At 44.9% G+C, this 278,578-nt stretch overlaps 2 protein-coding genes and 1 long non-coding RNA gene across 4 annotated transcripts; all 3 read left to right on the top strand.

Annotated features, from left to right (window-relative positions):
* The first annotated feature begins 40,955 nt into the window (after positions 1–40,955).
* Positions 40,956–58,244, top strand: LOC149749275 (uncharacterized). 2 transcript variants are annotated; one of them, XR_016392964.1, is made up of 4 exons: positions 40,956–41,351; positions 42,227–42,283; positions 47,473–47,555; positions 48,640–58,244. It is a non-coding gene; the product is annotated as an uncharacterized LOC149749275 (long non-coding RNA). The 2 variants fall into 2 exon arrangements; XR_016392963.1 differs by having other exon boundaries at positions 47,399–47,555.
* A 57,655-nt stretch (positions 58,245–115,899) lies between these two features.
* HUNK (hormonally up-regulated Neu-associated kinase) lies at positions 115,900–229,468 on the top strand. Its single transcript, XM_022567894.2, has 11 exons — positions 115,900–116,213; positions 163,121–163,413; positions 175,408–175,463; positions 181,207–181,342; positions 194,338–194,465; positions 202,620–202,755; positions 208,085–208,247; positions 212,144–212,227; positions 217,279–217,326; positions 222,882–223,062; positions 226,114–229,468. The coding sequence occupies exons 1-11, from the start codon at positions 115,953–115,955 to the stop codon at positions 226,770–226,772; spliced, it is 2,145 nt and encodes a 714-aa protein (XP_022423602.2). The 5' UTR covers positions 115,900–115,952; the 3' UTR covers positions 226,773–229,468.
* Positions 229,469–241,665: 12,197 nt separating this feature from the next.
* LOC149749274 (melanoma inhibitory activity protein 2-like) lies at positions 241,666–265,388 on the top strand. Its single transcript, XM_089910071.1, has 2 exons — positions 241,666–241,690; positions 263,866–265,388. The coding sequence occupies exons 1-2, from the start codon at positions 241,666–241,668 to the stop codon at positions 265,059–265,061; spliced, it is 1,221 nt and encodes a 406-aa protein (XP_089766197.1). The 3' UTR covers positions 265,062–265,388.
* Positions 265,389–278,578: the final 13,190 nt, after the last annotated feature.

The following is a 278,578-nucleotide window of genomic DNA, read 5'->3' as shown; positions in this document are numbered from 1 at the left end:
TCGGCAAACTTTTGGTTTGGTCATCACCTTTTCATAAGTGAAGTTTTGGGACTTCCCTGGTGGCGCAGTGGTTGAGAATCCGCCTGCCAATGCAGGGGACGTGGGTTCTGAGCCCTGGTCCGGGAAGATCCCACATGCTGAGGAGCAACTAAGCCAGTGCGCCACAACTACTGAGCCTGCGCCCTGAGCTCTGAGAAGCCCGTGCAGGGCAGTGAAGAGTAGCCCCCATTCTCCACAGCTAGAGAAAGCCTGCGTGCAGCAATGAAGACCCAACGCAGCCAAAAAATAGATAAATAATTTAAAAAATAAAAACACTTGGAGTTTTTTTAAACAAGAATATGCTACAATAAATAAATAAATAAGTAAAGTTTTACTGAGACACAATCATGCTGATTGGGTTACGTATTGTCTATATTGTCCATATATTGTGTTTCAAGCTACAACACAGAACTGAGTAGTTATGACACAGACCTGGAGCCCACAAAGCCTAAAATATACTACCCAGCTCTCTTCAAGCAAAGTTTGCTGACTTCTAATCTCATGCTTCATGAGGAAGACTTCAGGGGTCACTGGGAGAGTTTTGAAATGTGTTCTATGGAGGGTGGGAGACAGGTATAAACCACGTCTAAGGCAACTAACGTAGCCCATGGGCTGGGGGTCTGACTCCTAAGGAATCTAGAGGGTAAGATCTTTCCTGGTGGCAGAACCAGGGTTGTGACGCTTGGATCCAGGGTGGGTAGGGGAAGTGACTCTGAGTGTTTCCTGAGGACCACTCAGGATTGAGTGGGAGACGGAAAGCAGTGATGTGGTTCATTTGCGGTCTTATTGGATAGGCCACCTGGAGACCTTGACAGAAAGAGGCTAGAGCTGACCAGGTATTGCGTGCCCAGAGATTAAAGAAGGAATTGCAAGAGACCACACAGAATAGGTACATCCTTTGTGGTCAAAGGAAGAGGGGAAGAAAAGGATCCAGAAGAAAACCTCTAAAGAACCCACCAAAACACCCATGAGAGAGATCCGGCACTAACCATCTGTCAGCCCTGAGACTCAGCATGAAGCCACCAGCCAAACGAGAGCTGGCCTAGACGCCTTCTCTCCTCCTTCCCCACTCCTGCTTCACCCTGGTGGCACCACACTAACAACTGGCAAGTTGGGGAGGACATGAGCAGGGGCAGAGGAGGAGCAGAAGCTTCCAGACAAAAAGTCAAGGAAGGGTGAGGATTTAGCACTGTCAAGTTGAGTTTTCTGCCATTCTAAGTAGTAAATTGAATCTGTGACTTAAGGTGACTCATTTATTACTAGAAATGAGTAGAAAAGCTCTACCTCCTAGAGTTTCATCTAGGCTCATGAGAAGACTAATTTCACTGAGGAGAGGTTGAAGAGGTGAGGCGAAACACAACTAAGGTTTTATTTGTGGCGCGATTCATGCTTGTTCAACATATGGGATGTGATAACTAATAGTTATGAGCACTCACACGTGCCAGACGCCATGCCAGGCACTTCTCATGTGTGAGCACATTGAATCCTCCCATCAAGTCTCTACTGTTAAGCCAGCTTTATGGGTAGGGAACCAAGACAAAGGAAAGATAAGCTGTGGTCCACAGTCTCACAATTAGTAAGTGGCAGAGATGAGATTCAACCTCAGGCAGCCTAAAGCCAGCCGGAGCTCCCAATCACTATGTCATGCTGCCTGGTAGCATAGCAACCCAAGAGCTGGTTCCCTAAAGGTTTGTTATTTGCTGAGAGGTTTGTTTGTTATTTGCTAGAACCAGAGGGTCATCTGTTTGGTTCTCCTATCAGAGCCTGCCACAGACTCTATTGTATCCCAAATGGCCAGAGACATGTCAGGCCTCATTGGATTAGCTGGATCACAAGTGCTAAATGGCAGAGTTGCTGATACTACAGCCTGGACCAGCTCTGGACTTTCTTCCTCTCCAAACTGAGAGTTGAGTCACCCATGGAGTCAGATGGCACACCCAATGTATTATACAAGTCTAAAGTCCACAAACATGGCACCCGACTCCCAGTGATAGGGCTTGCAAGGTACAACAGCGTACTCTAGGAGAGAGAGCCCTACATGTCCTCCATTAGTGGACCCCTTCCCCCACCTCTTCCTCAAATCCACTACCCCAAATCTGATGTAGTTTTATGAGACTTAGCTTCCACGCTTTTTAAAAATTAATTAATTTATTTATTTTTGGCTGTGTTGGGTCTTCGTTTCTGTGCAAGGGCTTTCTCTAGTTGCAGCTAGCGGGGGCCACTCTTCATCGCGGTGTACGGGCCTCTCACTATCGCGGCCTCTCTTGTTGCAGAGCACAGGCTCCAGACACGCAGGCTCAGTAGTTGTGGCTCGCGTGCCTAGTTGCTCTGTGGCACGTGGGATCTTCCCAGACCAGGGCTCGAACCTGTGTCCCCTGCATTGGCAGGCAGTTTCTCAAGCACTGCTCCACCAGGGAAGTCCAGCTTCCACGCTTTGATGTGAATTGTCTAACCCAGTCATCCTGGGTGTCTGCTACTTCAGCTCCCTGGATTCTGTCAACTTGGTGTCCTTTGGACAACTGAGATTCCTGTAGACCAAACTGTGGCACAGTATCAGAGAAGTAACATAATACTGAAGTAAGATAGTAAAGGTGTGTACTATCGTCCTTGCCAGGTAAAACAAACAAACAAACACCTGCTTCTGGTGTTCTTTGGGTGTTGGGATAGAGAAAACACGCTTTTGGCAAATTCATAGATGCATACCAAGTGCCAGGGGTCTCTGTATGTTTGCTTTTGTCAAATGAAGCCTGCTGGAACAGCAGGTGTAACTGATTAAGATTATAATAATCTATTGTTACTCCCCAAGACCAAACTGGTTTTCTTCACTGGCCGAACTAGAAAGTTAAATGGGAATGTGGTAGCAATCATCACCTCTGGATCTTTCAGGTCTTTTAATCTCTGTAATTCTCCTAGGGATGTGATATTACTTATGATGTGCTATTTTATGTAGGGAGAGCTCCATCAGTTTGCACTTGGCCATTCCTATCATAATGACCCTTATTTCATGGATTTTAGAGAGCCAAAGTGGAGAATTACTCTGTTGTGTGTATCGGTTCCAGTTATACCTTTGTAAGCTGAGGAAATAAATACAGATTTGGGGGCTCTTTGAGCCTAATGAAGACAAACTTAAGTCAAAACTCAATTTATTACCTTACTCCCCATAAATCTTCTCTCTGACTGGTAGACAACAGTGGTATTCTGCTTCCATAGGAATTAGCATTAGTAACGGACCCAGTTTCTAACAATGCTCTGAAGATCTAGGTATTTTCACTTCTCTAGTAAACATTTATTCTGATTAATGATGGTAACTGTTTTGGAGGAAGATCAAAATGAGGATTTTCAATATATATTTGTGATCATATTGTAGTGTTCCTCATCAAGAGTTCCTGACCTTTCCTTCATTCAAGAGGCTCTGGGTCTGTAAACTAATTCAGGTCTAGCATTTGGGAATCTCTACTGAAGTGTCTCAGACCATGCCTCTGTTTATGAGCTCCTTATGATTTTGGTCCTAGAAATTCCATGGTCAATTAACCATGGTGAAAGATCCCTTCCAGGCAGACCATTCAGATTCTATTCTGACCCTGCTTCCTTGGGTCACTTGTTACTGATTCATCTCTGGGGATGGCTGAGGGAAGGAGAGGTGTCCAGTTGACCAAGTCTAGGGCATTTGCCCACACCCTAGCTACAAAAGTGCCTGGGGACTGACAAATCTGTTTTTCAGTTTCAATCATAGGTAATTAGAGTTTGCTTTCCACCAGAATTTATAATCTGGGAAAATAAATCCAGATATTTATCCCAAACATAAGGAGGTTCAGAGGCTACTCAGCCAAAAACAATGACAAATGCCCCCCCGATCCATTTCATCCCTTTGCTGTCTAACAACTATGAATCTGGATCTGCTGGATCTGCTGGATTAAACCAACCCTGAAGCCTGCTCTACTTCTGGACTTAGAATTATGAAAGCCAATACATTTCCTTATTGTTGAAGCCAGTTTATGCTGGTATTCTGTTATTCATAATTGAGAATATCTTAATTGATTCAATATAAAATCTTCTGCATTTATAGCTCCTAATGGCATCCTCCAGAACTGGTATTCCTTTATAATAATCACTACTGTCCTGCAAGATGGCTAGAATCTGGACTAAGATGGCAATATAACATGTGTGAATATTGACATGAAAGGAAATAAATAGATTAAAGAATGATTGAGGGACTTCCCTGGTGGCACAGAGGTTAAGAATTTGCCTGCCAATGCAGGGGACACAGGTTCGATCCCTGGCCCAGGAAGATCCCACATGCCGGGGAGCAGCTAGGCCTGTGGGCCACAACTACTGAGCCTGCGTGCCATAACTACTGAAGCCCGCACGCCTAGAGCCCGTGTTCCGCGACAAACAGAAGCCACCACAATGAGAAACCCGCGTACCACCCACTCGCCACAACTAGAGAAAGCCTGCGCTATGCAACGAAGACCCAACGCAGCCAAAAATACATAAATACATAAATAAATACATAAATAAATTTATTAAAAAAAGAAAGATTGAAATGTATAGTTTTATAATGAAAGAAATACACTTTAATTACCAAAAATTTTATGTTGACAACTCAATTCCAAGTAATACAAATAAATGGGCACTACTAAGCATTTAGAAAATACTTATGCAAGTAAAATAATAAACCTACTTATGCCTCACTTTACCATGTCCCTCACATTGAGCTACTTTACTATTATGAAGCCATGGACAGAGTCCAGGGCATTGGTTTTTAATATGATTTAATAAGGTGAACTTGATTCTCTGAATCTTAGATTTCTAGTATGCAAAACAATTGTTGTTAGCATCAAATTAATTCATATATGTGAAAAATCATTTTAGAGTCCAGGGCATTGACGAGGCAGGTTTTATTTATTTAAAAATTTTTTTATTAGAAGTTGTCAACTAAATTCTAATTTATTTTTCATATATGGAAGCATTTATATTTCTTTTTTTTAATTTATTTTTTAATTTAATTTTATTTTTGGCTGCGTTGGGTCTTCCTTGCTGCGCATGGGCTTTCTCTAGTTGCGGCAAGCAGGGGCTGCTACTCTTCGCTGTGGTGAGCCGGCTTCTCATTGCAGTGTCTTCTCTCGTTGCAGCACGGGCTCTAGGCACGGGGGCTTCAGTAGTTGTGGCACTCTAGAGCTCTAGTTGTGCTCTAGAGCACAGGCTCAGTAGTTGTGGCACACGGGCTTAGTTGCTCCACGGCATGTGGGATCTTCCTGGACCAGGGCTTGAGCCCGTGTCTCTTGAACTGGCAGGCGGATTCTTAACCACTGCACCACCAGGGAAGTCCAAGAGGCAGGTTTTATGTTTGAATTCTGCAAGGCTGAGATGGTCACACTGATCATTCATGAATTTTGGTTCTAGTATAAATACTACATTTCCTATTTTGGTTGTTGATTTTCATATCCGAAAAAATAACAGATCTATTGGTGTTTATCTCCCAGTGCTTCATAACTGAGTATTAATATTAACTAACATATTGTGGAAGTGAACAGAAGTAATGAAGCCCTTTCCAATGCATAATCACGTTTGAGAGATGCAGGGACTCTGTGCAGACAAGAGGGAGGGCAGCATTATGATCACAGCTTTCTGAGGTACTTAGAGAGGAGTGCATACCAGCTAGTTACATGGTCTAGTTGGTTGTGGAAGGGAATTTTAATTTAGTCTTCTGATAATATTTCTATAAGAGTCTCTCCTAATTTGACTTTCTTGTCTTCCCATCATTACTAGCTTTTTGATGATGCGCAAGTGACAGCCTCTTTATGTCTTAGTTTCCTTATCTGTAAGATGGGGATAATAATGGCGGTTTATGATAGGGTTGTTTTGGGAACTAAATGAGCTAATATTTATAAAGCATTTGGACTAGAGCCTGGAACTTAGTAAGCACTGTGTAAGCATTTGTTAAATAATAGATAAACATGCTTTTATTCTTCCCTTGTTACTTGCCATCATCACCACCATTAATTGTCACCTTCAAGTATCTCTCCTCAAATACTAGTGTCATTTTGATCTGGCTTGTCTTTGCCTACTATGCATGAAAGAATGTTTTATGTAAAAGCCCGTTATTTGTTACTTTTTGAACAGTGTTTTAGATTGGGGTAGGCATACTATGGGCCAAATCTGGCCCACTGCTTGTTTTTAGAAATAAAGTTTTATTGGAACACAGCCATGCCCATTCATTTGCATATCGCCTATGGCTGCTTTCATGCTACAGTGGCAGAGTCATTTAGTTATAGCAGAGAACCTACGGCCCGAAAAGCTTAAAACATTTATTATCTGACCCTTTACACAAAACGTTTGCTGACTCCTCTATTTTAGATACATCTTTTTTAGAGAAATACTTGGGTTTTAAGGCCTTTAAGAGAGAGGAAATCTCACACTTTTTAGATTCAAAAAAGATAAATATTTCCTTCTTGTTTCTATTGGATTACTAATATAAAACTGGTCACCCACCTTACCTATATCACAAATAAGGGGCAACTATTATTATTGTTGTTATTATTACATCAAGTGCAGATTGTCATTGCCTACCCAATGCCTGCCAAGAAGTTGTGGATTCGGCTCTTCTGTATTTGAGGAGGCTCATTTTCCTCCTCAAACGTGTCTTATGATCTGAGGGTCTCCTTTAGATCAAAGGAGTGATTCATCTCCCCCTGAGATCAGATCAAAGCGAAATGGGGGCCTAGGTCTTGTGCTGTCCCCACCCCCTACCTCACATACACTTCCTGAAACAGAGCAGTTCCCAAGTTTGATCCCGTGTTATAACAGCTAGCTTTCCACTCTTTCGTGATTGCCTGTCACCCTCTTAATCTCAGGTATTCGTCTTCTACATCTGTGCTTATAAGAGATTCAAGGAGAAGAATTTGGATGGATCAGATCAAATTCATTATGATTTCTCCCTTGGGAAAATAGTTTGGGGCCCACGACATATGTTTCCTGCATAAACAGATCCAGTTTATGTGCCTGGAGTGGGGTTATACCATTGTGCATTTTTAACATCCTGATGTTTTACGTTTTAAAATGATCTATTAGTGGCTACGTGAGAGTTACCTCACATCTGGTTCTTTCAGTGGAATTGCTTTTCACGGATCATTTTTGGCAATTTGTCTTTAAAGTTCTTAAAATTGTCCCAGTATTCTCCTGTAATACCTGTCACTCTAAGAATCTGTCTCCCCTAGACATAACTCCTATCATTCTATAATGTAAGGACATCGCTTCATAAATCTTTAATGTATGTTACTATTCAGATTGACAGATTCTGTACTTATTATCTACGACATTTTCATTGACTTCTCTTGCAAAGTGACATTATTGCCATCCCAGCCTGGGTAAGATTTAATACCTGATCTTCCTTCCATCCATTTATCAAAATCATTCATAACTCCCTCTTTTTTCCCCTCCCCCTACGCAAAGTATCAATGCAAAGGTTTTTATTTTTATCCTATTTCCTTGGATATTTTTCTCTAATTATTACTTTGGTAAAGAAATATTATCACCTAAAGGACAGTAGCTGTCCCAGTCCTTGTCTGCATTCTGATTTATTGAGATAGTTTATGGGCTTTTTATACAAAATTCCTAAGGAAGTGTCCAAATATATTGCTAATGCCAAGGGACCCTTGTTTCATTACTTCCTTATAAACATTATTTATAATGTCCTTATTAGAAACATTATAAATTGTTTCTAAGTTGCCTCTATCTAAAATTTGCTATTTATGAAAATTTAAAACTTTAAAGCCTATTTATTAAAAATATTATAATATATATTTAGTATATTTGAAAGCATTGATCTTCAATTTTCAGGACAAATCGATAAACTTGAAATACTAATTTATTTCTTAATCCAAAGGCAGTGGAGACACAGATCTGAATAAACATAGATCTGAACAGTGTCCCTGCCCTCATGGAGACTGCAATTTCAGGTGAAAGTCCAACAAGTTAAAAAAAAAATTATAACGTGGGAAATGCTAAAGGAACTACTGTTGTGGGTGTGTTGTATGGGTTTTACTGGAGCCCATGTGATGGTGTCATTAGGGAGGACTTCCTGGAAGAGGTGAACTAGGTCTTAAAGGAAGCACAGGATATCTCTGGGTTGGGAAAGGTCTTCCAAGATGAAGGAACACGTTGTACAAAGTAAAGTAATTCTGTTTGGATATTACCCAGCAGGTCCATGTGAACATAGAGTTGAGATTATCTAACTATGCTTATAAACATATGTGCTAAGGTAAAAACTAGACTAGACCACAGGGTTAACAGGCTCTCTCTGGGAAATGCAACAAGGTCTAGAGACGGGTTGGGGGTATGGGAAAAGCATCAAGGACCTTTGACATAAGAAATGACTATAGCTGCAGATAAAAGAAGTTTTGAATTGGGAACTATATTCAGTATCTTGTAATAACCTATAATGGAAAAGAATCTGAAAAAGAATATATTTGTGTGTGTGTGTGTGTGTATATCTATATCTATATCTATATCTATATCTATCTATATATATATATATATATATAACTGAATCACTTTGCTGTACACCAGAAACTAACACAACATTTTAAATCAATTAGACTCTAATTTAAAAAAAGGGTTTTTTAATTAAAAAAAAAGGTTTTTGTTTTTGTTTTTTAAGGCAACAGCATTCTTCCCTAGCTGGCTATTCCTCAATAGGGATTGCCTTTCCCTGGGGAAAGGTGCAGAAGTTTTGAGCAATGAATTATAATTATGTGGGTAATTCTGTTTTTTTTCTTTTGTTCCCCTCATATCCCCACCCCCTTTTTCTTTGTTTGTTTGTTTCTTTTTGTTTTGTAATTCTTTAAAATAACACTTTATAGTCCCTATCTAGGCTCCTAACAGGGCAATCATATTTTTTTTTCTGATTTTGTTTTTTTGTTCTTATTGAGTAAGATTCAGTGCACAGGTCTATAGTGTGAAGGGAGCAAGCTGAGGGAAACACTGTTTCCTTTCTCTTGGCTAATCTAATTTTAGGAGGCAGCAAAACTGATACTTAATAAAAACAGATGTTTCTAAGCAGATTGTGTGTATGTTAGAACCTTTGCCCTCCTCCTGGCCTCAGCAATATCAGAAAACTGGAGTGAGCAAACTGATGCTCTGATGATTTTTTTTTTTATATCTAAAACACACACATGGCAGGTTGGTTTCTGCTCTCACCCCCGGAACCAGGGTACTGGCTTAAAGACACTATACTGTAGTGATTTTGAGCAAAGACCCTGGAGCCAGGCTGCCTGGGTTCAAATCCTGGTACTACCCTTGCTAAATCCATAAGCTGCGGTGCGTTGCTCAGCTTTGTTATCTGTAAAATGGGAGTAATATTAATAGTGCCGACCTCATGAGAGCTCTGAGGATTAAATGATTGACATAGACAGGTGCCTGGGAGAGTGCCTGGTGCACCCTTGAGCGTTGGCCAGCATCATCTGTTAAACAGCGTCTAGGGTTATACGCCGTGGCACCAAGAACGTTTGTCCTCAGCACCCTCTCTCTTCTTTCCGTCTTAGTCACCATGCAGTGTCCCCCCGTCTTCACCCCAGTTTGCTCCTGGGGCCCCAACTTGTTCAGAGGGACAGTGGCCTGGCCAGTGTCAGTCATTGGTAGCAACGAGGTGTATTGTGTTTTAACTGAGGCTCCCTGGCATCGAGGAAGAACTTGATTAAGAATGAGAAAACCTGGGGTCTATTCCTCCATCACTGCTTACCTGCCCTGTGTCTTTAGGGAAATCTAAAAGTGCCATGTCCCTCAGGTTCCTCATCCTCAAAGCTGGGACGACAATCTTTGTCCTCATCTCACCTGTACACTGTGAGGGTTGCAGGAGATAGCACTTACGGAACTCTTTTTAAACTGTAAAATGCAAACAGATATAGACGATTGGTTCCGTTGACCCAAAGAAAAGACTTGTCAATGAATAGTATTCGCTTTTCCTGGTCTTGATGTATTTAGTACCTGCAGCACAATGTTGAATAGGAATCTTGTCTTATCTCTGACTTTTATGGGAAGGATTTATGATATTTGACCCATAAAATGGAACTTGCTTAGTTTACTAACACACTTTATCAGGTGTGAGACATTTCTTCTCCTGGTTTGCTATCTCAAATGGGTGGTGAATTTTAGCAAATGCCTCTGAAACATCTGTTAATGCATATGGTTTTTCCACTTTCATCTCTTTGATAGATTCCTTTTATTTAAATAAATTTATTTATTTATTATTTTTGGCTGCGTTGCGTCTTTGTTGTTGCACGCAGGCTTTCTCTAGCTGCGGCGAGCGGGGGCTACTCTTCGTTGCGGTGCGAGGGCTTCTCATTGCGGTGGCTTCTCTTGTTGCGGAGCACGGGCTCTAGGTGCGCGGGCTTCGGTAGTTGTGGCACGTGGGCTCACTAGTCGTGGCGCACAGGTTTAGTTGCTCCGTGGCATGTGGGATCTTCCCGGACCAGGGATCGAACCCGTGTTCCCTGCATTAGCAGGCAGATTCTTAACCACTGCACCACCAGAGAAGTCCCTCTTTGATAGATTCCTAATATTGAAACATCTTTACATTCCTAGAATGACCCTTTTTCATGATTCCTTTAATACACTGCTGGATGTGGAATTTTGTATTTTTGTTTTAAGTGAGGTGTATATATATATATATATGTGTGTGTGTGTGTGTGTGTATCTACCATATATATACACCATATATATACCATCTACACATATATGTGGAGAGTAAGGGTGTATCCAAGTATGGAACCTATAAAATGATTAGATAAGCTTCCTGTCTTTTCCGGGATCTGAAAACAGTTTATATAGATTTATCTCTTCTCTAAAGATCTGGTAGAATCTACCTGAAAATCCCTCTGAATTGATGCCATTTTAGTAGATCTTTGAATAGCTCTTCACTTTGTTCTATGGTTGAGATTCTATTCAAGTTTCCTGCCTTTCCTTGGATGAATCTTTATAACGAATATTTCCCTAGGAAGTTACTCACTTCATCTACAGATTTTCTAAAAGCTTGTCACAAAGGTAACATTCTTACAATTTTTGACTTAATATTTTGCCTTTTTTCTTTCGACAGGTATACCAAAGGTTTGTCTTTCCATTAATTCCTTCAAAGAAGCAGTTAATCGAGTCTATTGTCTTTTTAAATTTTTATTAATTTCTACTTTGATCTTCCCTGGTTCCTTTCTTCAACTTTCTTCAGATTTATTTTCTATCTCTCTTCTCCCCATCTCCCCCCAGCTTCTTGAGTTGAAAACTTGGTTGATTCATTTATTTTCAACCTTTCTGGTTTTCTATCAGTGTTATATGTGTTTAAGGCTATATATTTCTCCTCTGAGTGCTGCCTTATCAACTTTGATACATATGTAGCGCTCCTGTGATTCTTTTTTTAAAAAATTTTTATTTATTTATTTATTTATACAGCAGGTTCTTATTAGTTACCTATTTTATACATATTAGTGTATACATGTCAATCCCAATCTCCCAATTCATCCCACCACCATCACCCACCCCCACTTTCCCGCCTTGGTGTCCATACGTTTGTTCTCTACATCTGTGTCTCTATTTCTGCCTTGCAAACCTCTTCATCTGTACCATTTTCTAGATTCCACATATACGCATTAATGTACAATATTTGTTTTTCTCTCTGACTTACTTCTCTCTGTAAGTGCTCTTGTGATTCTAAATAGCTTGTAATTTCCAGTTTTATTCCCTTTAAAACCTAGGACTTAGCCGAATGTTGTAAAATATCCAAGAGGATAGATTTTTTGTTGGTTATCTTTCTGTTATTATTTTCTAATTTATTCCATTATAGTTCATGAATATGTACTGTCAGAGTTTTCCTTTTGGGATTTTGTGTTATGATTTCTTTTGTGACCTAATACACTTGGAGAATGTCTCACGAAATTTTGAAACGATTGTGTAATCTCTGTTGGGTAAAAAGTTATTTCTCTCCAGATAGCTGTTAAATGATAATTGTTAATTGTATTAGGTGGGACTTCTCAAGCCTTATTCATTTTTGTAATAATCAGCCAATTTCTGAGAGGTGTGTTTAAAGTCACCCATTACAATACTTCCCTGGTGGCGCAGTGGTTGAGAATCCGCCTGCCAATGCAGGGGACACGGGTTTGAGCCCTGGTCCGGGAAGATCCCACATGCTGTTGAGCAACTAAGCCTGTGCGCCACAACTACTGAGCCCGTGTGCCTAGAGCTCATGCTCTGCAATAAGAGAAGCCACTGCAATGAGAAGCCTGTGCACCGAAACGAAGAGTAGCCCCCCACTTGCTGCAACTAGTGAAAGCCCGCGTGCAGCCACAAAGACCCAACGCAGCCAAAAGTTAAATAAAGAAATAAATTTATTTTTTTAAAAAAGAAAGGCTTAAAAAATAATAAAATAAAGTCACCCATTACAAGAATTTTTCAGTGTCTCCTCACATTTCTATCAGGGTTTGCTTTATATATTTTGAGGCTAAGATTTTTAGGTTCATAAAGGTTTGTGACATATTTGGTAGGTGATAATTTTCTACCTGGCATGCCTTTAATATGTACCTGGCATGCCTTTTTCTATTTCTTTCCACATCTTTATATTTGACTTTCCTGTGTTATTTTCATTAGGTGTTATAATTACTGATATGTTTGTCCTTCTTTCTGGTAGCGACATAGGTGACCAGTTGACCACCAAAAATTCATGGTCTCCCCTCCCCAGTGTGGAAAGTGACTGCCCAGTCAAGGGCTACATCCAGGTACAGTCACGTGATTAGTTCTTAGCAATGGAATGTGAGTGGCAGTGATGGGAATCACTGAGGACTTAATTATTTTCTCTGCTTAGATTTGATGCTCGTTAATTGGAGATGATTTTGTGGACAAGTGGAGGAGGCAGATGGGGAGGAAGGAGCGCTGTTTGTGTATTAATTCTGAAACCCCAAAAAGCCAGGGGACCAGAGGTATCTAAGTCCTTGATACAGTCTAAATGGTTGTGTCTCCCTAAAATGTATATGTTGAAATCCTAATCCTCAAGGTGATGGCCTTTGGAAGGTGATTAGGTCATGGAATTAGTGTCCTTATAAAAGAGACCCCAGAGAGATCCCTCCCCTCCTCTGCTGTGTGAGGGCATAGCCAGAATACAGCCATCTATGAACCAGGGAGCAGGTTCTCACCAGACAGGGAATCTGCCAACACCTTGATCTTGGACCTTCCAGCCCCTAGAAGTATGAGAAATAAATTTCTGTTGTTTTTAAGCCTCAGTCTATGGTATTTTGTTATAGCAGATTGAATGGACTAAGGCATTTGGTGATGACTTGCTTGATGTTTGTTTTCTCTGTAAATTCCCTGAGCCCTAGGGCTTCCCTGCCTGGTTCACCACAGTCTCCCTAGAGCTCAGCTTATGATAGAAACTTCATTAATATTTATTGGATGAATGAATGAAGTGCTGACCATCTTCTCCTTCACATTTACTTCCTGGTGACTCGACTGATTCTTTTAATATTCTTTTAATTCTCTGCTTACACCAGGCCAACATCTTTCTCAATAAGAAACCAAGCCAATGAATGAGGGAGTGAAACCATAAAAAAAAGAAGCCTCCCCTGTGTCTGTTAAGTCATGTGTTATGCAAAGAGTGGCTAGAAAGGCTGTAAATTGAGATTAATGAAAAGAAGCTGTAAATAGTAATAATAACAAAGACCTGCATTGTGTCAGGCACTGATCTGGGTGCTTTTTATACATTCCTTCACTTAATTCTTACAATGGCTACCACGGAGGTGTTATTCTTTCTATTTTACAGATGAGTCAACTGAGGCCTAGGTGTAGTAAGTGAGTAGCAAAGCTGGGATTCAAATCCACATCGTGCTACCTTCACGCTTGAGTTTCCCTCTTCTGTATTTGTGAAAAAAATTCAACAGGCTGAGGTCCAAGGCTCAGCTGCTTGAGTTTAGGAAGTCATTTAATTTCTCTGAGCCTCAGTCTCCTCAGCTGTAGAATGGAGATAATGATGATACCGATTTTCAGTTCCTCTTGGGATTATTACTGTGAAGACTAAATGAGTGGATGTTTATGATGACCGTGATTTGCAAACTCCTAAACTCTGCAAATGTTGGTTATTTTATGGTCTACTGGAGAAACTTACATCAGACTTTGAAATTTCCAAGTTTGAGTGTAAGCTTTTTCACAGGCAACCTCTCAGTTATTCAGAGCAGAAATAATGTTCCCAGTCCCCTGACAGACCATTCTTCTATTTTCTTCTATTTTAAGTATTCAACTTTCTCTGCAGCGCCTTTTGTAGGTAGGCAAGCCTTCACCAAGTTTCTGTTCCTCAAATCAGTTTCTTAATTTGCACTGGGGAGAAGTGTTACATAAGCTTATTTTATTGTTGTCCAGCCTTTCATAAATCTTTTCCTAGGGTTATCAAAAGAGGCCTTGGTTGGTTGTCATGAGCCCGGGATGGAGCTGAGCCCTGACACTCAGCAGTCTTGTGACCCTCGGTGAGCTACTTCAAGCTTCCCATCTGTAAGGCAATGGGTGGGGCTCTTTCCCTAAGGGTCCCTTGCTGTACAGCTTAAGAATGATTGCAAAGGGTCTTAAGCAAAACTGAATGTCTGCTGTAAAAGCCTGCACCTCAGCAACATGGTTCACAGTGGAATCTATATTTAGTTGTGTTGGAATCATTTTCCCTTCTCTTTTAGCTTTAGAACTTCCTACCTCCAACTATTTGTTTTTTACAGCTGTGCCCCCTTTTTGCTCTACTGATGCGGGTGAGATGCAAATATGCCTTTCGCAACTTTTGCTGGGGCTCCTGGGCCGGAAATTGACAGATAAGTGATAGAACTGTTGTAGAAGTACATCTTGGGGCTGGCAGGCTTTGGGGGCAAGAAGTGTGAATCAACACACAAGAAAAATGAGGCAAATAGCTGGAAAAGGAGGAAAGAAGATTTGAATCTAGGAAGAGGGCTGAGAAATGGGTTAGTTTCAGAGATCTCTGGCTCTGGGACTCAAAAGAGGGCCCTGCTGACTTGAGTATGGCCAAGTTAGGGCTACATTAAAAAAAAAAAAAAATCAGATCATAACACTCCCCTGCATAAAACTCTTCAATGGGTTACCATCTTACTTAAAAATAAAAGAATCTGTCCTTTTATTGGCTGACAAAATCTCCATGGTCTAAGCTTTGCTGTTTCTTCTTCACATTTTCTGCCACTCTTTTCCTTGCTCCCTTGGGCCAGCAATACTGGTTTCCCAGAGTTCCTTAGCAGGGTCCTGCCTCAGGGCCTTTGCACTTGCTATTGGAACACCCTCTTCCTTTATCCAAGCGGCCATGTCACCTTCTCAGAGGCCTTCCCTGACCACCCAAACTGAAGGAGCCAGCCTCACTCTAGGCTTTCTTTGTCTCCCTGCTCAAATTTATTTTTCTTTGTAGCACTTACCACCACTTGACCTTATATTGGGTTGTCCAAAAAGTTCTTTTGGTTTTTAAGTAAAAATAGAAGACACATTTCTCATTTTCATCAAGAACTTTATTGAACAATGTATTCACCCTTCCATCTTCCCAAAACTTTTTATCTTTTTGAGCAAAGAACTGTTCCAGGTGCCTTTCACAGTCTTCCAGGGAATTGAAATTTTTTCCATTAAGAGAATTTTGTAAAGACAGAAATAAATGGAAATCCAAAGGTGCAATGTCTGGTGAATACGGTGGATGAATCAGAACTTCCCAGTCAAGCTGAAACAGTTTTTGCTTGGTCATCAAAGAAACATGCGGTCTTGTGTTATCCTGAAGGAAGATTATGGGTTTTCTGTTGACTAATTCCAGATCCCTTCCAATACCACCATATACACAACATCACCTTCTTTGGATGAAGACTGGCCTTTGGTGCGGTTGATGGTGGTTCATTTCACTTGCCCCATGATCTCTTCCCTGCCACATTGTTACACAGAATCCAGTTTTCATCACCTGTCACAATTTGTTTTAAAAATGTTTTTGTGACATTTAAGTAGAGAATAGCATGAGGAAATACAATCAGGAAGGTCTTCTTCGCTTAACTTATGTGGAACCTAAACATCAAAGCGATTAACGTAATCAAGCTGGTGCAAATGATTTTCAGCACTTGATCTGAATATTTGTAGTATGTCGGCTATCTCCCACATGGTATAACGTTGATGGTTCTCAATTCATGTCTGGATTCGATCGTCATCAACTTCAGCTGGTCTACCGGATCGTTGGAGCGTCGTCCAGCGAGAAATCTCCAGCATGAAAGTTCGCAAACCACTATTGACACATTCAATCAGTCACAACACCTTCTCCATACACTGTGCAAATCTTTTTTTGCGTTTCAGTTGTATTTTTACCTTTCTTGAAATAATAAAGCATCATAGGCTGAAAATGTTGCTTTTTTTCTTTCATCTTCAATATTAAAATGGCCTATCACCAATTTTGATGACTTTTTAAAAAATGCATGCTGATATGACAGCGGTCACAGTACAATCTAACAAAATTGTTTCAAAAGAAGTTAAAGACAACTAAGCGCTACTAGAGCCACCTTACGGAAAAAAGTGAACAAACTTTCTGTCCTCCTTCACTGGTATGTGAGCACTCAAGGACTAGAGCATTGTGGGGTTCTCCATGGTGCCCCCGGCACAGAGTTCAGTGCCAGACACATTTGTAGAGTAAATGGATGAGTGAGCAAATGAATGAAGGAAGAGATGGATGGGGGAAGGGATGCTAGGCTTACCAGAACAGTAAGCTTTGGGTTCTGCTTCTGGTTCCTCAGATTCCTCTCGGTCATCTTAATCTTTGGCCTCTTATTTCCATGTATGTCTAAGTTCTACTCTCTCCTCTGGTTTTTTTTTGCTTACCCACAGTCCCAGTGAGAAGCTTCCTTGCCCCATCCTGGTTCCATGGCCCCTCACTGGTCAGGTGGTGGCCTTGAGGAGGAAACGGGGCACTGCAGGCAGGACACAGGGGCAGATCTTCTCCAGCAGAGAGGATGCTGTAGGTAAGGCTGGCTGTGCCCAGTCACCAGTGGGTGCTCAGTGGCCTCAATATATCAGAGGCTAAGCATTAACTGATAGGCTCTTCAACAGTCCAACTGCCCCAGGTCTAGGTCAAGGTCATGAGAACAGTGGGACAGGCAGCCAGGGCCAGTGGAAAGGACATGGTGCCAGACCCCAGAGGCCTCAGGTCAGACCCTGGTCCTCACTTAATTACTACAAAGCTTATAAAGCTATGACCCTCATGGATTAGCTACAATATGTTGTTGCCTTCAAAATAAGACAGTCTCAATAACCAACAGTCATTTCAAAATATCTCAGATTTGTTTCATCTATTTCTTGTACTGGAGGAAACCCATAATCACTGTAGCTCTGAAAATCCCCCTTTCCTCTCTCCCATTCACTGCAAATGTACAACACAGATGCTGTTCTCAAGACACCCCACCTAAAATACTCCCCTGGTCCCTGCTCCCTCCCCTGCTTGCCTCTGTGGTTTTTTTTCTCCCCTCCCGATTCTCTATCTCAAAAGACTTGCCTTGGAGGGAAGAGGAAGGAGAGAAATGGAACTCTCCCTTAGCGAGTACAGGTATGGGGTGGAGTCAAAGCCCTAGTTTCCTCACCTGCCAATTAGGAATAATAGAAAATCCACTTGCTAGTGTGGAAGGATCAACCCAGCTAATGCACAGGGAGCAGGGGTCTCCATCAGAGCAGAGAAAACAGTTGGTTTTCTGTGTATTTTCCTTCCTCTCTGCTGAGGTTGCCCCCAGGACACATAGGAGCAGAAAGGGATACATACCTCTGACCCAGATGAAAGAATGACCTGGAGACTTAAGAAGATCTTGAGGGGGAATTCTCTGGTCCAGTGGTTAGGACTCCGCGATTTCACTGTTGAGTGCCAGGGTTCAGTCCCTGGTCAGGGAAATAAGATCTTGCAAGCCGAGATCTTGAAGGATGTGAGGGCAAGGTGTGGAGGGGGTAGAGTCCCTAGACCGGAGCAGGGGAGGTGGGGAGCATGAAGGATCCACCCCTTTAGATTCCCACATTCCCCAAAACGCTGGACAAACACTTGAGACTGGGGATCTTTCCGTGAGAAGAGGTGGGCAGAGGAGGAAGGGGACACTCTCCCCTGACCAAGGACAAGTCTAACTGAGGGAATTTCCCTCTGAGCTGGGTGACTAGACACAGCCACATATGTGCCGCAAAGGCTATAATTTGCCCTTGGTCTTGTGATCAAGGCTTGTTGCCAGGAAGGGGCGTGGCACTGGCCTACAAGACACTTCTGTGACCTTCCTGGGAAGTCACCCCTGGGCTGACATCACAGGTGTCCCTGCTCCAAGGCTGTCGTCTGTGGGCTTGAGGAGGGAGATGGGAGAAGCAAGTCTTTCAGCTTGTGCAGAAATGGAGTGGAAGCTGTGTTGAGCATCCCCCCTGGGTGCCATGCAGGGGGCCTGCAGGGTAGAGAGAACAGGTTCCTCTCTCTCTTCAAAGTGCAGCAGGGAGGGAGGGACGGGCTCCTTGTGGTTTGTTTGCCAAGAGCCCTGTCTGCCAAATGAAAGCAGTGAGCTCCTTCTTCCTGTCTCTCCTTCTCCTACCCCTCTTCTGTCACCATCAGGATGAACCATAACATATTTGCTTGGTCTTTTATATATACATATACATATAACAAATAAAATTTTTCAAAGTGAACGGAAGTCCCATTGATCCCAGTCCCTGCATCCTCTCCTTCTTCTAAGATAATCTGTGCTATCAATTTGCCAAGTATCCTTCTGGCTCATCAAAAATATATATCGTATACCTTTAAATATATTTTCCATGAAAAAATATAACATTATTTTATATGCTTATAAAACACATGATACTATATTGGATGTTCATTTAGAAACTTATTTTCACTCGATACTAAATTTTTGATAGCCAAATACACACACACACACACACACACACACACACCAGTGAGAGAGACAGAGAGACAGAGAGAGAGAGAGAGAGAGAGAGAGAGAGAGGGAGAGAGGGAGAGAGATATAATGTCTTTCTATTGTTGTCTAGAATTCTATCCTATGGACATGTCACATTTTATTTAGCTATTCCTTTACTGATGTTCTGACGTTTAGATTGTTCCTGGGGGTTTTTCAACATACAAACACTGCTACAGTGAGCTTCCTGGTCCAGCCCTCCCTGTGCATGTGATAAGAGGGTCCTGCAATCACATCTCTTGGTCTTCATTTTTGCTCTGCAGTGCTTCACAAGTTAGAGGCTCACTGCTGCTCCAAAAGCACCCCAATTACGCTGTGTCAGAACACCTATGTGTCTCAGTGGTCTGTATTTCGACCCCTAATGATTTATAAGAATTGCTTTGCAACACATTTTATTGCCCGATGAGAAGAGGACATTGTTACAATTCTTTCAGTTACCTACTGCTGGGGGTCAGCCCTTCTTTAAACGCAGCTGACCCTGTCGCAAGGCGGGAGGCAGCCAGCAGGATATGTTCTGGTCTCGGCAGTCTTGGGTTAAGCAAGATTCAATGGCTGATGAAGATGAGACCATGGCTTTCCTGTGGGGGGCTGAGCAGGCCTGCCCAGGGAGGTGTGACCTATCAGGAAACCCGCCTACCTCTCCAGGGACTGTCCCATTTAGCTGTGCAGGAGGCCGAGGAAACCAATGGTTTTGGAAAAGTCCTGTCGGTACAAACCTAACTTGTTTAAAATTTAGTGAGATTCCAGCTGCAGCCTGGAAGCACTATTGGGGCCAATCATGTTCTATACCGCTTCTACCATAATGTGTGCATCTGTTTTTACCACTGAACACTGACATCTGGATTTATAGGTGCCAAGAGCCCTTTGCTATTAATTAGTTGTTATGCCACGTAGCAATTCTCCAGGGCACATAATGATGCCCAAAGTACCTTGCCTGGGGCCAGATGCTTTTTTTTTTTTGCGGTACGCGGGCCTCTCACTGTCGTGGCCTCTCCCGTTGCGGAGCACAGGCTCCGGGGGACGCGCAGGCTCAGCGGCCATGGCTCACGGGCCCAGCCGCTCCGCGGCATGTGGGATCTTCCCGGACCGGCGCACAAACCCGCGTCCCCTGCATCGGCAGGCGGACTCTCAACCACTGCGCCACCGGGGAAGCCCTCTTTCTTTATTCTTTTATGCAGCAGGTTCTTATTAGTCATCAATTGTATACACATCAGTCTATACATCATGTAGGATTTCTATTCCAAGAACATTTTACAAAAATTAACGAGAATTCTGATTCAATAGTTGCACACAGTTCAGCTGAAAAATTGTAGTCAATGGATACGCCCAGTCTGAACAGCAGAGGGCTCTTGTGTCCATCACAAAAAAAAAAATGTGTTTTTTTGTTGTTGTTGTTTTTTGTTTTAAAGAGAATAAGCACAGGTGTGCATACCCTCTGACGTCATCTGTGTGTCTCAACAGGTATAAGTTTCTACAGGTATAATTCCTGTCCTTATGGCCACCATTGCCCAGGCCTTCTAATTCCCAGTGTGATTTACAGGAGCGAAATGTGACAGAGACAGCCCTTGGAGAAGTGTTTAGGCAACTCTAACAGGAGACACAGACGCAAAGTATTAATATTAACCAGTAAAAGTGTAGAAGTAGTAACTCCGTCACAAGGAGGCTGTGAGCTTACTGGGCTCAGGCACACAGAAGGTGCTCCATGATGTGAAAGATGCTGCGCACATGCATTCTTTGTTACCTACATGCATCGGCTACTCGGCTGCTTCTCCGGGCCTGAACTTTCGCTAGAATTTCAGGCCCGCATCTCCAATGTCCTGCTTGGAATTCCTCCCCAGTGTCAAAGAGGCATTTCAAAATTAATGAGGGTAAAATAAATTCTGGATCTGCTTCCTTCTCCACTTCCAAAAGAAGAACCAATTACTCCAACCACGGTCTTCCCCATTTCCATAAATGGCACCCGTATCCTCTGAGCAGCTCAGGCCCAAAATCAAATCCTTGAGTCCATTCTTTTTCCTCTTCCACTAATCCCCAAAAAGGTCCTGCCCACTCTCCTAAGACACATCCCGACTCTGCCCTTCTCTTTTCACCCTCTGTCTTCCAGCCTAGCAGAGCCGCCGTGATTGCTGGCCTGGACTTCTGCCAAGAACCTTCCTCTTGGTTCCCCTGCTGCCTCACTTGTCCTTTTTAACCAATTCCTCAAACACAGCCAGTGTTCTTCACAATCACATCGTGCCACTCCCTTAAGCCGCCACCACCCACCTGGGCTTCCCCATAGCACTTAAAACAGAAGCCAAGATCCTTTCCCTAACTTAGAAAGTCCCACCCGGTCATGGCCTTCCTACTTTTGCAGACCCTTCTCCCTACATATTCCTTCGCAGTCTATGCCACACCTTCTTTCTGTGGACACTGCACATGCGGGCTCCCCGTCTTCTCATGGTGGCTCCTGTGATGCGTCCGATTTTCAACTTAAGTGCCATCTGCTCAGGGAAGTCCTTCTCATCTCCCAATCTAAAGTTCTCACAACTTTTCACCCTTTTCACCAGGCACTCTTTTCCACCCTACCTGAATGCTCTATGAAATACTTACAACCAACTGATGTTACCTGCACATCACATCATGTCCCTAATAAAGCATCTACTGTTAAATCCCATCCATTGACACAAATCCATGAATCATATCAGACCAACAGTCATGTCTTCTTTCGTAATGGACATGTCATCCACATCCCCTCAGTATTGTCACTCAGAGACGCAATGATTTCAGAATCCAGGGGTAAAAATCCATGTAAAATATGACTACAAATGTGTTATCTGTGGAAACTGAAAGAGATTGACAGTGACGTTACTGATGTCGAATCAGACTTCTTACTTTAGAGATATCCCTGGTATATTTCATGAATTCTTCCCTTTAGTTATTATTAGCAAACATTCACTGAGCATCTACACTATTCCAAATCCTGAGGAAATCATGATATGGAGTCAAATCAACCCACCAGGGCTATTTCATCATCTTCTCTACCCTCCCAACCCCATCCCCTTTCCCTTTTGTTAAAACGTAGTAGGTGAATACATTAAACCTTTCTAAGCCTATTCCTAAATACATGTTTTGGTTATTTGGGACGTTGCTACAATTACTAGGCAGTTGAAATGATCATGGTAATGATTTCCAGTGACAACTTTAACCAATACGTGGTCTTGGGAAGCCCTGTACCAGCTTTTTAAGGATGGAATCCGTGACAGTACTAGAAAAATAAACCAAGGTCATATATGTCAAGAGCAGTCTCTTGGAAAATTCACAAGGAAAATAAGCCTCATGCTTGGAACCCTCCCGTTTTCTGACACCCTATTTCTTTTTTTTTTTTTTTAACATCTTTATTGGAGTATAACTGCTTTACAATGGTGTGTTAGTTTCTGCTTTATAACAAAGTGAATCAGCTATACATATATCCCCATATCTCTTCCCTCTTGCATCTCCCTCCCTCCCACCCTCCCTATCCCACCCCTCTAGGTGGTCACAAAACACCGAGCTGATCTCCCTGTGCTATGTGGCTGCATCCCACTAGCTATCTATTTTACATTTGGTAGTATATATAAGTCCATGACACTCTCTCGCTTTGTCACAGCTTACCCTTCCCCCTCCCTGTGTCCTCAAGTTCATTCTCTACATCTGTGTCTTTATTCCTGTCCTGCCCCTAGGTTCTTCATAACCTTTTTTTTTTTTTAGATTCCATATATATGTGTTAGCATACGGTATTTATTTTTCTCTTTCTGACTTGTCTCTAGGTCCATCCACCTCACTACAAATAACTCAATTTCATTTCTTTTTATGGGTGAGTAATATTCCATTGTATATATGTGCCACATCTTCTTTATCCATTCATCTGTCGATGGACACTTAGGTTGCTTCCATGTCCTGGCTATTGCAAATAGAGCTGCAATGAACATTGTGGTACATGACTCTTTTTGAATTATGGTTTTCTCAGGGTATATGCCCAGTAGTGGGATTGCTTGACACCCTGTTTCTGACTCAAAGACATGTGCCTGCTGACTGCCAGAGTCAAGCCCCTCCAACTACAGCAGCCCCTCCCCTCAAACCTATTCTTCAGGCGCTTCTCCTCCAATGCCACCCCTCCCTTCCCACCTTCAATGAAAACTCCCAAGTATTTGGAGTAATATTTGATTAAGGTACTTCACACACATGTGTGAATGACTGATGGCCTTCACTAACCAGCTTATACTTTTCCTTTGAGAGAGAATCTTAACGAAACTTTAATTAGGAACAAACTATTAGGAAATTTTATTTAATTAATATTTTAGAGCAGGGTGTTACGGGCCTCTCGGTTTCTTGCTTAGGTTTCCTCACGTGTGAGTAGGTATCATAAAAGTACCTGCCCCATAAGACTGTTGTGATGATTACGTTAATGAATGTATGTAAAGCATTTGCAGTAGAGCCAGGCATGGAGAAAAGTTACATGTGGATTAGATATTACAGCCGTCCTCACCACCAGCATCATCACCAGCATCGTCACCAGCAGCCACAGAATATTTCCTCCATCATTAGAAGGCCTTAGGGCAGAATTGGCCCGTTTCTCCTTACCCTCCCCCTTCTCCCTCAGTAAATTCAATCTCAGATGAGTTTGCTTCATAGTAACGTCACCAGAGGGCAGACTATGGAAGGAAAATGTGATCCAAGTTAATACATGGAAGAATTTTACTCGGTTTTTGAATTTTGGAGCTGCCTGAGTGTAAATACCTCCAGACTGCTCCCCAAACCAGGCTTTATAGATCTACTAAGCCGTTCTACTTTTTTCCCCTATTTTTCTGTCACAGTGAGTTTCTCTTGTTGAGTGAAATACATATGGTTTTGAATATTTGAACCCAATGTTTCTTCTTTGCTCTAAATTCTGAAATGTTTTGCAAAATGTGGGAAGATGGAGCTTGATATGTCAATTGCATTTTTTTCCTGCCAAAAAGCTGGGGGTTTTTTTTGTTTTTTTTTTTTGCAGTACGCGGGCCTCTCACTGTTGTGGCCTCTCCCGTTGCGGAGCACAGGCTCCGGCCGCGCAGGCTCAGCGGTCATGGCTCACGGGCCCAGCCGCTCCGCGGCATGTGGGATCTTCCCGGACCGGGGCACGAGCCCGTGTCCCCTGCATCGGCTGACGGACTCTCAACCACTGCACCACCAGGGAAGCCCCAAAAAGCTGTTTTGATTTTAGGCTTCATTCACAGGCAGTAGATGTCCAGAGTAAGAGGGTTTACATTTCTGAGTCCGCACACATGTGACACATGGCCACCCTTGCCTCATTCTTTTGCCCTCGGAAGGCACTGTTGATAGATTTAGGTGATCTTCCTTGCTGAGTTCAAAGGCAGGTTAGATGCCTTCTCACCATAGCACTTCGGTCAACTTCCAGCAATCAGTGGAACTTGAGAGAAAACCAATTTGGCATCCCTGAGATATTCTCCTTCACACTTGCATCACTCCCCGTTTAAAGTACAGTGTTTGGGCCTCAATTTTTTTTTTTTTTTTTTTTGGCCTCGCTGCGAGGCTTGTGGGATCTTAGTTCCCCAACCAGGGATTGAACCCAACCTGGCAGTGAAAGCGCCGGGTCCTAACCACTGGACCGCCAGGGAATTCCCTGGGCCTCTATTTTAAAAAGCATATTTGATGCTTAATTGTGCAGTTCCACTCTCGGAGAATTTTGGAAATCTGCAGGACTTTTTTTGCTGTTGTTTATTTTTTTTTCTGTGTTATCAGTATCTCCAGTTTGTGTGTGTGTGTGGGGGGGGGGGGTGTGCGTGTGATGAAATATACATTACACAAAATCTACTATCTTAAACATTTCTAAGTGTACAGTTCAGTAGCAACCATCACCACTATCCATTTCCAGAACTTTTTCATCTTCTCAAGCTGAAGTTCTCTACCCATTAAACATTAGTCCCTCAGTTTACTCCCACATCCCTTATAATCACCATTCTACTTTCTATGAATTTGCCTACTTTAGATACCTCATGTAAGTGCAATCATACAGTGTTTATCATTTTGTGAATGGCTTATTTCCCGTACCATAATTTCTTCAAGGTTCACCCATGCTGTAGCATGTAGCAGAATTTTATTCCTTTTTAAAAGCTGAATAGATACATAATGATTGCAGGTATATACTACATTTTGTTTATCTGTTCATCCGTTGGTGGACACTTGGATTGTTTCTACTTTTTGATGTTGTGAATGACGCTGCTATGAAAGTGGCTGTACAAGTATCTGTTTGAGACTCTACTTTCAATTATTTTGGATATATATTCAGAAGCATAATTGCTGGATCATATGGTAATTCTATGTTTAATTTTTTTTTAAGGAACTGCCATGGTGCTTTCCATAGCAGCTGCAGTGTTCTACCTTCTCACCAGCAATGCACAAGTGTTCCAATTTCTCCACATCTTTGTGGGACCTTTTTTTTTTTTTTTACATCTTTATTGGAGTATAATTGCTTTACAATGGTGTGTTAGTTTCTGCTCTATAACAAAGTGAATCAGTTATACATATACATATGTTCCCATATCTCTTCCCTCTTGCGTCTCCCTCCCTCCCACCCCTCCAGGCGTGTGGGACGTTTTTGTAGTCACAGTGACTAAGGACATACTTGGCACTTAGTAGGTAGGTGCCTGTATTGCTAGTACCCCTGCAATGAGTGAGGTTTTCCCTCACAATGAAGAATTGTCCCCCAGACTGCATTATTTTTTAATATCTTGTTGGTCATTCATGTAGGTGAAAAATTTGTTGATAGTGATCTAATCCTAGACCTGAATTCCACTTTATATGCAACACAAGTTATTTTTTACACACTTTTAATATGCAATGAATCCCATTTGCGTAACCATGTAAATTGAAGCGACACTGCATTCTCTTTTGTGAGAACGTTACCAAGAGTTGCTCACCGTTTCTGAAAATCCCATCACCGATGGCAACACTCTCATGGGGTTTGAGTTGCCAATGCAGCACACCCATTTTTGTCTGCAGTATTAACTGTCCTGTTCCTGGAGTTTTCCATGAAATGCAGGCATCTGACTACTCACTGATGTCTTCTATTGTAGTCAAGCATGAGCACTTACATAGTTGTGGGTTGGCCATTCCATCTGTGGATTGCATTTCAGGACTGTAAAATAGATGAGTCGAATATTTAATATAAAGACAGTCCACTGCTATAGACAAAGTGTTGCTTTTCTTATCTCTGTTGAAGAGGGGGTTGCAATGAACTCAATGTGCCACCCCAAAATTCCTATGTTGAAACTTAACCCTCCTATGATGGCATTAGGAGGTGGGTCCTTTGGGAGGTGATTAGGTCATGAAGGTGGAGCCCCCATGATGGGATTAGTGCTCTTATAAAAGGGACCCCACAGAGCTCTCTCACCCTTTAGGCCATGTGAGCTTACAGTGGAAAGATGGCCGCCTAGGAAGCAGGTTCTCACCAGACACTGCATCAGTTGGCACTTTGATTTTGAGCTTCCCACCCTCTAGAACTGTGAGAAATCAATTTCTGTCATTTATAAGCCACTCAGTCTATGGTATTTTGTTATAGCAGCCTGAATGGACTAAGACAGAGGCATTACATGCCGGCCTTCTAGTAAGCTGAGCTTGGGTGAGGTGTGTATGTGTGAATGTGTGGGTTTCATTTTTTGTTTCGTTTTTTTAATAGTGGCAAATGATTTAGGCTAACCACTTCCACTCTTTCCAAGTCCCTACATTGCCAAAAGTGCAGATTTTTGAGAGCAACATCACCTGGGAGAGGTGTCACTCTGATTCAGATGCTATAGGTAAGATTCTCTGATGTACATGAGATTGAAGGCACCAATGGGCCCCCATTGCTGCCAATCTCTGACTAACCGTGAATTCTGGGTCTTCAAATAACTTTTTTCTTTTTATTGGGGTATATTTGCTTTACAATGTTGTGTTAGTTTCGGCTGTACAATGAAGTGAATCAGTTATATGTATACATATACCCGCTCCCTCTTGGACCTCCCTCCCACCTGCCATCCCATCCATCTAGGTCACCACAGAGCACCGAACTGAGCTCCCTGCACTATACAGCAGGTTCCCACTAGCTATCTGTTTTACACATGGCTGTGCACATAAAATAACTTTTAATTTTATGGCATCTTAATATAGATTTAGAAATGACATGATATGAGTAACTCTACCTCATCTGGCAAAATTGATGAATTCAACAGATGTTGACTGGCCTCTATTTTGTGCTGGGCCTCGTTTGAGGTACGGAGGACAAGGTGGAGAACAAAATGAGTCTCTTAAAAAAGGTGGTGGCCTAGTGGTTAGGATTCCGGGCTTTCAATGCTGTGGCCTGGGTTCAGTCCCTGGTCAGGGAACTGAGACCCCTCAAGCCACGCAGCAAAAAAAAAAAAAAAAAAAAAGTATCAGAAGTCTGGAAACTGCATTCTTTTTGATACAGCGATCTCCTATTTATCCGAAGGAAGCTACCAGGCAAATGCAAAGTGTGCATTGTTTATCAGATGAAAGTAAAAACCAGGAAAAATCTTACCTGTTAAACAAGAGGACTGATTGAGTTATCATACATTTATATAATGGAGAACTAGACAGCCATTAAATTTAAATTTATATTTATTAAAAGGGAAGAACAAAATGGACATATATTTAGTAAAAAGTTGATTATAGACTGTATGTGTATTATCCACTTCAAAAATTTTTTATATTTATATGCATATATTTTTGTTTTTTAAAAGTTTTGGAAGGATTTGCACCAGTGGTGAGGAAAGGGGAAATATAAATTTCATCAAATTTCTGTTTTCTTTTCTCTTTACAAAAATGTTTTACAACGATCAAGTATTAAGTATGTAATTTCAAAATGAATATGCTTTCCACAAACATCTGAAATAAACAAAATTTGCCTATATACTTGCTATATTTGATTACTAGCGCTGTCATAAAAATGTACCACAGGGCTTCCCTGGTGGCGCAGTGGTTGAGAGTCCGCCTGCCGATGCAGGGGACATGGATTCGTGCCCTGGTCCAGGAAGATCCCACATGTCACCGAGTGGCTGGGCCCGTGAGTCATGGCTGCTGAGCCTGTGCATCCAGAGCCTGTGCTCTGCAATGGGAGAAGCCACAACAGTGAGATGCCCGCGTACTGCAAAAAAAAAAAAAAAAAAAAAAATGTACCACAGACTGGTAGCTTAAACAATAGAAATTAATTTTCTCACAGTCCTACAGGCTAGAAGTCTGAGATCAAGGCATCAGTAAGATTTCTTCTGAGTCTCTTCTCCTTGGCTTGTAGATGGCCATCTTCTCCCTGAGTCTTTACACAGTCCTGTCTCTGTATGTGTCTGTGTCCTAATCTCCTTTTCCTACAAAGACACCAGTCATAATGAATTCGGGCCACTCTAATGACCTGATTTGAACTGAATTGCCTCTTTAAAGACCTTATCTCAAAGTGTAGTCACATTCTGAGGTACTGGGGTCAGGCCTTCAACGTATGAATTTGGGGGAACAAAATTTAGCTCATAACGGTTGCCGTCTAAATAAAGTAAGGAAGTCTAGTTTTCACATGAAACACTTTCTGCTGTAAAAACATAATTACAGCATGAAGCTATAATGATGCTAATAATTATTTTATAGCAGGCTAAAAGTTATGTTACACATTTAGACACAGAGTTCCAAAATGTCACTGGTGATATGAAGAAGATCCAAATTCATGCCCGCAAAGCAGTTTTCCTTCCTAAGTGGATTCATGATTTGTACTATTTGAATTGAGTCATGTTTTCTTCCTTTGAGGCCAGCAGTCAATCAACCCACATCTACTGGACACCCACAGGATGTGGCACATTTTACTAGGTGTGGGGCTGAATTAAAAATAAATAGAAGCTCAACTCATGCCCTGAAGGAGCTTTTAATTTCTGAGGGACACAGAACATTCCCACTGAACATAAACACACTCATAATGAAACATTTCACGTGGGGTTTAGAGACCAGCAGCCTACTTTATTTTGTGGAGAGTGACATATTTTGTAATTAAGGGACCACAAAGTAACGTGATAAGCCAGGACTAGCCTGTAGCCTCTTGACTCCACGCCCAGTACTTTTCCCATCAGATTAGCCGTCCACGGACCCCAACGAGCGCCACGAACTGCAGTGGTAAGTTGTGCCCTAAATGCCTCGGAAGTTTTAAGCAAATGAAAGAAAAATCAGATCCTGGTATCAGGAAGAGCATCTCAAATGCATCTTGGAGGAGGGAAGCATCAGGGAGGAAAGGAGCAAGGAGAGCAGTTTTACGGCTGGTTATCCTCTTGGTCTAAGAGTTTGCTGTGTGGAGTAGCACAGAAAGTAAGGAGCTTCTTTCAGGCCAAGGGAGGGAGATTGGCAAGGCGGGGGAGGGGATGAAGGGGGTGAGGGGGGCGTGAGAGGAGGGAGAGATGCTCCCCTGGGGGAGTGTGGGTGGGGCGGGGTAAGGTCACTGAGAGTGAACCTGGCAGAAGCTGAGTTTGCCAGAGCGCCCATCACGTTCCATAGCTTCTTTCACTGCCAATTATTTCTTGGTATGGTTAGAAGAGATTTAAAGTTTTCTCCTGGGGGCACTGAAAAGTCTATACGTATTATTCCATAAAGTCCAGGGCAATTGCATGGATTCATTTTTAAGGACAAGTGTGTGAGTATGTGTGTGAATGAGTGTGTGTATGCGAGGGAGCATGTGTGAGGAGTTGAGTGCGTGTGCATGGGTATGTGAGTGAATAGTGCATGTGAGTGTGTGTCAGTGTATGGAAGTGTGCGAGAGAGTGTGCGTGAGTGTGCCCATGAAAGAGAGTGTGGGTTGGTGGGAATATGTATGAGTGTGACCACGTGAGTGTGTGCGAATGTGTGTGAGAGTGAGCGTATGTGTCTGCACGTTGGCCCTAGAGGTCACTGTTTTTGTTTCCTGTTGCTGCTGCAACAAGATGACCCGTATTTAGTGGCTTGAAACAACACAGATTTATTATCTTATATTTCTGAAGGTCAGGGGTCCAAAATGGGTCTCATCGGGTTAAAATCAAGTTGTCAGCGGGGCTGCATTCCGTCTGGAGACTCTAGGGGAGAATTTGTTCCTTGCCCTTTCCAGGCTCCAGAGGCTGCCCATGTTTCTTGGTTTGTGGCCCTTCTTCCATCTCCAAAGCCAGCAATGGCAGAAACAGTCCTTCTCACGTGGAGTATTCTGACCTATTCTTCTGCCCCTGCTTCCACTTCTAAAGATCCTGGGGATTACACTGGACCCACCTGGATAATTTAGTGTAATTTACCTAAGGCCAGCTGACGAGCAATCTTAATTCTACCTGCAACTCAATACCTTACGCCATGAAACCTAACATATTCACGGGTTCCAGGGATTAAGAGGCGGCATTATTTAGCCTACCACGGTCACTGTTATAATCGCTAGAAGAGCTTCCATAAAGCAGAAATGTCTCTTTCCCCTTTCACCAAATGTTGACTTGCCTTGGAGGGGCAGCAGGCAGTGGGTGCTGGAAAAGCCGGTGTACTTAGCAAAAGTGATTCAGCTCCGCCTCTGTTGAGATCCACTGGATGAAACGTTATCCTGAAGTAGTGTCTGTCTTTTCCCAAATAGCTCTTCAGGACTTTTGTGATGACCTCTCTAAACCCTTCATTTTTATTCATGAGAAAACGAAAAGCCAGGCTGTCTCCAAGGTTTCCCAGCTGTTGGGGCAGAGCTGGATCTCTAAGAAGCTCCTCAGAACTCCATCCACTTCCCTTCCTACTGCTATGCTGATCAGTGTTCCAAGATTATCGCCCTGCCTTTTTTAACCGAAAGGGATGGTGTTTAATTCTCTTGACTAACAAAGCGTATTTGTCTGTGTGTATGTGTCTTAAAAGCAATTACAATAATTGGACAAGATGCTTACATGGGTTTGCTGCATTTGCTGCCTGAGGCACCTAATGAGATGGGGAGGTGAAAGTCTACACAAACGTGCCTGGCGTTCAATCCGGAGTACCATGGTATGAAGAAGATGCAGACAAATTGGCAGAGGTTCCAGAAGAGATCCGCTAAAATGATGAAAAGCGAGAAGATTGAAGCAGCTAAGCAGGGAATGCTTCACTAAGCAGTCAGCCGGCTGGAAGAAAGCCGGCTCCAAGACTTCTATGAATATTTTCAAGCTATGATAAAGAGGGGACATAATTACTTTAGCATTTTGGTAGATCTAAGAAAATGCACTGTGTGTAGACACAAAGGGAAAAAAAAAAACTACTTGTGCCAACATGCAGTTGATCTCTGCTTGTAGGCATTCTTTTTTTTTTTCCACTTTGGCTGATTGTTAGGTTGACCAGTTGTCCCAGTTTTTCTGGGACTGAGGGTTTTCCTGGGATGTTAAGACTGTCAGTGCTAAAACTGGTACCGTCCAAGGCAAACCAAAACAGTTTGCCTCACAACTGACTGCACTGCTTGTCTCATTGCATGTGAGGGTCATGATCTAGGCCTAACCTGTCTGTCCACTTGGAGACACTGGGATACCAGAGGTAACCAGAAATCCTGTTTGTGTGAGGATTCCAAATCTCCTTGGAGAAATGAGAAAGACATCCCTGGGACTCATGGTAGAGCCTCAGAATACCTGTTTGAGGTATTTGGTTCAAATCAGGGAGGCAAAGCCTGCCCACCTTGTCTGAGATCAGTAGGTACCTGGGTATTTCAAGAAGGTGGAGAAAATGGTCTGAGATTGCCTGGGTTGTCCTGTGGTTCCTGGTCAGGTATAGTGACCAATACATTTGATGTAGTATTTGATGGTGTCCCTCAAATCAACTCTAGTCTAATCAGAAAGATTGAGGCTACTTTTTGGGGCCCTGGAAATTTATAATCACCGAGGAAGGAGAGTGTCAGTGTTGAGGGCCCTGCAGAAGCAGTGGGACAAGTGTTGGGACTCGGGCTCTGGTATCAAGAGGATGGCTAATCACTTTTCAGTAGCAAAAACTGCAGCCATCAAGCCAGGCTGTCAGATAAAGGAAAAACGAATACAAAAACATCCAATGAGAAAGAATGTGAGGTTCCCCCCAAAAGGGAAGACAATTAGTGGAAACTTAGAAACACAGTAATAAGACCTTGTGAGCCTTCCTTCAAACCAAATACAATCTCTGTTTTTCCCAAGTTGTTAGAGTCTAAAAGTCCTGTTTTACTCACAGACTTAGAGAAAGAACTTATGGTTACCAGGCGGGAAGGGTTGGGGGGAGGCATAGATCGGGAGTTTGGGACTGTACATGTACACACTGCTATATTTAAAATAGGTAACCAACAAGGACCTACTCTATAGCACAGGGAAGTCTGCTCAATATTCTGTAAAAACCTAAATGGGAAAAGAATTTGAAAAAGAATGGATACATGTATATGTATAACTGAATCACTTTCCTGTACACCTGAAACTAATACAACATCGGTAATCAACTACACTCCAATATAACATAAAAATTTTTAAAGAAATGCAAAAAAAAAACCCCAGAAACCTACTTTTCCAGAACAGAGAGACTAGGTCCTGCTGCCCTGGAGTTGGATGAACCCCTGGAAACATTAGGCAAAGGTACATAGCAGAGGCAAGAATCAGGATACAGACAGGTTGCTGAAATGTGAAAACAGAAAGAAGGGAGAAGAACTTAGTTCAAAGTAGCCTCGTCTGAATAACAGAACTGAGACGTGGGTCAGGTTATGAAGGGGTATTTAATTACCCTTCTTGCATATTCAGAATCAGTCAGTATTCTTAGTTGTATGCAAGACAAAATAACTGGCTGATATAAGTAGAAAAGGAATTTCCTACAAGAATAATAGGTATTTATTGGAAGTTTCTGGAGGGCTGAAGAACTAGGCTTGGAACTAGAAAGCAAAGGAAAAAAAAAGTCTACAAATACACCACAGAGAGGACAGTGATGCCACAGCCTGCCCCGGGTGCCTTGGCTTCCATTGCTGACCCAAGAACTCCATGCCTCTAATCACCATCCCTCTGTCATTTTTGCTGCTACCGTGCCTCCGCCTCAATCCTCCTGTCACTGTAACACACACATACACAGAATTCTCTGCCATTCTGGCTTCGTATCAGCACGTATTCCTCATCTGCCGTCCATGTGGATGTGTCTGATGCAAGGAATCTGTGTCCAAGGAGGCTGGGGAAGAAAACATCTGCCATTTCCAGCATCTATCAGGGGTGGTTGCCTTTGTATTCCTTGGAGACTCTGTGTGGAGAATGAGAAGCTGGGCAGTCAATTGTCCTTCAGCGTGTACCCCTCCGGCAGCCCAATAACATATACTCTTATCCCTATACTTATACTTCCCACCTAACAACCATCATTCATTCCATTGAAGATATGCTCTCACCTCCTAAATACAGGTGACTCAAAGTCTCATTACTTCTGTGTCCACCCTGGAGTTCAGGATCTCTGGGCCATGACCATTTCTCATCTGTTCCATAATGATTTCATTTTGATATTTTGTAATCTCTGGGAACATTTGTAAGGGTAATAACCATCACCTGATATAAAATAGTGGGAGAAAGGAGAAGAAAGTTAGTTAAAATACCAACATATATATTTTAGTGAGGAAGAAAATTAAGGAGCTCACTTCTGTATTTGGTCAAGAGGATTAAGTTGATAAATATATCTCCCCTCCACTACCACCATGTTTCTTTTGAACTCAGACAGCATCTCACCTGGTCAGGGTTATGAACCTGATGAGATGATACAAACTTTCATTCTAAGAGTTCTGAAATCTTGGTGGTCTTGCCTGAAGTGGGTTTCTATAGCCCTTGATTGGTTTTTTACCATTGGGCACAGTAATATTAAGAGATAGCCCAATGATCCATGGGTTCCATCCATCTGCAGTTGCCTTCAGTTTGTAGCAGCAGCCCCGTTTCCCTGTTGATAGTCAAGAGCAATCAAATGCAACCAACAACACATCTTTTTTTTTGGTCTGCTTGCAAAGCTATTTCTGGGTGAAAGTGTACAATGTAGGACCAGTGAATTATAAATGCAGCAGCCCATTAACCTTTTTATCCCTGTAATGTGTGTTCCTTAGACAGACGCAATTTGATGGTGGATGGTGATGCTGACCAAAGAATGACAGGTGCAGAAAACAAGTCCAAATCCAGAATGTGTTTATATCCATGAGGACAAATGCTGATGCCTCATGATAGAAGGGATTGAATTCAGTCCATCTGCCACCAGGTAGCAGGCTGGTCCATCCAGGGAAGACAGTATTAGGGGATAAAGGATGATTCATGCCATTTGCAAGTTGGACCTCAGTGCTGGAGGGAGGGAGGTTAGCCTCAGTGAAATCTGTGTCTTCGAGTCCATCAGTATGTTCCACTCCCACCTCCATGGCCTCTTTGCTCATGAGTCCATTGAACCACCACTGGGGTGGCTGGGGAGGAGACTGACCAATAGCTACAGGAGTGGGCATCTTGTCCATTGGTTTATTGAGTATCTTTCCCACTGTGGAGTGAGAGTCTTTTAGTGAGTTTGCATTCGAGGCACTCTCCTAGAAGCCCATCCACATACCTTCTCAAATCCTGTTACTAGCTCTCCAATATTGTTACTTCCAAGTTCATGACCAACCATTCAAACATTAGCTGCAGCTCACAGCCCAAGAATCCTAAGCCATCTTAGAAGAACATATGTTTCATGAAGCCAAGGATATCATCTGTTTTATTTGCCATGGCTCTACATTAATAAATGAATGCCTAAATGAATGGTTGCTTTTTAAATCTTAAACTAATATTGTAATCATTTTCCATTATCAATAGAAAGCAATCCATTTTAATGGCTAGGTAAGGTTTCATCCAGTAAATGTAATATTACGTTTCTAATGAGCTGGGGTCTGAGAGAGAGCCTGTTGGACAATGACAAGAACCACGTCACTCCTTGAATCTTCTGCAGTCTTCCCAATATGTCTGAAAGTACGGTATTCTCTACTTGCCTCTTGCCATAAGTTTTGATTGTCCCAGAAACAAAAGTGATCTGAAATCTGAAGAAGCAAAGGTTAATTACATGCAATGGATCAGGGCACTGAAAACTCATTCTCCTGTGCTAGGAGCAGAAATTCAATCAACAATTTTTTTTTGCTTTTTTGCTTATTTGTTTTTGACACTCACTAGGCCCCGAGAAAGAAGCACAGCACAGATACCAATACATTAACAACATGTTGGGTTCAAAATCTTCACTGTGTTATCTCAGGAGTTTTCACAGTAACCCCATGAAGTGTTATCAGCAAGGCAGAGAGAAGGTGAAGAACTTGTCCCGGGTTTCACATTGCTGATGTAACACTAGGACCATGCAAGGCAGTCTGAATCTCTGATGCCATTCTAGATGTGGTCTCAAACGACTTTTTAAAAAAATTTGATTGGATTATAGTTGATTTACAATGTTGTGTTAGTTTCAGCTTCACATGGTTTTAATGAGATGCATTCTTGGCAAAGGAGGACATGAATAAAGAACATCAGGAAGTAGGTGGATATCTTGCTCTTAAAATGGTGGCAGGATGTGTACCCCCTGCTGGGAATCACAGCAACCCCTAGCTATTTAGAAGGGGTTGAAAGACTTTAAATGATTTCTTTGGGAGAAGAACTCCTTGGCAAACTGGAAATTGGAGAAGTTCTACCTGACTTCTTTCTGTCTCTCGGGCCTCAGTTGACCTAGGCTCCTTATCTTATCAGGAGAGAGGAAAGTCTCATGACAAACCTTCACCTGACTCCCCAGCTTAATGGACACTCTCCGTTGCCTCCAAAACACATAACAGGTACCCATGGTAAGTTGAATCTCAGAGCTAATTGACCACTCTCTCACCCACTTGCGGATTTAGCTGCTGTGTTTATCAAGTCAGGTGTTAGCTCCCAAATATCTGTATGCTGGTTGTACTTATTACTATAACTAATAAATTAAATATTATGTGAAATTTTTTCTTTAAAAAAAAACAAATTGAACACCAACAACATACCAGGCTTTGATCTTCAGGCTTGGAATAAATCGATGAACAAAGAAACAAGGATTTCTTTTTTCATGTAACTTATCTTCTATGCAAAAAAAAAATCTACGTCATAGAGTTGTATCTATGTGAACTATGTTAAATGCTTCTGTGAGACTCAACACATGTGAGTTGCTCAAAATTTTTGCTTAATTTGGTGTGGTTAAGACAACTGTAAAAAGATTTGAAAAAATATTGCAAAGATCTAGAAGGATTCCACACACAGAACACTTCACAAGTGTCTTTAAGTTCTTGTTCTATTTTAAAGTAGTCAAAACTAGAAATACATGGATGTGATTTATACAAGAAAAACAATGAAGACATACAATCAGCAAACCTATACCCAAGAAACACTTTGGTCATTCCTCAAGAGGTAGGTGAAGCAATGGACATTTACGTGTTTTAAGTTACAAGGAAGTGTTTAAGATAAGTATGGTAAGTATGTATCTTTTTATTTTTTTAAATGGATTTTCACTGTAAGTGGTCCTTTTGATTGGCAACCAACAACTAGTCCCCAGCTGGGTCTGATGAAAGGGTTTCTACTCTATATTTTTTAAGGACCAGTTGAATCAGAATCATCAGGGGAGCTGCAGTCCAAAGTCAGAAGTTCTGAGGACGGGCTGGAGGAACCTGCATTTAAACAACCCCAGTTGGGACCACCTGAGAAGAGTTGGCCTCTCAGGGCTCTTCTACTAATCAGGGCAAAATCCGTAGGTCCTTCTTTGTCTGGACCTTCAATCTTGAGGATTGGAGCTCAAGACATCACTTGGTGGGAAGGCTCCATCCTGCCTTTACAGGTGAAACCACTGGGGGGGGGGTGTCTTATTTTGTATTGTGTCATAGCAGAGACCTGGTATTTAAAAAATGAAGTCAACGTGCAAGTCTTGGTGCCCAGATTAGGTATACCAAGGAGATCAAGAAAGGACACTTGACTTGTGCAGTTGGGACAAACTCAGCATGTGAATCAGTAGGTTATATTACTAGAGAGCATACAGCGTAATTAATAGCAAAATCACATGCTACCGATCCTGGAGGGTGGTGAGAGTCTCAGGGTGACCAGCCAGGACTAAGGGGTCTCCCAGGACATGGGACTTGGAATGTTAAAACTGAGACAGTCCAGGACAAAACAGGACAGTTGGTCACTACAGAGAAGGATTGATTTTAGAGCAAGCCTAGCTGGGGAAGGTTTTGTGGAGGAGGGAAATAACTGAGTGGCCATCAGAGTCTAGAAGAACGTATAGCAGCCAAGAGCTAGGAGAGAAGAGGGAGAATTCTAATTCGAATGCATGAGCGGCTTCACAGTTCCCCCAGGTCTATCAGTTTAGATCCAGGTATTTTAAACCCAGTGTGTTTTTAGTGATTATCTGGCATATTGCTACAAGAAGTGTGACAGAGCTAAGTGGCTCTGCTAGCTCGAGTGGTAACAATTCACATGTGCGCCCACCTCTGAGAACAGGCTGATTAGTTCATGTTTGCAGAAGCCTCGGAGAGCATGCAGCACAGCCTGAAACCCAGGTATCATTAGCCAGTGAGCTCCACCTTTAAAAATGTACGTTTCTGCCCTTCCATCCTTATTTCTTCTCGATTCCTTTGAAATAGCTGAATTCCTGCAGATTCCAGCATGAGCCTCTCAGTGGAATAGAAGAGGCCACAGGTGCCTGACTTGTGTGTGAAAGGGATTATATACAAAGAGCCCGGGGCCCAGGCTGCGTTACTGGTGAGCTACAGGGCCAATTTCTTTTTCTTTTATTGTTACACTAAAAAAAATTTATTGGAGTGTAGTTGATTTACAATGTTGTGTTATTTTCAGGTGTACAGCAAAGTGAATCAGTTATACATATACATATATCCACTCTTTTTTTAGATTCTTCTCCCATATAGACTATTACAGAGTATTGAGTAGAGGTCCCTGTGCTGTACAGTAGGTATTTATTATCATCTATTTTATATATAGTAGTGTGTACTATGTCAATCGCAATCTCCCAATTTATCCCTTCCCCCTTTTCCCCTGATAAACATGTTTGTTTTCTACATCTGTGACTCTACTTCTGTTTTGTAAATTAAGTTCATTTGTCCCTTTTTTAGATTCCATATGAGTGATATCATATGATATTTGTCTTTCGCTGTCTGACTTACCACGGGGCCAGTTTCTAACTGTGCTGTCGGATTCCTGTTGGAGAGCTCTTGCATTGCTCCTCCCCCCGCCTCTCCTCTGGTTGGCCTATTCATAGATATCCTTTACATCTCTCATATATGTTTTATGTACCATACATGTAATATCATAGACCACATGACATTCTATCAATAGAGGACATATGTCTTGTAATGAGAGATGGAGCTGATGTGACAGTACAGCTAAAACACTGAAGAGCAGCCCACGCTCTGCCCTGAGCTCAGGCTGATCGCGAATGCCTCTGAGATGGGGCAGAAGTGGGAAAGGCTTCAGCACAGATGTGCCCCCCCCCCCCCGACTCCTCTCCAGAGCTGCTGCTAAAGGGGAGGGGGGAGGTGAGGCCCCACTTCCGGAGCTTGCTTCCTATTCCCGGGCAGCTTAAAGCTGAGCCAAGCAAAACAGCGCTGTCCAGAGCATGTAAGTATGTAGATGTGTTTGTGCTGTGTGTGTGTATGTGTGAATGTGTATGTTGTCTGAGTGTGTTTAAGTGTGTATGTTGCATGTGTGTATATATGCACGGGGTGTATGTATATATTTGTGAGTTTGTATGTTGTGTATATGTGTGTATATATACATGTGTATGAATATGTGTACATGATTGTGTAGGTACTTATGTGTTTGCGGAATGGGTGCATATTTTTGTATGTTGTGTGTGTGTATGTACGTTGTGTGATTATGTTGTGTGTGTGTATGTACGTTGTGTGGGTACGTTGTGTGGGTATGTTGTGTGTGTTGTGTGTGTGTGTATCTTGTGTGTGTATGTTGTGTGTATATTGTGTGGGTATGTTGTGTGTGTGTGTATGTTGTGTGTGTGTGTTGTGTGTGTTGTGTATGTTGTGTGTGTATGTTGTGCGTGTGTGTGCATGCCAGTATGCACATAGCCTTCTTAAAAGATCCCCGAGAGTTGATGGTTATACTCTGGACCTCGGGTGGTGAACAAGCTTGCCAGCCCCCAAATGTGGGTGCAGAGACATTCCCCTGCTCCTTGTTTTGGTGAGAGGGTAGGTGACAGCGCTGGGGGAGGGGGAAAAAGGAGGCGGTGAGCAGGACCAGAGCCCAGGCTGGGGGCGGGGCCTGTCTCCAGGCCTGGGTTTGCCTCTTGTCATCGCCTCTCCCCTGGTCACAGTGCGAGGCAGAGGGGATCGTAGCCGGGCTTCGCCACTAACAATAGCCCGTCTTAGACGTCCTGCCCATCTGTGGAACTTCTGGAAGCAGTTCACTCAGCCATCGTTGCTAAGCAGTAGAATATGAATTGTGCTTTGAGGTCCCACACTTGGCTAGGAATTTGTGAATAAAAAAGCACAGGTGTTGGCAAGTCAGCCCTGGCTGGGTCACGCTCACATGTATGATCCTGCCCAGTTCCAGAGCTTGTTTGGATAATTCCACTCTTGGCTAGCCCAGCAGACAGGGTGAACAGAGTGAGGAGTCAGCAAACCTGATTTTCGTTAGACTTTACGGAGCCCAGAAGCCAAGGCTACTCTTGCAGGATTGCTGTTAACGAGTCTTGAAAAATCAATATGGCGGTAGGATGTACACTAGCCATTTACTACTTGACAGTGGAGGAAGGGATGGAGTCTTACTAAACAGAGCAAAGGTTTAAAGACCTAGAGAGATGGGCTGGTAGGTTAGAGAAGCCAGGAACATGGGCATCCCTCACTGTCATGAGCCCCTGAGTCTGAATACCAAGACTCCTTGGGATTACAGATTCTTGGGGTTTCTTTCCTGGCATCTTGAACAAGTGCAACCAGTTCCTTTGCCTGTGTATGTTTTTTCCCCCAGTGGTGGCACCCACATAGGTTATTGCACAACTGGCCAGTCATCCACCGTGACCTTAAGAAAAGGAAGCCATGTGTAAATAGGGGCTGGGAGCTATTTGAAGGTGACATCATCCTCCTTCCTCATATTAGGTCTTTAAACAGCCACATCAAACATGGCCCATGATCATGTCTGCACGGTCACGTCTTTGAAGCCACTTCTTCAGATGAGAACGTGCCTGCCACCTTCAGATGGGGCTTCAGACAAGTTGGTCCCTGGCCACTGGTTTTCCTGTGCTGTAGATGTGGTGGGTTCTCTTGATCTTCAAGGAGACACCTTAGTGCTGATAACCATCTGACTATCTTCTTTTCTTCTCTCTGCCCTTCATTTCTTTCTTTCACCATTTTTTAAAACTTTTTTTAAAATTTTTATTTTTTTATATAATTTTTAAAGGTTCTGTTCCACTTACAGTTATATCTTTCACCAGCATTGAGAGAAAGTCTGAGTGCCTTTTAAAAAAAATTATGTTTTACTCTTATTACGGTTACCCAAATCCATTCCATATTTTTCCAACACATTTTTTTTTTTTTTTTTTTTTTGCGGTACGCGGGCCTCTCACTGTTGTGGCCTCTCCAGTTGCGGAGCACAGGCTCCGGACGCGCAGGCTCAGCGGCCATGGCTCACGGGCCCAGCCGCTCCGTGGCATGTGGGATCTTCCCGGACCGGGACACGAACCCATGTCCCCTGCATCGGCAGGCGGACTCTCAACCACTGCGCCACCAGGGAAGCCCTCCAACACATTTTAATGGTAGGAACTTCACATTTTGGTCTTCCTTATAAGCATTACTTGCTTATAGATCAGAGCTGCCGAATAGAATTTTCTGCAATGATGGAAATGTTCTATAACTGCCCTCTCCAATACAGTAGCCACTACAGGTGGCTCTCGAGCGCTCAAAGGTGATTAGCGGGACTGAAAAATGGCATTGTCGCTTTTAGTTCATTTCAACTAATGTCACTTTAAATAGCGGCATGTGGCTAGTGGCTCCAGTATTGAACCCTGCCGTGGTAGACCATGGGTGTATCTCCTCCCCCTCTACGTGCTCCAAATCTCAATTCAGTGGACTTTTTCCCCTTAGGTGATCCAGGCACACTTCATCACCCCCCTCTAGGCTCCTTGACACCAGAGAAAGTAAGCAAACACTCAGCTTACTGCCCTGCAATTTCTCTGCAAGCTCTCAGACTTCTTCACAGGGCAAGTTGTAAGGTAGGTTGGGAAAGGCTTATTGAGATGTCAGTAATACAGGAGAGAAAATTTCGCTTCTTCGCCAAGAACTTTCTTTGTTGACACAACAGGTTTATCTGCATGTGTGTAGAAGGAGACAATGGCCAGCTCTGAAATGGAGTTCCGGAATCCCAGGTGGGTTATGTTTCTATGCCAGTTTCATGTACGTTTAAACTTATGTAAGTTATTAGAGAGATTTATGCATGCTTGAAGGTGCAATATTACAAACGTTTTAGGAGCAAGCCTGTGGGAATTACAATTACATAACGAGAGAAGAATTTGAAGAGTCCTGGGTTTGCACGGAGGAAAGCAGCTCAGGCTGGGTTTAAGCTTCCGACTGAGGCACCATCTCTCTTGGACAGAATACTCTAACTGTAACCGGGTGATATTGGCAAAGACCTGTGAGGGAGGTGACTGGGAAGCGTCCATTTACACAAACAGGCTCCTGGCAAAAGAAAGGCACAAGGAATTTTCAGGGTGGAAAAAAACAAAATGCATACTTTTTGGTAAAAGTCAAATGCAATTATTAAGCCCCGAAAACAGAAAGTGGCTAGAAAGGCGATACAGCTCAGACAATGCTATACACATGCAAAAGCTCTAAGGACCCAAGAGAGCTCATCAGTGTCAGGAAAACAAGATAGATGGGGATTGCCTGAGACTGAGTGTCAGACAGTGACCACGTAAGGAAACAATTCCCATGTCTGGGGAGGAGTCCTTGGTTAAGGCGATACAGCTCAGACAATGCTCTACACATGCAAAAGCTCTAAGGACCCAAGGGAGCTCATCAGTGTCAGGAAAACAAGATAGATGGGGATTGCCTGAGACTGAGTGTCAGACAGTGACCACGTAAGGAAACAATTCACAGGTCTGGGGAGGAGTCCTTGGTTAAAATAGTGGGGGGTACAGCCCTGCATTATTCTGCCACCCAGCTGTTTTAGTCAGCTTGGGCTGCCATACCAGAATACTATAGACTAGATGGCTTACATGACAGAAATGAACTTTTCTTACAGTTCTGGAGGCAGGATGCTGGCCAATTCGGTTGCTGGTGAGAGCTGTTTTCCTGGCTGGTAGGTGGCTGATTTCTTGCTGTGTCCTCTCATGGCAGGGTGGGGTGAGGGAAGGAGAGAGAGAAGGGAGGGAGCAGGGTGGGGGTGTGGGGAGACAGGGGAGGGAAAGAGGGAGGAGGGAGACAGAGAGAGACAGAGAGAGAAGCACTCCGTTGTCTCTTCTTACAAGGGCACTAATCTCATCACGAGGGTCTCACCCTCATGACCTCATCTAACCCTAATCACCTCCCAAAAGCCCCATCTCCAAATACCATTACATTGGAAGTTAGGGCTTCAACCTATGAATTTGGAGGGGAAGACAAATATTAAGTACATAACATCAGTCAGTCAACAAATATTTATTAAGCACCTACTATGTGCTATAGTTGTGCTGATGAGTAAAACACTGTCTCTGCCTCAAGGAGCTCAGCGCAAACAACAGACAAACTGCTAGGAGTGCACAGAGGATGGGGGACAAACTCTACCTGGGAGAAGATATCATGGGAAAGTGACATTTGAGCCAGTCTTGAAGGATGAGGGAGGCACAGAGGGGGTGATCCCAGACAGAGGTTATAGAAGTGCCAAGTCAGGGAGGTGGTCAAGGCACAGTGTGTGCTGAGGTCTGTGTTGATGTGTTGGGTTATGCTATTAGGGATGGTGATGTGGACCAGGAGAGGTGAGCAGGAGATGACATCAGTGGGCTTGGAGGAAGGGCTAGGTGTGCCATACTAAGGACTTTGAACCTGATCCCAAAGGAAACAGGGAGGCTGAGAGCTGTAGAAGGATTTTATTTAACTTATTTATTTGGCCACACTGCGCAGCTTGTGGGATCTTAGTTCCCTGACCATGGATCGAACGCCGGCCCCTGGCACTGAGACTGCAGAGTCCTAAACACTGGACTGCCAGAGAGTTCCCTCTAGAAGGGTTTTAAACAGGAGAACGTACAGGTCTATGCGTAGGAAGCTAATGGGCATTGTATTAGTTTGTTGCCATAGCAAAATATCATAGACTGTGTGGCTGAAACAACAGACATTTATTTTCTCATAGTCCTGGAGGCTCGAAGTCTGAGATCAAGGTATTGGCAGGGTTGGTTTCTTCTGAGGCCTCTCCCCTTGGCTGGTAGATGGCCACCTTCTCCCTCTGTCTTCACACGACCTTCTCTCCATGTGTGCATGTCTGTGTCCAGATTCCCTCCTCTTATAAGAAAAGCAGTCATCCTGGATTAGGGTCCCCCTAAAGACTTTATTTTAACTTATATACTCTTTAAAGACCTTATCTCCAAATATGGTTACATTCTGAGGTACTGGGGGTTAGGGCTTCTACATGTGAATTTCTGGGGGGACACAACTAAGTCCATAGCAGGCATACAGGTAAGAAAGACTGGTAGGTAGTGAAATGAACCACATATAAAGCTCTTTTGTACAAGTCCACTTGGTGGATGATGGTGAAGACCTGACTGGGGGTCGTGGCAGGGATGGAGAGGAGGTGGTGGATTGGGAAGGTACTCGTGAGGTAGGCTGAATAGCAATAATGGGGGAGGGGAGAGGTAGGTCAAAATCCTGGGCCATTTCTACAGTGGACCTTTTGAGAAGAGGCTGGTGGCTGAAACCAAGGCAGGGAATTTAGTAGAAGGGACAAGTTTGGAGCCCTTAACTCAGAATTCCTTCCTAGTGTCAAACAAACGAGTATAACCCCGTAAGTTTAGGATGTAACAGAGATGCTGATTGCAAAGTGATAAGATCCAGTTCTCAGTATAGCACCCCGGATTTGTTGCTTAGCTAGGAGTTGGACACTTTTTGGTGTCTTATCCCAGAACTCTTCATCCTGCTAATAAATTCTGTTTCTCCATATGTCCAAGACCTTGTGCATGTACCTTGACCAGGTCTAAACAAAAGGAACAATATGTTTCCTAATATCCCAAAGAAGTGGTGGGTGACAGGTCTGATTTTTGGGAACAGAGTTACCTAGAAAAATCAGTGGAGGGACCTAGATGCTGTCAGAGTGCTCCTTTGTTTCCTCTTAAAACCTCATTGTTTCTTTCTTTCTTTCTTTTTTTTTTTTTGTCCACACCGCGCGGCATGCGGGATCTTATTTCCCCGACCAGGGATCGAACCCAGGCCCTTGGCAGTGAGAACTTGGAGACCTAACCACTAGGCCACCAGGGAATTCCCTCATTATTTCTATTTTCTGCATTCGCAGCATTGTAAGGTCAATCTGTATGACATTACTTACATTATAGACTTGTTTTTGACTCAATGCCGGAGGCAACCGGAAGGGGCAGATGTCTGATTTCACTGAAAAATAGCTTCTAAGCCTGAGTAACTTCTAAAACGAAACTTCTAAAGCCTCCCTCTCGAGTCACCAGCCCAGAATTGGACTCTTCTGCTCTTCTTCTTCCATGCTCCTTCATGCTGCTGCCTCACTGCCACGGGGATTTTCCTCTAAAATACTTCCCAGCACCTTGAGCATGGCACCGCCAAGCACCAGGTAAGAGGGGAGAAGGCAGTGGAGACGAGAATGGCAGAGTGCCTGCTTCCAGGAGCGTACAGTCTCACGAAGGGATGAGACAAGTACAGGACTTAAAATGGGACTCTTGTCTCAGTTTTTTGTGTGTGTGTGCGGTACGCGGGCCTCTCACTGTTGTGGTCTCTCCCGTTGCGGAGCACAGGCTCCGGACGCGCAGGCTCAGCGGCCATGGCTCACGGCCCCAGCCGCTCCGCGGCACGTGGGATCTTCCCGGACGGGGGTACGAGCCCATGTCCCCTGCATCGGCAGGCGGACTCTCAACCACTGCGCCACCAGGGAAGCCCTTGTCTCAGTTTTGACCCAGGCCCCAAGTCAGTAGGTGAAAGAGCACATTCCAAGGTGAGGTGTGTGGTTTCCCAGGCAGGACTGCAAAGGAGGTCATTCGAAACCAGCTTCAAAGCCTCCAGCTGATCATCTATACCTGCAGCCTATACAAAACATCCAAGGGGCTGAGAGAGGGGCCGGAGATTAGTGGAGGGTTGCTTTGAAGAGACATAGGCAGTGTGCAACGTGCTTTATGCATCCACGGAGCAGGGGTGGGGTGCTACCTTCTTTCCTCAGTCTGTGAGGGTAGCTTCAAGTGATGCCTTTTGGAGATGACATTCAGTGCCCCACGAACTTAGGTCACTCAGGGACCAGAGTCGGATTCGGGCCCGTGGATGCTCACAGGCAGGGGGCTGGCTGAGGCCACAGAGAAGAAGCCTGTGCGTCGGCACTTCCGATGACCACAGGCCAAAGATGCAAGTTCAATGCAGAGCAGGGGTGAGCCACGTGGGAGAGAGCCCTGTGAGATTGTCATGGAGAATTCTAAGAGCAGAAGGAAGTGAGAGGTATTGCTAGGTGACCAGGGACCAAGGGAGGGCTCTTAGGTGACCAACTAGATGGGATGCTTCTGCCTGAGCCAAGGGCATGACAGGTGGAAAATATCCCCAGTTTCCAGGGGAAGGGGGAGCAGGAGGGATGCTCAGAGAAAGAGCTGGCTTCACACACGAGCTTTGGCTGATGGATACTTACCTTTGCCCCTCTTGATTCTAACCATGGAGAGGTCAGAAAGTGCAGACAAGGTGAGGGAAGGAGAGAAGAAACCAACCACATGCTTCCAGGTGCCAGCCGGAAGGAGACCTCAACTGACCTAGGGAGGAGTTTTAACTTTAAAACGGAGATTTGACTATTATATGGGTTGGACGTTGGGAACGCCAGCGGGAACATGAGCTGGAAGCCACAGGACCTACCTGAGATTTCATCTGGGAGTGGGGGACGATCCAGCCCCTGTGGCGCTGCTCTGTGAACAGGTCAGACAAGCCCTTTCAGGGGAAAGAAAACATCACTCCTGATTGTACCTAGTGAGTCCCTCTCATTGGAGTACTAGTTATATGCATGCATGACGGTGATCTAAGACAGAATGACACGCATGTCCCTCGCTCTCTCAGCACATACTCACCGGACACCAGTTACGTGCCAGGCTCACAGCTGGCTCTAGGGACCAACAGAGAACAGAACCAAGCAAGGCCCTCAGCCTCCCCAAAGCTGACAGGCTAGTGGGGAGACACTGGACCCTCCCAGACAAACTGACACGCAGCATATTTTGAGAATTTAACGAGGAAAGCGTCACACAGGGTGGCATGGGAAGGAGGAATGGCTTTGGGAATTCCCTGGCAGTCCAGTGGTTAGGATTCCGGGCTTTCACTGCTGAGGGCGCGGTTCCAATCCCTGGTCAGGGAACTAGGATTCTGCCAAAAAAAAAGGAAAAGAGGAATGGCTTCACGGAAAAGAGATGACTGGGGTTGGGTCCTGCAGAAACTGACAGTCCTGGCTGGGCAGCAGTGGGGGGCAGGCTCTCCAGACAGAACGAAGAAGTGTTCCACACACGAGGGGAGAAGAACAGTCTGGGTGAATAAGGGCACAGAGTGTGCAAAAGGCCAAATGAGCGTGATTCCGTTCATAAGAAATAGAATGGAATAGGCAGATCTATAGAGAGAGAAAGTTGATTACTGGTTGCCCAGGGTTGCGGGGCAGGGCTTCTTTTCGGGATGATAAAGCTTTCTAAAATTAGACCGAGATGATGGTTAGCTTAAATATACTAAATGTACTAACACCATTGAATTGTACACTTTAAATGGGTGAATTGCATGGTATATGAATCATATCTCAAAAAACCATTAAAAAGTCACAGCACAATAAATATAGAACGATACAAGCTATAGAAAATTCAGAACCTGGTGACGCTGAACAGTATGCCATTTAGAAATAGGTGGCAGGGAATTCCCTGGGGTGTCCAGTGGTTAGGACTCCCCACTTTCACTGCTGAGAGCCCGGGTTCAATCCCTGGTTGGGGAACTAAGATCCCGCAAGCTGTGTGGTGCAGCCCCCAAAATAAATAAATTAATTAAAAAAAATCTAAGTCATAACTACATTATTAAAAAAAAAAGGAATAGGTGGCAAAACTGTAAAGAAATCAAAGGAATTGTTCTGCAGATGTCAGGGGAGTGTCAGCTCTTGGAGTCAGGAGAATAGCTGAGGGGGGCGGGGAGTGGGGAGCAGAGAGATGAGTGGCCATCTAACAAACTCCACATATCCGTCGAGCCTTAACTGTGAGTGGTGGTTTCACAGGTGTGGTCCTTACAAGAACAATTTGTATATCTCTTATGAACACTCTTGAATGTATGACCTGTTTCAAAACAAAGAAAGAAAAAAGGGGAGGAGGAGGCCGAAGAAAGCTGGACCGCAACGCACCTGAGGACTCACTGTGCAGGGGCTAGAGCGCCAGGTGAGACGTCTGCACCTAACGCAAACACCGGGGAGCCAGTGAAGGTGTCTGAGCTGAGAGTATGACAGCGGTGGTTTAGGAAGGGGTCCAGGCTCTGTAGGCAGGATGGATGAGAGCAGGGAGGGGCTTGAGATGCGGAGTCTTGGAGGAGTGAGAGAAAGGTCTGAGCTTGCGCAGTGGGGCAGTGGAGGGGCGGTGCCGTGGGAAGGGTGTGAGTCCCACCACCACGTGGAGACCAGAGGATGAAAGATGCCTGGAGGATGGGCGGCGGCGCAGCCCGTGGGCAGAGATAGTTGGGGAGAAGGGGCTGGAAGAAAGAGAAGATGAACAGTTTAACTTTGCACGTGCACATAGGAGTATAAGAAAACACTTTATTACGAAACGAGGCATCTCAGGAGACTGCAACTATAACTCTTGGCACACTGTAGGTTCCTGGGTAATTACGGGGTCGTTCTGAGTTCTGAGGGCTTGGTTCCTCGAGGAACACGCCCCTCTTTGTAGTTCCACCCTGCACGGTATCGTGGTCTGAGCTGCAGCCCTGGTTCCCACAACTTCCCCAGACGCAGAACTTCTCGGGGATAGGGGGCAGGGGTGAGGGGGAAGTGGGGGGAGGTGGAGGGGTGAGGGGGGTTGTAGCCTGGGCCTTGGAGGTACAGATTTGAGAGGATGCTTTCTTGCTCTCCAGCTCCAAAAATTCTCCCTGAGCTCTCAGACGTTCCAACTTCCCGTCGCCCTGGGAACCTTACCTGGCGTGGCTTGTGAGAGGAGCAGTGGTGAAGTCCCCAGGAGGAAGAGCCTCCTGGGCCAGGGCATGAAAGATGAATGGGTGGGGGAAGCAGGTGTGCAGGTGAGTGACAGGGTCAGTGGAGCCACAAGCATGACAGCTGAGTCCCAAAGGTAGGCAAAGGCCAGATTGTTTAAACAGGTTGGACTCGATCCTTTTCCATAAGGCTGACTGAAACGATTGAAGGTTTTGAAGCAGGGCAGTGATACGACTGGTTTCTACCTGTGTCTAATGAGCATTTACTACATGCCAGGATTCGTTCAGATTTTTCAGTTACGTTGTCTCACTTAATCTTTTCAGTGGTTCTGTGGAGGTACGTACGATCCATCCATCCACCCAGTTTTTTAAAACCGAAGACAGCTTCGGGCCAGTCACTCTATTCACGTTCTTTGGACAGATGTGGAAACTGAAGTGTCCTCACTCCTGGAAGGTCAAAACAATTTCTAAAGGCTGAAACTAGAAAGAGGCTTGGCTGGGATTCAAACCCAGGAAATCAGACTCTTCCACTGGGCCAGAGACACTGGTCAGTTGAGCCCTCCTCTCAGGGTGGGGCTGCGGTCCTGGGTGGCTCCTAAAGGCAGCAAGGTCAGCTGGGGTCTTGAGGCATGAGCTGATCCTGAGTAAGAGGAGGGGGGTCGGTGAAGCCACTACAGGTGAGGTGAACAGGATGAAAGGCACATGTGTAGATGAACTTGGCAGACCTGGTTACCTGCCATTTCTCTGCTTTCTTTCTCTGATTTTTTTTTTTTTTTTGAGAGGGTGAGGAGGCAGCAATATGCCCAGCTCTCAGGGATGAATTGGGATTGGTTTTAGGCCAATCATGGCTAAGCTAATCCTGTTTGCTATGTACTCACTTTTGCCGTAGCCAGTGAGGGGTCATGTGACCAAGTTGCTTAGTGAGACAAAGGGGAAGTCTGTTGAAGGCTTGTGAAAAGTATTTTGATTCCCTTGATGGAAGGCAGGAACATCAGCCCTCTCTTTCTGGCTGCCTCACTGCATCCTGACTTTGAAGGCAGCCATGAATCCAGGAGCTGTGGCAGCCATCTTGTGACCATGAAGCAACAGACACAAAGACAAAAAGCCAACAAATGGAGGGTGGCAGAGTAGAAAGTGCTGGGTTCCTAATGAGCTAAACTAATGCAAGGCCTTCCCTCTGGACTTCTTAATATGTGAAAAAAGTAACCCCCTAGGAGTTTACAGTTTTTCATTACCTCTAGCTGACCATGTGCTAATTGCTATAATAAGCACAGTGAGGAGAAAAAAGGAGAGAGAGGCGAACTTATTTGGAGTGTAGGGTGTTGTGTTGGGCACCAGTGGGAACGTTGCTTTGTTTTCTAATTTTTTTGTGTTGTAAATCTTGAAGACAGTGTCATATTTTCTTTTCTGTTTCTTCCCTTCCCGCAGGTACTTTCCTACCCCCTGCCCACTTTCCTTTAGTCCACATTAAGCCCACGTGCTTCATGACTGTTGGTTTGGAATAAAGAAATTTCTCCTTTGTTGATTCTCATTGTACCTTTGTCAAGCTATCAAAAATATTCCAGGGCAGAGGGCAGAGACTTAAACTCTTTCATTGTGCTCCTGAGACCTTTTACAGATGCTTTGCTTATCATTTTGTTTAGTGCCCAGAGGGAGTCTGGTAATTTAGAAACTTAAAGAAAAAAGACCTCAAGCAGGAAAAGTCATAAAAGAATTTGGAGGGGGGAGGAGGGCAGTTGTTAAAATAATTAGAAAGACAATGGAAGAAAGCTAAAGAAAAGATGAAAGAGAGAAGCTTTTGTAGCACTATGGCTTTTCAAGGCCCTCACCAGTTATTCTCAGTAATGACTCCACGACCTCTCCCCAACCCAACACACACCTTCTGCCTAAATCCCAGAGTGGACTGATGTCTCTTCTATCAATGAAGATGTATTTCTGAGATATCTAATTATTATAGCTTTCTATGGCAGACACCGTTAGTTACCTGCATACAGCAGTTACCCCAGCTTCCCTTCTTCCACGTGAACAGAATCCCATTTTTAATTACTCTCCAAAGCGTGGCAATGCTATTCAGATTAGGACGGCCTTGCAGTGGCCCCAGGCACAGAATAGGGAATCTTGTTTTCCCTTCCCAGGATTTGGTTTATGAATGGGTTTGTGACACAGTGAGATGAGAGGGGAAATCTGGTTAGGATCTTAGAGGAGATTTTCCTTTGCTTTTAAAAGAGGTGGGCATGCTCCTTTTTCAGCTTCGTGTGTGGGTTGTAAAGAGGTGATGCCTGGGGTTTCCCTGGTGGTGCAGTGGTTGAGAGTCTGCCTGCCAATGCAGCGGACATGAGTTCGTGTCCCGGTCCGGGAAGATCCCACATGCCGCGGAGCGGCTGGGCCCATGAGCCATGGCCGCTGAGCCTGCACATCCGGAGCCTGTGCTCTGCAACGGGAGAGGCCACAACAGTGAGAGGTCCGTGTACCGCAAAAAGAAAAAAAAAAAAAAAAAAAGAGGTGATGCCTGGAAATATGGTAGCCTTTTTGGGACCATTAGAGGAGCCCACCTAAAGGATAAACCAGCATACCGAGGATGGTAAAAAGGAAAACAGTTAGTCTGGGTCCTTGATTTTTTGGTCTCCATATTAACCAAGTCTGGAAATATTCCCTTTCTGAACTTAACTTACTATTATTTGACTGATAAAAAGAAAGAAAAAAAAAGAGACAACTGCTTTTAAGACTGGGGTAGAAATATCCAAGATGAATCTGGAGCATTTTGTGGTGCCAGAAAATAAGGAAGTGCTACCCAAACCCCACTATAACTGCCACCCCCCTCAATGATGGAGATGTGTCAAAGGGACACAGCTGAAAGAACTCCCAATGGCCAAAGCTGGGACAATTTGAGCACAAAATAATTAAAGTATATTGGATTATAACCCAAAGTATAAAATAAATATCCATTAGTACATACTAATATAAATAACTGGCTGAATAAATAAATGAGGGAAAAAAAAATCTCCTGTGCAGAAAGTTCCAAATAATTTATGTAGATACTATGTTCTCAAGGAGATGGCGCATAAAAACCCACTCCTTAAGTGTGCAACATACAAAGGGACTTTCTTCTAAATAGTACGATATGGAAAGGGAGGAGAAGAGGGTAACTTTTCAGTGGAGAGTCCTGACACACACGACCTCAGCCAGTGGTCAAGGTCAACATCAACAGTGTTCAGTCATACTAATAGTGAGTACTCTTGATATAAGATAATGAGAACCGCACTTTATCTCTCTGGTCTTTTTTCCCCAGACCCATAACCCCTGTCCAATCATGAGACAAAAATCGGACAAACCCAAATTGAGGCACATTCTAAAAAATTCCTAATTAGTACTCCACAGAACTATCAAAGTCATCAAAAGCAAGGAAACTCTGAGAAACTGTCACAGGAAGAGGAGCCTAAGGAGTAATGATGACAAAATATAATGTGGTATCCTGGATGGAATCTGGAACAGAAGAAGGATGAGGTGAAAAAAAGAATTTATTATACTGAATAAAGTGTGAACTTTAACTAATAATAATGTATCAACATTTGTCCGTTAACTGACAAGTTCACGATACTAATGGAGGATGTTAACATAGGGGAAAGTAGGTAGGACATATAGGAATTCTCTGTATTATCTTCACAAATTTTCTGTAAATCTAAAACTATTTTATTTATTTATTTTTTTGTTTATTTATTTATTTACTGGCTGTGCCACGCGGCTTCTGAGATCTTAGCTCCCCGACCAGGGATCGAACTCAGGCCCTCGGCAGTGAAAACATGGAGTCCTAACCACTGGACTGCCAGGGAAATCCTTAAAACTTTTTAAAATTAAAAGTTTATTTAAAAAAAGAGAGACCAATATTAAGAATGAAAGAGGTCCACATCACTACAGGTTCTACAGATCGTTAAAGGATAATATCGTGAACAATTTTATGCCTATATATAACTTAGATGAAAAGGACACAGTTGGTAAATGGCATAAACTACTAAACCTCATCCAGGAAGAAATAGTTAGCCCTACGTCTATTAAGGAAATTTAATAACTACTTTAAAACTTTCCCAAGAGAACCCTCATACACTGTTGATGGGAATTAAATTGGTGTAGCCACTGTGGAAAACAGTATAAACGTTTCTCAAAAAATGAAAAATAGAACTACCATATGACCCAGCAATTCCACTCCTGGGTATATATCCAAAAAAACCCTGAAAACACTAATTCAAAAAGACATGCACTCCAACGTTCATAACAGCATTATTTACAACTGCCGAGATATGGAAGCAACCTAAGCGTTCATCAACAGATGAACGGATAAAGAAGATGTGGTATATATATACTATGCAATATTACTCAGCCATAACAAGGTTGGAGGGTATTATGCTAAGTGAAATGTCAGACAGAGAAAGACAAGTACTGTATATCACTTATATGTGGAATCTAAAAAATAAAACAAACTGTGACTATAACAAAAAAACCCAAACTCACAGATATAGAGAACAAACTAGTAGTTGCCAGTGGGGAGGAGGGGCAAGATAGGGGTAGGGGATTAAGAGGTACAAACTACTATGTATAAAATAAATGTTACAAGGATATATTGTAGAGCCCAGGAAATATAGTCAATATTATATAATAACTTTAAATGGAGTATAACTTATAAAAATTTTGAATCACTATATTGTACACCTGAAACTAATATTGTAAATCAACTATACCTCAATAAAAAAAAGAAAATAGAAAAAAATTTTAGCAAATTGAATTCAACAATATGTAAAAGTAATAATATATCATGACTAAACGGAGTTTGCAAGGTTGATTTAATATTTGAACCTCCGTCAATGTAATTTATATTAACAAAATAATAATAAAACAAAATAAAGTAAATGACAATTCACATTAACAGAATTTAAAAACCCACCAAAACATGATCCATAAAAGAAAAAAAAGTTGTTAAGTTGGACTTCATCAGAATTAAAAATATTTTAGGGCTTCCCTGGTGGTGCAGTGGTTGAGAGTCCGCCTGCTGATGCAGGGGACGTGGGTTCATGCCCCGGTCCGGGAGGATCCCACATGCCGCGGGGCGGCTGGGCCCGTGAGCCATGGCCACTGGGCCTGTGCGTCCGGAGCCTGTGCTCCGCAACGGGAGAGGCCACAACAGTGAGAGGCCCACGTACTGCAAAAAAAAAAAAAAAAAAAGAAAAGAAAAAAATATTTTAGTCTTTTCAGCAACTGGTGTTGGAAAAACTGGATATCCACATGCAAACAAAAGAAATTGGACTCTTATACATCATATAAAAAAAAAATCACCTCGTTCTTGCTTCGGCAGCACATATACTAAAAAAATCACCTCAAAATGAATTAAAGGCTTAACCATACAACCAAAAAGTATGAAACTCCTAGAACAAAATGTAGGGTAGAAGTACCATAACATAGATCTTGACAATGATTTTATGAATATGACACAGGCAATAAAACCAAAAATAAGCAAGTAGGACTACATCAAACTAAAAAGTTTCTGCACAGCAAAAGGAGTAATCAATAGAGTGAAAAGGCAACACACGGAATTGTAGAAAATATTTGCAAACCATATATCTGTTATGTGGTTAATCTCCAAAATGTATAAAGAACCTTTATAACTCAATAGTGAAGAAACTAATAATCCAATTAAACAATAGGCTAAGGGTTTGAATAGACATTTCTCCAAAGAAGACATACAAATGTGTACCAGGTGTATGAAAAAATGTTCAATGTCACTAATCATCAGGGAAGCACAAATCAAAACCACAGGAGATCTATCACCTCACACTTCTCTGGATAGCTATTATCAAAAAAACAGAAGATAATAAGTGTTGGCAAGGATATGGAGAAACTGGAACCTTTGCACACTGTAGGCAGGAATGCAAAATAGGACAACTATTATGGAAAACAGTATGGAGCTTCCTCAAACAATTAAAAATAGAACTACTATATGATCCAGTAATCCCACTTCTGGGTGTTTATCTAAAACAATTGAAATAAGGATCTCAAAGAGATCAGCACTCCTATATTTATTGCAGCACTCTTCACAATAGCCAAGATGTGGAAACAACCCAAAAGTCCATAGACAATGGATGAATAGAGAAAATGTGGTACATGATACAGTGGAATACTATTCAGCCTTAAAAAAGGACTTTCTGCAATATGTAACGGCATGAATGAAAATTGAGGACATTATGCTAAGTGAAAGAAGCCAGTCACACAAAGACAAATACTGTATGACTCCACTTATATGAAGTATCTAAAATAGTCAAACTCGTAGGATCAAAGAGCGGAATGGTGGATAACAGGGGCTGGAAAAAATGGGGAGTGGGTTACTAATCAATGGGCATAAACTTTCAATCAAGCAAGATGAATAAGCCCTAGAGACCTGCTGCACAACATTGTACCTAGGGTCAACAATAATGTATTAACTCTTAAAAATTTGTTAAGAGGGTAGATCTCATGTTACATGTTCTTACCACAATAATTTTTTTTTTTTTTTTTTTTTTTTGCGGTACGTGGGCCTCTCACTGCTGTGGCCTCTCCCGTTGCGGAGCACAGGCTCCGGATGCGCAGGCTCAGTGGCCATGACTCACGGGCCCAGCCGCTCCGCGGCATATGGGATCTTCCCGGACCGGGGCACGAACCCGTGTCCGCTGCATCGGCAGACGGACTCTCAACCACTGCGCCACCAGGGAAGCCCCACAATAAATATTTTAAAAATTACTTTTTTCTCTTCATAAGTCCCGATAAGAGAATGAAAAGACAACCCACAAATAGGGAGACAATGTTTTTCAAATCATATTTGTGCTAAAGGACTTGTATACAGAGTATATAAAGATTGCTCAAAATTAAATAATAAGAAAATAAACTTTTTTAAAATAAATATTTATTTATTTATTTATTTATGGCTGCGTTGAGTCTTCGTTGCTGCGCGCAGGCTTTCTCTAGTTGTGACAAGGGGGGGCTACTCTTCATTGTGGTGCGCGGGCTTCTCATTGGGTGGCTTCTCGTGTTGTGGAGCACGGGCTCTAGGCTTGCAGGCTTCAGTAATTGTGGCACATGGCTTAGCTGCTCCACGGCATGTGGGATCTTCCTGGACCAGGGCTTGAACCACGGCCCCTGCATTGGCAGGCGGATTCTTTTTTTTAACATCTTTATTGGAGTATAATTGCTTTACAATGGTGTGTTAGTTTCTGCTTTATAACAAAGTGAATCAGCTTTACCTATACATATATCCCCATATCTCGTCCACCTTGCATCTCCCTCCCACCCTCCCTATCCCACCCCTCTAGGTGGACACAAAGCACTGAGCTGATCTCCCTGTGCTATGTGGCTGCTTCCCACTAGCTATCAATTTTACATTTGGTAGTATATATAAGTCCATGCCACTTTCTCACTTTGTCCCAGCTTACACTTCCCCCTCCTCAGGCCCTCAAATTCATTCTCTACGTCTGCATCTTTATTCCTGTCCTGCCCCTAGGTTCTTCATAACCTTTTTTTTTTTTAGATTCCATATATATGTGTTAGCATACAGTATTTATTTTTCTCTTTCTGACTTACTTCACTGTGTATGACAGACTCTAGGTCCATCCACCTCACTACAAATAACTCAATTTCGTTTCTTTTTATACTAAATAATATTCCACTGTATATATGTGCCACATCTTTTTTTTTTTTTTTTGCGGTACGTAGGCCCCTCACTGTTGTGGCCTCTCCCGTTGCGGAGCAACAGGCTCTGGATGCGCAGGCTCAGCGGCCATGGCTCACGGGCGCAGCCGCTCCGCGGCATGTGAGATCTTCCTGGACTGGGGCACGAACCCGTGTCCGCTGCATCGGCAGGCGGACTCTCAACCACTGCGCCACCAGGGAAGCCCATGCCACATCTTCTTTATCCATTCATCTGTCGATGGAAACTTAGGTTGCTTCCATGTCCTGAATATGGTAAATAGAGCTGCAATGAACATTGTGGTATATGACTCTTTTTGCATTACGGTTTTCTCAAGGTATATGCCTAGTAGTGGGATTGCTGGGCCGTATGATAGTTCTATTTTTATTTTTTTAAGGAACCTGCATACTGTTCTCCATAGTGGCTGTATCAATTTACATTCCCACCAACAGTGCAGGAGGGTTCCCTTTTCTCCACACCCTCTCCAGCATTTATTGTTTGTAGATTTTTTGATGATGGCCATTCTGACTGGTGTGAGGTGATACCTCATTGTAGTTTTGATTTGCATTTCTCTAATGATTAGTGACATTGAGCATCCTTTCATGTGTTTGTTGGCAATCTGTATGTCTTCTTTGGAGAAATGTCTATTTAGGTCTTTTGACAGGCGGATTCTTAAGCACTGTGCCACAAGGGAAGTCCCTGAACTGTTTTTCAAGTGGGCAAAAAATTTGAGAAGATACTTCACCCAAAAAGATGGCAAATAAACACATGAAAAAATGCTCATATCATTAGTCATTAGGGAAATCCAAATTAAAACTACACTGAAATATTACTACATACTTATTACAATCGCTAAAATTAAGAATACTGGCCAAACTAAGTACTGATGAGCTGTATATTAAACTCTCATATACTGCTGGTGGGAATATAAAATAGTGCAAACACTTTGGAACAGTTTGGCGGTTTCTTACCTACCAGCCATCCCACTCTTGGTATTTACCCCAAAGAAATGTAAGCAGATGGAGGGCGGAGTCAAGATGGCGGACTATGAGGACGTGTAATTCGTGTCTCCACACAACTAGGGCACCTACCAGGCACCAGTGGCAGACCACGGACACCTAAGGGGACAGGAGGAACCCCCAGCGACCAGGTAGGACATGGGCCATGGGGCGAGTGAAGTGGGAGGAGAAGTGGAGGCGGGACGGGACTGGAGTCCCTGAGGGGCGGCTGGGGGATGGGAAGGGATCCCACGCCCGAAGGGGGAAACTGGGGGAACATTGGGAGGACAGAGGATCCAAAGGGAGGGTGGTTAGGTTTCCCCTGCCCACTTGGGCCCCGGGGAGCCTGCTGAGATCCCAGGCCTGATCCTCTGCCCACCGAGGCCCCCCTCCAGACGTGGGGGTCCTGAGGAAGTGGGAGGGAGGGAAAGGGGAGCTAAAGCAAAGGCTGGACCTCCGCGACCAGCACCCTGAGGGGCGGCTGGCAGAGGGGAGGGTGTCCTACATCCAGCGGGACCCACCCATGGTTAGGGGGATTGGGGAGACCCTGGGGGAGATGGTGGGGGAGGGACGCAGAGGAACAGAAGGGAACAGGGCCAGCACCTTACCTGTCCACTGTGCCACCAGGGAGCCTGCTGGGCTCCCGGGCCTATTCCTCTGCCCTCGGAGCCTCCCTCCCGCAGTGCAGAGCCCAAGCCCTGCCCCACACCCCCACCCAGGGCTCCATCTCTACACTCGGAGACCCCATCTGAGACCCCCTCCAACCGCACTGGGCCTAAACCCCACCCACACACCCTCACCCAGGGATTTACCTCCAAACTCTAGAACCCCACACTCCAGAGACCCTCCTTTGGACATGCTGCCCCTCCCCATCTGCGCAGGTCCTAAGCAGAGGCCCTGCCCCATGCTTGAATGTCGTCCAGCCTAGGCCCAGCACTCAAGGCCTTTTCTGGTTGCATGGATCCTGAGCCTAGGTCCCGACCCACCTTAAACCCTGCCTCTGCCTAAGTTCCACCCCTGCCTAAACTCCGCCCCCATAGCCAAGGCTTTTTTTTTCCCCCTCTTTTAGATTCAGGTCTGTTTTACCTTGTTGATTCGTTGTTGTTGATTCATTTATATTTTTATTTTTTCTAATAAATCTTTTATTTTTATATTTTTATTTTATTCTTTAACTTTGTTATTGTTCTCTCCTTTTGGCTTGTTCCCCCCCCCCACCTTCTCTTTTTCTTTCTTCTTTCTGTGTGGCTTTATTTTACCTTGCTGCAGTTCTTTCAATTATATTTTTATTTTTCCTAATATATTTTTTATCTTTCTAATTTTATTTTGTTTTTTACACTTTGTTATTGTACTGCTCCTTTTTTTCTTTCTTTCTTTCTTTTTTTTTTTTTTTTGCCATGCCACATGACTTGCAGGATCTTGGTTCCCAGGCTGTAGGTCAGGCCCGAGCTCCTGTGGTGGGAGCTCTGAGTCCAAACCGCTGGACTAACAGAGAACCTCAGACCCCAGGGGATATTAATTGGGTGAGGCCACCCACAGGCCCTCATTTCAGCCCGAGATGCGGCTCTGTCCAACTGCCTGCCGACTCCAGTGCTGGACGACTCAGGCCAACCAGTAAGACAGGAATACAGCCCCACACATAAAAAAAAAAAAAGAAATGACAAAAAAAATGTTACAGATGAAAGAGCAAAGTAAAAACCTACAAGACCAAATAAATGAAGACAACATAGGCAAACTACCTGAAAAATGATTCAGAGTAATGATAGTAAAGATGATCCAAAATCTTGGAAACAGATTGGAGAAAATACAAGAAACATTTAACAAGAATCTAGAAGAACTAAAGAGCAAACAACCAGTGATGAACAACACAATAACTGAAATTAAAAATACTCTAGAAGGAATCAATAGCAGAATAACTGAGGCAGAAGAACAGATAAATGAGCTGGAAGAAAAAATGGTGGAAATAACTGCCAGGGAGCAGAATAAAGAAAAAAGAATGAAGAGAATTGAGGACAGTCTCAGAGACTCTGGGACAACATTAAATGCACCAACATTAGGCTTATAGGGGTCCCAGAAGAAGAAGAGAAATAGAAAGGGTCTGAGAAAATATTTGAAGAAATTATAGTCAAAAACTTCCCTAATATGGGAAAGGAAATAGTCAATTAAGTCCAGAAAGCACAGAGAGTCCCATACAGGATAAACCCAAAGAGAAACACACTGAGACACATATTAATCAAACTATCAAAAAATAAATACAAAGAAAAATATTAAAAACAGCAAGGGAAAAGCAACAAATAACATACAAGGGAATCCCCATAAGGTTAACAGCTGATCTTTCAGCAGAAACTCTGCAAGCCAGAAGGAGTGGCAGGACATATTTAAAGTGATGAAAGGCAAAAAACTACAACCAAGATTACTCTACCCCGCAAGGCTGTCATTCAGATTCAGTGGAGGAATCAAAAGCTTTACAGACAAGCAAAAGCTACAAGAATTCAGCACCACCAAACCAGCTTTACAACAAATGCTAAAGGAACTTCTCTAAGTGGGAAACACAAGAGAAGAAAAAGACCCACAAAAACAAACCCAAATCAATTAAGAAAATGGTAATCGGAACATGCATATCGATAATCACCTTGAATGTAAATGGATTAAATGCCCCAACCAAAAGACACAGACTGGCTGAATGGATACAAAAACAAGACCCGTATATATGCTGTCTACAAGAGACCCACTTCAGACCTAGGGACACATACAGACTGAAAGTGACGGGATTGAAAAAGATATTCCATACAAATGGAAATCACAAGAAAGCTGGAGTAGCAATACTCACATCAGGTAAAATAGATTTTAAAATAAAGACTGTTACAAGAGATAAGGAAGGACACTACATAATGATCAAAGGATCAATCCAAGAAGAAAACATAACAATTATAAATATTTATGCACCCAGCATAGGAACACCTCAATACATAAGGTGAATGCTAACAGCCATAAAAGGAGAAATTGGCCATAACACAATAATAGTGGGAGACTTTAACATCCCACTTGCACCAATAGACAGATTATCCAGACCGAAAATAAATAAGGAAAAACAAGCTTTAAATGACACAATAGACCAGATAGACTTAATTGATATTTTTAGGACATTCCACCCAAAAGTGGAAGAATACACATTATTCTCAAGTGCACATGGAACATTCTCCAGAATAGATCACATTCTGGGTCACAAATCAAACCTTGGAAAATTTAAGAAAATTGAAATCTTATCAAGCATCTTTCCTGACCACAACGCTATGAGATTAGAAATCAATTACAGGAAAAAAACAGTAAAAAACACAAATACATGGAGGCTAAACAGTGTGATGCTAAATAACCAAGAGATCATTGAAGACATCAAAGAGGAAATAAAAAAATACCTAAAAACAATGACAATGAAAGCACAATGATCCAGAACCTACGGGACGCAGCAAAAGCAGTTCTAAGAGAGAAGTTCATAGCAATTCAAGCTCACCTCAAGAAACAAGAAAAATCTCAAATAAACAATGTAACCTTAAGCCTAAAGCAACTAGAAAAAGAAGAACAAAGAAAACCTAAAATTAGTAGAAGGAAAGAAATCATAAAGATCAGAGCAGAAATAAATGAAATAGAAACAAAGAAAACAATAACAAAGATCAATAAAACAAAAAGCTGGTTCTCTGAGAAGATAAACAAAATTGATAAACTTTTAGCCAGACTCATCAAGAAAAAAAAGGAGAGGACTCAAATCAATAAAATTAGAAACGAAAAAGGAGAGATTACAACTGACACCGCAGAAATACAAAAGGTCATAAGAGACTTATACAAGCAACTATATGCCAATAAAATGGACAACCTGGAAGAAACGGACAAATGCTTGGAAAGGTACAACCTTCCAAGACTGAACCAGGAAGAATTAGAAAATGTAAACAGACAAATCACAGGTAATGAAATTGAAACTGTAATTAAAAATCTTCCAACAAATGGAAGCCCAGGACCAGATGGCTTCACAGATGAATTCTATCAAACATTTAGAGAAGAGTTAACACCTATCCTTCTCAAACTCTTCCAAAAAATTGCAGAGCGAGGAACACTCCCAAACTCGTTCTACAAGGCCACCATCACCCTGATACCAAAACTAGACAAAGATATCACAAAAAAAGAAAATTATAGACCAGTATCACTGATGAACATAGACACAAAAATCCTCAACAAAATTCTAGCAAATAGAATCCAACAATACATTAAAAGGATCATACACCATGATCAAGTGGGATTTACCCCAGGGATGCAAGGAGTCTTCAATATATGCCAGTCAATCAATGTGATACACCATATTAAAAAATTGAAGGAGCAAAACCACATGGTCATCTCAATAGATGCAGAAAACGCTTTTGATGAAATTCAACACCCATTTATGATAAAAACTCTCCAGAAGGTGGGCAAGAGGGAACCTACCTCAACATAATAAAGGCCATATATGACAAACCCACAGCAAACATCATTCTCAATGGTGAAAAACTGAAAACATTTCCTCTAAGATCAGGAACAAGACAAGGATGTCCACTCTCACCACTATTATTCAACATAGTTTTGGAAGTCCTAGCCATGGCAATCAGAGAAGAAAAAGAAATAAAAGGAATCCAAATAGGAAAGGAAGAAGTAAAGCTATCACCGTTTGCCAATGACATGATACTATACATAGAAAATCCTAAAGATGCCATCAGAAAAGCCACTAGAACTAATCAATGAATTTGGTAAGGTTGCAGGATACAAAATTAATGCACAGAAATCTTTTGCATTCCTATACACTAACAATGAAAGATCAGGCAGAGAAAATAAGGAAACAACCCCATTTACCATCACAACAAAAAGAATAAAATACCTAGGAATAAACCTACCTAAGGAGACAAAAGACCTGTACTCAGAAAACTGTAAAACACTGATGAAAGAAATCAAAGATAACATAAACAGATGGAGAGATATACCATGCTCCTGGATTGGAAGAATCAATACTGTGAAAATGACTATACTACCCAAAGCAATCTACAGGTTCAGTGCAATCCATATCAAATTACTGGTGGCAATGAGCTGATTCACTTTGTTATAAAGCTGAAACTAACACACCTCTGTAAAGCAATTATACTCCAATAAAGATATTAAAAAATAAAATAAAATAAAAATTACCAGTGGCATTTTTTCACAGAGCTAGAACAAGAAATTTTACAATTTGTATGGAAACACAAAGGATCCTGAATAGCCAAAGCAATCTTGAGAAAGAAAAACGGAGCTGGAGGAATCAGGCTCCCTGACTTCAGACTGTACTACAAAGCTACAGTAATCAAGACAGTATGATACTGGCACAAAAACAGAAATATAGATCAATGGAACAAGACAGAAAGCCCAGAGATAAACCCACACACATATGGTCACCTTATCTTTGACAAAGGAGGCAAGAATATACGATGGAGAAAAGACAGCATCTTCAATAAGTGGTGCTGGAAAAAATGGACAGCTACATGTAAAAGAAAGAAATTAGAACACACCCTAACACCACACACAAAAAATAAACTCAAAATGGATTAAAGACCTAAATGTAAGGCCAGACACTATAAAACTCTTAGGGGAAAAAATAGGCAGAACACTCTATGACATAAATCACAGCAAGATCCTTTTTGACTCACCTCCTAGAGTAAGGGAAATAAAAACTAAAGTAAACAAATGGGACCTAATGAATCTTAAAAGCTTTTGCACAGCAAAGGAAACCATAAACAAGATGAAAAGACAACCTTCAGAATGGGAGAAAATATTTTCAAATGAAGCAACTGAAAAAGGGTTATCTCCAAAATATACAAGCAGATCATGCAGCTCAATATCATAAAAAACAAACAACCCAATCAAAAATGGGTGGAAGACTTAAATAGACATTTCTCCAAAGAAGATATACAGATAGCCAACAAATGCATGAAAAGATGCTCAACATCACTAATTAGAGAAATGCAAATCAAAACTACAATGAGATATCACCTCACACCAGTCAGAATGGCCATCATCAAAACATCTACAAACAATAAATGCTGGAGAGGGTGTGGAGAAAAGAGAACCCTCTTGCAGAGTTGGTGGGAATGTAAATTGATACAGCCACTATGGAGAACAGTATGGAGGTTCCTTAAAAAACTAAAAATAGAACTACCATACGACCCAGCAATCTCACTGCTGGGCATATACCCTGAGAAAACCATAATTCAAAAAGAGTCACGTACCACAATGTTCATTGCAGCTCTATTTACAATAGTCAGGACATGGAAGCAACCTAAATGTCCATCAACAGATGATTGGGTAAAGAAGATGTGGCACATATATAAATGGAATATTACTCGGCCATAAAAAAGAATGAAATTGAGTTATTTGTAGTGAGGTGAATGGACCTAGAATCTGTCATACAGAGTGAAGTAATTCAGAAAGAGAAAAGCAAATACGCATATATGTGGAATTTTAAAAAGTGGTACTGATGAACCTAGTGGAATGGCAGGAATAAAGACGCAAGCATAGAGAACGGACTTGAGGGCATGCGGGGGAAGAGGAAGCTGGGATGTAGTGAGAAAGTAGCATTGACGTATATACACTACCAAATGTAAAATGGATGGCTAGTGGGAAGCTGCTGCATGGCAAAGGGAGATCAGTTCGGTGCTTTGTGACGACCTAGAGGGGTGGGGTAGGGAGGGTGGCAGGGAGGCTCAAGAGGGAGGAGGTATGGGGATAGATGTATAGATATAGCTGATTCACTTTGTTATACAGCAGAAACTAACACAACATTGTAAAGCATTTATACTCCAATAAAGATGTGAAAAAAAATGCAAGCAGATGTCCATACAAAGATTTAAGCATGAATATTCATATGAGCTGTATGTGTAATTGCCTCAAACTGGAAACAAGTTTTGATTGTGGAAATAAGTGAAATGTCCATGAACAGATGAATGGATAAAAGTGTGGTATACAACTAGAGAAAAGCCCGTATACAGCAATGAAGATGCAACGCAGCCAAAAAAAAAAGAAAAAAATTTGGTATAACCATACAGTGGAATACTACTGCCCAATAAAAAGAAAGGAAGTATAATTGATACATGCAACAACATGGGTGAATTGCTAATTCTGTGAGTGATGGAAGCCAGACAGGAAAAGTACATACTGTATGGTTCTAATTTTTATAAAATTCTAAAAAAGCAAATTTATCTATAGTGACAGAAAGGTGCTTAATAGTTTGAGTAGGGTGGGTAGGAATGAGAGGGCGGGATTACAAAGAGGCAGAAGGAAACTTTTGGAAGTTATGGATATGTTGATTATCCATTACTGATTGTAGTGATGGTTTCATGCATGTATACATATGTCAATGCTTTCCAAATTTCACACTTGAAATACATGTAGTATACTGTATTCAATTATAACTCAATAAATTATATCTTTAGGAAATAATCATAGATACCACAAAAATGTATTTATAAGGATGTTCATTGCAGAAATATTTACAGTAGCATAAAAATTCAGAGGCAGATTAAATGTACCATAATAGGAGTAAGTAAAGTAAGTTGTTGTTCTACATAATAAAAATAAGTATGACACATTTATATAATATGAGATTTGTGATGGATTTTTACTGACCTGGGGAAAGGCACACAATGTTAACAAAGAAAAGCAGGATATAAAACCTTGAAGTATAATCACAATTTAAATATCCTCTCCCCCTCACACCCACTTATAGATAAAATTCCTGAAGGAGATGCACTAAAATCGTCTCTGGGTAGCAATATTATGGATGGTTTTTTCTTTCCTGTTTATTCTTTTACCCCCATATTTTCCTAACTTTTTACAATAACCACAATTAACTTTTTTACCCCCAAAAGAATACCTTTTTAAAAGACAGTTACCCAGATTGGTGAAAATACTGACTCATTTCATCAACTACTAGATGTCTGCTCTTGCATGGTACTGGTCTCCTGCTTGTTCATATGTCCACACATTTGTCTGTTGTATGTTTAGTTTTGGTCACAACTCTTTGTTCCCTCCCTGGAGGTGGAGTATATTGACAGACTCAGCCATGCGACTTGCTGTAGCTAGTGAAATGTGAGCAGACAGGACTGAGGCCACTTCAGAGCAGAAGCTTTAGATGCAGTTGTGTGGTTTGGCTTGGCCACTGGAGCGCCTGCCCTCTGCAAGAGAACAGCATGACGCATGGGGCTGTTTCTCCATTCTGGGTCCCAGAGTGAGAAGACATGTGAAGCAAACCTGAAGTCATCTTGCCTGAACTGCAGCCCTCCTATAACAGGAGTGAGAAATAAAGGTTTGATGCTGGAAGCCTCTGAAATTTGGGAGACTGTTTGTTATCCAGCAAAAGCTGACCACTTCATATTGTCTATATAGATTGTAAGCTCTCAGACAGCAGGGACCAAAGTATAGCATAGCATAGCAGTGTGTGTACCACAAAATCTAGAATCCAAGTCAAGAGTCTCTGATGCCTTAAACTCCACATGATGGGGTAGAGATTTGTGGATGAGGGGTATGGGCTTAGGCGAGGTGTAGCAATACTTAAAGATGCCTCTAAAAGGGAGAAGGAAAAAGAAAAGAGAGAAAGAAACCAAAAGTTTGGAAATGGGGTAGTGAGAGGACAGAATGAAGTGAGATTGTAGAGATGGAAAGAAGTGGGTGAAGATGAAGAGGAAAGGGAGAAACAGATAATCAAAAAGTGATCAAGAAATTCTTTCCATCTTGGCCACCACAGGTATTCTTTCTCTTCTTAAAAATGGTGCTGAGATCATTTCCTTCTAAAATGCACCTTTCACATCATTTTCTTAGCCAGAAAGTAGAAAATGCTCCAACGTAGGTTTTGATGAAAGTGTCTGCTGTCCTAGCAGCTCAGGGTACCTATGTTTCTTTTCTCTCCAAATGAGAGCTTCCTTTTAGGTTCTCTTGTGTACAGTGCTTTTTCTGGGTACTTGCCTCTGAATTTTCCTTTTCTCTTAACCTGCAGGTCTCCAGTTCAGGTCTACTCTGTGTACTTAACTTCTCCCAGGAAGATATCACATCTTCATTTCATAAATGGCACCTGCCCACCTTTCTTGGAGGACAGGATTATTTGATGTTGAGCACCCAAGAAACGTCACTGAACATTGAGATGTAGGGGGCAAGAATTTAAATTCGTATTTAATAACCAGCTCATCTTTTTTAATACCTAAAGACTTCTTTTTTGAAAAGAAAAAAAAACCTAATTATGCACAAAAGAAATTCACTGGGAATTAAATTGAAAAAAAAGGTAAAGATGTTAACAATCCTTTAAAAAATAATTCAAATTAGAAACACTAATTATAGGAACTCCTTTATATAACATGAAACCTCAGTTCTCTGAGGCATGGGGAAGAGGGATGGTTGTAAAGCAGACTCGAGGAAAACAAAGTTTCTGATTTATGGGGGAATTTGTGTGAATGACGAATAAAATTTCCCTTGAGGAAGTACTGCCCCATTCTGCTGATAATCTGTGTGATTTTTTTCTGGGGAGACCAAAGGATGTAGAAGGACCAACATTTAATTCTGGAATCAGGATCTAAGGGTTCACCATCTTGGACTTACAAAACCAGGAAGGAAGGAAGCCAGAATATTTCAGTGGTCCATCTGGTCAGATCAGGACCACGTGGTGAGTGAGTGATAAAGCTGAGATTTCTATCTGGGTATGACTCACCCAAAGCTTTTGCTCTTTTCACTTCTCCCTAAGGACAGGCAAGGATCACGATCAGCATCTGAGGGCTGTGTTTTCTGACTCTTTATCAAGGTTTTATTTGCCAATCATCAGACCACAGAGTAACGCCAAGGTGTTAAATGGTGTTTTTCAAACTTTGGGTTGTGTCCCGTTATTGGGTCATGAAATCAAATTTTAGAGCATCTCACCATGTATTTTTGAAAAACAGAACAGAATACAAAATAACAGACTGCACTGGATGCATGCAAGAAGAGTGTTGTGGGCTGAACTGTGTCCCTCCAAAATTCATGTGTTGAAGTCCTAACCCCCAGCACTTCAGAAAGTGACTATATTCAGAGACAGAGTGTTTTTTTTTTTTTTGGACGCGCAGCATGCGGGATCATAGCTCCCCGACCAGGGATGGAACCCATGCCCCAGGCAGTAGAAGCACGGAGTCTTAACCACTGGACCATCAGGGAAGTCCTGGAGGTAGTCTTTAAAGTGGTAATTAAGTTAACACGCCACCATTAGAGTGTGTCCTAATCCAGTATTTGGGTATACTTAGAAGAAGGAGGTTAGGACACAGACATACAGAGGGACAGTCATGTGAGGACCCAGCAAGAAGGCAGCCATATACAAGCCAGGAGAGAGGCCTCAGAAGGAACCAACTCTGTCAACATCCTGATCTTAACTTCTAGGCTCCAGAACTGTGGAGAAAATAAATTTCTGTTGTTTCAACCACCCAGTCTGTGGAACTTTGTTATGGCAGACCTAACAAATTAATACAAGGGTTAAGAATTATTTTGTGGAATTTTAATTTCAGTCACCCTCCCCACACACACACAGTCACACTCTTAATATAGATTTATAGCCTAAAATTATTGAAGAACGCTGAGTTAGAATGAGGCAACATTTCCATAATCGGGGAGTCAGCCATGGAGACCATCTGCGGCCACCCAGGGGAGGGCTGTGACGATAGGGCATAGACCCAATGCCCAAGCAAGCAAGGGCTGCCTGGATCCTCACGAGCAAGAAAGAGAAGCCCTTGGCTTCGCAGAAGGAAATCTCCTAACCTACCTGAAATTTTACCATGGCAAAAGAATGTATGTTAGAACAAAGCAGTGCTCTCTAAGTGCAAATTATTTACATTGATTTTTTTTTTTCTTTCCTTAAGGGAGCAACTCATCACCCTGTGAGCTCAGCCATTTGGAATTTACCCATAGAAGCTTTGAAGAAAGCTGGACACTTTATAAGTCAGTAAGCTTCAATCTCACAAAATCCATGCCCAGAAGTTTACCAGCTGTGTTCACAGGAAAGCTCCTCTGGTTCTCATTCCATCTCTCCCTTCTTATTTTAGACCCTAATAGTTGAAAAAGAAGTGTTATTTTAACTTTAAAACATTAAAAAGGCACTGCATTTGTTGGCCAAAATCAAGAGTGGATCTTCTTCTTTGATTCAAGTCTAATTCTTGGTGATGACGTCAATCAATATTTCAGGACACCTAGGATCCTCAAAGAGTCATTTTGCTTTCCCCTTGTTTTCTATCCAAAAAATATAATACATCTTTTAGATATAATCAAGCAGACTTCTGTTCTGTTGGTGAGATGATTTATGTTTGCATGGGTCTGAGCCAGACCAGGACCGTCCTACTTGCAGAGGACCCTACAACTGCTCAGAAGGAGGAGAAAATGTGGGACCTTTCACAGCCTCTCTTGGCGCAAATGTGACTGACAGCAACAACGTCCAATCACATCTCCATTGCCTGATTGGGGCAGGCCTAATGGACCCGCCCCTTTCGGTTCTTTGGAACAGATGTCTTGCAAAAGGTTTGCAAGCATCCATGTATTTAATTTGTTGCAATGCTGTGAAATTTACAACTCTGAAGGAGATAACACCCAGCTTTTATTTCTTGAATACAACACTTATGGATATTGGTTTTTTTTTTCTCCCAGAAGGAAGGAGTAAAATTATAAATGGAGAGGATGAGTAGTGCCAGGTTTTTAAAAGGGATTTTGACCGGAGATCTCCCAGAACAATCAACCAGAATTCTAGCATTCTAGTCCCACTATTCTAATTAGAAATATTTCACTCAAAGCTAGCAGTCTGGCTCCCTAGTTTACAGCAGACTGGAAGCAGCAAATAGGAATGGCAAGTATGATGACAAGCACAAAAATGACAGCTAACAGAATAATAAGAATAGTCACAATCAAAATATTAGAGGGAGACTTAAGAATTTGGAAGCCACCTCCTGGGCACACCTGGTGAAGGAACATCCCACCCAGCATAACTTAATAGCCCCTGGCTGTGTTTCAGACCAGAATGACAATATGGAGTAATCACGAAGACAAACTATGATTCTGTTGAGTAATGACGAAGATTCTCGCTTTGACCAAACCTTAGTTGGACTCCTCTAAGCCTTCTTCTCAGCTGGGCCTCCACCTTGACCCCTCTCCCTTCAGGGTTTGCATAGCCTAGCTGTAGCAAGAATCCTGCTAAGTCAGTTTAAAGAGAATCTCTCTACTCGGTATCTTGATATCACTCTTGATATGTGATCAAATTCTTCATCCCCCACCCTTGATATCTGATCACCTTGGCTACCTTCAGCAAGACCCCCTTACTCTTGATGTCTCCTTTTATAATTTCCCATCCACTGGCCCCCTTACCCTGGCCCTTGCCTATAAGTTCCAACCCATCTTTTCGTTCAGAGTTGAGCCCAGTCTCTCTCCCTTGTTGTGATAGTGCTGACCCTATTGCAATAACCCTAAATAAAGTCTTCCTTACTGTTTTAACAAGGGTCAGAATGATTTGTTCTTTAACAGTCATCAGGAAGACAAGCCTTTCATAGCAGCTTGGATGTAGATGCTTCAGCGGTTTACTGTCCTGCTCCCAGGAAGTTTAGGCGCTAGCTCCTGGCCACTTTACTCTGGGTAGCCCAAAATCTGAGAGAAGGAGCTAAAATGATTATTATTTTGATAGGTTTATACCAAAGGCAGGGGTGTGTAAGTTGCTTCCTTTCCCAGCTGAACCCCAGCCCACATCTGCTTGGCAAGTGTCTCACCCTTGTGTGGGGTTGTATCCCCAGAGTAAGGGATGCCTTTTTCTAATCGTTACAGGGCCCCCTGTAAACTGTGTACCTGTTGGGCTCATCTACCTGGAGGGTTACATTGAAACACTTGTCTTGGAAAAGTACTCTGAACACAGGTGTGGGATGGGTAACAAGGCAAAAGATAATTTTGTCCAATACATTCAGCAGCAAATCAGCTGTAACAGAAAGAAAAACAAATACAGTTGACCCTTGAACAACATGAGTTTGAACTGAGCGGGTCCACTTACACAGGGATTTTTTTTTCAATAGTAAATACTACAGTACTGCATGATCCACTGGTTGGTTGAAACTGCGGAGGCCGAACCGTGGATATGGAGAACCACGTATATGGAGGGTTTACTATAAATGGAGGGTGGCGCTCCTAACCCCCATGTTGTTCAAGTTTCAACTGTCTCTGCAGGTTGAGTCTCTACTTGAGAGGCCAGTCGTTCTCCAACCTCATTGTGCCCCAGAATCATGGGGGAGCAGCTTCCCAGGCCACACCCACCAGCAATTGGATTCAGTAGCACTGGGCTGGGGGCCTGGGAATCTGTGTTTTAAATAAAAGCTTATGTAATTCGGATCCTTGAGGCTCACACGAACCTGCCCAAGTAAAGAATTGCTTTCATAGGGAGATTTTGGTTGTCCAAGGCAAAGTCTGCATAAAGTCTGGAAGAGGAGATGTGAACAGTGATGGAGCTGCATCATTATGTATAATCAAATAGCAGGAATCTGGAAATTGCTGGAAGCCTGTAAGGGAGGAGGTTCTAGAAAGATGGAGAAGGCTTCCTTCATGAGAGGAGGGGCCCAGCAACTTGGTAAGAGCCAGGGCCTGAGGAGGAGATGGGCCGAGCAAAGTTCCCAGTGGTGAGAATAAACAAGGAACATTCCAGAACACTGATGTCAACTATTTAATTTTAAGTTGCTTACTATTACGGGTTATAATCCCTTTCTATTGCCCTTGAACCCTCAGTAATTCTGTTATGAAAACTGGTTTTGTGCCATTAGTCATTTGTGGATAAAGAAGAGGCCCAGCCCAAGGGCCAGCATGGAAAGGGGGCCAAGAGCTTCAGTTATGGAAAGGAAGCAACACAAAATCCACTTTCCGTCTCTGTGAAGTTTCGTATTTTAGGTACCTCATATGAGTGGAATCATAAAATATTTGTCCATAGCAAACCCCAGCTCAGAAGGGATGGGCTGCAAATCCTTCCCCCAAAGGTCCTAAAGCCTTGGTGTCCTACCTTTTTTGAGCAAATGCCTTTATCAGTAAGGAAAAGTTGTAAGCATGCCCCTCCGATATATATGTATATTTATTTTTGTCAATAACATACATGTGCTACTATACTAATATATTATCAACATTACAAAACACATATAAAAATCGAGGTTAAAAAGGAAGAGATGGGAAATTAATACAAGAGTTCTAATAATTTACTCTCCCCTGTCTCCCTGCAACCATGGGCTAGGTTGAGGGGCCACTAGAGCACATGGGCTCCACATCGGAAGGCCTGACTGAAAGGAAGGTGACATTTACGTAGGGGAAGGACAGACCTTGCTGCTCTGTGGATGAGGCCTATTTAGTTGGCAGTCGCTTGGGTTACTCAGCCACCCGAATTACAGGAGAACGGTAAGGAAGGAGACAAGAATCTATGCTCCGGTAAAAGGAAGGTGCTTTATGTGCTTCTCAGACTGTGGTCAGTAAATCCTCTCTCAGAGAAAAGCCATGGGAAAAGATACCTTCGTTATAACCAGCTGTGGTCACTAATTAAAAGCGGGAGGGAAAACCCAACTTCCTCAGGGCAGTGACCTTGAAACAGTCAATTTTTGGTTGCTGAGCAGGTATTCCAGGGCTCTTGTTCAGGAATCTTTGGGTTCTCATAGAACCAAGAGCAGGATGAATGTGACTCCCTTCACCAGGGCTCTGGGCCCCAGCTCTTTGTTCCTGTGTGTGTGAAGGTAAGCTATCTATTTTTTCTTTAAAAAAATTTTTTTTATTGGAGTGTCGTCGATTTACAATGCTGTGTTAGTTTCAGGTGTACAGCAAAGTGAATCAGTGGTATATATACATATATCCACTCTTTTAAAGATTCTTTGCCTGTATAGTGGGCCCCAGCTCTTGCTTCTTCAATTTAATTTAATTTTTAAAAATTGCGGTAAAATATATAAAACAGAACATTGGCCATTTTCACCACTTTAAGGCGGCATTAAGTACATTCACAGAGTTGTGCTGCCATAACTACCATCGGGTTCCAAAACTTTTTCATCACCCCACACAGAAACTTTGTACCCATTTGTTGGAGGAGGTCATTGAGAGGATGTGATCACCAGTTGAACCATGAGCTAGACCTGGGCAATCAGAGGCACCTCACCTCCTCCCCGTCCTTGGAAGGTACGTTCTGCCCATTGTTCTCAGCATGGGGACCACTTTGAAGGACGCAGCCTTGGAAGAGCAATGTGTTGTTGGGATCATCTGGACGGTTTATATGTGACTGAACCCTGTTAAGTCCTCTCTATAAACTTTTAAGATTCTGGCAGACGGGTGCAGAGATCTACTCGTCTTGTAGTGGCCCAAGAAAAACCTCTTGCTTATTAAAACCGCCACCTACTGATCTGGAATGATCTGTCTCTTCCTTGGTTTCTCCCTGTCCTCTGTGTACAGGGGCCAGTTTTACCTGGGAAGCTCCTGAGAGTTTGAACCTGTACCATTAAGCAACAACTTTCCATTCTGTCCTCCCAATGGCCCTCATTCACCTCTAAGAGTGGGATTGCTGGGTTACATGGTAATTCTATGCTTAGATTTTGGAGGAACTACTAAACTGTTTTCCATGGTGGCCACACCAGTTTACATTTTCAACATCGATGTGTGGAGCTTCCAATTTCTCCAAGTTCTTACCAACACTTGTTAATTTCTGTTTTTGATTTTGCTTTTATAGTCATCCTATTAAGTGTGAAGTGGTATCTCATTGTGGTTTTCATTTGCATTTCCCTCATGACTAATGATGTTGAGCATACTTTCATGTGCTTATTGGCCATTTGTGTATCTTCTTTTGTTCATTTTAAAATTGGGTTGTTTGTTTTGTTGTTGAGTTGTAGGAGCTCTTTATATATTCTGGATATAAAATCCTTATCAGATATAGAATTGACAGATATTTTCTCTCATTCTGTAGGTCGTCTTTTTGTCTTTTGATGGAAAAAATGTTTTCATTTTAATCAAGTCCAGTTTATCTATGTTTTCTTTTGTGGGTTGTGCTTTCGTGTTATATCTAAGAATCTGAGAATTGCCAAATTGAAGGTTATGAAGAGTTACCTCTATGTTTTCTTTTAAGACTTCTATGGTTTTAATTATTATATTTAGGTCATTGATTCCTTTTTTTTTTTTTTTTTTGCGATACGCGGGCCTCTCACTGTTGTGGCCTCTCCCTTTGCGGAGCACAGGCTCCGGACGCGCAGGCTCAGCGGCCATGGCTCACGGGCCCAGCCGCCCCGCGGCATGTGCGATCTTCCCGGACCGGGGCACGAACCCGTGTCCCCTGCATCGGCAGGCAGACTCTCAACCACTGCGCCACCAGGGAAGCCCCCGTTGATTCCTTCTGAGTTAATTTTTGTATATAGTATAAAGTACGTGTCCAACTTTATTCTTTTGCATATGAAAATCCAGTTGTCTCAGCACCATCGGTTGAAGAGACTGTTCTTTTCCCACTGAATGGTCTTGAACCCTGGTCAAGAGTAAGTTGATGCATATATGTATGGGTTTATTTCTGGACTCTCAATTCTATTCTGTCTATCCTTATGCCAATACTACACTTTGGAGATTACTTTCTCTTCGTAGTAAGTTTTGAAATTGAGAAGTGTTGAGTTCTCCGACTTTGTTCTTTTTCAAGATTGCTTTGGCTATTCAGAGCTCCCCCCCAACCTTCACCAATTCCATAGGAATTTGAGAATTGTTTTTCTCATTTTTAAAAAGAAAAAGTTGTTGGAATTTTGATAGGGATTGTGTTGAATTTGTAGATCACTTTGGGTCCAGCTCTGGCTTTTTTCTGGAACTATGAGGACTATTGAGAAGCTTCTCACCTGATTCCAGAGGGTTTAACCTTGGAACTTCTTAGCCAGGAGGCTCAGCAACTTCCCAGCACTCTGTCCATGGTGAGTTGGAACAGTGAAGCCAGTCAGAACATTCAGTGCCTGTCTTCCCTTCCAGTACTTGCTAAGTACATCACTCAAAACACCAACACATCTCTCTCTTGCATTTGTTCCAGCCTGAAGACCACACTTTAGAACCCACTGTCTTAGTGGGTTGATGAATCAGCATCCAACTGAGGAACTGAAATTGGACCAGCTGGGTGTTCTGAGGCTAATTGAGAAGCAGACATTGAACTAACTCTTAGTTTTCCAGTAACTCTTCTTTTATGAATGTATTTTAGTACTTTTGTACTTAAATATATTTTGCAACCTATATACATATTGGTTAGGAATGCATTCAGTTGCATGTAACAAAAGATGTACTTTTCTCATACAATAAGAAGTCCTAATGTAGGTGGTTCCTGGCATTAGTTCAGGCATTCAAAGATTGTAGGGCTGGCATCTTGGCAGTTCTTTTTGCCTTTCACTCACAATCTCAAGATGGCTTCACCACTCCAAATATCACATTTACATTCATAACAGGAAAGGGTGGGAGGGGCACCTCAGAGCTTATATCAAGGAGACAGAAGCTTTTCTAGAAGCCCACAGAAGTCTTCCTATTATATTTTGTTAGCTAGGATTGTGTCCCATGGCTCTCTGTAGTTGCAAGAGATCTGGGAATTTAGGGAGCAGGATTGCCATGACTGGCTTCAATCCTGATCCATTGCTCGGAGCTGGGTACATTACCTTCCTAAACAAACCTGGGATTCTGTGGGCAAGGAATAAGTAGGGGTAGGATATCAGTACAGTGTATACTAGTACATGCAAATACATATTTGTAGTTATTTTATTATGTTTCCTTAACATTTTCTACCTCGTGTGAGCTTGTTCTCATCCCTGATATTCTAATACCAGAAGTCATCTCATCCTCTTTATTTCTCTGTTGGGCTTACACAGTGGTTTGATACATTGTGATTACACAGTAAATAAGGGGCGATCTCACCAACAGAGAAGCTGGAAAGTTGCCCTGTTTAAGAGAATATGCACAAGAGAGGGCTGGAAAGTGCTGTTCCTTTTCTGTTGATGAAAGTCTGACAAGGTGAGTGTAGGGAAGGCAGGATGTGCTCATCTTGTCAGACTGTAAGCAAATTCAAGCAGAGTTACAGGCTCTGTGTCTTTAAGGCCATGAGTTCACACTCTCCACGGTAGGCTTCCTATACACTTCCTATATACATATACTTTAAATGTTAAAAACACTTTATTTTCTTGCCCTTTAGGGGAAATAGCGTTTCAAAAAAAGCATCTCATCAATGATTCAAACAAAGAAATATCTTAATGAGAAGACAAATAGGAAAATATTCCCAACATTGTATTTGGGTAGATTTTGATAGTTAATTTAGATTTCCAAATGTGAAAGTAAATTAAGAGGCTAAATACTTGAAAGTCAAAAATTTCCCATATTTGAAATTAAAGTCAATGAATTGATCACATTCGCTGAATGTAGCTAGTAAAAAGTGTTAATTTATGGCTAAGTAATTAAACAGGGAGACAGATGGAGAATCAAATGAGTTTTCCTCACATCCGAATTTGCATACTGTTTCTGACGGTGCATACTCTTACTGCTCTATATGGTGCCCTCCAGTATTGGAAGCACGTGGAGAGCTATTCATGTCAGTTTTGCTCATGCATCCCCAATGAAAGAAAAGGGACTTAGATAAAATACAGAGCTCAGTTATGTTCTCTCCTGTTTCTCACTCATTCATCCCCTTTGCTTCCATTTCATGATGGGGAGAACAAGCAAGTGCGAAATAATGAAATTCTCTCTAGTCTCCATTGTGTAATAGAAAATGCACTGGTTTAGGAATCAGAAGACTAGCTTATTCTACCTTTTTCAGTAACTAGCTGTGTGACATTGGGCAACTCTCTTCTCTCTAGTCCCCAGTTGCCTCATTAGCCATTAGAGCTTGCTGTTGACTAGAATATCTCTAGAAAGTATGGCATCGTGGAGAAAGCAAGGGTTCTTCTTTTGTTCTTGGATCAACCACATACCAGCTGAGTCATCTTGGACAAGTTACCTTGACCACTGTGTGCTATATCCAGTGCTCGGTAGAGAGGACCTAGGAGTCTATGTCCCTGGGATGGCATGAAGAAATACAACTCTGTGACCTAGACTTGAGCTGTCAGACACTGCTCCTCTCCCATAGACACTAACGCAGAGCTGTGCAAAGGAGGGAAGCAATTCCTTTATCATTGTTTACAGAGATTCACTTTTAACCTTTCACTGGATTTTTAACCTCTCATGGATAGCGAAGACCCAATGACCAGGTGCCAGTTAGTTTTACAGTCCATTTCATTTTCATTTTTGTGTTGTAGCCAGTTGTTTGGGATTACAAAAGTACTAAAGTCTTTTTTTTTTAAAGTTCTAAAAGATGTCCACGGTGGGTATCACTCTCTGGAAACCAGGTTGCCTTATTTTCCTCAAAGTACCTTGATTTACTTCTTAATGTCTTAATGTGATAGCAAATCAATATGCTCTGGGCTTCTCTGGTGGCGCAGTGGTTGAGAGTCCGCCTGCTGATGCAGGGGACGCGGGTTCGTGCCCTGGTCCGGGAAGATCCCACATGCCGCGGAGCAGCTGGGCCCGTGAGCCATGGCCGCTGAGCCTGCGCGTCTGGAGCCTGTTGCTCCGCAATGGGAGAGGCCACAACAGTGAGAGGCCCGCGTAACGCAAAAGAAAAAAAAAGCTCTGTCCTTCCCTACCCAAGAGGTAAGAACCGGGTCCAAACTGGGCCACTTAGATTCTCCTCTAACTTAAATCTTACACAAAATGAATTAAGAATGGGTACTGTGCATTCTTCCTTTGTCTCTCCGGTTCTGCTCCGCAGTCATCTACGCGGCTCAGTATCTTGGAAAGTTGATCCTTACAGCGTCCATCAGTGAACTTCCTTGACCTCTGGATTCCATTTGTGTTTGGCCATTGGAAGGCACTGGTGGGAGGCCCGAAGGTAGAACAAGGGTGAACCTGGGGTCTTTTTTCATCTTCTTCCCTGCCTGCCAGGCACTGTGGGCTGGCTCTTTCCCTTTACTATTGGCTCAGCTCCATGTATCCGCCCGAGAAATTAATAATTTTTTTCCAGTTTAGTACCACCACAAGTGGCAGTCCTGTTCATTACTCTTTAAAAACTAGTATCAGTGTGAATTGAGAACTGGAAGCTCTGCAGTTTTGTGTATGTGTATTTTTAAACATTAGAATTAATTTATAACCTCTTTCTTTTCTTGGCAAACATTTTTCAATCAAAGCATTATTGTATTTAGGGTTGTCTATTTCCTCATTCATAGTTATTAATCATTAAAAAAATTAGATACAATGAACATATCATAAGATTCACCCTTTTAAAGTGTACAATTCAGTGGCTTTGGGTTTATTTACAAAATTGTGCAATCATCTCCACTATCAAACTTCAGAACATTTTTATCGTTCCAACAAGAAATCCCATACCCAGTAAGCATTCATTCCCCATTCCTCACTGACAACCACTGATTTACTTTCTGTCTCTATGTATTTGCCTATTTGGGATACTTCATATAAATAGAATTATGGATTATGTGGTCTTTTGCGACTGGCTTCTTTCACATAGCATAATACTTTCAACATTCATCCAGGTTGTAGCATGTTTTAGTATTCCTTTTTATGGCCAAAAAAATATTCCATTGTATGAATATACTACATCTTGTTTATCCATTCATCAGTTGATGGACATTTTGGTTATTTCTCCTTTTTGGTTATTATGAATAATAATGCTATGAGTATTCATGCACACGTTTTTATTCAAACGTCTGTTTTCAGTTCTTTTGGGTGGATATCAAGAAGAGGAATTACTAGATCATATGGTAATTCTGTGCTTGTTTTTGAAGAATTATCAAACTGTTTTCCAAAGTGGCACTACCGTTTTACAATCCCATCAGCTATGTATGAGGATTCCAGTTTCTCCACATCCTCACCAACACTTGTTATTGTCTGTCTTTTTGATTGTAGTCATCCTGGTGGGTGTATCTTATTGTGGTTTTGATTTGCATTTCTCTAATGACTAATACTGTTGAACATCTTTTTATGTAGTTATTGTCCATTTTTATGTTTTCTTTGGAGAAATATCTACTCAGATCATTTGTTCACTTTTTTATATTATTATTTTTTTTTGCAGTACGCGGGCCTCTCACTGTTGTGGCCTCTCCCGTTACGGAGAACAGGCTCCGGACGCGCAGGCTCAGCGGCCATGGCCCACGGGCCCAGCCGCTCCGCGGCATGTGGGATCTTCCCAGACCGGGGCACAAACCCGTGTCCCCTGCATTGGCAGGTGGACTCTCAACCACTGTGCCACCAGGGAAGCCCTGCTCACTTTTTAATTGGGTTGTCTTTTTATTGTTGAGTTGTAACTTTTTTATATTGTAGGTGCAAGCCACTTATCAGATATATGAATTACAAATATTTTCTCCCATTCTGTGGATTGTCTTTTCACATTCTTGATGGTGTTCTTTGAGGCATAAAAGTTTTTAATTTTGATGAAGTCCAAGTTATCTATTTTTTTCTTGAGTTTCTTGTGCTTTTAGTGTCATATTTAAGACACCAAGATCCTAGGAAATATTTTATATTGCAATATTTCCTCTCTCCCATGAAATTCTGAGGAACTATATTAGATATTCTAACTTTATCCTACGAGTCTCTTTTAAAAAAATATTTATTTAATTAATTTATTATTTATTTTGACTGCACCAGATCTTAGTTGCAGCAAGCGGGATCTTCATTGCAGCATGTGGGATCTTTCTTAGTTGTGGCATGTCAACTTCTTAGTTGTGGCATGCAAACTTTTTAGTTGAGGCATGCATGCGGGATCTAGTTCCCCAGCCAGGAATCAAACCTGGGCCCCCTGCATTGGGAGCATGGAGCCTTACCCCCTGGACCACCAGGGAAGTCCCCATCCTACAAGTCTCTTAACCACTCTTCCATCTGTTTTTCTTTCTTTCTTTCATTTCTTTTTCCAGTTTTACTGAGACATAATTGACATACATCACTGTGTAAGTTTAAGGCATACAGCATGATGGGTTACATGATTTACATATATTGTGTAAATATTTACATATATCTATATTTAATGATTTACAAATATTTATATATATTGATTTACATATTTTGTGAAATGATTACCACAATATATTTAACTAACATCTATCTTCTCATATGGATACAATAAAAAGAAAAAAAATGAAGAAAAAAAGGACAAAACATTCTTTTGTGATGAGAACTCTTAGAATTTACTCACTTAATGTCTTTCCTATGTATCAAACAGCAGTATTAGCTATAGTCTTCATGTTGTACGTTCCATCCCTGGTATTTCCTTATGTTATAACTGAAGTTTGTACCTTTTGAACACCTTCCTCTAAGTCCCCCTTCCCCCACCCTCTGCCTCTGGTAACCACAAGTCTGATCCCTTTTTCTATGTGTTTGACTTTTTAATTTTAGATTTCACGTAAAAGTGAGATCATACAGTGTTTGTCTTTCTCTGTCTGACTTATTTCACTCAGCATAATGCCTCCATTGCTCATCCATGTTATCTCAAATGATAGGATTTCCTCATTTTCATGGCCGAATAATATTCTGTTATACATGTATATGTATAACTTCTTTACCCAATTTCTTTATCCATTCATCCATTGATGGACACTTAGGTTATTTCCATGTCTTGGCTACTATAAATAATGCTGTGAACATGGGGATGCAGGCATCTTTTGGAGTTAGTGTTTTCATTTTTTTGGATATATTCCCAGAAGTGGAGTTGCTGGACCATGTGGTAGTTCTATCTTTAATTTTTTGAGAATCCTCCATACTGTGTCCCATAGTGGCTGTACTACATTTTTTTGTTTGTTTGTTTGTTTTCCTGTATTTCATTCTGAGTAATTTCACCATATCTCTCTTCCAATGCATCAATTCTCTTTTTAGCTGTGTCTAATCTGCTGCTTTTCTGTTTATTAACATTTAATGTCATTTAATATATTTTGCATTTCTGGAATTTCTATTTGCTTTTTGTTTTTTTTTTTCAAATCTCCTTGTTCTCGTTTATAGTTATCTGTTCACTTTTTAGGGTTTCATATCTCCTATTTAAGTCTTTACTTATTTTAGGCATATTTAATTTTTATTATTTTCCACATTCTTCATTTTTAAAATCTTCAAGTTTTAGGGTTTCTAATCCTCTTATTTATATTGCAATATTTGTCTTATGGTCTCTGTGAATATATGAATATATAATATATAATGTAATATATTTGAAAGTTCATCTTTAGCAAGGCTTCTATATTGTGGCAGTCTACTGTGGCTTTCTTTGCAGAGAATCTAAGAGATCATCGTATTTTCTTCTCCCCTGTGTTTTTTCCCTGGTCCAGGACCAATTTCTATATTAATTTCCAATTTGATGTTTCCTAGACTCTACAATTAGTAAAATTATAATCTCAGATACGTGAAGCAATGGCTTAAAGTTTTAATTTTCTTTTATTTTTTACCCAGAGCCCAAGCAGAAAACAGATGAGCTTTCTTCCCTAACTGCTGGCTCTGCTGATGGATGATATTTTCTGGTCCACTCTTTTGCTGAGGTTGCAGCTATTTGACAAGTAAACTCCGTGTGGGGCTTTTCACTCTTCCTTCTTCATCTCACCCTGGGCCTCAGCTCCTTTCCCCACATGAACACTGAAACTCAAGTCCTTTGGTCATTTGGAACAGACTCCACCCACCTGCCCTTTTATCTGCAGTGTCAGCTCACACAGCAGTTTTCAGTTCTCTCTTCTACATGGCCCTGGGATTTCTTCTTTCTTTCTTGTGAGCTCAACTATAACATTTAAAAAGGTTTTTAAAAACTATATTGTAGGGACTTCCCTGGTGGCACAGTGGTTAAGAATCTGCCTGCCAATGCAGGGGTCATGGGTTTGATCCCTGGTTTGGGAAGATCCCACATGCCATGGAGCAACTAAGCCTGTATGCCACAACTACTGAGCCTGCACTCTAGAGCCTGCGAGCCACAACTACTGAGCCCACGTGCCACAATTACTGAAGCCCACGTGCCTAGAGCCCACGCTCCACAGCAAGAGAAGCCACCCAATGAGAAGCCCGTGCACCGCAAGTAAGAGTAGCCCCTGCTCGCCGCAACTAGAGAAAGCCCACACACAGCAACGAAGACCCAACACACCCATAAATAAATAAATAAATAAATAAACAAAACAAACCCCCCATAAAACCCCCTATATTTTAGGCAGCATATCTAGGAGTTTTTGGAGGGGGTTTTATTTTATCTCAGCCTGTCATCTTGCCAGCACAGCTTGCCCCCTCCCATTATTGTTTTTAAAAAGCCTTTTGCTGAGAGATCACTGTTACTGGAATAATATGAGCATTAGGCTCCTATGTCTAGCAGGCTACCCTTATGGGAAGAGAGAGAAAGAGAGAGATTTAGTAGGGAAAGGAATTCTTGTTGCATTGAAAGTATCATTTTGAGCCAGTTCTCTAAACTTATCAGTTTTTTAGAGACTTCCCTAACATGCAGTCTGAACACAGGGGGTTGAATTATTGTTTTAGGACTAATTACTCAATGTGTGAATTATTAGATATTTTTTATTTGTTTTTTTCCCTTCTATTTATTAGCATCTCTTCTGTTGGCTGGATCATGGAAAAGACGTCATAGAAAACCCTTAAAACTAATAACAATCATTAGCATCTCTGATAGAACTGTGATTGGAAAGACGTAGAAACAATTGGCTGAAATAAAATCAGAATTTTTACCATCTCTGCTCTTGTCCTCTTAGTCTGTATATAGGAATCTGACAACTAATTCTGAAACTTCCTATAAGACCCTACTGTTACTATGGAAATTTTAAACTCTACTCTGTGGACCTATATAGAGTTCCCCAGAGAGTCTTCAAAGAATTCTGCAGGAAATAATCTATCTGTTTATTTATTCAACAAATACTCACTGAGTGCTGGTCAGATGTCTGACACTGGCTTGAGTATGGCCTTTGGGGAGATAGAACTGCCAAGTTCCTGGCCCCCACTCTTTCAACCAGAGCAATTCTGCTGGTATCAGTTTAATAGTTGGTGTTCTGCATAAGGAGGGTTCTGCTGCTGAAAGAAAGTTTGAAATCGTCTCTGATATAGTACCCTTGTTTAAAAGAAGTTTCTATTAAGCAAAGCTATTTGGGGGCTATAGCCTTATAGTCGTATGTGTAAATAAATTATTCATCCAGCTCAATGATAAGCATATAGTGGGCACTGTGTGTTATTCAGGGTAGGTTATATGAAGCTGCTATAACAAATGACCCCCAAATCTCAGTGGCTTACAACACAAAAGATTTATTTCTTGCTTATATGTATATTTAATTAAATTTTTATTGGAGTATAGTTGATTTACAATGTTGTGTTAGTTTCAGGTGTACAGCAAAGCGAATCCATTTATACATATACACTCTTTTTTTAGATTCTTTTCCCATATAGGCCATTACAGAGTATGGAGTAGAGTTCTCTGTGTTATACAGTAGGTTCTTATTAGTTATCTATTTTATATATAGTGGTGTGTATATGTCAATCCCTCAGTTTATCCCTCCTTCCTTTCACCCTTGGTAACCATAAGTTTGTTTTCTACATTTGTGACTGTATTTCTGTTTTGTAGATAAGTTCACTTGTACCCTTGTTTTTAGATTCCACGTATGCACAATATCATATGATATTTGTCTTTGTCTGTCTGACTTACCTGCCTCAGTATGACAATTGCTAGGTCCATTATTTCTTGCTTATATTGTATGTCCATTGCACATCTTTTGTGGCTCTGTTTACATATCCTCCTACTTTGGGACTCAAGCTGACAGAGCAGACTCAAGCTAAAACATTGCTGGCCCATGGCAGTGGTAAAAACAGAACATGGCAAAACTTACATTGCTTCTTACAGCTTCTGCTTGGAAATGACACGTCACTGCTACAGACTTTTCACTGGCTAAAACAAGTTATATGGCTTCACCTTCACTGGCACAGGGAAATATAAACTTTCCATAGGGAGGGGCAGCAAATATTTGAGAACGATCATGCAAAGTGCTATAGTATTCAGTAAATATTTGTCAGTTAAACAACTCCATACAATAAATAATCACGTACCAATGCATTCTCAAATCCCAACCCTATAAGCCATTATCTCTGAGTAGAAGTCCACGGTTGTGTGCTTTTTTGAATTACGAGAAAAGCTGAAATGAGGTTAAAATAATCTTGAGGTTTTTATTACTACAACTAAGTAAGAACTTCCCTCCATCATTGGGTAAAGAAACCGCAATATCCATTCCCTCAACCCTACATGTATTGTGTCTTTTCAAAATAATATTAGAAGGAAAAACGTCTGGAACTTTTAAAGATTTAGAAGAAATTCACATCAGCAGAAAGCCAGGCTGTAATTCCCAAGAAACTGAGAAGCTTAGTTCCAGAGCCAGATTGTATAAGACAGGGCTTAAAAAGTAATCTGGAGCTATCCCATGTAAAACTCATTGTCTGCCAAGAGGAAGCCTCAAAGGGGGTTGCAGAGAATGAAGTAATGAAATGGATTCCAGACTACCATGAGGATTTTCTTGATTCAAGCAAGACCAACTTACCGAATCATGCTCTGTGTGAATCTATGATTTCCCTCTTTCTGCAAAAAAATGAAGGAAAGCATATAGATATTCTTGCTGGAGCTGGAATACATAGAGAAAAGATACTTATCTGTGCAAAAAGATACATAAAGGGAAGCTATGACTGGACTCTGCAGTGCAAATGGCAGAAATTAGATTCAAACTGCTTTTAGAGAAAGGGAATAATACTGGTTCTCAAAGCTGAAAAGCCCAGAGATGGATTTGGCTTTAGGTATGGCTGAATCCAGAGTCTCATGTCATGTTGTGTCATTTCTGTCTCTTCTCTCTCCTTGTTTCTGTTTGGCTTTATTCTACAGGCTGGGTTACCCCCATCCAGGTTGTCCTCACCAGGGCCTTGACCTGTGCATCCCACACCTGCCTTGGCTGAGCATTCAGACATCTCTGGAGCTACCTGCAGCCGAATCAGGTCTTTAGCCTGCTGCTAGGCTGTGTCTCTCCTTCCTTTGCAGCTGATCTGGGCCTCCTTGTGAGCACCTGCTGAGGTGCTCTAGCTCTCACGCCCTGCCATTTGCTGCTTCTGCAGGGCCTCAGCGTGACTTAGCATAACTCGGCCGATGCTGCTGTCTCTGTAGGCTTTCCCTACAGGTTTTTCATATGCCCGCATCATTGCCCCTGCCAGAGCACGCCCTACCACCAGGATACTTTCCCAGGCCACCACCAGTGAAATCTTTAGCAATTGAGCTGCTGCTTTGTGACCTACCAACCCAGACAGCATCCTCTTCGCCCACCACGTGGTGGATGAGGTAGTCACAAATCCCCATCTTTCTGCCTGTATTGTCTGACCTCCCTTGGCATCGCTTAAGCTTCCTCCCAGAAGCAGACATTGAAATGGGCTTAAGCAGCAAGGTTTTTATTAGGGCAGATGCCTGTGAGAAAATGGGGAAGGCGGCCAGGAAAATTCAGGAGAGCCAGCAGACCTCAAGAGAAGGGAGGGAGGGTTGGGCGGAAAGGTCCCAGACCGACAAGCAGTTTAAGGAAGATTCTGCAAGGATGCCAGGTAGTTCTTGAGCCCACCTGGGGGTCGTCCATCTCCCAGGCAGGACCAGCTACATCATATGTAGGGCCCAGTGTGAAATGAACATGCAGGACCTCTTGTTAACAAATTTTTAACAGCAGAGCGTTCAACCAAGTACGGGGCCCTTATGAGTGGAATGTTCTGTGTGACTGCGTGGGTCTTGTGCCGGTGAAGCCAGACCTGCTCCCAGGCTGCCTTAGTATCCCCACTGTGCCCAATCACTGCCTGGGAGTAGCTCATGGGAAAATGGGTGGCCTCAGTACCACACAGTGATAGATTTCAGAGCCCAGGGGGTGGGCCCCTTTTTGTGTGTGTGTGGTTTTTCATTTTTGTCTCTTAAGAAGGTTGAGGATGAACATGTTATCCTCTATTTCCAGCTAATACTTTAAAATGGCACTTTAATCCTGATGCAATTTATTTGTATGAATGGTGTGAAGTGGGGATTTAAGTTTTACCCTTAGTTGATAACCATGCGTCCCATTATTTATTGAATGGCTGGTCTTTTCTGATTTAGATGCCCATTGTGTCAAATATTAAATTCGCATCTATACGTGGGTGACAGGAAGTGATAATGGAGTTGTTTTCGTCTTATTTTAGCTGGGTTCTCAAGAGATGCCATGTCCCACTTTCCAAGTGGGAGAACCAGGAAGGGTTGGCAGAAGGGTTTTAAGACTCTTAGTTTCTCGAAAATACAGGGTGCACAAAAGAGCTAAGTGGCAAGCCAGAGGAGGATCTTCCTTAGAGAGGGTGGTTGAGGAATTCGGGGTCTCTTCACCCCAAAAGGGAGGTAGGGGTGCTTGCCCTTCTTCCTAAGTCTAGGGAAAGGGGATCCTGTGGGACCACCCAGAGAGCTTGCTGTGCGTGTCCCACAGCTGGGGTGACGCAGTAGGCTGGTGTTTGACTCATTCCAGAAAAACCTTAAGCTCAAGGATCTGTAGCTGCTCTGTGTGGCAAGGGCAGGTGGCCACCCTGCCCTGTTCCCCCTCCTTCCCCTCCCAGGGCTGCCCTTAGCATCTCCACCCTCCTGGGCATCACAGAAGCCAACTTCCCAAACGGCACCAACTTGGCTCCTTGCCCTCCAGATTCCCACTGGGTCTGGGCATCGGGGAGAGTGGACAGGGAGACACAGGTGGGAGCATGTACCCCCAGCCGCCTCCCCACTGGGCACGGTTTGTGGAAGGGCTGCCGTCCACAGCTCCACACCCCTGCTGCCTCTCGCTCCTCCAGGCCCAGGGGTGAGAGGTGCTCCTGCTTTCCCGAGCTCAGAAGGCTTCCCTTCTCTGCTGGCTTCCCTCAACGCTGCCCACACTTTTATGGCTCGTCCTCCCTTCATTGAATCAGCTTGCATTTCCCTTCCGAGTGGGCCATCTGTTTCCCACGGGGAGGAACCTCGATACAGTGGCTTTTTATCTTTTGGAAGAAGACCTTTATTCATTTCTTTTTCCTAATTCAAACTTTTTTTATGCTGAGTGCAGAAAACTTGGAAATTAGAAATGCATTGGAGAAAAGTTGGAGGGCTTAGCCTGACTGTTCTGTTTTCTCTGTTCTACCCCAATTCCTGGGTGATCTCATCCAGGCCCAGAGCTTCAATTCATCTATGTGCTATGGATCCCCAAATTTATATCCTCACCCATTCTTCTCCTCTGAGTTCCAGGTTTGTGTGTCCAAAAACCTATTTACTATGTCCACCTGGTGTCTGCCAGAGCTCCGGATCTTTCCCCGCACCCAGCCCCCTACGCGACCCTCCACCTGACACTCACTCCTCATGAGGCTGGGCTGTCTTAGCCATGGCACGCACCCACCCAGCTGTCTGAGCCCCAGATGTGGAGCCACTGAAGACTGTTTTCTCATTACTCCCCTCTCCTTCTTTCCTTCACCCCCTACATTGAATCCATCATCAATCCTGCTGTCCAACTTCCAAAATAGATGTCAAATCTGTGCCCCTCTCTCCACATTGTGGCCATGCCACTTGCCCAAGAGAGCTTTGTCACTTGTCTGCACAGTAGCTTTTATAGGGTCTTCCTGCTTCCGTCTTCTTCCAAAAAGTCAGAGTTGTGTTACTAAAATGCAAATCAACAGTCGTCACCCTCACGCATCCCAGGATGAAGTCCACACGCCTTACACTGAGCTGGAAGCGGAGACACTGGATACAGTGGGGCAGTTTGTGTCCTGCTCTGGGCTCCTGGCCACCATGTCCAAGGGCTGATATATGGCCTGAGCCTGGGTCTGTGTCCTGCCACAGGAAGAACCTCTGCTCCGAGGAGAGGGTGCTTTTCTCCAATCTGTGCAAAGGTTCCCTGACTGCTAGGCTCTAATGGCATCTAATGGCAGTGAGCATCACGGTCCAGCACCACATCTTATCGCTCTGCCCCTCGTTTCCAGGGCTTCAGCCACAGCAAATTCCCTCCCTCTATGAACATGCTCGTCCCCAGATCTGTGCAGTAGCAGTTGTGGGTCTCTGCTTCTTGACTGTCCTTCCTTCTCAGTCTTTGGGTCTCTGTCCAAATTTTGCTTCTTCAGAGAGGTCTTCCCTGACCACTTGAGTAAAGTGACTGCCCCAGTCAATTCACACACTTACCTAATGATTCCATAACTATTTAACGAGTGCCTGCTAAGTGCCAGGCATTGTTCCGTGTGTTGGAACAGTGGCTCAGATGAGAATTCCTGCCCACGTGGAGGTTATGTTCCAGTGGTGAGAATCAGAGATCAGATGAAAAGGTACATTTTTTGTGTTAACTTGGCTAGGTCATGGTAGCCAGTGTTTGGTCAAATGCGTCTGGATGTTGCTGTGAAGGTTTGTTTTTTGATGTAATTAACATTTCAGTCGGTAGACTTTGAATAAAGAGGATTGTCCTCTGCTGTGTCAGTGGGCCTTGATCAGTCAGTTGACAGCCTTAAGAGACAAGACTGAGAGGTCTCCCGAGGAAGAAGGAATTCTGCTTCCTGCCTGCCTTAAGACTAGAGACTCCAACTTCTCCTCTTTCATGGGTCTCCAGCCTGCTGGCCTGCCTTGCAGATGTAAGACTTGCCAAGCACCCAATCATGTGAGCTAATTCCTTAAGATCACTCTCTCTCTCTTTCTGTGTATATCTCCTGTTGGTTCTGTTTCTCTGGAGAACACTGGTTAATATGATAGACAAGATAAAGAGGTAAAGTAGATTACATATACAGCAGGTAGTAATAAAGAGCAATAAAAGCAATGGAGAAAAACCCATGATCTTATTTATTGTTCTTCACCGTCTCATGCTGTTCTGGTTATCTTTGCTGTGTAACAAAGCACCCCAAAGTTAGTGGCATTAAACCGCAATTATTTTATTGTGCTAACACGTTCCGAGGGTGAGGAATTTGGAAAGGGCACCATGGGGATGAATATTCTCTACTCCAGGATGTCTTGGTCTCAGCTGGCAAGACTCGAGGTGGAAAGAGCAGAGGCTGCAGTGGCTTGGGTGGCTCCTTCACTGACCTGCCTGGGGCCTAGGCTGGGCTGGCTGAGGGACGGGCTCCACTGAGACTGTTGACCCCAACACCTCCACGTGCCTCGCCTGTGAGTTGGTGTCTCACAGCACAGTGACTGGGTTCAGGGTGGGAGCATCCAAGGGGAGTGTTTGGGCAATGAGCATTCTGAGAACTCCAGGTGGAAGAGGCTTCGTTAACTGGGCGGTTAAGGGGGGTGGGGTAAGGAAATGTGTGAAAGTGGTCAAAGGCTACAATCTTCCAGTTGTAAGATGAATGAAAAAAAAAAAAAGATGAATGAGTTCTGAGCGCCTAATGTACAGCATGGTGACTATAGTTAACAATACTCTATTGCATACTTGAAAGTTGCTAAGAGGGTACACCTTAAATGTTCTCACCACAGACACACACACAGAGCACACAAAAGTTAACTATGTGAGAGAATAGATGTGCTAACTAACCTTATTGTGGTAATCATTTCACCATATATGCACATATGAAATCATCACGTTGTACACCTTAAATTTATACAATGTTGTATGTCAAATATATCTCAATAAAGCTGAAGAAAAAATTAAGGCGATGTTTTCGAACCATCTCACACATTCAGCACCTAACACAGTTCCTAGTACACAGAAGATAAACAACGAGCGTTTACTGATTGCATAAACAGAAAAGCCCAAGCCAAGCAAAAGAAATATCACACTTATTCTACTACCTAGAGATAATCACTATTAAAATAATGCTTCTGTTAACTTTTTTCAATGCAGGGACTGTATACACATATGTCCTTTTTACTCAACCATCACTTTTATAAGTACCCTTAACATTATAATATTTTCCACTTAATATTAAAACTTTCCCATGTCCATAAATATTCTTCTGCACCACAATATGGCTGTGTAGTTGCACATTTTCAGAGGTACTGGACTTTACGTATTTGATCTTGTAGTATTAGGCAATTGAATATTTCCCAGTATTTTGCTGTAAGTAAATACTGCAATAAACATATTTGTGTGTATGCCTTTACGCATTTTTGTTAATAATTCTTTTAAGGATAAATTCCTAGGAGTAAAATTGTGGGTCAAAAGGTATATACACTTTCAAGATCTTTCACATATATTCATTCATTATGATTTTCTCATTTCTGAGAAACCGAAACTGAACAGTCAACAAAATCTTTCTTGCATGTTTTAAATTAGATTTACTTTCTTTAGAACAATAAAGCATACTTTTTTTTTGTCTATTCTAAATGATGATCTTTATGGCTTTTGCTTTTTTGATTTCAATAAAATCAGTAGAGCTTCTGAAAAGAAATATTAGGAGGCTTTCTAAAAATATCCATCTTTGCAAAACTGTTCAGATTTGAAAATGAAATGTGTCCCTAGTAATTGAATCCCCCTGCAAACCAATTCATCTCAGTTCTATGTAGCAAAGAAAATTGCAGGGTGAGAGGCGTGACTATAGCACATTACTTGTGTTACATGACTGCAAACTTGCTTGAACAAAAACCTGGAGCCTAGATGTACACAGAGAGACGATTTTAGTTTTTAGTTTTATGATAGCGATATGACATTTCATATTTTAGAAACGATTGTTCTGTGAGTTTTAATCCTCTTAGTGACCACCTTGTCTCTTTCATTGGGACACACCTTTAGTTCTATTAATGATGGGTGTTATACTGACGCGTAATCTAACTTTTATAGTCTCACTACAGTTGCAGAGTAAAGAAACAGGCTATCATATCACATAACGCAGCTGTAGCTGCATTTACAATCTATCATCTATGTATAATCAAGCTCTCCCTAAGCTTCTAGTGTAAGTTGTGCGTGCTTAAATGTTGCACATTCTATAAACCAGTTGGTTTCATGGTATCTCATATTTAGGTTAGCCAGTGTGATGGCCAACTACCTCAGCCTTATCAGGAAGATGGCCTGTAAAACATACATTTATCTGTTTGTTTCTCTATCTCCCTTAGAGCAAACGCTATCAGTGGAATAAAATACTAAAGCTTCAAATTTTTAGATTAAAAGTAAAGTGATTTATAGTAATTTTCTCCCCCCACTTTGATTGAAATATAATCAGCATATAATATTGTATTAGTTTAAACTGTACAACATAATGTTTTGATACTTGTTTATATTGTTAAATGATTACCGTGTTAAGTTTATTCAATATCCATTACCTCATACAGTTACAATTTTTTAATCTTACAATGAGAATTTTTAAGATCTACTCTTTTAGCACTTTTCAAATATACAATACCGTATTACAGTCATGATACTGTGCATTACATCCTCAGAACTTATTTATCTGGTAAGTGGGATTTTGTACTTTTTGACCACCTTCACCCCTCCCTTCTACAACTCTGGCAACTACCAATTTAGTCTCTGTTTCTATGAATTTGGTTTCTGTAGATTCCACATAGGTGAGATCATACAGTATTTTCTTTCTCTGACTTATTTCCCTTACTATAATGTCTTCAAGGTCCATCCATGTTGTCCCAAATGGCAACACTTCCTTCTTTTTATGACTAATACTCCATTGTATATATACACACATTTTCTTTATCTATGCACATGTTGATGGACACTTAGGTTGCTTCCGCGTCTTGGCTATTACAAGTAATGCTGCAATGAACATGGGGTGCAGATATCTCTTCAAGATAGTCTTTTTGTTCCCTTCAGAAATATATTCAGAAGTGGAATTGATGGGTTATACAGTAGTTCTATTTTTATTTTGAGGAATCTCCATACTGTTTTCCAAGGTGGCTGTACCAATTTACATTCTTACTACCAGTGCACAAGGGTTCCCGTTTCCCTCAAGCCTTGCCAACACTTGCTATCTCTTGTCTTTTTGATGATAGCCATTCTAACAGGCATGACCTCACTGTGGTTTTGATTTGCATTTTCCTGAAGATTAGTGATGTTGAATATCTTTTCAGGTACCTGTTGGCCTTGTATCTGTTTTCTATGAAAAACATCTATTTAGTTCCCCTGCCCATTTTAAAATCAGATAGTTTGTATTTTTACTATTCAGTTGTACGAGTTCTTTATATATTTTGGATATTAACCTCTTATCTGAAGTTTGCAGAGAAGAGGTTATCTTATCTTATCATTTGCAAATATTTTCTCCCATTCTGTAGATGTCTTTTCATTTTGTTGATGGCTTCCTTTGATGTACAGAAGCTTTTTAGTTTTAGTTTGATGTAGTCCCACCTTTTATTTTGCTTTTGTTGCCTTTGTTTTTGATGTCAAATCCAAAAAATAAATTGCCAAGATTGATGTTAAAGTTGTTATTGCCTATGTTTTCTTCTAGGAATTTTATGATTTCAGGTCTTATGTTCAAGTCTTTAATCCATTTTGAGTTGACTGTTGTCTATGGTGTAAGATAGGGGTCCAGTTTCATTCTTTTGCATGTGCTGTCCAGTTTTCCCAACACCATTTATTGAAGCCATTATCCTTTCCCTATTGTATATTCTCCTTTGTCATAAATTGATTGACCATACATGCATGGGTTTATTTCTGGGCTCTCTATTCTGTTCCACTGATCAATGTGTCTGTTTTTATGCCAATATTGTACTGCTTTGATTACTATAGCTTTGTAATATAGTTTGAAATTAGGGAGTGTGATGCCTCCAGCTTTGTTCTTCTTTCTCAAGATTGCTTTAGCTATTCAAGGTCTTTGTGGTTACAAACAAATTTTAGGATTGTTTTTCCATTTCTGTGAAAAATGTGATGGAATTCTGATAGGAATTGCATTGAATTTATAGGTTGCTTTGGGTAGTATGGGCATTTTAACAATATTTACTCTTCCAATCCACAAGCATGGAATATCTTTCCATTTATTTGTGTTTTCTTTAATTTCCTTCACCAAAGTCTTATAGTTTTCAGTTTACAAATCTTTCACTTCTTGGTTAAATTTATACCTTGGTATTTTATTCTTTTTGGTGCAGTTGAAAATGGGATTGTTTTCTTAATTTCTCTTGCTGATTTTTCATTGTTAGTGTATAGAAGTGCAACTGATTTTTATATATTAATTTTGTATCCTGCAGTTTTATTGAATTTATTAATTCTAACAGTTTTTTAAGGGAGTCTTTGGTGTTTTATATATATAGGTTCATGCCATCTGCAAATAGAAACAGTTTTACTTCTGCCTTTTTTTTTTTTTTTTTTGCGGTACGCGGGCCTCTCACTGCTGTGGCCTCTCTCGTTGCAGAGCACAGGCTCCGGACGCGCAGGCTCAGCGGCCATGGCTCACGGGCCCAGCCGCTCCGCGGCACGTGGGATCTTCCCGGATTGGGGCACGAACCCGTGTCCCCTGCATTGGCAGGTGGACTGTCAACCACTGTGCCACCAGGGAAGCCCTACTTCTGCCTTTTTGATTTGGATGCTTTTTATTTCTTTTTCTTGCTTATTGCTCTGGCTAGGACTTCCAGTACTATGTTTAATAAAAGTGGTGAGAGTGGGGATCTTTGTTCCTTGTTCCTAACCTTAGAGGAAAAGTTTTCAGCTTTTCACCATTGAGTATGACGGTACTGTGGGCTTATCGTATATGGCCTTTATTATGTTAGTATGCTCTTTCTATACCCAGAGTGTTGAGAGTTTTTATCATGAATGGATGTTGAATTTTGTCAAATGCTTTTTCTGCATCCATTGAGAGGAATTATAGTAATTTTCTTTGGCAATGTTATAGTAGCAGCAGATTACTATCCTGTAGCAGGGTTTATGTGCAATGACATTGTCACTATTACTGATGTTAGCTTCTAATGAACAGTACCGAGATCTTTGTTAGCAGTGGTTTCCTACTATATCTTTCTAAGTTCTTGCCCATTTAACATATCCTCTTCCTAGGTCAATTAAGTGACCTCCAGAATCACGAGGAATTCTTTGAAATTAGTTTGAATCTTGGTCCAGCCACAGCTTTACATCATTGAGTATATGATGATGGGCTCAAACCTTGCTTCCTCATTAGGGATACTGGCACTTTCTCCCAGTTGCTTCTCTGGGCTCTGGGAAGAAGATGAACATTTGCACCTGAAGGGGGAACACACTGAGTTTTAAAAGATAACATAATTAACCATTTAAGATCTTTTTAAAAAACATTTAATAAACAAGTGTTTACAGATGTAAAATTAGCTCATATAAGTTCATTTAACAGATTCAGTCCGCATTTTGTTTTCACTGGACCCAGAAAATTTTTGTTATACCAAGGTATTTGTACTTTGTATTAGCTAGGATTTGGGGGGCTTACATTATTCAAGAATTATGCATTTGTAACAGGAGTCCTGGTTGTGTAAGGTCAACAGGGTTCCAGACATGTCTCAGCCCTGAAAGATAAAACTGGACACTTAAGACTGTCCGTATTATTTTCTGCCATTTTTATGAGGTCCAGAAGATCCTTGATAAAGGATTTTACCCCTGTTGTTGGTGGTCTGTATCCATCACTCAGAGTGTCATGAGACGTTGCAACTTAGGGGAAAAGTTATCAGTTTTTTACCATTGAGTATGAGGGTGAAGAATTCCTGCCACCTGTGAAGAATTCCAGATATTTCCATAGTCCCCACACAATGTCTCAGGTCCACATCAGAGTTGTCTGATTCTATTTAGAGTTTGCAGAAATTGTGAAAAATATCCCCAAGATATTTTTATTCTTAATTAAAATCCCAGGAAGAGGAGTGGCCAAGATGGCGGAGTAGGAAGACCCTGAGCTCATCTCCTCCCATGGCCACACCAAGGTTACGACCATTTACAGAGCAACTATTGATAAATAAAACCAGAAGATTAGCAGAAGAGATCTCTAACCAAAGACATAAAGAAGAAACCACAATGAGACAGGTAGGAGGGGTGGAGATGTGTTTTAGTCAAGATCCATACCCCTGCAAAGGTGACCCACAACAGAAGGATAATTACAACTGCAGATGTTCTCCTCAAGGAGTGAGGTGTCTAAGCCCACATCGGGTTCCACAGTCCAGGGGTCCTGCACCTGGAAGATAAGCCCTCAGAACATTCAGCTTTGAAGGCCAGTGGAGTTTATTTTCAGGAGACCTGGGGGCTGTGGGAAAAAGAGACTCCACTCTTAAAGGGCGCACACAAAATCTCACGTGCTCTGAGATCCAGGGCAGAAGCAGTAATCTGAAGGGAGCCTGGGTCAGCCCCACCTGCTGATCCTGGAGAATCTCCTGGAGAGGGAGGAGGCAACTGCAGCTCACCCTGGGGACATAGACACTGGCGGCATCTATGCTGGGAAACTGGTTCTACCATGTGGACACCGATGTCGGCAAGCACCACTTTGGAATCCTCCCTCTAGCTTACTGGCACCAAAAACCTGGCCCCATACACCAGCCTTTCTGCACTAGTACTGGGAGGCCTCAGGCCAAGATACTAGCTGGGCAGAGACATAGCCCCACCCACCAGCAGGCCTGCTGTCCTAAGCCACCCTGAGCCCACAACTGCCCACAGGGATCCAGCCCTTTCCACCAGAGACTCAGGATCTGGCTCCACCCACCAGTGAGCTGGCACCAGTCCTGGGATCCCCTGGGCCTCAGCCCTGTCCAGCAGGCTGATACCAGCACTGAGACACTTTGGACCCCTCAGCCAGCTGCCCCAGGATCCAACCCCACTCAGCAACAGGACAACACCAGATTTGGGACATCCCAGACACCACAGCCAGCTGTTTTCAGGAACTGGGTCCACCCACCAGTAGTCCTACACTAGATCCAGGATCCCTGGCCTCACAACCAACCACCCACCCCAGAACCCAGTTCTGCCCACAATTGGGCCAGCATTAGCCCTGGGAACCCTAGGACCACACAACCCACAGCCGCATGATCTGGCCCCAGAAACCAGCCTCTGCACAAGGCAGGACCTGGCAACCAACCAGACTGGGGGCCAGTCATGCCTACCAGACCACCCGCAGTAGTCAGCCTGCAACAACAGAAAGACCCACATAGCTCACATAGGGGGCACTCCTAGAGTATATGGCTTTGGTGACCAGAGGGTAGTGCACTGTTGAGATGCATAGAATGTCTCCTACAAAAGAGGAGAATGCCACTTCTCCAGGGTTGGGAAAAGTCAGCAACCTACCAGATACATAGAAATTAAAAAGATCAAATTAAGTAAAATGAGATGCCAGAGGAACATCTTGTAAACAAAGAAACAAGATAAAACCCCAGAAGAAGAACTAAGTGAAGTGGAGTAAGCAGTCTACCTGATAAAGACTTCAAGGTAATGATCATAAAGATGTTCAAAGAGTTTGGGAGAAGAATGGATGAACAGAGTGAGAAGTTGGAAGCTTTTAACAATGAGTTGGAAAATGTAAAGAAGAACCAAACAGAGACGAAGAATACAATCACTGAGATGAAAACTACACGGGAAGGAATCAACAGTAGAATAGATGATACAGAGGAACGGATCAGCAAGCTGAAAAACAGAGTAGTGGAAATCACTGATGCTGAACAGAAAAAAATTAAAAAAGAATAAAAAGAAATGAGGACAGTTTAAGAGACCTTTGCGACAATATCAAGCACACTAACATTCACATTATAGGGGTCCCAGAAGGAGAGGAGAGAGGGGGGTGGGCAGAGAACATTTTTGGAGATATAATAGCTGAAAACTTCCCTAACCTGGGAAAAGAAAAGACCTCCAGGTCCAGAAAGCAGAGAGAGTCCCAAACAGGGTGAACCCAAAGAGGAACACACCAAAGCACATTGTAATTAAAATGGCAAAAATTAAAGAGACAATATTAAGAGCAGCAAGGGGAAAGCAACAGGTTACATACAAGGGAACTCCCATAGAGCTATCCACTGACTTTTCAGCAGAAACTTTGGAGGCGAGAAGGGAGTGCCACAATATATTTAAAGTGATGAAAGGCAAAAACCTACAACCAAGAATACTCTACCTGGCAAGGCTTTCATTCAGATTTGAAGGAGCGATCAAAAGTTTTACGGACAAGCAAAAGCTAAGAGAGTTCAGCTCCACAAAACCAGCTTTACAAGAAATGTTAGAGGGACTTCTCTATGCATAAAAGAAAGGGCCATGACTAGTAACATGAAAATTACAAGGCAAATATACAGTAAAGGTAGTAAATCATCCACGCCCAAAGCTAGTAGGGAAGGTTAAAGACAAAAGTAGTAAAATCATCTATATCCACAAGAAGTAGTTAATGGATTCACAAAACAAAAAGATGTAAAATATGATGTCAAAAACAGTAAACTTGGGAGGGGGTGAATAAAATGCAGGACCGTTACAATGAGTCTGAACTTAAGAGATCAGCAACTTGAAATACATAGATGATAGATGATAGATAGATAGCCGATAGATAGATAGATAGATGATACACAGATAGAGGTATATATTGCTAGCTACAGTGTGGGGAATATGGTCGATAGCTATGTTAATATCTTTGTATGGTGACGTATCATAACTAAACTTATCATGGTGATCATTTTGACATGTACAGAAATATCAAATCACTATGTTGTATAACAGGGACCAACATAGTGTTGTAGGTCAGTTTTACTTCAAAAACAAGCAAACAAACTCATAGAAAAAGCGATCAGATTTGTGATTACCAGAGGTGGGGGGTAGGGGTAGGAGGAATTGGATGAAGGTGGTCAAAAGGTACAAACTTCCAGTTTTAAGATAAATAAGCCCAAGGGGTGTAATACACGACATGGTAAATATAATTAACACTGCCGTATGTTATATATGAAAGTTAAGAGAGTAAATGCTGAGTTCTCATCACAAGGAAAAGTATTTTATATTTCTTTAATTTTATATGTATATGAGATGATGGTGTGCACTAAACTTATTGTCGTAATCATTGCATGATGTATGTTAAGTCAAGTCACTGTGTTGTACACTTTAAACTTATGCAGTGCTCTATGTCGAATGTATCTTGACAAAACGGGAAGAAAAAAAATCCCAGGAAGTCCAGAAATTCATTGATAGCATAAGTAAACTGAAATAGAAATACTTCACTATCTCAGCTCATCAATGACGTCTTACATTTCTTTTTTCCTGCGTATTAAATGGAAAAAAGAAAACCCAGGGGTTTCTCTTAGAATATTTCCATCGAGTTGTTGTTTTCACCTTGGTGCCTGGGATTTTTCTTCCTTGGCAGTCTTCAGCATTCTCTTGGAAGTGAAGGTACACCATAAGTCAGTTGCCAAAGCTTTATTTTTATGCCTGTTTTCTTTTGCACAGTGTAATGTATCACCAAAAAAGCTATAATTTTGACTTTAATTAAGGTGGACCTCATTGAAACCTTTTATTACATCTTTGGTATAAGTCTGGACTCTGAGTTTGCTATTGTGCATTTATTTATTTTTTATTTATTTATTTATTTTGTGGTACGCGGGCCTCTCACCGTTGTGGCCTCTCCCATTGCGGAACACAGGCTCCGGACGCGCAGGCTCAGCGGCCATGGCCCACGGTCCCAGCCGCTCCGCGGCATGCGGGATCCTCCCGGACCGGGGCATGAACCCGTGTCCCCCTCATTGGCAGGCGGACTCCCAACCACTGTGCCACCAGGGAAGCCCCGCTATTGTGCATTTAGATTTGTTTGTATAAGCTTAAATGTGCATATTCTTTACTGATTCTCTTTTGAGATTGGTTTGTATTTTAAGTTTTATGCTTTTGACCTAAAAGTAGCATTTCGCTTTCACCTTGCTTTTACTTTTGAAAAGAATTTATTTTATTGAAGTATAGTTGATTTACAGTGTTGTGTTAATTTCTACTGTACAGTGATTCCATTGTAGATATATATACTTTCTTTTTCATATTCTTTTCCATTATGGTTTATCACAAGATATTGAATATATTTCCCTGTGCTATACAGTAGGACTTTGTTGTTTATCCATTCTACATACAATAGTTTGCATCGCCTAAACCCAAACTCTCAATCCATCCTTCCCCCACCCGCCCCACCCCTTGGCAACCACAAGTCTGTTCTCTACGTCTGTTTCGTAGATAAGTTCATTTGTGTCATATATTAGATTCCACATATAAGTGATATCATATGATATTTGTCTTTCTCTTTCTGACCTACTTCACTTAGTATGATAATCTCTAAGTCCATCCATGTTGCTGCAAATGGCATTATTTCATTTTTTATGGCTGAGTATTATTCCATTGTGTATATATATATGCACACACCACATCTTCTTTATCCATTCATCTGTTATCCGTTCAAATGTCATCTGACATTTAGGTTGCTTCCATGTCTTGACTATTGTAAATAGTGCTGCAATTAACACTGAAGTGAATGTATCTTTTCAAATTATAGTTTTCTCCATATATATTTCATTTCTTTTACTTTGCATGTCCATCTTGACACCAGAGGACTCACTTTTCTTTACTATTGTAGTCTCATCTCCTTGTTAAGGGCTAGCACATTCTTCTTGCTTGGGCATGTTGCAGAGGTCTTGGTCCAACCTCCCCTTCTGGCCAAGAGGGCAATAGTTAGGATTAAGTCACAACATAACACAGCTGGTAAAGTGCTGGTCTGAATAAGGGAACAATGCAACCATATGCTGCAGGACCTAGCCAACATGTGCTGGCAGAAGTGGAAAAAGAACACAAGGAACTGAATTCTCAGATGCTGGATGAAGGGGTGTGGAATATAAAGTTGGACAAAGGAGAGCCTATCAATTTGGGAGTACTCTCCTGGCATATAGGATCTAACGAGCTGGGCAATATATATTTTTTAACCTGACACCAAAAGCAAAAATAGATAAGTGGGATCGCATCAAAATGAAAATCTTCTTCACAGCAAAATAAACAATCAACAAAATGAAAAGGCAACCTACAGAATAGGAGAAAATATTTGCAAACCACACATCTGATAAGGGGTTAATATCCAAAATATATAAGAAACTCATGTAACAATAGCAAAAAACCAGATAACTATATTGATAAATGGGCAAAGGACCTGAATAGACATTTCTCAAAAGAAGATACACAGATGGCCAACAGGTACATGAAAAGGTGCTCAACTTCACGAATCATCAGGGAAGTGCACATCAAAACCAAAATGAGAAGAGACCTTCAAGATGGTGGAGAAGTAAGACATGGAGATCACCTTCCTCCCCATAAATACATCAGAAAAACATTGACATGTGGAACAACTCTTACAGAACACCTACTGAATGCTGGCAGAAGACCTCAGACCTCCCAAAAGGCAAGAAACTCCCCACGTACCTGGGTAGGGCAAAAGAAAAAAGAAAAAACAGAGACCAAAGAATAGGGACGGGACCTGCACCAGTGGGAGGGAGCCGTGAAGAAGGAAAGGTTTCCACACACTAGGAAGCCCCTTCGCGGGTGGAGACTGCAGGTGGAGGAGGGGGAAAGCTTCAGAGCCACGGAGGAGAGCACAGCCACAGGGGTGCGGAGGGCAAAGCGGAGAGATTCCCGCACAGAGGATTGGTGCTGACCAGAACTCACCAGCCCGAGAGGCTTGTCTGCTCACCTGGCGGGGTGGGTGGGGGCTGGGAGCTGAGGCTTGGGCTTCGGAGGTCAGATGCCAGGGAGAGGACTGGGGTTGGCTGCGTGAACACAGCCTGAAGGGGCTAGTGCACCACGACTGGCCGAGAGGGAGACCGGGAAAAACTCTGGACCTGCCTAAGAGGCAAGAGACCATTGTTTCGCGGTGCACGAGGAAAGGGGATTCAGAGCACCGCCTAAAGGAGCTCCAGAGACAGACGTGAGCCACGGCTATCAGCATGGACATCAGAGACGGGCATGAGATGCTAAGGCTGTTGCTGAGCCACCAAGAAGCCTGTGTGCCAGCACAGCTCACTCTCCACACCTCCCTTCCCGGGAGCCTGTGCCAGGGTCCCGTGATCCAGGGACAACTTCCCTGGGAGAACAAACGGCGCACCTAAGGCTGGTACAATGTCATGCTGGCCTCTGCCACTGCAGGCTCACCCCGCACTCCGTGCGCCTCCCTCCCCACGGCCTGAGTGAGCCAGAGTCCCCAGATCAGCTGCTCCTTTAACCCCGTCCTGTCTGGGCGGGGAACAGACACCCTTAGGCAACCTACATGCCGAGGTTCAGTCTAAAGCTGAACCCCAAGAGCTGTGCGAACAAAGAAGAGAAAGGGAAATCTCTCCCAGCAGCCTCAGGAGCAGCAGATTAAATCTCCACAATCAACTTGATGTACCCTGCATCTGTGGAATACATGAATAGACAACAAATCATCCCAAATTGAGGAGGTGGACTTTGAGAGCAACTGTAGACTTGGGGTTTGCTTTCTGCATCTAATTTGTTTCTGGTTTTATGTTTATCTTAGATTAGTATTTACAGTTTATTATCATTGGTAGATTTGTTTATTGTTTTGGTTGCTCTCTTCCTCTTCTTTTTTTATATATATATATATATATACATATATATATTTTTTTCCTTTTTCTCTTTTTGTGAGTGTGTATGTGTATGCTTCTTTGTGTGATTTTGTCTGTATAGCTTTGCTTTTACCATTTGTCCTAGAGTCCTGTCTGTCCTTTTTTTTTTTAGTATAATTTTTAACGCTTGTTATCATTGGTGGATTTGTTTTTTGGTTTGGTTGCTCTCTTCTTTCTTTCTTTTTCTTTTTTAAATAACTTTTTAATTTTTTATAATTATTTTTTACTTTAATAACTTTATTTTATTTTATTTTGTTTGTTTATTTCTTTCTTTCTCCCTTTTCTTCTGAGCCATGTGGCTGACAGGGTCTTGGTGCTCCAGCCTGGTGTCCGGCCTGAGCCTTTGAGGTGGGAGAGCCGAGTTCAGGACATTGGTCCAACAGAGACCTCCCGGCTCCACGTAATATCAAACAGTGAAAGCTTGCCCAGAGATCTCCATCTCAACACCAAGACCCAGCTTCACTCAATGACCAGCAATCTACAGTGCTGGACACCCTATGCCAAACAACTAGCAAGACAGGAACACTACCCCACCCATTATCAGAGAGGCTGCCTAAAATCATAATAAGGTCACAGACACCACAAAACACACCGCCGGATGTGGTCCTGCCCACCAGAAAGACAAGATCCAGCCTCATCCACCAGAACACAGGCACTAGTCCCTTCCACCAGGAAGCCTACACAACCCACTGAACCAACCTTAGCCACTGGGGGCAGACACCAAAACAATGGGAACTACAACGCTGCAGCCTGTGAAAAGGAGACCCCAAATACAGTAAGTAAAGAAAAATGAAAAGACAGAGAAACACACAGCAGATGGGGGAGCAAGGTAAAAACCCACCAGACCAAACAAATGAAGAGGAAATAGGCAGTCTACCTGAAAAACAATTCAGAGTAATGAGAGTAAAGATGATCCCAAGTCTTGGAAATACAATGGAGAAAATACAAGAAACGTTAAAAAAGGACCTAGAAGAACTAAAGAGTAAACAAACAATGATGAAAACACAATAAAGAAATTAAAAATTCTCTAGAAGGGATCAATAGCAGAATAACTGAGGTAGAAGGACGGATAAATGAGCTGGAAGACAAAATAGTGGAAATAACTATTGCAGAGCAGAATAAAGAAAAAAACAATGAGAAGAATTGAGGACAGTCTCAGAGACCTCTGGGACAACATTAAACCCACCAACATTCGAATTATAGGGGTCCCAGAATAAGAAGAGAAAAAGAAAGGGGCTGAGAAAATATTTGAAGAGATTATAATTGAAAACTTCCCTAATATGGGAAAGGAAATAGTTAATCAAGTCCAGGAAGTGTAGACAGTCCCATACAGGATAAATCCAAGGAGAAACATACCAAGACACATATTAATCAAACTATCAAAAATTAAATGCAAAGAAAAAGTGTTAAAAGCAGCAAGGGGAAAACAACAAATAACATACAAGGGTATCCCCATAAGGTTAACAGCTGATCTTTCAGCAGCAACTCTGCAAGCCAGAAGGGTGTGGCAGGACATATTTAAAGTGATGAAAGGGAAAAACCTACAACCAAGATTATTCTACCGAGCAAGGATCTCATTCAGATTTGATGGAGAAATTAAAACCTTTACAGACAAGCAGAAGCTGAGAGAGTTCAGCACCACCAAACCAGCTTTACAACAAATGCTAAAGGAACTTCTCTAGGCAGGAAACACAAGAGAAGGAAAAGACCTACAATAACAAATGCAAAACAATTAAGAAAATGGGAATAGGACATACATATGGATAATTACCTTAAATGTAAATGGATTAAATGCTCCCACCAAAAGACACAGACTGGCTGAATGGATACAAAAACAAGACCTGTATATATGCTGTCTACAAGAGACCCACTTCAGACCTAGGGACACATACAGACTGAAAGTGAGGGGATGGAAAAAGATATCCCATGCAAATGGAAATCAGAAGAAAGCTGGAGTAGCAATTCTCATATCACACAAAATAGACTTTAAAATAAAGACTATTACAAGAGACAAAGAAAGACACTACATAATGATCAAGAGATCAATCTAAGAAGAATATATAACAACTGTAAATATTTATGCACCCAACATAGGAGCACCTCAATACATAAGGCAAATGCTAACAGCCATAAAAGGGGAAATTGACAGTAACACAATCATAGTAGGGGACTTTAACACCCCACTTTCACCAATGGACAGATCATCCAAAATGAAAATAAATAAGGAAACATGAGCTTTAAATGGTACATTAAACAAGGTGGACTTAATTGATATTTATGGGACATTCCATCCAAAAACAACAGAATACACTTTCTTCTCAAGTGCTCATGGAACATTCTCCAGGATAGATCATATCTTGGGTCACAAATCAAGCCTTGGGAAATTTAAAAAGCCTTGAAATTGTACCAAGTATCTTTTCTGACCACAATGCTATGAGGTTAGATATCAATTACCGGAAGAAATCTGTAAAAAAATACAAACACATGGAGGCTAAACAATGCAGTACTTAATAACCAAGAGGTCACTGAAGAAATCAAAAAGGAAATCAAAAAATACCTAGAGACAAATGACAATGAAAACCTGACGACCCAAAACCTATGAGATGCAGCAAAAGCAGTTCTAAGAGGGAAGTTTATAGCAATACAATCCTACCTCAAGGAACAAGAAACATCTCAAATAAACAACCTAACCCTACACCTAAAGGAATGAGAGAAAGAAGAACAAAAAAACCCCCAAAGTTAGCAGAAGGAAAGAAATCGTAAATATCAGATCAGAAATAAATGAAAAAGAAATGAAGGAAACAATAGCAAAGATCAATAAAACTAAAAGGTGGTTCTTTGAGAAGATAAACAAAATTGATAAACCATTAGCCAGACTCATCAAGAAAAAAAGGGAGGAGACTCAAAGCAATAGAATTAGAAATGAAAAAGAAGTAACAACTGACACTGCAGAAATACAAAGGTTCATGAGAGATTACTACAAGCAACTCTATGCCAATAAAATGGACAACCTGGAAGAAATGGGCAAATTCTTAGAAAAGCATAACCTTCCGAGACTGAACCAGGAAGAAACAGAAAATATAAACAAACTGATCACAAGCACTGAAATTGAAAAATCAGTGATTAAAAATTAAAAATCTTCCAACAAACAAAAGCCCAGGACCAGATGGCTTCACAGGCAAATTCTATCAGACATTTAGAGAAGAGCTAACACCTATCTTTCTCAAACTCTTCCAAAATATAGCAGAGGGAGGAACACTCCCAAACTCATTCTACGAGGCAACCATTGCCCTGATACAAAAACCAGACAAAGATGTCACAAAAAAAGAAAACTACAGGCCAATATCACTGCTGAACACAGATGCAAAAATCCTTAACAAAATACTAGAGAACAGAATCCAACAGCCCATTAAAAGGATCATACACCATGATCAAGTGGGGCTTATACCAGGAATTCAATGATTCTTCAACATATGCACATCAATCAATGTGATACACCATATTAACAAACTGAAGGATAAAAACCATATGATAATCTCAATAGATGCAGAGAAAGCTTTTGACGACATTCAACACCCATTTATGATAAAAACTCTCCAGAAAGTAGGCATAGAGGGACCCTACCTCAACATAATAAAGGCCATATATGACAAACCCACAGCCAACATCATTCTCAATGGTGAAAAACTGAAAGCATGTCCTCTAAGATCAGGAAGAAGACAAGGTTGCCCACTCTCACCACTATTATTCAACATAGTTTTGGAGGTCCTAGCCATGGCAATCAGAGAAGAAAAAGAAATAAACGGATTCCAATTTGGAAAAGAAGAACTAAAGCTGTCACTGTTTGCAGATGACATGATACTATACATAGAGAATCCTAAAGATACTACCAGAAAACTACTAGAGCTAATCAATGAATTTGGTAAAGTAGCAGGATACAAAATTAATGCACAGAAATCTCTTGAATTCCTATACACTAAAGATGAAAACTCTGAAAGAGAAATTAAGGAAACATTCCCATTTACCATTGTAACAAAAAGAATAAAATACCTAGGTATAAACCTACCTAAGGAGACAAAAGACCTGTATGAAGAAAACTATAAGACACTGATGAAAGAAATTAAAGATGATACAAACAGATGGAGAGATATAACATGTTCTTGGATGGAAGGATCAACATTGTGAAAATGACTATACTACCCAAAGCAATCTACAGATTCAATGCAATCCCTATCAAACTACCACTGGCATTTGTCACAGAACTAGAACAAGGCATTTCACAATTTGTGTGGAAACACAAAAGACCCCGAATAGCCGAAGCAATCTTGAGAACGAAAAATGGAGCTGGAGGAATCAGGCTCCCTGACTTCAGACTATACTACAAAGCTACAGTAATCAAGACACTATGGTACTGGCACAAAAACAGAAATATAGATCAATGGAACAGGATAGAAAGCCCAGAGATAAACCCACGCACATATGGTCACCTTATCTCTGATAAAGGATGCAAGGATATGCAATGGAGAAAAGACAGCCTCTTCAATAAGTGGTGCTGGGAAAACTGGACAGATACATGTAAAAGAATGAAATTAGAACACTTCCTAACACCATACAGAAAAATAAATTCAAAATAGATTAAAGACCTAAATGTAAGGCCAGACACTATAAAACTCTTAGAGGAAAACATAGGCAGAACACTCTATGACATAAATCACAGCAAGATCCTTTTTGACCCACCTCCTAGAGTAAGGGAAATAAAGACAAAAATAACCAAATGGGATCTAATGAAACTTAAAAGCTTTTGCACAGCAAAGGAAACCATAAACAAGATGAAAAGACAACCTTCAGAATGGGAGAAAATATTTGCAAATGAAGAAACTGACAAAGGATTAATCTCCAAAATATACAAGCAGCTCAATACCAAAAAACAAACAACCCAATCCAAAAATGGGCAGAAGACCTAAATAGACATTTCTCCAAAGAAGATATACAGATTGGCAACAAACACATGAAAGAATGCTCAACATCACTAATCATTAGAGAAATGCAAATCAGAACTACAGTGAGGTATCACCTCACACCAGTCAGAATGGCCATCATCAAAAAATCTACAAACAATAAATGCTGGAGAAGGTGTGGAGAAAAGGGGACCCTCTTGCACTATTGGTAGGAATGTAAATTGATACAGCCACTATGGAGAACAGTATGGAAGTTCCTTAAAAAACTAAAAATAGAACTACTATATGACCTAACAATCCCACTACTGGGCATATACCCTGAGAAAACCATAACTCAAAAAGAGTCATGTACCACAATGTTCATTGCAGCTCTATTTACAATAGCCAGGTCATGGAAGCAACCTAAGTGTCCATCGACAGATGAATGGATAAAGAAGATGTGGCACATATATACAATGGAATATTACTCAGTCATAAAAAGAAATGAAATTGAGTTATTTGTAGTGAGGTGGATGGACCTAGAGTCTGTCATACAGAGTGAAGTAAGTCAGAAAGAGAAAGACAAATGCTGTATGCTAACACATATATATGGAATCTAAAAAAAACCCAAAAAGGTTCTGAAGAACCTAGGGGCAGGACAGGAATAAGGACACAGATGTAGGGAATGGACTTTAGGACATGGAGAGGGGGAAGGGTAAGCTGGGATGAAGTGAGAGAGTGGCATGGACATATATACACTACCAAACATAAAATTGATCGCAGTGGGAAGCTGCTGTATAGCACAGGGAGATCAGCTCGGTGCTTTGTGACCACCTAGAGGGGTGGGATAGGGAGGGTGGGAGGGAGGGAGGCGCAAGAGGGAAGAGATATGGGAACATATGTATATGTATAGCTGATTCACTTTGTTATAAAGCAGAAACTAACACACCATTGTAAAGCAATTATACTCCAATAAAGATGTTAAAAAAAATACCACCGTGGCTTGGTAGAATGGATTTTATCATAAAGACTAAAGATAAGAAATGCTGGAGAGGGTGTTGAGAAAAGGGAACCCTCTTGCACTCTTGGTGGGAATGTAAATTAGTGCAGCCACTATAGAGAACAGTATGGTGGTTCCTCAAAAAGTTTAAACTAGAACTACCATATGATCCAGCACTTTCACTTGTGAATGTATATCTAAGGGAAATGAAATCAGTATCTTGAAGAGATATCTGTACTCCTATGTTCATTGCAGCGGTATTCACAATAGCCAAGGTATGGAAACAACTTAAATGTCTGTCCATGGACGAATAATAAAGAAAATGTGGTGTATAGATACAATGGAGTATTATCCAGCCATGAACAAGAAGGAAATACGGCCATTGTGACAACATGGATGAACCTGAAAGACATTATGCTAAGTGCAAGAAGCCAGACACAGAAAGACAAATACTGCATGCTCTCAATTACATGTGGAATCTAAAATTGTCAGACTCATAGAAATGGACAGTAGATGGGACTTCCCTGGCAGTCTAGTGGTTAAGACTCCACGCTTCCACTGCAGAGGGTCCAGGTTTGATCCCTGTTCGGGGAACTGAGATCCCGTATGCCACTAGGCACAGCCAAAAATTTAAAAAAATAAATAAAGAAATGGAGAGTAGAATGGGGCTGGGAGAAGGGGATATGGGGAGGTGTTGGTCAAAGGGTACAAAGTTTCAGTTACACAAGATAAATAATTTCTGGAGACCTAATGTACAACAATGTGACTATAGTTAACAATATTCTATTGTATGGCTGAAGCTTGCTAAAAGGATAGATCTAAAGTGTTCTCAAAGCACGCAGATAAGAAAAGGCAACTATGTGAGGTGGATATGTTAAAGGATATGTTAATTGACTTGATTGTGGTGAATATTTTGCAATGTGTACGTACACTATATCAAACCATCCAGTTGTATCTCTTAAATATACAAAATGTTTCATTGTCCATTAAAACTCAATAAAATTCTCAAAAACAAAGTGATTGAGGCTTCTGCCTTGCCTTCTCTTACAGACTACTGCACTGGGGGGAAGCCAACTGTCTTGTCATGAGGACAGTCAAAGCATTTGGAGAAGTCCATGCGGCAAGGAACTGAGGCCTCCTGAGAACAACCAGAATGAACTTTCCCATCCATGCCTCTTGGAACTGGATCATTCAGCCCAAGTCCAGCCTTCTGCAATGGATCATGAGCAGGGCCTGATGGCCCAAGCAAGCGATATAAGCAGGTAGCTCAGACCTCCATAACCTGCTCCCCTTTTGCACCCGCAACTCTCCATCAGCTCACACTTATGGCCATGTTTGGAAGGGCATCCCTGATGATACACTGATGGAGGAGGAAAAAGCACAAGCTTGGTTCTTGGTTGGTGTGTGAGGGTACTAGGCAAAACTACACAGTGACACTACGGCTGCCCCCAGGATCAGCCTTAAAGACAAGAATGAGGCGAATTCCTTCTAATGGGTGGCTTCGGTGGTGTACCTGGTCATCCACTGGTCTAGATGGAGAATATATGTCATCCATCTACTATCTCTACCCACAGACTCTTCAGCAGTGACAAATGGCTTGGTCAGTTGATCAGAGGTCTGGAAGGAGAAACATGGGAAAATCATCATTAAAGGAGATCTGAGGTAGGGGCATTGTGGATGGACCTGTGACAGTAGGCACAAAGCATGAAGATGTCTCTACCCATGTCAATACTCCCCAGAAAGCCTCCACCTTGAAAGGAAGAAGCTCTGTCTGACTACATCTTTCCAACCGTTCACTTTCTATTTTATTTTAAATTCATTGATTTCTAATGTATGCCCCAGACACTTTCCTTTTTTTTTTTTTTTTTTGCGGTATGCGGGCCTCTCACTGTTGTGGCCTCTCCCGTTGCGGAGCACAGGCTCCGGACGCGCAGGCTCAGCGGCCATGGCTCATGGGCCCAGCTGCTCCGCGGCATGTGGGATCTTCCTGGACCGGGGCACGAACCCGTGTCCTCTGCATCGGCAGGCGGACTCTCAACCACTGCGCCACCAGGGAAGCCCCACTTTCCATTTTGACTTAAGACAGCAATGACCAAAATAGCTTCTATTTTCGTGGCACATGCACGCATATTTGCCTCATTTTATCCAGGGAACATTCCTGGGAACTAGGAATGACAGAAAGGAGTTATTCCCTTTACAGGTGGAGAAAACTGATGTCAGAGATAATAAGTGCCCTGCTGAGGGTCACTAAACCAGCGGGTGAGGGAGTTTCTTGTTTCCAGACTGGTGTTCTGTCTGTGGCTCCTTGGGCTGTGGGGGGAAAGCAGACCTGAGTCAACCAGCAGGGGGCGCCTGATTCTTGTTGTCTGAATCTGGCCACTGACCCTCCAGAGCAGGCTTCTGCCATCAGGCTGCGTGAGTGCCTGGCACGTGACTGGTGAGTGGGCTCAGTTCCAGAATGCCCCTCCACTCACTGACCCTCCACCTACGGGTCACATTTTAGAGGTGCCCCACTGTGTGTGCTCACTCTCCAGGTGCCGCTGCAGACCTGATGATGCTGCATGGTTCCGCCCAGTCCCCAGCAAGAAATGGACAGACGTTCGCACCTGTAAATGGGGGCCACGTATTTCAAGCCTTAGTGCTGATAATAACCTTTCCCTTCCTGCCATCCTACAGATGTGGAGCTTGTTATGGAGGTTTATATTTGCGGCATGAATACTGATTTTTTTTTTCAATTATTTTTTTTTTTTTTTTTTGCGGTACGCGGGCCTCTCACCGTTGTGGCCTCTCCCGTTGCGGAGCACAGGCTCCGGACGCACAGGCTCAGCGGCCGCCGCTCATGGGCGCAGCCGCTCCGCGGCATGTGGGATCTTCCCGGACCGGGGCACGAACCTGTGTCCCCTGCATCGGCAGGCGGACTCTCAACCACTGCGCCACCAGGGAAGCCCTCAATTCTTTCTTTTTGATGTAAGCTTTCTCTAACAGAACTCAGTTTTGCTGTGTTTCTTTTTTCTGCTTTCTCATTTATTATGGTCCCCTCTTCAGCAACAAGAGAACCTGTGAATTACAAATTCATTTAATCACGACAGATTTGTATTGAGTACTTCCTGTGTGCCTGGTACCACTCATAGAACACTGAACAAAAAATCCCAGCCCTCATGGAGCCTCCATTCTAGGGAGGGAGACAGATGGTAAACAAAATAAATAAGGAAAATATATGATTTGTCACATGGTGTTAAGTGCCAGGAAAAAACATCAAGCAGAGAAGGGGAAGGGGGGTAGGGGAAGAGGTAGCCTGGGGGACGTCTGTGGTGGAAATGAAGAGGTCAGACACAGGCTCACAGAGTGGGTGACCTCTGAGCCAAGACCCAAATACAGTGAGGGGGCTGGCTCTGCAGATATTTGGGGGAAAGCTATTCCAGGGAATAGATAACGTAAAGGGCCCACTGCAGGAGAAGTGTGGCTTCACTGGAGTGAATAGGGAGAGACAGGTCAGAGAAGTAAAGGGAGGGGGAAGGGCCTCGTAGTTCTCGGGCGTGCTCTTGGTGTTGACTGCCAAGGAGAAGTGCAGGCAAGGAGAAACGGTCCAGAGGAGTATATGTGATGATCACTTCCTGTAAAATATTTTAACTTCCAATCCTTCTCAATAGCCTCTCTCTGGAATTTGGAGGAAGGGACTAAACCTTAGATGTGGAATCCTAAAGCCCAGGCTCCCATGTGGCTGTGAGGTGGGCGGTACATTTTTCTTACTGAAATAGCCATGATATCTGGCTCTTGGGGCCTGATGGAGGTTCAACCATGATAAGCCTTGAGCTCCCTTGGGGGCAGCCATCAGGATCTTGTTGGAAGACATCACCTCAGTGCTGCTGGGAAGCAGTCGCAGGAGGGCAGGCTTGGTACCACCATCCAGACTCCGTGCATGGGCATATCAGGAGTCGAGAGGGGGTTCCACAGGTGTTGCTGAGCTCCTACGATATGCCAGGCATGCACAGGGGTTGGGATACGGCCAACGTCCTGGCTGCATGGACCTTAAAGTCTAGAGGGAGAGAGAGATGTGCATAAACAAACGAATGTGCACCCTTCTGTCAGCTACTGACCAAATGGCACAAGGAAATATGCAGTAGAGTTTGGGGTTAGAGGATGGCAATGAGGGGACCTGGGGAGGTCTCCCTGCTCTCTGATCCAGAGCGCAGAACCCTGAATGAAGGGAGGGACAGACCACACCAAGATCGAGGAGAAGTGTGCTATTGGCACAGAGGGAAAAGCAAGGGTAAGAGCCTTGAGGTGGGAAGGAGCTGGGTGGCTTGTAGTCGGGGCAGGAGGGAGGTACCACTAGTGAGTCTCGGGAGGCCGGATGCTGAAGAGGGAAGCAGGGGCTGCACCAGGATAAGGCACGTGGGCATCTTTTCTGTGGTGGGGGATCTGTTGGACAGTTTGGGGAAGGGAAGTGGTGTTGTGATAGGATTCCCATTTTTAGGACATGGTTTGGGCTTTGCTATGGAAACAAGGGATACCAGTTAGGAGGAGAGAGAGGATGGTAGCTTGAAGAAGGTGACGATGGTGAGAATGGCCAGCCATGGTCACATGTGGGTGTGTTGTGAAAGTAGAACCCATAGCATTTGCTGAGGGACTGGATATGAGGCTCAGGAAGGAGAGGAAGCAAAGGATGATTCTTAGATTTGGGGGTGAGTTGGGGTACAACCCTGGAATAGGAGTGGAGCAGGGTGTGTGTGTGTGTGTGTGTGTGTGTGTGTGTGTGTTGAGCCCAGTTTAAGTCTGAGATCCTTTCAGACAGCCTGGTGGAGAAGAAGAGGGTTTGGTCACAGGACTCTGGATTCAGGGAAGTGATCCCACCTGGAGAAAATGCATTGGCTTCCTCAGTAATAAGGGTAGTTATGTTTGTGGAATTCTGGGGCCTTCTTGAGTGACCTCTCCCAGTGTTGTGATCATCACGGTATTGATGGAAGGAGTGAGAGCTAAAATTCACCATGTGTTTATAAGTGGCAGGTACTAGGCTGAATGCTTGTGTGCATCATCTCATTTAAGCCTCACGCTTCCTTAATATCCCACTTTTACAGATGGAGGAGACTGAGGCACAGGGAGGTGGTGAGTCACGATTCATTTTCAGAGAAGGACATCACTGGGGGGTGTTGCACGTTCCCTGCTCTCCAGCGCCAGCTTAGGTTGCCTCTACACCCCCGTCTGTGACTGAGGGACCCCGCCTTCCTCAGCCTTTGCATTGTGCACATTCAACAGCCGAGTGCTGTGAAAAGATAACGGTGCACGTGAACTCTGGGGACATGTGTTCAAGTCCTGCCTCTGTGATTTACTGGAAGCTTTGTTTGGGAAGAATTAACGTATAGAGTTCAGAGAATGTCTTCCAGGCAAAGTTTCTTCAGGCCTGCTCTCTTTGCTTTGCTCTCCGTTCCTTCTCCAGTCACCAGCCAGCTTCTGCCATCCTAACCCCCTCCAGACAACTTTCATTTCCTGGTCATGCCAGCTGATTACTTCTAATTGTCTTTGACTGCTTCCAGCTGGGTCTCCTAGCTGGCATTCTGTGGGAGCACATAGACAGTCTCCCAGCCATATGGAAGGAGGAGATGGTGAAAGAGACGGGAAGGAGGCAGCTGGTACAAGTCAACTGAGAAAGCTTTTCACGGCTTTCCAGCCCACTGTAATTGGTAATGTTTTTTAAAGGGTTAATGCATCCAAATTAGAGAATGGCCCATCTTTGACAAGACAAACAATTATATTTGTTGACTACCCATAGGCAACGAACAATATAACTGCAAACGCTTTTAGAAAGTTATTAGAAGTGTCTTCCACCAGGACAGAGGGGATCTTGCTGTCTGGAGCAATGAAGCTCCACTCATTTGAGAATCCGTGAACGATTGCTTTCTTTTTTTTTCTAAATTTATTTTTTGGCTGCATTGGGTCTTCATTGCTGTGCGTGGGCTGTCTCTGGTTGTGGCGAGCGGGGGCTACCTTTCATTGTGGTGCGTGGACTTCTTATTGCAGCGGCTTCTCTTGCTGAGGAGCATGGGCTCTAGGTGCATGGGCTTCAGTAGTTGCGGCGCGTGGGCTTCAGTAGTTGCGGTGCGTGGGCTCGGTAATTGCAGCGTGTGGACTTCAGGGCGAGCAGGCTTCAGTAGTTGTGGCTCACGGGCTCTAGAGCACAGGCTCAGTAGTTGTGGCACATGGGCTTAGTTGCTCCGTGGCATGTGGGATCTTCCTGGACCAGGGAACGAACCTATGACCTCTGCATTGACAGGCAGTTTCTTAACCACTGCACCACCAGGGAAGTCCCACGATTGCTTTCATTTATGCAAATATATATTGAATAATGACCGGGTCTCAGGGCACTGTGCTAGGTTCTCTAGGGCAAATAGAATCTCTTGTTCTCAAAAAGTCTAAAAGAGAAGAAAGATATTCACAGGAAGTAATACAGAACTTAAGAAGAATGAGTGATATAGAGTAAGAGAGAAGGACGAGTGATCAGCCTATTGCAGCTCACTGTTGTTAAACTACAGTGCCCACATGCTCTGGAACCCACACGCCACAACTACAGAGCCCACACGCCCTGGAGCCTGTGCACCACAACTAGAGAATGGAAAACACGCACACCACAACTAGAGAGAAGCCCACGCAACACAACGAAGAGCCAGTGCTGCAATGAAAGATCCTGCATGCCTCGACAAAGATCCCACATGCCGCAAGGAAGATCCTGCGTGCCGCAACTAAAAGACCCTACGCAGCCAAAAGAAAAACGGTGCAGAGGTGAGGAAGCCCCATCCCGGATAAAGACAGCTGAAATGTAGTGCTCAGGGACATCCCACAGGAAGAGAAGACATATAGTTTGGAATAATTAGTAGAGAATCTTCAATGCTGGACTAGGACTTTCAACAAGTTGTTTCCTACATATCTAACATGAGGGCAGTCCATTGTTTCGTGTACTAATTTGTCCTACATAAAGGAATTTCTGGGCTTATTCCTTATTAAACAAGGCCATTTCAGAGAACAGGGCCTATGGTTCAAAAACCAGTTACTAAGCCCAGGAAGGGTAAGATTTGGACTTCTCTTTGGCATCCATCCCAGCTGATGGAATTAGCAGTGAACTTGAATCAAACCCAGGCATCAGGCTTGAAAAAGAATTAATGGGCCTGGATTTTCTCTCTTCTTCACCCCTTTCCTGACCTCCACCCCGAGAGGATAATTAAAAGGAAAGAAAATCTCTATTTCATTGTAAATATCTTCCACCATTTTTGTGCCTGAATTGGCTAGCTTTTTTTTTTTTTTAGGCCATAAAGGTAATTTGATGAACTGTCTCTGACATTTGCCTTACTCTATAATAAAGTAATTTCTAAATTTTCATACAGAGCGAATTATCCTAAAATTTAAAGAAATTCATACTCTATTAACACATAGGCTACTAACTGGGAAAACTCTAAAACCTTTTTAGAAAGAAGATGCAGAATGGTTTTGATCCCAAAGTGAGCTCCATATTCCTCGTCCATCAGATCTTTGTTGAACATTCACTCAGCGCTGGTCATATAGCCCCCTTCTCCCGCCAGGTTACTGTCCTAAAATTTGATCATTGAATCGGAGACATTATAGCGATTGGATTGGCCTTGTGGAAATTATGGGGGTGGGGTGGGAGTAATGAAGTCCCTTAAGCACAGCAAGAAAAACATTTGAAAGTGTATTTTTAATATTGAGAAGAGGGAACAATGAGAAGACTGATGGAAAACAACCTAGTCATAACACGTGAGTAGTCGATCATAGCATATTTAAAATTAGATCTACTTAAAACAGGCGTTCCTCTGGGTCACTTTTCACATGGGTCAGAAAGCCCCCAAGACACTGGATTAACGACTGCTGTGCACCACCTCTTCTTCCCGCCCCGCCCCTATCTCAGAGCACTGACGTGGATCATGCCATAATTGTTTACAGCGGAGTCAGTAGTGAAAGGAACTTGAGGACCGAATCCTGCCTTTGAACTCTGATGCTGTAATGTCAGGGGTTAAGTATGCTTGAAACGCTGGTGCCTTTTATCTGGCTGCTCAACAGGTAGCATTTTGTAAATGCCTCCCCCTTCCTCCCCCCCCCTTCCTCCCCCCTCCCTGCCACGAGATTCCTCATTTTTGGTTTGAGAAGACGCTGGGGATCCTGGAGAAGATCAGAGTGGTCAGGGCAGCTGCACTTGTTTACGAGGGATGAGCAGAGTCAGGGCGCGCACAGAACAAAAGCCTCCAGGAGCAGGGAGCGCTGGTCCATCGCATCCTGCAATCACCGGCATCATTTCAATGGAAAGCAGAGAAGGTGTAAACGTACGAGCAGAGGCAGCAAATGCCCTGGTTCCTACGTTGCTGCTGCTACTAGTATTGTTGCGGCTGCTCCTCCTCCAACACAGCGTTCCCCTCTGGTGTGAGCCCGGGCAGACGCCCCGCCACCTCTCCATCCTTCCTTCCACCCATCCATCTATCCACCCATCCAGGGTCCAGAGGGTCCTACTATGTGCCACGCCCGGGGCTGCACACCGGGCACCTAACCCACAGTCCACCGGGTTCGAGAGAGCCTCCCTCCCTTCCTCCTGCCCGGGGTGGGTGCGGCTGGTAGTGGGGGGTTTCTTCGCCGAAAGGTGCAGAAAGCCCGAGCCCCGAATCTAGGCGAGAGGCGCAGCCGGAGGCGGCCCGACTTGGGCGGCCCAGGAGCGCGCGTCTCCGAGGCAGCGCGAGGTCCCCCTGTCCGGCGCTCAGGTGGCTCCGCCGCCCACTCCGCTGCTCCCCTCCCAGGGCCCTCCCCTCTCCGGCGAGGGTCGAGTTTGGCTGTTGCGCGCGGGGAAGGAGGGGCTACGAGGGATTTGAAAGTGTACAGGCTGCAGAGTGGAGCTCGCATCTGTTCCCGCCGCCCGCGACCGGATTAAATTTCTGCAAATTCAAACTGAATGGGGCTTTCTTCTGCTGCCTTCCAGAGGGCGCCTGCAGCCCGCCGCGCGCTGCTCTCGGGCGGGAGCGGCCGCCCGGCGCGCAGCTAGGAGCCAGCGAGCCGGACACGAGCCCGTGCGGGCCAGCCCGCGGCGGCTAGGGCGGAGGCTGCCGAGACGCTCGGGCTCCGGGACCAGGCACCCCGGCTCCGGGACCGGGCACCGGACCGCGCCCCCCCCCTCGCCCGCCCCTCCACAGCCGGCTCGTTCCCCGCGCACCCGAGCGGGGCGACTGTCACTAGCCGCCCGGACGGGATCCCGGGCAGGGTCTCGGGGTCCCGAAAGGGGCCCGGGCGACCCTCCGAAGACGAACTTCTTGTGGGCGGGTCCCCGGTACCCTGTGGCCTGGGCGACCGCTATTGTCTGCGCGCGGCGCTCGGCGGGGCCGGGCCCGGGGTGGCGGCGGGAGGAGCCGGGGGAGTCGCGTGGGCCGGACTAGGAGGAGGAGCCGCGCCCGTGGGAGCAGAGCCGGAGCGGCGCGGGCAGCGGGCAAGCGTGATGCCGGCGGCGGCGGGGGACGGGCTCCTGGGCGAGCCGGCGGCGCCCGGGGGCGGCGGCGGCGCCGAGGACGCGGCCAGGCCGGCGGCGGCCTGCGAGGGAAGTTTCCTGCCGGCCTGGGTGAGCGGCGTGCCCCGCGAGCGGCTCCGCGACTTCCAGCACCACAAGCGCGTGGGCAACTACCTCATAGGCAGCAGGAAGCTGGGCGAGGGCTCCTTCGCCAAGGTGCGCGAGGGGCTGCACGTGCTGACCGGAGAGAAGGTGAGCCGCCCGGGGCGCCGGCCCCTGGCCTTCGGGTTGGGGGATCGGGGAGGCAGGGGCGGCGGGGACCCAGCGGAGAGCCCTGCGCTGCGAGTCTGGCTGCGGAGCCCCGGACGGGCGCCTCCCGCTCCGTCAGCTTTTCCTCTCGGGTTGAAAGTGGGGTCGAGCCAGACGCGCGCGCAGACCCTCGCAGCCAGGATACCGGCCTTTCCCGAGGGGCGATATGGGGTCACTTTCCCCGGGGGGCGACTGGTTTCCCCGCGAAGCCGCCCGCAGCCTTTTTTGCTCCTCGAAGGGCGCCGCCTGGCGGACACCAGCGCGGGGGTGGGGTGGGCTGGGGTCTGGGGGACTCTGATCTCTGGGCCGGTAGGGGCGGCAGATCAGTGGAGAGGCTGGAGCCAGGAATGGAGTGCGTGGGCCCTTACGCTGAGGGTGGGAGAGCCGATTAGCCAGCCCTTGGGGGAACTTAGAGTCTGATCCGCAACCTGGGCTCTGGGTAGGAGGTGGGGGAAGGACGAGAGCCCAGGGACGTACCCGCTTGTGGGCTGCGGCAGCTAGGGGAAGTTTTGCGTGCTCACAGGAGGGTTTTCACGCGCCGCCCCTCCCTCCACCCACCCTTCCCACCCCTGCATCCCCATATCACCCCCTCCTTCCCTCCTCACTACAGCCGCTGGGGTGGGAGCTGCAGTAAGGATCCTGCTCTGGCAGATACAGAACTACACACCGCTCTCCCCAGATTTCAGAGGTTGGGAGACGCCTTCTTATCTTCCTAGAAGAGGGGAAAGCAAAGGAGGAACCCCAGACACCTGCAAGGGTACCCCCTCCAGCCTTGTGAGACGTCAGCAGTGTGTGAACCCTTGCCAGGCAAGCCTCAGCTAGACCTAAGTTGTAACTTAGATCTGTGAGAAGAAACCCATAATATGATGACTTACTTCTGAGGTGAGGCTCCAGCCGGGAGGCTGCCCCAGCCTGGGAGTTACCCTAAGCTTGGAGCTACTTCAGGCTGGGGTTGCCCCAAGCTCATGATCATCTGAGACTCAAGGCTCCCCCCGGGCTGGGGCTTGCTCAGCACAGGTGAGGTAGTAGCCCCTTTTTGTGGCCCATTCACCAGGGAGGCATCAGCAGTGTGGGTGGGAGTGGGAAGCTCCAGGCTTCCTACCTGCCCTTCCACCCTCTGCCCTGGGATCCTCTGTCTGGCCTGGAAGTTCCTGGGAATGCACTGCTGTGTGACCTCTGATTACTGGGCGAGCTGCCCTGCCCTCCAGTCCCAAGCCTCACTTGTCTGTAATCTCCCTCCTCGGTTCCCCAGTGTGTCCTGGAGCCCCTTGCATTTGAGTGCAGGTCTCCATCACCCTTGTCACTTGTCCTTTTCCTACAGCCGCTCTGGGTGGAGTGCCCTTTGTTTTGGGTAAGTGGGGTTAGAGTGAGCAGTTCTAAAAGTGCCTCTTGCTTGAATTTCCATGCAAAATGGGAGTGTTCAGGATGAACTCACTGAATTAACTCTTCAAAGAAGAAGAAGAAGAAGAAAAACAAAAACAAAACCAAAAAACTCCAAACCTCATTCTAGTCCAAAGGGAGCGCGGCACCGTTTACTCCTGGGTTCGCAGTGGGCTGGGAACTTACACATCCCGTCACGGCACGGGGATGCCCGAGGCCCCAGCTTGCTAACTACAGTGCGCTCAATTCTCCGTGCCCGGCACACGGGGGTAGAACTTTATTTTGATTCGAAATGTATAGGATTCAGTCTAGTTGTGTGTGTTTCCTCTTGAAACTTAGCAAAAAGAGACGGGGCGTTATGCTGACAGCAGAATGGGCAACGTTAGAGGCACGCTCGCTTCCCCTGCCCTGTGGCTCAGCTGCTTCGGGCTGCCTTCCCCTTTCCGGTCCGTGCTGTGGGTCCGGCTCCTCTCCGCTGCATTTTTGCTTCTTAACATCAGGCTGTTCGTTTTGGCTGCACTGCCCGAGGATGCACTCAGAGCTCAGTCCCTAGCCGGATGCTTGGGTTCTGGAGCTCTGTGCTGGGCCCGAAGGCTCACTGAAATGTGGGGAATTCCTGCCCGGATGGGGTCCAGTGAGGATTTCCCCTCACCCTTAGGTGCTAACGCCCGTTTATCTCATCTTGCCTTTCTTAAATGATGCATCTCACTTCCTCTCCACAAGGGGAGGAACAATTAATTGGACGTAAAATTATTGTGCTGGACTAATTGATTGGATCTAGTTAAGGAGTGTGGTTCTTAGAGTGGAGAAGGAGGTTGAGAGATTTTTCCGATGTGCCCTACTTCAGCCCTGAGAATCAGTGCTCAGGGAATGCAGGCGTCGTGGAAATCTGGGTTTTAGTTCACTTAATGGCCAGCTTGAAAGAAACAATGGGTGTCATTCATAGCTTTTTATCTCCCAGATCCAACACCTTAATGCTTAACTAAAAGATTTGGTTTTTGGCAGATCGTAGAGATTAAAATGTTTGTGTGTGTGTGTGTGTGTGTGTGTGTGTGTGTGTATACATGATTCTGCCTGGGAAGTATTGCTGAGTTCATGAGTCCCCAGCCCCACTCATGTGCTGGATAATGTCTTACTAAGGCCAAAACAAAGGTGAAGTCAACCTCACACTATTTGCAGCCTCCAGGTCTCTTTACAAGGTGACCTATTAAGAGAGTTTTCGCCCAGAGAGGGGTTACTCCTGTGAGCCAAGCAAGGGGAGACCTTGAGGTGACAGGACCCAGAGGAAGGGAGGAGACAAAGTGTCCCCAGAGTGGGTGATGTGAGTGTTCCAGAAGGGCCTCTCCCTTCAATAATTCCCCCTTTGCAGAGGTGCATACTTTCTGGAGAAAGCACTTCACTTTTCTCTATTCCTTTTTTTTGGAAAGGACACAGACCACCGCGGGAGGGGAATTAAGTCATGAAGGCTGTCCTAAGAAATAGATGTATCCCCCCCACGCCATCCCCTGAGTGGAAGGATCCAGGGCAGCCTGTCCTGAGGAATCAGTTCATGAAAAATCTGCAAAGGGGGATGGAGAAAGGGTAGAAGGGGAGGTGCCCCCACGCCTGCAGTTGCAGTCTCAAACTGTGCACGTTGTGTTGGGTGATTTATGCCAACAGCCAGGGTATTGCTGGCTTAGGGTGTGTATGTGTGTGTGTGTGTGTGTGTGTGTGTGTGTGTGTTGTGTTTTGACTTGGCGCACGTTTCCAAAAAGCTTTGGGTGCCATCCTACATGGCTCGCTGAGAATTACCGTCTGAGTCCGTCTGACAAACGGAGCCGCTTTTTCCTGACTTTCATTCAGGCTTCAATCCTATCTTATCAAGAGGCTCCTTTTCCCACCACTGCCTGCAGGACAGTATTTTTTTTTTTTTTTTTGGCCAGCCTCTCTCCGAAGTTGTTTGAAAGTCATTTGAATCTAGTGCCCTTTTACCACTGGAAAAGAAAGGATGGCTTTGGGCAAGACCTAATTTTGTCCTCCTGTAGCTTTGAGTTGCTGCCATCCTCCGTTCACGCGGCTTTGAAAATAAATCATTCACTCGATCATGTGAAACTCTTAACCCGCACGTTCCCAGTCTGTCTTTGACTAAGTTGATGATTAGACAAGGAAAAATGATCACAAAATCAGACTTTGAAAAAAAGGATTCTCAGTGGCTTTGAGACAAAGAGCAAAGTTGCTGTGCAGGAGTATTAAGTGATAACTTTGAAATATGCAGGAAGAGGTGTGCTTGCGGCCTCTGTATTGGTCCCCAATACCTATGAAAGGCCTAGTCTCTGGTACTTGATAGGTTATTCATTTTAAAGATGAAAGAATATAGTTGCAGAGGCTTAGAGAGAAGAGCATAGGGGTATCTCAAGTATAGAGCAGGTTCCACAGGTAGGCAAAGCTGCAAAAAGGGAAAAATAGTTGAGGCCACAATTACTTTTTTGTGTGATTAAGTCTCTCTGAGAGACAAAGTTAGGTACAGAAAATGATTGGTCGAGATGTTTACCTTGTTCTAACCCTTGGTTAAAAAAAAAAAAAGCCTGTTTATCACTTTCATTGGAGCTATTTGGGGGCTAAAAATAAGGGTTGCCTGCTTAGTAAGTTGCCAATAATTATGCTTCAAGCATGACAGCACCAGATACCTGGAGTGAAGGAGTTACTAAAAATACAATTTACTGTGTTTTTTGGATCAGGAAATATGACTAATTTTAGAGGTGGCCTTTTGGCAGATCTGTTTTTAGCAAGTATTTCGGAAACAAACAGGTGCTAAATCCTGTATTTTTTTTTTTTTTAAGTGCTAGAAATTTAAGGGTAATAGCTCTGAGGCTCAAGAAATGCCTAGGGAACTGGAAATTCCTATTAGTCCCCAGCAGGGATTTCTTGGCAAGCGAAAGGCATTGGGGAAAAGCACCTGCTCAGTGTGTTGCTTGTGATAAGGCAGCGCCTATAATTTCCGAGATTGCATGCTGCAGTTCACAGGCACAGTCTTTTTGAACTTCCTGCCCTGCCTCATCTTTTTGAAGTCCTTGTGAATGATGGAAATTGGCACTTTGGGCTCACTTCTCAGTGTTCATTGATACGCAGGTCCCATGGGCTTCAAAGGGCGCTTTGAGTCAGCACAGCAGTGCTGAATAGTGCCCACGAAGAGGACACAGCCTGACATTTTCTCTGCGGGTGTGGAGTCACCGGCACAGGCTGGGCTCAACGACAGCAGTCCGCACGCTGGTGGCTGTTCCAGTGCCGCGTGGCAATCAACCATCCCAGGGGTTAACTTTTCCAGGAGGTGTGGGGAGTGGCAGCCGTGTCTGTCCAGAGAGAGGAGCAGACTGGGTGTCCTGTGGGAAGGTGGTTTGGACGCCAAGTATCGTTTACCTCGGGATGTACGCCCCATCTCGATTATTCATGGTAACCCAGCGACCTGCTCTCTTGGTTAATTGAAACCCGTAGATAATCCCCAAGCCTTACTTTTAGCAAACTGGTGAAACCTCTTCCTCTGCTCAGCCTGGGCCCTGGCCACTTTCAAGTGCTGACCTGAATTGAATTTCATGCTCTCTGATGAAATGGTGCTGGCTGGTAGGACGACCAGCAGGAAAGGGGTGAACCACGGGACCTGAATGGTACCCGAGGAGGTAGATACTTCTACAAAGGTAGACAGAGCTGTTGCCTCTCCTGTCTCCTGAACGCCAGCTCAGCGGTATAGCGCCTTGCGGCATGTTCAGGGTCTTCCATGCATTTTCTCATTAGTTGCTAGAAGCAGCCCTGGGCAGGTGAGAACCAACTCGCTGGTGTCCTTACCTTTGTTGACTACGTGGAGGTATGCCCTGAGTAGATTTTTCCTCTGACCTTCTCTTCTCTATTGCTAGGGCTGCCCTAACAAATGACCACGAACTGGGTGGCTTAAAACAACAGAAATGTATTCTCTTAGACTTCTGGAAGCCACAGGTCCAAAATCAAGGTGTTGGCAGAACCTCTGAAAGCTCTAGGGGAGGATCTTTCCACGCCTTTTGCAGCTTCTGGTGTTTGCTGACCATCCCCGGCATCCCTTGGCTTGTGGATGCGACACCCCAATCTCTGCCTCTGCCTTCATATGCCCTTCTTTCCCCTGTGTGTCTCTGTCTCCAAATCTCCCTCTCCTTATAAGGAAGGAGGGGAATGTGGTCTTACGGTGTATACTCGGGACCAGCACCTGTGAGGGGAGGAGAGGCGAGGAGAGGGGCAAGGCAGCACTGGGCAGAGGCAGAAGTTGGGCCCCGATGCAGTCCCAGCTGAAGCCCCCCGCCCATGCCATGCTGCACTCTGGAGCTGAGAGGTCCAAGCTGGGGCTCTGCATCTTTATATCTACTGAGGTGTCCAGGTTGGGGCGAGGGGACTGAGCCTTTGTAACTTTGGACCCTGGACCCGTCATTGGGTGAGGGCTGCCCTGGGAAGGGGCGTGGCTTTGGACACTTGCTGAGGGTAGTTCCCGGGGTGAGCTCGCAGCAGAGGTCAGCAGCTGGGGAGGAAGTTCTTAGTCCAGAAAGGGAAGTGGTGCAGCGCGGCCAGGTGTCCACTGCTTACTGGGAGAGACAGGCCAGAGTCCAGGGTCTTGATCTGAGTCCAGGCCGGATCCGTAAACAAAGTGGGCAGCTTCCCGCCCTACCTTGCCCACCTAGTTATGATGCTTTTCCACCTGAAATGAGGGAACAGCCACAGTCTACTTCCTAACAGGGAGCATCCTGGGAATACTCTGGCCTCACGTTTCTTTTCACGTAGGATGCTCAGGGCTCACTGTTGGGTTTGTGTGTACCTTTGGGGTACTTTCATGTGTTCTATGTGTTTTCTCTTGAGGACTTTATGTCCACAGAGTCGGGCTAACTTGTCGACCAGCGTGTCTAATCAGAGACAGTGGGAGAGATCGTCCCTCCCCCATCACTCCTGAGCTGTGGGAAATTGGATTGTTGCCAAACAGAGTCATGATTCGGGACATTCGGGTGACAGGAAGGATTGCTCGGGTGGGAGCCATCTCTTAACACCCTCTTACCATGTCTACCTCCAGCGAACCGGCTCTTCCCTACAGCTATGCGGTTTCTAATTACTGGATTCTTTCTGGTTTTTAATCACGTGTGTGTGTGTTTTAAGATTCATTTGGCTAAAGTCTGCAATAGGAAATACAGACACGTGGTCTTAAATGGAAAGGTTTCAAGAGGGGATGCAGTGAAAGGTAATTCTGCCTTTACCTGTGTGCCTCAGTGATGGGTTCCTCTCCCCAGAGGCAACCCCACTTCTAGTTTCCTGTGTATCCTTCCAAACATACTGTATCTGCATACAAGTGTACATACATTTGATACTCCATATGCATGCATTTGTAAAGGTATAGATATAGGGAAATATATTTTTACACTATACATGCTGTTCAGTATCTTGCTTTTTTCACTTAACAATATATCTTGAACATCCTTCCCCCAAATTACTACAGAATTGCCTTATTCTTTTTAATTACTGCATAGTATTCATCGTATGGAGGTACCATGTTTACTTAGTCATTCCTTGATAAGTATGCCAATGGACATTACTTAAGGAATTAAGCACAATTAAAGAATGGACATTTAGGTTGTATACAATTTTTTCTTATTCCCCAATAGTGCAGCAGTAAATATCTGTGCCTTTGTGTCATCTTGTAAATGTTTCAGGTATATCTGAGGGATAAATCCCTAGTCTTAGGCGAAAGGGTATGACTCTTTTTTTTTGTTTTGTTTTTTTGGCCACACTGTGCAGCTTGTGGGATCTTAGTTCCCCAACCAGGGATCGAACCTGGGCTCCTGCAGTGAAAGCTCTGAGCCCTAACCACTGGACTACGGGGGGATTCCCAAGGGTATCACTTTTAACTGTTGACGAATATTGCCAAATTGCCTGCCAAAGAGGTTGTCCTAGTTTATACTTCCATAAACCTGGTATGTGAGTTTCTTTCCACATCTTTATCAATGTAAGGTACTCTCAAACTTTCTGATCTTTGCCTATCTAGTAGATTAAACATGGTATCTTTTTTATGTGTAGTTTATCATATTTGTAAGTGAATTGAACATATTTCATATGTCCAAAAACAATTTGGATTTCATTTCTGTTAATTGTTCATGTCCATTCTCCATCTTCCCTTGGGTTTTTGGTCTTCTTCTTATTGATTTATAGGCACTTTTTATATTTTAAGGCAATCAGTCCTCTTCCAGTGATATATTTTGAAGCCTCCTCCACCTTGCTTGCTCCCTGCTTATTCTTTGTCTTTGTTTCTTGGTCATCCTCACCATTGCAGAGGTTATTTCCCTGGATTCTACTAACTAGTGAGGGGCCATAAGGAGCTTTGCGGTTCCATGGACCCCTACAAATTGTATGTGTATAATTATATTTCTGGGGCAAGGATCCATGACTTCATCAGATTCTACAAGGAATTATTTACCCCCAAAATGTTAAGAGCCACTGCTTCGTTGCCCACCTGTGTCAGCAATGCTGTCTGAATGGAGGTTTGTATGTTGGGATCAGGATTTGGATCACCTTGGCGTGTTAGCACCTGTGCTAACTGGGCTGAAGTTGCAGGTTACACTCGGGCTAGGCAGGTGATTCTATGACTCTGACCTTGGCTTGGCATGCCTAATTTCTGCTTTCCTGTCCCCCACCATGCCTGGGTCACAGGGAAAGGGCATGATAGAGTGTGGACAGATTTTTGGAAGATGTTGACTCTTGCTAGGATGTTTGAATCATGTCCCATTATTTCTTCATGGGAAAGGTGATAGATACAGTTGATGGTGGGTGGTTGAGAAGAAAGAGAAAGAGGGAGCATCAAGGGAAATGAAAACCTTTTAAGGAGCAATGGCTGCCTCTTAACTTGGACATAAAATGCACCGAGTCAAGTGTAAGCACGTGTGTAAAAATATTCCTGGGACCCTTTGGGGCTATTTTGTCCACGCTCGAAGCATTCCGACGGGTGGTACTGGTGGAGTGAACTGGGCCTGTTTGGAGTCCTGGAGGGCAGCATGGCCTCGCTCTGATGACCCTCTCTATTGCTCCTGTCCCCTGTCACTCTCTGCCCCCTCACCCTGCTTTGTCTTTCCTCAAAGTGCTTCTCACCACCTGTATTAGTTTGATAGAGCTGCTGTAACAAAGTACCATACGCTGGGTGGCTTAAACAGCAGGGACTTATTGCCACACAGTTTTGGAGGCCAGAGCCCAAAATCAAGGTGTTGGCAGGGTTGGTTCCTCCTGAGGGCTGCGAGGGCAGGATCTGCTCTAGGCCCCTCTCCTTGGTTTGGGGATAGCTTTCTTCTCTCTGTGTATTTTCACATTGTTTTCCTCTGTGTGTGTCTGTCTCTGTGTCCACATTTCCCCTTTTTATGAGCACATCAGTCGTACTAGGGTCCATCCTAATGACCTCACTTGATGACCTCTGTCAAGATCATTATTGCCAAATAAGGTGAAATTCTGAGGTACTGAGGGTTAGTCTGAATGTTCGTGTCCCCTCAAAATTCATAGATTAAAACCTAATCCCCAATGTGACGGTATTAGGAGGTAGGGCCTTTTGGAGGTGATTAGGCCATGTGGACAGAGCCCTTATGAATGGGTTTCCTGGTCTTAAAAAAGAGACCCTGGAAAGCTCTTTGGCCTGTTCTTCCATGTGAGGCTATAGCAAGAAGATGCTGTCTAGGAACCAGGAAGAGAGATCTCACCAGACGCCACGTCTGCCTTGGTCTTGGACTTCCCAGCCTCCAGAACTGTGAGAAATAAATGTCTGTTATTTATAAGCTATTTGGCCTATGGTATTTGTTATAGCAGCCTGAACAGACTAAGAAAGGACTTAAACAGATGAATTGGGGGGGGCTCCATTCAATTCATACCATCACCTGACCCATGGTATGTATTTCTGTGTTCATATGTTTATTATTTTTCTCCCCATTAGACCATAAGCCCCATGAGGAAAGGATCACTGCTTTATGCTTCGTGGCTAGAATAGTATCTGGTACAGAGATGGTGCTCAGTCAATATTTTTTGAATGGATCAAAGAATGCTTTGATCTCCCCAGGCCATGAGGACGGTTGGCCGGAATGGTTTTGTTTTGTTTTTTTGGTTGCGCCACGGAGCTTACGGGATCTTAGTTCCCCGACCAGGAATCGAATCTGGGCTCCATCAGTGAAAGCATGGAGTCCTAACCACTGGACCACCAGGGAATTCCTTGGCCGGGAACGGTTTGACAGCCCTGTCTCTCTCACTTCCTTGCAGCTCCTGGGTGCGCCTGTGTGAGCAGTGAGGAGATTGGACAGCTTGTTCAGCTGGTGCTCTTTGGGAAAAATCCCAGACCCAGGACAGCTGTGCCTTCTGCAGGGACTTGTTAAGGAAGTCACCTAGGTATCAGAGGGACCAGCCAGAGACAGAAAGATATTCTGCAGTGTCATGGGACTGTTAATGGACCCTCAGCTCTTTCCTGAGAAAACGTACCAACACTGCAGCAGATGGGCGACGTTGCTATTTGCAAACATACATTTCTTTGGATGTTTCCCATGGAGATATATGGAGCTTTGGATTCTGTCTCTTTAACTAAAAATTTCTTTATAAGTTTATCAGTCTCTTAGCCAAATTGCTGCCAAAACATTTAGCAACCCTGCTTGCTTCTCTTGCCTGTTCTCTGAGCCATTTGATTCATTCTCATCCCTCTCCTTGCGTTATCTCTGTCATGGTTTTTTTTTTTTTGAATTATAGTTGACTTACAATGTTGTGTTAGTTTCTGCTGTATAGCAAAGTGATTCAGTTTTATATATGTGTGTGTGTCTGTCTATATATATATATATATATATATTCTTTTTTTATATTCTTTTCCACTATGGTTTATCCTAGGATATTGAATATAGTTCTCTGTGCTGCACAGTAGAACCTTGCTGTTTATCCATCCTATATATAAAAGCTTACATCTGCTCACCCCAAACTCCCCCAACCTCCTCCCCCTTGGCAACCATCAGTCTGTTCTCTATGTCCATGATTCTGTTTCTGTTTCATAGATAGATTCATTTGTGTCATACTTTAGATTCTACATATAAGCGATATCATATGGCGTTTGTCTTTCTCTTTCTGACTTACTTCACTTAGTATGATAATCTCTAGTTGTATCCATGTTGCTGCAAAGGGCATTATTTCATTCTTTTTTATGGCCGAGTAGTATTCCATTATATATATGTACCACATCTTCTTTTTTTTTTTCGGCTGTGCTTCGCGGCCTGCAGGATCTTAGTTCCCTGACCAGGGATTGAGCCCGGGGCCACAGCAGTGAAAAAGCCAAGTCCTAACCACTGGACTGCCAGGGAGTTCCGTGTACCACATCTTCTTTATCCATTCATCTGTCAATGGACATTTAGATTGTTTCCCTGTCTTGGCTATTGTGAATAGTGCTGCTATGAACATAGGGGTGCATGTATCTTTTTGAATTATAGTTTTGTCTGGATATATGCCCAGGAGTGGGATTGCTGGATCATATGGTAGCTCTATTTTCAGTTTTCTGAGGAACCTCCATACTGTTCTCCATAGTGGCTGTATCAATTTACATTCCCACCAGCAGTGTGGGTGGGTTCCCTTTTCTCCACACCCTCTCCAGCAAGTGTTATTTGTGGACTTTTTCATTATGGCCATTCTGACCGGTGTGAGGTGGTGCCTCTGTAGTGTTGATGTGCATTTCTCTAATAACTAGAGATGTTGTATCTCTGTCATTTTAATCTCCTATTGAGTTTCTGTTGTCTTACATCCTGCCCCATGGCTTTTTGGTAAGGGGTCTGGCCATCCTTCTGACTCTGTTCAGATACTCTTTTTTTCGGTACGCGGGCCTCTCACTGCTGTGGCCTCTTCCATTGCGGAGCACAGGCTCCGGACGCGCAGGCCCAGCGGCCATGGCTCATGGGCCCAGCCGCTCCGCGGCATGTGGGATCCTCCCGGACCGGGGCACGAACCCGCATCCCCTGCATCGGCAGGCGGACCCCCAACCACTGCGCCACCAGGGAAGCCCTGTTCAGATACTCTTGTTCCACGAATCTCCTCTCTTGGTCACGACTTGCTCTTCGCTAGAGCTCTGTGCACAGGGCACAGGAAGGGTGAACAGCAGTTAGGGATGCTCTTTGGGCATGGTGCTGATGGACAAAGCAAGCGGAAAATTCAGCAGCCACCCACGAGGAGGCTTGCTCTCTCTGTTTCGGATGATGGGATGAAGTTCCGAAACCCAGTGATTCTCTTGTCTACCTGGAGCAGAGCAGGGTTTTCGTGACCTTCTGAATCACCAAAAACCTACAGGAGAGGATTGCGTGCTTGCTCTTTGCTTTGACCACGAGGATGTAATACTGATAACAATAGTAATAATTAACGTTTATGGATCGCATACCATCTGCTACGCCATGTCCTAGATGCTTTGCTGCAGAATAGAATTTATTCCTTACAGTGGCTTTTGTAGTAGGCAGTGTTGTCCCAGTTTTGTAGCTTAGGTTGACCAGCCATCCGGGGTGCCCAAGAGTCTCTAAAGTCCTGCATTTGGGGAGACTCCTAAGATAAGGGCAAAACCAGATGAACCCAAGAAGACATCTCATCAGTATTTGGAATCCTACTGAGGGTTTTCAAATGAAAGTATTAAAGAGCAGTTAATCAGGTCATGAATAAGTGATGAACGTACCAAAGCCCAAAGCCCAAAGCCCTGGGCGTAACTGAGATGCTTGTTGTGGACGATGACCTCCACTCGTGGTCCTGGGTGGTGAGGGGGGCTTTTCCCACCCCTGGGCTCCAATATGCTAGGTTCACCGTGCACTCCAAGTCTCCAGTGTGGGCAGAGGTCCTGGTCTTCCATCTTTTACAAGTTCACAATGAGATGAAGAGATTGAGCCTGGTGTGTGTGTGTGTGTGTGTGTGTATTATTAAATAAAAATCATAATACCGAGCTAAATATAAACACACATAACTTTTTTTTCAAAGATTTTTTTGATGTGAACCATTTTGAAAGTCTTTATTGAATTTGTTACAATATTGCTTCTGTTTTATATTTTGTTTTCTTGGCCATGAGGCATGTGGGATCTTAGCTCCCCAACCAAGGATCGAGCCCACACCCCCTGCATTGGAAGGTGAAGTCTTAACCACTGGACCACCAAGGAAGTCCCCACACATAATTTTTTGGTAGCAGATTTTCTTTTTTTTTTAATGACAAGGTACTTCACTCTTTAATTAATTAATTAATTAATTATTGCTGTGTTGGGTCTTCGTTGCTGTGCGAGGGCTTTCTCTAGTTGCGGCAACCGGGGGCCACTCTTCATCGCGGTGCGCGGGCCTCTCACTGTCGCGGCCTCTCGTTGCGGAGCACAGGCTCCAGACGCGCAGGCTCAGTAGTTGTGGCTCATGTGCCTAGTTGCTCCGCGGCACATGGGATCTTCCCAGACAAGGGCTCGAACCTGTGTCCCCTGCATTTGTAGGCAGATTCCCAACCGCTGTGCCGCCAGGGAAGACCCGCTAGCAGGTTTTCTTAATGAAGGAAGCGATGGGTACTAGGAGTTACCTTGAGCAGCTCTGATTAGCGTTCAGTCTTAGTTTTAATACCTTTCTTTTGCGCTGGAGGGAGAAAAATCTCTATGAGGGGAGAGAGGATTTTGAATAAAGGTAAGCTGCAAATGCACGTCTTATGTAGCTCACTGAACAGTCCCTGAGAGTCTCCTTGTTAGACCACCCTCCTTCAAGAATGAACAGATTATTTATTAAAAACAGTGCAGAACACCCAGTACCTTTGCCTAGTTTATTTACGCAGACGGTTGGAGCTAGACTAGCTTTTCTAAGCCTTTGCTCTGTCCCCATTTGGGCTAAGAAGGGACGCTGGAGCCAAACAGAAGGAAGTGCCCAAGTGAAAATGAAGCTGCAAGGCAAGTGACTGTAAAGTCTGGGAACAGAATATTCTAGCATGTTACCTGAGCCCTACTTTAGTGAAACCAAATGGATAGAGATAAGTGTTATCACTTACGTAATCTGGTCTTTCGGTGGAATTACTGCTTTGATGTAGAAGTCGAGGTTTTTAAGTGTATTCTTTATTCCAGGGTAAAATTTTAATTAGAGAAACTAGTTGATGACTCAGTTCTCAGTTGAACATTTACATTTATAATACTAATTAAAAAAACTTGTTTTGAAAACACTTCTTCAGGTTTGTAAAGTGTCAGTTTCACGGGATGACTTTTTTTTTTTTTTTGCGGTACGCGGGCCTCTCACTGTTGTGGCCTCTCCCGTTACGGAGCACAGGCTCCGGACACACAGGCTCAGCGGCCATGGCTCACGGGCCCAGCCGCTCCGCGGCACGTGGGATCTTCCTGGACCGGGGCACGAACCCGTGTCCCCTGCATCGGCAGGTGGACTCTCAACCACTGCGCCACCAGGGAAGCCCCGGGATGACATTTTATTCTATTAAAAACTAACATTTTTGAGCAGTGGCTGTAATTTCAAGCCCAATTTGACATAATGAAACTTGAATTTCCCTCTGGAGGGAAGCTTTATGGCTATGGTACTCCCACCCAATTCAGTACCCTGAGATGCTTCTTCCTAGATCAAAAATGAGCTTTTTGTCGTAGAAGCCATTAAATTAAAGCACCTGAGAGCACATAGAGTAACACATGGTTTCTTTCCAATAATCAGACTTGGAATAATGTGCTACAGATTTCAACAGGGCATATTTTTTAAAAATATATATGTAAATCATCTAGTATAAATCCGTGTTTTTCCTATGATCAGCTATAAATATTTTTTAAATAAATTTTTAAAGTATTTTGGACCAAGTACTTCGTGTTTTAGAATTTTTTCAGCTAGTCTAGTCACTGGCACATTCTAGAATATTTGCGGTTTTTAATTCATCAAAATAAATCCTGGGCTAATATTTGTTAATTGCCATGTATTTTGTTCTTGCATAGCCACTTACATATACTTTTTTCATTATTTTCTTTAACATCTTTATTGGAGTATAATTGCTTTACAGTGGTGTGTTAGTTTCTGCTTTATAACAAAGTGAATCAGTTATACATATACATATGTTCCCATATCTCTTTCCTCTTGCGCCTCCCTCCCTCCCACCCTCCCTATAACACCCCTCTAGGTGGTCACAAAGCACCGAGCTGATCTCCCTGTGCTATGTGGCTGCATCCCACTAGCTATCTATTTTACGTTTGGTAGTGTATATATGTCCTTGCCACTCTCTCACTTCGTCCCAACTTACCCTTCCCCCTCCCGGTGTCCTCAAGTCCATTCTCTACGTCTGCATCTTTATTCCTATCCTGCCCCTAGGTTCTTCATAACCTTTTTTCTTTTTATTTTAGATCCCATATATATGTGTTAGCATACGGTATTTATTTTTCTCTTTCTGACTTACTTCACTCTGTATGACAGACTCTAGGTCCATCCACCTCACTACAAATAACTCAATTTCATTTCTTTTTATGGCTGAGAAATATTCCATTGTATATATGTGCCACGTCTTCTTTATCCATTCATCGTCGATGGACACTTAGGTTGCTTCCATGTCCTGGCTATTGTAAATAGAGCTGCAATGAACATTTTGGTACATGACTCTTTTTGAATTATGGTTTTCTCAGGGTATATGCCCAGCAGTGGGATTGCTGGGTCATATGGTAGTTCTATTTGTAGTTTTTTAAGGAACCTCCATACTGTTCTCCATAGTGGCTGTATCAATTTATATTCCCACCAACAGTGCAAGACTGTTCCCTTTTCTCCACACCTTCTCCAGAATTTACTGTTTCTAGATTTTTTGGTGATGGCCATTATGACCGGTGTGGGATGATATCTCATTGTAGGTTTGATTTGCATTTCTCTAATGACTAATGATGTTGTGCATTCTTTCATGTGTTTGTTGGCAATCTGTATATCTTCTTTGCAGAAATGTCTATTTAGGTCTTCTGCCCATTTTTGGATTGGGTTGTTTGTTTTTTTGGTATTGAGCTGCATGAGCTGCTTGTAAATTTTGGAGATTAATTCTTTGTCAGTTGCTTCATTTGCAAATATTTTCTCCCATTCTGAGGGTTGTCTTTTGGTCTTGTTTATGGTTTCCTTTGCTGTGCAAAAGGTTTGAAGTTTCATTAGGTCCCATTTGTTTATTTTTGTTTTTATTTCCATTTCTCTAGGAGGTGGGTCAAAAAGGATCTTGCTGTGATTTATGTCATAGAGTGTCCTGCCTATGTTTTCCTCTAAGAGTTTGATAGTGTCTGGCCTTACATTTAGGCCTTTAAAACCTTTTGAGTTTATTTTTGTGTATGGTGTTAGGGAGTGTTCTCATTTCATACTTTTACATGTAGCTGTCCAGTTTTCCCAGCACCACTTATTGAAGAGGCTGTCTTTTCTCCACTGTACATTCCTGCCACCTTTATCAAAGATAAGGTGACCATATGTGCGTGGGTTTATCTCTGGGCTTTCTATCCTGTTCCATTGATCTATATTTCTGTTTTTGTGCCAGTACCATAGTGTCTTGATTACTGTAGCTCTGTAGTATAGTCTGAAGTCAGGGAGCCTGATTCCTCCAGCTCCATTTTTCGTTCTCAAGATTGCTTTGGCTATTCGCTGTCTTTTGTGTTTCCATACAAACTGTGAAATTTTTTATTCTAGCTCTGTGAAAAATGCCAGTGGTAGTTTGATAGGGATTGCATTGAATCTGTAGATTGCTTTGGGTAGTATAGTCATTTTCACAATGTTGATTCTTCCAATCCAAGGGCATGGTATATCTCTCCATCTATTTGTATCATCTTTAATTTCTTTCATCAGTGTCTTATAATTTTCTGCATACAGGTCTTTTGTCTCCTTAGGTAGGTTTATTCCTAGATATTTTATTCTTTTCGTTGCAATGGTAAATAGGAGTGTTTTCTTAATTTCACTTTCAGATTTTTCATCACTAGTGTATAAGAATGCCAGAGATTTCTGTGCATTAATTTTGTATCCTGCTACTTTACCAAATACATTGATTAGCTCTAGTTGTTTTCTGGTAGTATCTTTAGGATTCTCTATGTATAGTATCATGTCATCTGCAAACAGGGACAGCTTTACTTCTTCTTTTCGGATTTGGATTCCTTTTATTTCTTTTCCTTCTCTGATTGCTGTGGCTAAAACTTCCAAAACTATGTTGAATAAGAGTGGTGAGAGTGGGCAACCTTGTCTTGTTCCTGATCTTAGTGGGAATGGTTTCAGTTTTTCACCATTGAGGACGATGTTGGCTGTGGGTTTGTCATATATGGCCTTTATTATGTTGAGGAAACTTCCCTCTATGCCTACTTTCTGCAGGGTTTTTATCATAAATGGGTGTTGAATTTTGTTGAAAGCTTTCTCTGCATCTACTGAGATTATCATATGGTTTTTATCCTTCATTTTGTTAATATGGTTTATCACGTTGATTGAATTGCGTATATTGAAGAATCCTTGCATTCCTGGAATAAACCCCACTTGATCATGGTGTATGATCCTTTTAATGTGCTGTTGGGTTCTGTTCTCTAGTATTTTGTTGAGGATTTTTGCATCTATGTTCATCAGTGGTATTGGCCTGTAGTTATCTTTCTTTGTGACATCTTTGTCTGGTTTTTGTATCAGGGTGATGGTGGCCTCGTAGAATGAGTTTGGGAGTGTTCCTCCCTCTGCTATATTTTGGAAGAGTTTGAGAAGGATAGGTGTTAGCTCTTCTCTAAATGTCTGATAGAATTTGCCTGTGAAGCCGTCTAGTCCTGGGCTTTTGTTTGTTGGAAGATTTTTTTTGTAAATTAATTAATTAATTAATTTATGGCTGTGTTGGGTCTTCGTTTCTGTGTGAGGGCTTTCTCTAGCTGTGGCACGCAGGGGTCACTCTTCATTGTGGTGCGTGGGCCTCTCACTATCGCTGCCTCTCTCGTGGCAGAGCACAGGCTCCAGACGCGCAGGCTCAGTAATTGTGGCTGACGGGCCCAGTTGCTCCGTGGCATGTGGGATCTTCCCAGACCAGGGCTTGAACCCGTGTCCCGTGAATTGGCAGGCAGATTCTCAACCACTGCGCCACCAGGGAAGCCCTGTTGGAAGATTTTTAATCACAGTTTCAATTTCAGGGCTTGTGATTGGTCTGTTCATATTTTCTATTTCTTCCTGGTTCAGTCTCAGAAGGTGGTGCATTTCTAAGAATTTGTCCATTTCTTCCAGGTTGTCCATTTTATTGGCATAGAGCTGCTTGTAGTAATCTCTCATGATCCTTTGTATTTCTGCAGTGTCAGTTGTTACTTCTCCTTTCTCATTTCTAATTCTATTGATTTGAGTCTTCTCCCTTGAGTCTGGCTAATGGTTTAGTAATTTTGTTTATCTTCTCAAAGAATCAGCTTTTAGATTTATTGATCTTTGTTATTGTTTCCTTCATTTCTTTTTCATTTATTTCTGATCTGATCTTTATGATTTCTTTCCTTCTGCTAACTTTGGGGTTTTTTTATTCTTCTTTCTCTAATTGCTTTAGGTGCAAGGTTAGGTTGTTTATTTGAGATGTTTCCTGTTGTTTAAGGTAGGATTGTATTGCTGTAAACTTCCCTCTTAGAACTGCTTTTGCTGCATCCCATAGGTTTTGGGTCGTCGTGTCTCCATTGTCATTTATTTCTAGGTATTTTTTGATTTCCTCTTTGATTTCTTCAGTGATCACTTCGTTATTAAGTAATGTATTGTTTAGCCTCCATGTGTTTGTATTTGTTACAGATCTTTTCCTGTAATTGATATCTAGTCTCATTGTGGTCAGAAAAGATACTTGGTACGATTTCAATTTTCTTAAATTTACCAAGTCTACCTTTGGGACCCAAGATATGATCTATCCTGTAGAATGTTCCATGAGCACTTGAGAAAAATGTGTACTCTTTTGTTTTTGGATGGAATGTCCTATAAATATCAATTAAGTCCATCTTGTTTAATGTATCATTTAAAGCTTGTGTTTCCTTACTTATTTTCATTTTGGATGATCTGTCCATTGGTGAAAGTGGGGTGTTAAAGTCCCCTACTGTGATTGTGTTACTGTCAATTTCCCCTTTTATGGCTGTTAGTATTTGCCTTATGTATTGAGGTGCTCCTATGTTGGGTGCATAAATATTTACAGTTGTTATATCTTCTTCTTAGATTGATCCCTTGGTCATTATGTAGTGTCCTTCTTTGTCTCTTGTAATAGTCTCTATTTTAAGGTCTATTTTGTGTGATATGAGAATTGCTACTCCAGCTTTCTTCTGATTTCCATTTGCATGGGATATCTTTTTCCATCCCCTCACTTTCAGTCTGTATGTGTCCCTAGGTCTGAAGTGGGTCTCTTGTAGACAGCATATATACAGGTCTTGTTTTTGTATCCATTCAGCCAGTCTGTGTCTTTTGGTGGGAGCATTTAATCCATTTACATTTAAGGTAATTATCCATATGTATGTCCTATTCCCATTTTCTTAATTGTTTTGGGTTTGTTACTGTAGGTCTTTTCCTTCTCTTGTGTTTCTTGCCTAGAGAAGTTCCTTTAGCATTTGTTGTAAAGCTGGTTTGGTGGTGCTGAACTCTCTCAGCTTTTGCTTATCTGTAAAGGTTTTATTTTCTCCATCAAATCTGAATGAGATCCTTGCTGGGTAGAGTAATCTTGGTTGTAGGTTTTTCTCCTTCATCACTTTAATTATGTCCTGCCCATCCCTTCTGGCTTGCAGAGTTTCTGCTGAAAGATCAGCTGTTAACCTTATGGGGATTCCCTTGTGTGTTATTTGTTGTTTTTCCCTTGCTGCTTTTAATATGTTTTCTTTGTATTTAATTTTTGACAGTTTGATTAATATGTGTCTTGGCGTGTTTCTCCATGGATTTATCCTGTATGGGACTCTCTGCACTTCCTGGACTTGATTAACTATTTCCTTTCCCATATTAGGGAAGGTTTCAACTATAATCTCTTCAAATATTTTCTCAGCCCCTTTCTTTTTCTCTTCTTCTTCTCGGACCCCTATAATTCAAATGTTGGTGCGTTTAATGTTGTCCCAGAGGTCTCTGAGACTGTCCTCAGTTCTTTTCATTCTTTTTTCTTTATTCTGCTCTGCAGTAGTTATTTCCACTATTTTATCTTCCAGGTCACTTATCCGTTCTTCTGTCTCAGTTATTCTGCTACTGATCCCTTCTAGAGTATTTTTAATTTCATTTATTGTGTTGTTCATCGTTGCTTGTTTCCTCTTTAGTTCTTCTAGGTCCTTGTTAAATGTTTCTTGCATTTTCTCTATTCTATTTCCAAGATTTTGGATCATCTTTACTATCATTATTCTGAATTCTTTTTCAGGTAGACTACCTATTTCCTCTTCATTTGTTAGGTCTGGTGGGTTTTTACCTTGCTCTTTCATCTGCTGTGCATTTTTCTGTCATCTCATTTTGCTTATTTTACTGTGTTTGGGGTCTCCTTTTCGCAGGCTGCAGGATCTTAGTTCCCATTGTTTTTGGTGTCTGTCCCCAGTGGCTAAGGTTGGTTCAGCGGGTTGTGTAGGCTTCCTGGTGGAGGGGACTAGTGCTTGTGTTCTGGTGGATGAGGCTGGATCTTGTCTTTCTGGTGGGCAGGTCCACGTCTGGTGGTGTGTTTTGGGGTGTCTGTGGCCTTGTTATGATTTTAGGCAGCCTCTCTGCTAATGGATGGGGCTGTGTTCCTGTCTTGCTAGTTGTTTGGCATAGGGTGTCTAGCACTGTAGCTTGCTGGTCGTTGAGTGAAGCTGGGTCTTGGTGTTGAGATGGAGATCTCTGGGAGATTTTCACCGTTTGATATTACATGGAACTGGGAGGTCCCTTGTGGACTAGTGTCCTGAACTTGGCCCTCCCACCTCAGTGGCACAGCCCTGACTCCTGGCTGGAGCACCAAGAGCCTGTCCTCCACACAGCTCAGAATAAAAGGGAGAAAAAGTAGAAAGAAAGAAAGAGGATAAAATAAAATAAAGTAAGATAAAATAAAGTAAGTTATTAAAATAAAAAATAATTATTAAGAAAAAAATTGTAAAAAGAAAAACAAACAAACAAAAAACGGATGGACAGAACCCTAGGACAAATGGTGGAAGCAAAGTTATAAATACAAAATCTCACACAGAAGCATACACATATACACTCACAAAAAGAGGAAAAGGGGAAAAAATAATCTTTCTTGCTCCCAAAGTCCACCTCATTAATTTGGGATGATTCGTTGTCTTTTCAGGTATTCCAGAGATGCAGGGTACATCAAGTTGATTGTGGAGGTTTAATCCACTGCTTCTGAGGCTGCTGGGAGAGATTTCCCTTTCTCTTCTTTGTTCGCACAGCCCCCGGGGCTCAGCTTTGGATTTGGCCCCGCCTCTGTGTGTAGGTCTCCGGAGGGCGTCTGTTCTTCGCTCAGACACGATGGGGTTAAAGGAGCAGCTGCTTCGGGGGCTCTGGCTCACTCAGGCCGAGGGGAGGGAGGGGTACGTAGTGCGGGGTGAGCCTGCGGCGGCAGAGGCCGGCGTGACGTTGCACCAGCCTGAGGTGCACCGTGCGTTTCTCCCGGAGAAGTTGTCCCTGGATCCCGGGACCCTGGCAGTGGCGGGCTGCACAGGCTCCCGGGAGGAGAGGTGTGGAGAGTGACCTGTGCTCGCACACAGGCTTCTTGGTGGCGGCGGCAGCAGCCTTAGCGTCTCATGCCCGTCTCTGGGGTCCGCGCTGTTAGCCGCGGCTCGCGCCCGTCTCTGGAGTTCCTTTAAGCAGCGCTCTGAATCCCCTCTCCTCGCGCACCAGGAAACAAAGAGGGAAGAAAAAGTCTCTTGCTTCTTCGGCAGGTCCAGACTTTTCCCGGACTCCCTCCCGGCTAGCCGCGGTGCACTAACGCCCTGCAGGCTGTGTTCACGCCGCCAACCCCAGTCCTCTCCCTGCGCTCCGACCGAAGCCCGAGCCTCAGCTCCCAGCCCCGCCCGCCCCGGCGGGTGAGCAGACAAGCCTCTCGGGCTGGTGAGTGCCGGTCAGCACCGATCCTCTGTGCGGGAATCTCTCCGCTTTGCCCTCCACACCCCTGTGGCTGCGCTCTCCTCCGTGGCTTCAAAGCTCCCCCACTCCGCCACCCGCAGTCTCTGCCCGCGAAGGGGCTTCCTAGTGTGTGGACACTTTTCCTCCTTCACGGCGCCTTCCCGCTGGTGCAGGACCCGTCCCTATCCTTTTATTTATTTCTTTTGCCCTAACCAGGTACGTGGGGGGTTTCTTGCCTTTTGGGAGGTCTGAGGTCTTCTGCCAGCGTTCAGTGGGTGTTCTGTAAGAGTTGTTCCACGTGTAGATGTATTTCTGATGTATCTGTGGGGTGGAAGTTGATCTCCGCGTCCTACTCTTCCGCCATTTTCTCCTGTCTCCTATTTTCATTATTTTTTTAATTTTTTTTTTTTTCGGTACGTGGGCCTCTCACTGTTGTGGCCTCTCCCGTTGCGGAGCACAGGCTCCAGACGCGCAGGCTCAGCGGCCATGGCTCACGGGCTTAGCCGCTCCACCGCATGTGGGATCTTCCCGAACCGGGGCACGAACCCGTGTCCCCTGCATTGGTAGGCGGACTCTCAACCACTGCGCCACCAGGGAAGCTCTATTTTCATTATTAACGCTACCACACTTGACATGTTTCATTATATACTCCCCTTCTGTTTTAGATACCTTAAAAAAAATATCCTTTTTTAATCTGATTAATGAAACATAATTTTCCCCACTCGTTCCTTGTGGAAAATAAACACAAACACGAAGAAGAAATTAAAAATCACCTGTAATTATACAACTCAGCAATAATCCGTGGGTTTAGGTGTTTGGGCTGGTTACATGTGATCCAGATATATATATATATATATATATATATATATATATATACATACATATGTGAGTATGTATATACTTTTAAAAAGCATATTTTGATAATTAGTAGAGTTTATCGTAATTTGTGTACTTGATTGAAAATGTGTTCCCTTAACAACTGGTAATGATTTTCCCCATTTTTCTTCTGTTTGTCTTGTTGATTTCCACAAACTTTTTACATATTAAGGATATTAGCTTTTTCATATGTTTTGTTGCAGATATTTTCTCCCAATTGATATTTGGATTTGATTCATTTTATGGCTCCTTTTTTGGGGAGGGGCTACATAAGATTTTATATTTTGTATAGTTAAACCAATTAGTGTTTTTCCTTTAGTTTTCTCTTATTTTTTGTGCTTAAGTAAACTAGAGAGTTTGTTGTTGATTTTGCTTTATAAATTATCAGTGAGTCTTGCCAGTGTTTCATTGTCATCTGCAGAAAAATCTTTGTGTTGAGTAGGGATTTTTGACTGAATTTTCTAGCCTGTTGCATGATTTAACTTAATGGGGTCATGTACTAAAGCACAGGCTTAGGAGCTGAAAGCCTTGAGTTCCTATGTCCTTTCTGCTGCTACCTAGTATCTGTGTGATCTTGTGCAAGGTATTTAAATCCTCTAAACTTCAGTTTCTGTATTTGTAAAATAATGATAATATCTCACGGGAATTCATTAGAAAATTGATTAAAATATATATGTGTGTTTATAAAATACACATGTGTGTAATATATATATATACTGTGTATTTGATGTGTATGTATGTGTATATATGGGTAAAGCACATAGTTAGCCTGAAAATGTGTTCAATATTGTGTTAGTGAACAAATGGCAGTTGGTTATCTTCTTCTGTTTTATTTTCACATTTATATTTAATCCTTAAAGATTTGTAATTAGGCTCTTTCAGATAGCGAGTTAACAGACACCCACTCAGTTCATCATGGAAGATGGAGTTTATTTTAATGATAAAGGGAAGGTGAGGAAGAAAGACTAGGGCTACATCTCTCACCTCTGCAGTCAGCACCTCCCTGAGGCCTGGAAGGTCTGCAGGACTCCCCAGGGCCCTGGATGTCTGCATTCCAAACATTCTGCTTCCCTTCCCTGCCTCTGCCTGGAGCTTCCCAGCCTCCTAGGGAATATTCCTCCGTCCGGTCCATCCTCTCTGCCTTTTGTCTTCTCTGTCTCCTGGTTTTCCCTTTCTTCTCTTTCTAAGTATTATTTGGTTCCCTGACATTTTTTGAATTGGTGACATAGTGCTTGGAAGGTCTGATCCTTGAATCCATACTGCCCTGACCTTCTTGTCACCTTTTTGGCACTGAGCATCCTTTAACAGTAAAAAATCATTTTAACAGTAGAAGAAAGAGACAATTTATAGGTGATTCCCCACGAGTTACCAGATTGGTATGGTTTAGAAAAATGTATTAGACAACTTAGTTCTCCATGTTTTTGATTTGGTAGCCAACTCTTTCCTCAACACTCAGTGAAACATTTTACTGTCTTTAGGGGTTCTGATTTCTTCTACATTTGTGGTTTTGGGGATATGGCACTACATTTGTTAACTGGCCCTTTGCTAGAAGTTCCCATTATTTCCAGTGTGATCTAAGATCTCCTTAGAGTTCAGGATTGGATTGAGAATTTTTTATTGGATTATTATTGCCAAAATATCTGTGTTTCCATTTCCTATAGTGCCTCCCAAACTTAGCCCCCCTTCAAAGGCAACTTTATTCTTGCACTTTTTCAGCTACACTTGACTGCCAGCCGTCCTATGATGTGAGAATAGAATATTGATTGTTTCCTGTTGCCTGTGGGACAGGAATGCTTCTTGAATTAGAGCTAATTTTGGAGTTTAAAGTACTCAATGTCAACTTTTGAAGATAGCCTGTTTAAGATCGCTTTGTTACACAAGGGAAGGTCATCCAAGGCTGAGGGGAAGGGAAAGGAAGAAAGAGAAGGGAAAAGAGAAAACAGCTGATGACTTCTTCTCCCTCTTCTGAATCATTCCCTCTACACTCATGGAGAACTCTTTCCATTTTCATATTGTCCTTTTTAAAGATTTATTTCTTAATCTAAAGCCATTTGCTAGGTGTACTGTGGGGTCAGAACGTTCATGGCTGGAGAAGTTTCCCGGTTGTGGATGGTTTTTAAAGAAAGCATTACCTTTACTTGGCCGTTGGAGATGATCATGTGTTTTTTCATTCAAACATTTATTGATTTCTTTCATTATGCACAGCTGCTGGCAACTTGTATGGGCTTTTGTACAAATTAGAAAAGGCATGTATGTCTAGACAGACTGGTTAGAAAAAGGTGTTGCCCTGGGCAGACTGTTTAGAAAAAGGAGTCTCCTTTGCTAGACCAGTTGGAAAAAGATGCCCCCCACGAGTGGCTGCAGCACCATGGTACCTGGCACCTCCAGGGCACATGGGTTGGCAAGTCAAGTGGAGTCTGGGTTTCTGTCCCAAACGGCCCCTCCAGTGGGTGTTTGTGTGTGTGTGTGTGTGTGTAAGGCACCAAATGCACTGTGAATAGGCAGAAGAATCAGATCTGCCCTCAGGAAACCTGGGTTCTAGAATCAGAACCAAGCCATGAACCACAAACACAGAGCTCATGGTATTACCGTGAAAATGTTTCCTCAAACCCTACTGTATAGCACAGGGAACTATATTCAATATCTTGTGATAAACCATAATGGAAAACAATATGAAAAAGAATATATGTATAACTGAATCGCTTTTCTGTACAGCAGAGATTAACACAACCTTGTAAATCAACTATACTTCAATAAGATAAAAAAAAAATTTTCCTCAGAGAGTGACAGATGAAGAGTCCTAGGGTTTTAGGAAAGCTCCAGTAAAATTCTGCAGAATCAGTCCTGGTTCCTCTCTGGAAACATCCACTGTGTTGCTTTGCTCTATAAGACAAAGCCAAGCAAGATGAAGCATCTGGGTGAGAAATAAATTCAGTTGTGTTTGTGTTACTCACTGTCCGGAAGACATAAGACATACTCCGGCATATGTAATGTTAAGATCTTGGGGAAATGCCCTTCACTGGAGCCTCAAGGCCTGTGACCCACCCCATCTCCTGAGTCATCATTCAAGCCGATGGAGAGGCCCAGGGCTCAGACTTCCTGTGTGTTAAGAGCTGCAGCAGCTGTTCAGCTGGGGTCCCATAGACCCTGCTCTATGAGTCTGAACAGAAAAATTCCCCCAAAGCACTGATTGCACCTCAGGCCCCTCGGCACAATACCTCCCTTGGATGGGTAAATAGTGTGACCTCTTAATAAAGGGTCAGCGACAATTACACGCAAGTGGAGAGAATGAGAAGCAAGAGTCTTTGAACAGAGTTGGTTTTTGTTGTTGTTTTTTCTGGGAAAGGAATGTGATAGTTTTGGGTTTCTCCGTGTATAATCTGAGAGGCTCATCCATCTCAGCGTGACAGAGGAAAATTTCAACATTAGGAAAGTAACTTTTGATTGATCACAAACAGCTGGGTGGGCCATGCCTCACTGGTGCCCGGGCATCAGCGACCTTTTCAATATAGTTGCTCAGCGTGGCTTCTGCCCCTGAAAGGGTGTGTAAGCTGGTGCTTGGTGTTTGCAATGGTTGTGAGCCACTGTCACCCTGAGCATCCCCATATAGAGACCCAAGTCTTGCACATCTTGGGGTTTTTGTTATGGGCTGAACTGTGTCCCCCAACTCCCACCCCCTGCCCCAAATCCCATGTTGGAGTCCTAACCGCTAGGACCTCAGAATGTGGTTGTCTTTGGAGATAGGGACTTTCAAGAGGTAATTACAGTAAAACGAGGTTGTACGGGTGGGCTCTGATCCAGTAGGACTGCTGTCTTCCTAAGAAGAGGGGATCTGAGAAACTCTGCCCTGTGTTGCTCAGCTCTCTGCCTTCCGTGGAAGCCTGCCCATCTGTGGGGCTCCCAGCTCATGTCTGGGTCCACTATTTCTTAGCCTTGACGTTCACCCACGTGCCCCTTGGTGAATCCCCACCTGGCAGAACCATCTTATGGTTCGTGATTACTATCAAGACCAGCTTTATATTTTGGGGTTTTATTAGGGCAAAAGTCAGTGTATTGAATATGCGTTTTGCCAGCTCTCTTTCCCTCCAGACTCTGGAGGCCTCTCCTCTGTCTCTGGGTCGCCCCTTGGAGAAGCCCAGCGATGAACTTTGCTGTGGATTGGGGTGGGACAGGGCAGGGGTGGGGTGGAGGCTGATTAACGTTGGCCCAGCCCTGAGGGAAGTAAGGAGTTCGGCAAGTTTAGGGGAAAGGCTGCTGGTAAAGAGATGGATTTGAAAGTAAAGACTTTGATATCCGCAAAGCATCCAATCCGTATGCTTAAACAGTTCGCTGGGAGCCTCTTGAGGACCACTGTTTGTGAACTTACTCTCCTTTATGGCTTAATGTCACTAACATTGATGATGGATGTTACAGGGGAAACAGTTTCAGTGATTATAAGTTATCACCGTCTTCCACTGCTCTGATAGGTATATGAGTATAATGAGGGGAAAGCTGAATCCCGTACTTAGTGCTACAGACGACATGGCTTTAGGGCTGGCTGTGATTTGCCGATGAGCTAACCCTGCTCAGATCTTCTGTTTCCACATTCTGTATCCGTTTCCCGGGCCCGCCGAAACAAAGTACCACGAACAAGGTGGCCTAAAACAACAGAAATTCATTGTCTGACAGTTCTGGAGACGAGAAGGTCCGAAATCAAGGTGTCAGCAGGGCGAGGCTCCCTGTGAAACCCGTAGGGGAGTTTTTCCTTGCCCCTCTTCCAACTTCTGGTTTGCCAGCAAGCTTTGTGTTTCTTTTTCTTTTTCTTTTTGCGGTACGCGGGCCTCTCAGTGCTGTGGCCTCTCCCGTTGCGGAGCACAGGCTCCGGACGCGCAGGCTTAGCGGCCATGGCTCACGGGCCCAGCCGCTCCGCGGCATGTGGGATCTTCCCGGACCGGGGCACGAACCCGTGTCCCCCGCATCGGCAGGCGGACTCCCAACCACTGCACCACCAGGGAAGCCCGCTTTGTGTTTCTTGGCTTGTAGCCGCGTTACTCCATCTCTCCCTCTGTTTTCGCAAGGCTTTCTCCCTGTGTCCCTTCTCTTCCCATGGGGACACGAGCCACCTTGGATAAGTGACCCTTCCTACCCCTGTAGGACCTCCTCTTGCCTTAACTAATTACATCTGCAATGACCCTGTTTCCGAAGAAGGCCCCACTCCAAGGTCCTCAGAGTTAGGATTTCAGTGTATCATTTTGAGGGGACACAGTTCCACCCCAAACACATCTGTCTCCATCTGTGCCCCCCAATCGCCTTTTTGCCTTCTCTGCTTCTTCTGCTCAGAGGCTTGATGTCCTCTCCTCCAGCTGCCTCAGCCCCTCCCGGGTTATTTGCAGCTCCTGTGAGTTCCACTTCCGTGTTGCATTTTGATTTTATCACCCACTGACCAGTCTCTTGGCTGCATTCAGGTTTAGTCCTTGTTCATCCGCCCCACCCTCAGATCCTCAGGGCCAGAATCCATCCTAACCATCTAGAAACCAACCCTATGCCACGACCCTGCTTAAAACAAAAACACCCTCAATTGGTTGGTTTTCTTATTCTCTACAGAGCAGATTCCAAATTCCCTCCCCTGCGTCCAGGGTTCTCAGTGTTCAGTCCCCGAGCTGTGTTCTGGTTTCTCTCCCATCAGCGTTTGTGTTCACCCAGGCCAGATGGGTTCTCTGTCCTTGGAGTATCCTTCTCGGGGGCCTGTGGCATGCCTCTGCTCCCTGCTGGTGCCACCCGAAGGCCCACCCTTCCAGCCCCGTTGAGATGCCCCTTCTTCCACGGAGCCTGCCCTGATCTGCCCGACCCGAAGCAGTTTCTCCTGCTTCTGTGTCTTCCTGCCCCTGTCACCTCTCACACTCCATGTGACATCTTGGTCATGAGGGAGCATGTGTTAGCTTCCTCATCAATTCGTAGGACTGTTTAGGTAGAACCAGGTTTTAGTCACTCAAAATAAATCCTCTTCTGTGCTTCTCCTGATGTTTCGCACATGGTGGGACTTGGCAGCTCGGGAGAACCAAGGTCTTCCTGTGGAGGCTCTGGCTGTACTTCTGAGGTTTTGTCACCGTCCAAGGGTTTCCTTCGGACAACATGACTGCTGAGCCCTGTGTGAGACCTCAGTTAATCAGTACTGTGGAAGAAAGATTTTATCCAAAGTCGGCCGCTGGTTTATTGTGGTTTATTTTTAACTTCCTGATGGACCGGATGTGGAGTGGTTGGAAAGGATTTTTCCAGAGGTTTCAGGATGAACTGGGTGCCAGTAACCCTAGCGTCCTGGATTCATTTCCTGGGACTGTCTAACAAAGAACCACAACCTGGGTGGCTTAAAACAACAGAAACGATTTTCTTACAGTCCTGGAGGCCAGAAGTCCAAAATGAAGCTGTCAACAGGGCCAGGCTCCTTCTGAAGGCTCTAGAAAGCATCTGTCCAGGCCTCCCCTCTAGCTCTGGTAGTTCCTTGGCTTGTGGCAGCATAACTCTGACCTTCACATAGCCTTCTCCCCATGTGTGACTGTGTCCAAACTTCCCCCCCCCCTTTTTTTTTTTTTTGCGGTACGCGAGCCTCTCACTGTTGTGGCCTCTCCCGTTGTGGAGCACAGACTCTGGACGCGCAGGCTCAGCGGCCATGGCTCACGGGCCCAGCCGCTCGGCGGCATGTGGGATCTTCCTGGACCGGGGCACGAACCCGTGCCCCCTGCATCGGCAGGCGGACTCTCAACCACTGCGCCACCAGGGAAGCCCCAAACTTCCCCTTTTTATAAGAATGCCAGTCATTGGATTAGGGCCTACCCTAGTGACCTCATCTTAACTAATTACATCTGCGGTGACCTTATGTCAAAGAAGGTCACATTCTGAGGTACTGGGGGCTAAGACTTCAACTTGAATGTTTTGGGGCACAGTTCAACCCATGACACCCCGTAGAGCCTGGGGTGTGTCTGCTAGTTTGACTTGGGTGAGGCAGTGAAGTCTGCCAGGGCAGAGGGATGCTCCCTCAGGGGTGAAGGAGGTGAAGAGAAGGATCTGACCATTCCCATCCACCCTGTTCCCCTCTAGTCCCTGGGAAATAACTCTGGTCCACACACCTGGCTGTGGATACACTGTGAGCACTTCTCCCACGGGAAGGAATTGGTAGCCCTCTTGGAGAGAGCTTTCGAGGTGTCCGAGTTAAGGTCCCAGCATCAGCTTTCGAGGTGTCCGAGTTAAGGTCCCAGCATCAATCACATCTGTGTTTAGCTAATGTTGAAACTTGTCACTTGCCCTTTTCGGTTCACACTGTCCCACCTGTACGATTTCTTTCTCTGTTCACCAAGTGCTGTGCTCCTGTGGGTGACTGAGCTACTGCCCGTTTGCTAAGACAGTTAGTGTAGGATGTCTTATGAAGCAGTGGGAAGATGTAGAGGTTTGGGAATTAGGCTTTTTAAGTGACTAATGTGGATAGGAAAATAAGTTGTTTTTGTTTTTCTTGGTTACATAGAATTACCTGATTCAGCTGTTTACAGTAATCAAATAATCCACTGGGTAGTCCAGCTCAGGCTCCAACTCAGATCCAATGGCCCCTCTACATGGCAAGAAGAGCTTAGCTGTGGGTTGAGAGTCAAATTCAGGCTGTACCAGATCCCAGCTGGGTGACGTGTGAGCAAGTTTCTTAATCTGTGTAAAACAAGCGTTTCCCCTCTGGTAAAAAGGGGAAAAAGGGACTTCCCTGGTGGTCCATTGGTTAAGAGTCTGCACTTCCATTGCAGGGGGCACGGGTTCCATCCCCGGTTTGGGGAACTAAGATCCCGCGTGCCATGCGGTGTGGCCAAAAAAAAAAAAAAAAAAAGGAAAATAATAGGATCTATGGGAGTTACATGAGACAATGCATGTAAAACGTCTTGCAGAGTCTTGCTTGGCAAGTACTTAATAAATAGGACTAGTCCCAGTCTGAGCTTTCTATGGCTTGGTGACTGTGGTCTACGCGTGTACTTTTTAATTTGTTTTCGCACTATGCAGTTGACAAAGAAATGGCGATTGCCCAAACACCTCGTTAGTTTTATGCTTACAGACAGCTCAGCTAGACGAGGTACATCGCTACACGGATCCCTAGCCGCTCTGAATATCTGCATAGCTTCAGTTATCCAGACAGTTGCCTACGTTGATTGATTGACCGAGTTATCTGGACCACAGAGACCCAATCCTAATTACAACATGAATTTTTTTTTTTTCTTTTTTTTTGTGGTACGCGGGCCTCTCACTGTTGTGGCCTCTCCCGTTGCGGAGCACAGGCTCCGGACGCGCAGGCTCAGCGGCCATGGCTCACGGACCCAGCCGCTCCGCGGCATGTGGGATCATCCCGGACCGGGGCACAAACCCGTGTCCCCTGCATCGGCAGGCGGACCCCCAAACACTGCACCACCAGGGAAGCCCTGACTGGTGTGTTTAAAAGAAGAGGAGGTTAGGACACAGGCATGTACAGAGGGAGGACCACGTGAAGACTCAGGTAGAAGACAGCCGTCCACAAGCCAAGGAGAGAGGCCTCACAAGAAACCAACCCTGTTGACACCTTGATCTCGGATTTTTAGCCTCTAGGACTGTGAGAAAATAAATTTCTGTTGTTGAAGCCGCCCAATCTGATGGCATTTGTTACGGCAGCCCTTGCAAACGAATACACTGGGAGACGTTAATTAAAATGATTGAAAGAACAACCTGTATTAAAACGAAAAAAGAATCAAGTACTGGAGCATTCTGGTTTCGCCCAGGCCCTCTCCACGCAGCCTGCTGCACCCTGTGCACAAGTGCCTGTGAACACTCGTACACTGCCTGCCGAGCCCCTTTGTTATCAGCTTGTGAATTCCTGGCCCTTCCTAAAAGCCATTATCTGCTGTCAGTGGAAGCGGAGCTTTCAGGATTCCCAGCAAATGGAAGAGAGACCGGGAGGATTTATGGTGTCATTTCAGGAACACAAATTCTCCTTTCACACAGACTGACACCATAAATGGATGTGTATAAATCAGAGCAAGAGTGGAAAAAAGACCTAGTTTTCGCGTTCTGAAGAGCACAGGCACTGGGGCGAGGCCTGTTGTTTAACGCGTGATTTACGCGGAGAGGAAGGAAGCTTTGTGTGCATGTGGCGCGGGGAAGCCATTGCAGACACTGATTGAGGACCTCGTGTGAAAGGGCAGCAGCCGTCCCGGGCGCTGGAGACGGGAGGGCTGATAAGGATTCCTGTGCTCGGTGGGTGCACAACTATTATTTTGACTTTCTTTTTCTGGAACCACCGCATTTCTCCCTCCCCCGGGCCTTTGCCCTCCCTCATTTTCTGGGGGCTGGTGAACTCTTTTCCACCTAGAGCAGTACGTCCCTCTTCTTGAAGGCTTCCATGAGACGCCCCCCTCTGCCCCTGCAGTCTACCCTTCCTTCCTTCCTTCCTCCTTTCCTCCCTCCCTCTTTTCTTTCCTTCCTTCCTCCCTCCCATCCTTCCTTCCTCCCTCCCTCCCTTCCTCCCATCCTTCCTTCTTTCCTTCCATCCTTCTTCCTTCCATCTTTCCTTCCTTCCTTTTTTCCTCCCTCCCTTCCTTCCTCCCTCTCTCCCTTCTTTCCTTCCTTCCTTCCATCCTTCTTCCTTCCATCTTTCCTTCCTTCCTTTTTTCCTCCCTCCCTTCCTTCCTCCCTCTCTCCCTCCTTTCCTCCCTCCCTCTTTTCTTTCCTTCCTTCCTCCCTCCCATCCTTCCTCCCTTCCTCCCTCCCTTCCTTCCTTCCATCCTTCTTCCTTCCATCTTTCCTTCCTTCCTTTTTTCCTCCCTCCCTTCCTTCCTCCCTCTCTCCCTCCTTTCCTCCCTCCCTCTTTTCTTTCCTTCCTTCCTCCCTCCCATCCTTCCTCCCTTCCTCCCTCCCTTCCTTCCTTCCATCCTTCTTCCTTCCTCCTTTCCTCCCTCCCTCTTTTCTTTCCTTCCTTCCTTTTTTCCTCCCTCCCTTCCTTCCTCCCTCTCTCCCTTCTTTCCTTCCTTCCTTCCATCCTTCTTCCTTCCTCCCTTCCTCCCTCCCTTCCTTCCTTCCTCCCTTCCTCCCTCCCTTCCTTCCTTCCATCCTTCTTCCTTCCATCTTTCCTTCCTCCCTCCCTTCCTCCCTCCCTCCCTCCCTCCCTCCCTTCCTCCCTTCCTCCCTCCCTTCCTTCCTCCTTCCATCCTTCTTCCTTCCATCCTTCCTCCCTCCCTCCCTTCCTTCCTCCCTTCCTCCCTTCCTTCCTTCCATCCTTCTTCCTTCCATCCTCCCTCCCTCCCTCCCTCCCTCCCTTCCTTCCTCCCTCCCTCCTCCCTTCCTTCCTCCCTCCCTCCCTTCCTTCCTCCCTTCCTCCCTTCCTTCCTTCCATCCTTCTTCCTTCCATCCTTCTTCCTTCCTCCCTTCCTCCCTCCCTTCCTTCCTTCCATCCTTCTTCCTTCCATCTTTCCTTCCTCCCTCCCTTCCTCCCTCCCTCCCTCCCTCCCTCCCTCCCTCCCTCCCTCCCTTCCTTCCATCTTTCCTTCCCCCTCCCTCCCTCCCTCCCTCCCTCCCTCCCTTCCTTCCTCCCTCCCTCCCTCCCTTCCTTCCTTCCTCCCTTCCTCCCTCCCTTCCTCCCTTCCTCTCCTCCCTCCCTCCCTCCCTCCCTCCCTCCCTTCCTTCCATCCTTCCTTCCTCCCTCCCTCCCTCCCTCCCTCCCTCCCTTCCTTCCTCCCTCCCTCCCTCCCTCCCTCCCTCCCTCCCTCCCTCCCTTCCTTCCTCCCTTCCTCCCTCCCTTCCTCCCATCCTCCCTCCCTCCCTCCCTTCCTCCCTCCCTTCCTCCCATCCTCCCTCCCTCCCTCCCTCCCATCCTCCCTCCCTCCCTCCCTCCCTCCCTCCCTCCCTCCCTCCCTCCCCATTAGCACGGTGTGATTAGAGCAGTAATATCCTTATCCCACTGTGTTGTCACCATTGTTTGCTCAGTTTTAACTCAACTAATGAACAGTCACTATGTGCCGAGCACTTTACGTGGCGTATCCCGGCCACCACCATCACCCCCAGTTTACCGATCAACAATCTGAGGTTTACTGAGGTTAAGTTTCTTGCCTGCGATTTCTCAGTTCTGGAGATTGACCTTGGTTTGGCTCCAAAATGTGTGATTTTATTCTCGCTACAAATCTGTGTGATTGGCGTTCTCCTACACAATGTGCAGATGAAGACCAAGGAGCATCTCTTCATTCCTTTCTTCATTCACCAGGCTTTTTTGTTGAGTTCTCTGTCTCAGGCAGACAGCGTGCTGGGTCCTGTGCTCAGAGGGTGAGTGACTTGGTCCAAGTCATGGAACCAGGACTGCCTGTCTAACCCTGGCCACTCTCCACGTCTGCCTGTGGAACACTGGAAGTGTGCCTGGTCTGAACTGAGATGTGTCGTGAGTGTAAAATCCACATCAGACGTCAGAGACTTAGTATGAAAAAGAAAGTGTAAAACAGATTGTTAAGCATTATTCACAATATGGAAACAAAGTAAATATCTGTTGGATGGGTGGACAAAGAAAGTGTGGCATATATATAATAGGATATTATGTAATCACGAGGCAGAAGAAACTCCTGCCATTTGTGACAATATGGATAAACCTGGAGCACATTATGCTAAGTAAAATAAACCAAACACAGAAAAACAAATATTGCGTGATCTCACTTATAGGGAATCTTGAAAAATCAAACCCATGGAAGCAAAGAGTAGAAAGGTGATTACCAAAGGGGGGGGGGTCACAGATAGCTGTTGCTTAAAGAATAAGGAGCTTCGCTTTTGCAAGATGAAAAGAGTTCTGGAGATGGGTGGTGGTGCACAACAATAGGAATGTACTTGATGCCACTGAATGGTGTACTTAATACTTCTTGATTTAAACTACAATGAGGAATCACCTCACACCGGTCAGAATGGCCATCATCAAAAAATCTACAAACAGTAAATGCTGGAGAGGGTGTGGAGAAAAGGGAAGCCTCTTGCACTGTTGGTGGAAATGTAGATTGATACAGCCACTATGGAGAACAGTATGGAGGTTCCTTAAAAACTGAAAAGAGAATTACCATACGACCCAGCAATCCCACTACTGGGCATATACCCTGAGAAAACCATAATTCAAAAAGAGTCATGTACCACAGTGTTCATTGCAGCTCTATTTACAATAGCCAGGACATGGAAGCAACCTAAGTGTCCATCGACAGATGAATGGATAAAGAAGATGTGGCACACATATACAATGGAATATTACTCAGCCATAAAAAGAAACGAAATTGAGTTATTTGTAGTGAGATGGATGGACCTAGAGTCTGTCATACAGAGTGAAGTTAGTCAGAAAGAGAAAAACAAATACTGTATGCTAACACATATATATGGAATCTAAAAAAAAAAAAAAAAGAAAAGAGGTTCTGAAGAAACTAAGGGCGGGACAGGAATAAAGACGCAGATGTAGAGAATGGACTTGAGGACATGGGGAGGGGGAAGGGAAACTGGGACAAAGTGAGAGAGTGGCATGGACATATATACACTACCAAATGTAAAATAGCTAGCTAGTGGGAAGCAGCCACATAGCACAGGGAGATCAGCTCGGTGCTTTGTGACCACCTGGAGGGGTGGGATAGGGAGGGTGGGAGGGAGACTTAAGAGGGAGGAGATATGGGGATATATGTATACAGATAGCTGATTCACTTCGTTGTACAGAAGAAACTAACACAACATTGTAAAGCAACTATACTCCAATAAAGATGTTAAAAAAATAATGCTTGATTTTATATTAGGTGTCTTTTATCAAAATAAAAATAAATAATAAAGAACAAACAAAAACTTCATGACTATATGTCTCACTATGACTATTATGTGAAACCCTTTAAAGAATGAAAATGTCATTTGGCTGACAGCAGTCGGGCTAAATGAAAGTTGATAGAATGTAAGCTAGTCAAAATTTTGCTCAAAAAAATAAATATGCGGAGGGGGAGGTAAGGGGGCGTGGTGGCTTGTGCCAGATCATGAAGGAGTTTTAATTTCTCCTCAAGGGATCGAGTTTCTTTTAAAAGTTTCTGAGCACAGAAGATGATCATAACCATCCTTAGAAAGAAACCTCTGATGCCTCAGTGTGTAGAGAAGGAAGAAGGTGGAGACCTGAGGGAGCGCCAGGAAGCCCTTAGGAGGCTGGGTCAGCTGCAGTGGGGGTGGCGAGGAAGGAAACTTCCAGAAGAGACTTGGTGACTGTTTGCCACGGGAATTGGGGGCTGGGGGGGGGGAGAAGGAGAGGGAGTCAAGTGCTCAGCCAATAGGTGGGGATGGTGATGGCCTCAGTGAGGGGAGCACAGAGAGCGATTCACTCAGAGGAGGAGCATGGCGGGTATGATCTTGGAGAGGCTGTGATGGGAGGGTTGGATGCCGGCTCTCCGTGTGGGTGTCCCGCGGGCAGCCGGGAGTTGCTGTTTCCAGCCAGTTGACATTGATGGCTGGCGAGGGGTAGTCAAGCCTAACCATCCCATTATCTTTTGGATTCCACGGATCGATTTGCTTCTAGATGATGTAATTTGTGGCTTCCTCCATATTGGCCCCGAGTTACATTCTGGGTTATTAAAAAGTGGGGCGGAGTTAGAATTGGAGCAGGAAGAGGCTCCTGGGGGGATCGGAGTTGAAAAGTATTTGAGACAAATGGACATTCAGTTTTTTAACCAATATATTTATCGATTTAATATATTTGGTGCTTTCGGAGCCAGGCACTGTGGGGAATACCAAGATGAATTACCCATGGTCTTAAAAAGCTTGTAATCTGTTACTGAGCTGGGGCTTTTTGACCCTTTTCCAAAACCAGGGAGAAATGATTCTAGCACTACCTGTTTTAATTCATCATTTAATTCTCATCTCCCCATAGGATTCATGAGCTTTGGTGAATTCCAGCTGGGCAGGGAATTGGGGGTTACTTTTATCCTTGTGGATAATAAATACATTCTGACGACAGATGAGGCATGCATATTCTAACTAAGTAGGCGGGCTTTTGATAGGAATTCCAACAACTGCACAACTACTGCCCTTTGTGGGCAGCCTGGCCGGTCTACATAGCTCTCTCAAAATTCTGTGCTTTGCATTTTTCCTCCTTGCAGGAACCAGTTTCTGGTTTCCCACCCACGGGATGTTTCTAGGGTGTCAGGACGTGATTTGCTTTCTCAATCGGAGCTGGAGTCAGGGCACAGGGAACCCCGGTGATGGTGGCTTCAGAACTTCCCAGGGTCGGTGTGGTAGGGTCTCCCAGCCCTGTACTGCGAGCTGGATTCTGCTCACATCTGCCCAGCACTGACTTCTGCTCTCATCACCGAGATCAGCCCTAATGAGCTCTGTTGTTTAAACTGGGGAAAGAAACTTTCCCCCCTCATTTCCACAAAGACAGCCGGCGGGGAGCCAGGGGTCAGAGCTGTTGTGCTCTGTGACATAAATAGCAGTAATTAATGGGCCCTCATAAAAGAGCGATTTGTGTGTGCTGTCCAGCATCATTCCTCTGTGAATTGGAGCTACCCTGAAATTAATTATAAAGCCAGCAGGGGATATTTTCTGCTTTCTGTTAAGTAAGTATCCTCCACACAGGCACACTCTCTACTCCAATGCATTTACACATACACTGTTTCTACGGGAAAAAGGCGTGAAACCAATTTATTTTCAAATCTTCCCACTGGGTCACGCTAATCACCACAGTTTTCAGCCCTTTTACACCGAATTCAGGCTTGGGCTAGAGCCTCAGAGTCCCCAGTCCCTTGCTGTTTTCTTCATGGCTTTTGGGATGTCCCCTCCAGCTCACCCTTGCTTAACTCACTTCAGCCAGCATGGATATTATTGTTGTAATGAGATCTACAGAGCAAGCCATCCTATCATCACTGATAACTTTCATGAAGATTCTGTATTAGTCTGCTCAGGCTGCCCTAACAAAATACCACAGCTAGGTAGCTTAAACAACAAATTTATTGTCTCGCAGTTCTGGAGGCTGGAAGTCCAAGATCAAGGTGTCAGCAGGTTAGATTTCTCTTGAGGCCTCTCTCCTCGGCTTCCAGATGGCCATCTTCTTGCTGTGTCCTTGCATGGCTTTTTCTCTCTGTGAGTGGATCCCTGGTGTCTCTTCCTCTTCTTACAAGGACACCAGTTTTATTGGATCAGGGCCCCACCCTTATGTCCTCATTTAACCTTAATTACCTCTGTAAAGAGCCATCTCCAAGTAGTCACATTGCGGGTTAGGTCTTTTAACATATGAATTTGAGGGGAGACACAATCTGGTCCATAACAGGTTCTGATATAGTTAATAGAATCTTTTTCTTCCAACTGCACTTGCATTCATTCATTCATTCAAGAAATATTTATTGAATGTTGTCTATGAGCCAGAGACGATTCTGGATGCTGAAAACATGACAGCAAAGGAGACAAAGAACTGTTTCTTCCCTCCTAGAGCTGTCATGGGTCAGGCAGATTCCACACTCAGTCAGTGAGTTCTATAGGATTTAAGAGGTGATGAACACTATGGGGACAAATAGACTGGATTGAGGGGAGGGTGAGTGCCAGGTGGGTGTGGCTGTAAATAGGTGGGTCACAGGAGCCTCTCTGAGTGGTGACGTCTTGGCAAGTCTTGGAGGTGAGGGAGAGAGTGTGTGGCCAGGGCGGGAATACACCTGTCACATTCGTGGAACTACAGGAAGGCCCGCAAGTGAGCAGAGGGAATGACAGGAGATGGGAGGGAGATGGGTGTTCAGGCGCTGTCAGGACTTTGGCTCTTTCTCTGGGAGAAATGGGGATTCTGGGTGCTTTTGGGTGGTCCTTGCCTTGGGGGAACTTTCCTGCCCCTCTAGATTAGCTGTTCTAGAGAAGGTGACAGATGGTTCAGACAAGTTTAGGAGGGAGAAAGGGTACATGGCAGGGGCACAAGCCAGAATAAGATGTTGGGGTAGGAGGGACTTAGTGGGCGCGAGGGGGAAGAATGAGGCTGCTTCTGTGGTGGACACCAGGTCCCCAGACGGCACACTTCACCGCTGGTCATGGGTGTCCTCCAGCACCCCTTCTCCTTGGTGACTTCTCCCAGCTCTCAGCCAGACTCTCAGGAAGTAAGAAACTGCTTTCTGCAGCAGGATGGCTGGGCAGCTCCAGTCCACACGTGGTGAGCAGGGGACCACAATCCACCGCCTTTAGCTTAGCAGGGTTTCTGAATTTCTCTGTCTGCTCTGGTTCACCCAGAGAGGGTCACCAAGGATACTGTTTGTTCCATGTCATCTAATCTGTTTTCTAGTGTGGGCATTTAGGGTACATCGTCTGGCTTCTATCCGGGAATCCACAGAGCTCACATGTAAGTGTGAAGGACCGGAGCCATCCATCCATCTTCCCTCTCCCCCACCCTCCCTTTCTCCCTTCCTCTCTCCTTAACCTGCACAATTGTTGGCTGTGTCATTGGTCCAGTACACGTTACTTGAGCTTCTTCTCTGTTCCTGACACTGCTCGGCACAGGTCGTGGAAGGGTGAGCACTGTTTGAAGTGACAACGGGGATTGAGGTTCTGGAAGAGTATTCTACGAAAAGGATGAGGCTTGAAGAAGGGTGATCGGCAGGGCTGATCCCCAAATCTGGGAGAATTTGATGCTGTGAAGGAGGAATGTCCTATTGGAGCCCAGTGGAAAAGCAGAACAGAGTAAGGGGATTATGAGTGTTGCCATGGGGGCGGGGCTGGAGGGCATGGGTGCAGCGCTAATTAGGCTGTTTAGGGAAGCCTCTGATGAGGTGACATCTCTCAAAAGGGGAAGGGAGTGTTTCCGCATCACAATCACGCACGAGCTGAAACCACTTCCACAGGTGGCATCACATTTTATAACCTTAATGGTTGAAGGGAAGGCTTTTGGTCTGCCTGTGTTGTAGCTTAGGAAGGGGAGGGCTCGAGCTGCCAGCTTACCCAAGGCAGGCATAGAGATGACCCCCAGCTCACCATCCTGACCCACTGTAGCAGACTGCTGGGACCTTTTGTTCTTTTTTTTTTTTTCTTTCTCTCACGTACTTGTCCTAAATGAGCCAAGCACAGTGTGGAAGCCAGGAACACAAAAGTGGGGAGGCTGGGCAAGTTCTGCCTTCCTGGAAATGACAGTGGAGGGTGTCCCACACCGTTAAGGGTGTGTGTGATGGGTGTGACAGCTGGGGAACTGCAGGGTGGCCCGAGCCAGTCTGGGATGGAGAAGCAAACTGTAATGTGAAGTTGGAGAGAGGAGTGGGAGTTGGGAGTTGGCCTGACCCAGACAGCCCTGTGTGGGAGGGAATCTCAGGCAGTGGTGGGCGGGGTTGGGAGACATCTGGGCGGGAGAGGATGGTGGTGCAGCAAGCAGCAGATGGAATGGGGGAAGAGGGGGGGTGGGGAGGTCTTAGCAGGTGGAGGTGACAGGCCCTGGTGATTAATTAGGTGGGGGACTAGCGGTGCGCTGGGTGCAGGAAGATGTACAGTTGGGGTGCAAGGACACCTGTGGAGGGAGGTGCTTCAGGCTGAGCTGGGGAGCCCCAGGGAGGACCAGGGGGAAGTGACGGGTTTGGAGAGCCAGTGGACCACCCAAATGGGAGGTGTCCCTGGGGCCGTCAGAGCTCGGGGAAGAGGCGTAAGTAGGATGGAGGTGTTGGGACTGGTCAGCATATGGACGGTTGTAGGAGTCCTGGAAGTGGAGGAGATGGACTGTACATCCCTAATGTGAGGAAGGATGCGGCCTGGGGCAGAACCTTGGGAAGACTGGGCTGGGAGGAAAAGCAGGAGACAAGGAGGGAGAGTGACCTTGTGGACTGGGTGGTCGAGAGGCACCGGGGACCCTGACGAGGGGAGTGATGGGGATGGAAGCAGGGTGGCAGGGGCTTCCTGGCTTCTCTTCCTGCACAGAACATGCAAATCCTAACAGTGGACACTTACCGAGGGCTTCCAGAAATGTTCCCGGTGCGCACCATCCTTCCTGGGTTTCCTCATTTATATCCCCAGCATCTCCACAAGATAGGTACTATTATCCCCCATCCGTTTTTTTTTTTTTTGTATTTTTTTTTGCGGTACGCGGGCCTCTCACTGTTGTGGCCTCTCCCGTTGCGGAGCACAGGCTCCAGACGCGCAGGCTCAACGGCCATGGCTCACGGGCCCAGCCGCTCCGCGGCATGTGGGATCTTCCCAGACCGAGGCACAAACCTGTGTCCGCTGCACCGGCAGGCGGACTCTTAACCACTGCGCCACCAGGGAAGGGAAGCCCCGCCCCCCTCCGTTTTTTATAACAGCGAGGAAACTAAGGTCCAAGCTACCGGGTGGCAGAGGCAGGCTTTGAAGTCAGGGCACCCGACCTTGGAATCTGTATGTCTGGCTGCTGTGCCGTTCCACCCTCTGAACTGCCGGGGTGTGGAAAACTGGGGGAGGGCAGGAAAGGAACTATCAGATCTGACCCCAGTCCTTGGAGAATGGACGCTAGCCCTTGGTTCTTACAGTTACACTCTTCTGCATAGTAGAATTGTACGATGCTCGGGTGGTCCATTAGTCTGCTCGGGTGGCCATAACAAAAGACCACAGACTGGATGGCTTAAGTGACAGACGTTTATTTTCTCACAGTTGTGGAGGCAGGAAGTCCAAGATCAAGGTGCCAGTAGGGTTACTTCCTAGTGAGGCTTCTCTCCTTGGTTTGTAGATGGCCTTCCTCTTGCTGTGTCCTCACATGGCCTTTCCTCTGTGCATGTGTGGAGAGAGAGATCTCTGGTATCTCTTCCTTTTCTCATATGGACACCAATCCTATTAGATTAGGTCCCCACCCTTATGACCTCATTTAACCTTTTTACCTCCTAAAAGCCCTATCTCCAAATATAGTTACATTAGGGATTAAGGTTTCAACATGTGAATTTGGGGGTGGGGTGTGTGGGCAGAGACAGTTAAGCCCATGACAGATGGTCATTTTAAACCACTATAAAAAATCTGAATTATGGCCGCAAATGGGCCTGAAGATCCATATCTCTCTCATGGTGTACTCTTGGCATGTAGAACAGTGTCACGTATATTTTAGGTGGTTAATAAATGTTTGCTGAAGACGAAAAGATTCACTTGAGTTTAACATACAGTATTTATTAAGAAACCAAGATGTTCTGGAAAGGAAGCTCTTTTTGGCTAATTTCCATGTAAAAAGAAAATCCTGCTGATGACAGCCTCCTATTCCCTGTGCATTCTGATTATTTCAAACATCATGGTATAAAATTGCTTTAATTAAAGAAAGGCTGAACTTACACAGCATACATTGTACAATGGGTAAAACATATATATATATTTCTGTGATATTAAAGAGTAGTTTCTTTGATCGGTGTTTCCCTCCCTCTCCGTTGTATGGAAGATCCATCCATTTTGCATCTGCCTTTTCATTTTGGAGATCGGCTGTGTGAACAACCCTCGATGTGTTTCAGAGGAATGAATTTTAAAGGCAGTGAACGGTGATCCAGGATGAAGGGATGAATTTTAAATCCTGTTAACTCTGATCCTATGTAGACAGTCTCAACTAAGTCAATATTTAAAGAAGATGAGAGACTAGACTGATATTAAACCTCCTCCTTGGGATTTAAAAGCAACTCTATTCCAGAGAGTTCAAAACACTGAAATGAGATTCAGGCTTCTTTTTCTTTTTTTAAATATGCCAAAGCGACAGGTCAAGGAAGTGCACATTTTCTTCTTGGCTGAACTAAGCTTAAATGCTTTTCACCCTCTACAGGTTGCCTCAGTGAAAGTAAAATGATAATGATAATAAGAATGTCAATTTCAGGCGCTCTTACTATGTGCCAGACATTGTACTGAGTGCTTTATGTACGTTATCTTAGGTACCAATTGGTTTGTGGGAGTGTGTGCCGTGACTGCAGCCATGTGATTTTGTGCATCCCGCATTCTAAGTACAATTCTATATTGGAATTTTTCTCCTAATACGTCACAGGGGCCATTAAGCATGAATACCTTTCTGCAGCTGGCGCCTCTCCTGGAGAATTGGGATTCACGCGCTTTGGTCCCTCCTCCTTCCCGTGTGGGAGGGAGCCGTGCTTCCCATCCCTGCAGAGCGCTCTGCCACCTCTTCCTTTCCTTCCTCAGGATCCTTCCTTGCAGTCACTCCTTTCCTGTATCTTCTATTTCACTACCCCATAGCTGCCCTCTCCTCATCTTAGATCTACTCACTCTTTTTTTTTTCTTTTCTTGGCCTTGGAGGGTTTCCTTTTCTTTCGTATGAGCTTAGTTATTTAAAAGTTTGCTGATTTTATCCATCATTGATAGGTATTTTTTTGGCGGGAGCCTGGGGAGTGAGGTGGGGTGGGAGTTGCCATACTGTGAGAAGTGCAACTTCTTTTCTTTGGTGACGTTTGGTCTTCGTTGCTGCGCGCGGGCTTTCTCCAGTTGCGGCGAGCCGGGGCTACTCTTCATTGCGGTGCGCGGGCTTCTCACTGCGGTGGCTTCTCTTGCTGCGGAGCACGGGCTCTAGGTGCGCAGGCTTCAGTAGTTGTGGCACGCGGGCTCAGTAGCTGTGGCTCACGGGCTCTAGAGCACAGGCTCAGTAGTTGCGGTACACGGGCTTAGTTGCTCCGCGGCATGTGGGAACTTCCCAGACCAGGGCTCGAACCTGTGTCCCCTGCATTGGCAGGTGGATTCTTAACCACTACACCACCAGGGAAGTCACGGAAGTGCAACTTCTTAATAAGAAGTTGATGAGTGATCAGTTTCAGCTGTGGTATACTGGCGCTGTGTTAATCTCTCTCTACTAAGTTCCTAGCACCTTAAGACTTTGCTACTTACTCGGAAATATGGGGGCAATCTTTGAAAACGGCTTCCTCTGTAAAATTTCAGGAGGCTTTGCAACTTGGATCCATCGAAGGGTTGGAGTCTTCGTTTTATTGACCTTTCACAGCAAAAGTTCCTGTCCCAATGTGCTCAGGATGCAACTCAGAAACTCCCCTGACGCCCTCCCCTCCCCTCCCTCCCACACTCGAGGACCAGCTTGGGAGTTCCAGTGTGGTCCTGGGACTTGGGGCCTCAGTCAGTCTGTGCAGATTTAATTTTACTCTTTAAAACTCCCCTGACTAAAGCAGTTTATCTTTTTCAGCTAGAGGCCCATCATCACACTGGGCTCCCCCCGGGTAGAATTAGTGCCTGTAAATCTCTGATTACTGTCAAATTAAATTAGATGCCTCCCTTTGCTGATCATTGATCACTGCCTTTTCCTTAACTTCCAATTCAGTTTTTCCCTTTTCAGTTGTTACAGATGAAGTTGATTAAATGGTTTTGTGTAATCAAGAACGGATTACATTTTCAGTATTATCAATGCAGAGCTTATAAGTTTAAGGTTGCTTACAAGTAAGGGTGTTTAAAAATAGAGAGGGAGTTTATGGAAAACCTTCTCCAGGTGAGGCTGCCTAAGGGTTCAGGGTTTTCACTGAGGGACTCTCAGAAACAGTAGAACTTGGGAACCAAGATGGCAAATGATGGTGGAACAGACACCTGGTGTGTTAGTTTCCTGCTGTAATGCATTATCACACACTTGGTGGCTTAAACCAACAGAAATTCATTCTCTCACAGCTCTGGAGGCCAGAAGTCCAAAATCGATTTCATTGGGCCAAAATCAAGGTGTCGACAGGGCTATGCTCCCTCTGATGGCTCTAGGGGGAATCCGTCCTTTGCCTCTCCCGGCTTCTGGTGGGGCTGCATTATTCCTTGGCTTGTGGCTCATCCCTGCCATCTCTGCCCCGTTCGCCACTTCTCTGTGTATTCGTGTGAAATCTCCCACTGCCTCTATTTTATAAGGACGCTTGTGATGACATTTAGGGCCCACCCAGATAATCTAGGTGAATCTCATCTCAACATCCTTCACTTTTTCCAAATAAGGTCACTTTCACCTGGTCCACAGATGGGGCCTTAACGTCTTTGGGTGGCCATTATATAACCTACTCCAGGCAATTAAAGAGCTAAATAAATTATCCTAATAATAATTGTGTGCTCTGTTAAGAAAGGCAGATCGTTTTACTGCTGGGTTTTCAGACTACTTATTCAGAGTACATTTGAGGATTTCACTGCCAAAGAGTGTAATTTTTAAAACATTGCAACGTAGACTCGAGCAAAGACAGAATCTAATTGTACTTTCCAGCATTCCTCTTTCTCTCCACCTCCACAAGATGATGGATATATATTTGTATGTATATATATGTATACGTATGTGTTATACATATGTACACACAAATGAGTACAGTTTTTAAAGCTTTTAGTTTCATATATACTGGACTCGTAGGCCAAACTACAGCCCACTTCTGTGGGCTGACAGCACCAGCCTCTCATGGCCCAGGGACAGTACAGGCCCCCAGCTTGTCTGGTCCAATGGCTGATTGTCCCCTCTTAGTCATATCTTTGGTTTAAGGGCCTGAAAACCTCCATTAATATGGGTGAAGGTGGTCCAAAGATACACACTTCTGGTTATAAGTGCTGAGGATGTAATGTACAGCCTGGTGACTGCAGTTAACAATACTGTATATTTGAAAGTTGCTAATACTGAAGATCTTGATAGTTGTCATCACACACACACACAAATTTGTAACTGTGGTGATGGATGTTAACTAAACTCACTGTGGTGACCATTTCCCAGTATATACATATACCAAATCCTTATGTTGTACAAACTAATACAGTGTTATAGGTCAATTATATCGCAATTAAAAAAAAGCTTAAAAAAAGACTGTTCCCCAGAAGAGATAATAGATTAAGCTGTTACAGCTATTTTTGCTTCAATGGTTAAAAAAAAAGGTTCACTGATTTGCTCAGTTAGTGACCTGTTGTTCACTCATTGTTTATAAAGTGCTGTGTGTGGTGAGGGGGGAGCAGTCCCTGTTTTAAGGGAGGGGTAGGAGCTTTAAATGGTATCGCAGACAGTGGGTGTGGTGAGAGCATAAGGAAGGAGGGTTGAAGAGACTTCCTGGAAGGGAGGTGGGCCTGGAGTTAGCGTCTGCAGGACCAGGCGGATTTGAAGGGGTGAAGTGGGCTTGTGAGTGCAAGCTTGGAGAGTAGCAGAACGTGTGGTCTGGGCAGTGAGGAGACCCGCCCCGGGGAACTGGGAGTCGGGGCTGGACAGTGGCGGGGTTGATGGGGAGGGAGCTTCAGGGCTGGGCTGAGGCTGTGGACCTTGCTCTGTGGGCAGCAGGGAGCCGCCGAAGAGCTTTAAGCAAGAAATCAGAGTTCCAGACCCACTGATTTCGAGTATGAATTCAAGGGGCCAGGATGAGCATCGAGAAAAAGAGGTAGCACGCTGATGTCATAGTCTAGGCTAGTGGTGGATAGACTTTTATTTTATTTTATTACAAACTTCTGTCAAGAAAATAACGTTTGAGCCCCTTGCTGCAAACGTGTATCTACCTATCTATCATCTATCAATCATTTACTGATTGATCTATATCACACCTCTGCACATTGAGTGCATTATGAAGCCGTTAAAAAATATAATTACAAAAAAGGAAATAAATAGAAATGGAAGGTCCACTGTTTTTGTCCTGCAGCCCAGCGGCTTGGTAGCCTTGTATGAGAACATCCCTTGGGTTGCTGGAGTCTCACGTAGAGACAATGCGTCTGGGGCACTGCGAAACAAGGTCCTAAATGAACCCGACCTGGCATGGGAACAGAGAGGAAGGGAAAGTGAGGAAGGCAGTTAGCAGAAGTCATCGACATGATGTCCCTGGCTGGTCACATTAGAGAGGAGCGAAGACATAGTAAGAAAAGAAGAGGGCCAAACGGTGGTGTGTTTTAAGGCCGGGTGAGTGGATTGGTGACAGCCGTTGAAGGAAGGGAAAGTGGGGAAGGGTGCAGGCTTGGGCAGAAGGGACAATCTTCCCTTCCCCTCCCTCATGCCATCGTTACTTCCATTCTCCTTTCCCTAGCTCCCCCCTTCTCTCCCTTTATACAAAGCTGGAGGGTCCACACATGTGACATGTTGATTGTGGGGGAAGTGACCCAGGAGGGGCATCCAGTGGGCAGTTGAGATACCTCTCTGGACTTGGGGCCAAGAGATAACCTGTACAGTGATTCACAGGGAAAGAGGTAACCATTGGACAGAGGTAGCCTGGCCTGAGGTCCTGGTCCAGGGCAGAGAGAGGGTTGGGAGGAAGGGCAGGGGTGCCACATCACTGGGCGTTGCATCCCCCAGCTCCCTAAACACGCCCTAGAACTGAAGATGGGGCAGATTTGGTCGTTTCAGAAATGGAATCATGGGGGGACCCAACTTGGAGGGATGGTGGCGAGGCCGGAGAGGGAGCGGGGAGGGGCCCTTTGCTGGAGGAGAACTTGGTGTTTCACGCTGCGGAGAACCAAGTTCAACGCTGACTCTTCACGGAGGCTTCCGGACCACCGTTTGAGTTTGCGTGAGTAACTTTCATTCTCTTCCTTCATAATTGACTCTTTTGATCTTCGCTGATGTTACATCTTTCTTTCTCCCTTGATGCTATTTCAGATAAAGTTTTTCTCCTGGTACAGATGAGCAGCTATGTGTTTTCCTAGGGTTTTGTGAATAGTCAGGGAATAAACTTTGCCTGCAGTGTCTGACAACAGCCATATTCTTGGTGTCTCCTTAGGTGGCCATAAAAGTCATCGACAAGAAGAGAGCCAAAAAAGACACCTATGTCACCAAAAACCTTCGGCGAGAGGGGCAGATCCAGCAGATGATCCGCCACCCTAACATTACCCAGCTCCTTGATATCTTAGAGACAGAAAACAGCTACTACCTGGTCATGGAGCTGTGTCCTGGGGGCAACCTGATGCACAAGATATATGAGAAGAAGCGGCTGGAGGAACCCGAAGCCCGCAGATACATCAGGCAGCTCATCTCTGCGGTGGAGCACCTGCACCGGGCCGGGGTGGTCCACAGGTAAGGGCCACGCCATGATGCTGATCACCAGTTCTGTGCTGAGTGGACGGCACTGTGCTTCAGCGTGCTCCAAGCAAGGTTGAATCCTTGCAGCCTGTTTTACAATTCTTCTGAAGTTTTGTTTCATGGACTTGTTTTGTGAGTCGGGTTAATGCTAACATGAGGTTAAAAGAATAATGTTTGAAGTCAGAGTTGCCTGGGTTTGCATCCTGGCTCTCTCCTTTAATTGTTGTGTGCCCCTGGGCTAGTTAGTTACCTCTCTGAACCTCAGTTTCTTCTTCTGTAAAATGGGAATATTCATGATACTTATCTCATGGTTGGTATAAGGGGAAATGAGTTAATATACAGAAAGAGGGACTTCCCTGATGGTCCAGTGGTTAAAACTCCACTCTCCCAATGGAGGGGGCCTGGGTTCGATCCCTGGTCGGGGAACTAGATCCTGCATGCCACACGGCATGGCCAAAAAAAAAAAAAAAAAATTAAAGAAAAACTATACATATATGGAAAGAGCTTGGGACAGCGTTTGGTACATAGTAAGGGGCATGTTTAGTGTTGGCGGCTCATCATCATCATTATTATTATTTGCAAAGTAATGCGAACAGTTGCTCAGGTGCCTGAAAGAAGCATCAGTGTTAAGATGGCGTGAGATTGTTTTTCAGCAAGTGATGGTGCTTTCATCGTATTTGCTTTACATATGGTAGTTGCTTAATAGCTGTTTCACTCGATGGAATTGAATCACCGCGTGAAGTGTGAACTTGCCCTTGAAAGTTAGGCATGTTCTCCATAAGCCAAACCAACGTTGCAAATAATTATGAAAATCAAACTTTTTTTTGAAACAGCCTGTTCCTTCCTGAGGAGGAGCTTTGCAAGCAGACTGAGCGGAAACAGGATTCTTAGCAGTGTTGCCGTTGGTGGCGGGTGCTGACTTTTAGTGCTAGACTAAATAAGGTCAATACGATACAATAAAAAAACGAAAGTGCCCTCTTTCCCTCCCAAGAGAGTGTTGACTTCCCCAATAAATGCATAGTTCTTCCTTCATGGAGTTATAATTCATAATTACTCCGGGTTGTTGAGAAAAATTAGGGCTCATGTTTGATTCTCATTTACAAAAGCAAGATCAAGGAATTATATATATGTGCACACACATACGTTTAAAAGTTTTTGTATTGAGATACAACTCACATACCATAAAAGGCACCATTTTAAAGTGTACAATTCAGCCACTTTCAGTATATTCACAGAGTCATGCAACTATCACCACTGTCTAATTTTACAATATTTCCATCACCCCAAACAAGAAACCCTGTACCCATTGGCAGTCACCCTGTATTCCCAGCCCTCCCAGCAGCCCCCGGTAATAACCACCAATCTGCTTTCTGTCTCTATGAACTTGCCTATTCTGGACGTTTCATATAAATGGAAACAATATATGGTCTTTTATAAGTGGCTTCTTTCACTTAACTTAACCAATGGGATTGACACCAGGGGATGCTCTACCTTGTGTGCCTGAATCTGGGACACTGTGGGGAGGTCCCGGGCTCGGGAGGACACTGTGGGGAGGTCCCGGGCTCAGGGGCAGAGGGGTGGCACTGGGAGGAGGGAGCCAGCCTTGGCCAGGCCCCATTCAGGCACATCCTTTTCTCACTAAGGTAAGAAAACCTCTCCTTGTACATATTTTTAGTCACACACATGGTCACGAAATCACGATTCATTAGAACTCTTTGAGTTTCGATCAGCAAGGAAGGGAACATTCAGAAATTTTAAGTGAATAACGCTATTTTTGGCTCTTTCCAACAATACCCTTGTGTAACCTGCCGTGTCAGAGCTCTGCCGTTATTAGGAAAATGATGGTCGTAAGTGCTTCTGCTTCTGTCTTTGGTGACTAAGATGACAAAGGCAGAAACCTCAGGAATGAATCAGCTTGGGTTACCCACTCAGCTGATCACGGCAGAAGAACCCGGGGAAGAGCTTTGCAAGAGACTCAAGGTGTTATTACAAGGGTTTCGTGCTGTCAGAGATCAGATGTGCACCGAGCTTGGAGCTTTGAGGACAACAAAGGGAAAGCCAGCAAAGGCTGTGCATCGCTCGCTGGTCCCTCCCACAGGAAATTCTCAACAACCCTTTTAAAGTAATTTTAACAAAATCCAATCCCTCTCAGTGCAATTACTGTCAGAATGTCAAAGGAATGAATTTAATAATGTTTTGATAGCAAAGACGGTGTGCTTTTTCTCTCTCTGATCTCCAGCGTTCTACTTCCCCCCTCCCTGGAAATACATTCATCAGCCAATAGTGGCAAAGGCTCAGATCTTTTAAAGTTAGGGAAGATTGGAAATACAGGTGTTGTTTCGGAGGAGTTCTTTATTTGCTTCTCTAGAAATCATGTTAATGAGTGTCACCTATGCACACATGGGCATAGGTGATTAGGTGGTTGAGACAGCACCGGAAAATGTTTGTTTAGAATATATTCATGGGTGCCTGTACCTGGACTGTCTTGATTTTGAAAGGTTCTATACGTCTCATTTTTAGCAGCCGTAATCTGGCTGGTATTCTATATGCTGTAGCCTTTTTCAGTGGTGGAGAATCTTCTCCTTTACGCTATGGAGGTGGAGTGAATTTCGTAAATTATTCTGAGGTTAGATTTTTTCAAATGAGTAAGAGAGTTTAGATAGCATTTCAGAGATGTCCTGGAGTCCCTGGCGGGAAGAGTTCTGAGCAAACAGATTGGATCTTCCAAAAGGATTTAGGATGAATTTTGGTGGCTACATTATATGATTTAAAGGGATTTTGGTTATGTGTTAGAGGATGCTTTAAAAAGCACAGCTCCTGATGAGGCTGGTACTATATCGTCATGTCATCATCAACTTAATGCCTAGCAGAGCCCTCATTTCCTGTGAAATTAAATCTAAATATTTAATTATCTCTCCAGAACCATTTAAATATCATTTAAAGGAAGCAAATCTTTAAAAATCTTGTAACTATTACAAGTAGAAGGGAAAAAAGGAAACTAAACGTCTATAAAGCAGATTTCCTTAGCTGGCAGAGAACTTCATTTAAAACTGGACCTGCCGTAGCTTCTGTGTCTTCTGCAACAGGGTTGTCGTTCACTTTTGCAAAGTTAGAATATGGTCTTAACTTCTTCATTACACCATTTGAGGATTGCCTGAGATGCTTTCAGTTTAAAATCTAATGAGGGTTTCTTTTCTTTTTTGCATTTTCTCTTCCGGGCTCACCCAGCAGGGTGCCCAAATCTGATGATTTTCCTATTGTACGAAGAGCGTTGACTCTTCACATCCATCATCAAGAATACTGATTCTGCCAAGAGGCTACTTTGAGATTCCTCTGTTCATTCAAAATAACAAAGTCCAATCAAACTGTACAGACAAAACATAGCTGGGTAACACAGTACCGCCATCCCCTAAGCAGGAAGAGACAAGCCATAGGGGCCCGAGGACAGGGAGAGAGACACAGACGATCAAAGTGAACGGGAGCCTGTGTGTCATCACGGCTGCTCCCAGAGCCGTGTCTTTATTCACTCATCAGTATTGGGGAAGGACCTTCTGCACTTGGGAGGACTATGGGGCAAGAGAGGGGACTCTTCTTTGTTCTTAGGGGACTGACAAGAAGCAAGCCCCTCCTGTACTGGTGGGGGATTTTAAGAAGCTGTTTTAACTTTTAAGTTTCCTTGGAGAGGGGAGAGAGGGCAAGGCAGACGAGAAGGGAGCGACTTCTGCTCATATCGGGGGCTGCTGGAGATACCAGGGCCTGAGCACATATCTGGAGGCGCTGGTTATATAGATCAGAGGTTTTTTGTTTAATTGAGTTTGAAAAAACGTGACAACTTTGTGGACTGGGTTGCACGGTGGTCGGCCATGTGGATTTTAAAGCCAGACCGCCTGCGTCCACGTGCGGGGTCTACCACTTAAAAGCTGCACTGTTGCTGGACTTCCCTGGTGGCGCAGTCGTTGAGAATCCACGTGCCAATGCAGGGGACACGGGTTTGAGCCCTGGTCCAGGAAGATCCCACATGCCACGGAGCAACTAAGCCCATGCGCCACAACTACTGAGCCTGTGCTCTAGAGCCTGCGTGCCACAACTACTGAAGCCCACGAGCCACAACTACTGAAGCCCGCGTGCCTAGAGCCCATGCTCCGCAACAAGAGAAGCCACCGCAATGAGAAACCCGCGCATCACAACGAAGAGCAGCCCCTGCTCGCCGCAACTAGAGAAAGCCCACACACAGCAACAAAGACCCAATGCAGCCAAAAATAATAAGTAAAATAAATAAATTTATGAGGAAAAAAAAAAGCTGCACTGGGCAAATCACTTAGGCTTTTTTGCCTCACTTTCCAGAGCTACGCAGCAGGTATTAGGGATTATCCCCTTCATGTTGCTGTTGTGCGGATTAAATGAGTCAGTTCATGTAAAGTGCTTAACACCGAGACCCTTAGGAAGTACTGAGCACGTGTTTGCCGTAACTACTCCTGAGTCCGCCTCATTCACTTTACCCACAGAGGCTGGGTTCCGTGTGCTCAAGGCCTCACAGCAGTTCTCTGTTTGTACTGCCCTTGCAATCTTTGGATGAATCGTATTCATCCTTCGGGTCCCAGCTAGGAAGCTCACGTCCTCCAGGATGCCCTCCAGGCTAGGACCCCTGGTCATAGATTCCCCGGCACCTTCTACTTTGATTTCCAAACACTTTTCACAAGATAACTGGCTTGTTTGCTATCTGTCTTCTGCATAGGCCACCATATAGCCCAGCGCCCAGCCCAGTACTCACACAGAGAGACTCTGTTGGATAAATGAAGGGAAACTGAACGGATACAGTTAGTGTCAGAGTTAGCACTGGGATGGAAGCTTTTGGTCACCCATTCATGTTCTTTCTGGAATATTCCATATTCTCCCTGGAATTTTAAGGGAGTTTCTTCATTGACTTCATACCAATTTGTTTATTTTTCAGATCACAATGTGTAGAATGGCATCTTTTTAGTGAATGACCAGCTCTTTCATTTTATAAACAGAATTTGTTTCCGGAGCATTGTAGGAACTCAATAAAGGTTTCATTTTGAATAAATAACTCAGGTACATGCTTAACAGATTGTTCTTATGTTTTACCAAATTGCCCATCTTGTAAATAAATCAAAGATTAAAAAATCATTTGGTTTTAATACAGTGCTTCTGAAGATAAAACCTAATCAAAAACGAAAACAAAAACAGAAACACCTCTTGTTCACGGCAAAATGCTTATTGCCTTGGGGAGTTATGTGCTTTTCTGGAATGCTTTAGTCTTAGCTTATGACTGAAATCCATCTTGTGGCCATCTCCACAGGTACAGTGTTCTCCCCCAGACCTAATCCTCTGTGGGTTTGGTCCAGGCTCCCCACCTCCTGCCCGGGCCCCTTCTCTCTGACCTTTCCTTCGAGGGCTCATGGCCCCCAGTACTGTTTGCTTATCACCAAGTGAACCACTTAAGTCTTTCCTGGAGTCTCCCCCTTCACTTTGTCTTAGAACCTTTAACTTCATATCCTCCCCTGGCCACACCAACCTCTCACCTCTTACCTATTAGTGGTTGCTCAGTTGAGAGTGGCCCATTTTCTCATTTCTGCCGTGAATGGCCCTGCCAGGTGGCCCTTCTCATGACGCCATTTTCCAAAGAAGAATCAGAAGCTCAGAGAGTTTAAGTAACTTGCCCAGGGCGGCTCAGCGGGTCAGTGAGAGAGACCCAGCCTCCAGAGCCTGTCTCCTTCCCTCCCCAGGCTGCCGTGTTGGACCAGGCCTTGCTCAGCCCCTCCACCCTGGGCCTTCACCAGCTCTTTCCCAGCTCCCCCATGTCTCCCTCTGTCCTCTTCTCCCTTCCCTGGAAGCCTGGCAGCCTCCATTTTATGCCCCTCAGTTCCTCACTTTCATCTTGGGTCTCAGCCCTGAGTGGCCCCTGGAGGCTCTCGAGTTTCCTGCCCCTCAGTTTAGGCCCGGAGTCTGTTAGAGGCCCGACCTTCCACCTTCACTGCATGGCCAGGTGAGGCCCAGGGGAGAAACTCTTCCTTCATTCCCATCCCAGTATTCTGGAAGCGTGTGTGTGCAGGTGCACACAGACACACGTACACACGAACACGTGTGCTCGCACACACGTGGGTGTGCGTGCAACACATATTCATACACATGCAGTCTCATACGAGTACCCATACACGGATGTGTGCTTTTCCCGTAAGCATGCACACACACATTCCCACTCGGGCCTCTGCTCTGCAGCGTCCTGGCGGTCCTGGCCCTCCCCTCCCCCATGGCGCCCCAGGACCCTGTGTTTGTTATGGCAACAAGGCCCTCCCCTCCACTCCTCAGTCTGGGAGGGCAGAGTTCCTTGTGGCCAGTCTCCAAATCTTAGAGATTATCATCTTTAAAGAAATGCAAGGAACCTCTGGGTGGGTGGGCAGGGGGAGGGGTGCTTGGTAGCCTGTGGGTGAACCTTTAATTATTAGCTGCGGCCTGTTCCAGCTTGTTCTTTTGAAATAACCTAGAACAAAGGGCTGGTGATTAGGGCTGTCCCCTTGGGCCTTCTCTCAATCTCTGGAAAGATGCCTACCCACCCCCACTCCCCACCCCCAAACACTGTAGGGAACAGGACCCAATGTTTGGTCTGCTGAGGGCCGCCATGATGAGTCCCACTGGGCATTTTTCCTGGAACTGCCCAGTTACTAGAGACGGGTCCAGAAGCATCTGAGCCTGCACTCTGGGCTTGGCTGCCTCATGCTTTGCCAAAGGCCACTTCACTGGCTACTCTCCTTTGTTCCTAAGACACACCATTGCCACTCCTGTCCCCCAGCACTGTCCTAGTCAGTGGATCCTCCACATGTGCCCCATCCTCTTTCTTGCTTGTCCTGACTCCTCTTGGAAGCCCCTTTGGCCAAGGAAAAGCTATTTCCTGTCCATCCAGGGACCATTTTCTTTCTTTCCCTTTGGCTTTCAGTTGCAAGCTCACACCACCTCAAGTTTGCCAGCCACAGAGAGGAACGTCTCACACTGCGGGACGGGAGGAAGAGCCCTCCACTTCTCTCTCGTCTCCACAAAGTGCTAAATCCGATCAAGGACCATAAATATGAAATTGAGCATTGCCCCATCATCAAGTGCAAACCGGTCAGCTGTCAGAACCTTCCTTCCCATCTGACAGATCTGACACTTAACACAGACAAATATTTTGCTTTCGGGATGGAGCTAAAAACCATGCTTTTCACATGGACCATGGGGGAGGTTTTCTGGATTATGGAGGCCTGCCAGTATGTGTGTGTGTGTGTGTGTGTGTGTGTGTGTGTGTTTCTGTGTATTATATATTTAAGGTACATTGTGATACACTAACACTAAAACCTTGTGAATAAGTTCATCCTTCTTTTATTACTCATGTAGTTATCTTTCAGTTTTTGGCCTTTGGGGTCATATGTTGAGTAGCTGGGCAGAGGGTCTGAGTGGCCCACTGTGCTGAATGGATTCATAATTAACTTCAGGTGGTAAGGATGCTCCACAGTGAACATCCTGAATGAGGTACTTGGTGGTAGCCATAGCATTCCTAGTACTGATCTCCTAGGAAGGGAGAAAATATCCAAGAGCTACTTAAAAAATTAATAGATTTTTTTTTTTTTTGCGGTACGCGGGCCTCTCACTGTTGCGGCCTCTCCCGTTGCGGAGCACAGGCTCTGGACGCGCAGGCTCAGCGGCCATGGCTCACGGGCCCAGCCGCTCCGCGGCATGTGGGATCTTCCCGGACCGGGGCACGAACCCGTGTCCCCTGCATCGGCAGTTGGACTCTCAACCACTGCGCCACCAGGGAAGCCCTAGATTTTATTTTTAAAAGCAGTTTTAGGTTTACAGAAAAATTGTGCAGAACTGCAGAGTTCCCACCTCCCTTCTACATTGTTTTCCCTATTATTAGTATCTTACGATAGTGTAGGACGTTGGTTACAACTGGTGAACCAATATTGATACCTTGTCATTAGCTAACAACCACAGTTTACATTAGGGTGCATTAGGGTACATAGTACATTAGGATACCCTTTGTGTTATACATTCTATGGGTTTTGACAAATGCATGATGTCATGTAGCCACCATTATAGTATACAGAATAATTTTACCACCCTGAAAAAATGTGTTCCACCTATTCATTCTAGCCCTCCTCCTGCAACCTCTGGCAACCAGTGATTTTTTTCACTGTCTATAGTTTTGTCTTTTCCAGAATTTGGAATCATACAGTATGTAGTATGTTCATACTACTTTCTTTCATTTAAAAACATGCATTTAGGGTTCCTCCATGACTTGATAACTCATTTCTTCTTACGGCTGAATAATATTCCATTGTCTGAGATGTCCCCCAATTTGTTTATCCATTCACTTACTGAAGGATATCTTGGTTGCTTCCAAGTTTTGACAGTTACGAATGAAGCTGCTGTAAACATTCGTGTCCATAAGTTTTCAACGCATTTGGGTAAATACCTAGGCTAAAACGACTTTTTAAAATATGATTTTAGACCCTTTTTTCCTAAAGAGTCAGAAGGAAAGTCTTCTTCTCCTCTTTCTATTTAAATTTCCAAAGACAAAGCAGGAGGTGGAAATAAAGCCAAAAGAGGTTGAATGTTCCCTTCATTTGGGTAGATTAAGTACATTGATCTGGGCAGATACTGAGGTAGCTACCTTTCCATTAACTAGTCATGGAGGCAGTTAGATTGGTTATCACTGAAGTCCTTTAGAAACCTTGACCAAAGGGTATGGGTAAACAAGCCATTAACCAGGTTTGTTCTGAGCATTTTTCCTAGGGGTTGGGGTGGGTGGCTATGGGATGCAATGGGTGAAAAGAAAAACTGATTTCATTTTTCTCATTTTGCCTAATAATTACATTTTAATGCTTTCTCCCCTGGTTTTATGACATTTTCCCGATTTTAAAAGTGGGCTTTTTTTTTTCTTCTACATTTTTCTCGTTTTAGCCTTCTATTTATATCATTCTTCTAATCACTGTGGTTGTTCTCTGGGCTTTTGTGGCCCCAGAATTATCCAGCTTAGTCTTATTACTCTTGACAATTGCATTCTTTTACCTCACCTCTTTAAGCTGTTTTTCTTTATAGTATTTGTTCTGAACCAAATTTCTCCTTTAATGCCTTAGTGTGGCTTCCATGCTTCCCAGGGAAAGAGGTTTAATTTTGCTGGAAACAAACTGTGGCTCTCCTTTAGATTAAAATAATGCTGCTGCTTTATAATCAGTTTTCACAGAATCACAGTTTGGGCTATTGCTGGCACACTGTTTTTCTGAGTCTGTGCAAGTGTCTGGGAATTACCGTATATGCCTGAATATAAGGGTGTTGTCTTCTGTCCCCATCCTCTTCAGGAAAGAGGAAGTGCCTTACAGAGTGCTTGCAAAGTCTCTGATAGTATGGGGGCACAATCTCAATTTCTTCATTTTCAACAACAAAGGACCAGTTAACCTTGACCTGACTCACTGAGGACTTTGGGAACTCTAGAAGTCACCTGAGGAAACCAACAGAAAGGGAGGCATTTTGCGTGGCTTTAATAATAACTTCTAAAGAGATGTGACTCACAATTGTGATAGTTTGTGAGACCACTCTAAAATCGATTCACTCAGCAGATAATTTATAGAGATTTTAAATGGGCTCTTGTTATTTAAATGACTTGGGATAATATTTCCGGCAAGCGCGTCACAGACAGATTCGAAAAGTGCTTTATCTCAAATATCCAATCAACTTAAAGATCATCTTACACTGGAAACAGCGGACGATGATTCTCCTGAATCACCCGAAGCAGGATTCATCCTGCCCCTGCCTGCCACAAGTTTGAATGAAATTGTGTCATAAAATGTGAGGGTGTGGGAACAATATTTCTACAATTAATTATGTTAAGATGATAGTATATGCTCTTAAATAGGAAGGTGCAGCTTCATAGGTCAACAGTATAAATAGTCATTTGATAATTTCATTGCATTTCTAAAATTTATATATTTGTGTTTTCCAAAAACCCTTCTGAGGGGCAGGGTCCTCCCACTGGGAAAGTGTGGAGGAACATCCTGTACTGGGGGTCACCCTGCATTTGGACATATGTGACATCTTTTAAAGCCTGGCACAGTTTTTCAAGTGTATCGTTTCATTTGAATTGAAGTGCAGGTATACAATTCTTCCCGTTGGTGGTGCATGTGGATTAGAGAGTATCGATTTACCTTCCCCAGCTGCCAGGTTCAACGCAATCTCCCTTATTCAAGTGTCCAGCCTTAAGGCTACCGGCCACCTTCCAATTTTGAAATCCACTGGTCACTGTTTAAAGCCCACCTTTTTCTGCACTTGACTCCTTAACTCTTCTCGTCTTGAAATGCTGCCCTTTTGTCGTCCTGTGCCAATACTTCCCCGACTCTTCCTTCCCAGCCAACTCTGAATGTCGGTGTTCCCACCAGCATGTCGTCCTTGGTCTTTTCACCTTCATTCTCTACCCTCTCCCTGGGCATCTCATGTCCTTTCCAGGCTCAGCTTCTACCCATACTGAGGTTGAAAATTGGTAGTCTGTAGGCTGGATCTTGCCTGCAAGGTTGGCCCACGCACTATGATTGTTATTGTTGTTTTAAATGTGAATTTGTTGCCAACATTTAAAAAACTGGGATCGAATCTAGATTTCTGGCTTCTCTTGGGAAGCAGGATGAGGTGGCAGTGCTGAGACCAAGCTGTGAGACACTGTCCCCGTTAAATGGGACACTTTTGCTCTCCTGGCTACCACGGTCCTAGCAACTGCTGCTCCCCTTGCCTCTGTACTTTGAAGAAGTGCTATCAGTTGCCATTTTTGTTTATCATGACCACACTATTCTAGTCCTAACAATAGAGATAAGAGGACAAAAATAATCCTATTGACCATGTCTCTATTCAGAAGTGGGAAAATAAAAGCTGGACCAAGAATGCTGTGTTTCAAAACAATGGAGGAAATCATTTTGTGTGTGTATAGAAGGGAAGACTGTTCCTACATATTTAATGTTCATGGTGTGTCTGAATTGACAGGCTACAACTTAAGAGGCTCATAGTCGTTGACATAGATGGTTTATACTTTTGCCCGTGTTTTTTCCTTCTGAAATCCCAAACGATCGCTTTGGTAATGTAGATTCATTGGTATTTGCTGAGTATGGAATGTGCAAAGGTACTGGGGCATAGTGGTAAGCAAGGCAGACATGTCTCCTGCCTTCAAGGGGCTTACAGTCAACTTGTACAGATACCACAGGCCCCCTACACTCAGCATGACCCTGGGCGCATTTCTCCCTCCCACCTTCTGAATCATCTCAGTGTCCATGATCAAAGTCACCCATCTGATTAGCAATCTTCATTCCATCTGCAAACTTAATTTCCTTTGGTCATGTAATGTTAACATATCCTTGGGCATAATACCAAGGATTAGGACCCTGACATCTTTGGGGTCTACTTTTCTACCCACCATAATAGCTGATTGCTAAATAGATTAATTTATTATCACTTGCCAATTTGTGGATTTGGCTCCAAGCATGGAGGTTGTAGGACCGATAATTATGTTAGCTTTCCATTTTTTTTTTAAAAAAAACTGTTTCCCTGAATCTTCCTTACCCTGGTGGGTTTTGCTCACCGTCTCACAAACATGTGGCCACATCTGTATTTCCCTGACTGTTCTAGCAGTGCCTGCCTTGAATGATGCTTCCACTGTCTCCCGGTCTTAATAACTTCCAAGTTTCAGCTTTGGTCCCATTTCTTTTGGAAGCTTATTTGTTCTGCCCTTCTTGCTCCCCATCTTATCTGAAATCCTTTAGCTTTTTCAGTCTGCAGCAATTACTTATATCATGTTTTATAAATATTTACTTATTGATTGTGTGAGTTTTGGCAGAAAGCCTTATGGGTTGGTTCAAAATGGCTCTAAAACAGTTTGTTTCCCTTCAGAAGCAAAATGTCATTCCACTATTTCAAGTGCTTATCTGAAATGTTGTATGGTTTTGTTTATTTCAGAGACTTGAAGATAGAAAACTTGCTGCTAGATGAAGACAATAATATCAAGCTGATTGGTATGACTTTTTTTTTAAAGCAAGATTATCCTTTAAGTGCTGTGTTATCAATTCTCAGTTATTTGTTTCTGACTTTGAAAATTATCATGATCTATCTCTAATCCCCAGACAATACTTCTAGTTCACCTCCTTTTACCTGCAACATTTAACAATGGTTTCGAAAAAGAAAATTAGTTTTAATAATTTAGACATAAAACATGTTCTTAGGATTCTTCAAACTTCTGCTTCTCTGTTAAGTCAGATGGAGCTGAACTTTTATAGGGGTTCTTCTTATCTGAATTCACGAGAACGCTTCTTAAAAATAGTGGAAAATAGTTTGGTTCAGAAATGCTGCCCTTAGCTTGGCCATGCCTTATTTTACTTTTCAGTGAATGTACAGGCACTGAAATAAGGGGGAATGTGACCTACCCTCTCATTTTAATATCTTTAGCCAAGCCCTGTAGTACACTGATGGTCGTGCAAAGAGAAATCCCCACAGAGGGATCCTTTAGAGGTCTGTCCCAATCAGAAGGAGGTTCCAGGATGGAGTGAATCATAATTGGTTCACAAGTCAGGGTCCAGAAGAAAATTCACTCCATGGCTTATTCTCTAGAATTTCTGCTTTTGTTTGCCTGTCTTGTTGCTCTTGGCAAAATCTCAGGGCATCATTTTTCCACCCAGATTTTAGCATCATCTTTTATTCCTTTCTTTCTTTTCCTACCTCAAGTGCAAGTAATTTCTTCCACCTCAATGGCTTGAAAAAACTTTATATTAGAAGAAAAGAGAAGGATCAATAGAACTTTGTGAATTTTTTTTTTTTTTTTTGGCGGTACGCGGGCCTCTCACTGTTGTGGCCTCTCCCGTTGCGGAGCACAGGCTCCAGACGCGCTCCGCGGCATGTGGGATCTTCCCGGACCGGGGCACGAACCCCTGTCCCCTGCATCTGCAGGCGGACTCTCAACCGCTGCGCCACCAGGGAAGCCCAAACTTTGTGAATTTTAACTTTTGTACCCAAGAAGGAAATTTTGTTTGTCAAATACTGAAAACCATCTCAAGACTTTCTAAAACATATCATTCAAGTGACCAATTATATTCTTTGGAAGTCCAGTTGGCTTCCAACCCAGTAACAGTCAAGAGGCTGCAAGGGACTCCAGACCCCTTGGCTGGGTGATTAGGCACCACTGACAGGTGTTGATAAATACACCCATTATTAGGAGATTAACAATTAAGAGGAAACCAGTTTTTTTTCCCCAAAGATTTTATAGGAGGTATTGTTAAAAGATTCCTGGATGATTCAAAGAATTTTTTTTTAAATCAGATTGTTTTACTACTGCATTTGAGTTGTCCTGAGGGCCAAATGCAGCAGCGCTAAACGAGGCAGACATTGAAATGCCTGCAGGATGTCTTTCTGGTCCTGGTTTCCAGGATCTGCGGCATTAAACAAAGGCATGCCCTGGTGAGGGACGGAGGAAAGGAGATTGTCTTTTAGGTTCCCTGGCAGGGTGACCTGGAACTTGTCTTTGGCAAGTGTGTAGGTGACAGTCACAGAGTTGCCCTAAAGCTGCAGAGATTGTAAGAGAACAGGTTGTGTGAAGGCTGGATGTTCATGACCGTACGAGTAAGAATAATTCACTTCCCCTGCGCACCGTCTATACTGAGGCTGGTAATTCCAGCAAAGAGCAGGCCACCCCGGCAGGGGGTCTCCCTACCCACCCAGCATCCCCTACACTGTTTCTTCCCTTCACTTTGCCTCCCTGTCTGCCCCTGTGCTTGCTTTCCCTTCTCTCTCTTCAAATGATAGCCCTAGACGACCATTTGTGAGAGTATACAGTGTTGAAAAGCACAGATCTTTTCGTTGCTGAGAAGATCCTCGAAGAACCAATCTCTGTCAACAGCAGATGCATTTAATAAGTAGCTCACAGATTGGCTGCATAATAAACCCTCTTAGAGGAGGCCTTTACAAATAAGATGAAGACAGGATGGACCTAAATTAGAGCCCACAGTTGCCTTGGGATGAGTGGTGGACCCTTTGGATACCAGGGACCATTTTACTCAGTCATCATCTCCCAGCTTGGCAACTGCTGGATTGGTACCCACGCAGGGATTTCAGCTCATCCAGACAAAATGGGCCATGTCAGAAACTGGAATTCCCAAAATTGCTGGAAAAGAGGCTCTGATAATTAGATGTCCCTTTGTTAGAACTTTTCACTTGGCGCCTACTTCTCTCATGATCAGCTAAAACCAAACTCCTAATGGAAGGAGACATTATGCCATCCCAGATGGCAGCTGGGAATTGCGTTTTGTTTAGCAGAATCTGTGTTTCCTCATTTTTTTCATAAAGAGGAGGCCGAAGGAGGGGAGGGAAGATGCTGGAGGCAAGGAAGTCCCAGTGTCTTGTGGGTTTTCTTGCCCCTGGGTTGGGCAATTTGGATCAAATGTCTCTACAACTGTCCTTTTGCAACTTGAAAGTCCTTTGAACCTTTTCTTCAAAGGAATTACCTAGTTGTTTATTCAAAGGTTGATTATAGCTATTACCATTTTCTCTTAATAGTTTCTCTTTGAAATAATCTGATTTAAATAAATTTACTTAAGCCATGTAAGCCATGTTTCAAGTTAACTAGAATTAGCTGGAATGAGATTTGATTTAATCAGGATCCTTCCCCCGCACCCCCTTTAAAAAAAAAAAAAAGCAGTTTGATGTTTTTAGTTTAGTATAATCTTAAAATGTATCAGCCACAACTTAAAACAGTTTTGCACTTCAGTTTTCCAAAACAGCGTTCATTTGGACGACGTCTTTTCAAATTCATTGTGTAGCTCCCAGAAAATTGAGTGATAATTGGCTTATGCGTTTACCAAATCTAATTGAGGCAGACCCGTGTGACATTACTGGGAGGCGAACTTCTCCCTAGTTTCACAATTCTAATTATAGGCATATGTGTAAAATTTTAATAATTACAGTTATGAATGTGAAACATATTAGTTATTTCTCTACAATATATTTTAAATTAAACCCTTTCGGCTAGGTCAACATAAGTCACTTAAAATGTAGATTTTATCTTCTCCATTCCCCAGATCCTCTTCTTATTTATCTTCTTGAAACTTAAGACAAGGCAAGACGCTGTGTGCACAGGCTTGCCTGGGAGCAAAGGGGGTGATCTGGTCTCTTATCTCCCCTCCCCTGCCCTCTTTTAAGATCAAGCACTTTGTTGTAGACCCCAAGTCAGGAGGTGAGGGAGTAATTGAAGGAGTTGTGGTATTTTTTTTTTTTTTTTTTTTTTTTTTTGCGGTACGCGGGCCTCTCACTGTTGTGGCCTCTCCTGTCGTGGAGCACAGGCTCCGGACGCGCAGGCTCAGTGGCCATGGCTCACGGGCCCAGCCGCTCCGCGGCATGTGGGATCTTCCCGGACCGGGGCACGAACCCACGTCCCCTAAATCGGCAGGCGGACTCTCAACCACTGCACAGTTAATGGAACCCCACGGAGATTCGAAAGGGAGGCTTTTAGTTTAGGGGCTCTTAGGAAATTGGGCCTCTAACACGACTGTTAAAGAAATTTTCCTTGAAATGTTGGCCCAGTTAATATGATGTGTATTCCATGGTGCTACCTCTCCATCTTACCATAGTGGGTGATCTTTACACATTGGTTGTTACCTTAAATTTCCTTTGGGAATTTTAAACGGCCATTCAGTTTAAAGCTCAATATGATTTTTCTACTTATGATGCCCCCACTTCTCCTACTTCAGTGATACTACAGGGTGGGACCTGAGAGCAGGGGCCCTCAGATCCTTTTGAACAGAGATCTCCTCCTAACCCAAGAGAGCCGTGGAGCCCCTGAAGGGCCTTTTTGGGCAGGTTATGTGCGGCCTGCTAGTGCAGGCTGGGCCGATGGGAAAAGAAATCGGGGCCTTTTGTCCCCCTATTTGTCAGGGTGGGAGTGGAAGAGTAGAGAGCAGAGGAAGAGAGGAGGAGGGAGATTAAGAGAAAGGAATAAAATCATATTTTCAAAAACTCCCCCAAACAAAAGAAGAGTCAAGTATGTGAACAGGCAGCGTCCTGGTTGGTTTCCTCACCCCAGTTTTGGTTCTGATTCTTCATTTGAATCTTGAGCTGAAGAGTTTTGGTGACCTTCAGAGCCTTGCTGTGTTTTCAGACCTCTGCTTGGATGGGGTTCTACTTATTTATTTTTAAAATTTTATTTATTTATTTTTGGCTGCTTTGGGTCTTCGTTGCTGCACGCGGGCTTTTTCAAGTTGCGGCGAGCAGGGGCTACTCTTCGTTGCCATGTGGGCCTCTCATCGTGGTGGCTTCTCTTGTTGCGGAGCACGGGCTCTAGGCACGCAGGCTTCAGTAGTTGTGGCTCGCGGGCTCTAGACTGCAGGCTCAGTGGTTGTGACGCATGGGCTTAGCTGCTCCGCAGCGTGTGGGATCTTCCTGGACCAGGGCTCGAACCCACGTGCCCGGCATTGGCAGGCGGATTCCTAACCATTGAGCCACCAGGGAAGTCCTGGGGTTCTGTTCAGAAACGCTCTTTCCTTATACGGCTTACACCAGCGACTGTGGGGAGAATTTTTGGTGGTGCGTCCTGATCTGTGGTGTGTGAGTAGCTTCGCGGACTCATAGCACTGACCCACCCTGTGTCTCTCCTTTCCTGAGCTTTTCCGCAGCTTTCACAAGAGCCATGGCTTTGCAGGTGGAGACGTGTTAGCCTCAAGGAGAAAACAGTCAACGAAATTAGATGTATATCTTGCCAGCTGAGGAAGTGCAAGGGTTTTGTTCCCGATGTGGAGCCTGTCTCTGACCACAGCCCCTTTCTGACTGAGCCCTGGGGGCTGAGCCTTCTGCTTGGGGACCAGAACCATAATATTTACATTGAAGTTCAAAGGAGGAGCCATGCTCTTAATTCTTCAATCAACGAAGACTGAGGAAAGATATCAGATGAGCACCTAACACTAACAGCCCTCTAATGACCTGTCAGTTACAGGATCTGTAAGATCAAAAGTAAACACAGCACAAAAGGCACAATGGACCCAGTATGGCTTTAGATGCACTGGGCACTTCTTTCTTCTTTCCCCCTGCCTTAATCATCCAGGAACAAAGCGATGCTAGGAGGTCATTTAGTCTAGTTCTCATTGCTATCTTTCTGGCGTTATTTTTCCGGCCAACACTCAGCGTTGTCTAAATTGTTGGGTGTATTTTTCCCCCCTCTTCAAATCACCATATGTTGCCTCATGCATTGGGAGCATTTTTAAGAGACTTGCATGAAATGAAAGCATTCAGCCAAAAAAGTCAACTCTATCTGGTGGGATCGCATGTCACCTGGGGTGACACCAACACCAGCCAGAGAAAATCAATCTTCCTTCGGCATTTTCCCACTTGGCCACTTGGAAGCCAGCAGGCTGACTCCAAGGACTTCTGCTCGTTTTCTCCTTCTGCCTTTAGTCCTAGAAAGCAAGCCTGTCTTTTTTTCTGGATGACTCATTTCCAAGATTTGATGAAAATATGTTTTGGTTCAACATACTTTTTAGCTCTCGCTGGATTTGACTGTGAGGCCTGATAGAAAATGTTTCCAGTTCAGCAAGGGAACTTTTGTCTTGAGACCCATATCCAGAGGTTACGGTTCACAGCTGCTGGGTTTCCTTTTGGATGTGAAATGATGTGTTAGCCCGAGAGACTGTTTCCTTTCCTGCTGCTTCCCCCAACCCTCCCCCCTTTTTCATTTCCATGGTTTTCTAATTCAGGGCTGGTTTTGTCCTCCCCTCTTTGCAGACTTTGGTTTGAGCAACTGTGCCGGGATCCTGGGCCACTCCGACCCGTTCAGCACACAGTGTGGTAGCCCCGCATACGCCGCGCCCGAACTCCTTGCCAGGAAGAAATACGGCCCCAAAATCGATGTCTGGTCCATGTGAGTTATTGAGCTTCTAAGACTGAATGCGCCCTCCTGCTGTCTCCGCTGTTCCCTTCTTGTGAAATAACCTTTGAGTATTTGATGAGCATGAATTATAATTATAGGCTCTGGGATATATATGCAGTGATTCTTTGGGGTCCTGATTTCCACCTCTGTTCTTTCTGTCTTTTCTCCACCAACTGCCCGAAAGGCCTTTATTAAAATTCATTAACGTGCCGGAAGGGAAGAAAACGGAGCCGTGCCCTCGCCGAGATCACGTTCTGGTTTCACGAGTCACTCGTATCCTTCCCCTGCTTGGAGTCTCCCAAACCTTTTCACCAGCATCAGCGTAAATCCCAGCCTTGCTGCCTGGCCCCAGACCTCATGGGTCTGCCCACGTCTCCTGCCTCTGCACCTATCACCCCACCCTCTGCTCACGGTTCTTCACACATGTCGGCTTCTGTTTTGTCTTCCCCACCTCTGGGCTTTGCACTCGCTATTTCTCTTCTTTTATTGAAGTAGAGTTGGCGTATAATATCGTATTAGTTTCGGGTGTACAACACAGTGGTTCGACATTTATGTATATTACAAACTGGTCACCACAATAGGTCTAGCAACCATCTGTCACTGTACAAAGTTATTGCCGTATTATTGACTATATTCCCTATGCTGTAGGTTACATCCCAGTAACTTATTTATTTTATAACCGGAAGTTTGTGCCTCTTAATCCCCTTCACCTATTTTGCTCAAGCCCCCCCCCCCCACACCCCGGCCAGCACTTGCTGTTGCTTTTGCCTGGAATGCCATTTCCCAGCTCTTTGAATGGCCCGTCCACTCCCACATTCCAGTGTTAGTCCAGTGTCACCACTGCAGAGTCCATCTCTTGTTGCGGGGATGCCTCAGCACCTGGCACAGAGCCTGGGCTGGAGAGGGTTGGAGGGAGGGAAGAAGGAAGGTAGGAAAGAAGGAAGGAAGGAAGTTAACTGTCCCCTTTGCTCCTCAGGACAACCTGTGATGCCGGCTCTTACCCTCTTTTACACAGACAGGAGGGCATCTCTGTGGTTAGTGTGGCCCAGAGCCACCCAGCCTGTAGGTGTGGGAGCTGCGCTTTGCACTCAGGGCTCTTCACGCCTCAGCCTGAGCTCCCGGTTCCTTCCCTCTCTCCAGAAGACGTGTGAAGGCTGCAGGTGGAGAGGGTGCCGTGTGCTGCTGACTTGCTGGGGGCCACTGGGGTAGGGGGGAGTGGCAGAAGGAAGCAGAGGCAGACGATACCTTCTCTTTGAGGTGCGCTGGGTGGTGTGACTGGCAATGCTAATCCCAGACTCTTTTTATACTGTGCCCAGACGGGCCTCAGAATCCTTCTCAACACAGCCCTCCAGGCAGCCAACACCAATGGATCAGAGTCAATACACAGGTGAAATCCATTCTTGGTGTCATAAGTGTCTGGTATGTAATCTGCCCTTAATAAGTATTTACTTATTAATGGGTGAATATGAAAGTTTGAGTCTATAATCATTCTCTCTCCTTAACAGTTAGGGTACATATTTAGGCTAAATGGAAAGCTTTCAGAGGGATGATTTGTGTACAAAAAAAAAAAAAAAATGTGGAGAATGGGGAGTCTGAAAGACCAGGGGTTCAGTGGTGTCATGTAACTGTGGTGACAGGCAGTGGGGTGGGCGACATAGTGATCAAAGGGAAAGAGAGGTTGGAGAAGAGGTGACAGTTTGCTCTTGAGGTCCTGCTCTAGAGGGGACTGGATAATACAGTGTCGTCCCTGGTTGTCATGGTGATGAAGCTCAGCCTGTGTGAGAGGGACCCTTTCTGGCCCATGACTAACAAAGCAGGCATCTCCGCAAAGTCTAGAACTGCTGGTAGAAGGAAGGAAGGAAGGAAGGAAGGCAGGAAGGAAGAAGCCAGTGGATTGTCAGAGCTGTAGGAGAGCGCCTGGCCTTATAACCAGCCTGGGGTCACTCGTCCCCTTGTGCTAACACTAAGATGGGGACAAATCATTTATCCTGTGTGGGGAAATACAAAGGAAAATGAAAAGCACAGGCTGCATCTGAGGGTCAGTATTAAGCTCAGACTTTGTTCCTACCTCTTCTTCCGAGTCCCTTGACGTGGGAAAGGAATCCACATTTAGTGACCACAGATGCTCCATTTCTTAGTTTTGGGGCCCCATGATTAAAATAAAGGGACTTGGGACTTCTCTGGGGGCACAGTGGTTGAGAATCTGCCTGCCAATGCAGGGGACACGGGTTCGAGCCCTGGTCCGGGAAGATCCCACATTCCGCGGAGCAACTAAGCCCGTGCACCACAACTGCTGAACCTGAGCTCTAGAGCCCGTGAGCCACAACTACTGAGCCCGCGCGCCACAACTACTGAAGCCCGCATGCCTACAGCCCATGTTCCGCAACAAGAGAAGCCACCACAATAAGAAACCTGTGCACCGCAGTGAAGAGTAGCCCATGCTCGCCGCAACTAGAGAAAGCCCGCGCACAGCAACGAAGACCCAACTCAACCAAAGATAAATAAATTAAAAAATAAATAAATAAAATAAAATAAAGGGACTTGGTCCATTGCCACCTGCTGTGTCGCCATCCATCCAGTGATTCTACCCAGAAGTAATGGTGGCCTCGGAGGAGGGCAGGTAAAGGGGAAGCTGCAGGAGGAATGGAGATGACCCGAGACCAGGATGCCCAGACTCTCGCCTCCCGCCTCCACCCTGGCTGCTGGCCTGGTGGGGCTGTGTCTGGGGCAGCTAGACACTTCTTTGCTAACCTCCACTTAATCGCATTTTTTTCCAGAAGATGATGTGCAGCTGAAAGTCTCCTGAAAGCTCTAATAGGTCCGTATTCTTAGTCATGATACCATCAAGTAATGTATGTGAAAGCCTTTGATAAACGGTTATAACTTTACAGACACTGGGCTTCAGCTGATCACGGCAAAGCTCTGGAGGCCCGTGTGGGATGTGGGCCTTGAGTCCTGCAGCCCCTTGAGTCCCTGTTCTGGTGCCCTGAGGTGGGGAGTTGAGGTGGAGTAAATTCTTACCCTTGCTCAGCTACAAAGGTTCATGTTTTATTCCTTCTTAGAAACAAGGTTTCCCCAGAGCTGTGTTAGCTGTGTTAGCTGACTCTCTGGAACATTCCCTAGGGGATGAGCCCACATGACCCACACCTAATTCACAGGGGTGGTATAAACTCGGCCCTTTTTAGAAGCTGTTGATAAAGCTTGAAAAACAAAAGGAAGCTATGTGAGCCCTATATTGGCTTACTAGAGATTTGTTCATTCGGCAGATATCTGTGGAGTCAGGCCCTGTGCCGAGTTCTGAGTGCACAATGGTCCGTCCTGCTCCTGTAATGATCACTGTTAACCCTCACATACCTCCCGCCGAGTGACAAGCAGCGTTCCAAGGGCTCTGCGAGTTTTAGCTCATCTCATCTGCCTCACAGCGCTTCAAGGGAATGCTTTGTTGTCCCACTTTACAGATGAGGACACTGAGGCATGAAGAGCTGAAGGCACTTGCCCAGATAACACACACAGCTGGTGTGCGATCAAGCCAAGATGGACTGAGGGGGTTTGACTCTGGAGTCTGCCTTTCATCGTCACCCTCTACTGTTTCTACGATGTTGTACTTCCTCTTGTAGGGTTTACAGACTAGTGGGGTAGACGGACAATTTTTTAAAAAGCTGTAAACTCAGTGCGGTAATGGCTGTGGAAGAAGTGGGCGGGATGCAGGGAACAAGGATGGGGGTGGCCTCTTGAGAAGACCTCAAAGCCAAATCCTAAGTATGAGGAGAATCAGCTATGGGAAGAAGAAGGTGTGGGAGAAGGCTGTAGGCAGACAGAACAGGATGTGTGAAGGCTGTAGAGTGGGAAGGGGTGGGAAGGGGTTTGAATTTTGCCCTAAAGGTAGTGAGAGACTATTGGACAATTATAAGCAGGTGGGTAACAAAAAGTTATGGATTGAATTGTGTCCCTCCAGAAAAAGGTACGTTGGAGTCCTAAGCCCCAGGACCTCAGAATATGACCTTACTTAGAGATTGGGTCTTTAATGAGCTAAATGAGGTCATTAGGATGGGCTGTAGTCCAATATGATTGTGTCCTCACATAAAGGGGAAATTTGGACACAGAGAGAAGACTATGTGACAATGAAAGCAGGGATCAGGGTGATGCATCTAGAAGCCAAGGAACCCCAGATGGCCAGCAGACCACCAGAGGCTCAGGGAGCAGCAAGGAACAGATGCTCATTCACTGCCCTCAGGAGACACCAACACTGCCAACACCTTCATCACAGACTCTGCGCCTCCAGAATTGTGAGATTTCCTTTGTTTAAGCTCTGCAATCTCAGGAAAGGTGAAAGGTGAGTAAAAACTCACCACTCCAGATCCCAAGAGCCGTTCTCCTTCCCGGTGAATCAAGTGCGCTAATTGACAAGTGAAATGGACTAGCTGAAGTCTTGGTCACCCCTCACAGCCCCCCAGCAGAGGTCACCAAAAGGCCAGACCATATACCGAAGTCTCAGTCCTTACTGTTCCCCATACATTATTGGCTGCATGAAAACCAGAAACAAAAGAAAACCACCAACATGTAGAATTTCATTCACATAATGATGGGAGAGTCCCTGGAGCAAGAGAGGACAAGCCTTGGTGCAGAAGCACTTTTCAAGAGGGCTCTGTGTCACCTTTTCTCATGTCTCTTTGGGCAAAGTAAAGTGCATGGCCAAGCCCAGAGTCAAGAGGAGAGATAGATTCCACCCCCTGATGGGGGAGTAGCAAGGAATTTGTGGCCTTTGTCTTTTTTTGTTTGTTTGTTTTGCAATTGAACATACTTATCTACTCCTATGGACAAGTGTGTTCCCCCCCAAATTCATATTTTGTAGCCGTAACCCCCAGTGTGATGGTATTTGGAAGTGGAACCTTTGGCAGGTCATGAGGGTGGAGCCTTCATGATGGCATTGGTGTTCTTTTAAGAAGAACTTGCTCACTCCCTGACATGTGAGGACATGGGGAGAAGGTGGCTGTCTACAAGCCAGGAAAAGAGACCTCCCCAGAACCTGGCCACGTTGGCACCCTGATCCAGACTTCCAGCCTCCAGAACTGTGAGAAAATAAATTTCTGGTGGTTAAACTACCCTGTCGGTGGTATTTTGTTATGGCAGCCCAAGCTGACCAAGATACCTGCTTATAGGTGACCTAGAAGTCTCACCTGAAAACAAATAGAGCATGTCAGGAGGCACGGTGCTGAGAACAAATGAGGATGCCCAGCTGGGTTAAATTTAAGAAGGCATCAGAGGAGCCTTTAATCTGCTCCTGAGGGATGACGTGTAGTTTGCCAGATGGAGAAAAGGAGGGGAAACTTTCCAGGCAGAGGGAACAGCCTATGCAAAGGCGGGAAGTTGTGAAAAGTCTGATTCCTCTTGCTCTTAATCTTGGAGAAAACAAAACTTCAGGACCTTCTTTGATAGATTAATTTTCCACTGCTTTGGGATGTTGTGTCTGAGACACTGGTTAGGTTTCTGTTTGGTGCCCACGACTTTGCTGGCGGCATTGGAAATGGAAAACCCAAAGAGAGTTTAATTTTAAAGGCTGTTTAAAAAGAGAGTGAAAGTGGGACTAATTCTCTCCCTGGGTCAGACACCAGTATTACGAAACATCCCTTTTATTGTTCTGAAACAATAAGATGAAGAGTTTGCTTCCAAAATCAAAGCAAACTCCCGTCTCCAGACGTTTTCTTTGGACCTTGACAGATGGATGGGGCCTTTCTTCAAGACTTCTGACACTGACTCAGGAAGAAAACCAGCTTGTCATTCAAGGAAAGCTTGGGAAAGAAAGCTCTTCCCCACAAATGGAGCCCCCAGGATCCTCCTCTAGTGAATCAGGAATTAACAATGGAAATGGAAAAAGACGTGTGCCATCTTGGGGGACTTCCGTTATTTTCAATGGTCATTGTTTTTGTATTTGAACTGTATATGAATACCTTTTTTTTTTTTTTTTTTTGCGGTACGCGGGCCTCTCACTGTTGTGGCCTCTCCCGTTGCGGAGCACAGGCTCCAGACGCGCAGGCTCAGCGGCCATGGCTCACGGGCCCAGCCGCTCCGCGGCATGTGGGATCTTTCCAGACCAGGAAACGAACCCGCGTCCCCTGCAGCGGCAGGCGGACTCTCAACCACTGCGCCACCAGGGAAGCCCTATGAATACCTGTAAAATCATTCGCTTCTTTCCTTTAACCCCTGTGAATGAAATATCTATATCTCTATCTCCAGTGAATTTTGAAATTTCAGCACAAAAATTAAATATTCATTCTGTTGCAGTGAACTTTTTTTATGGCAACTGACTTTTCCTCAGAGTGGCATATATGCTAATTAAAAAAACCCTTTAATGCAGATGTACTTTTTAAATGAAAAGAATTCAAATTAACTTAATTTTCAAAATATTACAATGCTCTTGGGAGAACTTCCGTGAATCTCTAAGGGTAGGGAAAACAGAAAGTGAGAGTTCTATCCCCAAAACATTGAGAATGCAACATATTTTCACCAAAGCTGCTGTTTGCTTTTGTGGGGGCATCTGAGGTAAGGGAAGCATTTGTGTGAAGACCTGGTACTTAGGGGAGTGTCCTGCACAATACACCCAGACCACCTTCCCAGGCTCACTGAGTCTGTTTTCACTTTGTGGGAAATCTCTGTTCCAGTGCTGTCCCTTTGGGTAGACAAGTTGGCCGAGGGGTGTCATCTTGTTCCCAGCCCTACTATCCCCATATAGACCTAAGCATTCAGGAGGGAGAGCGGGAGAATTTGTTCCAGTCCTCAGACTCTGTTTTGTAAAAGTACTGCCAGACACCATCAGCTACTTCCAGGGCTCAAATCTGGAAGGATAGCATTTTCTCTTCATTCAGGCCCCCTTAAAATGAAAGATGGCAGGAGAAGCAGGCAGAAAGAGGAGCCTGATGGCTTCTTTTGGGTAGTTTAGAGCTTTTGACTTTTAAAAGAGAAGGTTTCTTTAGCTTTTGAGCTTTTTCAGTTATAAAATACAAGACTTTTTTGTTTTTGTAGCCAGCATGTGCATTTAAAATAGAAGAGGAAAAGGAAAAGTATGTGTGGGGGGTGGAAGCCTTAAAATCCACAAGAAAATAATTTCTTGCTGAACACAGACCATTGAATGGAGCAGTTGTGAACTTTGAGATTTACCAAATGGATGGATCTGTTCCCGCTCTGTTTTTAAGACCTTAAATCAGAAGTTGTACTGAAAACTGATACTGAAAGATGGAAGGCTATTGCTTTTAAGTGGAGAGTTTTAACTTTTCCAAGGCAGTTTCTTTCTTGAAGAATCACACAGAAGCAAGGTGTGTCAGCTGAAGGTTCTCTCAGCTTCACTCTGGTATAAACTGGGCTGCCCACCGGCCCTGTGAGAACCCGTATCCACACCCTCCCCTGACACCATAGCTCTGCCAATTGCTTTGTCCCTTGTGTCTTGTTAAAGTTGCTGGCTGACTTCTCCAGGGAGCTGCGACTCTATGTCTTTCCTTTCAGAGATGCCAGGTGATACCCCAACTTTTCCTCCAGGGAATATTTTTGTGTTTCAGATTAATATCAGGACCACCATTTGGCTCCTGATTTAATCCCAAAGATTCCACATTTACATTTCCTGGGGCCCCTTCCTCTCTTCTTCCAGCTGCCCTTCAGTGGCACTTTTTCCTTCTTTCTTGACATCACAGTATTCCACCTGGCCAGTCTCTCTGGATTTGCTTCCATCCTTATTTCTTTCTGCTTGGAAAACCCTGAATTGTATGTGCTTGTTGCCCTCCTTCATCCCAGCATCTCATTACTTTCTTTCTTTAAAACTACCTGTGGTTCTTGGGGGCCCCATGTCTGCCATGGAGAAGCTAGAAAACCCATGGGCCATGTTTCAAAAGACACATCAGGAAATTCTGAGCATGTTTTGAAACTCCTACTAATTCTATGGGATTACAGAGGTTTATAAACCGCATTCCACATTTTTCCCTTGGTATTCTCACATCCTTCTGAAATGTCAAAGGGACTGGATTTCTCTTTATCCAGATATTAAACGTGTATGAAAACTCTAGGGGAGGGGAATTAAGATGCTCAGTCTGGTTTCCCTTTTCAAATCTGCTGCGGCTGTAGGACTATTAATGTACGTTTCTATTATTATTTGGCAATAAGGTACAAATATAATGGTAGCTTTTTATCTTTCGTTTTTAAAAGCTTTGTGATGAAATGACAGGTCACATTTATCAAGCAGTAAACTTATACCAGGCACGGCATTCAGCACTTTCTGTGGCTGAGTTCATTTGACCCTCATACGGCCTGAGAGGTAGGTACTATTATTATCCACGTTTTATAGATGAGAGACGCTGGATGAGAGAGCTGGGTCTTCTTTACAGATTTGTGACTGTTTTTTGTTGATGATAAACTCCTCCAAGAGAAATGGAAGCCTGGAGTGAGTTTGGTGAAATAATCAGGTAGAATTACTGTAAAAGCCACTTGCTCGATCCTGGTCTGACCACAGAGTTCACGGGCACCATTTTTAAGGCGAGCATCTGCTGCCTTGATCTGTGGTCACCGCCAGATCATGGAGGGGGCAGTGACTGGAGGAGATATATATATATATATATTTTTTTTTTGGCTGCTTTGGGTCTGTGTTGCTGCATGCGGGCTTCTCTAGTTGTGGTCAGCGGGGCTACTCTTTGTTGTGGTGCGCGGGCTTCTCATTGCGGTGGCTTCTTTTGTTGCGGAGCACGGGCTCCAGGCGCGCGGGCTTCAGTAGTTGTGGCACGCGGCCTCAGTAGTTGTGGCTCGCGGGCTCTAGAATGCAGCCTCTATAGTTGTGGCACACAGGCTTAGTTGCTCCGCAGCATGTGGGATCTTCCCGGACCAGCGCTCGAACCCGTGTCCCCTGCATTGGCAGGCGGATTCTTAACCACTGCGCCACCAGGGAAGCCCTGGAGGAGATTTCTGTCATCTTTTGCAGCCAAGGGTGACAAGGAGACAAGCAGTTTGACGTCTTAAGGACTCCTTGAAGGAAGAAAGTTCATAAAGCTTTTAGAGTCAGTTCTCTGACCCCATATTACACTCACCAAACTTCTTCAGTTGGATCCCCGTCCCATTACCATAACATGCTACCTTATGTAGCATTCTGCACTATTTCAGGCACCCCACCTGTCACAGGATGCTCTGTGTCCCTAAAGATAAAGGGAAATAGAAACGGTCATAGGGCGATATTCATCAAACTTCAGTATCGTTCACTCTTCTTATAACCCCGCGTGTTGACTCGTGATTTTTATTTAAGTTTTACTTATTGTGCTTGCATGTAAAATTAAACTCCTTTTGGGCTTCCCTGGTGGCGCAGTGGTTGAGAGTCCGCCTGCCGATGCAGGGGACACGGGTTCGTGTCCCGGTCCAGGAAGATCCCACATGCCGCGGAATGGCTGGGCCCGTGAGCCATGGCCGCTGAGCCTGCGCGTCCGGAGCCTGTGCTCCGCAACGGGAGAGGCCACAACGGTGAGAGACCCGCGTACCGCAAAAAAAAAAAAAAAAAAAAAAAAAAATTAAACTCCTTTTATTTAGGGTCCTGTAGAAATGAAAAACCAAAACTCATTTACAAGTTAAATCTAACCAAGACTAAAAGAACCCCCAAATAGTCAAATTAGCAACATTCACTAAATGCTAAGGCTACTGTGGGTGCAAGCTGAATTGCTGTACGCGGTCTGAGTGTGGTTCTCACCGCTGGGCACAGGCTTTCTGAGCTGCTTAGTCCCGGCTTGTGATCACTGCACTCGCTCACCACTTTTCACTCTTTGAGTGGCTTTTAACCTTGAGTGTGCACGGGAAGCACGTGGGGGGCGGGTGCCCACCCCCAGAGTTTCAAACTCAGTAGGTCTGGCGCGGGGCCCAAGAATTTGCATTTCTAACAAGTTCCCAGGTGATGCTTCGGCTGCTGGCCTGAGGACCACACTTTGGGAACCACCACACTCTTCAGATCATCAGGAGGCTTTCTTTCCCACAGATATAAGCACAGAGACATCACTGACAAATTAAGTCCACCTCTGCTCCTTTCTCACTGGCCTATGATAATAAAGGTGATATATTTTAGCACACACCTTAATAAAGGTGCGTGTTTGTAAACACAAACGCAAAAGCAGGCACTGCAGTCAAGTGTGTACAGTTGGGGGGTGACTGGGTTATATGGCGGCCGGCCCATGTCCCTGGTTGGGCTTTGTCAAATGTTTTAGTATTGTCACCACAAGAAAAGCAAAAGTAGGACTGCTGAGCCCCTGAAGTTGTGTCCCTGGGCCTCAGTTTGAGAATCACTGTATGGGTTGGGTACCATAAAACACCTGTGGGAAAAATGATATTGTTTAAGTACCAGGCTGTTCGGCTTTAGGTGTGAGTGTCAGAGCCAGGATTAAGGCACACAGAGGTGAGCGGGGACAGGATTGACTGGTCGTGTCCCACAGCCAACGGGTAGAAGTTGTAGACTTTGTCCTTAGTATTTGAAACCCCTCCCCATGCATTGCCCTGAATGGCCCGAGCTGCTTTACGGAGGTTGGAAGCTGTTTGACTCTGAGGTTCTTCAGGGGTCTCCAGCAACAACCTCGTGGAGTGTCCCATGAGGTTTCCATACATAAGAGCCGTGTGTCCAAGACCCCTTTGAATGCAAAAACGATAAAATTTGGAGGCCCTCTTAGTTTCCCCTCTCATCAGTCTCCAAGCATCCTCCAAGCAAGGATGGTTGGCTCTGCCTCAAACAGACCCACAGTGCAGCACTGCATCCCAGTTTCTCAGACAGGTTACATCCCCTAAAACCCCTTCCCTCTGCCCCCAAACTGGCTCTCCTCCCAGCTTCCTGTCTTCTGTCACGCTCATCACCACCATCCGGCTTTCCATGTTTGCATCTTGCATCCCCTTCAGACGTCTCTATTGCTGATTTGCCTTTCTCTTTCCACTGCGCGCCATCCCTCCCGTTCAGACTTTAATAACAACATGACACAGTCTCCTGCTCATTCTGAGCCCTCATCCACTTAATGCCAGGTGACTACTCCCCAAATTATCTGGCCATAGAAGGTTTATTCACCCAACATCTATGCTTGTCCTGGGAAACGTGTTCCACTCAGCCCACACAGGAAAACGCTGCTCTAAACGGCTCTGCATGTGCTTTGTTCATTCTTGTCTCCATTTCTTGGTCTACACAGTTTATCCTCATATCCAGCCGGCCAAGACAGATAAGCTCACACACATATACTTACCCCTGAGAGGCCTCCCATCTTCACGTACTTATTATAGTCCTCTGTTGCCCTTAATTCCACTCCTCTGGGGTCGGGAGCAGCAGAGTTCAGCATTTTCTTATCCCCTCTGCACTCGCTATTGGAAAGAACTGTGCTTATTTATTTGTTGACTTGCTGGTTGTCAGTCTTCACCCAATTCTAAGTCCAAGATGGCGGCTCCTTGTCTGGTTCCCCACCCGCCCCAGAGCCAGCATCTATTCCACTGCCTGGGGCATAGAGCCAACCTGCAAGCATTTGTGGAATGAATGTTGATGTATCAGTCTCCCTAACTCGACTGCGAGTTACAGAGCAGGAACTGGGTCTTGGCATATGCCTGCAATTCGAGAATGATCTCTAGCTGGAGCCTGTGGGCTCTGTACCTGTCCTTCTCCAGAGCGCTGTGATTCAGAGGCACCCTGGTGGAATTGGGCCCCAAGGGTCTTCATTTCAGTCAGTCTCATTGGATTTGTTTTGACTGGAGATCTGTTGCCTCTTTTTAAAACATTCCCTTGGGCTCTTTTGAACACTTCAGACCTCTTGGCAGGCAAGGCATTTCATCCCCGTCAGGAAATCTCATCAAAATGATATTAGGATTTCACATCAGGAAAATAAAAATCCTCCAAGAGATGTTGCTGCTCTCTAGTTTGGCTTTGGATATAAGTATAGTTAAGCCCATTCGGAAGGTATTCTGACCACATCTGAGATATTGGTCCAGAGCTGGGTGGCAGAATCTCACAATAAACAATAATATAGAGAATAAGAGTGGGAAAGAGACTTCCTTTCCCCTCCCCACCCCCAAAGGAATTTCTCCAGTGACAGGCCAAAACAGAACTCAAGGGAAGAGCAGAGCACCAGTTTGGGCTATGAGACTTTTGTCTCAAAGGGCTGAGTGGGAACCAGGCACGCTGGCTATGCCGTGACTTGGCCTCCTGTGCAGGGTCTTGCTATGTATTTTTTGGTCTGGCCTCCTCCAGGCTCCACCTTGTAAACTGTACTTGGAAAACCACATCATGGCAGACCTACTTTTATTCGAGGCTCCTATTTATATGAGGTTCCCCAGGTATTTTTCACATCATTTGGTCTGGACTTCCTTCCAGAAGGAAGGGACATAGTTTCCCCTCCTTACTGAGATAGCTCTTGAAGCTCTTTATTTATTTATTTTTAATTAATTAATTAATTTTAAATTTAATTTTATATTGGAGTATAGTTGATTTACAATACTGTGTTAGTTTCAGGTATACAGCAAAGTGATTCAGTTATACATGTACATATATCCATTCTTTTTCTGATTCTTTTCCCATAATAGGTTATTACAGAATATTGAGTAGCGTTCCCTGTGCTATACAGTAGGTCCTTGTTGTTTATCAGTTTTATATATAGTAGTGTGTATCTGTTAACCCCAAACTCCTAATTTATCCCCCCCTTCCCCTTTTGGTAACCATAAGTTTCTATGTCTGTGAATCTGTTTCTGTTCTGTAAATAAGTTCATTTGTATCATCTTGAAGCTCTTTAAACTCTTCTGATTGCCTGTCCAAATCGTCAGAGTTGTGCTTTCACCCACGCCTTTCACATTTGCTGTTTCAGAGCAGAGCTGAGTGTTCTAGAAAATGACCAAGGAGGAGCACCGAGGTGGACATGAAAGTGGCAGGACTGCAGCTTCCGCAAGCCCACGTCCTCTTTGTCATCCTCTCCCCGGGGTCTTCTTCTGGTCTCATGCTCTGGTGTCTCTCTTTTCAGAGGAGTGAACATGTATGCCATGCTGACCGGGACCCTGCCTTTCACGGTGGAGCCTTTTAGCCTGAGGGCTTTGTACCAGAAGATGGTGGACAAGGAAATGAACCCCCTTCCCACCCAGCTCTCTACAGGTAATGCACCTGCCACTCCGATTCAGGGTCCAGGGCTGCACTCTGACCACTGGAAGCAGTGTTTGTTTTGCAGCACTGGAGTTAGGACGACCCTCTGATTGTACGCGGTCTCTTCCTAGTATTAAAGCTAAGTTGCAAAAAATGGTTGGGTTTCCCATCTCTAAGGAGGCACTCTCCTCAATCCTTTCTTTTTCCGTTGTAATTCTGAACCCCGAACTTCCTCCTTCTGCACAAAATACACATATCAAAAGGATTGTGTAGTCTCCCTTGGAAAAATACTTTCAGGCTGGTTTGTTTTAAAACTCACCATATTATAACGTTGACTTTGAAAAGAATGTTGATCATCACATTTCTATTGTGTCTTCCTGAGTCAAGTCACTGTAAAGAAATATTAGTTTCATTCAACTTTGGTCTGGGATTTGTTTAGCAATGTGAGTTTTTGAGCCTGTTCAGGAGCTTTTAAATATATATAGGTTTGATTAAACTGAATCATCAGGTGTGTTTGGAAAGTACACTCAACTTTACCTGGTTCACGTTTCAGTAAACAGTTCGTATTAAGGTTTGGTTTCAGATCGAGCAGATTAGTGGTTTGTTCTTTGGTTTGTTTCACAATTCACTCCAAGTTCCTGGCCTTGGCTTGGCCTCGACAGTCATTTAATTGGCTCCTTAGAATAAACTCAGCTTCACTAAGGTAAGGCATGTGGCCAAAAAAGAAAAAAGGAGTAATTATTTAATTTCAATGTATGAAACATGGTTAAAATATAGCATTTTTGTTTGACTGCTATCAGGTATTTTTTTCTTGAGTTTATAAAGCATCCATGAGGCTGACCCGGAATTTAATGCTTGCCAAATGGCACCCAAGCTGAAATGCATTCTTATAGGTAATTATCTAATTCGGTTCATACTTTCACCTCTGCTGGGGAGGTTCGAACCTCTGGAGGCTGAAAGCAAAGCAGGCATTATGTACTTAGAAAGATGAGTTACACAGTTCTGTCGTTGTAAAAGAAATAGTTCTGTACCAAGAGCCATAACTCCTGGAGTTAGAAAATGTGAAAAATGTTGATTGAATTGTTATCTTTATGTTTTAGAGCTTTCGGAAATGTTGAAAGTGCTGCAATGAAAGCACATTCATTCATTCCTTCCATATTTCACACTCATTCACTTATTCCATGAATATGTCCTGGGCATCGACTCTGTGCTAGGAATGCTCTAGGCACCAGGAGAATAAAACAGTCTCTACCCATATAGAGCATACATATCAGCAGGGGAGGCAAAAAAATAACGTATAAACAAACACGTGTGATGTTTAATAGTTTAAGTGCGCTAAAGAAAATAAGATAAACCAGGATAAGGGGATAGAGAATAAAGATAGGTTTTTGTTGTTGCTGTTTTTTAACCAATTACAATTTTTAAACACCTTTTTGTTGTGGTGTAATTGTGGATTCACGTGCAGCTGTGAGAAATCATACAGCGAGATATGTTTACCCTTTACCCAGTTTCCCCCATTGGTAGGATCTTAAGTAACTGTAGTTTAATATCACCACCAGGACCTTGTTAGAATCCATTGAGCTTATTGAGATATGCCTGCACCTGTGTGTGTTGGTGTGTATTTAGTTCTATGCAGTTTCATCACACGTGCAGAGTCATGGGACAGTTACACAGTCAAGGTAGGGAACAGTCCCATGACCAGGATTCCTCGTCCTACCCTTCTGTAGCGACAGCCACCTCCCTGCCTCCTAATTAACCCCTGGCAACCACTAACATGTTCTCCCACTCTATCATGTGTCCTTTCAAAAATGCTGTATATTTATATATATATCACTTTTTGTCACTCAGCATAATTCCTTTGGGACCCGTCCAAGTTGTTGCATGTATCAATCCTTTGTACCTTTTTCTTGCTGTGTAGTAGTCCATGGTATAGATATACCATAGTGTAAATATTCACCCATTGAAGGACAACTGGTTGTTTCCAGTTTCCAGCTACTATGAATAAATCTACCGTCAACATTCATATACAGGTTTTTGTGTGAACATGTTTTCATTTCTCTGAGATGAATGCCTAGGAGTGAAATCGCTGGGTTGTATAGTAAGCACATATTTGGTTTGTAAGGAACTGTTAACACTCCTGTTCTGAGTGGCTGTACCACTTGGCATTCTCTCTAGCAATGTGTGAGTGATCCAGTTTCTCTGCATCCTTGTCAGCATCTGATACTCTCACTACTTTTTATTTTAGCCATTCTGATAGGGGTCTAATGATACCTCATTGTGGTAACAAAAAAGATTTAATGTTTATAAATAAATTCAATCTTTCAAGGTAGTCTCTTTAAGGGTTATATAGTCATAAGTACTGCCATCTTTCAGAGTGATTCTGAAGTTCCTCTTATGATTCAGAGCCTGTTTTGTCTTAAGTGGCCCAATACAAAGAACAATAGGAGGTTGTTTGTATCCTCATGCCTGGAAAAGGCAGACAGTGTTCACTTTGAATCCCAGTGAGACCCTAAAGAGCTGGAGCTGCTTCTCACTGTATTAGTCAGGATAGCCCAGGTTATGCTGCAGTAACAAACAGCCCCCAGATCTCGGTGGCATAAGACAGCAAAGATTCTTTTTTTTTTTTTTTGGTCACACCATGTGGCATGCGGGATCTTAGCTCCCTGACCAGGGATTGAGCCCGTGCCCCCTGCATTGGAAGCACAGAGTCCTAACCACTGGACCACCAGGGAATTCAACAAAGATTCATTTCTCATTCCTGCTTTATGTCTGTGGAGAGTTGGATCAAAGGTCAAAGGGTTCTGCTCATTTTAGTTAGTCAGGGTCCCAGACCAATGGGGCAGCCACCATTTCAAATGTATCTGATCCGTGCAGAGGGAAAGAGAAATCTAGAAGGTCTCTTGTCAGCAGTGAAATCTTCCACCAACATTCCACTCATAACTCCTAACTTTCTAAAACATGTCACATGGCTTCACCCAGCTAAAGGAACTGAGGAAGTGCAACCCTACCATATATCTGGAAGGCAGAAAGCCAGAAATATCCGTTGACCAAACAGCATTATGAGTGTGAGCCACAGGCTGTAGGAGGAGGAGTGGGGGTGGGGGGTGGGCAGTGGCCCCTGCCATCGTCACTGAGGAGGGTTGGGCAGCAGGGCAAGGAAAGGTAGAGTAAGAGCACGAGGAAATCAGTCTCATTACTTCTGAACCAAACTTGTTTTTACCCCAGTACTATTATCTGGCCTTAGCAGTCTAGGCTCTAAGTGTTTTCTGATTGTGACAATTAAATTTACCCTTAAAGAAGTAAAAGTTGCACCCCTGAAAATGTTAAAAAATAAAAAATCCAAAGGAAATTCCACAGAAGAAAAATTAGAACTGTTCCAAGCGATGTTAGCATCCCTGGAGTTGGTGTCCAACTTCACGTAGCTCCTGCGCTGAGCAGACAGTTTTGACTTCGGCCTTAAGCTCTGTGTGTGCTTGTTAAAGATCTTCACGTTCCTACAGGATGCTGTGGTCTTGACCGGTCAGACATGAACAAGCATGAAGTGCATTTCTATATCTGATTTTACAATTAAGGAATGTGGACATTGCCCTCCCCCTTTTATTCTTTTACCATTGGGATATGTGTATATCTACTCAACTTGGGCTTTAACCCTTTGTGCCAGGTACAAAACATAGCGTTGGCACACAGTAGTTGCTCAGGGGATCTAAGTCTCTGGTACTTGTGTTAAAGTGTGTGGTCTGGGAAGGCAGCCCATAGATTCATTTGACTACTCAGATATGGGATCTGGCTCGATGCGGTAGGGCCCAGAGCTGTGTCCCAGCTGCTGAGGAAGCTCAGGTCATCTTGTTTACAGAGGGAATGACTTCAGTTTGGGGGATCAGCCACTGCCCTTCCATCAGCCCCCTGCTCCTCCAACCCTTTGTTCTTTGCACCCGGAGTTTACCACTTCTCCCTTCCACCGTGCCTGGCCCACCTTCATTTGTGATACTGTATGATACTGCCTTGTTTACATCCCAGAATACTAGCTTACAGTAACAAGAGTAGCTGCCATTTACTGAATGGCCATTGGTAAGTGCTTTTCATAGTACCTCCTGTTCTCAAAACAACTCTGTAAGGTGAGTTCTATTATTCCCAATTTATTAAGGAGGAAACTGAGTCTCGGTGAGGTCATATAGCTTCTGTGGTTTTTAATTTGCATCTGCTTGACCCCCAAACCTGAACTTCCCTACTGTACTGGGTTGCTTCCCTATCTTTCTTTATGTTATTCAGTATAAGATGCCTCCACTCCCCTCCCCATCCCAGATTTGGTGGTTTTATCTGTTGTCCTCATGTTTTGAGTAATATCAAAATTGAAACATCCAAATTGAGGATATGCCATTTTATTGTGTCTCACTAACACATCTTTATTAATTTGACGATTCTATCATTCATCCTTTTTTTGAGAATATTTATTTGGTTGCGCTGGGTCTCAGTTGTGGCAGGCGGGCTCCTTAGTTTCGGCTCACCAGCTCCTTCGTTGCGGCACGTGGGCTCCTTAGTTGCAGCATGCGAACTCTTAGGTGTGGCATGCATGTGGGATCTAGCTCCCTGACCAGGGATCAAACCCGGGCCCCCTGCATTGGGAGCATGGAGTCTGAACCACTGTGCCACCAGGGAAGTCCCCTATCATTCATGTTTGTGATGATCTTTCCACGTCTGTTATATAATAGCACTCTTTTTTTTGGATTAAGTTGGAATAATTTTTTCCATATTTGAGCTGAAAAAGAGCACAGTGTTATTGCACTTGCGAGTCTGTTCTGCACGCTTTTGAAGAATTGCCTCTCAGCTCCACCATGTAGTTTGAAAGCTTAAGCTGTTGGGATCTTGCCAATTCTGGCTTCTAGACAGTTTCTCTTTCTGCTTGTTGGTGCTTGTACATCACAGAGTTGTGAATGCCTTTCATGGTTTTCACATTTACCTTTCCATCACTACAGCTCAATGATGGCACTTAGAATACATTCCAGACACTCAGTTAAGATCTAGAGGGTTTTGCACCATGAAGCCACTGAAGTGATGCTGAAGGTGGGGTGTTAGCATTTGTGAGGGTTGAGCCAATGCCAGTTAAGATTTCTGAGATGGCCAACAGGCACATGAAAAGATGCTCAACATCGCTAATTTTTAGAGAAATGCAAATCAAAACTACAATGACATATCACCTCACACTGGTCAGAATGGCCACCATCAAAAAACCTACAAATAATTAATGCTGGAGAGGGTGTGGAGAAAAAGGAACCCTCCTACATTGTTGGTGGGAATGTAAATTGGTGCAGCCACTATGGAAAACAGTATGGAGGTTTCTTAAAAAACTAAAATAGAATTGCCATTATGATCCAGCAATCCCACTCCTGGGCATATATCTGGAGAAAACTCTAGTTGGAAAAGATGTGTGCACCCCAATGTTTACAACAGCACTATTTACAATAGCCAAGACATGGAAGCATCCTAAATGTCCAGCAACAGATGAATGGATAAAGAAGATGTAGTATATATGTACAATGGAATATTACTCAGCCATAAAAAAGAGAATGAAATAATGCCATTTGCAGCAACTTGGATGGACCTAGAGATTGTCAGACTAAGTGAAGTTAGTCAGAGAAAAACAAATATATGATATCACTTACATATGGAATCTAAAAAAAAATGATTTAAATGAACTTATTTACAAAAAAGAAATAGACTCACAGGCAGAGGAAACAAACTTATGGTTACCAAAGGGGAAGGGCAGTGGTGGGGGGAGATAAATTTGGAATTTGGGATTAACAGTTACATAGTACTATATATAAAATAGATAAACAACAAGGCCCTACTGTATAGCACAGGGAATTATATTCAGTACCTTGTATATAACCTATAATGATAAAGAGTCTGAAAAAGAATACATATATTTTTATATATATGTGTGTGTGTGTGTATATATATATACACACACACACACACACACACATACATATATATGAAAAAAAAGATTTCTGAGAAGCCTCGACTGTCCAATAATTGTTGTTGCTGCTTACTCCTGGGAGGTGATGAGGAAGGAGCTTCAGGTGTGGGAGACCCCAGCTGTCTCCCATGGGCAGCACTGGAGCAAAATGTTTGATGGCTTCGTCTGTCTCCTGTGGCTGTTTCCCTAGGCACAGGGTCAGGAGCTCACACAAGCCAGTCCAGACTTTGGAAAAGCTGAAGCTCATGGAGGTAACAGGTTTTGCACTGGAGGAGTGCGTACCTTCTGTGACATGGAGCACAGACAGGGAGTGCGCCCCGTGTGGGCCATCCCTACGCTTAAGCCCGAGTGGAGACCCCAAGCGCTAGTTTAGAAGACGGGCTGGGACTCATGGCTGTGCCCCCCCATGGCTTTCCAGGACAGTGGAGAGTATTTTAATCCCTTTTGCTCGTGAGTCATAGGGATATTCAAGACCCTAACACAAACTTCAAAGAGCTCTAAGCATGTTTTCTAAGTCCTTTTTGGATAGTAAGGCAATATTTGTGATGTCCACAGAAAGAAAATTCACCAGTAGAGATCTGAACTAAAATTACTTGTGCTCATCTGCAATTTGTGAAGGCGCAGAGCGCTTGTTCTGAAAATAGAACAAAAACACACATCCAGTCTGTTCTTAGCTCTGTTCTTAGCTTAGTTAATCATACTCTGAGAAAGCCTGGGTTGCTGTTCAGGTCCTTTGAGGGTAAGCAACAGAGATGTCTGTAAAAGAAACATCATTTACTGAATAGCCTCCCCGTTTCAGCTCATTAAGCTCACGTCTTTTTTTCTTTGACCAATAGAAGCCCCTGATAAAGCAAATATAAATGACCTTACAATATAGGGGAGGTGAGAGAAGGGAGATAGAGGTTCCAAGAGGAACCTCTCTTTTGGAGCCCCACTTGCTTTTCAGAGCATTGAAGAACATTTTAGAAAAGTTTTATTTGGAGACCCAGCTATAAAACTTACAATAGTAAATGTGCCTCATTGACTGTTCTAGCATCTACGCATATATTTTTACCCACAACGTTCTCAAAGGGAAATGACCTTCTGGTGACCTCATCAACTGTGTGGGAACCCACCTGGAGAGGTTACCTGGGGTCCTGAACTAGCAAAGGCTATTTCTTTGGGGTTGATTCTGGCATCAGAGTTAGCTCCTCTTTTGATGGCTTCATTTTTACCCCGCAAAAAATGGTTGACAGTAACACCCATCATTCTGTAAAGGACAGTTTTTGAAATGACAGCTAAAGCCTGTGAGAAAGTGAGAATTTTTATGACTTATCACCGAAAACTTAGATTATCTTAGAAAACTGAAAAATAGCTTTGGAGAGAAGATAGAAAAGTTTGGTGACCAAGCAAATTAAGATTATTTTCTGGAATCTATTACTTGGTATATTGGAAATTGGATATCATGTACAAAGCTACATAAAAGAGTATTTTTTTTCTCTTGCAAGGATAATATCACAATGCTTCATAAAATGAGCATAAATAAGAAAATATCCTGGTCCTAAAACTCAAGCAAGACAGACCATCTTCATTTTGAAGGAATCCCTGGCATTCCTTGTCCATATGAGGACCTGCATATTCTCCTGCTGAACAATTTTGGAGCCTGTGACTTTCATGTGCATTATAAACGTATTTTTCCATGTTGTGTAGTTGTCTCCACTGTTATAATCTTAAAGGATGCATGTATAGCACAGGGAACTATACTCAGTATTTTGTAACAACCTATAAAGAGAAAAGAATCTGAAAAGAATTTGTATATATATAATATATAAATATATAATTATATTATATATATAATAATATCTATATATTCCTCAAAACCTACCTTGAGGTCAAGCACTGTCTTTTTACTTTCTTTCATCCCTCTTTGGCTCACCTTTAGCAGTGGACCAGAGAAAAAAAACCACAGTGGTGGACCATAAGACCACAGGTGGTTTGGGGAAGTACAGGATGTAGGGAGACCCGCACTGGTTCGTGCTCTACCGTGTTCCAGGTGCACCTCTTGGACAGATATCTTAAACTCTTGACTTATGACACCCAGAGATCCAGAAAATAGATCAGTAGTGGCTCGGGAGGTGTGGTGGGTCCCCTGCCCTGGGTCTTCCTTCAGCCTGTAACACATGCGTGCTCTCTGCTGAATGTCTTTGCAGGAGCCGTGAACTTCCTGCGTTCTCTCCTGGAACCAGATCCTGTGAAGAGGCCCAATATCCAGCAAGCACTGGCGAATCGCTGGCTTAATGAGAATTACATGGGCAAAGTGCCATGCAATGTCACCTATCCCAACAGGTAATCAAGTGCACGCGGAGGGACTCCTCCTCGGGCAAGATGGGGCCTGTCTTACGAGCCCCTGAATAGTTCTGGACAGGAAGCTTCACGTGATTCAAGCAAAGGCCACGTCTTCTCTTGGCTGCCCTTCCCCACTGCGCACACAAGAGGAAGTGTAAGCGGGGCCGGCCGGTGTGGCTGTGCAGAGTGCGCCCTGCAGGGGGCGCCCGGCGGAGGGCGTGCGGGCGCTGAAATCAGGCCGCACTCCCTTTATCAAACCTGCTCCTGAGGGCCTGTGTTTTTCCAGAGCAGCACCTCTTTCTAATTCACACCAAGGGACCGTGTAGACTAGCTATGACCTGAGTGAGTGTGTGTGTGTCTGTGTGTGTATGTTTGAGTGTGTGTGTGTGTGTGTGTGTGTGTGTGTGTGTGTGTTCCACTCAAGAGCTCTCCTGTCGGCATTGGGCGGAATCCAGTGGAATCGCCTCTCTCCCTTTTCAAACCATCCCCCGGGCTCCTCTTCTGCCACTTCTTTGCTCCGATGTTTGTTTCAGCCCTAAGTCCCCTGCCCTGAAATGTTGGGGCCAGAAAGAAAAGTCAAGAGCAGGAGTCCTTTGCTTCAGGCCGTGTCTCCCTGTGCCATTTCTGTGAGGAGGAATCTTTAGGGAAGGCTTACAGGCAGGAGTCCACAGGAGTCCTCAGGTATCACTGAGGGACACCTCATGATGGCCCACGTGTCCCCATGCGCGGGTATCGAGTACAGATTTGAAAGCAGGTACAGGAAAACATTTCCTTGTACTTTTCCCTACTCATCTGACGTATTGTTAACTAGCCCGAGTGGAGGAATGAGGACCCTCCCCTTGGTGACTTTAGAGCCAACGTGAGGACCCATGGGTCCAATACCCCCCAGGACTGGGACCTACCTTGAGTCTCTTCTTCCTTCAGACCTGGAGTGGCCTGCGCATTCTAGATCTGAAGCTCAGATGAAGACAAGAGAACCACTGATGTAGTGGGACAGGTAGAGCACTGACAGGGCAGGGAAGAGGTGTCCTCTGTGATTATATCTTCAAAATGCCCAGGAAGGTCTGGAAACCTCCGCCAAGACTTACGAAAGTTGCAGCACTGACTTCTCCAAATGAGATGGGCAGGCAGAGCTCCGTCTTGGGGAGGAAGTTCTAGAAGAACTTCAGGGGGTGTGGGTGGACGGTGCTGGGACCCGCCTCCTGGCTACTGGGCCACATTTGCACTCGCCATGGCCATAGATGTCATCTACAATTCTAGCATTTGACTTGTGGGAGGTAATGTAAACAAAGTCTAGGTTACTTAGGTTACCAAGGGAACCTGGAAATAGACTGCTGGTTTCCAGTGCTGGCTGGGTTTGGGCTAGTACCTGAAATAGACACCGGGAATATTATTAGCCCAGCGTGAGACGGAAAGCAAAGCCGAGGCGCCGTGCCCCGTCACCAGGGCTCATGCTGCCTGGCACGCCCAGGTGTGCTCTCTGTAAAGGAGGAGGCACCGGTGGCAGCCAAATGGGTCATTAGCCTAATGTAATCACGGTCTAAATGAGCAGAATCAACCCACTCCATGCAGCAGCTGTTAAAGGCAGTGAAGCCGCTGTTAAAAATACAGCCCCCCCCCCCTTGCTGACCACATCTTCATTCACAAAGATTCAGGCCCAGGCATCTCATTTTGTAGCTTATAAACAGGCTTTTGTCGATTAAAACTTAAATTCTAGTAACCTATACTGGCTTTGCCAGATTGGTCATTTTTGCATTTGGACTTGGTCAAAAGTGATAAAGGCTGCACATGACCTAGTTGGGTAGATTGTAAAAATGGTTAAGAGCTTGTATATTAAGGAAAACAGCAGCTGAATATCTTCTGTTTAGGTAAGGTTCGTTACGCATTTTATACTAGAGGCAAATCAATGTCCAGTTTTTAAGTAATGAAACCAGAAATCTCAACTATTGGAAAAGACACGAGTTATTTACAGTCTTTATTGTGAAAAATATATAATGCAAAAAAAATTGTGCCTTTGATGATTAGTTTTCTGGTTTTACCAGCACACAGATAAAGGGAACAAGAATATGTGACGAGGGAAAGGAATATTTTCCTTATAAAGTCTGTTTTATAGCTTCCCAACATTCATAGCCCCAGATTTAATTATTTTAGATGCTGTCAATGTTTTACTTCTGGGAAAGAGAGAAAACAAATGTCCTGTGTTTTATATCACTCTTCTTTAAAGCCTTCTGTTAATTTGTCTGGGCCTCCAAGTTGATATCCCCAAGAGGCAAGAGGAAAATGTCTTTAAATGTAAACCCTTTATAATAAATGTTCATGCCAGTTAGTCACAGATGTTTGCTGTGCGCCAGGCTCCCCTCCCTGTTCTGGGAGCAGACATTTTTTTTAGAGCCGACCCTGGCTACCTCCTTCCTGTCCTGCCTGGGCCTGGACACTCTCCCACACCTCCAGTTAGCTCTGGAGATGAGTGGGAGGGAAAGCAGGTCATTGGTTCACAGGACGGAATTAGACCAAAGTGGAATAAAATTGGATTTAATGCAAATTTACTCAAAATTATACCTAGTGTTCTGGAACATTTTTTACCATTGTCTATATCATCAAAACTTGGAGAGATACGTTTGTTCTCTACATCTGTGTCTCAATTTCTGCCCTGCAAACCAGTTCATCTGTACCATTTTTCTAGGTTACACATATATGCATTAATATACGATATTTGTTTCTCTCTTTCTGAATTACTTCACTCTGTATGACAGTCTCTAGATTCATCCACATCTCTGCAAATGACCCAATTTCATTTCCTTTTATGGCTGAGTAATATTCCATTGTACATATGTGCCACATCTTCTTTATCCACCAATGGGGGAAAGCGGTGGGGGGGAGGGGTTGGTGGTGGGATGAACTGGGAGATTGGGATTGACATATATACACTAATATGTATGAAATGGATAACTAATAAGAACCTGCTGTATAAAAAAATAAATAACATTTAAAAAAGAAAGAAACTTGGAGAGATAACACAGGTTCAACAACTGGTATAAGAGAGCACTAAATACATGCATTGCTTGCTGCAAATGTTTAAAATATTACTCTCAGTCAAGAGCCAGTCCACAGTCTACGTTTGGCAGAGTTCACCTGATTTGGAAGACGCAGGTACAAAGGGCAGAGACGGGGTGTCTCCCCCTGCTCATTTTCTTCCTCTCTCCTCCACCCCCAGCCCCACCCCGGTGGCACCCCACACCCAGAGCACCCTCCCTTCCAGGGCCTGCTCCTGGTAGGGGGTGGGGCCATCCGTGTGTAGCTGTGGGTGATTGGCCAGGGGTGGGGTGGGGGGGTGGGGTCACAAAACTCATGATCTGATTGGCTGGGAGGTGAGGCCATGAGGCTGTGGTCTGATTGGCCAATGTCAGTGATCTCATTGGCCAGGAGTGAGGTCAAGCAGCAGTGGTGTCAAGCAGCAGTGGTCTCATTGGCCAGGAGTGAGGTCAAGCAGCCTAGGGCAGGGCTGCTGGCACGTGGTTGTTACCAGAGAGTTTCAAACAGCTGTGCTTTCTGTGTTAAGTGCTTGTGTCAATCTTCACGTAATTGTATCCTTTTTAAACAAACGTTATTATTTTTAACCATTAATCATACCAACCATACTCCAGCCTGCTTTCTAGAATTTGTGATTTTGTAGCCAACAGGAGTGAGGAAAGCAGATTTTGTGGTTTCTTGGGCACCTTTTCTTTGGACAGCACTTAGCCAAATAGAGGGAGAGCTGACCTGGGTTGCAATGGTCAAGAGACCTAGGTCTGCCCTTGCTGCCCCTACTAATGGGCCTGTGAACCTGGCAAGTCGGTTTCCTCTTCTGCACCATTATGGGGTTATACTGTGTGGTTTTTCCTAGTGTTATGGTTCTGAGGTTCCACCAGAAATGTCTTCAGACTCTTTGGCGGTGGTTACAGAGCTCTCTAGCCAGATGTGCTCGCCTTCTGCTCACAGAGTACTGTATTTGCATCTCTCTTAAGGACTGTAGCACGTTCTCTCTGATGACACACCTCCACTACCAACACACATACTCTCTATGCCCCTCAGCCTGTTTTTGTGTTCTCTATAGCTGCCACTTCTTGCCTATGTGTCCCTGGGCAAGTTACTTCCCTGTTGTGGGCCTCAGTTTCTCCATCTGTAAAATGGGGATAATAATGGTACCCACTCATAAGACTGTCATGAAGAATAAATGAATTTATTTTCTCTCTTCCCCACTGGAATGTAAACTCCCTGAGGCAGGAACTTGTTGAATGAACGAATGAATGAGTGGTTAAATGAATGCCTGGCATTCATTTCTTTGGCATTTTATCCCAAGGAGTTTATCTTCCTAATACTCCTGTGTAGAAGATTTAACCTGTCCTCTGAGAGCACTTTACTTGGCAGCTGAGCCCCAGATCCCCTATTTGTGAACCTGTGAACTCACGTTGTTCCTTCAAACGTGCTCTGGGCTGTCTCCTGAACACCCTCCTTTCCCAACTCAGCTTCCACCCAACCTAAGTGTGGGCTCCACCCCATCTCCAATAAATACCTTTTAAGGAAAACATGTCAAATTGTAAAGAAATTTGGGACAACTGGGGAAATTTGAATATATTCTAGATATCAGAGAATATTAAGAGATTACTAAAAGTTTGTTGGGTGTGTTGATGGTATTGTGGTTCTACAGGAGATGTCCTTGGTTTTTAAAGATGCACGTCGAGGTGTTTAGGAAAAAAGATGTCATGATGTTTGTGATGTAAAATACTTTAGGAAAGAAAGGAAGGGAGGGAGAGATGGAGGAAGGAAGGAAGAAAGAAAGCCAAAGTGTTAACAACTGGTTCAACCAGGAATTGGGTACACACATAGGCTATTAGACTATTCCCTTTACTTTTCTGTATATGTAACTTTTCATAATAAAAAGTCAAGTGAGGGCTTCCCTGGTGGCGCAGTGGTTGAGAGTCCGCCTGCCGATGCAGCGGACACGGGTTCGTGCCCCGGTCCGGGAAGATCCCATATGCCGCGGAGCGGCTGGGCCCGTGAGCCATGGCCGCTGAGCCTGTGCGTCCAGAGCCTGTGCTCCGCAACAGGAGAGGCCACAGCAGTAAGAGGCCCATGTACCGCAAAAAAAAAAAAGTCAAGTGAATGAATGAGTGAATGAATGGACTGATTGTCCATGAGGAGGCCCGTGTGTGTGTTGTGAGGAGGCCCGTGTGTGTGTTGTGGGGGGGCGGTTTCTGTGCTGTCATGTTTGTGAGCATCGCTAAGGAGGCCCTGGAGCCTCTCAGCGACAGTGGAGAGGTGACTGGTTCTCTGTCCTTCCACCCTGCAGGATTTCCCTGGAAGACCTGAGCCCGAGTGTGGTGCTGCACATGACGGAGAAGCTGGGCTATAAGAACAGCGACGTGATCAACACCGTGCTCTCCAACCGCGCCTGCCACATCCTTGCCATCTACTTCCTCTTAAACAAGAAGCTCGAGCGCTATTTGTCAGGGGTGAGTGGAGCCCCGCCGTGGTTTTCTCTGCTCTCTGTGCAAAAGTGAGCTCTGACACTTGAAGTGTTTCCTAGTTACTGACACTTGATCTGAGCTGTTAATTGAAACTAATGTGAGGCTGAGTTTCCTGAAGGTGGGATACAATAGTAGCAAAACCTGCTTCTCAGGGAGCGCTTTTTATCTGAGGTGTTTTAAAAATATTCTCCCACAGAGTTAAGCTCTGGGCAGACTCGTGAGAGATTCAAGCCTCTGTTCCTTTCAGCTTCTTGTTGCCTTTTTGGCTCTGTTTCTCTTTTCTCCTTGGGGTCCCCACTTAGATGCACTGGGGCTTGTGTAATCATAAAAGTTGGGGAGCAGAGCCCCTCAAGCATTCACCTCTAAAGCATGGTAGATGAGAAAGCCACTATTTACATTTACTTCTCTAGAAAACAAAAGTGAAACCTTGGCCCCTTCACTCAGTCGGGGCATCAGATAGTCAAGGTGTCGCGTGTGTTGAAGATGAAGGAGGTAGAGCTGGGAGCCTGTGTTGGACCATGGTACCCTCATGCTTTGGTCACCTTCATCCTTCTGCCTTATGAAGTTCATACATGCCTGGGTGAGGGAATTTACATGCTTCAGTATCTAGTTTTGACTAAATCAACTCTTTCCAAGTGGACAATGGTTAAAAAAGAATTCTGCAAAGAAAACTGGATCACAGGCAGTATGGATTCTGCATATCACTCCTTCTGTTTCTCCTACTCAGAATGGTGAGGACTGACCAGATCTAACAGGAAGTCAGCCAGAGAAACCTGGAATTGTCAGGAAGCCCATCTGAAATTTGATTTCATACCCATTCCTGAAGGATGACCTTCACCTTGCCTGTATGGCGCCTTGAGATCAGGTTGTACGGGGTCATCACTGTTAGGAAGACATTTAGAATCCATAGCGTAAAGAGGAACTTCTAGAGTTTTCGGTACTATTTAAAGTCATGTGATAGCCCGATATCCCACAACATTCCACTAAACAATAGGCTTACAAACCTTTTATGAGGTTTCTACATTAAAGCTAAAGGTGAAAATTCACCAATAGTTGGGGAAATGCTATTCTCCCTGATGAGGGAGAAAATGACCAAAATGATGCCCAGAAGACAGCATGATCAGAATGTGTCTCTCATTAGCAAATGGATTTGGGAGACATCCAAATGTTTGGGAAACATTGCCGAATAGATGAAGAAGCTTGACGGGAGATTTGTTAAACAATGGAACAAAAGTATAGATGTTTCTAAGCTGATTCAGCTTAGGGTATTTCCTAGATTTGGCTTCAACAGGAAATTATCCACAGAACACCTTTTTTTTTTGGTGAGCCACCAAAGGAATGATGTACATGAGAAGAAACGTTATAGTAAAAGGCATTTAAAAATAAGAGCAATGTTTTATGGGGAAAAAAAACGTGCTCCAGAAGCAGTGATGGGACGAAACTTCGGAAGGGAACAGATACGCAGCTCGATTTCAGAGCCAGTGTCACGGTCACGGGAAAGCTACTGCAGGAGAGAAGTGGAGTTCAGAAAGACTGGACCTTTGATACATAGTATGTTACTTATATCATTTTATTATGTGATAGGAGGGATTAAGAAATTCTCTCACACCAGAGGACAGAGGTCCTCTGTTCACCTATGATGATGAGCTTAAAAGACATGTTAGACTTGAAGCCATTTCTCATTTCTCTTTTATAAGAAGACCATATGTCCTATATTTCTTTCTTATCTTATCCTTTTAAATTCCTATTTTATTGCCTATTTTATAATGTACATGATATGTTAGTATAGTACATGCTTATAATTTATAAATAAATGCGCACATATTGTAGATGCCTGCTAACAACTTTTTTCACTCATATGGGCTCAAGATCACACCATTTAGGAACCACCATGCTAGGGACAAGTAGTTCTCAAGTAAAAGGAACAGAGGAGGGTCACACGCTGATTTTCTTTTTGAAATGATGAATGTTGTTTAAAAATTCGTTTTAAAAAATGTTTCCATGAAACTGACTCTAAAGTTTGTGATTTCACATATTTAAAGGATGACATTGCTGCTTTCCTGAGTGAGCTAGCAGATTCAAACATTCTTCTTTTGGAAGAACCAGTTTTCTGGATACTGATCAATAAGATAGAGGGGCTTTTGTTTTTAAAATAGTTTCTTTCCTTATTTAAATTATATTTTTTATTTTTGTCTGTGTTGGGTCTTCGTTGCTACGCACGGGCTTTCTCTAGTTGCAGCGAGCGGGGGCTACTCTTCGTTGCGGTGTGAGGGCTTCTCTTATCGCGGAACACGGGCTCTAGGCATGCGGGCTTCAGAAGTTGCGGCACACAGGCTCAGTAGTTGTGACTCGTAGGCTCTAGAGCGCAGGCTCAGTGGTTGTGGTGCATGGGCTTAGTTGCTCCGCGGCACGTGGGATCTTCCCAGACCAGGGCTCAAACCCGCGTCCCCTGCATTGGCAGGCGGATTCCTAACCACTGCACCACCAGGGAAGCCCTAGTTTCTTTCTTATGTCTACTTCCACATCTACAGATGCAAACTTTGGTTACTCACACTCTTAATCACACGGCTCATTCCAAGTAAGAGACATTTGTGTGAAGCTCTCAGGGTATGTCTTGCCTTCTCTGGACGTCTTGCCATCTGCTGTGTTTGCCCAGCATCAGGGTTACGAATGGTGCAGTGTTGCAAAGCTCTGTGGTTTTGCTTCCTGAGAAGTTCCCTGGAAACTCAACTAACTTAGTTCTAACTGGAGAAGGTTCTTTCTTATTTTATTGTCTGTTTCACACTTAAACCTTAAATCATAGGACATAGCTGGTATGAGAACCACTGTCTAGGTGGGTGGCTGCTTTTAAGAATGAATTATTCCCCACAGACAGCCATAGCTGGTCCACTCAGTAATTTCCACACAAGGCTAATTTAATTGCACCTGTGCACTGTGCCAGTTATGAATATCATTAACCAATCACTAACAACCGTGTATAATTTTGAAAGCAAAACTAGTGAACTAAAAAGTAAAATATCGTATTGGGTGATTGGGATTGACATGTATACACTGATGTGTATAAAATTGATGACTAATAACCTGTAAAAAAAAAAAAAAGTAAAATATTGTAACTTAATTATTTGTCATTTCTCCCCTTATCCCTTGATTCTTGTTTCCTCTTTCTAAAACCTAGAAGCGTGGATTTTAATTTGGAGAGCCTGTAAAGGCATTTTGTGAATATTTGTTGGCTGAAAAGTTAATCAGTCATTTAATTTCACCTGTCGCCAGAGAGGATTGCACCTAAACAGTGCCCCTGGATCATCTTAGGTGTGGTTATCTGTCTTCTTCTTTAAGCTATATTATGAATTGCTGTGACATTTATTGGGGCAGGGGGCAGGAGGTAGGGCTTTTTTTTTTTTCAATTGAAGTATAGTTGATGTACAGTGTTGTGTTAGTTTCAGGTATACAGCAAAGTGATTCAGTTATACATATATATATTCTTTTTCAGATTATTTTCCATTATAGGTTATTACAAGATATTAAATCTAGCTCCCTGTGCTGTACAGTAGGTCCTTGTTATTTATCCATTTTTCATGTCTTAGAATGGTCTTCATCGCACAGATGAAAGGACTGAGGCCCAGCAAGGAGCAGTGATGTGCCCAGGGTCACCTGGCCCTTTCCTGGCAGAGCCAGGAACAGAAATAGGTCACCTGATTCTGGGTGCCGAGCTCTCCCCACACTTCGTCCTTGGATGAGGCTTTGCACTGCAATTAAGTGCCTTGCCAACCCCTTTCTGCCTTTTCTCAGCCAAGCGCTGGTTTAAAAATTAATGAATGCTTAATGGACATTTCTATTTCCTGTGAGTTAAGCCAGGCTTTTTTTCTCTTCTCCTCTGGTAGAAATCCGACATCCAGGACAGCGTCTGTTACAAGACCCAGCTCTACCAGATAGAAAAGTGCAGGCCCACCAAGGAGCCCTATGAGGTGAGTGGCCCCCAGAGCAAACCCCAGGATCTCTTAGGAAGAGTGGATTTCCATTCTGGGGGGAAGAGGGGAAAGGAAACCAATTATTGTAGGACACAGAAGTAGCCAAAGACAAATACTTACTTAACTGAGCCTTTGAGACATGGTTTACAGCGGGGCCACCATCGTTCAGTCTCTAGACTATGGTTCTCAGCTGTGGCCACATAGTGGAATCCCTGAGGAGCATTTTAACATCTGGATGCCCAGGCCCTACCTCAGACTGATTCCATCGATCCATTCTCGATCTCCAACGAGATCGGGGGTCAGTATTTTTTAAAGCTCCCTGGATGGTTCCCAGTGGAATCAAGGTTGGAATCCGCTGTCAGATCTCCAAGAGGTTAAAAACGAGGTGCTGAAAAATATAAGTGTATGTAACACTTGGCATCAGGGGAACAAAGTACAGTGAGGAACAGGAAAAAGTATCTGGAACAAGCCTTTCCAGTCAGCTGTCCCTGCTGACTTGATGCTACCTAGAACGTACCTGAGAGAAAATACCAAGATTCTTTGATTTCAGAGTAAAAACTGGTATCATATCGTCCCAAATTTGGACCCCAAATACATGCTTGTTATGAGACTGTGCCTGGGAACTCGAGAACCAAGGCCTGGAGCACAGGGTAAGGGTCCCCCCACCAGGACTCCTCATTCGCTGTTTTGTGCAGTGGGGCCCGCCTGTCTTCTCAGTGCTTTCCTGTGGAATATGGAACGAGCCGGGCTGCGTTCCATGGCGGCAGCAGAAAGCAAGTGGGACACGGCCCAGGCCAGCCCAGTGACGCCGGTGACGGGGCTGCTGAACTGCCGGCACCACGTGTAAATGCGGCCACCCCTGAGCATCGAGGCGGGCGTGGGCTGGGGTAGCTGCAGGAGGAGGGCGAGACTGGTCAATCTACACAGCCTGGAGGATGGCACCATTTAAGGAGGCAGAGAAAAGGAGGCGCTGATGACAGAGAAGCTAGCGAAGATAACGGGGCAGCCGGAGACCCAGGAGGGAGGGATGTCAGGGAGGACATGGGAAAGGTGAAGTATAAAGCAGCCAATGGTGACAGCTGAGCGGTTTCTCGTCCTGGAGGAGGTGGAGAAGGCAGAAAGGAGATTGCGTGGATTGCGGGGAGTGAGGACCGTGAACAGAGATCTCTCCGTCGATGCCGCTGGCAGTGAAGAGGGGCTGGGGAGCAGGCGGGCTGGGAGGCAGAGGAAGGAACTCCAGTGATGGGGCGGGGAAGGGCATGCATTCAGAGCAGCCAGGGTGGGCCCTGGCCTTGACCCCAGGCTGTAGGCCTCCTTCCTCTGAGACTGGCTGTGAGGCACCAGCATGATGAGGATGGAGATAAGCTTTTGGAGGGGCAGCAGGGGGGTGCGGACTGGGACTGGGCGGGGAGCATGGCTTCTAGGGCTGGGAGAGGGAGAGCAGAGATGGTGTAGGGCCAGACTCCCCTGAGCTCCACACCCCTCCGGCCAGTTGCTTACTGAAACTTCTATGGCGTGAATGAAGGCGTCTCAAATCCAGCACGTCTGGAACCAACCCCCCCTCTCCTCCCCCATCTACCCCCACCCCGGCCCCTATTTTCTGTCTGCAAATGGCAGCCCCACCCTCAGTACAGGGCAGAAACCTGGAAGACCTTTGTATTCCTTTCCCTCACCCCGAGAGCCAGTCTGTCGCCAAGTTCTGCCGGTCTGACTCCTGAAACTCTCCAACCCCTCCACTCTCCATCCGCCCCATCCTCGCCACCATCACCTCTTGCGTGGACCTCAGCTGCAGCCTCCTTCCTAACTGGTCCCGCTCCTTCCCCGTGACTACCTGGCACTCCGTCCACACACCGGCCAGAGCGAGCGATTCACACTCAAATCAGACCATGTCACTTCCCCGCTGGAAACCTTCAAAGGCTTCCTTAACCTGGAAGACAAACTCTGTGACGTGGCCACCATGCCTCGGATTGAACTGGCTTTGCCAGCAACTCCAGCCTTGTCTCCCAGGCCCCGCACACAGCACTGCTTCTTGCTTCGTGCTCAGTCCCATGGGCCTTGAGACTCTGTGCTCTCTTGGCTGCCAGGTTCTCTCTTCCAGAATGTTCTCCCCACCCCTCTCTGCTGAGTTAATGTGTATCCCACTTCAGCTCACATCCTCGTGGACCCCTGCCGTTCTCTGACCTCTGCCATTGGGTTGCATCCCTCCAGTACACACGGTCACACACATTCTGCTTCCTGGGGCTTGTCGCATTGGCAGGGTCCTGTTTGTTCAGAGATTATTTGATTATCATGTCTTCCCCACTCTGGACTGTGAGTTCCTTAAGAGCAGGGACGGTGTCACTTTTGCTCCTCACGGTGTCCCTAGAGCCTACACAATGCCTGGCACCCAGTAGAGGCTCAATAAATATTTGCTAGATGAACAGATGGAATAATCAAGTTGGCTTTAGTCTCAGAAAATAGAATTGGGCCAGCATCTGGGGAAGGTCGAACATTCCAGGTGGGACACCTAGCTTGATTAAAGTAGGGGGCCACCTGCACCATAGCGCGCAAGTCGAGTTATCATCACCTGATGGCCATGCCCTGTGGCAGGGAGGGACCTCTTACAGTCACTTGCAGGGAGGGTGGGCACCTCGGCTGGGATCCAGGGGATACTGAATTCACTGTTAGGCTCCCCTGCCTCTTGGTTTGACTGTTTAGGGCCTCAGGTAATAACACAAACTTAGACGTACCGCATGCCCCTATGTGTGTGCCCTAGGCAGCCTCTAAGCCACGTGGCTGATGCCCATGTCCTTGGTTGCCCTAGTACCCTGCCCTGCTTGTGTGTTAAGTGTCAGAACCGCGATGGGAAAGGGGCCTCTTTTTTTCATCCAGATTATTATTCTCAGCTGATTATTTCATTTGGCCCGGAAAACACATAGTAAGCATTTTAAAACATTTGTCGAAGTATTTAATGGTTAGGGTTTCAATAGGAACTCTAATGGAAGACAGCATTTCAATTTTCTGTGATCCACTTGTTTTCTCCAAACTGCAGCGATCCTTGTGCTAATTAAATTACAGGCTCTGACTAGATGGTGCAACTCCTCTCTCTGCTGGAACCTAGAAAGTAGAATGGGGCCAGTTAGAAAAAGTGGTGAGAAAGTCTGAAAGGAGCCAGATTTTCCAGGTAAAGCCCACTCAGAGCCTCTGTGGGGTTCTTCCCAGTTACCGTCAGCTGGTCCAGGAGGAGAAGCGGCCAAGTGGAAGAGGCGGGAGGTGTTGTGAGCAGGAACCGTGGAATGAAGTTCAAGGTTGTACACAAGCTGGCTGGAGAGCGGCTCCGGGGCCATGTCCGGGCACTGAGGGCACGTGATGGTCTCTTTCTTCTTCTCGATCCTGGTTCTTTCTCTCCAAGGAGACGGAGGAGCTGAATTAAGTGGAAAGAGCTTCCCTCTTGGGACTACAGTGCCGTCATTTATGACTTTACCACTTTCTCCCCCTCTTCTTCCTGTAACAGGCAGAGATTATGTCTGGAAAAGTGGGACACTTGTCTCACCTTAGGCACGTGCCCCAGAGATTCCTTTTCCTAAGACAGAGGCCCTGGGGGGCCACGGGGGTCATGGCAGAGCAGTCATCATTTCTAAACTGGCTTATTAAAGCTGTAGAGAGCCAGGAGCCAAGTTTGTTTAGTCTTGAAGAATACTGCTAATTTGTAGCAAAATGTAAGTTAGAACTGGAGGGCTCCTCTGTAGTGTCAAAGTAACACTGCAGTTTTGGAAGAAAAGTTGTGCAGGGGTGCGGAGGGACTGTATTAGTTTGCTAGGGCTGCCATAACCAAGTCCCACAAACTGAGTGGCTTAAACAACAGAAGTGTATTGTCTCCCAGTTCTGGAGGCCAGAAATCCAAGGTCGAGGTGTCTGCAGGATTGGTTCCCTCTGAGGGCTGTGAGGGAGAATCTTTCATGCCTTCTAGCTTCTGGTGGCTGCTGGCAATCTTTGGCATTCTTTGGCTTGTAGAAGCATCACCCCGATCTCTGCCTTCATATTCACATGGCGTTCTGTGTGTGTGTGTGTGTGTGACCAATTTCCCCCTTCCTATTAGAATACCAGTCACATTGCACTAGAACGCACCCTGATGACCTCATCTTAACTTGCTTACCTCTGTCAAGGTAACACCAACACTCCTTCTTCTCAAAGGCAAAGGAGAGCAAACTTTCATACTCCCTCCTCCCCAGAGCTTCAAAGAGGATGTGATGGGCCTGGCCTGACCCTGTCTTCAAGTAAGGCCACATTCTGAGGTCAGGGGGTTAGGACTCCAACGTATGAATTTGGGGGGAATAAAATTAAACCCATAACGGGGACTGTAAGTTTAAAAGTAAAATACTACAATGATTTCTCTTTGTGTCATTTTAAAATCTGTACAAATTTTTTTTTTTCTTTTTGCGGTACGCGGGCCTCTCACTGCTGTGGCCTCTCCCGTTGCGGAGCACAGGCTCCGGATGCGCAGGCTCAGCGGCCATGGCTCACGGGCCCAGCCGCTCCGTGGCATGTGGGATCCTCCCGGACCGGGGCACGAGCCCATGTCCCCTGCATCGGCAGGTGGACTCTCAACCACTGCGCCACCAGGGAAGCCTGTGTACAAATTTTTAAAATCAAGTATGGAATCAGGTCAAGCTGAATTGTTAGAAATCAGAACAGTGGTTACCTTTGGGGACAGGGAGAGGATGCTGGGAACGAGGGACTTCAGGTGCCAGCTGCGTTCTCTGTCTTGATCAGGGCGCCATTGCGACGTGTGTTTGCTGTTTGAGGAAACATATTGAACTCCTTACCCATCATCAGAGCACCCTTGCGTTATGTGTCCTAGACTTTAATAAAAATGTTGCCTAGAAAATCTATCCAGGGCAGGTGTTAGGACATCTATCTGCTGCCTGCTTCCACGACAGTTTGGCTTCTTGTCTATAAACTTTGAAATGGAGAATCCTCAACCGGAGCTGCAAGTGGCGGGGGTAGGGATTAGGAAATAAACAGCAAGTGAAGCTCCTTGAATTGTTGAAAAATGCTGCTTTTTACAGGCCTCCCTGGGCACCTGGACAAGAGACCTCGAATTTCACGCTGTGCAGGTAAGAACTTGGGGGGTTATGTTGGATTCCTCAGAGTTCTCCGGAGAAACAGAACCAATAGTGTGTGTGTGTGTGTGTGTGTGTGTGTGTGTGATGCTTGGACACCCAGGGAAGGGTTGATGTTTCAGCTTCATCCCCATGTCTCCTGGAGGCAGAATCCCATCTTCCTCAGGACACCTCAGTCTTTTTCTCTTAAGGCCTTTAACTGATTACATGAGGCCTACCCAGACTGTAGAGGCTGATCTGCTTTACTCAAAGCCTACCAGTTTAAATGTCAGTCACGTACCATATACCTTCCCCGCCGCATCTAGACTGGTGTTTGACTAGACACGGGGCACCCTGGCCTAGCCAACTTGACACATGAAAGTAACCATCACACATGACCCTGAAGGTTGGCAGATCTCTGCTCGGGGCTCTGGACCTCGCACGCCTCCATCCTGTCCTGAATTCCACCATGCAGAATCCTGTTGTAAGTGGATTTGTCAGAATCCCTCAGATCAGATCAGTGCTGTCTATGCGTAGTTGACCATTTTTTTAATTGTCTTGCTAAAACTACACGCTTGGCTATGCGTTCGTGTTTCTACCTGTAAAGAAGTGGGGTTTGGCGCAGTGGTTGAGAATCTGCCTGCCAGTGCAGGGGACACGGGTTCGAGCCCTGGTCTGGGAGGATCCCACATACCGCGGAGCAACTAGGCCCGTGAGCCACAATTACTGAGCCTGCACGTCTGGAGCCTGTGCTCCGCAACAAGAGAGGCCGTGATAGTGAGAGGCCCGCGCACCGCGATGAAGAGTGGCCCCCGCTTGCCGCAACTAGAGAAAGCCCTCGCACAGAAACGAAGACCCAACACAGCCAAAAATAAATAAATAAATAGATTAATTAATTAATGAGGACATACTTATTCAACATCATCCTCTATTAAAAAAAAAAAAAAAAAAGAAGTGGGGTTTACAACAGTCCAGGGCTTCCCGGCTCAGTGGCCTAATTTATGAACCACGCCCTCTTTTTTCTCAACTCAGTTGGTTGTTTCCTATGGCAAAATCAGGCCTCTGTGGCTTTCCCTTATGGGATGGGCAGCAAGGAACCAAAATCAACCAGCAGACAACACCTGGGCCCCTGGGCCATCCCAGGTGTCCACGATCCGCACCTGGTTCTGATGTTCCAAACAGCCAGGTGAGGTTGGCTCATCATCAAGGGGACACCAGGCTCCAGAAAGCCCATGCTGAGCGGACTTGAAGGCTCCTCAAAGAGGACAGCTGTAGCTCTCCTCCAGTCCCCTGGCCCCTCCGCTGTGCCATCACTGACACTCTGTGGTCAGTTCTGCACTGCGTGAGGGGCAGGTGGCCCCGCTGGGCAGCACTTCCTCCTGCAGCCTCGGGGGTGCGGGGCTGAGGGGGTGGGCCCAGGAGGCGTGGCCTCATCTGTCCTTGTTGAATGAATGCCTTTGCCTTTCAGACAGTGAAGCAGGCGAGATGTGGGGTTCATTTTTATAACCGAAGAGCTTAGGAAGGACCCACCCTTTTGGTTATAGATGGGGAGGCCCGTCCCTCAAGGGGAAGTGACTTACTGAAGGTCACCTGGCCATACCTTCAGGAGCAAAACGGGAAAGGCAGGGGGAGGGCTGCGGCTCTTTGGAGCCAGGAGCCTGGAGTCGCAGGGAAGAGTCTAAGGGGACCCGCTCCCTGGAGCTCAGATCTCAGAAGTTGAGGACTGGCTCCCCCCTACCCCCTGGCCCGGCTGCCGAGCCTGTAGACACCTCCCTCCCGTAGCCCAATGGATCCTCACTCACTGGTTTCTCCCTCTCCTCCATCAAACAATCCATGACATCCAAAGAGTCTTGGGTAGATAATCCTTTAAGGGGTCACATTTTCAAAGTGTCCAGCTTTGTAAATGTCCACGCACATGTGTGGTGGTTGGAACGTGGTTGAAAGAAAACAAGAAGCTGTTTTGTGTGGGGCTTGCTTGTGGCCTCCTCTTGGATCTGCCTTGGGGGTGCGGACCGAGCGTGAGGGGGCAGAGAAGACCCCTGAAGCTTAGAAGACCCCTAAGCCTAACCTTAGGCGCACGCGGGGGAGGGGCGCACCGCCCTCCCGTGAGAATCAGAGGGAAACCAAAGCGACCTGAAGGCAGCCAGCGTTGCTGGGTGGGGTGCGCGGGAATGGGTGCAGGCATGTCAAAGGGGGAGCGTAATTAGTCCTTCTGAAGATCTGTTTCTGTTACATAAGGCAATTTAGCGTCCTGCTCCCTGGGAAATCTCTTTTGGAGAAAATAGGCCATGCAAATGAAAAGGTAGAATTGGATGATCAGTTGCATTTGTAACCTGTGTTTGGAAGGCATGAGGATGGCTGCTTGTAAACAAACTCGTTTTCTGGGGGCTGGTGACCCTTCCACTGGGACTGACTGACCCGGCGGGTTGTCCCGCATAGGGAGCGGTCCGGTGATGAACTCTTGGTATCTCCCAAGAAACCAGTCACTGTGAAGTCACCCAGTCTTTTTGGCTGGAGAAAGGGGCTCTGGGGGTTATGGAGGAAGCACCATGGTTCAGGATCCTGGGATTAAGTTCAACAGGGGGGCCTGAGCAGGGTTTCCCACAATCTTTAGTCCTAAATCCATGTCCCCTTTCTTCTGCCCCCATCGCAGTCTTTCTGCTCATTGCCAAATACCCCTTAGTCGGTTGTTGGAGAGATTTCTAGAGCCAACCTTGGTCTCTTCCTACAGAAAACTCTCATACCTTGTATACCTCTTGGTTCATGAACTCTATCTGGGTGGTGATACTGGCCCCCCGAAAGTTTGCATCTGGAACCTTTAGCTTTGAGAACCACGGAGAGTTAGAAAAGGGCTGAGCCGGACCCAGGAAGCCGTCGGCAGGAAGCCGTCTGAGTGTAGGGATCACAGGGCAGCCCAGAGGAAGGCGTGCTCATCATTCTTAAAAAAATCCTTAAAAAGGGGCCGGGGGTGGGGGGAGGGGGGACTCCAGTTTTGTTTTTTCTTCCAAATACTCTTGTTTTACAATGTATCACGAAAGCGTGTTTGATTTCTTTTTTCCTGTTTAAGGTGTTGTCAGGTAGAACTTATGAGTTTTCTCATAAAAACAGAGATAGAACAGAGCAAAAGGATGGAATTCTGCCAGACTTTTCGGGACAGGCCCTTTGATGCTTGGGGGAGGCTGGGGAGCGTGAAAGCTCACTCTCCTTTGCTGTAGAGACGGGGTCCTGTTGGTGTTTGATAGAAATGGGGAGAGGGGGGCAGTGGAGAATTGTGTTCGGCCTTGGCCTGGAGCAGATGCCCCCTTCCCCCTCCGTAGTGTCCTGCCCACGGCCTCCTCTGTAGCATTCCAGATGCCGACCCGGAGCCCTGGGACTACAGTGTGGTCCCTGATCCCGCAGTCGCTGTGCCCAGCCTTTCTCTATGCCACTGGAAACGCCTGGCCCTGCCCCAGGCTTCCGGAGGGCAATGTGGAGTCAAGGGTTGAGAACACCGACTTTCAGGGAGGACTGTGAAAAACTGAGTTGCCGTCCGGCTCCTGGATGAATTCTTTTTCTTTTTTTTTTTTATATTGAAGTATAGTTGATTTACGGTGCTGTGCCAGTCTCTGCTGTACAGCAAAGTGACTCAGTTACACACATGTAGACATTCTTTCTTTATATTCTTTTCCATTATGGTTTATCACAGGACATTGAATGTAGTTCCCTGTGCTATACAGTAGGACCTTGTTGTTTACCCGTTCTACATGTAATAGTTTGCACCTGCCAACCCCAAATCCCAGGCCATCCCCCTCCCTCCCCCCCCACCCCCGCCTTGGCAACCACCAGTCTGATCTCTACGTCCGTGAGTCTGTTTCTGTTTCGTAGGGAGGTTCATTTGTGCCATATTTTAGATTCTACATATAAGTGATACCACATGGTACTTGTCTTTCTCTTTCTGACTCACTTCACTTAGTATGATAATCTCTAGGTGCATCCATGTTGCTGCAAATGGCATGATTCGTTCTTTTTTATGGCTGAGTAGTATTCCGTTGCATATATGTACCACATCTTCTTTATCCATTCCTCTGTCGGACATTTAGGTTGTTTCCATGTCTTGGCTATTGTGAATAGTGCTGCTATGAACATAGGGGTGCATGTCTCTTTTTGAATTATAGTTTTGTCTGGGTATATTCTGGGTGAATTCTTAACCACCGCAGGCTCCTCTGCAAGAGGGGATAACAGTATTTGCCTCATCACGGGTCGTGCTCTTAGAATAGTGTCTTGCATTCCAGGCATCCTGAGTAAAGGTGGCAGTGGCTGTCCAGAAGCTGGGGAGGGTGTTTGCAGAAGTTTCACCTCTGCTTTCATCTCACTTCACTCCTCCCCAGGTGACAAGCCACCTCAGCCAAGGCGTAAGCCCCGGGGAGCTGTTGTCCTCATGGTGACACTCAAGGCGGTGCTGGGCATCCCCACTTTCCATCTCTTCCCAGTCGTTCTTTCCCACTCAAAACCTGGACATAATGAACCCCAGTTCGTAAAGGCTCTGAAAATCCTCATTAGAAAGGGCTACTTGAGTGCAAGGGGATGTTTCCTTGAGAAGCTTTTCAACAACATCAATGAAAAATAGATGAGCTCTCTTGAATTGCAAATGCTCTTAAGGTTTTAAGGCAAGAAATGTGAAAATCGGTCTCTTTTTCCCCCTCCCTTGTGGTGAGGTCCGGTTTCAGTTGCTTCTGTTTAACAGTAAACATCAAACATAATCTTTAGGGCCAGAAAAAAGCTTCCTCTTAGCAGCATCACCCTTCCCAGAAGCTTGAACCCAATTAATTTTAATTCAGTTCCGTTTCCACTGGCTTTTTTGTTTTTGCTTTTTAATATTTCAATAACTATTTATTAAGCTTTCTCTCTATGCCTGGCTTCGTGCCCGAGGCTGTGGGGTGGAAGATATATAAAACAGTCAAATTCACTCCTAGCAGAGGGATTATAATTGAGTTAAATAAAGGCAAGACTGACAGCACAAGTGGCTGAATTGTGCCAATTTAAGTACACAAGTAAGAGCCCGCGTGCCCAGAGGGGGTAAAGGGGTCAGAAGCTCACCTAGACTGGCTCAGGGCTCCGTGGGCTGGTCGTCCACCTCCTCGGCTTGACTGAACACACAAGCACGGAGGAAGCAGTTACGTTGCCTTTGCAGAATTGCCTTTGCAAAACCACTACTGTGGGCAGAATCGTAGGGCTCTGCTATGAATAAGGCAGCAGGTTTCCGGGAGTCCTCATCCGCTTTGCCAGTTTGTTCAGCTTGTTCTAGAATAATGGACGGCCCAGGGATGACCTTGCCCTTGTTGGAACACATCAAAACGTCATAAGGCAGGGAGCTGGGGACCACCGAAGGCTGCTGTGGCCCAGGCGGAGGGAGGAAGGTTCCCTGGAGCATCCGCTGGGCCTCAGCGCTTCCATCGTTCAACACGTAGCTGAGAGCCTAGCGTTTTGGAAAACTGGTGTTTCTTAACTCTACTTTGATAACTCTTCAGAGAGGGACTCCATTGTGTATTCTTGTGTGCATCTGAGTACCTATGTTTGCTTCTGATTGGAAGGATAAAAAGCCCAAAGAACAAGAGAAAAGAGGGGATTTTCTTCATCGGCCATTTTCCAAGAAGTTGGATAAGAGCCTGCCATCGCACAAACAGCCCTCAGCCTCGCTCATCACGCAGATTCAGAGTACCAGGGCCCTGCTGAAGGACCGGAAGGCCGCCAAGCCTGGCTTCCCCGACAAAGGTGGGTCGGCTCGGGGGGCTCTCCAGGCCATTTGTGTTCAGCTGCGTGGCCGCTGTGTACCCCAGGCTGGTGGCTGTGTAGGCCCCTGGGACAGACACACCTCTCGTGCCCATGGGAAAGCAGGATTAATGCATGCAAGGCAACCTGAGAATAAGCAAGTCCAGACTGCCTGGTGTTGTCCACCAGTGTGGGCAGGATTTGAGAAAGCAGAGATGGGGTGCACGGGATTGTGGGAGCAGAGATCAGGGTGTAAGGTATTACAGGAGTAGAGATCAGGATGAAGGAGCAGAGATCGGAGGAATGGTTTTGCAGGAGCAGGTAGGGTGCGTGGCATTGCGGGAGCAGAGCTTGGGGTGCATGGTATCATGGAACCAGGAATGGGTGTTCAGTACTGGAGGGGCAGAGATCTTGGTGCGGGAGCCGTGATGGGGGCGTGCTCTTGTGGGAGCCTTCACCAGAAAAGTGCACCCTGAGAGGCAGTGATGTGGGCTTTGGGGTGGAGGTAGGGTGCTCAAACCCAGCTCTATAGTTGGTTGTGGCCCAAGTTCCTTCCCCGCTGAGGATCTTAATTGGTTCCGTCACTTGTGAGGAAATCTACCCATCAGAGCTATCGGGTGGCTCGAATGAGATATGTGTGTGGGCTCCTCTGCCTCATTCATCATCCAGCACGTGAGATAACTGATCGATATGGGTCTCCTTCCTCTGGGGCAAGCCTCCAGCGATGCAGAAGGGAGGCTTAACACACACTGAGAGCCGGGAGGCGGGCACAGGGAGCCGGGGAGCATCCTGAGGCCAACTGTGGGGTAGGGGAGAGGTTCTCCTTACAGAGGGCGGATGGGAGAGACTGTGGAGTCCAGTCTTCGATCTCTTTGTTTTAAATGTGAAGAGACTGAGGTTCCAGGAGGGCCCTGGCTGTCTGAGATCAACCAGTGGTTCCCTGGGCAAGCAGGAAATTATCAGAGAGATTCAAACAGCACCAAGCAGCGCGGTCCATTTGGCTCTGAGACCGGTTCTCACCCAGAGAAGAACAATTCCATTTAGTTCAGTTTCATTCTGCAGGTTTCAGGAAGGCAGGGACCCCACTGGAGAGACTGTGCTTGTCCCTCCTTGGGGGATCCTCCTTTCTGGCTTGGGAATAGGCAGCAAATCCTGTTAGGACCCTTGGCAGTGGCGTCCTATGGATTCCCCAAGGAAAGTCTAGGTCAGGGCTGCATATTTGGGGGTAACTTTGCAGCCTCAGAGGTGGAGTGCGTTCCTTGATACTTTTCTGGACCAACTGTCCTCTGTTTCTTTGCATTTTCCTGGGATTTGAGAGCCTGTTGCTGAGAAGCACCCCGGAGCCTATATAATTGCTAGCACTGACCACTCACTGTGTGGTAGGCACTGTTTCAACTCTTACGTCAACCCAGTGAAATCATTCTCGCCCCCATTTCTAGAGATGAGGAAATAGCCCAGAGAGCTGTCCACAGTCAGAGAGCTGGTGAGTGACGGCACCCAGATTTCCAACCATGCAGCCTGGCTCTAGAACTTTCTCTCCTGACCAGTGTAGCCTACTGCCTCCCGGGCAGGATGGGATGAAGACGAACCGGCAGTCATGCTCGAGGGTTGGGGCTGGTGACTGTGCCCTTCTTGCGGGGACAATGCAGTGTCTGGCTCTATGCCCCGGGGCTGACTCTGAGCTGGGGATCAGTAGGGCCAGTGTGAGGGGCGTCCTCCCAGGATTTGCACCTCTGGGGAAGTGAAGGAAGCAGGACGGCACGGAGGGAGAAGCCGGGCTACAAGTTGGGAGCACGCAGCCACCTCGGAGGGACAGGGACCTCACATGCCAGCTGGAACACTGGAGACGTTAGCCATCGATGAAATTTTCCTTCTCTCTGCCGGTGAATCTCGGGCATCTGTACTGGCCCGAGGAGGAGGTTTATTTCAGGAACTGTGCATTTATTTGTGTAAGGTGAAGAGGATTCCCAGTGCCCTGGGCTGTCCCCGAAATCACTGCCGGGGGCGGCAGCTTGCTCCTGCCTCTGAGCCCCGACGGGGCCTATAAAATATGATGGTAGGAAAAGGCAGCTAAGACAGGGCCTGTTCCACAGGAACTTGGCTTTACTTCCCTCACCTCCAAACCCGTGGAGGTTTTCCCTTTCTTTTCTGGCAGAGTCTGCAAACCTGGATTCTAGTCTGTGCCAACTTGAAATGGAAACCGTGGGGGTCAGCTGGTTGCCTTAAATATACAGAGGAAGAGTGTTTCACCCCTGTTCAGAATTAGGTGAGGCTCCGGTGAGACCAAAAAACACGAGGGAGCCTTAAAAAGGAAGGAGATTCTGACCCGTGCTATGCTGACACGGAGGAACCTTGAGGACATCGTGCTCAGTGAAACAAGCCGCTCACAAAAGGACAAATACTGTGGACTCCACTTATACAAGGGATGTAGAGTAGTCAGATTCATAGACCGGTTGCCCCTGGCAACCACTGTTAGATTTGCAAGGTGAAGAGTTCTATTTCAGAGCAGTGTGGAGGTACTGAGCACTACTGAACTGTGCACTTAATAGTGGTTAAGTAACAAATAAACACTTTAAAATTCATGTTATGTAATTTTTACCATAATTTTTAAAAAAAAAGTCACGAGGGAAACCCTCCTTCCAGCTTCGATTATCTGAGGACCAAATCTGCAAGTCCTCAGAGAGCTGGTATCCGTGTGCTTCCCCAGTTTCGTGATCGTTCTGTTGAGCCGTGGACCTTTTTATTCAAAGGCTCTTCGGCAGGGTCCGGAATTTTAAGCAACCGAAAGGAGAACAGATGTTAAGCTGGCGCCATGAGGCAAATCAGAATCCAGGAGGCCTCCCATCACCAGCCTTCTGTCTCCTCCATTCTAGGAAGACCATCTGATTCCCCATGGGGAGGATGGGATGCTGCGGCCATTCACTGCATGCTTCCATCTGACCTCCCTGGATAACACGCTGTCTCAGTGAAGCTGGGGGTCAGAGCAGGCGGGAGCGGGCCGTCGGCACTGTTTGTGTGGCGTCTTCATGTTTCCTTTGCTTTTTTGGTGTGTAGATTCCTTCGGCTGCCGCAATATTTTTCGCAAAACCTCGGACTCCAATTGTGTGGCTTCCTCCTCCATGGAGTTCATCCCTGTGCCGCCCCCCAGGACACCCAGGATTGTCAAGAAACCAGAGGCCCCTCAGCAGGGGCCTGGGAGCGCTGGCCTCCCTGGCAAGGAAGACCCCCCGATGCTGGATATGGTGCGCTCCTTTGAGTCTGTGGATCGTGACGACCAGACAGAACTGCTGTCCCCGTCCCATCACTATAGGATTCTGAACTCCCCTGGAGGCCTGGCTCGAGGGAATCCCGGTGAGCGGACGCTCTCTCCCGTCCTGCTGCCTGGAAGCCCGTCGCCTCTCCAAACTCCTTTGCACCCCACTCTGGTCTCCTTTGCCCACGAAGATAAGAACAGCCCCCCCAAAGAGGAGGGCATGTGTCCCCCAGCCCCGGGGTCCGGCAGTGGCACCACACAGCCCCTGGGGAGCCCGAACTGTGTGAAAAGCCGAGGCAGGTTCCCCATGATGGGCATCGGACAGATGTTGAGGAAGCGACATCAGAGCCTGCAGCCCTCCACAGACAGGCCCCTGGAGGCCAGCATGCCCCCGCTGCAGCCCCTGGCCCCCGTGAGCCTCTCCTTCGACGTGGCTGACGGTGTCAAAGGCCAGTGTTAACCTGGGCCAGCAGTGGGGTTCTTGGCATTTCTAAGGAAAGCAATGGAGCAGCTCCATACATCTGTCAGGGCATGAAGACTCAAAGGCCTCTCACAGAGCATCCTTCACGGTCTCACCTCCTCCTGACATGCGATGTCCCCACAGCTGAAACCCACGGACCCAAGAGCCCATACAGCCCAGTCCCGAGTAGGGCCCCCTGGAGATGCTGGGATCCCCCAGGAGGGTTGCCTGCCCGTGCATCCAGCTCCAATCATGCACGGCCTCCTTCCTCCCACCCACTCACGAACCCTCCACCCACCTCCCTCAACTGCACTGGGGGTGAGAAGCCAGCATCGGGCTCTGGGCCACTCAGATGACAGACCCTTCCGAGCTGTTTCTCCACTTCGTGCTCTGTGTGTGCCTCTCAACGGACTGTTCTCTTTTCAGCAGTCAGATGGCGGCGTCACAAACTGGTTCACCCAGGCACGGTTTCCCCTCTTTTCATAGAGGTGGATCCCTGCAGGGGTGGCAAGAGTTGGCGACCTGGAGCGCCCAGTCCCATGAACCCCTGGGGAGGACAGGCAGGAACCTCCGAAACCAGCACCGTCCCCTCTGAGCAAAAAGGGGCATCTGGTCAAAGACCAATCCGAACAGTGGGGACGCCAATGAGAGGAAAGGGCCGATGGGGACACTCATTTGCCAGGCAGGGTCTTGACAGATTTCTTTTCTCTTTTGGTTGAAGCTTGCTAATGGTTGAATTGTCTTCTCCGAAGCTGATTTTTCTTTATGTGATGTCATTAGACCGAAACAACATAATTTTAAAAAACCTGGATGGAGAGATGAGAATTGATTTCACCAAACTCCTGTTCTCACAGGAGGATAAGCGTGGAGGGCATCAAAGCTCACCCAGGTGATGTTTTGAGTGGCTGGTGGCCTACGCTGGCCTGCAGGAGGGGCGAGATCATAGCCGGCCATGTGTTCTTCCCATCAGATCGACAGAGCCCTGATCCTGCTGGAAAGCGTAACACATAGTTACGGGTGGTTATTTGGAAAGAGAGAAGAGAATTATGGTTGGATATGGATGTGCTCAGAAGGCACCATTAGCTCTGTGCAATGCGGTTTTCAAGCTGCCAAGGAAACAGGCGTGATTTAGAATTCAGCCAGTTTGCCGTGGGCTGTGAGGCTCGTCTGGAGGGCATCACGTTCAAAATACAGTATCGTATCTTCTTTGAGGACAGCAGCATTCCTCACGCAGGCTTTGAGTCCATGTTCTGTTTTCACACCTTTTGCCAAGGATGGAACCAAAGATGCATCTCTGGGTCTGTGTCTGTGCCGTCCCTCTGTACGTGTTTTGTGGACCCCAGCGTCGTCTGACCGTGTGTAGCTTGGAGCCCACCGGGGGCTGTCTCCACTGGGGTCTGGGCCCTGGCACTTGGCGGGGACCACTTGGTGGTGAGCAGAACTGGCAAAAGAAGAAGAATCAGCACAGGTTGGATAGAGGTCAGTTCGGAGACAGGTTACACTGCAGCCTGGAGTCTTCAACTGTTGGCTGGTGCAGGTGCGGCCAGAAACCACTAATGTGGCCACCCCAGGGCTAGTCCTCCCAGCCCACTGATCCCGAACAAAGGCCACAGCCTTTGAGCATTTGCAAAGCCTGCCTTCCCTTCCACCGGCAGCCAGCCTGTGCCAGCGAGTAGTGGGGATGGTCCTTCATTTCTTCTCATTCAGCACTGGCGACCTTCTTCTGCCCCAAACGTCTCTGACTGAGCAAGGAGAGAGCGGATACCTGGCTGTCCCCAGAAGCCACTGCCGTGGCCAGTCTTGGCTGACCTTGACAAGACCTGGGGCTGCTGCTTCCCCCTTGATGGGATCACCCCAGCCCTAGGGCTAAGGAGTAAGTCAGGCTCCCCGCTGTTGGTGGCACTCCTTTGGATGGCTGCAGACCGGGTTGCGGAACTTTCCGTTGAAAATAGAGCTTTTTAAGTCGAGAGAAGAAAAGCGTCTGAAAAAGTCCCTCTCTCCATTTGACATGAAGTGTTTGGTCTTTGATCGCCGAAGAAGCCTTTTTGAAGATGGTTTCCAGCTGCAAGTGCCGGCCCTGCAGGCTTGCAGGCTACGTGCCTGTGAACTTGGTCTAGCTCTTTATGTCTCTCTCTTGTGTTTTACTTGCCTCGAGAACATGAGCATTTCTATGTCGCTGTTAGCTTGCTGGGACGTGTTCCCCGATCCTCGTATGCTTCCAGAACAGCTGCAGGCTCTCCTACAACTGACCAAATGCATCGCCACTGGCAACTTGAACTGTGAACTCAGGTTTATTCCAAACCCAGTGAGAGGTGAGGGGGGGGAGTGAGGAAGGGGGGAAACTGTATTTTGTGTGTGTGAGCACCTGACAAATCTATGGAACCGAGTGAGAGAAGAAATGTTAATTCTTTATTATTTTGTTATATTTATATGGAGACCTTGATTATCCCTTTGGTAAGTACAAAGCGTGTTGTCTCTTTGACCCATGACTGTCTCTCAGTAGTAGTCTGCACCTGTGAGCTGAGTCAGCCAGCCTATAGTTACTGCCGGAAGTGACAGCTATCTTCGTGTGACATCCGGGAGGAAAAGTCGGCTTTCGTTGTACCATCTGGTCATAAGTAAGGACTGTATTTATGTCACCATTATTAAATATATGTACTTTTATAACGACTGTGAAATACACTTTTCCCTCACTATGGCTGCTTCATTTATTGGCTAACATATCTTAAAACTAAGAGCACGTTGCAAAATAGTGGTATCATCTTCTACGTGAAGTTCTTGGCCCAGCAACTGACAGGATACAAGAGGGGATCAAGGTGTGGGTATCTGAGGGCATTTTTGGCTTCGTTTCACTTGCCACAGGGTGTCTGCCAACATCTATCTGCCTGACGTCCGGCAAGTGGCAGTTCAAGACGAATCACAATTTTTCTGTTTTTGGGGCGGGGGTATCAGGATCTCCCTTGTAGACTCTGAAAATGGCACATGAAGAATGCCATCTGTGAACATTACCTCTAGCTTTTGTCCTTGTTTGAGGGTTGGGGGAAGAGGAGTGGTGAGTAGAATGGAAGGGGGGTCCAGACGGGGTGTTCGGATTGGCCCAGTTCTGACTTCTTTCATAACTGTTCACAAAACATTTTTCATATCTACAGACTTGCTTAAGCCCTGTGTCCCCCTTGCAGTGTGGCTCCCCTGCACGGTGTAGCATGGTAGAAAGTGAGAGGCCCACAGTTTCCACCATGCAAAGCTCGCTCTGAAATTTGATGGGGTGGGGATGGGGGAGGCAAGAAGGTGTGTCTAGTTTCGATGATGATGTTTTCTTTTAGGAATCAGAACAATTCAGAACAGAAGGGACCTGAGATCATGGGGTTCAACCCAAGCTTTTTTGAAGAAGAGAAAACTGGGGCCCCAAATGGTTTAAGGACTGTCCAGGGTCCCTGAGTGGGTCTGGGGGGCAGGGCACCTTCCTCAAAGAACACAGAGAAATCAGAGAGCATGGCCACCGTGGGCAGAGGGGAAAGTCAACAGCAGATCGGGCTGTCCTTACAGCGCGTATCTTTGGGGTTTCCACGTGGGCCAGTCTTTGCTGTTTTAAGTTGTTCTAAAAATTGTGCAGCTTCTTGAGATCCTGAGCATCACATGCTTTCCGTCTACCATCAACTCTTTTTTTTTTTTTAAACTCTTTATTTTATACAGGAGTACAGTTGATTAACGATGTTGTGTTTCAGGTGTACAGCAAAGTGATTCAGTTATAGAGATCCTGAGCATCACACGCTTTCCGTCTACCATCAACTTTTTTTTTTTAACTTTATTTTATACAGGAGTACATTTGATTAACGATGTTGTGTTTCAGGTGTACAGCAAAGTGATTCAGTTATACATATACATGTATCTATTGTTTTTCAAATTCTTTTCCCATTTAGGTTGTTACATAATATTGAGCAGAGTTCCCTGTGCTATACAGGAGGTCCTTGTTGGTTATCTATTTTAAATACAGCAGTGTGTACATGTCAATCCCAAACTCCCTAACTATCCCTCTCCCCTCCCTTTCCCCCCAGTAGCCATAAGTTCGTTCTCTAAATCTGTGAGTCTGTTTCTGTTTTGTAAATAAGTTCATTTGTGTCATTTTATTTTAGATTCCACATATAAGTGATATCATACCATATTTCTCTTTCTCTTACTTCACTCAGTATGGCAACTCTTGAAGCCGGACAAAAACTCTTTCATTCTCAACAGATCTCCCAAGTAAGCAGCCACCCTGGATAGCCTCGTTATCTATGTTAGCTGTTAAAAGGCTACTGGGTTTTACGAGATTAAGTCAATAAAATACTTTCTATATAGCCATGTCATAACGTGAGACCAATTCAGAAAGAATGTGAGACTGATATTTTTAGGGGGTCTGGAAGCCTCTCGATTATCGTATTTGTTTTCTTTGTAAGACCCTCTAAGCGTTACAGGCACAGTTAGAATAATGCAGAGCAGTACTGGGAGCTGGTTCAATTTAATGTCATCACTTTTCAATGAAAGGAGCATATTTCCTGAGTAGTAAATGAGTGTACTATTTGTGGCAGGTTTTTTTTTTGTGGTCAAGGGTGCTTTTCAGACACCTGGTTCCAAAGACAAATGGAGTCTGTATTTGCACTTCGTTCTGTGGACCTGTTTTCAGGACACACAGTTATCTCTGAGAGCTGATGTCTGTGGCTCCAAGGGGCCTGGGGGTGGGAAAGAGTGGGGAGCATCTCAGCCTTTGCAATCTGCTTCTACATGTATATCCATGTTTGGGCTGGTACGCGATTAAGGAGGTCTTTGGGGGCATGAGCTCTGGGAGTGTAGAGTAGACCGCTGTGCAGCAAACTCAGGGACTAACCAGTGACACGTCACAGAGTGGACAATGCCAGGACGCTGCATTATTTAATAAATGGCTCCAATTTAAGGGCCTGAGTTAGTTATACAACATATTCCTTGTTCAGAAGATGGCCCATAGCTGTTTTTTTAATTATTTATTTACTTTATTTATTTATTTACTTTTGGCTGCATTGGGTCTCCGTTGCTGCACGCAGGCTTTCTCTAGTTGTGGCGAGCGGGGGCTACTCTTCGTTGCGGTGCGAGGGCTTCTCATTGCGGTGGCTTCTCCTGCTGCGGAGCATAGGATCTAGGTGCGTGGGCTTCAGTAGTTGTGGCTCGCGGGCTCTAGAGCGCAGGCTCAGTGGTTGGGGCACACGGGCTTAGTTGCTCCGTGGCATGTGGGATCTTCCCGGACCAGGGCTTGAACCCATGTCCCCTGCACTGGCTGCCGGATTCTTAACCACTGTGCCACCAGGGAAGTCCCCCCATAGCTATTTTGAAAGGAAAGTCTTTGGCTGATATTATATATAAACCCTCAGGAATAACAAAATTTATTTTTTCTAGGCCTTGTTACCACAGCCAGCTAACAACGGGCAGAGTGCAAGCCTGCGTCAGGAATAAGGCTTCTTGTCCAAGGTTAGGTAGTGAATTCACGGCAGGTCTGAAATGAGCGTGTTTTCTGTGATCCTTCACCAGTGTACTCTTCTCTGACAACCAGTGTGTTAGATAGATAGATAGATAAATTCAACCCAAATCTCTGTGATTTGTGCAATAAAGCTTTATTTCTTACTTACACAAACATTTATGCACTTTGGCTGACTCCAGAGTAGCTGTCCTCTATGTGGTGACTCAGGGATCCAGGCTGCTTCCAGCTTCCAGTTCTGTCCACTCAAAATGAAGCTTCTCTAGCTGCTACAGCCAAGAAGGGCGAGCTGGAGGGCTTCCACTGGCCCTTGAGAGCTTCGTGAGAGCTGGAACTAGTCCTATGGCCCTGCCTGTGAGCAAGAGGCTGAGAAATGTGTGGGACCATATGGATATTTTGGGTGCAGTGAATCTTTCTGCCACAGGGGAAGTACAGATGCCTCTCCCTTAAAGGCTCCCTAAAATTGGATTGGCCTTTCCCATTGTTACACAATTATGGCACCTCTTCATGTGTAAGGACTATTTGTTCTAAATAAAGGGATAAGCATTGTTAATTATAGATACTTCCTTTAATTTAAGAAGAGTGTTATAAGCTGAATTGTATGCCCTCAAAAATTCATATATTGAAGGCCTAACCCCCCGTACCTCAGAATGTGGCTGTGTTTGGATATAGGGCCTTTAAAGAGGTGAGTTTTAAAAAGGCCACCATTAGGGTGGGCCCTAATTCAATCTGACTGGTGTCCTTATAAGAAGAGGAAATTTGGATACACAGAGGGGACACCAGACAGAGGAAAGACCATGTGAAAACACAATGAGAAGGCAGCGTCTGCCAGCCAAGGAGAGAGGCCTCGGGAGAAAGCCAACATGCTGACACCTGGATCTTGGACTACTGGCCTCCAGAACTGTGAGGAAATAGATGTCGGTTGTTTAAGCCGCACAGTCTGTGGTATTTTGTTATGGCAGCCCCAGCAGACTAACACGGTGGGGAGGCCAAATAGAAATATTTATATATTCTACAAATCCTACAGATTTTGTCCCATATGTTGAATCTCGTTTACCCTTTTCTTGCAACTAAATTACTCCCAGAAAGTTGTCCTTTTTTTTGGAGTGAAATTCCACCTTTTCCAAGTGTCCCCGATATGCTAGACCCATGAGCCAGTTGTTTTCAAGTATATTTCTTCCTTCAATCCAGAGACCCACAGACTTTTCTGTAAAGGGCCAGATAGAAAATACTTTACGCTTAGCGGATTATCGTGCAGTCTGTGGTATATTCTTCTTTGTGTTTTGTTTTTGTTTTTCTACAACCCTTTAAAAATGTCTGGTGGGCAGACAAAAACAGGCCACAGAGACTTTGGCCCTCAGGCCTCCCGCTTTAATCCTCACAAGAACCCTGTGGAGTGGTCAGATTGTCTCTATTTTACAAGTAAGTTGAGGTAGCTTTGCCCAGTTCACACAACCAGCACTAATGCAGTCACAGACCGCAGATGTTCAACATGTCCCACCACCTGAAAAGAAGAAAAAGAGAGCTCCTTCCTTATTGCTTTTGGTAGACTTCCAGCGGTGGTTCCAACCACAGGCGCGGCGACACTCCAGGAGAACGTCTTGGTCACCGGTCTGCCGCTGCCACTATTAGTCCCCATTCTCGGATTCATCCTGCTTCATCCACACAGAAGAGCATGGCCCTGGTGCTCAAATCACATTCCATTCAAGCCATTTCCCATTCTCTTTGTGGATGGCCTCTCCAAAATGGGCTCTTGCTTGCTCATAAAAAGAGAGAGCTTAGTCAACATTTGAGGGAAAAGTCTAAATCTAGAGCAGATGTGTAGCTGCATGGTGTCTTGTAGATGAATCATGACCATTACTCAAACCTGAATGACATGGTGTGGCCACTGGCTGGACCAGCATCCCCTCCACTGAAAGATGAATCGTGCCATCTGAGTCAGAGAGCCCCAGAGAGCCCATTCAGAGCCCTTCCCACTATGGCCACTTCAATTACATGAGCCATTCTCACTTTCAGAGCATTTGGGCCCAAGTCACAGAATCACAAGGACCTTGGGGTCACCTAGTTCCTGGGCTTAGTCCCTCCCAGGAGTTTGGGGCATTCCACAAAGAGCGACAGGAAACATGGGTTCTCAAGATAAGCACGAAGCAGCTTCTTGGAGCAGAGCTTTTATAACTCATTGCTAATTAAAACAATTTTTTTGTTTTTTTACTTAAAACTAACATAGGTCATGTATTCAGATGCAAAATTAGTGTGAATATTGTGACTCCACCCCTGATTGTCCTCTCTGCTTTGGATATTTCAGGGGATAATTTTAAGAGGCAGAGTCAGGGTCAACCTCCCTCATTTACAGATGGCGCATTTGAGGCCAGAATGGAGAAATAAGGCATGAGGAACTCAAACTTGTCATTGGCAACATCTGCCTCCACGGTCAGTTCTCTTCCCACCACCCTGCGTGAAGAGCCCAGAATCAAGGGAGGGGCTGGGGATGCTTAGGAGTGTCACGATGCCTGGGGTCTACTCATTCCGTCTTGCAAATTTTGGGCCACAGAGAGGGTGGATAATAGAAAGAAGGAAATTGATTTGTGAGGAGTATTTGAAGGAAGAGGGTATGTGTAACTGCTCTCTCCACCTTCCCAAGCATGGTTTGTCTTGCCCTTCTCTGGGTACTCATGGTCCTCCACGAGTACATCCAACACAGGGATGGATGGGTGGGTGCATAGTAGGTGGATAGGTGGGTGGAAGGGTGAGTGGCTGATGGATGGATGGGTGGGTGGATGGGTGGGTGGTGGGTGGATGGGTGGGTGGGTGGATGGGTGAGTGGCTGATGGAGGGATGGGTGGGTGGTGGATGGATGGGTGGGTAGATGGGTGAGTGGCTGATGGATGGATAGGTAGGTGGTGGATGGATGGGTGGGTGGATGGGTGAGTAGATGACGAATGGATGGGTAGGTGGTGGATGGATGGGTGGGTGGATGGGTGAGTGGGTGGTGGATAGATGGGTGGGTGGTGGATGGATGGGTGGGTGGATGGGTGAGTGGCTGATGGATGGATGGGTGGGTGGTGGATGGATGCGTCACCATCTTCTGCTGTTACCAGGGCCAGAGGCCTGGCAAGTCTGGACCTGACACAGGGCCTTGGGAACCACGGGGGAGTCAACTCTGTGAAGTCTCGAGATGTTCAGAATTGAGTATGTTAGGAAGTGATGCTTTGGGTGGAAACTTTGGGATGCTCAGAGGCGGGGAGGAGAGGAAACCACATCTGACCATGTGGAGTGATTGGCAGGTCCACCCCAAGGAAGGCAGACACTGGGACCAAGTTGATAATCTGGTCACCTCCTGACATAGACTTTCACAGAGAGACAACCCTGGAGGGGAGGGGGGATGCTGAATTGTGGGAATGCTGTGTCCAGGGGTTTATGAAGTCTCGATTCTCCACAAAATCTATGGATCAGCATACTGTTTGTCCTAAAACTCTATCTTCACATCAGAATATTCTCTGGAGTTTCAGGCATGTTTATCAAGCCCCAGAGAAGGACCACACTCAACTCAGTGTATCCAAAACAAATTATCTCATTCTTCAGAACAAATTCTCCTGGCCTCCCTCTTGTAGTGAAGGGCACCACAGATGCCTCCTTGCCCAAGCCCCAACCTGAGCATCATCCTGGACCACATTCTCCCCTCACCTCCCACCTCTAGTCCATTCACAAATCCTGTTAGTTCCACCCTCCAAAGACGAAGGGCTAGTATGATCTCCACATGGAGGTATGAAATCCACTCTCCTCTCATGCCACTTAGCATGGGGCAGTGGAAGACACATCAAATCCAGAACCATCTGCAAAATAAGAATTTGGGGTAATAAGTTAAATGAGGATTAAATAGTTAATATATGCAAGACACTTAGAAGTGTCTGATACAAAGCAAGTGCTATAGGTGTGTAAGCTATCTTGTGGCAGTTTGCTGTGCTGTTGTACAGAGTACCAGAGTCGAGGGGCCTCCGTCCTCAGCCTTGATCTGCATTAAGGAGCTATGGACAAGTTGTCCCACTCTCTAGGGAGAGATTCCTCACAGACATAAAACAAAAACAGTTGAATTCAGCCCCTTGAGAAAGTGAACTCGTGTTCTAGCATTGCTGCCAGTTTTCAGAATGCTTTTGTGGAATTCTGTTTTAGTATTTCTCTTGGAATTCAAAATATTCTTTTTTTTAATTGACTTTTTATTTTGGAAAAATGTTAGATTTACAGAAGAATTACAAAGATAGTACAGAGAGTTCCCCTTACCTGGATATTCCTTACCCAGTTTCCCCCATTGTTAACATCTTACTTTATTAGAGTATATTTGTCACAACTAAGAAACTGACATTGGTGCATTACTATTAACTAATCTCCAGACTTTATTTGGGTCTCATCAGTTTTCCCATTAATAGGACAATTTCTGTCCCAGGATCCAATCCAGGACACCACATTGCATTTAACTGTCATGACTCCCCAGTCTCCTCTGGCCTGTGGCAGTTTCTCAATCTTTTGTTGTTTTTCATGACCTTGCGGGTCTCAAGGAATACTGGCCAGGTGTCCTGTAGAATGTCTCCTAATCTGGGTTTTTCTATTGGTTTCCTCATGATTAGACTAGAGTATGGGTCTTTGTAAGGAATTCCATGGAGAAGAAGTACCCTTCTCAACCCATTGTATCAGGGCGTACCTGGGAGCCACATGGCAACATGATGATATGAACCTCAATCATTTGGTAAAGGTAGAGTTGTCAGGTTTCTCCGTTGTCAAGTTCCTGTTTTTCCCTTTTTCTAGTTTTTGGAAGCCAGTGACTAAGTGAGAAGAGGGGAAATCACGCTCTACCTCTGGGAAGAGGGAGTATTACATACATTATTTGAAATTCTTCTTTAAGAAAGATATGTCTCTTTTTGCCCATTTGTTTATTCAGTCACTTATTAATATCAGTATGGACTCGTGGTTTATAAGTTTATACTTTAGGTTATAATCCAATATACATTATTTATTTTGTTGCCCAAATTGTTCCAGTTTGGGGCATTGAGAACCCTTTCAGGTTGGTTTCTGCATCCCTTTGACATGCTTCCTCCCTTCTGTTTTTTTAACACTCCCTTACTTTCTGGCATTCTAAGATGCTCCAGGCTCATCTTGTATTCCCTGCCTCTGTCCTAGAAGCAGCCATTTTCCCAAGGAGCCCTGGTTCATTACGTTCTTTTGAGAGCCATCAACAGTGCCAAGTCCAATTCCTTTGTGAGTGGATTTTAAAAATATTTTAATAACTAAACATCATTTGGAATCTTATCTGGTGACATAGATTGGTAATCAACTGAGTTAAATAATCTCATTCATCAAAAACTATGTGACAGAAAGTAAGTGGTGAACCAAAGCAATGGCATGGTTGAGAAGCAAATCACAGCCAGTCTTTTTTTTTTTAAGTATTTAACATTTCTCAATGACTTCTGTGTTTATGCATTAGAAAAATCTGATCAACTCTTGGCTTTTGTGGGATGAATTAAGCATGAACAATGTCACTGATGCAAAAGAAACAAATGAACACTTCCTTCCCTTTTGCTTTTGAAAGTGGTGTTTTTCTTAAGTCTTAGGGATGTTGAAGTTTTCCACCATAAATGTTGAAACTTAGCTTCTGGATCATAATAGAAACACCACGTTCCATGATTAGTTACTATTTTTCTCAAAAACCTGTGCTTGTTCATTTCTTCAAACCCCCCTTGAAAAATCAGAGCAAATGCCAAGGCTTTTTAGCTTTAAGTTCATGAATTAAAATTCTTGGCAAGTTTTCACAGAAATCTCTCTAGTGTTCAAGTCCTCTTCCATCTGACTGTAACACTTCAGCCATCATGCTCACAATTAATTGTCCAGTGTGCCGATCTTTCAGCATTTCCACTGCTCTTTTGAGTGAGAAGGCAACTCCCCGTTCTCCATCGCTGAACCAGCTCCTTCCTTTCTTAAGCCTTCCATGACAATCAAGAACTCTCTTCTTTGCCATATATTCTTGGCTTTTTCTCCCAATGCTTTCTTTTGAAAAAAAAGTCAGATGTCTAGCTTACCCATTGTTTTATTTTATACAAAATTGGAGACTCTTTGCTCTTAAAACTGCCATCATTTTTACTCAGACATGAAGCAACATGCACATCCTCTTCAACCCCCTGGCGCAGAGCTGTCTGCTTGGTGTGGGAAATCCTGCTGCCGTCAGGCAAAGGCGGGTTATAGCAAGTCCCTTTTAAGATCAGTCTTTGACTTCCACAAGTCTCACGGGCCACCCCTTTGGATACACAGAAATCCACTGCAGTGGATGGACTTATATTCCTGGTGCAAAGAGTCAAAAATGTTTGTCTCGTCTACGATGATGAATTTTACATGTCAACTTGTCTGGCCATGGAGTGCCCAGATTCAACATAATTTTGAGTGTGTCTGTGAGGCTGTTTCCAGAAGAGAGTCGCATGTGAATGGGTGGACTCAGTAAAGCAGATGATCCTCCGCAAGGTGGGTGGGCATCATCCAATCCATTGAGGGCCTGAATAGAACAGGAAACAGAGGAAAGAGAGATTCTCCCCTTTTATTCCTGCCTCACTGCTGGAGCTGGGACATCTCATCTCATCTCTGGCCTTTGAACTGGGGTTTATACTAGATGCTCCCCTGGTTCTCATGTCTTTGGACTTGGACTAAATTATATCACCAGCTTCCCTGGGTCTCCAGCTTGCAGAGGGCAGACTGTGGGATTTCTCAGTCCCCAATTCCTCATGATAAATCTCTCTCTCTCTCTCTCCCCGTGTGTGTGTGTGTGTGTGTGTGTGTCTCCCCATATATGTGTGTGTGTGTGTCTCTCTCTCCCCATATATATGTGTGTGTGTGTGTGTGTACACCTCTATAGGTATATATGTTCTATTGGTTCTCTTTCTCTGGAGAACCCCGACCAATACACTCTCCTTAGAAGGACCACATGTCATCTGGCTAGGGACCACCGCCAGAAGTTCCCCACCAAGCTGTCTTCTGTAGAGCCTGATACACCACTGTGAGCCCCTCCAGTACTGCCCTACCTTGACCCAACACAATTCCAACTTGGATCTGTTCCCTCTCTTCCCCTTCTCATCCCAACGTATCCAAACTTTTTGAAGATATTCTCACATTTGCTGCTTCCGTTTCTTCACGCTGTTCCATCCACCGGGCACCACTGCCTTCTGGTCTTCTCCCACTGTGTCATTGAAATTGGTCTCCAGCATCATTAGGAACTTCCTCATTGCCAAATATAATGAGTATTTTTCATTTATTTCACTGGACTGTCCTGTTATGGACTGAATTATATCCCCCTGCCAAATTCATGCATTGATGCCCTAACCCCAATGTGACTATACTTGGAGATAGGACCTTTAAGGTGGTAATTAAGGGTAATGGGGTCATAAGGGTGGACCCTAATAGGATAGAACTGGGGGAACTTATAAGAAGAGGAAGACACATCAGGGATGCACAAACACAGAGGGAAGAGCATGTAAGGACACAGTGAGAAGACTGCCATCTATACAAGCCATGGAGAGAGGCCTCAGGAGAAACCAACCTTGATCTTGGACTTCCAGCGGTATTTTGTTATGGCAGCCCTAGCTGACTCATACACTTTTTTTCCTAGAAACTTTCTACCCTCCCAGTTCCGTGATTCTCCTCTCATCTCTTTGACTCTTCCTTCTTTGTCTCTCTCTGGATTTCCTCTCCCCTCACCGCTTTCTAAATGCTGGTGTCCCCACCTCCCATCCCCAACCACCTCACTCACTGTCATTGTTTCAGCTCCTCCCTCCAAGCCAAAGTTGTTAACATCTATATCTCCCTGAACTTCAGACATGAGCGTTCAGTCTCTGGTTGGAAATCTCAGCAATCTCATAGGCACCTCAAAGTCAACATGTGCAAAGCCAGACTTACAAGTGTCCCCTCTGAATCTGTTCTCTTTCCTCCATTCTGTTTTCTTCTGCCCTGAGGCCCCCAGGCCAGAATCCTAGCTCTCATGCTTGATTCCTCTCCTTCAGCTCCCACGTTCAACCAACCTCAGGATCTTGCTTCTTCCACCCCTTCATTGAAGCCACTTCCCTTCAATAGCCTTTACACCAGTCTTTATCATCTTGGGTCAAGCCTATTGCAACAACCATCTAACTGGTCTCCTGAAATCCACCCTTCATCCACTTGGTCACTGATCTTCCTAATATTAAACTCTGACCATGTCACTGCCCTACTTACAGACCTTCATTGGCTCCCTAATAGCCACAGGCTACAACCCCCACTGCTTAGCAAGAACACAGGGCTCTGTGCAACCTGGTCCCTGCTTATCTTCCAAGCTCAACTCTCACCATTCCTTGTCTGTAACTGTGTTTTAGCCATGCTCAGCTGCTCGTATTTCCACACACATATCTGCTGTCTTCTCTGCTGGGCCCCTCTCTCCCACTTTTCCTGCCCATTTTGTAAGACTATGTCCAATGTTCTCTTATCAAAGAGACATCATTGTCCCCACTCCTACCATCCTGGAGTGGGTCATCATATGCCTGTATTAGTTTCCTATTGCTGCTATAACAAATCACCACAAACTTAATGGCTTAAATAATACAAATGCATTCTCTTACACCTCTAGAGGTCAGAAGTCTGAAATGAGTCTTATGGGGCTAAAATCAAGGTGTTGTCAGGACTGGTTTCTTCTGGAGTTGCTGTTTTCCTGCCTTTTCAGCTTCTAGCAGCTGCCTGGATTCCTTGGCTTGTGGCCACTTCAAAGTTATATCACTCTTATCTCTGCTTCCTTCATCATACCTCTTTTTTCTGACTCTGACCCTCCCTTCCATTTTGTAAGGACCTCTGTGATTAGATAGGGCCCTAGATAATCCAGAGCACTGCCCACCTCCCCCACATGGTAACATCTTTATATCCTTAAGTTAATCACATCTACAAAGTTATTTTTGCCATAAAAAGTAATACTTATAGGTTTTGGGGATTAGGATGTGGATATTTGGTGGGAGGCATTATTCAGTCAACCACAATGCCCCTCTCTGATTCTCCCATAACTATTGATGCATATCCTGATCGCTTCACTTATTACGTTAGTTTGTAGTTGTCTATTTCTGCATCCATCTTGCCCGTTTTACCCCCAACTGCTCTTCAGCCTTCGGAATCATATCTTTCTCATCTTGTATTCCCAGTAACAGCTGTGCCTGGAGCATAGTGGGTGCTTAGCAAACATTTGTTGAATAATGAAATGAATACAGATCTCATCCTGGTTTTAAGATCTGACCTTTGGCTGGACTTGATGTATGCTGAGATTGCCCAAGAATTTAGTAGTTCAGAGAGTAAAGAGCATGGCAAGTTGTTTGCCCCCCTTGTACCTAGCATACTTCTGCCCACCAAGCCAGGAGAAGCAACATGCACCAGTTTCAAGGAGCTGGAGGTGAGTAGTGCACAGGCAGAGCAGCCCTGCAGAATTTGGATGGGGAAGACTCCCTGAGGGTCCTTTCTCCACACACAGGGGAGGTTTGAGGTTTGGAGATATTAGTATTGCCAGTTTTTCATGCTGCCAAACCACACAGAGTTGAAGCTCGTGATCCCATTTGGACCCACCAACAACCCTCCCCAATGTAGTGTGTGAGCTGTGAATTCCCTTGATTCTGGGCTAAGCCACAAGCTGTGGGTTTGGGGCCACCATCCAATCCTCCCATGGTGGGAACCTGGCGCACTGATCTGTGGCTGTGGCCATGCACCAACTGACCTGGGAAATGCAAGGCTGTATAACAGCTGTTTAGCAAGGTTACCACAGGGCCACATGTCCTGCCTTAGCCTCCCAGTGTGGCTGGCATCTTGGATCCCGAAGGTCATCAGGTCCTGTGGTCCTTGCTCTGGACTGTGGCAAGGTAGAATTGGGGGAGGGGTCTTCCAGTTGCGTATTAGTGTTATGAGTCAGTTTTTTGGTGAGCAATTCACCAGACTGGAAAATAACAAGGTAAAAGGGCTGGAGGGACACAGAAGACAAATTTGTGTCTTTGAGGTACACAGGGGAAAACAGCCATTTCAGATTTGGGTCTGGGAAGGAGAGTTTAACAACAGCTGATCCAAAGGCAGAGCCTACCCTTCGGTGGCCTGATATGGGCTTGTCAGGCAAGTACCTGGCTTGGAAGATGAAACGAAGGGTAGTGTGTTAGTTTCCAAGGGCTCCCGTGACAAAGTACTACAGGCTGGGAGGCTTAAACAACAGAAAAATATTGTATTACAATTCTGGAGGCTACAAGTCTGAGATAATGGTGTCAGCAGGTTTAGTTTCTTTTGAGGGCTCTGAGGGAGAATCTGCTCCAGGCCTCTCTCCTAGCTTCTGGTGGTCTCGGGCTCTCCTTGACTGGTAGGTGACTGTCTTCTCCCTGCATCTTCACATCATCTTCCCTCTGTTCATGTCTGTCTCTGTATCCAAATTTCCCCTTTTTCTAGGGACACCAGTCATTTTGGATTAGGGCCCATCCTAATGACCTCATCTTAACTTATTTGTCTCTATAGAGACCCTATCTCCAAATAAGGTCACATTCTGAGGTACTGGGGATTAGGACTCCAACTTATCTTTTTTTGGGGGGATACAATTTAACCTATAACAGCCAGTCAGCTAGGAAATGAGAATTTTTGCTCAAAATGACGTTTCTTCTTGAGAAGAACTTTCTCTGCAGTTTGTGGGGTGGGTTACTATGGGAGAAGGGGTTAGAAAAGGACGGGGAGTCTGATGAAAGACACCAGAGCCCCCAGGTTGTGACTGAACTTCGTAGAAAAGCTTCCTGATCATCAATGACAAGGCCACTAGTCTGTTTGTGACAATAACATTCTTTCCTGTTCAGAATAGAGCATCCCATCTTTAGCCTGGGCGGGGACTGATGCCTTTGTTGTCTTTTCAGCAATTGCTCCTCTGGTTTTCATCTCACCATTCATTATAGGGATGGTTATTATATTTCCTTCAATAAAAATTTATTTGTGTTTATAAATATAGATTTATAAATCTATAAATATATGTCTATGAATAACTTTTTGTGAGTCTTTGGGGATCTAAAAATGAGACTTTGTTTTGGCCCTTGAATATCAAGAGACTCATGTTGCTATATTTGACTAGAAAATAGCAGAGGGTTTTTTAAAAGTGAGGGATTTTTTCCCCCTAATTGTAATAATACTGTTGCATTTTAGCAAATTTAGAAGGTTAGGAAAAAAGGAAAAACCATTTACCCCAAATCCCATGCCTAAAAACATTTGTAATTCTTTCCCATGCATTTATAAATACAGTTTTACCCTTTATAGGGTTTGCTCATCTTACTATTATTTTTTAACTTTTTATTTAGAAATAATTTTAGGCTCATACAAGTTGCAAAACTAGTATGGAGAGTTCCCATGTACCCTTCCCCAGTGATTATTTTATTTTATTTTAATTTTTGGCTGCACCACGCAGCTTGCAGGATCTTAGTTCCCCAAACAAGCATTGACCCGGGGCCATGGCAGTGAAGGTGCTGAGACCTCACCACTGGACCACCAGGGAATTCCCTTATTTTTTTAAATTGTGGTAAAATATACAAAACATAAATTTTAAGTGTCCCATTCAGTGTCAATAAGTACATTCACATTGTTGCGCAACCACTACTACCATCCGTCTCTAGAACTTTTTCATCTTGCAAAACTAAAACACGTGACCCATTAAACAAGAATGCCCCATCATCCTTCCCCCAAGCCCCTGACCGCCTCCATTCTACTTTCTGTCTCTGAATTTGACTGTGCTAGGCACCTCATATAAGTGGAAGCATACAGTATTTGTCCTTTCAAGACTGGCTCATTTCACTTAGCATAAAGGCTTCAAGGTGCATCCATGCTGTAGCATGTCTCAGAATTTCCTTCCTTTCTGAGGCTGAATAATAGTCCATTGTATGACTATACAATGTATACTATGTATAATACATTTTCTTTATCTATTCATTCGTTGATGGATACTCGAGTTGCTTTCACCTCTTGGCTATTGTGAATGATGCTGCCATTAACATCGGTGTACAAATATCTCTTCAAGATCTGGCTGTCACTTTTTTGGGGTCTATACCCAGAAGTGGAATTGCTGGATCACGTGGTAATTCTATGTTTAGTTCTTTGAGGAACTGCCATAGTGTTTGCCACAGTGGCTGCACCATTTTACATTCCCACCAGTGAAGCACAAGTGTTCTAATTTCTCCACATCCTTGAAAACACTTGCTATATTCTTTCTTTTTGATAATAACCATCCTAATGGCTGTGCCTAGTGATAATATCTTCTGTAACCATAGTGCGATTGTCAACATATATAATTTTTTAAACCTTATTTTTCTTTTTAATTGCATATGCAATCTTTGTGGCCACCAGCTTTGTTTACTTAACAAAATACAGATACATAACAAAAGCACTTGGCCCTGTCACTAAAACCTCTCCATAAATACCATTTTATTTGGCAGCCTCCTACTGCACTGCGGGGCTATGGCTTCCCTGCCATGAGTGGACTTGTAAAGAGAAGGGAGGGTAGTGCTTACTCTTCCCAGGCTTCGAGGCCAGCAGGTCACTGGGTCTCCTGTGTCCTGGGTGACTCCCTGAACCTGATGACCTGGAGTGGGGACACTGAGTGGGAGAAAGAGACTTGGTGAGTGATGCTCCTTTTCAGCTTATTGGTGCACTAAGCCACCAGACTTAGAAATATCGCGATAGCAGGTCCATAGGGAGCCCTGATTTCTAACGCTTGTTCTTGAGGCTCAGAAGGGAAAACAAAAGTTTAGGGTTTGCTTCGGTCCGGATGAACGTCAAGCTAGCAATGGCTGATTGCAGAGGCAGAGCTGCTCCAGTACCAACTGTTTTGCCTGGACATCGAATCCAGGGCCCTTGGACCTCAGGGCCTTAGCAGCTTCCCTGGCTGTCCCCACTGGATAAAACACCCCTCAACTGTCCAGGGCCCTTACAACTGTTCCCCTGAGTCCATAATTACAGAGCTCTCCTGGCTTAGTTTCCTGTAGCTGCCATAACAAAGTACCACAAACAGAGTGCCTTAGAACAGCAAAAATTTATTCTCCTACAGTTCTGGAGGCCAGAAGTCCGAAATCAAGGTGTCTCAAACAAAAGCTCGCTGGTTTTGGGCAAATTACTTAATCTCCCTGTACCTCAATTTGCTCATCTGTAAAATGGGAGGATATTAGCACCAGAGGACACTCTTGATGTCCAGGTGTCCAGGAATCCCTTTTACCCATTCTGCGCATGCATCCCCCAGCTTCCATATGCTTTGCTCCTATATGCTTGCACCTGTGTCCTTCAGATGCCTGCCACTGGATCTGCTTCACCTGCAAGGGCATGGAGTGGAAGTGCCATGGAGTTGACATCCCTGGGGATGGCCGGTAGCCCAGCGCTGGCTTGTGCTCCTTGGAGATGAGGCAAAGAGCAATGACACCCCCGTGGTGGGAGCGGGGCAGTATATACACTTGTGGCTTTCCAGGAAGGGTAATGAGGGCATGGGGACCTCTAGGTAGGGTAAGGGCCTTGTCTTGGTTTTCCCTGGACTTGCCCAGTTTTCATACAAAGTCTATTGTATTGGTCTACTCAGGCTGCCATAACAAAGCACCACAGAATGGGTGGCTTGAACAACAGACATGTATTTTCTCACAGTTCTGGAGGCTGGAAAGTCCAAGATCAAGGTGCTGTCAGGGTTGGTTTCTGGTGAGACCTCTCTTGCTGGTTTGTAGATGGTTGATTTCTAGCTGTGTCCTCACATGGCCTTTTCTCTGTTCAAGTGCAGAGAGAGAATCACTGGAGTCTCTTCTTATAATGGCACCAGGCCTATAGGATTGGGGCCCCACCCTTATGACCTCATTTAACCTTAATTACCTCCTATAGGGCCTATCTCCAAATACAGCCACATGGGAGTTAGGGCTTCAACGTAAGAATTTGTGGGGGGGGGGTTGGGGAACACAAGTCAGTCTATAGCATCCTCCACAAAGGCTGGTCACCACTACATTAGCAAGACACACAAGACTAAAAGACAGCCTACTGCCTCTGGCCTCCACTTGATGCTTCTGTGCTTACATGGATGATGTGGGACCCTTGCCTTGGCTGCCACAGATGCACCTGGCACTGCTGCCGAGGGGATGGGGTTTTCCAGGGCCCCCTATGTATTTCCCCCAGCCTGACCTTTCTTTTTGGCAGCTGACTGCAGCCTCAGAGAGTCTGAGCCAGGAGTATGAGTGGCAGGGACATCCCAGGCATTGCCCCCTTTCAGCATGATGGGTGGGGAGGTTCCCAGAGGAGTTCATGTTGGCAAAGGGCAGGGAAACTGTGGATGAAAGGCAGCCTCTCAGATATCCTCACCCACTGCCTGGAATAGGCATGCAGATCTGGCACCCAGCCTGTCGCCATCCGTGTGATGCCAAACAGCTCCTGGGTGGACACAGACAGGAATTTCAAGGCAAGGCCTGTGTCAGTGGTCCTCCCTGACAGCCATAAACCCCAGCTTGATAGTTTCAAAGGCTTGGGGCAAAACATACCACCATAGTGAGTTAGACCAGTTTATAAAAGAAGCTCCAAATAGGAGGTTTTGCCAGCATTTCTGTTTCATGTCATCCTGCTGTTTGATTTAACTGCTTTGGTGAACTTTCCTGATAGTCATGATGGTGGTGGCCAGGGAAATGTTATCAAATCTTCTTGCATTAATTCTGGAAAATGGTTCTTAATGATCCCAGTGCAAGCGTTTCCATCTCTTCATCTCATTTGGAATGATTGCAGAACTTTCCAAGGGATCTGCCGGATTCCCTGCAGAAGGTGGCCCTCACTCATCCTGTATCTCTGACATTTTGCAGAGCTGTAACTTTTGGAGGTAGGCTATGGACAGACCAATTCACAGGAGAAAGAAACGCCTTATGGCGTTTCTGCAATGCAGGAGTTTTCAAGTTCACTTCTGAACTTTCCTCTTTCTTGATGGAATAGGAGGAAACTGAGAAGGGAAGGAGATAGGAAATGGCATTTGGTGTATGGAATAAAAATCTGTCCTTCTACTGGAGAAGGGGGGAGGGGACATGCAGACATTCCATCTTGTAAATGTCTGTTCATAGGTGATGCTAGGTGGTTTCAGTTTCATTTCAGAGGGGGATCCAGCCAGAAAGCTCTTTACTGAACTTCCAAATCTCAATTTTCTTCCAAATCTCAGGGAAGAAAGAAGATCTGCTAATGAAGCAGGTACCCAGGTTTTGACAGCTTATTAGTACTATAGTTCTGTTGCTCAGAATCCAGTGCACACGTGAACAGGCAGGACTGGGTCAGGGCATAGGTGGGAGAGTCTTTTAGGAGGAAGAAAGAGAAGGGTCTGGGTAACACAGAGGTGGGATAATTTCCTCTTGCAAAACTCAGTGCTGGTTATAGACTCTGATTTCTCCAAATGAAATCTCTACAAGACCAATGGCAAAGAAAAAAATGACTGTCATCTCTCAAGACTGCCATGAGTTATGATTTCAATAAACCCTGGATACCACGCTTTTATTAAATCCCCAAATACCTGCCACTTTTGTCAGTATAATGGTAGTATTTCACTATCGTTAAAAAAAAAACCCTCCAAAATCAGAATCATGTCCATCTTGAGGCAGACCTAGGGAGTTATAAGCTTAAAGGTCTCCTTACTTGGAAAGAGTGGAGACTACTTCTCTCAGTTGTTCAAAACCCTCCTAAAGAATTGTATTGTTGCTTTTAATTCCTATTTCTGGAGTTCCTAGTGAGTTGAACATCTTATATTTATTGGTCATTTATATTTTTCCCAGAGCGTTTGGCCCACATCTCTTTCCTTAACTATCTCGGAGCCATTTCAGAATTACTGAGGATTATTAAGGAGAAGGGTGTATTATTAAGGAGTAGGGGATGATGTTGGGGGAGAGGAAGGAAGGATGAGAAGAGGAAGATTCTCAAACCCAATCCCCTGCCCCAGTAGCAAATCACCTCCCACTCCTCAGGGCTACATTCCCTCCACTTTATTCCCACTTTTTCCTCCAAGGCCAAGTCCAGTCTCTTAGGGAAGATCTCTCTTCTAAGATAATTTATTTTTCCAAGGCCCTTCGTCCTCAATCATTCCACTTGGAAAGAGAAAAAGTCTAGTCCTGGATTCTGACCTCCTCTCGGGTAGAATGCCTCTGAGGACAAAATCATAGATGGTCATGGTGATCCTCTTTCATTTAAAAAGTAAAATACTAGTATTTTAATTGGCATGAAGCAAAAGAAATACCCAAATCCTGGCTTCATGACTTTTCCTTCCCACAAGGGAATCAGTAAGGCAGAGGGTTGTCTGATTCAACATTTGCATGAAAATTCAGGCTCCTCCCCAGGGATGCGAGGGAGCAGATGCTGCCCCTGGAGCCTCAGAGAGCCCTGCCTATGCCTTCCTCATTCCTTCCTTAAAGTTCTGTGATATGCTGGGTCCACCCCTGAGTTGTACGTCCTTTTATAATAGTTTGTAATATTTAATCCTTGCTGTCGTGTAGGAAATCACCTTGATCTAGTGGTAGCCTCCAAAGAGACCACCCTGAAAACAATTCCAGTGGTCCCTGAACAGACAGCACACAGACCAAACTAAGATGCTTGAATCTCATGGTTTGTTAAGTCAACTTAAAACACACAGCAAGAAGCAAAGCGGCTGGGATGGGGTAGTTGCCATAGTTAGCATAGCGGGCAGCCCATGTGAATCCTGGGTTACATGGCATACACACACCCTGTCTCTACAGCTGCATCAACCTTCTGCAGTGATGGTTTGGTGCCAAGGTTGAGCAGGGGTCAGCAGGCAGAAAGCACCTGGGGTCAACATACACTTGTTCTGCTGGAGAGATGCAGGGACAGTTATGCCCAGTCATAGCTGGAGTTTGCCGACTAGCTTACTGAACAGCTGTGGGTTTTACCAGCATTCCTTGGGCAGAGCACATGGGGATTCAGAATGGGACATACTGAGTGCCACAGACGGGTGGCCAATCCAGGGATGACAAAACAATCAGCTTAGAGGTGGCATGACCCATACATTATGACTTGGTCTTTCCATCCCTTTCTCTCTGTAAGCAGCAGTCTTGCTAGTCCATCCATTTTTTGAAAAATCATTCAACATCACTTACAGGTTATTAATTTATTATCTATACTTGACATTTCTTACAAATTCTGCTTATGTCTTACAAGCTACTTGCTTATTCATTCTTTGTACTTCACCTTATTTCATCCAACTCATCTCATTTCCTATACTCCTTCACAGAATTAAATACCCTCAGATTCATGTTATACCTGCTCGTGACCTGAACTTTAGATGACAAAATCCCAAGATTACCTTTAAAAAAAGTGAATCAGATTTTTCTTATACTTAAGGCATGTAGACGTCACCTACATGGAAGGTTTCAGGGAGCTGCATCAACCTTATTCTCACCAACCTCCACTCCCATCACTGGCGGACCCCAAGGACTCAGGACTAATCTAGATTAGGGTTTGGAGATGACATCTGACCTAGAAAAGACAAACAGGCTGAGGCATTGAGTCTGTCCAGATTGATGAGGCCCAGTGAAGAAAAGCAAATGCGACGCATGGCAGGATTCCTTTGAGGGAGAAAGAAGTCTCGTCTTTTATGTGGAAAGAATTCAACCTTGCCCAGAGAGAGTCTGGCCTTTGTCCTCAGCTTCTAGGAGGGGACGTCCAAGCCCTTGGGATGTCATGCTTGATGGGAGTGTCTTTGTTTGCCTGGAAGTTTTGAGCCACATCAACAATGTGACTTAGGGTGGGTGCTTTGGGTTATGCGGTATCAGCTGACGTCTGGAGGAGCTGGAGACTGAGGTCAACCACGTGGGGGCCTGACCAGGTTTAAACCGATGGAGCACCAATAAAGGCTGTGGACTCCAAGGCTTGCTGAGCTTTCCTGGTTGGCAGGACCCTGTGTGGATTGTCACACACCTGTGCTGGGAGAGTGATGCTGGCCTGACTCTACTGGGAGAGAACAACTGGAACACTGCACTTGGATCTTGCTTGGCCTCCACCCTATGCTTCTCTTCCCTTGGCTGATTTTAATCTGCATCCTTTTACTGTAATAAACTGTAACCGTGAGTAGAAAGCTTTCAGTAAGTTCTGTGAGTCCTTCTAATGAATCATCAAACCTCAGGGTGAGGAAATGTGGCCCCCTGAACTTAGCAGTTGGTGCCAGAGGCAAGGGCTATGTGTGCACAGCCCCCAGCCTTCACATCTTCCCAAGCAAAGACCAGCAGTAGAGGGAGGAAAAAGGATGGAAGCTTCATTTTTTCCCTTGTGACTAATTGTGCGTCTTGCCTCCTCCATCATCCCCTTCCCTTCCTTCCACTGGTCCTGCACTGGTCCCCTCTGGGACCAGATCTCCAGTTATCAATGAAGAAGTGGAAATGATTGCAGAGCACTTACCTTCATGGATTTCTGAGCACTTCATACCTGGATCCAGTTAAGCCTTTCCTACATTACAGGGTGAATTAGAAAAGCAGGCTCAGATTAGCATCTTTTATTTGCTCTTAGGTGCAGAATAAGTTCATTATTTGGCCCAAATGGAAGAGCAAGCCTCTCATAGCTTCCATGCAGTCATCATCCGTGGAAGGCAGGGTTTCTGCGCCCTCTCTGACCCAGGACCAGCCTGTCTTTAGATATATCTCATTCAGTGTTCCAAAGCAGGACTGCCTGGGCTTCATTTGAGCTGAGGTGCTTCTAACTCTGACAACCAAGCACAGACATGAATAAAAGAGAAGCAAAGCCAACTCTTCAAGTGAAATGTCAAGTTCAACCATATGAATTTTCCTTTCTTGTAGGTCAATTTTACATCAGCTGAATACCTACAAGTTCACTAACAGCTAAAGCATTGGTTCACAGTTTGACTGTACATTACACTGGGGAGCTTTAAAAACAAAACAAAACAAGAACAATGCCCAGGCCATACCCTAGACCAATTAAATTGGAATCTCCAGGGTTGGAACCCAAATGACAAGACTTTGTTTCAAAAATCCCCAGGAGATTTCAACGGGCAGCAGAGGCCAAGAATTTCTAAAACAAATTAAAATGTGTGGTTTCCATGAAATCATCAGTGGACCTTCCTCGTTGGAAACAGTCATTTAACACGTTTGCTGAGAGCTCACCATGAGTCAGGCACTGATTCGACCCTAGGACAGCAGGGAGCCCCTGCCTTGACTCATGGCAACTCTGCTTCCATCGCTCTGCACACCTGTACCTGGGGTTATGCCAGCAGTCCTTCTTCAGGTGTTCTCTAGGCTGGGTTGTTTCTTCCGGTGGGCTCACCTGTAGGCACCTCTTAGGGCTCTTTTCAATGACTTGGAAGGTTATACTTTTCCTATGGCCTCCTCCAGGAATAACAATCTTCTCTGTCCTCTGGGGCCATGTTTCTCAAAATATGGTCCAGGGACCACCTGCCTCAGGACCACAGAGGGATGTTTGTTTAAATGAAGGTTTTGGAGTCAATATTTTAAACAAGCCCCCCTTCCCAACCAAGATGATTTTAATGCACCTAGAGTTTGAGAACCAGCTGAAGGACTTGACCTGGTGGCCTGACCACAAGGTCTGTGTCTTACTTCTTCCAGCCATGCCGGCCACCCTCGCCACTGACCAGAGGCCACAAAGGGTGGGCTGGCCTCCCAGGCCACAGCTCTTGGAGTTTCATCTCTGGGGTTTGCCCTGACTCTCACATCTTAGTAAGATGCTAGGGCCCTGAAGTACCTCATACCTCCCCTCAGCTTAAGGGAGAGGTCTGTGTTCATGTATTATTTATCTATTATCTATCTATCTGTCTATCTATATATCTATCCATCAATCATTTATCACCTATCTATCTATCTATCTGTCTGTCTCCATGATCTATCCATCCCTTTCTTTCCTCCCCTTTTCCCTTCCTTCCTTTTTCCTGTCATTGAGCCCACTATGTGCCAGGCACTGTTCTAATCACGTGGGATGTATAAAGGAACGACACAGTCTAAAATCACTACTGTTATGGAGCTTGCATACTGCTGGGGGAAGAAAGACCATGTTTTCTGGGGCAGCAATGACTTCAGGGCACAGACCTGTTTGGAAGATACCCTCCCTGGGAGTGAAATATAATTTCACTTTTTTTGGACTTTTTTTTCCCTCTGTAAAAATCTTTTCCCTTCCTCTACAACCTTTTCCTTCTACAAAGCAAAAAACTTTCTTGCTTTACATGTGAGAAGTTGGAGCTCTATTTCCACCCACTACAGAGAGAGTACACACCAGGGCTCTTTCTTAAATGAGTGTGGATTGTCAGTTTGGGGGAAGAAAACAGAATTGCGGGGTGGGGGGCTTTGCTGGCCAATTCAACATCAAATGATGAGTGGAAGAGAGCTAGAAGCCTGAAAATATCGCATCATTTTCATCACAGTGATGGTTCACACCAGACTCTATGGAGCCAGTCTGAATCCCGGTGGCTCACTTCCTCTCTATCTGCTGGGTCTGGATCCTGGTAGGAAACAGGTATTCTCAAGCTGGGTAATTGAGGGATGTTTCCTAAAAGGACTATTTACAAAGGTGTGGGCTGATTTAGAGAAAGAACAGGGACGGTGCATTACCCTGGGGGATAACATCAGCGGAAGCCGTTACCTCCCCTTGCCTGGAGGGGAGGGACAGCGAGCGGTTACATCCGGGTGAAGAGGACAGTGGAGCGGCGAGGACCGCCAGCAGAGCGGTGACATTTGCTAGATGGACACAGCCAACTGGGAGCCTCTCAGCAGAAAGAGACCCTGGAGAATAAACAGCCCAAGCGCACGCTCCGCCCCTCCATCTCCCTCCGCTGCTGCCTCCCACTGGCGACCCCAGGTGGAGGGAGGTTGGCAATGCAGTAAGTGCAGGCCAGCCCCGCAGGGCGCAGAGAGAGCTGGGAAGGACAGAGGCAAACGAAAAGCATCGGGCATGCGCACCTGTCACGGCATATTCCAGAGGACCATACTCCCAGGGGAAGCGTTTGCAAGCCCAGGCCTCCATGCCCTCCCTCGGCCCCTTCATCCCACAGGCAAACCCGCTGCACAACCAAACCTCTTGTAGCTACAGAGAACCTTCCCCTGCTCATCCCTTGTCTGGTCAGCCAGAGCTATGCCTGGGCTGAGAGAAGGCTACGAAACAGCGTGAGGTTCTTCTGAATCGTTCATTCAGATTACCCGTTTCTCCCCACCCTGCTGTGTTGCCTGTAGTTCCGACTTTGTGGGGTGCGTGTGTGCACACGTGCATGCGTGTGTGTGTGTCCTTGGTCCACAGTCCCTGAGTGAGAGCCACAAACGTCTCACTAAGGGGTCCTTCCAGAGCTCAGTGCCAAGTGTAGCCAAAGCCTTGCTTTTCTTTCTCCTCCTGAGGTGTAAAAGTAAGACCTTCACCCATTGGACCCTACAATCATTGGGGTTCTCAATCTGGTGTTTGGGGAACTCAGGTTGTCTGAAGAGGAGAGCTGCTAGTTGGTTGAACAGAGAACTTAGTGAGAGGAAAAGTTAAGGAATGTTTCCCAGGACCTAAAACACAAAGTCTCCACTCTGACCTCAGACTCTCGAATTTCCTTTTTAGAGGTTCCGTGCTGCTTTTTAAATCCCTGAGAAGACAGGGTGACATCATGAACGCCACGGTAAAAATGAGTTTATCAGGTTCCTGTCTTCCAGGGGGCAGGGTTTGCAGCAGGAGAGCTGGGGACCAGCCTGGGAGAGGAGGTAGGGAGGTTGAAAGGTACTCAGGGGGTTCTCCGATATTCTAGGCTTTCACCCAATCCCAGCAGCGGTCCCTGAAATTCTAAATTAAAGCACGAACTCCTCAGAGGGCCCAGGCACTCCTGGGAAACTTCTCGAGAAATAATGTGAATTCGCCTGCATTTCCGCCTCCACGTGGGGTAGAGTGGGAACTCCGGCACCCTCTCCCTCCCAGGCCTTCTCTTCTCCTGGGGGGATCCTGGAGCTTAGCTGGGAAAACGACAATCTCAGATATCACCTTCACCAGCCAAAGTGTTCCTGGAACTAAACGTGAGGGCTTCGCACGCGGAAGAGATAGCCCCTCTGTACCCCACTTGTGAGCCAAACCGCTGCTGGTTGAGCAGTGGGAAGGGACGGAGGCAACAGACAGAAACAGGGCTTTCGGGAGAAATTCTGTTTGTATTGTACAGGCCAGGTTTGCAATTTCTGGAAGGGCCAGAGTGGTAGCTTGACAATCAACTACACAGTGAAATCAGGGGAAAGAGACGGCAAGGGCAGTTTTCCTGGAAGTGAAACAAACAAACAAAACAAGCCACCATACAAGGTGGTGGGGAGACCGACCAGACCGGGCATCCTCAGGCCCCCAGAGGATTCTGTCCACTGCCTGGCTTTGGGCCTTGGGTCTGGCTCAGCACGAGCCAGCCACACCACCTACTGATCTACTGCAACCAGCCCCCAAGTCACTGTCCTACCTGGCTGGAGGTCCCACAAACTTGGGACAGTCACCCCACTTTGTTCTTCTAGACCGTCTTTGTCTCACAGGCCATGTGAGGGGAGTTTCTTACAAGCTGTGCTTTGTCAGTTGAGAGATCTTTTCTCTGAGAAATGAAGGAAAGGATCTGAGTTGCCACCATCCACTTCAGTGGCTATCCCACCCCATGGACCAGAAGCCTGGCTCCACTACACACCTCACCTTGACGCTCCAGAACATGGCCTTGAGGTGAGAAGACCCCAGCCACACTGGCCTCTTTATCAAAGAATAACCTTGGAAATGGCATTTTTTCATTCTTTTTTACAGCTGAGTAATATTCCATACATATAGAGATTGTCATACTTAGTGAAGTAAGTCAGACAGAGAAAGACAAATATATGATATCACTTATATGTGGAATCTAAAAAAATGGTACAAATGAACTTATTTACAAAACAAAGATAGAATCACAGATGTAGAAAACAAACTTATGGTTACCAGGGAGAAAAGGTAGCGGGAGGGATAAATTGGGAGATTGGGATTGACATATACACACTACTGTATATAAAATAGATAACTAATAAGGACCTACTGTATAGCACAGGGAACACTGCTCAGTACTCTGCAATGGCCTCTATGGGAAAAGAATCTAAAACAGAGTGGATATATGTATATGTGTAACTGATCCACTTTGTTGTACACCTGAAACTAATACAACATTGTAAATCAACTATACTCCAATAAAAATTTTTTAAAAAAAAAGGAATAACCTTGCCCTTCTCGCTGTGTGATGCTGCTGGCCTGTTGAGGAGCCGTAGACTAATTGTGAAGTATGAACAGGGTCTCCCTACTGACAGCAAACTGTTCATGCAGGTTTGTTCGTTAATCAGCGAAGATAACCTGGAGTCTAGTGTCTTAAGATTCCACCCTTTAAGAATATGACAGCCATAAAAAGGATGAAATATTGCCATTTGCAGCATCATGGATGGGCCTAGAGATTATCATACTAAGTGAAGTAAGTCAGACAGAGAAAGACAAGTATCATATGATATAAGTTGTATGTGGAATCTAAAAAATAGTACAAATGAACTTATTTACAAAACAGAAACAGGCTCACAGACATAGAAACAAACTTATGGTTACCAAAGGGGAAGGTAGGGGAGAGGGATAAATTAAGAGTATGGGATTGACAGACACACATTACTGTATATAAAATAGATAAACAACAAGAATTTACTGTTTAGCACGGGGAACTATATTCAACATCTTGTAATAAAGTATAGTGGGAAAGAACTGGGAAAAAAGAATATCTGTATCTATATATCTGAATTACTTTGCTGTAAACTTGAAACTAACACAGTATGGTAAGTCAACTATACTTCAAAAAAACAAAAGATTCCACTCTTTAAAAAAATTTTTGTTTTCAAACATTTATTTCATCTTGACTGAAAAGAATCAAGAGGAAGTCTCCCTAGTTGGTTGTCTACAGAGCAGAGTTTCTCAGAGTCGGCTCTGTTGAGTCCTGACCAGATCATTCTTTGTTATGGGGGACCATCCTGTGCATTGTAGGGTGTTTGGCAGCATCCCCGGCCTCTCCTCACTAGATGCCAGTAGCAGCCCTCCCCTTGGCCAGTCATGACAACCAAAAATGTCTCCAGACATTGCCAAGCATCTCCTGGCGCCAGGAGTGGGGGTGGAGGAGCAAGGTCATCCCCAACTGAGGACCATGGCTGTAGAATGACTTTATTCAAAGAGCAGACATGGGTTGCACACGTCTGTGATAACTCATTAAACTTCTTACCTGAATCAGCAACTGGAAGGGTAAAGCTATGACTAAGACATCATCCCTGTTCTCTGGAATCTTGCCACGTGGAACTGGAGATGTCTCACAAAGGACTGGAGTTAAGAGAGAAGGTGAGCGCCTCAAGATAGAAGGGGGCCCCTCACCTGCCTCACTTTTGATCAGGACGGAAATAACCTTCCCCAAAAGTCCCCAGCAGATCCTCCTTATGTCTCATTGGCCAGTATTAGGTCACATGTTCACACCTAGGCCAATCACTGGCCAAGGGGAAGGTGATTGAAAGACAGGCTGGGCCAATCGTGACTCATCCTCTAGGATGGGCGTTCTTACATGCCCACCCCCACCACCACTCACCCCAGAACACTTTTTGTTTTTTAATCGAGGAAGTAAATGGACAGAATACTGATGATTCAGCCAGACGTGTCTGCCACACCATGTCCCAGGATTGGGCCCTCCTGACCTTCTTTTATTCTTTTATTACCACCTACAGAATATACTCTGCTCTTTGCGGTCACAGACACTGCTTTTTATTTTATCGTTTTGGCCCTCCTTTTTATGAGAAAGCCAAGTTTGGGCTGCCTTTAGATAATGTCACGGTAGAGTTAAGTGCCTCTAGTCAAGAACAGACATTCAGGAAGAGTTGAGCTGGTTCTGCCTCAGAATGTGAGCAGTTCATCGTGGTTGCTAAGAGTTGATTCATCCTCCGGCTGAAAGGGTTTGGCAAAGCCAAGAGGCCACCATCTACTTTATTAATGAACTCACAACCAGGCCACATAAAGAAACCACTGGCCATGCTTGTAATGCATGGATGCTTGCATTGAAGAACTGTCAGATATCACCCGGTGTCTGGTTGGTTGTGTGTCAGTCTTTCCTGCCCACATTTGGTGTATGTCTGGGCGTGTACAGCTACCACTTGCTGCACACTTGCTATCTGTCCCTTTATGTACATCATTTCATTTAACCTTCACAGCACTCCTGGGAGGTAGCTGATTTACTCATGAGAGAAATAGTAGCTTCCTGAGGTCACCCAGCCAGGACCGGTGCCCACCCAGTCTGCCTAATGCTCGTCTGCATGTCAGACCATCTCTCCAGAGGCCGAGCAGGCTTGTGAAGAGAAACGATGGGCCCTCTGTTCCAGTAAGGGGTAGAGAAAAGAAAGTAGCCACGGAAGGAAGATTCTGGGGGCTGTTAGACCCACCTTGGAGGGTGTGACACATAAGAATTGCTGTGCCCTTTTGGGCCACTGAGCCTGCCCTTCTTCAAACACCCCCCTGCATTGCCTGATGGTTTTCATCTTTTCAACCTCCCACACCCAACAGTGTAGGAGAGTTCCCTTTTCTCTACACCCTCCCCAGCATTTATTGTTTGTAGACTTTTTGATGATGGATATTCTGACCAGTGTGAGGTGATACCTCATTGAAATTTTGGTTTGCATTGCTCTAATAATTAACTATTTTGAGCATCTTTTCATGTGCTTTTTGGCCATCTGTATGTCTTCTTTGGAGAAATGTCTACAGTAAGTCCTTCATACGAATGAGCTCTGTTCTGAGAGCGTGTTTGTAAGTGCAATTTGTTCATAAGTCCAACAAAGTTAGCCTAGGTACCCAACTAACACAATCGGCTATATAGTACTGTACTGTAATAGGTTTATAATACTTTTCACAGAAATAATACATAAAAAACAAACACAAAAAATAAAGAAAAGATTTTAAATCTTACGGTACAGTACCTTGAAAAGTACAGCAGTGCAGCACAACAGCTGGCATCCAGGGGCTGGCATCGAGTGAACAGGCAAGAAGAGTTACTGACTGGCGGAGGGAGAGGAGGTGGGAGATGGTAGAGCTGAAGGATCGTCAGCAATAAGAGATGGAGGGCTGCAATTTCACTCATGCCTGACGTTGATGACACAGGTTCTGGTTCCTTGCTGGAACCAGATGCACATTTGCATCTTTGAAAGTTCGAAAATTGAAGGCTCGTATGTAGGGCACTTGCTGTATTTAGATCTTCTGCCCATTTTTTAATTAGGTTGTTTGTTTTTTTGATATTGAGCCACCTGAGCTGTTCGTATATTTTGGAGATTAATCTCTTGTTGGTCACTTCATTTGCAAAGAGAGTGATCCTTTTAAATGCATGAGGCCCCAGCTGTCCCTAGAGATCCCATCCCAGCAGGGGTAAATCGCTAGGAACATCCCATCCCAACTCACACGTGTTCCCTCTGCACTTTATGTTTCTTTATAGCATTTACATTGTCATTTCTTTTATTTATATTTGGCCCCCTCCATCCCAACCCCACAACTGGAAAACGCACCCCATGAGAGCAAAGCTCCTCTCTATTTTGTTCACTGCCGGATTCTCAGCACCTGGAGCACAGCCTCTCTCGTAGGAGGCACTCAATCGATGAGAGTTTATTTACTGAATGAAAGCAGGAATGAATGAGTAGGGAATGATAATAATTTGTCCTCCGCTATCTCCCAAATATTAGAAAGCCACCTCTGAGAGGCAGGGCAGAGCACCAGTGCAGGAAAGGTGTGAAGAAGTCTGGGGTCCCCAGGATCAGGGCTTTGGAGGAAATGATCGGATCATCGGGGTAATAGTAACCAAGAGAGAAGCAGAGGACAAAGGCTGCAGCAGAAGGGCTACCCTAGAAAACATCCCTTCACACCAGCTTCCTTGGGCCAATAGCAGACCATGCAGAGTGCTCCCACCATCCAGAGGAGCACAGGCACTCAGCAGCCCCGCCAGCCATATGCATGCACGCGCACACACACACACACACACGCACACACACATGCGCACACGCACAGGCACACACACACGCACACACACACGAAAGCACACACGCAAGTGCACACACACAAACATACATACGCACATGCACAAACACACATGCGCACACAGATACACACGTATGCACACACATACGCAGGCACACACACGCACACACACGCACACGCACACACAGGGGCCTCCCTCAGGGGGTCTTATCTGATCTGTACTCCATGAATTTGTCAACTGTCTACTGCATCCTGCCGGGTGGAGGGGCAAAGTTGACCCACAGAGCTTTGTCCAAGGCTGGTCACTATCTCTTTAGATGCAGGGGAGGAAGGGCTGTGTGTGAGAGTGTGTGAGTGTGTAAACGAGTGTGTCTGAGAGTGTGAGCATGAGGGAACATGAGATAGCGCATGTGAGTAAGAGTGTGAGCTTGAGCGTGCACACGTGTGTAAAAGTGGCTGAGTGTCCGGGAGTGTGACTGTGTACCTGTGAGTGAGCATGAGAGTGTGCATGTACCTGTAAGTAAGAACGTGTGTGTGACTGTGGGGTATGCACATGTATGCACGTGTGCATGTAGTTGAGTGATGTGTACGTGGCTGTGTGAGAATGTTTATATGTGTGAGTGCTCACACACACACACACACCGAACCATGTCAAGAAATTCTAAATCAAGAAAATAGGAGGGTGCCTCAGAATCTATAAATCTTACATTTTACGTGGACAAGCTCCTAGACCATGTTTTACAGCATCCTGGAAACATGGGCAAGGTGACCCACAGCCATTCTGTCTATCTCTCAGCCTGGCAAATACACACCTTGAATTATGTGGTATTTTGGGTTTCAGTGGAAAGTTGAAACCCAGAACTAAAGATGTGCATGAGCATATGCTTCTCAAGGGAAAAGCATAAGAGAAGGAGCGATAATCACACAGAGAAAGGCCCAGTTGTGGCACCTGTGTGCAGTGCAAAGAGTTAGGGTGAAGGGTGAGGATCATAATCCTGAGTGTCTGAACTCAGGGATGGGGTGGGGCACTGAAACCTCCAGCTGGACTAATGGGGGGGGTTAGGAAGCAAGTTCATGTGTGAACATGAACCATCATTCAGGGGAAAGTATGTGAAGTTCAACCTAAGTGTCTGCAGCACAGGGATGGGTGAGGACAAAACCACCCTGGTCCCAGCCGTGTTCTGATTGAACCACATGTGTGGGTGTCCAAACAGAGACATGGGTCACACCTGTGACCCATGGAAGATACCAGAGATCATCTGACCTTACAGTGGCCCCCGTCCATGTGGCTGGCTGCCACCCAGGGTGCCTTTGTCTTTGCCTCCCTCCCACGGTGGAGGTCCCTGTGTCTCACCCCTTCTGTCTCCCGCTGCATGAAATGGGTCTGGGGCCCTCTCAGGATGGACTTGGCATTTACCAGTCATTCTGTGAGGGGCTTGAAGTGCTCCCAGACAAGGCCAGACACTCCCAGGCATTCATTTTAAGATCTGGAAGGTTTGTCCTTAATAGTGTCCTTTGAACATTGGCACAAGGTCCCTTCAGGCTGCCCCGTGGAACTAATGCCTCCATCCCCTGGGGCATCCTGGGTAGAACAAAGTCCATGACTAGTCAGTCAGAGGGAGGTGAGCTGATAGCCCTTCCTTCATCTGCTGGACTTCTCCATGTGAATGGAGAGCTGTGTGTGTGTGTGTGTGTGTGTGTGTGTGTGTCTGCAAGGGGAATTCCCCACTTTAATTCTGTGGGAACACAGTGATCGTAAAGCAGCACGCACATGGTAGTAACACAACACCCAAGCATATCCTATTCAAACTGCAGAAAATCAAAGACAGAGAGAAAAGCTTGAAAGAAGCTGGGGGAGGGAGGGGAAACACTTACCTATAGAGGAACAAGGATAAGAATTACATTGGATTTCTGTTCAGAAACCATTCAAGCAAAAAGATTGTGGAATGAAATATTTATAGTGTTGAAAGAAAAAACCCACCAACCTAGAATTTTGTACTCTGCACAATTATCCTGCGAAAGTGAAGAGGAAACAAAGAGTCTCTCAGACAAACAAAAAATCAAGAGAATTTGATTTTTGAATCAAATAGACCTGCCTTGCAAGAATTAAAAGAATTTCTTCAGAGGGAAGGAAAATGATATAGGTTAGAAACCTAGATCCACATGAAAAAGGAAGAGAATTAGAGATGAAATAAATGAAGGTAAAATGAAATATATTTTTAAAAATTCTTGATTGATCTAGCAGATAACAGTTTGTTCAAAATTATAATAGCAATGATGTATTTTGTTATTATAGCTTATGGATAAGTGATATGAATGACAGTAGTGTTACAAGAGATGGAAAAGAGGAATTGGAAATACTCTGTTACTAAGGTGTTTGTACTACACATAAAGTGCTATGATGTTATTTGAAAGTGGACCTGGATTAGTTGTAAATGCATACTGCAAGTCAAGGGCAACTGCTAAATATCTTTTTAGAAGAAGTATAATTGATATGCTAAAAGAAGGGATAAAATGGCATCATGTAAAATGCTCAGCTAAAATCAGAGAAGGCAAAATAGAGTGGAAGACCAAAAAAGTAGTAAAAGACAATGAACAGAAAACAGTAACAAATATATTAGGCCAAGTATAGCAATGATCATTTTAAAATCAAAGTTCTAACGACATGAATTGAATGACAGACACCATCAGTATGGATCAAAAACAACACCCAACTCTATGTTGTCTACAACAAACCTACTTTAAAGACATAATTAGATGAAAAGCAAAGGGATGAAGGAAGATATACCATGCTAACACTAATTGAAAGAAAGTGAGAGTAGCTATATTAATATCAGACAAAGCGGACCTCAGAACAAGGAAGTCATCAGTGGTTTCCAGCAGTTCCAGAGGAGAAAGGGAGGGATGAATAGGTGGGGGACAGTAGATTTTTAGGGCTGTGACACTATTATGTATGATACATGACATTACCCATTTGTCAAAACTTACAGAACTGTACAGGACACAGAGTGAGCCCTCAGGTAAGTGATAGACGTTGGTCAATAATAATGCATCAGTTTGGTTCACTAGTCACAAATGCACCACGCTAATACAAGATAGTAATAGTAGGAGACATTTTGCAGGGAGACAAAGACATATGTGTAAAATCTCTGTACTTTCTGCTCAATTTTACTTTGACCCTAAATCTGCTCTTTAAAAATAGTCTGATTAAAAATTAAAAAAAGAAACAATGCTCACTGTGGGCACTTGGCCCCCTCCTCCTCTCACTACAAGACCTGGTCAGAGCCTCGGCTCCCTCCATCCATACAACCCCTGCAGCCTGAGCCCTGACACCCCTCAGGACCCCCAGACTGGCCTCTGCTGACAATTCTCTTGTTTCCTTCTCATGTAGATGGACTGGGGATAAGAGGCTCATGGCGGAGTCCCAGGGGATGGACAAGGGGGCTCTGAGCCTGGTCTACCAAAGAGATACTAGGAGAGTGAAATGTGGTTTAATGAAGTAAAAGGGGGCAATTCAGCCAGAAGAAGGACCCGCTCCCTCCCCAGAGGCCCACTTCTGAAGAGGTCTCAGTGGATTAGAGACCCTCTGAGGACCACCTTGGGAGTCATGGGCTGAAGATGGAGAAAGAACACGAAGGAAGAACTCCGGTCACTGTGTCGCTCCTGGAGCTGAGTCACCCCCTCCTAGGAATCCTTGGATTGAACAAAACTGGTTCCACAGAAAATCCTTGAAATTATAAGACCTGGCCAGTTCCAAATGATTTCTCCTGAGTTGTTAGGATTGGAATCTTTGTCTCTTAGTTAATAACTTCGGGGATACCTTTCAGTCTGGTGCCCCTGCCTGCCTGTCCACAGTGACCACACACAAAGAAGAGAGGGAGCCCCAGAGAAGGGAGATCCCCAGGGCCTTTGAAGGCAAGACCAGGCTTCCCTGTAGCAGAAGGAAATTTTAAATCAGGAGAATGGGTCTCACTTGGGGACAGAGCTCCACCAATCTGCCCCAATGTGCTCTTGTATATGAAAAAGGACATAGCCTGGCCCTGCATTGATCCCCTAGGTTGGCTGTAGGGCCAGGTGGGGCCTACAGTGGCTGAGCTCCAGGCTGTGACCAGCCCTTTCCACCTCCCCAAGGGCCTGTATAAGTGAGATCACTTTCTGTTTCAGAGCAGTTAGGGAAAATTCTTTCCTAGAATCTGGCTGGCCCCTCCCCCTCCCCCAGCCCAACTGATCTACCCTGGTTATGGAGCAGCTGTTTACCTTGAAGACGGAACACTCCGCAGGGTTCTGAGCCGTTAGCTGTGGCCAGCTGGACACTGGCTCTCAGAGGCAGAGCTGTGGAGCCCTCACAGCCATGGAGAGCCTGCTGCCTGCCTCAGGATCCACTTTCTGCGGGGTGCTCTTGCGGTGGTTTCTGAAAGTTTGACAAACATCCCAGGTCTCCCTGCCTTTCCCTGGGAGATGCTGGTATGTGCTGTGGTGCTAGTTGTGATAGTAAAGAGACAGCACACTTTTAGAAGTGTGAAGTTGCTAGGCAAAAGGAGTTCTGCCTATGATGGAGCCTGTAGTGAGAATGAGAATGTTGGACCAAGGCACAAGCTGATGAAGTCCTCAGGTGCCCTAGGGTGGAGGCCAGTCCTCCCATGTTACAGACCCTGTGCTTATTGGCAACGAATACAATGCTGAGCAAGTCCTCATTTCGGGGAAATGATGACTTTCTGGAAAAGGCACGGGAGAGCCAGCCTCCTCAACTTTCCCAAGTCACTGATGGAAAACCCATCTTAAAAGCATCATTGAAGGGTGGAGAACAACCTCAGAAGAAAATGGATGATTTGAATAAGACCACTCGTTTTCCAGAAGGTTCGGAACTGCTCGCCCAAGAAATTGCCAGGTGGAAGCAGAGAATCCAGAAAATGAAGGAGAAAGAAAGTCTGGAGCAGTCAAAGCCACAAACAGAGCACATCCTGAATGGTAAAATCAGCCAACCGACATCAATGTCTGAGCACATGCTGAAGACCATCCCCTTACCTGACCTCCTTGGAGATCATGTGGATGATGGGAACTCGAAAGTCCCACAAAAGAAGGAAGCAGAAAACAGCCCTCAATCCATCCATTGGTCAGAAGCTGATCTGAAGTGTGTCATTGGCGATGCTGACTTCGATGTGTCCCTCTGGAGTCCTAAAGAAATAGCCCAACCACTGTGGGAAGAAAAGCAAATGAATGAAGAGCTTCCAGTACAAATACCAAGTCTTGAAGTGGAAGAAGCATCTCTGCGGTACAAGAATTCACAGCCGGAAAGAGAGATTCACCAGCTGAAGCTGCAGCTTCAAATTCTGCCTGAAATGTTTGAAGATCATTTAACACAACTTCAGAAAAAATTTCTTGAGGAGGAACTGCACTGCTTAGAAATGGAGGAGAAACATCCCAGCGTGTGTAAAAACGTGAAATCCACAACTGAGGATCATGACCTCTATAAGAAGATGGTGGAAGACATGGGCAAAGAATTGAAGAGAACCAGTTCGGGCTTCCCTGGTGGCGCAGTGGTTGAGAGTCCGCCTGCCGATGCAGGGGACGCGGGTTCGTGCCCCGGTCCGGGAAGATCCCACATGCCGCGGAGCGGCTGGGCCCGTGAGCCATGGCCACTGAGCCTGCGCGTCCGGAGCCTGTGCTCCGCAACGGGAGAGGCCACAGCAGTGAGAGGCCCGCGTACCGCAAAAAAAAAAAAAAAAAAAGAGAACCAATTCCTACCATCGAAAGGAGATCTGCGTCCATGAGAAAAGAGCTCAAGCACGTGGGATGGCAGCTGTGTCAACTGAGAGAAAGCTCAAGGAGCTAAGGAAAGAAAATGAGCACAACAGGCCAAGGTCGAGCCAAGTTCCAGCCTTTCCCAAGGGGCCCTGGTGCTCCTGCGGCACCACTCACAGCCCACAGGGGCCCCAAAGTGTCAGGGGATGCCCTGGGTCATCAGGCTTCCCAGGAAGCAGGAGAGTCACGCTTTAAGGGCTCAGGGATCTGAGGTCACCTGCAGGTTTGACTCAGTTTCCCCAGCCGCTGAGTTCTGAATACTCAGAACCACAGCACAACATCTGCATATGTTTCCTCTTTAAAGTTATTTTGATTTATTTCTTTTTAGTTTAGCTACTGTTATTTAACCGATGCCACAATTATTCAAGTAGATGTAACATTATTGTTTTAGGATAGTATTTTTAAATAAAGATTTATTTAATATGTCTTATGAATTTTTATTCTTAATATATTCTTAATATAATCCTTAGGAATACATTATTTTCACACCATCTGACCCTCTAGAATTAGATAATATAAGCACTGTTGTAGAATTTTGATTTAAATAAAAGGTCTATTTTTACTCTGACCGTCACTGAAGTTTAACATCGATACAGACACTTAAAACAATAAAGACCATTTTTGTATGCCATGAGCTGTTATTAGAAGTCTGTACAAGCAACATTTACCTGAATAAATGTTGATTAATTTTTTAAAAACAATTGGAAAAAACCCCTAAACAACAACACTCCATTCATACTTAACAATATTTTTATTAGATTAGTCCTAAATTCATAGGTTAATTTAGGGGAGTTAAAATTTTGCGACCATTTTTTTATTTTGTAATTTTTAAACCTTTCCCGTTTTGTTTCAGATATTGTTTGTTCTTTAGATGGTTCGAAATTTTATACAGTTATAAGAAAACTTTTCCCTTGATGGCAAACACACACACACACACACAGTGCAGATACAAGGCACTTTTCGTTTGTATGTCAGTAACAGAGAATGGTCTAAAAATAGAGTCGCAAAATCAAAAAAAAAATGTTTAAAGAAAAAAGAAAGATAATTCATGCCCACACTAGTTTGTATATACGTAGAAAAGGAGAGTTGCCTGTCTTATCAGACAGGATTCCAGCAAGAAACACTTCATCCCAAAGGGTGCAGATAGAGAGAATGTGATGACGGCTCAGCTGTGGAGGGAGGAGGGAAGGACCAAGGATGGAGGGCTCCCAGGTGCTGACAAGAGGGGATGCTGTTCCCACCCCTGGGCCTGGGGGGAGGGGGAGGAAGTGGTGTCTTCTGGGCCCCATGAGGACCTGTCAAGGGCGTGGGGAAAACTGTTCTCACCCCCTTCCCCCCCGTGCTCCCGTTTACTGCTGGGGCAGCAGCCATCCAGAGCCCTGGGTAGCGCAGGCAGGGACTCAGCCTCCCGGCACAGAGCAGGCCAGAAAAAGGCACAGGTGAATTTGGAGAATGACCTGCAGGCCTGAGTCCATTCAATTGAAAGTCTGCGTGTATTTTGTCACATTTATTCCCACTCATTTATTGAATAAACATCTATTGAGCTTCTACAATGCTTTCAGCACAGTTCTAGGTCCTCGGGATGCAGCGACAAAAAAAACCACGCGATGAGACCCGTAGACCCACAGAGCTAACTAACATTCCAGCGAGAGGCAAGGTCAGATAATAGAAAGGAAGCAGAAGGGGTGATGTGGGAAAGGAGGAGGATGAGAAGATGACAAGATCACGGGCTTGAAGCTGTAGCTGGGCTGGGTCCCTCCACCTTCTGCGGGGACCTTCTGCCTGTGGCCTCTGCAGCACCTGACCCGCCACAGAGCCTTCCGGGGCAGCAGCTTCAGAGCCCAGCATGCAGCCTGTTGCCTCCGGGGCTGAGGCTTCTTTCCTTCTTCCCTGCTGGGGGCTGGAGCCCCAGCCTGGCACAGAGAGGCTGTGCTCCTGTCAGCTGGCAGCCGTAGCCAGAGTGGAAGCATAACACCAGCTTCACCTTTGGGAGTCCCTTGTCATTCTTGCCGTATGTGATCCCTCCCATCTTGAGGGTGTTATTTTGTGACTGGACCCGGCCTCCTCATTGCCCGACTCAGCATAGCATGGCGGTTAAGGGACTGACTCTTGGTACCATCACATGACAGCTGTGTGTCCTTGGCCAAGTCTCTTAACCTCTCTGTGCCTCAGCTTCTCATCTGTAAAATAAGAATGCTGACAAATAGTACCTATGGTTGGCGTGAGGTCACATGAGAACACCAGTAAAGTGCGTAGAACGATGCTTGTCACGCAGCAGAACCTATGTACCTATTCTCCAGCGACAGCAGCAACGGCAATATTCCCCTGGACCAAGTGGAGCTCCGGGGTGGTGGGCTGAGCCAGGCCTGGAAATCAAACAGGCCATCCATGGTGAGGCAGGTGAGTGGGGATCCAGCAGCTGACGGGGATGCAGGAGGTGCAGCCAGCCTGGCTGAGCAAAGCGTGATGGTAGTGGGTAGGCTGGGTGCTCAGGGTGCTTGGAGGGCAGGTCTACAAGAGAGTAAGGTGGCCGCAGGGAAGCAGCTGTGTGGCCCCAGGCCACCATGATCCACTGAGCCTCGGGACCCCAGCTCTTCCAATAATCTTCCCTCAGGCCCTCAAGGGTAGGGCAGGGCTGAGCCTGTAGGTTAAATCCATCTAGGGGGCAGAGCTGGGCTGGGCGTCACGCAGGTCACCTGTAGAGGGGGGAACCTCCAGCGCGTTGTGAATGAAGTTTATTCTCTAATGACCATCATGGGGGGCAGGGAGGGCAGGAAGGGTAAGCTGAGACACAGGTGGGCAGACACTTGGCACGACTGCGAAGCTGGTGGGTTCTCTTTTCTGAGCCCTTGAATAGCCCCTTTCCTTTGTCCCCGTGTGCCTGGGTCTTCCCCGCTGCCCTCTGGCTGTCTTCTAACGATCATCCATCTAAGCCTGACCTTTCCTCACTGGGCCTATTTAAAAATCTCACTTTAGGGCTTCCCTGGTGGCGCAGTGGTTGAGGGTCCACCTGCCGATGCAGGGGACGCGGGTTCGTGCCCCGGTCCGGGAAGATCCCACATGCCGCGGAGCGGCTGGGCCCGTGAGCCATGGCCACTGAGCCTGCGCGTCCGGAGCCTGTGCTCCGCAACGGGAGAGGCCACAACAGTGAGAGGCCCGCGTACCGCAAAAAAAAAAAAAAAAAAAAAAAAAAAATCTCACTTTCTTCTTTCTTCCACTCACATGGCCCCATTCTTGAATACTCGTCAGCTGGGCACAAGATGAAGCTTAACTGATAGATCCATACTATACTGCTGGAGTCTGCCGACCCCCCACAAGAACATTTGTATTTTTCAAAATGCTGCCGGGTAGCCAAGCGCTGGGATTTGAGGAGGTGTCAGGCAGTGCTTCTTTCTGATCCCAATACCTCCTGCTCATTTTTTCTCCCCATCTTTCCTTTCTCTCCCGCCCTCCCACGCCTCCTCTCTCCCCACTGGAGGGGTTTCTGCTCCCTAAAGGTGTGCAGCAAGAGGGAAACGAGGAAGAAAGTGGTGGATTCAGAGCACTTCCTTTTAGAAATCGTACTGCCCTTTCATTTCTACCTCTTCCAGCAGTAACGTTTTTTTCCAAGCCTTTGAGATTTGTTTTGTTTTGCTTTGAATGTCTGAGCTTTTCTGGTCTTTTCTAAAGTTTTTAGAAAGAAAATGTTAATTGCTCTCTAAGGGACATACATGAAAGTGTACCTTACACACATAAACATCAGAAAGGTACAATCAAATGAATGATCACAAACGGACACACGAATGTAGCCCCACCCCAGGTCAAAAAAGGGGTCCTTAGCAGGATCTTCAGGTTTCCTTCCGATGCCCACGTCCTTCCCTCTACTCTGAATTCTACCACCATAGGTTAGTGTTTAAACATTTTATATTTGTTGTCTTTTAAGGTGGGCTTCTTTCCCTCCGCATTTTTTTTTTTGCTTGTAGCTGTGCTGCCTTCATTTCATTGTTACTTAGTGCCATTGTACGAAGATATAATTTCTTTATCCATTCTCTTGTTAATGGACTTCTGGGTGGTTTCCTTTTTGAGTGATTACTAATAATGAGGCTATGAACATTCTTGTTCATATCTTTGGGTAGACATCGTATATAGAGGTACAACTTTAGTAAATGCTGCCAACGTTTTCCAGAAACTGTTTCATTTTACCTTCTACTCAGCAGTGTATTAAGAGTTCCACTTGCTCTGTATCTTTGCCACCAAATGGTTTGCTTCATCGCTTTAGCTTTTCTGAGGGGTGCGTATGGTTTTTCTTTTGGCTTTAATCTGCGTTTCTCTGATGACTAATGAGACTGAGCACCTTTTCATTTATTTTCACTTATTTTATTTTTTGATCTAATTGAAAATCTTCTGGCTGTGGCCTCAGCAGGATCTGATCCATGGCAGACCCGTGGCAGGGAATTTCAGATCTAAACTCATTTCCAAAATGTCTTGGGCATCTGCGTTAATTTCCCAGGGTTGCCATAACAAATTACCACAAACTTGTTTTTTTATTGATTTTATTTTCACTGCTCATTAGGATAGGCTTTTCTATGGGGTTTTTCCTTTCCAGTTTCTTAATAGTGTCTTTTGATGAACAGAAGTTCTCCGTTTTGGTGAAATACAGTAAATCAATATTTTCCACTATGGTTATTGTTTCATGTGTCTTGAAGAAACCTTTGGTGACTCCAAAGTCATGAAGACATTCCCCTGTTGTATTTCTAGAATTGTTATCGTTTTGCTGTTCACATTTAAACCTATAACTGATCTGAAATTGATTTCTATGTATGGTGTGAGGGGGCTGATAAGAGAAATATTTTTCTCTACAGACAGCCAATTGACCCAGGATCGTTTATTGAAAAGCCCCCACTTCCCCTCCATTCTGCAGTACAAATCTTTTGCTATAAATCAAAAACCAAAGTGTTCCTTTGTATGTAGTTCTGTTCCTGGGTGCTTTATTCTGTTCCATTGGTCGACGTTTCTGTCTTTTTGCCGATAACACACTATTTTAATGACTAGCTTACTAATAAGTCTTGCTTTCCAGGAAGGGTAAGCGTTCTAGCTTTCTTGTCAAATGTTTTGGCTGTTCCTGAACTTTTGGACTTTCACACACATTTTAGAATCAGCTTATCAATTTTCACAAATATCTACCTAGATTTTGATTGTGGTTGCATTTCATCTACCTTGTGACTGCATTAATCCATTTGGAGAGAACTGATACCTTTACATTACTGAACTTTCCAATCCATTAACTTAATATATACCTTCATTTATCAAACCTTTACTTTTTCTTAATAATATTTTACTTTTTGTGTGTGGAGGTCCTGCATATCTTTTGTTATAAATTTATTCCTAGGTATTTAACATGGCTGATCCTATTATAAATAGTAGAGTTTAAATCTTTTATTTTCTAATTATTTGTTGATTATTGATTTTTTTTATACTGACCTTGTATTTAATAAAATCTAAATTAACTTCCAAAAATATTCTTATCAGTTAGCATCAGTATTTGTTTCCTAGGGCTGCCGTAACAGATGACCACAAACTTGGTGGCTTGAAACAATGCAAATTTATTCTCTCACAGTTCTGGAGGCCAGAAGTCCAAATACAAGGTGTCAGTAGGGCTCTGCTCCCTCTGAAATGTCTAGGGGAGAATCCTTCCTTGCCTCTTCCAGCTCCAGCGTCTGACAGCCGCAGGTGTTCTTTGGTTTGTGGCAACATAATTGTAATCTCTGCCTCCATTTTCATACATCTTCTCTCCATGTGTCTGAAAGCTCCCTCTCCAGGAATTCCCTGGTGGTCCAGCAGTTAGGACTCTGTGCTTTCACTGCCAAAGACCTGAGTTCAATCCCTGGTCGGGGAACTAAGATTTAGGGCCCGTCCTAAATCCAGGATGATCTTATCTCAAGATCCCTAACTTGATAACATCTGCAAAGATCCTATTTCCAAATAAGTCACATTCACAGATACTGGGGGGGATACAATTCAATCCACTACAGCATCCAAGCAAATACATATGTTTAATCCTTTCTCCACCAGAGTGAGTTTCCACACTTGGCTTTTCTTCACTTTGCAGTGTGTCTTGAAGACTGTTTCCTATCAATCCTTCAAGAGTAGCCTCGTTCTCTCGAAGGCTGCGTAGTTCTCCACTGTGTGGAAATACCACCACTTATGGGACCTGCCCACTATTGCAGGGTGTTTGGGAGAAAGCAGAACCTTAGCGCGCACTCAACCCCATTCTAGCAGGTGACCCTCCCCGGGCAGGTGGTTTCCGTCCCTGGCCTCAGGCGCCTCCTCCATGGAATGGACGTTGGAGAGATAGTCTCAGCCTGCCCTCCAGCTGCTGGGCATCGAGGTCTGATACTCCCCAGTGCTTCCCCCTGTGCAATCTCCAGTCGGGGTCTGGGGATCCCTGCTTCCTTCCCCGGGCACAGACTGATGGTTTGCACACGTGGGAGGGAACTGCAGGAAGAGGCATAGGGTTCTGACTTAGGCGGAGGGAACTTCCTGAATGAGGTCTGTCCATCGTGTCCAAACCAGGGCCTTGGGGTGTTGGATGGAGTGATATTGCCAGCTAGATGACCTTTGCCTGCGGCACTGCTCCCACTCAGAAGCACAAGCAGGACTGTCCCCATGCTCTGTAGGGTCCGGGCCACTTGTCAATTTCTTGCCTTTGTTTTATAATCCTCTTGGCGACTTCCATGCCTTATTAAGGTTTGGGTTTCTGAAATAAAAACCAGATGCTTGATGTCTCAGGGCCGTGAATGCTTTTCTAAAACCCCCTTTGAGCTGCGTGTCTCAGAGAGTAGACGGCTGCTGCAAGCAGTGTGGCTGCCCGTGGCTCCGAGGTGCTCCAGAGCTTGCTGCAAAAATCATGTGTCATAATATTATTCTTTACCATGGGTTAATTATAGGAATTTTTCTCAGCTTGCAGCAGTTAGAAAATCCTCTGTGACAGGCAAGGATCCGAGTTCCTGAGATCTGGGTGCATCTTGTGTTTATGTTCCCATTTCCCTCAGCTCATCCAGCCTCGGTGATCCAGCCAAGGTCACCTTGGTCTGAGTTTGCGCAGAGGCCTGTCACACGCTGTAAGGCAGTGTGCCCTCACCCACTGGCACAGCTAGTGAATTCCAGAGCTTTAATAGCACAGCAGCATGTGTCTAAAATGTCTTCCCCCATTTATCCTTTTCACCAGAAATGGTTCCCTTTTATTTGTAAGAGCAAAGTCTTCAGATATCTAAACCAACATTTGAGGCTCAGGGGTCGACATGGCAGAGGGAGGGTAGAGGGCTTGGGATTAGGACAGATGGGTCTTCTGGCTCTGGCTCTACCATGAAAATCCTTGATTTTGGGCTCTCCCATTATGGACACCGAATGTCTGAGCATCAGTTTACCAATGTATGCGTTCAACCATGTGCTGAGGCTACAGAGAGGGATCAGGCATGACCCAAGCTCTCAGGGGGCTGACAATCTAAGATGGGAGACAAACATGAAAATCAGAGCTTGAAGGCATTTTAGGGGATTTGACGGAAGTATGTAGGGCTGACCATGAGGATGCAGTGGAGGAAAAGCTCAAATCTCCCCACGATGTCAAGATGCATAAGACAGTGTGGCACCAAATGTTGAACCATAAGTCGGCATCTACCTCACTGGGCAGGAGGACAGGGCATTTGTGCAGGCAGCGGAGGGGGGAAAAGCCTGGTGTGCCTGGGGAGCTACAAGTGGCCCAGCGTGGCTAGAGCATAGGGAGCAAACAAGGCAGGGCCAAGTCGGGGAGGACCTTGTGTGCTCTGCAGGGAGCTCAGGCTTTACTCCTAGGGCCAGGGTTCTCAACAGAGGCCATTTCCCAGTATCTGAAGACATTTTTGATTGTCACCACCAGGGAGGTAAGGATGCTACTAGCAACTGCTGGGTAGAGGCTAGGGATATGCTGATCATCCTGAATGCACAAGACAGCACCTCCCTCCCCCGCCCACCAAAGAATTATCCAGTCCCCAGTATCGATAACGCCAAAGTTGAGAAACCCTACTCTTAGGCTAATGGGGAGCTGTTGGAGAGTTTAGAGCTGGAGAGTGGCGTGCCCAGCTTCCTTCTTAAGAAGATCGCTGTAGGAACGCCGTAGGAAGCAGATCTGAGGAAGGAATCCTGGAGAAAGAAAGATTGTTTCAGGAAAGAGATGTGATGTCTTAAGCTAGGAGTTGACAAACTATGGCCCATGGTCCAAATCTGGCTTGCCATCTGTTTTTGTGTGGCCCAGGAGCTAAGAATGGATTTTACATTTTTAAATGGTTGAGAAAAATCAAAAGATGAATAATATGTTGTCACATGTAAAAATTATATAAAATGCAAACTTCAGTGTCCAAGAGTAGCTCTGTTGGGACACAGCACATTTATTTATTTCCTGATTATCTAGGACTGCCTCTGAGCTACAAGGAGAGAGTTCAGTAGTTGTGACAGAGACCACACAGCCCACAAAGCCTAAAATGTTTACTATTTGGCCCCTTATACAAAAAGTTTATCAACTCCTGACTTAAACCAAGGCAATAAGGTGGAGATGGCAGAAAGATACAGGTCCAGTAACGATGTAAAAGGAATAGAATTAATGGGCTTAGCCACTGATTGAATATGGGGTCAGGAAAAGAGATTATTTTCTAGCTTGGGAGCTTTGGTAAGAGGGAAAAAGGATCCAGGTTTCAGGGGAAGATAATAAATTGGGTCTTGGATATATTGAGTTTGATCTGAGTGACATAAGAATAATTGTGAGACATCTAGGTTGAACACACACGACTGGGGCTTAAGAAAGATGTAGAGGCTGGACATGAAGATTCACAAATCTTCACCCTTTGGAGGATGGAGGAAGTCAGGATAGCAAGTGAAATGGCCTAAGGCAACGGGTTTCCCCCTTTAAAAGGTCACAGCAGTCTTGCGGAATCTACTAAAAACTTTAGTCTCCCTGCCAGAAAAAGAACACACTCAAAAATCTTCATAGCATTTCTGGTTCCAGAATCACAATGAAGTCCCGGACTCAAGATTAAGAACGTCTGGTCTGGAACAAACTTAAGGGCAAAAAGAGGGTCAAGCATAGCCTTTAGGGGGCGCATCAACATTCGCGGTGTGGGCAAAGAAAAAGGAGCCTGCGAAGGAGGCTGGTCTGAGAGATGGGAAGAGACCCAAGATTCTCTAAGAACTAAGCCAAGGAAGAGAATATCCCAAGAAGAACAGATTGAAGGATCAAAGTATTCTGTGCTGTGGAGAAGTTCAGCCACATGGTTGAGGAAAATCTATCAGGGATTGGGTGGCAGTGGTCATGGGTGAGATTTGTCTGGGCCTCTCGGGAAAGTGGAGACTGGGTGAGGGCTGGAGGTGGGGAAGGGCAAACAGTAGGTACAGGCTCTTCTGTCAGAGGTTGGGTATGAGAAAAGAAGAAAGGCACAGCAATAGTTTTGGTTGGATACAAAGAGCTGAGGGACATTTAGTGAATGTTGTTTGTATAGTCTTAATCTGAGATGACTTGAGTTTTACAGTATTTTGTTAATGAACCAGAAGACAAGGAGAGTTTGAAAACTACAGAAGAGAGCAGAGGAAGCTGAGGAGCAAGATTCTGGTCCCTGGGGGAGGTGGTGCAGACGAGTGGGGTAGGGAGGTCAAGAGATCTTGTGGCTGACCCTCCAGGTCTCCATGCTCCCCTCCACCCACCAGACAACACCTCCCTGCTCACCACAGCTAGAGTGACTTCAGCTGAATGTCTGTAGCCTCCCTTAGTCCTTCCTGACAATCTGTGAGACACATTGATCTGGGTGGAAAAGTTTTTGGAACTCGTATCCAACATACTTAGCCTAACTTGAATCTCAACAAAAAAGTCTGGAGCCTAAGCAATATGTGAGCTCAAATGTACTGATGCCATTCACTGCTTTTAAGGGAATGATAAGTAGATGTTGATATTTTAAGGACAGTTATCTTGTTGAGTGCATAAATAAAAGTAGTCAGTTTAAGATGTTTGAACCGATCAAATACACACTATGTCAAATCAGAGGTGCAAATTAGTAGCAAAATATATAACGAATCTTCCTTTCACAGTATTGCCGAGTTTGAGAATTTCTATATCCGGAAATATAAATCATATTAGTAATCAACCAGTGTACATTTCCAGAGAACTTGCTAACATATTCCTGTAAATGCTGAGTGTGGGAGATTGCTTCTTTGGTGGCCTCCAGTGAAGACAGGCCCCTCCCAGTGTTCCCTTCCCCTGAATCTGGGTTGGCCTGGACCTTCTTTAAAGAATAAAGTGTGTCAGCAGTGATGCTGAGCCAGTTCTGTGTCTATACTTTTTAAAGGTCCAATAGCTTCAGCTTTTGTGCTCTGGGGAAGCCAGCTGCCATGAAAGAAGTCCAATCACCCAGAGATGAATATGCCAGAAGAAGCCCAAGCTAACTGTGTAAAGAAGCCGTGTGGAGAAGAGTTGACAGGCCCCCACCCCCAATAGTGATAGCTGAGGCCCCAGACACATGAACCAAGCAGAACCATGTGAGAAAGCCCCAGATGCTCAAGCTACCAAGTTGGTACCATGTGGAGCAGAGATAAGCTCTCCCCACCAAACTATCCAATTTGCAACAACTTGACCACATAATAAAATGGTGGCTCTTTTAAGCCACTAAATTTTGGGTATATTATTTTGCAGCAAAAGCCAATAGAAACATGGACATTTCTGGTGCAGTTAAGATACACAGAATGGGAGGAATACGTGCACATTAAACGTTTGCAAAGGATCAGATCAGTTGGTTGGCCTTGGGTGGCGAGGAGAGGGGTAAAGTTAGATCCTTCACTTCAACCTAGACGAACATTAATTCCAAATAGTATTTGTACAACACTGCTGTAAGATGTTATAGGATATGTCTGTAATATTCTATTGTTACTGAACCAAACTTGGGTCTGCTTGCCTGCATGCAGTAAAGCCAGTCTACTGACGCTGCGTTGTGCTGAAGGAAAGTGCAGCATTTATTGCTGGGTGCCAAGCAAGGAGTCCAGGTAGCTAGTGCTTAGAAGGCTTGAACTCCCTGATGGCTTTCAGGGAAAGGTTTTTAAAGACAGGGTGAGGGAGGGGGGTTGTGGGGTGTGTGATCAACTCATGGACATTCTGATTGGTTGGTGGACATTCTTCTGATTGGCTGGTGGTGAGGTAATCAGGAGTCAACATTATCAACCTTCTGGTTCCAACTGGTCTGGGGTCTACATGCTTGTGAGCAGCATGCCATTAACTTCTTCCCCCTGGTGGGGGCTTCAGTATCTGCAAAGCAACTCAAAGGACATGGCTCAGAATATTCTCTATAGTCCTTGAGGAGGAACTAAAAAGTCCTTGACTTTGTTTAGTGGCTAAACTATTATTATTTTGTCCTGGTTGACTGTTTTCCTTTCCTTCTGCATTTTCTCACTTCTCTGATTAAATTTACTCTTTGGAACTTGGGAAAGGCCTAGGAGGCTAAAGTTTTTCTACAGACAAGAGGCAGGTAGAGGACATGGTGGGTAGGTTGGGGCGAGGGTCGGGTCTGTTCCAGGAAAGCCCTATAAGGTCCTGCTTGGTTACAGTATGTTTATGAGCTTTTGGTCTACTTTGTCAGGTTGTGTGGGTGGGAAGGGAGCAGAGGCAAAAATAACCTATGTTCCTTGTATAAAAGTCCTAAAGGCCAGAGAAACAGAAAAGGCGAAAATAAAAATTATCCACAATCCCATCACACAGAGATATCCACTGCTGGCATTTTTGTTTATATTTTTCTAGAGGATTTTCTATGCATGCTAATAATCATATTGTATAATTGTTATAATCTATTTTGTTTTACTCTACTCTTTATCATGAACGTATGTTCATGTCTACCAATAATGTTAGTATTAGGGCCACATAATATTACATCAATGAATGTCCAACAAGTTTCTGGTTGCTGGACATTGAAGCTGGTTGCAATTTTTCAATTCCACGGTGAATGCTTCAGTGGACACTGGTATAACTAGATCTTTGTGCACATATATAACATTTCTTAGAATAAGTTCTGTAAAGTGGAATTGCTAGGTAAATAAGTTTGCATTAATGAAGCCTTTTTGATATGTAATTCCAAATTATTGCAAAGAAAGAGATGAAAATGGTCCACCCTTCCCAGCAGTACCAGAGAATAAGTTTCCTTGCATATATGTTCTCCCAAACCATAGCTAATATCACCATTGTTAGTTTTCAAAAAAGGCACTACTTTTTGAAAATTGCTACTAGTATTTGACTGAAGTGCACATACATTCCAACTGAAAATAAGCCAAACACCAAGGTGGAGGTGAGGGTGTGGGGAAGAGCCAGCTCGTGAATATTTTAGGCTTTGTGGTCTGAGAGTCAAACTCGAGGACGTTACAGAGGTACTTACAGAATAATCGAAAAATATAAAAATTGCTCTTAGCTTGAGGATATACCAAACATGAGGTGGGCTGGATTTGGCCCTTGGGCCAGAGTTTGCTGACTGCTGCTCTAAACTGTCGCCCCCTCACCCCGAGCCTGAGGCACTTTCTCTCACCGTTTTTTCAGCAGTTGGGGAGGTGAGTCCACATTGGGTAACTCTCAGGGTGGAATTTTCCACAAAAGTCCCCTGAGGAAGAATTTACTAGAATCCTAGGTTGCCATCATTTTCTGTGGTCTATTAAAATACCCCAACCATGGCTCCAGTGTCTGGGTGGCCATGGCTACAGTCGTGTGAGTGTGCACTCAACCATCTAGCAGAGCTCGTGCCATGAACCCACTGCTATTAGACGGGGCTCGTTCTCACTGTGTAATTTATAATATGAATGTGAGTTTATTTTTCTGATCATAGAAGTATTATATACTTGTTTTAAAAAGTACAAAATATTATTAATATACTCACCTATCAGAGATAACCTCTATTAATATTTTGGTTAATTTCCTTGTAGTTGTGTGTGTGTGCATCTGTGTGTGTGAGAGAGAGAGAGAAACGGAGAGACAGAGAGATAAAAAGAGAGGTAGAGAGAGAGAGAGAGAGAGAGACAGAGACAGAGAGAGGAATGGGGAAAGAGAGACAGAAAGAAAGAGAAAGAGAGATTGAGAGGGGAAGAGAGACAGAGATAGAGAGACAGAGACACAGAGAGAAATGAGGGAGAAGAGAGACACTCCAAAACTGGGATTATACTTCTGTATAGTTTTCTATGGTATAGTCTTAGTCATTTAGCACTGAGCTATGGGTGTCAGAGGTTAGTGGATACAGCATCACATGGTTGTATCTTTTTCAAATGATTTCCCAGCTGATGGACATTTGGGCTTTTCCCAATTTTCCAATGTTATAAATAATGCTGAATGAAATGTCTTTAAACGTAAGCCTTCACCCATGTCTTTATGTCTTTTATTATTTCCTTAGAACAGATTCCAAAAGTAGGAATTGCCTTTCAAAGAGTGGGAATGTATTTAATATCTTTTATACTTATTGCCACT

This window comes from Delphinapterus leucas, chromosome 4 (assembly GCF_059928025.1).
Source record: "Delphinapterus leucas isolate spDelLeu-1000000601 "Yukka" chromosome 4, BTC_Dleu_Yukka2, whole genome shotgun sequence".
Classification (NCBI taxonomy): domain Eukaryota; kingdom Metazoa; phylum Chordata; class Mammalia; order Artiodactyla; family Monodontidae; genus Delphinapterus; species Delphinapterus leucas.
Note: the sequence above shows the minus strand (reverse complement) of the source record. Positions and strands in the feature narration are given on the sequence as shown.

What these genes read in the sequence shown, in the direction of transcription:
- LOC149749274 (XM_089910071.1), top strand. Translation starts at nt 241,666, where the DNA reads ATGCACCAGTTTCAAGGAGCTGGAG. An exon ending in CCAGTTTCAAGGAGCTGGAG is followed by an intron (nt 241,691 to 263,865) that starts GTGAGTAGTGCA and finishes AGTGAGAATGAG; the next exon opens with AATGTTGGACCAAGGCACAA.
- HUNK (XM_022567894.2), top strand. Translation starts at nt 115,953, where the DNA reads ATGCCGGCGGCGGCGGGGGACGGGCTCCTGGGCGAGCCGGCGGCGCCC. An exon ending in CGGGCCGGGGTGGTCCACAG is followed by an intron (nt 163,414 to 175,407) that starts GTAAGGGCCACG and finishes TGTTTATTTCAG; the next exon opens with AGACTTGAAGATAGAAAACT. An exon ending in CAATAATATCAAGCTGATTG is followed by an intron (nt 175,464 to 181,206) that starts GTATGACTTTTT and finishes CCCTCTTTGCAG; the next exon opens with ACTTTGGTTTGAGCAACTGT.